This window comes from Leuciscus leuciscus (genome assembly GCF_965113295.1).
Source record: "Leuciscus leuciscus genome assembly, chromosome: 22".
NCBI classification, from domain to species: Eukaryota; Metazoa; Chordata; class Actinopteri; order Cypriniformes; family Leuciscidae; genus Leuciscus; species Leuciscus leuciscus.
The window spans coordinates 21,027,739-21,236,917 of record NC_138746.1 but is presented as its reverse complement, the minus strand read 5'-3'; the positions used below and the strand labels follow the sequence as shown (position 1 = coordinate 21,236,917).

The window sequence follows — 209,179 nt, the reverse complement described above, 5'->3', positions numbered from 1 at the left end:
GAAATCTGGCTTAGGCATTGTCAAGCTTCACACAAAGACACATGTATAGTGTAAATCCCTGCTGGACAGATTCTCCTCCCTCAATTCGGAGAGATTTTATCACCTCATTTCACCTATGTCGTTAGGCTAAAATGAAATATGTATTGAATATCCTTATTTTCAGAATAAAATGAGTGTTTTTGCCCATGCAAAACTCTTCTCCTTCCAGTGTCCTTCAAAATGGGACCAATCCTAATGTCAAAGGTGAGTAGGAGCTTTGTGACCTGGATGATGATGGCACAAATGAATCAATTCCCACAGGAAGTCAATACAGTAGCTATGCACAATGACTGGTGGAAGATGATCAGACACGAGTTGTAAGCTGTAAATGTGACTGTTTGCCACAAAACCATCAGATCTCACCTGCAGAGCCTCATCAAAGAGGAAACGTAAGTGCTCTCTTCTCTTTTAATATAGGGCTTAAAGGGGTGGTATAATGCCCTTTTCACAAGATGTAAAATATGTCTTTGATGTCCCCAGAGTGTGTGAAGTTTTAGCTCAAAATACCACACAGATATTTTTATATAGCATGTTAACGTTGTCACTTTTTGAGGGTGAGCAAAAACGCACTGTTTTGTGTCTGTTCCTTTAAATGCAAATGAGCTGCTGCTCCCGGCACAGAGGGCGGAGCTTCAAGAGCTTGTGTCCTTTTACCTCACACAGACATGAACTGGAAATTTCAAAAACTTTGAGCCTTTTATGTTCAAACCAGAGTCAGATGATGTCAACGGAGTCAATGATGGAGAGACTCAAGAAGAAGTGATAACATGTAGAGGCAACAGGATATTTCTCAATGGTTAGTTGATGAATTTATGTAGCTGATGTGTAGTTATCTTCTAGTCATTGATTAGCATATTCTGTCTTGATAATCTATAATTTGTGTTCCGGGGGCGGGGTTTATGTAAATTTTAGGGTTGGTGATGTCACTAACCCGGGAGGAAGCTCGTGTAGTCCCTACCAGCCGTTTGTTGTAGTCCTTAAAAAGCAATTTCTTTAAAAGCAAATATCTCCCTTTGCTTTGAACTTTGAGCGTCGTAACTTTGCAGATGTTGTTTATGCTCAAACAGCAACATTACACACTAACTAAAGTTAGAAAAGTCAAATGTTTTTTCCTGTTCTAATATATTATATATAGCTATACTAAATTAAAGCCGTAAGGAACTTAATGTATCCTTGCTGAATGAATTGATCAACTTGATCAAAAGTGACAGTTAAGATTTCTATCTCTAAAAAATTCTATCTATCTATGATTCAGACATGAAACTCTACAGGGTGCAGGCTGATAGGTTCTTTACATGCAATCTGCAAGCGATCACATCATTATCGCATGGCACAAGCTTATTGACCTCTGCTGATCCTGCAGTCAATCAGATTACTTGTTCAACATTTAAATAGTCTTGTTCAGTGTTTGCTGTAGCGCTTTATCAGAATTCCTCTGAAATCCTCCACCTCCCCCAGCTCCACCTGCCTAGATATGTGATATGCAGCAGCATATCGAACATGCTCACACCAGCGTGTCTGTTAGCATTTGCAAGTCCATTAACATCGCCTTATTCAATAACATGCTAAAACTATTTACAGAGTTGTTATGATGGTGGGTAAATAGGTTGTTTAGGGTCAGTATGATATTTTTATCGTACTGACCTATCTTTTTTTGAAGCTTACACTTTTAGGCCCGGTTTTACAGACAGGTTTGCTTTCAGTTAAAACAGCTCAAACATGCATAGTCTGAGACTACCTTGTCTGTGAAACCGGGGGCTAATCTTGAATTTAAGATTGAGGTTTAAAAAAATCCCCCATTGATTTACATTGGTAGAATGTTAAGCATTCAAATTGTAACCAATATCAACATCATTCTATGCATGTTATATATTAAATATATTTGCTTCTACATCTGTTTACATACTAATTGAGGTCTTTTGCTAAAACATAAGTAGATAGCACACCTAAGACTGAAATTATTACTGGAATTGAAACCAAGTTTGAATAAAGTCTGTATATTAGACAGTTGAGCCAGAAGTTTAAAGGCCTGTTCACACCAAGGACTATAACGATAAAGATATTATTTCTAAAAATCAAATAAAAGAATAACAAGAGTCCACTCCATAACGATTATGACTCAGAGAAATAATATCGTTGGGATCACTTTCAGAATGCTTTTATTTTACACCTTTGAACATTGAACGATCAAAATCCAAACTGCTTTAAAGAGCTTGAGCTTGAACATATAAGCAGCAGACGACAAAACTGCAATATGTATTTAACGATATCATGCATTGGTGTGGACACTAATACATATTTATTGTTACAGTTATCTTTATATTTATCGTTTTTGGTGTGAACTGGCCTTAATACTTAGGGATTGGGGTTCAGAATGTTTGAGGAACATAGTGCTGCCTTGCAAACACATGAACTAATAAACTGCCTTTCGCAAGTAAACAGGCATATGTACTTGTATATAGTCTTATATGTCACATGTGTAGTGTGTAGTGTGCTAGTTTGTAAGTGTGCAGTCGTGTTCTCAGACTGGTGGTTTGAGACTCCCTCACACGTGTGCTTCAATTTTTCATCACAAACTGCAAGAAAACGGCATCAATTATTAATCGGCGCACTAAGAAAAGAAGAAATCAAATTCAATATTTACTGCATACTTCCTGAGCTAGCAAATCACATGGAAGAGAGGACGGTAAGGTGTGTGTGTGTGTGTGTGTGTAGGTTACACAAGGGGCCCTGCTGTGAAATTGGCAACGTTTAGAGGAAAACCCCTTTCCTTCCCCCCTCGAAGAACAAACACCCACATGAACTCTTAGTATTGTAATTATCTTTTAGACCTCGTACTGTGTAATTAGTGTGACACACACACACACACCTCCACGCTCAAACAGATAACAGCAGCAACTCACACACATAAACCATTATATCCCAAAAAATGATACTCGTACTACACCATTACTGACTGATAACCGTTTTTGTGTGGTGATGCTGTCTGTATATGCATAGCTTATTGTTTTTCTTTGTCATAATTCTGTGTTCTATAAATATCCTGATGCTCTGCAGCAGAAGGACTGTTCAGGCAGAAAATACACACACACACCCTCTGGCAGAACTACGGCACAGCACACACACGAATGCGTTATCTCGTGGACACACAATCTCAGATTCATTCATACTTCAGCACGCACGCACACACACACACACACACACACACACGTTTCAGCTGCCAATCATGTTTGCACACACAAACATACTGGCACTAACAAGCCAGCTGGGCAACAACGCGCAGAGCACAGACGCTACACCATGGCATCACTACACACGTACACGTCACAAATACACAGGAAAGTAGTGATGTCATTCTGCTGTTTAGAGAGTAATAATCACTTTAAGCCAACATGAAATCTAGAGCAAATCTGTTTTCTCTTAATATGCCTTTCTGGTCTTATTTTGAATCATTGGTTAACATTATTCCACAGAAAACATGTTATCAAATTTAAATTCCACCTCTGAACAGCTTTCCATCCCTATGCCCTCATATTTCAAACTTTCCCTCCTGTCATATATTTAATATATAACATACTCTTCCGTTCAAAAGTTTAGGGTTTCTGAAGCGTGCATCAAGGCTACTCAATACAGCAATTTTTTTCTATTTTAATGTAATTTATTTCTGTGATGGCAAAAGCTGAATTTTCTGCATAAATACTCCAGTCTTCAGAGTCACATGATCCTTCAGAAATCATTGTAATATGCTGATTTGTTTCTCAAGAAACATTTCTTATTATTATCGATGTTGAAATGAGTTGTGCTGCTTAATATTTTTGTGGAAACTGTGATACCTTTTTGTTCATATAATGTTGATCATTTCTCACATTCTGTTATTGTATAGTGGCATTGCGTAATGCAAGTGGGTTGTAAAACTTTTAATTGTATTTTTGTTTAATTTCAGTTGTCCTAGTTATGATAGTTTTAGTTTTATTTCAGTTAGGATTTGGTTAGGATTAGTGATGAACGTGTTTTTATTTAGTTTTCGCTTTATAATTTTCTTAAACGATAATAACACTGCATTATAGAAGCACAAGGGATGTGAAAAATGTCTCATGCTAACTATTTTATTCTTCAGTGCAAATGTAATTACACTCCTTAAACGCTGCCCATCTTATTGTGTGTGTGTGTGTGTGTGTGTGTGTGTGTGTGTGTGTGTAGACCTGGTAAACCCTACGTTAAGGGGACAAAATGTCCCCACAAAGAGGGAAATATCCGACATCCTTGTCCTTGTGGGGACATTTTTGGTCCCCATGAGAAAAACAGCTTGTAAATCTGAAAAAATTAAAAATAATGTTTTTATGAGGGTTGTGTTTAGGGTAGGTTTAGGGTTAGGGGATAGAATATACAGCTTGTACAGTATAAAAATCACTATGTCTATGGAAAGTCACCATAAAACATGGAAACCCATCGTGTGTGTGTGTATGTGTGTGTATTCGATAGCTTCTGGATGTCCTATGTAGCCTTGGCTTCGGAGCAGCTGTGGTTTTGAGGAGTCAGAGGAGAGGGTGAGGATACACACACAGTTTGACCTGTGTTTGAGTTTGACAGAAGAGATGAATGTCCCTTCGTTATGTGTGTGTATCTGTGTGTTAATTTCCCATCAGTGTGCATTAGAGCTGGCCACTAAGGTGTTGTCCCCGGTAGGTAGAGGGTGGACAGACGTGCTGATTCAGCTGATGGACTTTTTGCCTGCCACAAGCCTGTCTCACTGCAAGAAGAGACCGACAGCTGAGGTGTATATCTGCTGTTCTCCGGCTCTCGCTGCATCAGCCTCTCAGTGTCCGTCAGAGTCTGCTGCTGAAGAAAACATGAGTGCTAAACTCGCATGGCAAAAAAAAAAAAAAAGAAGAAGAAAAAACAAACACCAAAGAGATGGCTGGCTATCGGCTCGGGAACCATCCATTCATTGATTCGCTCCTCAGCTGATTCGTCCTTCACTCTAAATACCCACAATCCTCCCCAACAGAACAGCTGGTGTGTGTGTTAACAGGTCATTACTTGTGTGTACGTCTTTCCTGGTTTGTTTTAGCTTTTGTTATATGTGTGATAAATGATTTGGTCATGTGAAGGGCAGCCATAATTAGAAGAGGCTGCTACAGTGGGCTGATTACCCTCGGCACAGTCTCTTTCTCTCTCTCCCTTTCTCTCTCACACACATACACTTTCCTTGGCTGGAAGTAAGACCGATAATATCAGCATTAATGATATCTCCAGGAACACAGATTAAGTGACTGATATGTTTTGGATCTGATTGTCAGTAAAAGGCCTCATAGATTTTCACTTGTAAACAGCTGATCTGAGATCATTTGTTATGCACTATGTCAACAAAATTGAGCTTAAATTCAAAACCGCCTTTTAAATCCCATAAATATATGCCCTCAGAATATGTTAAGTTTTATAGTTAACATGAAAAAGTGTTTGCGGCCCATTTTGTTACATTTATGCATTCAGCTGATGCTTTGAATAAAAGTAAATACAATGCATCTTTCAGTTGAGGGTTATCATTTTATTTATTTAAGTTAACCTTGGCATTGCACCAGACACAGAAACAAATAGTTACATAATGTGAGGCATTGCAAAGTGAAACAGGATAGTCAATGAGAAAAAAAAAAAGGGTCAGACAGGACTTTTCTCTCTAGGGCAGGTGGTTGGAAAGAGAGGGTTTGGTATATTGGTGATGCTGACTGAAAAGGAATGTTGTTTCAGTGGAGCATGTTTTTACTTTTTACATTTTTGATTAATAGTTCACAATAAGACAATGGTTATGTAATGGTCAACACTGAAGAGCAGGGTCCAATAAAAATATTATTAATAAAAAACTATTTTAAAGTTCACTCCAAAATGTAAATTCTGTCATCATTAATACACCATCATGTTGTTCCAAACCTGTATCCTTCCCGTCATTCTGTGGAACACAAAAGAAGATATAATGGGGTCCAGTGATGTTTGGACTCAGTGATTATAAATATATAATTTTGTGTTCAACAGAAGAAAGAAAAAGTCATACAGGTTTGGAACGACATGAGGGTGACAAAATGATTTTATTTATGGGTGAACTATGCCTTTGATAGCAAATGAGATGGCATTTAGTAATTTGTGTATACTTTTTTGTTTTTGTTTTACTCTTTCTATTATTTGAAATGCCTACCAGTATTTTGTAACAAATTCTATTCAGGATGGCCATTTCTGTTATTTGCTGTTTCAAAATGGCCCAATATTATTTGATTATTCGGCCTGGCTGATGTATCAGTAGTGCGGAATGTGATATTAAATTAGATTACACTATCTAAAGTAATAATAAAAAAAGCAAATTGTATGGAGTATCATTTTAGGTGCACATGAAAGCTTAAGGACAACATGGACAGCATGCAGCATTCAAAGGCTCTCTAGAGCAAATATTATATTTTTGACCTCCTGCTCTATGCAATTATTCCACATATGATCATACGTGGCGTTTTAACAATGATTCAAGGCACGCGCGCAGATGTGATATTACATGCACATGAATTATGGTGCATCTTCACAGTCCCAGCTGATGCGATGACGTAGACGCGTGTGTCCGCGTGCGTTCGGCGGAGGGTGTGTTTCCAAGGCGAAATCTGGAGAAGGGAGGCGGAGATTGTGGGGTGGAGGGGGGGAAGAGGTGACTTTAATTTTCAATATTTGCCATCTTAAATTTGTCCCCCTCTCGTGATCCAGGGAAAAACGAGCAGTCTCTCAGCTGAGTGATCAAATGAAGCGGCAACTAAGCAAGAGGTCTGTGATGCCTGTAGATGAAACACACAGATGCTGATAGAGGGAAGGTTTCACACACAGCAGCGGTTGCACTGGTGCTGAATCGGGATGCTTGGTCATGAAATGAAACGAGGCCCGCTCGGTTGTGAGAACACCAACTTGTTTCCTGCGCTATAACGTGAGACGGTCAGAGAGAGAGAGAGAGAGAGAAGGAGGAGGGGGCGCGAGCGAGCGTTCGTTCGCCGCTGTTGCTCGGGGCTCGCGGAAAAACCGATCACATGGATTCCAAGGTTCCATTTTTCAACGGCGCTTCGATCTGAGCGCGCGCTGACAGCCCCGGTGACCGGCGCATCCATCAGAGACGCGCGAGGGAAAGAGGCATCACTTCGCCGGTTCCATCGATCTGCCGGAACTGGGCAGAGGCACCGGCAGTCGGTCCGTGTGTGTGTGCGTGTGCGCAGGAGTGAGGAGGGCGAAAGCGGCCCAGGGGTATTTCTGACACCGAGGAGCAGCCAGCTGCACGCTTAACGGAGAGGAACCTGATCTGGCTGAAATATTTGGCGTTACCGAAAATCATTTAGGAGGAAAGAATTCCTCATTTGCTCAAATCCCAGGTACGTACCTTCCATTCAATGCGTTTGTGCGTCGCTATTGGTTAGTCAGCGATAATTAGTGCAGTTCGAGGCACCGCCGGCTTAATTTAAGAGTAGTTGCGCCGCCGGCTTTATTTAGGAGTAGTTGGAATGTTGCGAATTTGACTCGGTAAACGGCAGGAGCAGTTCGGAGTGGATGTGATCAGCGCGACGTGCAACTGTGGTGGAGAGAGAATGTCTCCAAATTTGCGTCACAGAATCATTTCCATCAATTCTTCTTTGAAATGCTTACAGAAAGGACCACAATGATCGGGATGCCTTTATTTTAACGATAAAATATGTGGATTTAGTTTATGGTGAAGTATGAGACTCATATATGGATCGTTTGGGCTGAGAACCTGTTCCAATAAAAATAAAAAATAAACGAAGGATTTTTCTGGCATTCGGTTTTACATGCATTCTTCCGCTGATGCGGACAGATCACCGTGCTAAAATACACTTGACAGTGTTTCTTAACCACTATTCAGTGGCACTGAACCTAGTGACCAATGTAGCCCGATTCTCAAACAAATGACTCTTGTGAGCCGGTGGTTCTTAGTGAATCCAAAACATACAGCACGGCCAATGTAGTTCGATTCCCGAACGAATGACTCTTATGAGCCGGTTCTTTTTAGTGAGTCAAAAACACATGAATCACTCGAAGCCATTAGTGAATTTATTGACTCGCTTATTGAGCCCCAAGTTATTAATTTCATAATGTACTGATTTATGCATTAGACTGCTGAGGGTAGTAATGTAATTATTTCTTATAAATATATTTTTCCTTAAAAGCACTAGAAATGCTTTAAACGTTAGATGAATCGGAATTACTACCAGCATCATTAAGTTCTTTACAATTCCCATCCCTATGGATCACTTACGAGGTTAAGGGTCGTTCGTGGCGGGTGAAACCATTTATGATCTGTTTGTTGACGGTTCCTCCTCCATTTTCCGTTTAACGGAGGATATGTGCGTTTCTAATGCGTTTCTTGTGTTTAAACGTATATGTATCTGCACGTCCCTCTGGATCCGAGCTCAAGCACGTGATGCGTTCACAGAATCCCAGCATCCTGCACATCCGATTTGGTCCCTCGAGCTGTATTTATGTGACTAACATGACTGTAAAGCTCATACATGAGGCAGAGGGGTTTTGTAAGATGTATATGGGACTGTAGAGTTAGTCATCTGAGTTCCTCATGTTCTTTTTGGGGGTCCGAACAGGTAAAGAGAATTTGCTGAGATATGTGATTAATTCAGGACAGCTGCCACCTGCCACACTGTCCTACACTCTGTTTATATCCCTATCAGGTGTCAGCCCAACTGGGCATTTCTTAAAATAGGGTGGGGGGAGGCTGGTGTTAGTGGGTGTCTTTAGTTCGCCCTGTCTCCTGTTACCCTGAGAGACGTGTACTTCTTCCCCAGATCGGTGAAAGTCAGAACTCTGGGAAACAGATATGCTGCCAGTGGCAAACTTGCTGTTGTGCATTTGTGTTGTATTTAGATTTTACAGTGTTGTTTGTGCGTGTGAGTGTGTATGATGATGAAAATAAATACATTTGTATACACACTCAGAGACATGGCTGACTGCCTCCGATTTTTTCTCTAATGAGCACACAAAATTCGTTAGCTTAAAGGCCTCATTAGTATGTTAATTAGCCTGAGTTGTTCATAGGCCTTTTGTGTGAATATTTGTAGTCTATTTATTGTCTGAAGTGAGAACACTAGGATGCCTCTCAGCGGCAGTTGTCAACAGTTGCGTATGAACGGATTTGCTGAGGGTTCTGAGGTGTGATATACAAGAGGGAGAGAGCGGAGGAGTGAGGACAGAAGTTTCCAAACATACTTTTTTCCCACGATTTACGCCTAGCGTGTGGCCCGTTTACTAGTAAGTCCTTGTCGTGGAGAATTTGTGTGCTCCGAAACACATCAAGGCATCTATTTGCTATTTACCCATTGCTTACAGGTGCCAACGAGGTACTTTAACGCATGCTGAGATCTACATGATCGTATTAGCCTGTAACCCACAGGCATCTCATTGCCATGGGAACAGCTGAGGTGGTGGAAAGGAGGTTACCCACGATTGGCTCACCATCCTGAAATGCTGCCAGTCATGTTTCTTCAGAGATCTGACCTGATCATGGTATGAATGAGATTCAGACCCACCATCTGTGTGATCGGATCCAGATATTGCCAACGGCTCATAAGTTTAACCTGTTGAGATTCATTGTAGGACTCTCGTAACTGCTATTGGCTGGCTTTCCAAGCTGTAAGCTATTCATAATTAAAAGTAGTTAAAGGGATCGTTTACAATTTTAAAGAATTCTGGCTTCATTAGCCACCCTCATGTCATTTCAAACCTGCATATCTGTGGAACTCAACAGTAGATATTTTGAAAATGTCTCTTGTGTGTTTTTTATGACCATACAAAAAGTCAAGGAGTTATTTGGGGATGCACGATATTTCAGCCGATATATGTTCATTTTTAATGTTAACGTTATCGGCCCAATAAGAACATTTGGAAATTACAGTTAAGTGCAACGTGTGCTGTCATATAGGCTGTCATATAGGCTACATAAAATTATAATGAGAACATTATAATTGTGTGCTTGGGACATGGCTTTTAATGGTGAGACTTTTATTTTGTAATCAGGCTCTCAAAAATGCTAGAAAAATTTGGATTTAGATTTATCGGCCAATATATCGGTTATCGGCTTTCAAATTTAAAGAATTATTGGTATCGGCCAAAATGTTCATATCGGTGTATCCCTATTGTTATTGTTAACTAAAACTGATATAAAATAAAATAGATAAAATAAAATATAATATTAGATGAAAAACTTAAGAACTTAATAAGAAATGTTGGCAACTAACTGAAATAAATAAGTCTACATTTAAGTATTCAAATTGCTAAAACTAAATTAAAGCTTAATAGGGAAGCTTTAAGTAATAAATTCCACTCAAAGTACTCAAGTGTGTAAATAAATTCCATTATTTAAAGCACACTTTATGTGCTTCGATACCACAGCAAAAACTACTAGCCTAACTAATAAAGTTCAAACATTATTTAAAAAATAACAAAGTTATATACATTTAATATAGATCAATCTTTGTTAAAGCTGTGTTTTGTTGTTTGATTAGCATGATCAAATAGACAGCAGCAGCTATTTATACTGTAGGCTGCTGTCCCTTTAAGATCCAATGCACAGATCCAATATAATGATACACATCCAATTTCTTTCTCAACAGTTTACGTTCACTTAAAGGTATAGCGGAGGATTTTGCCGAATTTTAGAAAAGAACCGCCCTCTCCACTTTTTGAAAAAATGCACATGCGCAACACTCTACCTGCTCCCGAGAGGGAACGCCTATTAAACGTGTGCACGAGAGAGCATGCACGAGCTAATCATAGCTTACATTAACTTTTACTAGCAGTGATTTTAAATGGATTTCTCCAAATAGCATGCCAAACTTTACCTGTCAAGTAGAAACTTCGCGACTGAGGCATCAGTGGGAAGCCCAACCTGTGTTTTGAGCGCACGCCATCGTGTGAATCGTGTGCACGAGCACGTACGATGGCCTTACGTAAACATATCACCAGAATGATTGACACTTAGGAGGACCAATAGTCTTGATGATCCACCCGGAAAAAGAAAATCCTCCGCTCTATACCTTTAAGATATATTTGATTATGAGAATAGTTGCCGAGTACTACTATACTACTAAAATAACACTGGTCTTGTGATGTTTGGACCACAATATACTTCAGAATATATTTTTTTCCTTCACAGAAGAAAGTATACAGTTATAAAAATTCTCATCAACTCACCCAAAAGACATGATATGATGACATTGAGAATCACGCATGTACTTCTGACAGAGGAAGTGTGAGAAAAACAGACCAAGGATAAGGAGCAGGATAAAAGAAGAAATGTGTAATTGTAAGAGTGGAAGAGCTACTTGTTCTCTGTGTGGGCTTTCCAAGCAATGCTGTGTGAAAGTGTGTGTGTGTCGTCTCAGTCTTTACTGTATTTTTAGTGTGTTACTTTTTCATGCTGGCATTGACTCTGATGCTGAGAGAGTGAAAGAGATGGTATGCGTGTGTGTTGTCGTCTCTGTCAGCACTCTGCCATCTCATGGGTGTATTTGGAATAATGTATAAGATCTTTTTCATGTTCTGAAGTGTGTTTGCTTACCACCAAGAGTGCATCAACACACACACACACACACACACACACACACACACACACACACACACACACACACACACACACACACACACACACACACACACACACACACACACACACACACACACACACACACACACACACATACACAGGAGACCTGCAGCTTGAGATTTGGAGAATCAAATTGTGGTTTTATTACACAGTGCTTTTGGAGGGTCAAATTGGGATTATACTCTTACACACATATGAGTGCTTTTGACCAGAGCAGAAGATCTCCTGAGGTTTTCTGTGTGGGTGTTTGGCAAGGAGATGTTTCCTTTCAGTCCTCTGAGCAGCTTCTTGCAATATAATGCCTTGATCTGAAGGTTTTTAGTTCATTTCCCATATTATTAAAAATGTAAGCATGCGGTGGACGAAGTACATCAATCAAGAACTTAAGTAAAAGTACCTAATATATAATATTACTCCAGTAAAAGTATTAAGTATTGAGGGAAAGTACAAAAGTACTTGATTTTTTTATGTACTACTTGACACACAGATAGAGCTTTTAGGTTACAGCTCAGTCTGGCATCATTATAAATTATGTTTCCCTTTCAAGGGAACTCCCGTTGCGTCGAAAGCTGACGCTATGGGAACGCTTTGCGTGATGACGTCTTGAAGCACATGTAAAATCAGTCCAATGGTGTGGCGGAACGTCAGAGGCGGGTGACGTCACGTACCAGGAAGCTATAAAAGCCGGCCCGAAACAGAAAACGAAAGCTTTCTGAGTCTTCAGTTGCGCTCTGTGTTGAATCTGTCCTTGTTATTTGGTGTTGTCTGTCTATATTATATATATATATTCAGTATGGCGAGCAAGCAGCAGTTTAGAGTGTGTGTCCATCCCTGCCCGCGTTATTTAACGGGAGGTGATACTCACACTCTTTGTGTTGTTTGTTTGGGTGAGGAGCATGCCCAGTCAGCACTCGAGGGTGGTGACTGTGTGCATTGCGACGCGCTTCCATTGCGCACGCTCCGATCCCGCTTGGCTCGGTTCAATCCCGATCGCGTTCCCCAGGGCTCGGGTCCCGCCGCGGCTGAGGCTCGGCGGCGATCTCAGACCTGGGGTTCGCAAATGGATCTGTCAGTGGATGTTGAGACGGGCTCTGCCTTATCTCAGCATCAATCTGACAGATCCAGTGCCTCTCATCAGGGTGTGGAAGCACGCATTGCGGTTTCTTCCCCCCCGATAGAGGCACCAATACTGCAACTGTCCAGCTCTGAGGAGTTGGATGTTGTGAGTATTGAAGCTGAGTCTGAGGATTCGCCACCTCAGTCTCATGCGTTTGAGGAACTGCTCGATGTTATTACTAGAGCAGTTGACAGACTATCTATTGAGTGGCCAGAGGATAAGCAGGACGTTCGTTCGAAAAGTAAGCTCGACGAACGCTTCCTGCCATCTCGTACACAGCCTCAGCGAAGAAGCCTTCCGTTTTTCCCCGATCTCCACACCGAGGTGTCGAAATCGTGGGGAAAACCGGTTTCATACAGAGTGTATGCACCACAAACATCCCACTATTCTTCCATTCACAAATATAAAGAATATGGTTATGGGGAGATGCCGAAGGTGGAGGAGACGCTTGCGAGCTATCTCTCTCCAGCAACGGCATCTTCCCTGAAAGCTCCTTCACTTCCCTCTAAGCCAGTAAAATTCACATCATCTCTGGTTCATAAATCGTATGCAGCCGCTGGTCAAGCTGCAGCGTGTCTGCATACGATGTCTATTATGCAAGCCTATCAGGCAGAATTATTGGGGGATTTAGAGGAGGGCGGGGGAATTGGTCCTGACACAGTGGCTGAACTACGCAGAGCCACAGATCTGTCTCTCAGGGCCACCAAGGAGACCGCTAAATCAATCGGGCGGTCTATGGCAGCCCTGGTGGCCACTGAGAGGCATCTGTGGCTCAATTTGAGCGATATAAAAGAGAAAGAAAAGCACGTTCTCTTAGATGCTCCGGTTTCCACTGTTGGTTTATTTGGTGATGCAGTAAACAGTGCGGTAGCTAAATCTCAGGAAGCTGCTAAACAGGCAGCTGCATTACAAAAACTTCTCCCCCGCCGTTCTTTCATTGAGGCTGCTGAGCGGGAGCAGCCTCACTCCTCTAAAAAGAGCGCTGAACATCGTGCCACTCAAAAACAGAGTGTGTCCTCTCGTGCTCCCCCACAAAAATCTCGGGGACACGGAGGGCGCTCTCAAACCCAGCAGTCTTCGAGGGGTAAAACGGATCTGCGGACCGTTATTACCGCCAAGAAGGCTGCTGGGAAAAAGTCCTGATGTCTGAGGGCTCAGGACAAATGAGGGTAGTCCCCCCGAAGCAGAGCGGTTAACACCTCTTTTCACGGTGCCCGTCTCTCTTCGGTGCCCTCAGGGGACCGTTCTGCCAACCCTGCCACCTCTGGTGTTACAGGGCGCAGCGGTCTCCGGCGAGCACATATCTCAAGGTCCACCCGGAAACGTAGTGGCCTCGGGATGCCCGCCCCCTCTGAGGAGGGTGCTAGAGCAGTCTGTTTGGTCGTTCCCTGCCGGTGCGCCGTTACAGGGCGACGAACCGACTACTCAACAGCAGGAGAAAAATACGGTGCCGTCTCTCTTCGGTGCCCTCAGGGGACCGTTCTGCCAACCCTGCCGCCTCCGGTGTTACAGGGCGCAGCGGTCTCCGGCGAGCACATATCTCAAGGTCCACCCGGAAACGTAGTGGCCTCGGGATGCCCGCCCCCTCTGAGGAGGGTGCTGGAGCAGTCTGTTTGGTCGTTCCCTGCCGGTGCGCCGTTACAGGGCGACGAACCGACTACTCAACAGCAACAAAATCCAGAAACCAGTCTCGAGAGACTGGTACCTCTAGTAGAATCTTTGACAGCGTGGAAGCTACTGTCAAATGTTTCTCATTGGGTCCTGCAGACCGTGGAAAAAGGGTATTAGATACAATTCTATTAACGCCCACCGCGGTTTATGGGGGTCCTGCCCACAGTGGTGGGCCCCGAGCAGGTTCTGGTTATGGAACAGGAAGTAAACACTCTGTTAGAGAAAGGGGCCATAGAATATGTACCCCCCTCCAACAGGGAAACCGGGTTTTACAACCGGTACTTCATAGTTCCAAAAAAGGACGGGGGATTGCGTCCCATTTTAGATCTTCGAGTTCTGTACGAGTACATGCAGCTCAAGTTCAAAATGTTAACCTTGAGACAAATCGTGCCACAGATCAGGTCCGAGGACTGGTTTGTCACGATAGACCTCAAGGACGCATATTTCCATCCGTCCGTGTCATTGGAAGTTCCTGAGGTTTGCTTTCGGGGGCAAAGCATACCAATATCGAGTTCTTCCATTCGGCCTGGCTTTATCACCCCGCACTTTCACCAAATGCGTGGATGCAGCTCTGGCGCCTCTGCGCCTCCGGGGTATTCGCATCACGAACTACATCGACGATTGGTTGATTTTAGCTCAGTCGCATTAGATGGCGGTTCAACATCGAGATGTTGTTCTCGCCCATATGAAAGAGTTGGGGTTACGGCTGAACGCCAAGAAGAGTGTGCTTTCTCCATTTTAGAGGACCACTTTTTTAGGCGTGGTTTGGGATTCAGTGTCGATGCAGGCGCGCCTGTCATCGCCACGCTTCGATTCCATCCTGGCAGCTGTGAGAAGTGTAAAGCTAGGCCAGCTACTCACTGTCAAACAGTTCCAGAGACTGTTGGGTCTCATGGCAGCAGCTTCCAACGGGATACCTTTTGGACTCCTGCACATGAGGCCCCTGCAGTGGTGGCTCAGGACCAGAGGGTTTTTCCCCGAGGGGCAACCCATTTCGCACAATCAAGGTCACGCGGTGATGCCTACGTGCCTTGGTTATGTGGAAGAAACCTTGGTTCCTGTCCCAGGGCCCAGTGCTGGGAGCTCCTTGTCGTCGCAAACTGCTAACGACGGATGCTTCCCTCACGGGTTGGGGAGCGATCCTGAGGGTCGCTCATCTCAAGGTCTGTGGGAAGACCATCATCGTTCCTGGCATTCTATAGCCTAGAGATGTTAGCTGTCTTCCGGGCTCTGAGGAGCTTTATCACAGGTCTCAGGGGACACCATGTGTACTACATACGGACAACACGTCGGTAGTCGCCTATATCAAGGGGGTTTGCGCTGGCATGCCATATCCTCTTGTGGTCCCAGGGGAAGTTGCTGTCACTCAAGGCAGCCTACATCCCCGGGGTCCAGAATATAGGAGCAGACACTCTGTCGAGACAGGGGCCGAGGCCCGGGGAATGGTGGCTCCACCCCCGAGGTGGTGGAGCTGATATGGAAATTATAAGTGGATCTGTTTGCGTCTCGAGAGACGTCTCACTGTCCACTTTGGTTCTCCTTCACGCATCCAGCTCCTCTGGGACTGGATGCTATGGTACAGACGTGGCCGAGGCTACGTCTGTACGCCTTTCCCCCAGTTGCTCTGCTCCCGGGAGTTCTGGAAAGAGTTCGCAGGGACCGGGTTTGCCTGCTTTTTATAGCCCCGCGCTGGCCGGGCAGAGTATGGTTTCCCGATATTGTGTCCCTCCTCGACGGGCATCCTCTGGAGTTACCCGTCAGGAGGGACCTTCTGTCCCAGGCAGAGGGCTCGATATTTCACCCTCGGCCAGAACTGTGGAACCTGTGGGCTTGGCCTCTGAGGGGGCCCAGCTCATAGAGTCAGGTCTCTCAACCGAGGTTGTTGAGACCATTCTACAGTCCAGAGCTCCCTCCACGAGGAAACTTTATGCCCTGAAGTGGAGAGTATTCACTTCTTGGTGTAGTGACCGTCGGTTGGACCCAGTCCACTGCCCAATTGGTACAGTGCTGGAGTTCCTGCAGGAACGGTTCACTGCAGGTCTGACCCCGTCCACTTTAAAGGTCTATGTGGCGGCCATAGGTGCTTACCACAGTCCTTTGGGTGGAATGTCTGTGGGGAAAGACCCCTTGGTATCTCATTTCCTTCGTGGCACTTGGAGGTCCTCCTCCCTTTCGAAATCGGACCAGGAGGCGAATAATTTGCTTTGCCCTGTTCGGGCGTTAGACGCGTATGTCCACAGAGCTGCCCTGTGGCGTAAAAGTGACTTTTGCTCCCCTAACAAGGGAGGTCCAGTGTCTAAACAAAGGATGAGCAAGTGGGTGGTTGAGACTATCTCACTGGCTTATGAGGCGGCTGGACAGCCTTCTCCTTTGGCTGTCCGGTCGCTCTCTACTAGGAGTATGGCGGCCTCTAAGGCCCTTATATCAGGAGTATCGTTACAGGACGTCTGTGATGCGGCAGGCTGGTCCTCACCGCACACCTTCGTCAGGTTCTACTCTCTGGATTTAGACTCTACTCTAGGGTCTCATGTTTTGTCTTCTTAGTGCTGCTCACATGATTACACACAGGACAGACATTTGTAGCTATGGAGGCGTTGGTATAGACGTTCCCATAGCGTCAGCTTTCGACGCAACGGGAGTTCCCTTGAAAGGGAACGCCTCGGTTACGACTGTAACCTCGGTTCCCTGAAGAGGGAACGAGCGTTGCGTCGCCTTGCCATATCTCCTTCATGCCTGTCAGCGCGACTTCAGACTTTACGAAGCTTTCGTTTTCTGTTTCGGGCCGGCTTTTATAGCTTCCTGGTACGTGACGTCACCCGCCTCTGACGTTCCGCCACACCATTGGACTGATTTTACATGTGCTTCAAGACGTCATCACGCAAAGCGTTCCCATAGCGTCAGCTTTCGACGCAACGCTCGTTCCCTCTTCAGGGAACTGAGGTTACAGTCGTAACCGAGGCGATTTTCAAGCAGTAAGCACTAGTCAATAAGGAATATTATTCAGACGCAAAAAAAAAAGGTTTTATTTTATTACCAAAACTTGTCATACATTGATAGCTACTGATAATTATTGATAATTCAAGTGGTCAAACAGGTGAAAATAACAAATGATATCATATAGTACATAGAAATGAGGAAAAACTAAATGTGTGTAAATGTGTGTTGACAAATATAAACACACATAAATGGAACAATTCCAAGAGGGTCCTCACACTTTGGTGTTTGACGGGCCCTAAATATAAAAACAGACGTCAAATGTGTTAAAGTTTTAAGCAGAACGGAACGCTATGCAAACATACTAGTTTTATATCATTTGATAAGATGCATGGGCATTAATTTGCATTGTTTTAATGTTGTTTAGTTTTTACATAAAACCTACCCTGTTCAGACAGTAATACACAAATATGGACATGTCCACATTCAAGCATTTTATGCATTTATGTATTATGCTTTTACAGCAGATTTAGTTCACAAACAACTGACAGTTGTGACCTGAATATGATTTTCATTTACAATAATAAATCCTAAAATTCAGCATTAGTAACTTACTTTTCGCACGTGCACTCAAGCTCTGAGGAACTCACGTTCTTGGCGCATTTTTAGTCAGACTTGCTCTGACCGGATAATTTGAATCAGTTATTGACTCGAGAACAGATGCAGTCGGATCAGTCCAATTCACCAATGAATCGTTCGATGCGATTTCCTAAAATAAAAAGAACAGATACATGAAAAATTTACGTAAGTACAGTAACAAAGTAAAAATATTTTGTCACATTTTAAAGGTTCCTAATTTTATACAATAGGTTTACAGGCATCCAAGGTCAAAAAACACTTACATTTTCTCATAATATACATTACACATCACCTCATTTCTTAAAAGAGTCTGAAAACGATTCGTTCGAAGATTCAGTCTCTCTAAACCCCACCTCTCTGAGAGCATACTCTGCTCTGATTGGTCAGACGGCCCAGTCTGTTGTGATTTAAAAAAGCCTATTACCATATCTGAAAAGTGGATTTGCAGCACTGAAAACAGCATCTTCTCGACATGTCGACAACACGAACCAAACTCTTCCAGGCCTCAGCTACAATTACAGTGTCGTTCGCGGGCAGCCAAGGAAGACTGAAGGCGGGCATAATGCAAATTTGTTACTTTATCACGCAGTTATGTAACAGGAAGTAAGAGTGGAATTGCTGACGACTCATTTCAACAGTTCAGAATCTTATTGGAGACAAAAACTTTTTGCCATTTGTCATGCACTTTGATCTGCAAAACTATGCAGACCTTTTACATTTACAAACAACTATTACACACTGCATGAAAGGTAATATTTGAAAAAGCATAATGGGGCACGTTAATTCTTTTCCCACCACTGACGGAATTTTCCGTAATTTATGACACAACGCTTCCCCAGAATTTTCCGACAATCCATGTTTTCACTTTTAAACAGAGGTGCTATTACGCATCTTCTGAACAAGTACAGAATCTCTGGATCCAAACACAGCCGAAGAAGCAGAAACAAGCGATAGAAGCATTGCTTGTGCACATGTTAAATAACGCGATCATCATACATTAAACAGCATTTAAATGTAAACTTACTTAAGTTACCGAATGAAATGTCGACCCAGTTAGAGGTAAAGACTGTTCAAGTTTTGGGGGTGTTGATGGATTCGATCTACTCCATCTATGTTTTGATCATTATTCTGAATCCGATCCGGATGTAGTCTTTGACAAAAATGTGATTTTCTCAGCTTTTTGTTCAAAATGTTGCTTTTTTTTAATTTTATTTACACTTAAGTGTTGACAAAATAAAATAAAAGATCGCATTGAATAAAAGCAGAGGCTCTATTATTTATTTTAATATATGGCATGTTCATATATTCATACAAAATATTCTGGTGCCATTACATTTTTGTGAAAATGATCAAAAGTGCTTGAGTTGGCTGGCAAATTAAAAAAAAAACGCTGGTGGTGAAAGAGTTCATAATACTGGATTTTGTTACATAATGCTGTCAATTTAACGTGTAGTTATATAAAAAAAATTTAAACATGACAAAACATCACCATAATTTAGGCTTCAAGTATCACTTGTGCGTTTTTTTTCAGCTGACTACTGTAGATTTAAAGCATTTTTTTGTGGGAACTGTCAAAAAATCTATTTAATGCGTCCTTGCTAAATAAAAGTATTAATTTCTTTAAAAAATCTTACTGTCTTCATAATATATGTAGTTATTACTGTATATCTTGTAAATTTGTATTGATATGAAACCACCAAAATAAGTTTCCAGGTTGGAGATTTTTCAGTCAAGAGGTCAATCTGTGAGGCTTAGATCCTGTTTTTGTCAAATGTATTTTGGTTATATATAAGTTCCTATACATTTTTAACTTTGCTAAGCAGTGAAAAATAAAAATTCTATGTAAATGCTTGTGCATTTGCATGTATATAAATTCAGCAGTAGTAGTGAAACAACAGTTACGTCATGTCAACTGCATGTGATACTCGCTATGCATTGATGTTAATGTTGTGTGATAGTTTGGTTGTTTTGCAGTAAATAAACTGTCTGGTCGCTGTGGTCCAGTGGATGAGATTCAGTGTCTCTGATGAGCAGATACAAACCCTCGCCTGGGCTCAAAACGCATACACATCCGAGATTTGTTTGATTTTTATGAGCATGATTTCAGAGACTCATAAAAATATTCCTGTCCCACGCGTTCCAGGGTGTTGCTATGGTAACAGGTGCTGACTTCATGTGCAGGGAAAAGACGGATCTTTAGCTTCAGACACTCAGCGGCTATTCGGATATAATGCTACACAGCGCCACCTCAGACACACATACTTTTGGTTACGCTCTCAGAGGAGCAGCTTGTTTCAAAGATTTTAAATGCTGTTGTTTGGGATTGTTTGCTGATGCCTGCCCTGTAAGTGTGAGGGACATGTTCTAGTGCAGGGGTTTCCTGTAGAGTTTTACTCCAACCCTGATCAAACACACCTGAACAAGCTAATGGAGGTCTTCAGGATTACTAGAAATTTAGAGGCAGGTGAGTTTGATCAAGGATGGAGTTAAACTTTGCAGGAAAGTGAATCTCAAGGCCCAGAGTTGAGAACCATTGTTTTAGTGTCTTAGAAGTAACGGCTAAGGATGAAGAGAGGTTACAACTCATCGACACAGACAAGATTGTGTGTGTGTGTGTGTGGTAGTGTGTCTGTAGTAAATTGGAGTTATGCCAGACTATCACCCACAACCTGCTGTGACTAATTTTCCCCACATCTTCTAACTTATCAATAGTGGGTTTCACAAAACACACACACACACACACAGTATAAATCACATCAGTCTAAATGTAATCATCCAAAATCAATTGGCTTGCTATTTCCAGAACTTCTTCTCAATTACAGGCACACATCGTGCTGAGATGTATGGTAGACCACTGCGGCCTGGTTTTGAAGCATCTCATACAGTATTTAGATGTCAGATTCATAACAGTTCTTTCAACAGCAGTCGATTACCACGATAAATAATTGTGACTCATCGAGACTAAGGGATAGTTTGCTCAAAAATAAAAATTCTTTAGAAAAAAACAACATAAAAGATGTTTGAGAAATGTCTCAATGTGTTTTTCTGTCCATACAATAGAAGTCAATTGTAACCAAAACTGCTTGATTCCCAACATTCTTCAAAATATCATATTTTGTTTTCGGATTTGGTTTGAAACAACATGAGGGTGAGTGAATGATGGGCGTATTTAATTTTTGGCTGAACTGTCCCTTTAAATATCACACAGTGCTCTTCAAAAGATTGGAAACGCCTTAGGCAAAGTGGAGTTTAAATGCTTATCATTTTGTGATAACTCTGCATTGATGAGGAACAACACAAACTATGAAAACATTGTATTAAATAAAATGTATAAAACATCTCTGAACTGTTTTTTAATTGGTCTGTTGTGTACTAACCTTAATTGATACTAAAAAAATAAATCTAGACTACAGGTGCCAAAGGGCTATTTATTGACATTATTATGTAATCAAAATGAAAGTGTATTAGTGTTATCAAAAGCCCTATATTCGGGATGGGACTAGTTTTCCTGGGGGACGTTAGAGAAATTCATGTTTCATCAACATGATTTTAATCCAGTCCAAATACGGCAAGTCTGTGTTTTTTCCTCACAAATTCAAGCGCAAATTACCTACTGTTTTTTGCCAATCTCAACGGTTCTCTGAGAAATCTAATCTCGTCCGATTGCGAATGTCTGTGATTGCTGATGTTGTACTATCCTAACTATTTTCCTTGTGTGTTTGTGCACCAATCTTCTGCATGCTTTCATTTAGTTTCAATTTGGGTGGTATCTGACGAAAAAATTTAGCCTGGTAATACCAAACTCTGCTACTTCGCTTTGCTTCGTAGACAGAGTCTGGAAGGGCATAATTGAAAAGCGTTTTCTTTCTCGCCCCCCGCGGGGCGCTTGTCTGAAGTTTAAAATCATTGGTTACCTGTAAGCCAATCACATAACGTTTGGTTTTGACGTGTGTTATGCGCCGGCTCAGCCGCATCGAACTTCCACTGTAAACACATGTATGATGCGAAAACAAAACCATCGAGCGAAATACCGGAGTGAACATGGCTGTGAATTACTTTTGCAGATTATGTGAAGTAAATTTACGCATCCACGGTACAATCAGCATCTACGTCACGGCTCTCAGCCCGCCCTCTGTTCGTTGATTGGCCGGCTGTTTTGAGGCCGGAGGAAAACTGGGAGATAGGTCGCTATCTCAGACTGAGTACAGAAGCGAACTGAAATTGAGCGGAAGTACGAAGTCTGACGTAGTCAGGCTAGAAAAAATTATATAAAATTTATAAATTACAGAGCCCCTAAAGGGACATTTTGTTTCAACTTAAAAAGTAAGCATTTATGCTGCCTTCATTTTAAGCTTAGTCAACTCAAATATCCAAGTTATCACTTACTACAATTTCACATTTTAAGTTGACTAAACTTCAAATTAAGGCAGAACAAACACTTACTTAAAGTTGTTTACAGTGTAGCTGTTACACAGGAACCAATGACGGAGATGAGAATGAATTAACATAGGATTTATTTGCAGAATGAGAATAACATGCCAACAGGCGCGACAGTGTGTAACACAAAAACAACAACCGACAATTGAACAGGACAAAGGGAGGAACTTAGGGTACGTTTACACAACAACGATATGCTTAAAACGAAGACGTTTTTCCTTTGAGTTTCCCACGTACAGACGACACCATTCTAAAAACAATTACCATTCACACGTATTCATGAAAAATGTCCAAAAATGCTGTATTCTGCTGCCATTAGATGGCGATGAAACACTATAGACTAAACACATAATACGCATGTGCATGACGTCATCGTCTTCAGAGATTCGCATTTTTTAAACCCGTTTTTAAAAGTTTGTCTTTTCAACCACCTAAAACGCCATTGTCGTGTAAATGAATGGCCAAAACGCATTTAAAATTTTTTTTTTTTTTTTTTTTTAACGGTGTTGTGTAAACAGCCCCTTAAATACACAGTGATGATTAACTAAAACGACAAACAGCTGTGAAGAATGGTGTAAGAGTCCATGGTGACAGATTGTAGCGGGAAACTAGAACAAAGGGAACACATAACATGAATGAAAACAAAACAAACTGAACGTGACTGTGACATTATGAGATGGGAAGAAAACTTATTTGGCATTGCTTTTGCGTTCTCTCGCAAATGTTTTGCTTTCTCCTGAGAACTTTGCGTTCACTCGCAGAGAACAGTTTTGAAAAGGTTTTGCGAGCGAATGCAAAGTTTCTGGGGGAAAGCAAAACATTTGTGAGAGAAAGCAAAAGCAATGCCAAATAAGTTTTTTTCCCATCTCATACTGTCACAGTCACGTTCAGTTTGTTTTGTTTTCATTCATGTCATGTGTTCCCTTTGTTCTAGTTTCCCGCTACAATGTCACCATGGACTCTTACACCATTCATAATAATAAATTAAAAAACATACGTCATATGTGACGCACGCACGCACAGCATATGACCTTCCACATCTAGAAAAAAAAACACACCCACCTCTGTAAAAAACACGGAGATGTTTGTCCCGTCTGAGTCTGTACATTAAATAACAGACGTCAAGTGATAAGAATTGAAAATCAAATGTTGTTTAGATTAGAAAACTAGGAGAGATTACAGGCACCAACATGTGACTACAGGCACCCTCCTCTTCCTCTTTTCCTCACTTCCTCCATCTTTTTTGTATACGTATATGGTAGTGTAGACAGAGAGGAGGGTATAGTTTGTAAGCGAGAGAGTTGTGGGGGGCAGCTCAAGGCTTCAGGCTGGGCTCTTTTGCTTTACAAAACAGTTTTTCCTCATTAGGCCTTCTGTTTCTACACTGTGCTGTTTACTTACAGCCCACTGCATATGTGTGAGTGTGAGAGTGTTTGATTTACTTACTATAATCAGGTCTGGCCTGATGGCTCTTGCATAGTCCACTTATGTTCAAGCATCTCTTGCAACATATTTTTGGTGTATGAGTTTTGGGGGTTTGATCATGCAACATAGTTAAACTGCTTCCTGAATGTTAGTTGCAGGAATATATTTAATGATTCTGGTTACTTAATGGTTCTTTTTAGTCTAGTGGTTCTTTAATTTGGAGGAAGGAAGAATTAAGATTAAATACAGACTTTGACAAATTAAGATCCAAAGTCTGCATTTAAAAAGTCAGAGAGTCAGTACATACTCAAACATTTCTCATTAGATTCTCTCTTTTATGGTTGGTAAGATTTTTTGTATGTATTTGAAAGAGTCTTTTATGCTCACCAAGGCCGCATTTATTTGATCAATAGTAATATTGTGAAATGTTATTACAATTTAAAATGTAATTTAATATTTATAAAATGTAATTTATTCCTCTGATTGCAATGCTGAATTTTCAGCATCATTGATCCAGTCTTCAGTGTCACATGATCCTTCAGAAATCATTCTAATATGCTGATTTATTTGGTGCTCATTCAAGAAACATTTCTATTTATCAATGTTTAAAACAGTTGTTCCGCCTAATACATTTTAAAACAGTGGGAGAAAAAAACGTTTAGGATGAAACACAAAGTTCAAAAGAACAGCTTTTATTTGAAATAGAAATATTTTTGTAACATTATAAATGCCACTTTTGATCAAAGTATTAATAATAAAATATTCTTTTAAAAAATCTTACTGACCCCAAACTTTTCAAAGGTAGTATATTTGAGTAAACTTTTTATTTCTCCTAAGGAATTCAATAAGAAACATAAGACCTGGTTGATACTTAAATGAGAAATCCATTATCAGTTATCAAAGAGCAACCCCTGAGTAATACAGAGTTCCTCTGAGTGTGTTCCTGTGTTAGAGAGAGCAAATGAACTGCACACACACCACCTCCATCTCCATGTGGATTCACCAGAGCTGCTCCCACACACTCCCACATGCACACTGTCATCTCCACTGGTGCAGTGGGATAAAAATGTAATGAAATAATAAGTGTCCATATTAGTTAATTATTCCCATCTCTCTGGGTGAAACCTGCACACATTTCATTTCCAGAACAGACACTGAAGCTCTGTTACACAACCTAGTGAGCCGCCTCACTGCCTACATTGGCGGCATTTTAACCATCATGTTAAAGGGATAGTTGGAAATCCTGTCATCATTTACTTACCTTTATGTCATTCTAAACCTGTATGATATGCTTTCTTCTGTACATCAGAGGTTCTATTTGTGTTCCACAGAAAAAAGAAAGTCATAAAGGTTTGGAATGAAATGAGAGTGAGTAAAAGATGACAGAATTTCCATTTTTGGGTGAACTATCCCTTTATCTGGTTTGTAATATTCTACATGGGCAGCAATTCTGGGTGCCACACACATACTGTAGCACTCTCACTCTAAATTATTTAACTATTTTAATAGAGACTGGTGTTAACATGTTGCTAATCTAACAGCAGTCTACTCTATAAATAAATGCACAACATTTTTTTTATAGGAAAATCCTTTTATTATTACCCTAAACCATTTATCTCAATTCTTTTCAGTATTTATTTAACTTCCACCATCTTGGCCTTTTTTTCACTGAGGGTGAACCAGTTGCTTTGCCAGTATTTGCCAAAAAAAAAAGTGAGATTGCATTATTAATTTAGCTTTTGAAATAGGAGCCTGAAAATGCTGCCTCAATAGGAAGCATGTTGGAACGGAGCAGCACGCTGCCCTTGCGCTGTTGTTGATGTTTCCCAGTGCGTCATTTTGGACATTGCTTATTCTGGCAACATTCACACCTGCTGAGTGAGGCCTTTTAGCTTTCTGCTGTGTGGACCTTTAGTATTTCACCATATTATATCACACACGCATTGCTCACAAATCTAGCAAAGAATAATGGCTTTATGTGCAGAATTCTCAGATGAGTTTGCTTCCATTACGTCTGCACTGTTCATACTCCCGACCACTGATGTCAGGTGTCTTTCTTCTGCCATTAGGAAGGTGTGAAGTACCGATTTCTTGTTCTCTGATTCACTATCTGCTTTTCTTCTGTCATAGGTGGCGTGTGGAACCAAAGACAGCCCAGTGCTGGATTCCCGAAGGACAGCTAGAGATCACAGACCCTTGAGGTGAAGGAGGGTGCATGGATCGCTTAAGGACAAAGACTTCTGCCTACCTCTGGTTGGGAGTGGTCTCCGTGGCAGCAACCTTCCTCTGCGCAGAGGCGCGAGTCACGCCAAGCCCGCCCCCCCTGAACACCACCGCATGCTTCGAGGAGACGGGTCGATGCCTACCTGGCATCATCTTACCCATCTGGTACCCCGAGGACCCTTCCATGGGTGACAAGATCGCGAGGGTCATTGTGTACTTCGTGGCTATGATTTACATGTTCCTGGGGGTGTCGATTATTGCAGATCGCTTCATGGCTGCCATTGAGGTAATCACCTCCCAGGAAAAGGAAATCATCATCAAGCGTCCGAATGGTGAGACGACAACCACGACAATCCGTGTGTGGAACGAGACCGTGTCCAACCTCACGCTCATGGCGTTGGGCTCCTCCGCCCCTGAGATCATGCTTTCCGTCATTGAAGTTTGCGGACACGATTTCCATGCCGGTGAACTCGGCCCATCCACCATTGTAGGCAGTGCCGCTTTCAACATGTTTGTGATCATCGGCCTGTGCGTGTCGGTGATCCCGGAGGGGGAGGTCCGGAAGGTGAAACACCTGCGTGTGTTTTTCGTGACGGCGGCATGGAGCGTGTTTGCTTACATCTGGCTCTACATGATCCTGGCCGTCATCTCGCCCAACGTAGTCCAAGTATGGGAAGGGCTTCTCACCTTGGCGTTTTTCCCCATCTGTGTCATTCTGGCTTGGGTTGCTGACCGTCGCCTGCTCTTCTACAAGTTCATGCACAAGAAATATCGCACGGACAAGCACAGAGGCGTTATTATCGAGACGGAGGGTGACCGCTCCAAAGGCATCGAAATGGACGGAAAGATGATGAATTCTCATTTTGTCGATGGCGGAGCTGCTAGTAACTTGATGGGCCTGATTGATGGCAAGGAGGTGGACGAGTCTCGCAGAGATATGATCCGTATCCTGAAGGACCTGAAGCAGAAACACCCGGAGAAGGAGCTGGACCAGCTAGTGGAGATGGCCAACTATTATGCACTGTCACACCAACAGAAAAGCAGAGCGTTTTATCGTATCCAGGCCACGAGGATGATGACTGGTGCCGGGAACATCCTCAAGAAGCATGTGGCCGAGCAGGCCAAACGCAGCACTAGTGTTCAAGAAGTTCACGTAGAAGAACCCGAGGAGTTTGTGTCCCGTATTGTGTTTGAGCCTGCCATTTACCAGTGTCTAGAGAACTGCGGGGCTGTTCTACTCACGATAATGCGTAAAGGTGGCGACATCGCTAATACAATCTATGTGGATTATAAAACGGAGGACGGCTCGGCGAATGCCGGTGCGGACTATGAGTTCACGGAGGGAACGGTGGTGTTCAAACCTGGTGAAGTTGTCAAGGAAATCGCCGTTGGCATCATCGATGACGACATCTTTGAGGAGGATGAGCATTTCTTCCTGCGGCTCAGTAATGTGCGTGTTCTGGAGACCGAGGATGAGGTGCTGTCACCCAGTAGCCTGCCGTACCCAAAGGCCTTGTTAGGATTCCCTGCTGTTGCCACAGTTACCATCCTCGATGATGACCACGCAGGCATCTTCACTTTTGAAAGCGAGTCCATGCACGCGAGTGAGAGTGTGGGCATCATGGAAGTGAAAGTGCTGCGGACATCAGGAGCGAGAGGGACAGTCATCATTCCTTTCCGCACAATGGAGGGACTCGCTAAGGGCGGCGGAGAGGACTTTGAGGACGCCTACGGTGAACTAGAGTTCAAAAACGACGAGACCTGGTAAATATGCTTTATTTTAAATCAAGCTCAAAGATATACAGTGGCCCCAAATAGTATTTGTAGACTTTTGGATACATTTTTAAATGCCATTGTTGCACTAAATGTCAAACTGTTATTGCAAAATGTCAAACCAAGTGTCATTTGCAAACAGATGATGCTAAAGCTAAATAACTTCACCTTTCTGAGTCAATTTTCAATTACTTTTGCACCAGCTTGTGTAAAAAACTGATGTATGAAGTCACACAGGTGTTCTAGAAGAGAAACCACAGGCATAGCTGATCACATTGACATGTCTTATTAACATTTGACAACCAGAATTAATTCAAATACTTTTTAGTCTTACTTTTAAACAATACATATATTGTTGTATTATTTAAAACCCATGAATACTACTTTTTTGTGAAATGCTTTTTCTTGAAAAGTGTATTTGCATTATATTTAATTCACATAAATGCCTCCATGGTTTGCTATTTCGTTATGTATTGCAAGGAACATTTTTAAGTGTGGTGTACAGTAAGTGTTCAGATAGTATTTGGGGCCACTGTAAGAATGTAGTGAGATGTAGGATGCATGTAGATAAGGAGTTGTGAGTTGATTTTTTATGTTTGAGACCAATGAATGTGGAGTTGGTCATGCTGTGTTGTAATGGCTGTAGTAGAAGGACACATTTGCCGAAATACTTTTTTTTCCTTACTGTTTTTTTGTCAACTTTGTAAATGTTTTGTGACTTCCAATATAAGTGATATAAAATGTAATCACTTTTACATACGTGCATACATTTTCTCATTTAGCATACACACTCACTCCATTGAGGTTTAGGGAGTGTTTCTGAGATTTCTCTCAGGAATGTTGCTGTTTAATTAATCCAGTTCATTCATGTGAGATTTGAAAGAGATCCAGTAATAACGGTAACACACAGACCAGATAGAAACACACAGAGAGAGAGAGACGTGCTGGTCCAGATATGCTGCTGGGTATTAATAGTTCAGTAAGAATATTCACAGCATATTCCACATGACACTCCAACCCACCCACGGTCTATATGTAAGAGTATGTGAGTAGCTGACACATGCCCAAGGACTTTTTTTTCTTCTTTTGAATTAACATCAAGATTTTTGTTTCAAATCTATATTTAAATGTAAGGGAATGTGTACTGTTACTATGTCTATGTTTCACCATTTTAATCACTTTTTTTTCCATTTAAAGTGGTCTTGTGGTGAGACCAATGAATTTTTAAACTCCAAATATTGCATGTCTTCCCTGAATTAATATGAGATCATAAAACATGCATCATAATGAATAAAATAATTTAAATGGAGTATAGCATGTCACATTGTAGGACATGTCAACTTTCCCAAAGTATTTCATGTCAACTACCCATGTGCTGTTAATGGAAGTACTCCATTCATCCGCATGAAGTAAACGTTTAAAAGTATTACAGTGTTTTAAAACTCATGTGTGTGTGTGTGTTTGTGTGTGTGTGTGTGTGTGTATGTGTCCAATAAGAATTTTTTTTAAAGAAATTAATACTTCTATAATGATCAGATGTTACAGTATAGACATGAACCTTCTATTTATCAAAAAATACTGTAAAAAATCTATCAAGGTTTTCACAAAATTATTAAGAACTGTTATCAACATTGCTAATAATGATAAAATGTTTCTTGAGCACTAAATCAGCATAATGAAATGATAATGAAAGAGTTTTCAGTTTTAAGCAAATGATCTGCAACTCGATTCGACTGACCAAATTTAGGCACGAATGTGTCATTTCTGCCACAGTGTTTTACATACTCCTTAATTATTAAAGATACAAAAAAAGTAATTGAAAGTCTACTGGGAATAAAAATCTAGGGGCGCACAGACAGATTGCTTGTCATTGCAAACTTGTGCAAGTAACAATGCATCCAAACATTGTAAGTGGTATCATGTCTAGAGGGTGACACTTCAGCTGGTGTCGTACCATAAAATGGGATGAAGGTATCGTGACAACCCTAGTACACGAATAGCAGGCACCATTCCTCAGTGACGGTTGAGTCAATGGACTGCTTGCGGAGAGAAAGTTGAGTAAAGACATCTGCATCTATCATAACCAAGCACCTGCCATTGCCACCAACAGGGTTTTAATCACAGGCACCCAAACCAGTGCACTAACTAACTAGATTATATGGAGCTATCCTTCCCTCTGTTCTGCTATAATAAAGGTCAACAGTCAGCACACGGTAGATATACACAATCTGTCTCTCTCTCTCTCCTTTGTAGTAGGTTTCTAGAGTTTTATGTCACAGTGACCCCTTTTCACTGACCTTTAACCCTTTGGAGTTAGAGACAGAAGAAGAGAGACAAGGATATTTAGAGAAAAAAAATGTAACCTACTAAACCTCTCCGTCTATTTATATCATCTCTTTTTTTACTGTGTATACGTCATTGTATGAGTTTGAGAGCGCGTACATATTGAGAGTGTGTACATAGTATTTATGTGAAAATATGTAGTATGCATGAGTGTGTTTATGAGTGTGTATGTGGTCTTGGAAAACTACATTGTGGGCAGGGCCGGAAATACTTAATATTGTGACATGGGCAAAACAAATTTTTACGTTTCTTGAGTAAATAATTTTTTTTACGTTTCTTGAGTAAATAAAACACTACTTGTTCAATCTTGACTTACGTTTGCATTGCAAACAAGCAGAGATGGTCTAAAATGTGCAGCACTTCATTCAAGATTGAGGCGGGTGGAGTTAAGAGGTTTTACTTACAGCTTCATTTATTATAATTTTTTTAGCACAGTATACAAATAATTATGTCTATGGGAAGTCCCCATAAAACGTGGAAACCCAATGTCTGTGTGAGTTTGTGAGTGAGTGAGTGTGTGATCGAGTGTCTCTGTGTGTGTGTGTGTGTGTGTATGTGTGTGTGTGTGTGTCGGGGATCTCCTTCTCGGCTAGTTATATTCCCATGATGCTGCAGCACGATGCACCAGAATGCACCAGGAACCAATTCTCTCTTCTCTCTCTCTCTCTCTCTTTCTTTCTCTTTCAAGTATTTTTATTTCAGATCAACAGGACTCTCTTTCTGGCCCAGTTTTATAGGCTTTAATTTATTATACCACTTACGTTGGTTGGTAGTAATGCAGTTTTTGTGAGTGGAAAGCTTTATTTGAGTTAATTAATAATTGACTAAGATTTGAGTTGTTGTAGTTTCTGACTTTATGTAATTTGAGTTAACAATTTAAGAAACTAGTTTATGAGTTAGTAGCTTGCAGTTTGGTTAAATTACTAGTTGTAATTTTAGACACTGTAGTTTATGAATTTGCTGTAAATATAGTCACTTGGAGTTAAGTATTTTATTATTGTGTATAATTCACATGCAGTTTTTTTGATTATTTATTACTATTTAGATTTTTTTTTAAATAAAGCATATATAAAATTATAGTCAGTGGAGTTAGTTGCTGTGACTATAGTCACTGGAGTTTGTGTGTTAGTAGCTTTAATTATTGTGCATGTACCGGTAGTTCAGTCAGCATTTGGTTGAAGGATGAAAGGAAAGCAACAGTAGAAAGAGGATCTGTATCATTAGCCTTCTCCTCTGATTTTTCTCTGCCCTGGTTTTCTGTCTCTCGCCTCCCTTTGGGCTTTCAAAGTTTTTTTTTTTTTGTTTTTTTTTAAATCTGCAGTTATAGCAGAGCTCCACAGTGTAATGAATCATTTAGATAAAGTAAACATTATTAATTCTTTATGATGAAATAATAGGTGCTTCTTCTAGAGAATATGTTTTGGTTTCTTCATAGAACACAAACATGTTTTGGCAAATATATCAGGAGTAGTTCTGTCATTATGAAGCATAATAAGCAGAGAGTCTCCTGTCGTGAGGTCTTTGCAGGCGTTTGGCTAATTGGTAATTGTGTGAAGTTAAAAAGATGTTCATCATGTTTAATGTACCGATTTTGTTTCCTGCCTATACTTTGCCTTGTTACTTAACAATAATAAGTCAACAACACAGTTCATAAAAGCTGTACAGCCCAGTCATGAAGCATTCGAGAAATGTTTTTAACTGACCAGCATAATTCTGTGGTGTGGTTGAAGCCGTCTGACATAGTTGAGGGAAATAAATGCAAAACATTGTACTGCCAAGTATCTAAGATCATATCGAGGGACTGTGCTTGTGTCTGTGTAAATCTGAGTTCACTTCACTCTTGTTTTACTACATTCACTCCAGACATCAGCTCGAGCATCTTAGTGACTCCTGTGAATGGAAAAATTCCTTGTGACAGAAAGTGAGAGAGCAGATGAGGAGAGCTGCTTGAATAATGGATTGAACAGCAAAGAGGATGAATATATGATGTAAATCATAAATAAATTTGGATTTCAAGGAATTCTTCATCCAAAAGTGAAAGTTCTGTCTTCCTTTACACCCAGATGTCGATCCAGACCCCTATGACTTTCCTTTTTCAGTTTTGTGTAAGTAACAGACTGAAATTTAAGTATCAGTATTTTTTATCAGCATTGGCAATATTGACCTTTGATTGTACTTGACAAGTGTCCATGCCTAATATTCTGCCCAGGAGGAACTGCATGGTGGCGATGTTGTATGTGTATGTTTGTGTGTTTTTCTTCAGGGCTCTAATTTAATATGCAGTAGTGTTAATTCAGTTTGATCCTAGCACACTTTGCTCATCTCTCTCTCTCTTGAGCCTTGTCCGACAGCACCAGTTTTCCCTGAGGAGGTTAGGTATATTTGTGTTTTGCAGACATCAAAATGAATCTGTGTTTTTCTCACAACCTTGGTAAAGAGGAAATGACCTACTATTTTTGGGCTAACGTGGTGGTCGTCTGAGAAATCCAATTCCGTTTGGACAGGAATGTCACTGATGGAGGTTGATATTGAGATTCTTTCTTTCACTACCCATCTAATTTATTTGGACTTTAGTTGAATACTGTAACTAAAGCTAAACGTCGCAGATCATTATGGATCTACAAGTACTTTTCTGGGGTGAAATATCAGGCGGTGGTTTAGTACTTCTCCAACTAAAATAGGAAATTAAATCAACACAAAAAAAGTAAATTAATCAAGGAGAGTCTGAGCATGGGCTGCTCAGAACAGAAACTCATTTATGATCCTCAACTTAATTAGTTCTTCCTCTTTATTATGCACATACTGAAGTGTTACGCAAACTGTTTTCTATTTGAATATATTTTAATCCTGTGATGGTATTGATGAATTTTCATTCATTTAGATCATCCTATACTGATGATTTGGTGCTCAAGAAACATTTCTAGAAAAGTTGCGTGTGGCAGTATTTGAGGATTTTTTTTCTTCTTCAAGATTTCATTGATGAATAGAAAGTTCAAAAGAACAGAATTTATTTGAAATAGAAATATTTGATGTCAATGTAAAGGTCTTTACTGTCAATTTTGATCAATCGAATGCATCCTTGCTGAATAAAACGATTAATTTCTTTAAAACCAAATCATACTGACCCCAAACTATACATAGTATATATATAGTGCGATTTACAGTTGTTGTTAGCTTTAACCTGGGTCACAGTCGAGGCTGAAGTATGCGGCACATATTCATCAGTGAGCTTCATTGACATTGTGACCACTGAGCTGTTATAATTAACATACACAGAAAGAGACGGTGGAGCCCTTTGGAATCCCCTTTGGAATCTCAAGACAGTTCGACTGAACACTGGCAGTAACATTACAGACAGGGATCGATCAATGAAATGATTACAGCACTCTCCACTGTGAATCAAAATCCTATCCGTAAGAACCCTCTACAGCCATTTTCCGCAGAGGAATTGCTGATTAAAGACATTGCGAACAAACACACTGCGACTACAGTATGAGCATTGCATTGATCAAACCAGTGGTGCACTGGGTCTAAAGATCCAGTCTCAGCAGCACAAAGCTCAATTCTGCTGTAATTCTGGTTCTGATGTTATTAGACACGAGTCATCTCCCTCTCCATCCCATAAGTAGTTCCCATGGTGATGGCCACCTGTAGGCAGGGTCCAAAATTATCTTTCTGTCACACCAGACAGTGTTAGACCATAAATATTTTTAAAACTACAAACAAAGAAAATTATAACATTCAGAAAAATTATATATATATATATATATATATATATATATATATATATATATATATATATATATATATCATGTATTTGATAGTCTCTTATGCTCACCAAGGCTGCATTTATTTGATCAAAAATACAGTAAAATTGTGAAATATTAGTAGACTTTAAAATTGAACTCTTCTCTATTTTTTAAAAGTATTCTATTCCTGTGATGGCAAAGCTGGATTTTCAGCATCATTACTCCAGTCTTCAGTGTCACATGATCCTTCAGAAATCATTCTAATATGCTAATGATTTGCTGCTCAGAAAACATTTCTTATTATTATCAATGTTGAAAACAAATGTGCTGCTGAATATTTTTGTGGAAACTGTGATGCACATTTATTTTCAGGATTCTTTAATTAGAGTTCAAAAGAACAGCATTTATTTGAAATGTAATAAATTGAATGAAAATGAATGAATATATCATTTATATATTTAAACTTTAGGCAAAAATGAAAAAAAAAATGTGGTTGGTGTCAGCTTTTTTATTTGAATCTTATACTATATATTATCACTACAATCCATTTAAACAATGTATCATGCAGTTCCAGCCGCTGGAGAGCAACCATTATATTTGCTTGCCAAAACCAATTTTTACTTGAATTTGGCACTTAGCGAGTGTTAATTCGGACCCTGGCGGTAGGTTGCAGGTTAATCAGAGGGTAATAGCGCAGCCCCTCACAGTTGAGTACAGAAGTGGCCCCATCTGAATCTCAGCGTCACGCTAGTAGCTAGCTAAGCATGTTATTAGCGCCACTAGCGCTGACCACCCTGGGCTTTAGGTTCCGGTCTATTGTTAATAGCCGCCAGTGGAGTCTTGCCTGAGATTAGCTCCAGGAAACAACACTAACAAGAGTAAGTTATCTTGTATAGACATTTTCACACACAATCATATTGAGTGTGTTAGCATACTGAATCCAGAAAGTATCCTGGAAGGCTGGAGTGTGTATGTGTGTGGAGCCAGAGCTTTGCTCCTTTTCAGCTGAAGAAAGCTGTGTCTCCTTGGCAACCACAGAGAGCACGAGCTCGCAGGCATGTGCGTGAACACAGTGTGTGTTTGTGTTTGCGTTGAGTCAAATTAGTCTGTGAACGTGTATCCCTGGTTGTGTGTGTATTTGCCCATCAGTGCAGACATGCATGCTCTCGCACACACACACACACACACCCTTTTCACTGCAGGGTTTATTTTTAGCACGTGTCTCTTATATAATCAGGGTGACACTGGGGAGAACATAGACTCTCTCCCTCTCCTTCCTCCTCACTCTTGGTTTGGATGAGACAGAGGTTTTCTTAGTTGCATATTTCTGGTGCAGTAATGATGCTCGAGAGTGTCTCTGTGCCTGCAGGTCTGAATTACTGAATATAGACGAAAAGATACTGCATAAATACAACCAATATGCCTGGAACACCTCACAGACACACAACACTACGCCATTCACACACAGAGCGCGTGGGAGAGGGAGTCTGTATGCAAGTTTATATTAGTTTTTAATTAAATTGGAGTCTGTCAATCAGTTCAGGGCCTAATTATAATCCACTTTATACCAGTGTTGTTATTGTTAACTAAAACTATTAAAATTGTGTTTTTTAATTGAAATAAAGCTGAAATAAAATTAAATATTAGATGAAAAACTTGCCTTGGCACTATCGGAAATAGTTTAAATTGAATTACTAGTTTTAAAGCTGAAAAAATATATATATTAAAGCTAAATAGAAATATAAAAAATCACCTAAGAAAATTTCTAAAATGAAAATGAAAACTGAAAATGTAAAAAATAAAAGCTAATTCAATTAATAAATACTTTAATGGTATATAAATAAAATAATCACACTGCTTCATGACACTGTGCATTCAAACACACTTTCTTAGGGTATGTTTACTCATCAATGATATACTAACAACGGAAATGTTTTTTCACATACAGACGACAACCTTGTCAAAACAATTCCTGTTCACACGGATCCGCGAAAATGGATAAAAGCACTGTATTATTCATGCCAAGCCAGTAGTTGGCGGTGTCACTTAGTAAAGAAGCGCCTACAGACTGAACACGTAATATGCATGATCATCATGTCACCATTTTCACGAATTCGCGTCTAAGTAGTTTACACAGAGACGCTAAACGTGCACTTTGAAACCCATTTTCAGAAGTGTGCGTTTTCAGGCCCAAAAAAAGCTGTTGTGTAAATGAATGGCCAAAACGCATTACAAGTTTTCCATTTTTAGTTGAAAACGGTGTCGTCTAAATGGCCCTATGTTTTCATTGTGTTTTTGGTTTAGTCCTGTGACCTAGTTTTCCCCAGTCTGTTTAATTAGTTAAAGGAGGGAGAAGAACGGACCCAACAGGAAACAGCATGGCTTCACCTGCTGTACTGATGTTATGCCTCGAGCAGAAGCAGTAAAGCCTCGAGGCCCACATCAGCGGATTTCTCTACCAGATGAGCCTAACGGACTTCCCTGTTCACTCCCTGTGCACTTTCTGTCTTGCCATGCTTAACGAGTGCACAAAGGCTCGGTGTGGGTCCTCGGGGCACATTCGCAGAGTTCGTTGAGTGGGTGCTGGTGTGCAACGAGTCCCAGTTCACCGTCTGCCCCGCTGAGGAAGAACTCACCAGCCCCGCTCCGACTCCAGAGCTGCCAGAGACCAGCCATCCACCCCCGACACGATGGAGTTGCCTGTGCCCACTGCAGATCGTAGAGACCAGCCCGCCACGATGGACGAGCCCAAACCACAGAGGAGGTCGGAAGGAGTCATCGCCGCGGAGCCCAACATCCGCTTAGAGTCTGACCAGGTCCGTGAGCCGGCGACATTGATCATCGTAGAGGGAGTTTTAGTTGGGTTCGATGGGATGGAGGGGAGCCATTATGGACTCTGGAAGGTATCTGGAAGGACATTTTTGAGGTACTTAATGGACTTTTTGGAGAGATTATTCCCAGTCTTCCTGTATCTCCAGATCCCCCTGTCTATCCAAAATGCCCGCCCGGCCTCCCTCTCCCACCTCCTCAATCAGCCAGTTCCTCAGCCCGGCCTCCACTGATGTCCTTCAGTCCCTCTGCAGCTCCCACATGCTGTGAAGACCTGCCCAGTGTCTTCAGGCCACCAGCTCCATACAGCACATCGGCTCCACCCTGGCTCCTCCCTCTCTCTGCTCCACCGGAAACCATTGGCCATACGGCTTCTCCGGGCTCTCTCGTCCCTCCGGCTCCGCCTTCGTCCTCGATCCCACCGGCTCAGCCTCTGTCCTCTGGTTCACCGGTTCCACCTCGGACTCTCGCTGCCTCGGCTCCACCTAGGTCTCCAGGGCCACCGGTTTCGCGTGGGCTCATCAGCCTGTCCTCTCCACCTGTGTCTCCGTCTTCAACAGCTGCATCTCTGTCGGTCGTCCCCAGGGCACCTTCCGTCAAGTCGGCACCATGGCTACTCCTGCCTTCGAATCCGTCCTGGGGCCTGTGATTTTCTCCTGCGTTTCTCCTGGTTCCTGAGTGTTTGTGTTTAAAGTCTGTTTCCTAGAATTATTCCCCGTCGTGCAAGTGTGTAATATACCACGTTACGTAACAAAAGTACTGGCATACTTATTTTTGTGTATTGATCTTTGGTTGTATACGGCACATTTTGTAAAAGGTAATCTGGGTATTTCATGCAAACAATCACATACCAAACACAGTTCATTGCATGGAATACTGTATACCACAATGACAAGCACTCAGCTTGACCTTTCATTTTCAATGTGACAAATGTCAAAGGTTTACATTTTTACATAAAATTGGGTTAAAAAAAAGAAAATAACGCTATCCATAGTGTCATCTTTTTAAAACTTTTTTCCCACTCTTTCTTCCTTCATCCATAATGTTCTTTCTCATTTTTTTTTTCTCCATTTGTTCCCACTTTTTCTTTCTCCCTCTCTGCAGATATGCTTACCTGAGAAATTTAACCTCACCTGTTTTTGAACACAATATTTTCAGTTGAACCTTTGATTAGTCGGTTCAGGTGTGTTTGATTAGAGACGGCATTAAGCTCTGCTGAGATTGAAGGATCTCTGTGTGTGCTGAAATGCCTGAGGTTTTGATTTCTTCGAATGAATTAATTAGGAAATTCGAACACAAAGCTTCCCTAGCTTTCTAGGTTGAGAATCAGTATATGGTGGACATGAATTCGGGCACTGGTAAGGACAATAAGGACACTGGCTCACTACACATCGGGACACTGATGACTCTATTTCCGGCGACTTGACAATGTCAACATCACTACTGGTATTTATGAACAGCAGTCGAACTGATATCTTTCTTACATTATTTTCTAATGTTATTTAAAGTACACTATGATAAATACATTGCTTGTTACATAGTGCAACGTTTCAGCTGTAAATAAATAAAAAATGTTAGCAAGATTATGTTCATTACCTGCCTAGCGATATATGTTTATGTTGAAATATAATTAAATATTTATCTCGTGTATAGTGATTTGGCTCACACGATTTATGTTGCGCGCTTCAGAACTTCCGTTAAGGGAACATAGTGAGCATTGATGCTCCCTGGTTTTCACCATGCATTGTGGGACTTTTTTAGGGAGCGAATATTTAAGTGCAGTGGTAGGATTTTGCAATTGAGACAGGCTTTAAAATAGCCGACTTCCTGATCAGTGAGGGCACTTTGACTTTTGCATGTTTTTTTTTTTTCATTTATGTTGAAATTTCTATTTTATTTCAGTTTACGAAAATGTTTTTTGACCAATAGTTTTAGTCTTAGTTTCAGTTTTCGTTTACGAAAATAACCTGCGAGATTGAGATGCACCCAAAATGTCCTACCGCTTATTGTGGGCACAGCTGTTTTGGGCACAAGTTCTCATTAACATGAACACGATTTTATCATTTGTCGCTGTACCAGGCTTAGTTAAGCATCAGGTAAAGCTTTGTTCAGAAAGGAGTACGTTTTTTTGAAGTACGCAACTAAAATCCATTCATTCAATGTTTTGTAGTCTGAAAAGCAAAAAAAATTATGAATTCAAAATTTTGCAGATCCACCCCGCATCTATATCTGGTTTGTAGTATGAAAAATGAAAATATATTTTAAAAAAATATATATGTATTGTTTTGGCATTAGTTTTATTCTGAATAGTCATTACAGATTTCAAATAGTTTTTTATGTTGTTCAGGACACATCATGCACAATGTTTACAGATGTGCCGGAATTCATTGATTTCTACTCACATGAGGCATTCGCTATATATAAATGATGACTGAGTGAACAAGTAAGCGGTCTTGAACACAGGATATGCATGAACCTAAATGCATGTTCTTTAACCGATCCGCACATGATGAGATGAATAGACTTGAATGGAGGTTTTTTGTCTTTTCTTTCCAATCTGACAACTACTACATTGTCTCTTGCCTTTGTGCTGAAGTGTAAGCCATCTAGTGTAAACATACCAGATATTGGCTACACTTTTTGATCCAGATTTATTCCTTTGCGAAATGAATATATGAAATGAGTGCAGAAAGATTGGGGTAGTGTGAACAAAGCATTTGAGATTAGAGCACCATTCACTATTAACTTCTCTCATGTGTGGATAATATTAGCAGTCAGGTCTACTAAGAAATCTATTGTTTCAGAAATGTCTGTGTTTTGTCAGTGCAACACAATTGTAGTAACCTTGGCTGAAGTGGGCAGCATTAGTCCAGATAAAAATAACAAACCTTTAAATATATTGATTTAATGTTTGGATTTTATGTTGTTTTCTCTGGGTTTTGAGGATGCATTTGATTGTACTGTCCTAAAATAAATACACAGATTTTATTGCCCACATATTCACACTGTCCAACAGGTTTTTTTTCCCTCAGAAACACTCCTGCCGAGAAACCTGTTAGACAGTGTGAATAGGTGGGCAGTGGGAATTAGGTTTTTTTAGTTTTGATTATGACATGAGGAGCAAAAGGAGATGGAAAATAGAGTGGAGATTGATGGATATAATATCTAAAAGCTTGCAAAAACCATCTCACTTTTTTTACTTAAAGCGAAAGTACATACACTAGTTTAGGCTTATTACCTTAAATTCATGAAATGATTTTTAAACAACATTTGGAACCTTTTACATTTAAGTTCCACATGTAAAATTCTAGTGCTTGTACTTTGTAGGATGGCAGGGAGCAGCAGAGGCAGCAGCAAGTGCCTGGAGTTGTTATGGCAACCCGATACATTTCAAGCAGACTTGCTGATAGGTGTTCTAGAATGAAGGTATCGGCAAATCAGCTTGCAATGGCGATGAAACAGTTCTGCGGTGATTCTATTGACATTCGCAAACAAAACCAGAAACTGTTGACAGCTGAAACTTGGCAGTTATGCTTTTTAGTGAATCGTCAGAACACCAGGACACACCTTGTGAAACTGGGTTTATCTCGGGTTAACAGGACGTCTGGTCATCCTAGATCACATTTCAGAACGCAGTGGTGCGTGAAAGTGTGTTTCAGCTTAAGATTGCGTTTAATTCCCAGAGTGGAAAAAGAACAGAGGAGGAATGTTGTCTTTTCTGAGTTTGAGCACATGTGCAATGTTAAGATTCATTTGCAATCTGCCGAGTCACTGGAGCTCGAACGGGCGGAGAAGCCACTGTAAGGGCTTTTTTCACTAGACAGGAATAAATCTTGTTTACTGTATATCCTTTACTTCTAGCACACTCAAACACACACACAAACACACGTTGTGTTTCCATGCATGTTTTATGGGGACTTTCCGTAGACATAATGATTTTTAAACTGTACAAACTCTATATTCTTATCCCCTAACCCTAAACCTACCCTTAATCACAACCCTCATAGAAAACGTTCTGCATTTTTACATTTTCAACAAGACATAATTTAGTATGATTTATAAGCTGTTTTCCTTATAGGGATAAATACATTTCCTCACAACTGAGATTTGGTCCCCACAATGTAGGGTTTACCAGGACCAGACACACGTCACACACACACACATACACACGTTTACTTAGCTATCTAAATGGGGACATTCCATAGACGTAATGGTTTTTATACTGTACAAACTGTATATTCTCTCCCCTTACACTAACCCTAGCCCTAAACCTACCCATCACACATTTTTACATTTTTAAAAACCTTTAATTACTTTATTTTTATGCCAGATTTACAAATGAGGACGTCCCTAAAGGGAGGTTTTTGGAGATTTTGTCAGGTTTTGGTCACTTCTGGGTACAAATTTGTCCCCAAAATATAGTTAGGTAGGCACACACACACACACACACACACACGCGCGCGCCCACGCGCGCACGCACGCACGCACACACAAAATGAGGAGGAAATAGAATAGAAATAAAGAGCTACAGTAATGAAGGTTTGAGACCCATTAGAGTGTCAATTTGAACTAAATTTGAATATATTTAATTATTTTATATAATGCTGAATTCTGTAATTTTATATAAAAGATGCAATGTTCTAGAATCTAGAGTACAACCAGCCAACAAATGGCATAACAACAAAATCCACTTTCTCATGGTTGTTTTAAGGCTTTAGAGATGACTTGGAATGAAAGTCATACCGACCTCTTTTATTATACTTTTATTGCACTTCTGTCAGGACCGACAGGACAAATACGATTGACAATTAGCATACAGTTAGGATTGGCGGTATGGTTCTGTTCTGGGCAAGAACTCCCCGCGCATCCTTGCAGCCTAGCATGGATAAGAGCAGGGAGAGCAGCAATAACCCCTCTTAGGGTAAACAGAACAGAACCAACATGGATGTATTGCAGATATCATTAATTCAAGATTTTAAAGTACATAATTCGAGAATTTATTCTGATTCAAGGAGAATCAGAATGCCATACCGACTGGACAAAAGGAGGAGCTGGGGATGAAGGAGGGTAATTAGCTCTTGAGAAACGTGATAGCTGCTGATAATACTGAAGGAGCTTATATATGTATACAGTGATAGGTGTCGTATTCCTATAGGAAGACGTGGATCAGCTGAGTGTCAGCTGATGCGCGCTTGACTAACGTGATCTGCCAGAACTGACGCTACGCTTGATTTTTGGGGTCAGTAAAATAAAAAATACAAAAATAAATATTTTTATTCAGCAAAGATGAATTACATTTTTGAAAAGTTTTCAGCATTGATATTAATAATAATAAATGTATCACTTTATTTTACAGTCCTGTTTCCCATGTACATACTATGCATGTACTTATTATAGTGATTATAATAACTGGGTAATATCTAGGTACTAACATTGAACTTATCCCTAAACCTAACCTTAACCCATGTATTTACCTTATAACCAGTACTTTCTTAGGTAAGTACATAAGTACATGTACTGTAAAATAAAGGGCAACTGTTTCTTGAGCACCCAATCAGCATTTAGAATGATTTCTGAAGGATCAATGTGACTGGCTACGTTTACATGGACACCTTTTGTTTCATTCGGAATGAATTGTTTAAGTGATCGGGTTTATGCTCGTTTATAGCCTATGTCATAAGCTTCAAATCGGAATAGATTTTTTGACGTGCACTAAAATATAGAGTTTCCCGCTGTTTTCGCATACAAACCATTCTCCTACATTGCTTCTTTTCTTTGTTTTAAAGAGCAGATTTAACAAAAGGACTGGTGCGACATTGTCGATGAGTGGAAGGAGAATATTTGGAATGACATGACAGTCATTGATGACTCTTCATTCAATTACAACAACAGCTCGTTCCATACGTCATACATCATTACGCCATTTCCATGTCACATGCCCAGTACTTTCCGGTTTCGGTTTTCAATCCAGTCAAGTGTTTACATGACCTCTCGATCGGATCAGAAAAGATTTCAACCACCCCTTACAATCTGAATGAAGTTTTAATCGGATTTGGCCAATTCATTCCAACTGACGTGGTTACATGTGACTTTTTTTTATTTTGACTGTGCTAGTCCGATAACAAATGGATTATTAGGGTCCATGTAAACGCAGCTACTGAATACTGGAGTAATGGCTGCTGAAATTTCAGCAAATTTTACTGTTCCTTTATGACCTACATCAGATCACAGACCAAACGTGCAGCCCTGTCACAGTGTGCGCGTGTGTGTGTGTGTGTGTGTGTTGTTTCTCTCTTCGCTGTGTGAGAGTGAGTAAGGCTGAGAGGACGTTTGAGTATAATGTGTCCGCTAATGGAGGGGAAACAGGGCAGAGCAAAAGGGAATGAGAACATGAGTATGTTAGACTGAAAGACATATTAGAGAGAGAGATGAAGAGGTGTGGGTCTGTAGACAGCTGTACTGTGAGTAACTGATCCGAATGGAGGAAGGGGTATGTTCACAGGTTTAACACACACACACACACACACACACACATAGAGAAACTCTCATTGAAACTCAGCTGAAACAGGTGTTACTCACAGTCACAGAGAAACCAGGTCAACATCAATCACATGCTGAGTTATAAATACACACACACATGCAGAGAATTTAGCAATGAAAGAGTGACGGGGGAAATGAAAGACTGATTCCTTAAAGAGGACATGTCATGAAAATCTGACTTTTTACATGTTTAAGTGCTATAATCGGGTCCCCGGTGTGTCTACCAACCCAGAAAATTTGAAAAGTGACAACCCTGTAATTTTGTTTTGGTAAGCCTTTCTCTGCAAGCCTGTCAAAAAATAAGCAGATCAGATTTCGCTCCCCTTCTGACGTATGAAGGGGATCTTGTTATAATATTGCCGCCCCTTAATCTGCACGTTTCCACCCAGTTGTAACCAGTTATAACGCAATGGCAAAATTTCGAGAAAAGCATGTAAACCGTTCTGTCGTTGCTGCACAGACGAGCACAGAACACTATTTGACCAAATGTCATAGCTGTCTTATAAAGACCCCAGGGAACTGTCAACTTGTGTAAAAGTTAAACACGACGGTACATGCAAGTCGATGAGATAAATCAATGTAACTCCACAACAATTACATAAATGAATCCACCAACCATTCAGAAATGTCCAAGTTCTGTCTTAAAGTTGCAGCCTCTTCATGAGTCTCTCTGTAAGGCTGCACTCCGCTGGTTATTACTGAAATTTGACTGAAATTTGTGTTTTGTTATTGCCACTCAAAAACGGCACGTTTTTGCTCACACCCAAAAAAGGGCAAATTTGACAAGCTATAATAAATTATCTGGGGGGTATTTTGAGCTGAAACTTCAGACACATTCTGAGTACACCATAGATTTATATTACATCTTGTGAAAAGGGGCATAAAAGTTCACCTTGAAGTAAACAGTCATGTAGGCAGATCAACAATTTGCCAGTGTTGAGCAACAGCAATCAGACTAGCTAAGATACAAACTACTGTATATATGAATGTTTTTAAACAGTAAAAAAAAAAAAAAAAAAAAAAAAAAATTAATTCACATTCTTCACATGCAGTTGTTGAACTTTCTTCATAGCTGTAAAATGATTGAATGCATTTACAGGTTTTGTTTCAGTTATCAATCAAGTAAGCTGAAAAATGTGATTCATTTGCAGATTGAACATCGACACATGATTTCTACTAGCAATGTTACAACCTTGTTAATGAGAAACGTAATTAAAATACTAACTTAATTATTTGTACTGTAGTGTTACTACAAACAACCGGGTCAAGAGTTTGAACTAAAACCTATCACTGTTTTATTTTGCAGATAACCTTTTTGTTAGCAAACATGATTGATGGTACATGACAGCTTGGAGAATGAATCATAGAAAGATGATACTGTGTGTTTGACCTCTGACCTCAGGACAGTCCACTGACCTCTCACTGACCTCTGATGTTGTGTTTCTCTCTCTCTCTTTCTCTTTCAGTAAAACCATACAGGTTAAGATTATCGATGATGAGGAGTATGAAAAAAACAAAAACTTTTACCTGGAGCTAGCTGAACCACGCATGGTGGACATGAGCCTCCAGAAAGGTAAAACACACACAGTGGACTCATAGAAAAAACACATCCCGCTTTTCATCGATTCATTCATTTCTAAATTCCTTTTGATTCATCCAGTAGCTCTTTATCAGCATATGACCATCACCATGAGTGTATATGTGTTTTTCTGCTGTCTTCATGTTTCATGATGTTTTCATCAGTAGCAGCAAGCGTCTTGTTGTTTTATGAGATTTACGATGTAGTACGTTCACGTCTGGGGGCAGTAAGATTTGTTTTTTAAAGAATAATTTTATTTAGCAAGTACGCATTAATTTGATCAAAAGTGACAGTAAATGCAGTTCTTATGAACTTTGCTATTCATCAAAGAATCCTGAATAAATGTATCACAGTTTCCACAACATGTTTCTTGAGCAGCAAATCAGGATATTAGAATGATTTCTGAAGGATCATGTGACACTGAAGAAAATATATTAAAATAGAAAACTTAAAATTACTTAAAGGTCCCATGACATGAAATTTCCACTTTCTGAGGTTTTTTAACATTAATATGAGTTCCCCTAGCCTGTACTGTATATGGTCCCCAAGTTTCTAAAAATTTTAATCGGTGTAAATCGAGCTTTTGCTATCTTTCTCTGCCTTTGAGAAAATGGAAGCTCAACCGAGCTGATCTTGAATCTCCTCCTTATGACGTCATAAGGAGAAATGTTACCTCCCCTTTCTCTGCTTTACCCGCCCAGAGAATATTTCTCACCCATGAGAAAATGAGCTAGGAAGTAGAACGCGCGCGCGCGATTTTAGTTTGTCCACGAGCGATATCATGGCTTTTGAGCGAGCGAAGCATAATTGCTCAATAATTGGATGTACAAATGAACATCGAATGGTCAACACAGAGCTGGGCTTGCTGAACGTCGGACAAGTAAGTCAACAAATTATATATAAGTGTGTTGCTTTACTGTTTATGGTTACCTAGCTTCTTACTCGTAGAATGTGGCTGTCACATTAGCTATGCAGCTACTTGCGCTAATGTAAAGGTAGACAGCATCAAGTTACACACACACTGTAACGCGAGTGTTGTACATTTCTTTGTTATTTGGATAACCGTTTTCCTGTTGGTTATATGGCGCGCGCGATATCCGCATTTCAAGATCGCAGAGCTTGATGTAATTGTAATAAGATAAATTACAGACGTTACAGATCTCTCATGAAAAGGCAACAGTAGGTTCGCGTTAGCTACATGATGATAACTGTAAACCATCCGAATAAAGTACCGTATCCAGACATAATATTTTAAACTAACCATTCGGAAACGTCCTGCTGGAGCCGCTGAGTTGCAACTTCTTCATCCGTTGCTTCTCCATCTGGATCAGATTCTGGGTCAAACTGAAATGCTTGAACGACTGCGTGTCTTCGTGCCATTGCAATATATCCAACATAAACAAACATGCATGGTACCGTAACCGTTGCGCAAGATGGTCAAGGCCACACCCACCCTCCACCTTGCGCTGCCTTTCTCCTCCTCATTAGTATTTAAAGCTACAGACACCGAAACGGCCTGTCTGAAAGAAACTCATTCTGGGACTGGCTTGTAGTGGCTATAATTCTGCACCGAGGCTGAATTTTTGGAAAGAGATTTCAGATACAGTACTAAGGACCATTAAGGACTATATTAAAGCCTACAAAAAGTAGCATGTCATGGGACCTTTAAAGTTACTTAAAATTGTAATAATATTTCACAATATTACTGTTTTTACTGTTTTTCTGATTAAATAAATGCTGCCTTGTTGAACATAAGAGACTTCTTTCAAAAACATCAAAAAATCTTACCAACCCCAAACTTTTGAATGGTAGTCGGTATAATCAGCTTTCACTGGATTTTGACTACAATTGTGCAAATTTTCTGACTGTATGAATGATTGCTACCAGTAGAGGGCACCCAGGATGAACCCGCAGATTCAAGTAGAGTCAGTATGAGAAGGAGATGGACCACTCATATAAAAATGAATGGGAAAAATCACAACCCTCAATTTGGCGGCTGTGTTTGAGCCATGGTGTTGAAAGTAGCTCACTTGCTAATATATAAAAGCTAATATAAATAAAAAAGATTCTAACTGCCTTAAAGGGATACTTCAGGTTTTAGCATTAAGCTTTGTATTAGTAGAAAACCTGTGGTATTTTCGAATTACCGTGCTTTCCACCCTCATATCCCCCTGAGACGAGAGATTTATGTATTTTTTGTCTGGAAAAAATCCTCCGATGACGTAAAAATCGTCATTTTGCGTCATCGGAGGATTTTTTGGCCAGAGGCTAAAGACTACAGCCAGTAGGAGGAGCTGTCCTGCATGTTTTCAACCCACCCATAGAGGGTGGGATCTCACTCACAGAATGTACACAGTGTCAGCCGTCTTTCTTTGGAAGCTAAGCTAGCAGGCTCTTGTTCTGTGGAGAAAGCTGAGTAGTAGGAGAAAGCTGAGTATTAGGAGAAAGCTGAGTAGTAGGGGTTACCATCCTCTTTTTCCCGGACATGTCCGGCCGTCGAGATCGTCCAAAATGTCCGGGATTCGGCTTTTGCTTTCTGCAGTTGCCATTCATTGTTTTCATGCACACCTTTTGTTTCAATCTAACTGAATTCATTCCAATTGGTGAATCTGAATGTAGTGTTTACATGAACGCTAAACAAGTGATCGGTTGATGTGCGTTTTAACATTGCTAAGAAAATTCCCACTCCGGTGATACGAGACCGGTGCGTCTCAGTAATCACGCCACCGGCCTCTCATCGTTCTCCCACGGCCCTCAGTCTCGTCCTGCCCGCCACAGTAAACTTCAGTAAATTTCACATTTCTTCTACATAAATGACCCATTTTAAATACACATTCATTTTTCCAGAGGTGAAGTATTCCTTTAAAGATAAAAGAACCTTCTTTGTATTTTGCTCTAGAACGCATTTGTCTTTTAGCGGCATGATGTATTTTGTTTACTTTGAGCTGAAGAAGCCGTCTTTGTCAGATATTATTTCTTATATACATTATTGAAACAAAAGGTTAGCCAAAACTTTCGGAGATATCCCAATTCAAGTTGATAAGATGCCTATTGCCTAGATCTAAAATAGCTACCTGGGGGAAAGCCAAGATGGCCGCCAAGTGGACTGGGAATTTTAGTCAAAGCGCATGAATCCAATGAAGACCCACAGGGCGCAGCTCTCAAACTGACTCATCTCCGACTCACACGAGAAAAGCTGTGATGACATTTTTGTGATGTTTTAAAAATGGAAACGTTCCTGTCTTTGTCTTTCTGTTTTTATATAGTTTCAAAAATGCCTTAAGACTGTTGTTTAGGAAACTATGTGAAGGATTAGCAAGCAGTGCTGCTTTTTCAGACTCCTTTGGAGTTTCAGTAAACATTGACCTTAAATGCCAGTGCAGGATCTCAAAGAGTGTGAGAAATGAATACAAACCCACACACACACACACACACACACACACACACACACACACACACACACACACACACACACACACACACACACACACACACACACACACACACACACACACACACACACCCACACACACCCACACACACACACACCAAGTAGTCAAGTCTCTCAATACCTCTCCATAAATCAGGCAGACGTGGTCAATGCTACCAGCACCCAGACCGCAGCACTGCGGTAAAGTGTGTGTGTGTGTGTGTGTGTTTGCATGTATGCATGTGTCCTTGTCCCAGTATTATACCCTTCAGAAAGAATGAGAGATGAAGAACAGCTGGTCCTCTCTGTTTGAGCTCTCATCTCGCCTGGACAATATTAAACAACCTACTTCTTAACTTACCTAAGCCCACAAATACAACATGTTGGCTTGTCTCCTCACTTGTGTGCTTGTAAACAAGCAGTTTATTAATTATTCATTAGATATTTCTTTATTTTTGTGCCAACATGAACTTGGATAAGATTTAATTTTGATGTACAGAGAAACCCAGAAAAAAAGTTCCTCAGTCAGATCAGATATATGCGCATTCATGACTATAATTTTTTTACATTCTTGTTTCTATGGGAAACTGCATTCTGTTAATTGTAGTAGATATATTGTGCTGTTTGTAATTTAGTGATCGTGGTTCTGATTCTGCTTCCTCCAAATGAAATTCTGGTTCCTTGATGATCCAGTGAACAATTCTAATAATTCAGTGAGCAAGTAAGATTGAAGGAATTGTTCAACTGAAAACGAAAATTCTGTTTTTAATTATTCACCTTCATGCCTTTCCAAACTCATATAATTTTGTTTCGCTGTGTCGATTCAGTAACGCAATTTTTATTTTTTTTGTAGTCTTCTATGCAGATAGATAAAAGATTGTATCAATGGATTGTATTTGATTTTGAAACTGAACCTGTAATAGGAGACACATCACTTGTCCTACATCAAAACACGACTTTAGAACTGCTGATCCTGTGCTGTCGCTGCAAAATATGTTAAGGGATCTAAAGAAACATTCTCCGCTTTATACATCGAAATACTGGATGCTTTCTTTGGCATTGAACCCTCTTATACACCAGCTGGATATATATATATATATAATATGGAGGTAGAGTCAGTTATGAAAAAAGGGTGAAAACTGTGAGACTGGAGAAAGATAGAGAGAGCTAGGTGAGGGATGATGAATTTTATTTGTTGTTTTTGTCAAAGAAAACAAACAAATATCCTATAAATTTAGTCAACATTTTGTCATGTCATATGTATTAATTTTGGTATATTTTTCAAAATTAGTGCAAAAAATTTAGTACATTTAAGTTAACAAAAACTTGAAAACTATTCATTTATAAGCAGTTCATATTTTATATATATATATATGGGGTGATACAGCAGAGGAGAGAGATGTGACAGGAGATCCATCAGACTATCTATTATGCTGTATCTTTGTGTGATTAATATCCTGTGGAGCCCAAACCTCAACACCCCAACCACGTGTCCCATATGAGGACGTTTAAAGAGAAGATTATCAGAAGGGAATCATTTTATCACAGAATTGCCAATATCACCTCAGTCTGTGTGTGTGTGTGTGTGTGTGTGTGTTGCTATCTCTGCATTCACGTGTGTGATGGGGGAATAGCTGTGAATGAGCCAACGACAGGGGAGTTTTCGCCTGAATATCGACACCTACATCCCACGATCCCATTACCTCACAGAACGTAGGGCGGAGAGAGCCTGGAGTCTGGTATCTGTTGCTAAGGTACCATCAGCTGTTGCTAGCGCTGATGTGCAATAGATTTGCACTGAACTGTTGAATCGAAGCTTCCAAGAAAGAACAGTGAGAGAGGGAAAGTGATGGATAGATTAAATGAATTCCTTTGTGTGTTTGACACATCTGTGTGTGCTGTCATGAAACAGACATGCTGAAAAGCCTAGAGCTGACAATGCTACATAAATTACTGGTTAATAATAATGTACATCAAGACACCCTACCCCCCACCCCTTCTCACAGACACATTCGAGGATAAATGATGGGCTTATTTACACATCCAGCTTCTCATTATGGGTCGATATTTTCATCTCAGCACACACACACACACACACACACACACACATACACACACACACTTAATCAAAGCTTGTTTGTTCGCCATCTCATTCATCCTCAGCAACAGAAAATTACAGCACTGATTACAGAACTATTAAAGTCATTATACACACAGAAAAAAAAAAAAAAGTAATGGAGAGACAAAGAAATTGATTCCTGTAGTTGGTGCTCATATTCGTGTAAATGTGTGTGGGTCAGGGTACTAGATTAATAAGTGTTGTAAAAAAATCTTTGTTGTTAATTCAGGATACCTAATGCATTAACAAATGGAACCTTATTGTTTTAAAGTTGAAAGTTCATCCAAAAATGAAAATTGAATTTAGTCCAGTGATCCCTTAGCAAACTTCCAAAGAAGCCTTAATGACTTAAAGGGTTAGTTCTGAAATTAATTACTCTCCCTCATGTCGTTCCAAACCCATAAGACTTTCGTTCATCTTCGGAACACAAATTAAGATATTTTTGATGAAATCTGAGAGCTTTCTGTCTCTCCATTGACAGCTACGCAACTACCACATTCATGCCCCAGAAAAGTAATAAAGACATCATTAATGTTTGTGACTCCAGTGGTTTAACCTCAGTTTTATGAAGTGATGCGAGTGCTTTGTTTGCACAAAAAAACAACAACAACATAATTTACCACTTTGTTTGTTTACAAAATATGAATATCCGACGCACGGTCATGCAACAAGCTCTCAAATTTACTCCCGAATCAGCACAACATGCATGCGCCGTTGTGCTCTCATGAACGCGTGTTGAAATTAATATTTTGTAAATAAATTGGTCGCTTCATAAAACTGAGGTACTACCTTTCTGGGGCTTGAAAGTAGTAGTTGCGTAGGCTGTCAGTGGAGGGATAGAAAGCTCTCGGATTTCATAAAAAATATCTTCGTTTGTGTTCCGAAGATGAACGAAAGTCTTTCGGGTTTGGAACGACATGAGGGTGAGTAATTAATGACAGAATTTTCATTTTTGGTTGAACTAACCCTTTAATATTATTAAAAAAAAAAAAAAAAAATTTAACAGTCTATATATTTCTTACTTTGATATTTAAGGTACATGCTGTCTTGAAAAAAACTCAATATATAAGGTATCCTAATTTTAAAAATGTGACTTCTAGACCTGAAATATCATGTAAATTAATCAAATTGGCATTTTTAGAATGAATATACATTCTAGTTATGCCAAGCTGTAAATATTTTGGGTAGAAACTGAGTAAAATATATATTTTTAAAACCTCATCCTTAATTCTTATCACAAACATTACAATCAATCACAAAAATCACAAACATCTGGAAAAATCACGGAGCCTCTGCTTATTGTTGGACCCCATTGACTTTCATGGTATACTATCTTTTAAAACTTTTAAATTCCACACAAAAAAAGAAAGAAAGTCATACAAGTTTGGAACAACATGAGGGTAAATAAAGGATGACATAATTTTCATTTTTGGGTCAACTATCACTTTAAGTGTTACCAAAAAATATTTACATTTAAATATACAAATGCTAAAAGGTTTTTCTGAGAGTTAGTGGACAGACAATATCATTAACTCAGTATTAAAGCAATTGTAGCCAATGGAAAATCCGCATCACGATAGGAAAGCAAACGTGTGTGAATAATAAGGATAGCTTTAGCACCTCTTTGTTCTGTCGCTACATCTCAAATGCTACTAGACACTCCTGTTGCCAGGAGCAACCACCCGCTCCGGCTCTCTGGATCAGCCCACACTATCACATCTGATCACATCTGGCCGGTCACACCTGTCGCACCTGTCCGGCTCGGACATTCTGTATTGGGTGATGAAACGCCAGCGGCTGCGAATATTTTTATTCATGTTTATCGGAGTAAATAAATCCTATCCAACATCTCATTGCATTTCCCTCCACCATTATCTGTCTAATTTGTTCTTCATGTCATTCCACCCCTCCCTTTCTCTTTTCTCCACACACAGCTCTGTTATTAGCTGATGGTAAGTTTGAGTTGTGTATGTACAGTGTGTGTGTGTGTGTGTGTGTGAGGCAAGATGAGGCCATCTGCAGTAATTGTGGTCTCGTCTGCCTCACTCTGTGGATGAACACACACGTGTGTCTCCAGGTTTGTGTGTGTTACAACACGTGCACGAGAAGATAAGCTTTGGGTTGCAGGGGGTTTTGAAAGTTCATCTTAACTTTGAGGCTTTTTTGTGTATTTGTGGTGTGTGTGTGTGTGTGTGGATGTTGTGCTGTTGTCCTTCTGAATCACTGTTCAACAGAACAGCTCGCACTTGTTTCAGTCAAAAGTTTGGCTGTTAATCTGTTGTGTGTGTGTGTTTGCATGTGTAGTCTTTCTAATAAGAGAAACTAAAGTGACAGTCGGCCTCATTCATAAAACAAAAGCAGAACCAATTTCTGCATAAATTGATGGTAAAAGCAGTGTTTCATAAGTAGTCACATTCGATTCAGTGCGACAAGTTACGTAAGAATAACTTCATGAACGTTTTACACAAATTCCCCGTGCTTGTGTTTCCTGAATGAGCCCCGTTGACTCTAAACACGCACATGAATTTAGTGCAGTTTAAATGCACAATGAATATTCAGGAATATTAATGAAAAGTCTATGAATTATGGAGTGCATGTGATTTTTATTCCCCCCTGCGCACTCTTACTGAAATGTTCTGAAAGTCTTTACTACTGTGTGTGTGTATTTGATGTACTAATATGACTCAATCCAACACGAAAGTTTCTCTCTGTCTCTAAATCTCTTGTAGATATTGCAGAGAGGAAGATGTCATCGGAGGAAGAGGAAGCGAGAAGGATAGCAGAGATGGGGAAGCCTGTACTGGGCGAGCATGCAAAAATAGAGATCATCATTGAGGAGTCGTACGAGTTTAAGGTACACACACATGGAGAATTCAGGAGACTAGCAGTCTTTTGCACTATGGAAGAATTTTGATTATGTTTTGTGGTTGTTGTGTGTTTTTGCTGTAGAGTACAGTAGATAAGCTGATTAAGAAGACTAACCTGGCTCTGGTCGTGGGAACAAACTCCTGGAGAGAACAATTCATGGAGGCCATAACTGTCAGTGCAGGTGATTATCAACACTGAAACCAAACTATCTGAGGGTCGAATGCGTTTTCGACTACCACTAGAAGTGGTCAAAAGTGAACAAGCTCAAAACGTTTTAGTCCCCGTTGTTCACTTGTGCGATTGACCAAAATGCATCTTAACACCAGGTGCAAACAGGGCCTAAAAGATCATGTGACACTGAAGACTGGAGTAATAATGCTGAAAATTCAGCTTTGCATCACAGGAATAAATTACATTTTAAAACATATTAAAATAGAAAACATAGTAATAATAATATTTCACATTAATACTGTTTTTACTGTATTTTATGATTAAATAAATGCAGCCCTTGTGAGCATAAGATAATGCTCAAAACATTAAAAAATCTAACTTTTGAAGACCAAAAGCAACAAAACTTAAATTTTGTGTGGGTCTCCAAAATTTTTACATCTCAGTTATTATATAAACATACACTCATGCTCATATTGCACACACACACACACACACACACACACACTATTTTTTTTATATCTCTTATGTGCCCAGGCTCACATGAAAACTGTGCCCACAACACTCCTACACGGTTCTACTGATCCCTCTGCCCTTGTTCATTTACTAAACATTTGGCTAATTTAATAAGGATTTCAGCTACAAATAGAAGTGTAGCCTTATCAGCTCGGTTTGATATGTTTTACCATGTTTAAATTCATCCCCACAGATTTACTCCCAAATGAATTCTACATATTAGTCTTTTATGACCCTGTGTTGAAATAGAAACACTGCTGTCACAGTATCTAGCCTTCAGTTACCGTGACTATCAAATCACCATGATGTCAAAGAGAGGGCTTTGGTCAGGTATGGAAGATGTGTAATGCGGGTGACATAACAATACTAACATTTTTCATTTTCTTTTTTTCCCCTACCCCAATTCTGCTTTCCTTTCTTTCTTTTTCCTTTTTGTCTTTCTGTCTTTATCTCAGGAGATGAGGATGAGGATGAGGGGGGAGAAGAACGTCTGCCGTCTTGTTTTGACTATGTCATGCACTTCCTGACTGTGTTCTGGAAGGTCCTGTTTGCCTGCGTCCCGCCCACGGAATACTGGAACGGGTGGGCGTGTTTCATTGTTTCTATAGTGATCATCGGTCTTTTGACGGCTGTGATTGGTGACCTGGCCAGTCACTTCGGCTGCACCATTGGCCTGAAGGACTCAGTCACCGCTGTGGTGTTTGTAGCCCTGGGAACATCCGTCCCTGGTGAGTTTGTGAGTTTTTTTTAAATTGCACACATGATACATTGTTGTTATAAATACAGTGTTAAAGAGGTGATTTCATATGCACTACCTTGGAAAAGTTTTTTTTTTTTTTAAACTTTAATTCAGCAAGGACATAAAAAAGTGACAGCAAAGATTTCATCAAAAAAATCCTGAAATAAACAAAAGTATTAAGCAGCACAAGTGTTTTCAACATTAATAATAATAAGAGATGTTTCTTGAGCAGCAAATTAGCATATTAGAATGATTTCTGAAGGATCATGTTGGTTATTATAGTCAACTAAAACATTAACTGAAACTAAAATCATGAAAAAACATTTTTGTTTAATTTGATGTACTATAATAACTAAACTTGAGATAAAAGTTACTAAAAACTATATACCGGTTGACATATTTTTAAAAATAAACTATTAAAAATTACAAAAAACACAACAAAATAACAAAATGAAAATGAAAAATTTACATTTAAACTAGAAATATTAATATCAAAATATTAACTGATTCAAAATATTAATAAAAACTATAATAGTATCTCAGTGATATTAAAATAACATCATGTGACACTGAAGACTGGAGTAATGATGTTGAAAATTCAGCTTTTCCATCACATTTATTAAAATAGAAAACAGTAGTTCTAAATTGTAATAATATTTCACAATATTACTGTTTTTACTGTATTTCTGATCAAATAAATGCAGCCTGGGTGAGCATAAGAGACTTCTTTCAAAAACATTAAAACATCTTACCAACCCCAAACTTTGAATTACTGTATATTGTTATTATTTTATATATCACTTATTCACTTATAGGTTCACTTATAGTTAGTAAAGTGTTTTTGTGCCAAAATCAGACATGGATTTTAATGACCATTTTCTCTCTCGGACCCAGGGGCGTCATGCAAGCCAAAATTCTGGGGGGGCACAATCTGAGACGTTGCAATTGTTTTCTGACGGGTGATATGGATCATGTTAGGAGGGGTCAGGGGGTTTCTCCCCCTGAATTTTTTTTTATTCTGGCTGCTAAACATACCATTTCAATGCAGTTTGGGAGGGACAGAAATACCTTAACGGAGCTAGCAGCAGCCCTCCTCTATCTGAGGACTAAGTTAAAGTATCTATTTTGTAAGTTTATGTAAAAGACAGGTTGATGAAAGAACTGTAAGCTCAAATTCAAAAGCTTTTGAAGTCTACTTCATTAAAGCATGTTTACACACACACTTACTGTACACTTAGGCCTACTACACATGATTTTAAAAACAGTACCATTGCAGTTTTTATGTTATGATTTTAAATTGGTATGTGACCTAAGAACGATCTTACATTAAAGGTACATAAACGTGCTGAGGTCTGACTTTGTGGTGCTCTGAAATTAAGTTATTTTAATATTAATATGTGATGAAGGACTTTGAAAGAAGTTTGACAGATTTCAGTGCTGAATAAGGTTAACACTACCCCGTTTATTTGAAAATGGTTCATATTTGACAGAAATGTATGGCAGTAACGTTAGCCAACTAGTTTACGGTTAGACTAGGCTAGCTATCGATAATGTTACACTGACACAACTTAAGTTAATGCTCTGAATTCGCAGCTAATATCAAATCCATAACTTTTTGATCAAGTTAAAATTTCCAGGTCAACCACAAATAATCCCACTACCTTTTAATATCATCCGATAACTAATTCAATGCCGATTTGTTGCTTTGCCCACTTACCACTTCAAGACCATCTGTAAAACATTGCCAGCTCAATGTGCGAGACGAGTGAGTTGCTTGAACATACACAGCAAAGATTAGCGCTCTAGATTTGATATACACAGACACCATATTAGGAAAAAGGGGCGGGCTGATGCTGACCGATTTATTACACATCCAGAAGAATACATTTGAGTCGTTATAGGCTCTGGTATATTATGGAGCATAATAGGAATAAAGTTGTGACAAAAAAATTATCAGGGAGGAAAAATCTGAGGGGGCACATCACCCCTCACTTTGAATGGGCATGACGCCACTGCTCGGACCCTTGCATTTATTGAGGTGAACTGCTTTGTTTTAATAAATGCTCTTTAGATCGGGGAGGAAGTTTTGATAAAGTATGTTTTTAAAGTTCAATTAACTATTTTATCTCATCAAATCAGTACAAAATCTGATTCCTCCTAATTTGACTCATTTTAATGCATATTAATCATAGATCATTATACTTTTTTATGAAAGCATCTACATCAGCATCTCTCTTTTCTCCTCAGACACCTTTGCCAGTAAAGTTTCAGCGGTGCAGGACAGTTACGCGGACGCGTCTATCGGAAACGTGACCGGTAGCAACGCCGTGAACGTTTTCCTGGGAATCGGTGTGGCGTGGTCAGTGGCCGCCATCTACTGGCACATGCAGGGTCGTGAGTTCAAGGTGCCAGCAGGTTCCCTGGCATTTTCTGTCACCCTCTTCACCATCTTTGCCTTCCTGGCGGTGGGCGTCCTGCTGTACCGGCGCAGGCCTCACATCGGTGGAGAGCTGGGCGGCCCGCGCGCACAGCGCATCCTCACGACACTCTTTTTCTTCAGTCTCTGGTTTCTCTACATCCTTTTCTCCAGTCTCGAGGCTTACTGTCATATACAGGGCTTCTGAAGAGAAGTGATGGGGGTGGGGTGGGGTGGGGGTCGGAGTTGAGGAGAGATAGATGCGAGTAAGAGCGAAGGATTGATTCGGAAAGGTCGCTAAGGTTTGAAGCAGGTGTGGATTTGAAGAGGACGTTCATTCTTCAGATGCCTTTGTGCTGAAGATGAAGAGTGTGAAGCATCTCTCTGAGGGGTGGGACAGTCTTAACCTGGAGTCTGAGCTTTTCACAGTCTATATTTTTCTCAACACCTGCTGAGAACGACTTTTTTCTAATGAAGTATTTTGGGAAAAAAAAGACACAAAAAATAACAAAAAGAATTAAAGGATTCAAAGGACTATTTTCAAATCTGCTTCCAGGATTAGAAGTAATATTTCAACAGAAAAATGAAAATATATAACTACATGAAATCTGTTATTGAGTGACATTTGAAGGACCCATAAAGCTTTTATTTATTTTTTCCTTGTTTAGTTTGGTACGAACTCACAGAGCTTACAGCTTTTACCGTCTGGCCAAAGTCCTGGCTCGGGAAAAAAACACGGAGAAGAGAGACGAATATGAACAATGGCTGAACACTGCATTTTCTCCCTGTATGGATATAATCTGCTTCCATATATTTTCTGTACTTTTGTGTATTTCCTTGCCAAGTGTTGTTTTTCCGAGCATCACAGGGGCCTCAGAGAGTTGCAGGAAAACAGAATGCAAAATCAAAAAAAAAAAAGTGTTAAAGAAGGAAAATGAGGCCTTTTTGCATTTGAACCCACTACACGTTCATTCGAAACGAATCACTAGTGTATTTTCTGACAACACCGTGGAGGAAAGCGCACTGCATCCGCTATAACAGTTGTTGTTGTTTTTTTTATCTGTTTGTATTTTAGTCTTTCAGTGTCGTCGAACAAATATAAAGCACCCCAAAGAGATCTCCCACCCCCACTTCACCCCAGAGAGTCCCTCTATATAGAATCACATGACCATTTTACCTCCTTTAGTGTGCATCTAAACAGTGTTTGAAGTGAAATCGGTGGATTCTGAGTGTGTTTCATTGGGGCCTTTAATGTGGTTCGTAATGTTTACAGGCCTTCGGTAGAAAAGAGCGAGAATGAAGCGGTACAAACAGCTCGAGACGGTTGTGTGATTTTCTTTAACCTGGTGAGAAGTGTTTTGTGAGTTCCAGCAAGCCGTAGAGAGATTTTAGGCAGAGCTGCATCAGTTTAAAGAGCAGCCTTCAATTCATCTGATGGACTCAAGTGTTTTTCGTGCCTATTTTTGCTGTTATGAGCTGAAAAAGAAGGATGTGGGTGAGGGTTCTGTATTATCTGGGGGAAGTGATGTCATAAATAATTGTTTAGGATGGCCAATAAGAGCCCAGAACCAAAGAACAGAACCTTGGACTGCCACCCACAAGCTGCAGTGGTTCTCTGGGCCACAGGGGGGCCACATCCCTGTTCCTCCTCTGTTCATCACACAACCCGAGCATTTTGTGTGCGTGAGAGTGTGTATGTTGATGTGCGTTTTGTATTTTTTCTAGCCTCATTTGCAAAAACAGGCCAAATCCGTTGAATGCAGTGTTTGGATCACAGCATCTGCAGCGCCCGTTTTCCATTTTTATTGTTTACATTCATAGACAGCTGTTTATGTGTGCGCGTGTGAGAGAGCGCAGTTGAAAATGGGTTTCTTCTCTGAAACTCTTCATCCAAATTGCAAATGTACTTGCTGGCATTGCTTCAGCCTGCTCTGTGCTTCCTAATTTTGTTCATAATCAATGTGCTTTAAAGAAAAAACAGAAAAGAACCACTTGAAGAAATCACAACAAATGGCACTGAACATTAACCCATGCTCTTTATGACTCATGCAGTTGCGTTTTTAGCATTTAAACTTTTGATTTTGTACAGACAGGTAGGAGTGTGTGAGCTTAGCTACACAACAGACACTTTCTTTATGCACACACACTGATTTTATGAGCATGTACTGCCTACATAGACAGCATCATATACATCTAATATATGCAACTGATTATGCAGCCTTCTGAGATGCCTCATTTTGGCCAAATTTTAGGCAGAATTGCTTGTATTCTTCTAGGAGAACCTCTTAATGCGTTGCAGTGAGCTCAGAGGTAATATTAATCCAAAGTGGGAAAAAAGTATTATCCAAAAAGTATTGTTAAAGCTCATTTTCATTAAAAAAAGGAAGTTTTTTTCACTCGTTATGTACACTTATATTCCGCAAGGATGCATTAAATTGATCAAAAGTGACAGTAAAGACATTTATATGTTACAAAAGATTTCTATTTCAAATAAATGCTGTTCTTTTACATTTTCTACACTGTAAAAAAAAATTACATCCCCCAAGTCAAAAATTTCAAGTGACCGATAACATCTAAATTTTTCAATTAGTCTGACTTATTATTTCTCATTGAGCCAATGTTAACAGACTATTGCAACAAGAATTTCACTTGGGCCAATTTAAAAATTTAGATGTTATCGGTCACTTGAAATTTTTGATTTGGGAGGGTTAGAAATTTTTTACAGTGCATTCACCAAATAATGTATTATGGTTTTCACAAAAAATATTAACATTGATAATAGAACTGTTTCTTGAGCATCAATTCAGCATATTATTATTGATTAAATTATATGTATTAAATTATAAATGATATATGTTTATTATATGTGACACGGAGAGATGAAGCTGAAAATTAGTTTTGCCATTACAGGAATAGATTACATTTTGAAATATATTAAAATAGAAATATTTAAAGATTTAGATTTTTATAGAAAGATTTAACTCATAAAATATATTTCAAATGATACTGTTTTTGCTCAAATAAATGCAGCCTTGCCATTTCAACATGATTTGAATTCATTGTAAGTTGAGTCTTTTGATGTTCCCTGTGTAGGCAGTAGACAGCAAGGCAGCTCGTTTGGTTTAGGAACACAGCCACTCACACACCTCATAAGCTACTCTGTGTACCAGTATAAGGCATGATAAAGAATATGCTTATGAAGAGAAATATCAGTATTTACACAGTATTCAACTTTCAGTGAGCTCTTGTTTTCTGCCAGCATGTGTTGTTGAATGTGTCCTGAGTCAGAGGGCAGCTAAACTACAGTAGATCTTCACCATATCTGTGCACATGTGAGCATGTGTTTCTTTGAGATGGGTTTTGATAGAGGTAGCAGTCTTGTAAACCTTATTATCCAGTTCGGCTGAATCAGCCAACGGCCACTCGGTGTTGGGCTCAAGTGCTTCAGACTTTGCATTGCTCTTCCTGCCTCTGCCTGGATCAAATCACACACACTTAGACATATAGAATGCACTCACACATTGAATTAACTGTACACTGCTGATGCCTGTTATGATAAGGTGCGGGTGGGCCTCCATGTAGGATGATGGTTGAGCATGAAAGTCAGCTGAAACCACCAGCTTTGAACTTTTCTACTGCCAACTAACACTTCCAGCTGTTTAGATGCAGGTGAACTGGTTTAATAGAGATTTCAGATGATGTCACTTATAACCTTAAAGTCACACAAGTCTTACAAATGTATCAGGGGTCTGACTCTCTCTCACACACACAAACACACTCCTCTTCAGCCTGGTGATGAAGCAGATGGTGGTTATATTCATTTATTGCTGTTTTTTTCTCATCTTTTTTTTTTTACTCTTCTCTCACACAAAAAAAAAAAACGTGTTTTATTTTCAGGGAATTATGCATGAAATTGACCTTAATTTAATTAATTTATGTCCGCCGAGTTATTTATTTTGAATTCTTTTGGTCAACAGAAAAATAAAAAGACGTTTGAAAAATCTCTGACATCAGTCTGGTCTTTATCTGTATTTCTGTCAGATTATCATAACAGTCACAAATTCGAATATCATATTTTTGCTATATCTGTAAGGTATCACAATAAAACAAGACTAATATATATTCAGGTGAGAGTTGATTCAATAATAAAGGTAGACTTTAACCAAATGCTTTAGCTGTTTTCATAACTGTATTTTTCTTAACAAGTTGTCTCACGGTTTAGTACATTTTTATTGATATTGAAACACATTTCTTAATAACATTTGTTTGCCAAAACAGTGATGTGACATTTTGCTGTTTCATTAAATATTTTGTTTCATTATTATTTTACTGCTTATTCTTAGATTAAAAGCGTGTAATAGGTAGTTTAATGGCATAACTTACCCCATAAAGTGTGACAAGATGTGGAGCATGTTGTCATAAAAGGTCAATGTGCCCTACCAATGAGCTATATCGTTTTTTCCAAGGCTGTTTAAAGGCTTAGAAACGTCTATGTCAGTAGAGAAAGTAAACCTATTCACTGGTGTGAATGTGTGACAATAATCCCAGTCTCCTTGCCCCCCATTTTGACTATATTTGCTGTGCTGAATAGAAATGTATTGATTTTTCAGCTCAGCTCAACCTTTCTCTAGTGTAGTGCGCCCGCGCTGTCCAGCCCCGTGGTGCTGAAATGATTCTCCCGCATTTGCTGTGATAGAGATTTAGTGGGCGGATTCTATAAAGAGGCGAGATGTGACTGATGCGTCATTTCGCCAATCAAAACGCACGAATCGGGATTCGTTAACACGTTAAACCACTGGAATCATGTGCTGGGAGGGGGGCGAGTGCTGGATCAGGAGCGGCTGAGGGGTGCGGGACAATGTTGTAGCCAATTAAAGCAAAAAAAGTGCCTTATGTTCGGGACCGAAAGATCATTTAACGAGCCCGAGCGGCCCCGTTTGAGGCGGGCGGCAGGTCTGGAGCTCGTTGAGGCGAGAAGCTGCTCGGATTAGTAGCTACTTATGCTGCGGCTTTGCGCCTGGGCTTGAGCTCTGCGGCAGGTGATGAGCTGAACCGGGCCGGGTCGCCCTTATGGATCGGCAGTATGGATGCTTTCAGTTTCCCCTTGAACAGCAGCGGCCCGGACAGCAAAGACGGCGATGAAGCCGCAGAGCGCCGGCCGGGGTCTCGACACCCCGGATTCGGTCCTGCGGCGGCGGCGTCCCCGTCCGGAGCCGGATTCTGGACCGCCGTGTTCGATTACGAAGCTACCGCCGAGGATGAGCTCAGTCTGCGGAAGGGGGATCGGGTAGAGGTGTTGTCCAAGGACTCGCTGGTATCCGGGGATGAGGGGTGGTGGACGGGTATGATCGAGGACCGGGTTGGTATTTTCCCAAGTAACTACGTGAGCAGTAACGGTATCTCGGAGAAGATCCGGGACACGCCGGAAGACTACGGCGATTATTCGGTGCCTCAGTTACACTGTGAGTAATCATATATTAATTTATCATGTTTTGTGTATAGTTGTTTTCGCCCACACTGATCAATACACATCAAGTGCTGCACATATTCTCTATCTACTGAGAAAAAAAAAGCAAAGGAAAAAAAACTTTAACCTGCCTAAGATGGTTTACTGGTCTTCCATAACAGCCAAATCGGAACTCAGCTGGTTTACTGGTCAGCCTGCTCGTCCTCCAATCTGACCAGCTGAGAAGTCCCCAAAACCCCTCTAAATCCAGCCAACTGACCAGGCTAACTAAGACCAGCAAACAAGCTTAGACATGATAACAGTTTAAGAAAAACATCTGATTGCTGGTCAATGATGGTCTACAAGCTAGAACCCAGTTTGGACCAGCTAATAACAGTTGTCATGTTCCAAAAGACAACTATCTTAAAGGAATAGTTAGTCTAAAAATGAACATTCTGTCATCATTTACTCACGTAAACTCCAAACCTAAATGACTTACTTTCTTCTGTGGAACACAAAAGAAGATAATTTGAAAGACAGTGGGGTCCAAACAACATTGGACCCTATGGACTTTCATTGTATGGACAAAAAATATTTTTTTCAAATTTTTTGTCATTTTAGGTGAACTTTCCCTTAATGATGTTTCATTAACAAAGTTCTGGAGGAGCACGTTCAAATAATCTATCCAATCAACTCATCATCAGCAATTACCACGTCTATCCTATCAGTATGAGAGGAAGCCTATACACACAGTCGACTCACCAACATTCCTCAACAGTTTTCAGCATCCTTCCACCACCCCAACTCCTTACCCGTTGGTTTGTTCCTATACAGCCAGGAATATGGGGAGAGTACTCTGGGTTCGGGCCAAATACCGAGCTCGGAGCCCTCTCCTCGAACAGCATGCCAAATACGCATACCATTTATTCAGTCTGACTTATTTGTAAGTGTGATCTCGTGAAATATAGATTTCCCAGCAGGCTCCTGACAGATCTTAAGATATGCACCCATTCAGACACAAGTGCATCAGATCAAGCACTGATTCTGGGTTTTGGGCAGACTCAACATTTTATTAGCGGCAAGGCACTGTCCTCAAACTTTAAGCCATATAGTGTATTTGAGGTATGGGGTTTTCCATGATTTTTATTTGAATTCAGTGTTGTGTTTGTGCTTATTATGAGGAATACATATACATATCTTCTCTGTTTTGTATCTCTCATGCTGGCTGTTATTAGACATTCTGTCTACACACTGTGTGTGCCCCTGTGTTGTCAGTCGCATGTTATGTGTTGCTGGTGGTCGTTTGCTTTTCCTGAATGGCTGCTGGCCTACTTTTTATCATGTGGTTCCTGCCAACTGCAATATTAATAAGAGACAAGGTGGCCCAGACACACCGTCATCATGACGGCCGGGGAGAGGAGGAAACGGTCTCGCACACATCTTTGTGTTGCTGCTTTCCATTTTCTCCCACATTAGCCATAATTTTTAAAGCATGCATCCAGCATCTGAAACTGCTTTCTGCAAATGAATGCTGATCTTTCCTGGCCCTATCACACATTTGAGCTTTTGCTCATATGAATGGCACATAAATCAAGTTCCTGTTTGTTTTCATGTACTGCCCCTTTCTAATTCAGTCTCTCAAATAACCTCGTTAATCTAATATACTTTCTTGAAGTAGCCCCTGAGATTTTAAGTTATTAAATGAGGTCAATAATAAAATGAAGTCAACAATAATAATAATCATAAAATCAAGTTCACAGTTCTCTGATGTTGGTTAACGGTCACATAACATGTGGGTTAACAAAATATTTTTGTATCTTTTTTAGTAAGTGTTTTATTTTGATCTTTTGATTTTAAAGTTATTAAAAATGTTATGACTTGACTACTTAATAGCTTTTCATTAAACTCACGAGTCCCTGCAGTTTCATCACAAACCCCAGTCTGGGAAAACCTGACGTAATATAATATTTAATGCACTTCATGTTGTTGATAACAAAGAATGGAATATATTTTCTTTCTTTTTCTATTTTTATATAATTATGGTATTTTATAATGAGTTAGGTCAAAAGTAATCTAAAAGTAATCAAAAAGTAGTCAGATTATATAACCTTAAATGTAGGGGTCATATAATGCCATTTTTGTACAAGCTACTATGATTCTTTAGGGTCTAAATTAAAAGTTTGTAATATACTTTAATAAAAAATTCTCATTAGTATTGTAAGAAAACACTCATTTTACCTGGTCAAAAACAGCTCTGTTTTCAGCACGCCGTTTAAGTGCATGTGTCTTTAAATGATAATGAGCTTTGCTCACCCCGCCCCTCTGTTCTGTGCGGACACCGTTTCTAACACAATAACCATAACGCATTGTTCATTATAAACGTGGGATTATGAATTATATTGAGAACGTCGTACATAGAAAACATGCCGTAATGTACTTTGAGTGTAAATATAGCCGCATTCATCGTGAAGCGTGCAAGCAATTTGCAAAGATTAATATAAGTATTAATATAAAGGTTAATAAAACATTACACTCACTTCAGTTCTTCTGGAGGTACAGCAGGAATACGAATAGTTGGTACAGATCCTTTTCTCAGGAGCAGCTTCTTAGCAAAACCAGCTTTATACTGACCCTCGAGCAGTCTGGTGTGTGAAATGATTCACGCAAAAATGAAAGCATTGACGTTGATCGTGGGGAATATTCCCTTAGAAAACAAAACTCAGCCACTGCATCTTCAGCGGTTCGGATTTAGGAACATCAAAAATGACTGCTGTGTTCCTTATTACACCCAAGAACAGAACACCACAATCGCTTAGACGCCATTCTGCTCATAGACAATGCTCCAGCTCCAGTATCAACAATGACGCGCGGACTATGATGATTGACAGCTCGCTCACAAGCGGGGGCGGGTCTGTGTTGAAACACTGCTGTCAATCAACAATTGTGGGAGGTGCGTCCGACCGTGTGACGTCACTAGGTCGAACGGCTTGATTTGAGAGGGGGGGAAACATAAGGAGATAAAAAAAAAAAAACACTGAATGGATTTTTATCATTTTATGATGGTTGTGTACAGGCACTGCCAACAAACATTTCAGTACAATCAACTTGTAAAAGTGCATGTACCATTATATGACCCCTTTAAATGTGTAATGTAATGGATTACGGTACTAATTTGTAATCTTGTAATTTGTAATCAGTAAACGACTACAATTTGTGAGTGATCTACCCAGCACCGCCTATATTCTCACTCTCTCTTCAGTGCTCCAGATAGATTTCAATGAACTGACCCTGGAGGAAATGATCGGCGTCGGAGGTTTTGGAAAAGTGTACCGTGCCATTTGGAAAGGGAGGGAGGTGGCGGTGAAAGCCGCTCGACGGGACCCCGATGAGGACGTGTCACAGACGTTGGAGAGCGTCCGTCAGGAGGCCAAGCTCTTCGCCATGTTGAAACACCCCAACATCATGGGCCTTCTGGGAGTGTGCCTGCAGGAGCCCAACCTCTGCCTGGTCATGGAGTACGCCCGTGGCGGGCCACTCAACCGGGCCCTGGCTGGGAAACGCATTCCTCCGCACACGCTGGTGGACTGGGCGGTACAGATCGCACGTGCCATGCTCTATCTGCACTGCGAGGCCATCGTACCCGTCATCCACAGAGACCTGAAGTCCAGCAACAGTAAGAAATCTTTCACCATTATTAGACCTAACATATCAAATATTTTGATGCCAAGGACCCCAAAATACACAAGCCCTACCCTCAAGCATCCATCCATCCTAAAAGTGATCCATATGGCTCTAAAATGAAGGTGAAGCGATGAAAGAAAAATTCATAAACTATAATCACTGGCTTCCGGTAATGGCTGTACGCTACTCAAGTTCCAGCAGAAGAGTGACCTTTGACCTGACGCATGATGTAAGAGTGGCATAAGCTTAGGTAAGAGTAGACGCCTCTTGCTGTTCAAACAAATAGGGCTGTGCAACTAACACAAGCTACTCTTGTCTTATCTCGAAATCCTCCAACTTTTCTCTTTAAAAATTCAAATTTTAGACTTCTAATTTGTGACCGGTGTTTTGTTTTGCTCTATCCTCTGCGCTTCCGCGTTCATCAATACGCCATGCATCGGGTCAGAGGTCATTATTTTGCTGGAACTTACCGGAAGCCAGTGATTATAGTTTATAAAGTTATAAATATGGAAGTTTTTATTGCAAAAATGCATCGCTTAGTTTCAAAAGGCCATTACTAACCCATAATTATAAAGCTGGGAAGAGCCAGGATATTTTTTAATATAACTCTGATTGTGTTTGGCTGAAAGAAGAAAGTCATATACACCTAGGATGGCTTGAGGCTGAGTGAATTATGGGATCATTTTCAGTTTTGGGTGAACTAACCCTTTAAGAATTCACTCATCAGTGAGGCTAGCCTATAAAAAGAGGCTTCAATTTGCTAAGGAGCATAAGGTTTGGACTCTGGAGCAATGGAATAAGGTCATGTAGTCTGATGAGTCCAGATTCACCCTGTTCCAGAGTGATGGACGCATCAGGGTAAGACGAGAGGTGAATCAGTTGAGGCACCCATCATGCCTGCCTATAATGCCTACCGTACAAGCCTGTGGGGGGCAGTGTTACGATCTGGGGTTGCTTCAGTTGGTCAGGTCTTGGTTCAGTAACATTATGTGCCCAAAAAATGTAGGTCAGCTGACTACTTGAATATACTGAATGACCAGGTTTTTCCATCAATGGATTTTTTCTTCCCTGATGGCATGGGCAAATTCCAAGATGACAATGCCAGGATTCATCAGGTTCAAATGTGTGAGCATGAGACATAATTTTCACACATGAAATGAGTCCAGACCTTAACCCCATGGAAAATCTTTGGGATGTACTTGAGAAGACTTTACGCAGTGGTCAGACTCTCCCATCATTAGTAGAAGATCTTGGCAAATTAATGCAACTCTGAATGGAAAGAAATGTTGTGACATTGCATAAGATTATCGAAAAAATGTCATAGCGAATATGTGCCATAATCAAAGAAAATGGCGGCCCAACAAAATATTATAATGTGTGACTTTTCTTTTTTGGCCAGGCAGTGCATTATGATCCCCTAGCTAGGGACTCATCCTAAAACATAATGGCAGCCATATAATTACATGTAGAAAGATCCATTTATACTATGTAAGGAAAATATTAAGCATTCAATTATAAAAACAACATTGTGTTGTGTTTCCAAAATTAAATAATTGACTGTTATATTTTAATTTCTTAAAATGATTAATACATTATTAGGATAATTTTGAATCAAGTGTCTTTTTCTACTCACTATTAGAGTAATGTTAGATGTATAATGCTTTGAATAAAGGAACATTCACATATACAGATAAAGATAACGATAACTATATTAGCGTTCGCACAAAAGCATGGCAATGTTCTGTTTATCATAAGCACGCACTGGAGTTACTTAAAATGTTCTTTTAAGTGATTCCAACGATATTGTTCCTCTGTTTCATTATCGTTATAGTTGTGGCGTGAGACTCTCCTATTCTCACAGAATTACAACAATTATTCAAACTTTATAGTTATAGTTATCATTATAGTCATCCTCCTTGGTGTGAAAGGCCCTTTACTCTTGGTTTTTATTTCATACTGTTTACTACAGCTGCCAGTAAAATAAAACAGATGATTTCCTACCAGTAGTTAGAAAGCAGAAAGAAACTGTAATTATATCATATTTGGTAAATATTGTGCGGAACATATTTAATTTATATTTGATATTCAAATTCTAACTTAAACAATCCTTAAAATTGTATTTTGTAAAAATCCTTTTTTCCCCTCTCAAATTCTCGATGGACCCCTCAGCACCCCCTTTTGACCCCTAGTTTTAAAAACCCTGCCTGATGCAACAATCATAGGTGCCTTTTTCTACATGTAGTTTTGCTTGTATTCAAGTGTTTTGTGGTAATGGTTTGTATGGGATTCTTCATGTTGCTGTGTGTTTTTATAATTGGAGGGCTTGGCTCGAGTATTGGCTCTCTGAGTGTGTAAGTTGGTTATAATCCTGTGTTTGGCAGTTGAATTGTCTGATTGGATCCTTTAAACCCAAAGCTTATTACAGAGGATTTGCACTCACCTTCACTCCCTGCCACTTGATTGGCTACTCAAAACATATCATGGGCTCTCATAGGCCACTAGGATAAAATTAGCATAGGACCTTGCAGACAATTGGATGCTGTAGTTCAAAGATAAGTCTTTTCATTGGTTGTGTTGTGGAAAAACAAAGACAGCTAATTTTAACAACACCAACTTACAGATAAACACACACAGAATGTTACAGCCGAGCTGTTGTTGTACGTCAAGAAGCATTTGAAACTCTAAATCTAATATTGAACTGCTACAGCTCGCACAACCAACCATCACTGGATATTCATCTTTTCCATTCATGCAATACTGTGTGCTCCGATGTTGTTAAAGGGATAGTTCACTTTGAAAACATTTTTGGTATGTTTTAGCTTACCTCAAGGGCATCCAAGATGTAGGTGTCTTTTTTTCCGCAGTAGTTTCAATTTTGATATTTTTAGGTCAAACCGTTCTTGTCTGTCAGTCATATAATGCAGGTCTATGGTCATTATCTCAAAGAGCATGCACAGAGTCCAAATTAAAACAATTCCCCATCGTAAGAACACATTGATGGCCTAAGACACGAAACGAGCGGTTTGTGTGAGAAAACGAACAGTATTTATATCGTTTTTACCTCTTATACACAGCCATGCCGAAGTGATCTGATCTGACGTGTACGCAGACTGGTGCATAGAATATACACACTAGATGTCGCCTTGTCTACGGCAGTTCATTGGAACGAATGTCTTTAAGGCGACATCTAGTGTGCATATATCTATGCACCAGTCTGCGTACACGTCAGATCAGATCACTTGGACATGGCTGTGTATAAGTGGTAAAAACGATATAAATACTGTTCGTTTTCTCACACAAACCGCTCGTTTCGTGTCTTAGGCCATCAATGTGTACTTACAATGGGGAATTGTTTAATTTGGACGACGGGGAATTGTTTTAATTTGGACTCTGTGCATGCTCTTTGAGGCGGTGACCATAGACCTGCATTATATGACTGACAGACAAGAACGGTTTGACCTAAAAATATCAAAATTGAAACTACTGCGGAAAAAAAGACACCTACATCTTGGATGCCCTTGAGGTAAGCTAAAACATACCAAACATTTTTTCAAAGTGAACTATCCCTTTAAGAGCTTGTGAAGTTATGTCAGTAAAGACTTTGTCCAATTCAGAACTTCCTGTCTATAAGACATCTGTTTTTGCTGTAGTCATACTAGTAACCACAGTATCTGCCTCTCTGTTTCATCTACTCAACCCTCACATTTGACATTAACTCCACCCCACAGTTCTGATTCTGGAACGTGTGGAGAACGATGAGCTGAGCAACAAGACTCTGAAAGTGACAGATTTCGGTTTGGCACGAGAATGGCATCGGACCACAAAGATGAGTGCGGCTGGGACGTACGCCTGGATGGCCCCTGAGGTCATCCGCTCTTCAACCTTCTCCAAGGGCAGTGATGTTTGGAGGTGGGCACCAGGAAATGTGTGTGAGTGTTTCTGACCTATAGCTACACCAAAGGCAAGTCAGTCTATGTAGCTGTCATGTAGGTCATGTAAGTCTTCACCTTCTCATACTGTCCCTGTGTTTCCTTTAAATTTTTTTTAAAAACAATTCTCCAGAAATATGGCAAAATAAGTTAAAATAAAAATTTTGATCATTCGGGACTACTAATATAATAATACATAAAAAATTAATTTTAGGTTTAGATTAGTTGTAATCTTCTTAATTAGATTTGTTGTAATCTGCTTAATTTAAGAACAATAGAAGTATAAAAACGCAATTGTAATTATATATATATAAAACTTAAACTTAAACGAAAGTTAGAAATTAACAAACTGAAATTAATTTTAAATGCTAAAATTGCTAAAATAGCAAATAAAAAAAGCTAAAATTAAAGCTAAATAGAAATATTATAAAACAAGAACTAAAAAGACAAAAGCAATGAACAAAAAAATTATTAAAGCTTAAACTAAAATTGTATATATATATATAAAATATATATAAAAATGTATACAATAATAATTCTAAAATAATACGGAATAATTCTGGATATTAAATTGAACAAACATATTTGTTTTATTTTATATAACAAAAAAAAATGCTGTCATTAGCCCAGTTTCTACGGCTGGTCTGTGTGTTGTTTGGTGCTGTGCAGTGCCTAGCTATTAATGTCTAAATTTCACTTCTCACCACAGTTCCTAATTACAGAGTACAAGAAGGGGTAGGGATGAATAGTAAAGCGATAAAAATAGAAAACCTCTCAATAAGTGTCAGAGCTGTGGATCTTTGGATACTTTGTTCTCTGCCTACTTTAACAAAGCGTGATGTGTTTGTTTGTGTGGGTTCCTTTGAGGCAAAGAAATCTACATTAATATTTATCATTTATAGCAGTTTTTAAGGTTTTTAAACATATCAAGCTGTCTTTTCTGTCAGTGTTGTGTCAACCTTTTTCTATCCAGTTGGCCACTGAAGCACATATTTTACATTTGAAAGAACATGACACTGCGAAGGCACACTTTGAAATGTTAATAGAGGGTTTTTTTTTTTGTTTACTTTGGAACATAATACCTGTCATTCATTTTATAGTGTTACTTTATAGGATTCTGCTAGTCTTTGCACACAAAAAAATGTTGGTGACAGCTTGTTCTTGTCAGTAGTCCTGTTTAAACTCCAAACTCTCTGTCTGTCTCTTTCTCGCAGTTATGGAGTTTTGTTGTGGGAGCTGCTGACAGGAGAGGTGCCGTTTCGTGGCATTGATGGTCTGGCTGTAGCTTACGGTGTGGCCATGAATAAACTGTCCCTGCCGATCCCCTCCACCTGTCCTGAGCCATTTTCCCGGCTGATGGAAGGCAAGAAAATCTCATATGCTGCCATGACTGTGACTTATTAACTTAAGAACTGTTCCCCTGCATAACTAAATGAAACTTCTGTCATCATTTACTTTCCTTCCAAAAACCTGTGGTTGCCAGAAATCCACAGAAAACATACTGTGACAATGTTTCTGGTATTATGGGATGTCTGTATATTTTCCAGCTTATGTTATGTGATATGGTGTTAACAACCAAACTCTGGTTTTTACCTTAAAATCTACTGATAACCACCATAATAAAATATGTGGTCAAATCAAACATCTCCAAGAAAGTCATACATTTTTTAATTGAATGAGTTTGAATAGGATATATAGATTCACTTACCAAAAGGCTCCTTGTCCCAGCCTGAGTGGTGTGCTGACAGCTGACAGTCTGTCTGTGGTGTTTGTTTCTTTCACCTGCTCTAGACTGTTGGAATGTGGACCCTCATGCTCGACCCTCCTTCACCAGTATTCTAGACCAGCTGACAGCGATCGAGGAGTCGGGCTTCTTTGAAATGCCAGCAGAATCCTTCCAATCCCTGCAGGATGACTGGAAGCTGGAGATTCAGGAGATGTTCGACCAGCTCAGAGCCAAAGAGAAGGTTCGTATGCTCTCAAAATAGCCAAAAACACATTTACTGAACTGTATAAGTAGCTGGACATTTTTTTATAAAGTTATAAAAATACATTAATACTACTGACTAACCTAAAACCAAACTCTATGCTTTTATGCATTTTTAGAAATATACAAGACTGTGCAAAAATCATCTTAGTATTTTCACCCCAAAAAATGGTTTTAGACCAGTTATTTATATATTTTGCTGTAGTGTGTCAGTAGGAAATATCAGTTTACATTTCCAAGCATTCCATTTGCCATTAATTGTAATAATCCAGTGAGATTGTTGTATGCACAAGGAGTCTGACAACAGCCGGTGTGATCTGATATCACCATCATCGAGTTAGTCTGGGATTACATGAAGAAACAGAAAAAACTGAGACAGACTAAATCCAGAAGAACTGTGGCAATGTCTTGAAGACTCTTGAAGAAACCTTCCTGCAAACCTACAGTACTGTGAGAAGTTTTAGGCACTTGTGTAAAAATGCTGTAAAGTGAGGATGCTTTCAAAAATAATGTCATAAATAGATTTTATTTCTCAATTAACTTCTATTAACTAAATCAAATCATTATTTGGTGTGACCACCCTTTGCGTTTAAAATAGCTTTTGTCCAGGTACACTTGCACATAGTTTTTCAGGTAGCTTTGCAGCTCGGTTTCTTCAAGCGTCTTCAAGACGATGCCACAGGTCTTCTGGATTTAGTCTATCTCAGTTTTTTCTGTTTCTTCTTGTAATCAGAGACGGATTTGATGATGGTGAGATCAGATCATAGCGGCTGCAGACTCCTTGTGCATACAAAAATCTCACTGGATTATTACAATTAATGGCAAAAGGAGTGTTTTGAAATGTAAACTGGTATTTCATACTGACACACTACAGAAAAAGATATAAAGCACTGGCTTAAAACCATTTTTTGGTGAAAATACTAACGTGCCTAAGACTTCACAGTAGGGCTGGTCCGAATACCATTTTTTGAGCTTCGAAGCTTCGGTAGTAATGAACATCGAATATTCGAAGCTTCGGAGAGAGGGGGCTGAACATATTCTTCTCTAATAAAGGCAGTATTCCCTATGTGTCGGTATGTCCGTTTGCATTTTGATTATTTCGAGAACCGTTTATCCAATCGACTTCACAGGGAGTGCAGTGTTGCATTTGGTGCAATATAGATGGACATGCGAGACGCGACACATTCAGAATTAATAAACTTTTTATAAACTACAGAACAGCGCGAGCGGGAAGCGGCGCGCCTCACGCGGGCAGGGCTTATTATGCTCCGATAACGGACACTGCACTAGTGATATAAAACGCACGCACACAGGTCTGTTAAATTAAGCAAGTTAAGAAAATCGGAAGCCATTACAGTCTTCAGTGTCATGATCCTTAAGAAATCATTCTAATATGATGATTTAGTGCTTAAGTATATTATAAAGTTCAAAAGAAAAGCCTTTCTATTTGGCATAGAAATTTGTTCTAATACTTATATATATATGTTTGTCCCCAAAGTAAAACACACACACTAGCTAAATAAAGCTAAATAAACTTCTTTCAATTCAACTTTCAACTAGAAAGATCAGAATAAGTACCATAACATTGAAGATTTAGTAAACAATTTATTTGCACTCAAGTCTCAGTCACAGTTGAAGTCACAGCTGTGGAAGTGTCAAACTCCAGATGAATTGACGTCAAGTATGGTGGTGTCAAGTGCGGCAGATGAATTTACCAGATTATACACACTTGCATAGATCAGAATGATGAGTAAGTTGGATCTTTCTCATTCTTGCTGTAGGAGTTGAGATCTTGGGAGGAGGAACTGAGTCGTGCAGCTCTACAGCAGAAGTACCAGGAAGAGGCTTTACGGCGGCGGGAGCAGGAACTGGCGGAAAGAGAAATTCACATCCTGGAGCGAGAGCTCAATGTCATCATACACCAGCTGTACCAGGAGAAACCACGAGTGCAACATCGTCATGGAAAGTTCCGGCGCAGTCGACTTAAACTGCGTGACGGGAATCGCATCAGCCTGCCTTCTGGTTAGTATTTCAAAGTATTAAATGCATCATGCAAATAGCACTCCTCATGTGAAGCACACAATTAATTAGATTGAACTCTTTATACTTTTTGCTATTAAATAAACCACAGGCATTTCCATAAAGCATTTCTCACACACTTTGCCCATCATCTTGGAGTTTTTACGCAATGCATTGTGGGATTGCCTGTGTGTAAGTATATAATAACTTGTGAATGTTTGTATATATAATGACGTGTTTGTGTTTCAGATTTCCAGCATAAGATCACAGTCCAAGCGTCTCCTTCTTTGGACAGGAGGCGGAGTCTCCTGAGCAGTAACTCCACCCCTCCAAACAGCCCCCCCATTTTGCAACGCCTCCGAGCGATCCAGTGTAAGTGTGTTTATGTATCTGATTGATTCTGTTTATATTATTATGAATATTTGTTTGTATATATATATGGCCAGGTACCTTATTTAGAACATCCTTCATGCCGACAGTGACCCCTGGGGTCGGAGGTCAAGCCTGGGGTCGTAATGCTGCATTCCAGTATGATGAAGAGGAGGAGAGGAAGTCTTCACGCAAGAAAGGGAGAACGCAAAGAGAACACAGTGCTGATGAGAGGTGTGCTTGTATGTGTGTTTCTGTACAAAGCATAAACTTTCACCAAATGTTTATACAATCACAATCTTCTATGTGCATGTGTTTGTCACTCAGTTTGAGGACTCCTAAAGAGTGCAGTCGACAGCGTTCCTGCAGCGCTCCAAACCTGCGACGCTCCCCCAGACACAGTCCTGCTGTACCTGGAGTGTGCAGCCTGGCAGAGACTGGTAACACTCACATTACTCTTTGTTTGGCATCTTCATTGACCATTTCTGAATGTTTTTAATTTGAAGTCTTGAATATTTCAATACATCTTTGTTGCATTCACATTAAAGTGGTCCTATTATGCTTTTCCACTTTTTCAACTTAAGTTAGTGTGTAATGTTGCTGTTTCAAAGATCTGCAAGGTGACAAAGCTCAAATTCCACAAATTCCGTTATTTAACGTTGAGCTGCATTAGAGAAGACAGAGTTGTTGCTATGTCAAAGAGACTCCTAAATATTTTAACCCCAAACGTTTATCTGGACATTTTATGGAGAACAGCTTGTTTTCTGTTGCTTTTTTAAGCTGTCGATTTTTTTTAAGGCTGTTCACTGCTCCTTTGGAAAATGAACCATTGTTTTGCGATCGATTACTGTTTGTATTACCTGGTAACACAATAACATCTTATCTATAATGTATAAGAAATTACAATAAACATACCACTCTGAAACGTCCTGTGAAATCCGTGCTTGAAATTCGTTCTGGACGCTCCTCTTTTTTGTTAACATTGTCAGGGTCTGAATCTGGCTCGAATTGTTTTTAAACTGACGCCATCATTAATATTTATACTAGAGAAGAACTCGCAGTTATGGAGGGGCGGGACATTTCCCGAACACGTGCTAAGCACTGCCAATTGCAACACACTGGGCCAGCTTACCAATCACAGCACATTTTGTATTTCATAAGGAGGGGCTTCATCGAAATCAGCTTGTTCGAGCCAGACTGGGGAAAGAGGTGCTGTAATAATGTCAAATATGTGAAAAATTATTTTTTGAACAATCAAGCATGTAAACATATTCTAGTACACCCTATAAACAAAATCGAGACAAAATATGTTTCTTTTTTTAACAAAAATTTGTCATTTTTGAGCTCGTTGTTTTTAATTAAAATGTCAGAACTGGATCTTCTAGTGATACAACCAAATTCTCTCTGGTGACGAATGCTTCTCCAATCATTTAGTCAGCATAAACTCCGCGCCTTTCTTACAATAAATAGTAAATTCGCATTTAGATCTGCCTCCATCCAATTAACAACGGATGAATAGAACCAAGTCCCCGCCCTACATTTTTTCTCTTTGTTTGATAATCTGTTGCTCTTGGCTGTAGCTACCAGTTCAGTTCCTGAATTTCATCTGAAGTAGCCACCAGGATGCAGAATTAGAATTTAAGGAGTAGAATTAAATGGAATGAAAGTAAAAAATTTCAATAACTGTTGAAAGTGCCATTATTAGTAATACTTTAGTTTTTAATATATATATATATTTTTTTTTTGTATAGTTTACATATGAAAATGTTTTCATGGACAAAACATATGGGGTTATTTCCAGAAACAGATTATTTTGATAATGTTCAATAATTAATCTTTCAATATTTTTGTTTTTGTTTTTTTTATTGATTGATTGATTGATAAAAAAATCTGTTTTTATAACTGTGTGAATTGTTTTGATGGTACTGAATTATGACTTATTAATTGAGTAAATAAATTCTATCCATCAAAGAATTAACCAAAATTAATCAGTCTGAATCTTGATTTTTTTAAAGATTTTTTTTTTATTTTTTTATTTTCATTTTTATTGTAATTCTATAAATTACTCTTCCTGAAATTTCCAAACTCAGTTACCTGAGGAGCATGGAATTCCAATTTTCAAAATTGAAAGAAGTGAAAAAGTGTGACTGACATTTTGTTTGCATCATTGCATCAGGCTGATGTAATATTTGTATTATTTTGGCATTTCTGTTATTTCACTAATAATAGACTGGTTGAAGCTCATCTAAGTAGGTCGCCACATATTTGATTTACATTATAATATTAGAAACAAAGGAGAACAAACAACCAGAAATATAAAAATCTTCATCTTGTAACTGACAAGCTGTGAAGCCTGGTAATGGTGCAACATTGTGAAATCTTTCTCTCCCCCACCCTTCTCTTTCTCTCTGTAGAAAATGAGGACTGCTTTCCATCAGAGTCAGCTGACTCTCCTGGCCAATCATACCTCTGCATCCCATTCCACAGGGATGGATCTGACAGTTGCAGCCTGGAGAGTGGCACGACTGGACTGGCTTCTGATGTTTCCCCCAGTTACACGCGGCGGAGCCCCAGTGGAAGCCGTAGATCAGAGCTGGTGTTGCTGGGCTGCGGGGCAGCTCTGGCTGCTATCGGTTTAGGTCATAACCTACTGGACCTGATGCGTGTGGAAGAGAGTGTGCGTCCACGATGGGAAGGGCTGTTTCACCGTACGGGGGGTCAAAGTCGTGGCGCTAGCCCACCCACACGCAAAATCTTCAAACGGGAAAGCCCCCGTCGCCCTCCCCCTCTGCCCACTTCCCTCACACTCCTGTCTCTCTCAACTGTGTCTGATTGTAACTCAACCCGTTCTCTCCTGCACTCTGACAGTGAAGAGCTGCTCGTGCTTCGCCCACCAACGCCCCCCACCCTCTCTGGACACAACCCGCCTCCCCTGAACCCACTGGTCAACACTCACCTGGAGAGCTTCAAACGCCACCCTCGCCAGTCTCTCACACCCACACATGTGCCCTCTGCACCCAGTGCAGCCTGCAGGCTTCGTCGCACACCTTCAGATGGCGCAATAAAGACAGGGTGCTCTCCTGCCCATAACAACCACAACCACAATCCCACCCCTACCACACCCTCCAAAACAACAGGTGAGAAACTCATGCAAACCTCTGGGTCAGTGATGAGACGAATCTGAATCTATCACTGTCCTGATATCATAATGAAGAAAGAAGCCTCAATAAAAGAATGACATTCCTGAAAGAAAGCCTTTTAGGTTTGGCATAATCTCTTATTAGTATAAGTTTAATATTTATGTGGTGGTTTTCATATACTTTAAGACAAACCATGTGCAAATTCATCAGTAAAATTCAGCGCCTAATTCCTACCATCACAAACATATAACATAACATATAAAGTTATTGACGGCAGGGGGGAAAAATGTAATAAAACAACTTCACTGTTTATTAAAATTTAAATATTCTTTATACTCACACACACACACACACACACACACACAGATATATGTATATACTGTATATATCGGAAATGATAATGATAGCTAAAATGTTTACACTCATTAATAAAAAATATTGTTATTGTTTGTTTGATAGGTACATAACGTTTTGTCATATAATAATAAAAATGGTGAATTGAAATGGTATAAAGGCTTTTTTAAAACATTTAATATAAAAACAAACATGAATACAGAGAGTACATTTAGAGAGAACTTGGTACATGTTTTTGAAATTAGATAAGATTCCTGTTCTTTATACATCATTGACCATCTACTAACACAACACATAGTGATTTGAAATCCTTTGACAGAAATCGATTCAGTTCATAGCTATATTTGTTTCATTTGTGTGCCTTTTTGTGATGCTGTATGTGCAGTGACTCCATGGACCTTAAGTGAGGACCCCTCAGAGGTGCCCCGTCTTCCTGATCCAAATCTCATCTTCCCACCTACGCCACGTCGCCGCTTCCAACCTGAACGTCCCAAGACTCTGGACTTCCTGGCTAGGCCCCGCCCTTCTCCACGAGCACGCTGTGGATCCCAGTGGGGCGAATCTCCCGCCCACACGTCCAGCACTGAAACCCCTTCCACTGTGGAGTTTGGAGGAGGTGTGGTCGTCTTGCCCACTCCAATGGAACCACCAACCCCCTGTTCCCCTTGGGTGAATGACAGTCTTTTGGACCAACAGGATGAAGGATACTACAGGGATGGGACACGGCCTCTCTCATCAGATCCCAGAGACTCACCATACAGAGTGCGACAAGGGTTCTGCTCTTGATTTCACCCATCCAAACGTATTAATGTCACTCACAAAGTTAGACCCACTTGCTTTCAGATGTAGCACTTACCATCAGATTAATCAAGAGGGAGTTCTGGATACCCTGGTGAAGAAAACATGCTTAAACCAGCCTAAGATGCTTTGCTTGAGGATTAAGCTGGTCTTAGCTGGTTTAAGATAGTCTCCCATCCTGGTCAAGCTAGCTGGGAGGTCAGTTTGTTGCCCAAGTGCCCAAAACCCCTCATAAGCTAGCCAACAAACAAGTGTACTGGAAGACCAGCTAAGATCAGCAAACCAATTTAGGCTGGTTTGAAAGGTGTTTTTTTTTTTATTATTATTATTATTTTTTTTAGCAGGTTATATAAATACTTACTATATTAGGATCTGATACCTTACTAATAAGGAATAATAACCCAGCATAAACCAAAGGTGTTTGGTTTTTGCATAATCCAGATGCTGTTCTGATCTATGTTCCGTTCAATATTAAAAAAAAAATATTCAACACATTATATACAGTCCTACACTGCAAAAAATGAATTTCTTCCTCAATATTTTTGTCTAGTTTTCCCAGTACAATAAACATCAAGATACGTTTACTTGAGAAGCAGAATTACTTAAAATATTAAGTCTGAAAATGGATCAAAACTAAGTGACTAGTTGAAAGGGTTTATTTTTCTTACCCTATTGGAAGATTTTTTTTCTTGTTTTAAGTATAAAGTCACTTAATTTTGATACATTTTGTTATCTTTTGTAATTTTACTTCTCAGGTATTTGTATCTTGATTTAGAAATATTTAAATATTTGAACTGGAAAACAAGACAAGAATACAGATGCAGTGTAGGGTCTAAAAGTGTGTCTTGATAAGCTAATCTTCAGTATACACTTCTATTCATCACCAGGCGTAATAAGCTATCCAATAAAAAAACAATCCAGATGCTTCATTAATGGCCAGACTGATTTCTGAGTGCTTTAGAAAAGTACAGGGTCTGCAGCTGTGATCTTGAGAGACATTTATCAGGAGACTTTTTTTATTTGCAAAATTGTTTTTTTATTCATATTGAGTGTATTATCTCAGCTGTCTTGCTGCGCTGTATTGACTTCCTCTCTGTATGTAGACACGTCTGCATGTTTATGATAGATTTAGCTCTCTGAACATAGTGCTGGGTTATATGGAGAACATTGGACGGTTTATTTCCGCAACTCTTCGGAATTTTCAGGTTTTATTTGTCATACATGTATGAGATTGTACTGCTTTAGAAGTGCTTTTTCCGGTCTCATGAATGTATAGTTCTGTTATACTTCCACTCGAGATCACTGATTGTTCTGTGGTTTTCACTGTAGCATGAAGCACATTGTCTTTTACAAATAATACTTGTTTAGTGACATCTTCACCATCCACACTACACGAGGGAACGTCTTTAAGAGGAAAGTTCGAATTTATTGGCTCTAAATTTGCAGCTATACAATAGTCAGGTACATTACTGCAGTCTTCCGGTGTTTGTGCCGTATGTGTGGTGTGAGTGTGTGTGTGTGTGTGTGTGTGTGTGTGCTGTTAGGCATCCGATTCAGTTTAACTGGTGGATTCCAAAGTGAATGTGCATTCAATTTTGTTGGAGATTTTTGAGAAGGCATGTTGAAATTGTTTTGCAGGTTTTTAGTAGCCTTTTGTGCAATATTTTTTTACGTTTACACATATTTATTTCTTTAAATTATTTTTCTATTTTTTCATATTTGTATTACTCTGTGATGAAATTTATTAAGAGCAACATTTCTGTCTGGATTTTTGGACATGTTCAGACACGCAGAGGTGAACATTCTTTTGCACATTTTTACTGCATCGTTGTCTCTCAAACCAATCTTTCATCTCTATACCGGCAAAAACGTCTTCTAGAGACAAAACAACATTTAGAGCCAAAACACAGAAGGGCTTGTGTCTCTCTTTCCCTTTCTGTCACTTGAAACCAAGTTTTGATCATTTGTCATGCATACAACAAAATGAACTTGCAGTGTAAAATTCTGAGTCCTGAAATTTGGCTGAGAATCCAGGAACCCTCTATTCATTCATTCCACCCAATTTTTTCTGGCTTAGAGGAATGTGTAGCTATCATCAAGAAAATCTGTCGCCATTTATCCACACAATCACTGTTGTCCTGGAGAGCAGGTGTTTTGGGTTCAGAAGCTGCTGCTATGAAACTTGTACTTGCACCCGAGCACATTAGACTTGTGTAAGAGCTCGATTAAAGCCCTGAAATGCTGAGATGTGGTGTTTTGTGACTGACTGTCTTAGTATAGGAAAACAAAGCTATAGACGATGATTTGCACATTTTATTATCATCATCATCATCATCACGGCAAATAAATGAGACTATAGACTGTCATTTTCTAAATGCATTCTCTCTGTTTCGCTTAACATAAACATTAAGGCAAGATATAAATTCATTGTGTTTTTTCATGAATTGGTCAATATTGAGATGCTGGGCTGTTTTGCTTCACAATCATGTCTTTTTAAAGACTATAGTGGAAAGAAAACATCAAAAATACACATCTAAGTCTTTATTGTATTACACATTATAATTTGCAGCAATATAGTTCAATTACAATACATATTTTAAAGGTTGTTTCCTCAAAATGATTTTTGTTTCTCATGCACAGAAATCTCTTCAGTCACACTTTCTCCCAAACCTTTTCAGTTTTATTCTGATCTATATTCTGAAGGTTTTTACAGAGGGATTTATTGATATATAATTCTTCTGATATGTTACATTTTATTCTTAAAAATATTTTTTTTCAGTTGATTTATGGAGTGATAAAAAGAGCCATCCAAAATCCCCTAAAATCCTTTAATATGTCAACAGGTTACACTTTATTTTGATGGTCCACTTTTGACACTTTACTAACTATAAGGAACTTTGCAACTACATGTCAACTAAATTTCATTAGAGTATTAATAGGTTGGGGGAGAGAAATAAAGTGTTAGCAGATATACTTATAATGAGAGTTGACATAGTTGCAAAGTTACTTGGAATGTCTAAAAGTGGACCATCAAAATAAAGTGTTACCTATCAACAAAATTCAAAAGAATTTTGAACCTGGCTTTATCCAGTGTTCAGATTTACGTTATGGAATTAGAGCGTGTTTAATCATGATGCCTAATTTGCATACAAAACAATTGTCTTAGTGTATCTTGCCTTCATTTTGATTGAGATTATTGTTCTGTAGTAATGCGATCTTATTGGTCCACATTACTTCAATTTTAACATAATTACTAAATACTAAATCAGCAGTTTAGACATTTAGACAGACTGCTCAACCGTTTAATCTTTCATTCCTCTGTTTTACACAGATTTGTCTAAGCGAGCATGTCTAGGACACCATCCCCATCTGTCTCAAAGGATGATTTCCATGCAACCTCACCATAGCAACCAGAATGGAGCAGTGAATTGGACTGTTTTGTGTACCTGCTGTTAAGCTGCAAGTAAAGCCCATAATAAACAGTAGAGTACAGTGGAAATATAGATAGAAAAAGTCCCTTCACTGTCAAAATGAAAATTTCACTTTTCACTATCAGTAAGAATCAGATATAAATTACACAGCATGAAAAAAAACTAAAAACACACACTTCTACTTATAACAATGACCACAGTTTATTTAACTCCTACATGCTTTTGTATACGTGTCAGTCAGACTGTGCTTGATTCACATGCTTACACTCATGTTCACTGTGTGTGTGTGTGTGTGTGTGTGTGTGTGTGTGTACACTTAAGCCCACTCTGTGCGTGTGAGATCTTGAGAGATCACTGCGATTTGAATGTGGGTGTTAAGTGAAGAATAGGTTGTCTATGATTGGCATCATTTTCACTAGTAGTGACACTTAATTGCACTTCAAATGAAGGAGCTTTATGTGTTTACAACAAAACTGATTCGGAATCTCGAATAAAAAACATTGTCATGATCTGAAAACAATATACAAAGACAAAGCAGCAGGAATATGTAAACTACAGTATGTTTCACCAGCCACAAAATGGTGTTCTGTGGAGCACAACCACCGCGAGAGACCTACATCTGTTCGTTTTCCAGAACTTAAATACAACTGAGGATTAAAAGCAAGCATTTTGACAGTACTACTGTACTTCAGAAAGTATAATAAATGCCAGTGAGATCCCTGGTGGTCTCCTTTCCCGGGTCTCCACAGTCTACTCCAGGGCACAGCACACCTGATTCAGCTCTTCAATCTGAGCCAGAGACTGTTTCTGACAGGACTGAGACAGGTGTGTTGACCCGCACTGGAACAAAGTCTTCCATGAAATGCCGAACCTCGTCCACGGAGAGTGCGATGAGGGGATAGTGGGGTGTCCGCAGTGGAAAGCTATTCAAGCGGGAGCTGTTTTTACGGAACTTCAGATTTTTCTCTCTGGGCGTTTCGTCGAATCTTCATTTCCGTCAGCTGGATGTAGCGGATGACATTGGTATCTGTCCCACATACATAGAAAAGGAGGAAACAGCTGGTTTAACAGAAAATGTGGGTGTAGTGAAAGATTCATCTTTTTGAGTTTTTATTATTCCTTTATCAGCCCAATCAATGTCATCCTGGAGAGCAGGTGGTTTGGGTTCAGAAGCTGCTGCTTATTATTGAGAATTGTGTTATTTTAATATCACTGCTCTTAACATGATGAATAGAAACATTGAGATTGATTTCTGATTTTGTTCCAAGGCTTACATTTTTAAAGGAACCAAGGCCACTGGAAATGTTTTCTGAAATGTCACTCTATTTGGCTCTATTCAGACTATTTGTCCCCAGTTTGAGAAAAGCTGGTATAGTGTGTGAGAGAGTTTGATCTGACTAACCTGTGGGCTGTTGTTTGTGTGACTCCTTTAAGTAGTGCAGGGCTTTGTTGAAATCTCCCAGATGATAATACGCCACGCCAGAGCGATACAGGGCTTTAAAATTCTCGCCCTCCTTTCTCAAAACCTTCAGACAGTACTCTTTCACTCGTTCATAATTCACAAGCTCCATCTGCAACAGACAAGCTACATGCAAACACAGACAAAATGAATTCCACCAATGACGATTTACATTTTTTTGTTTTGTTGATAAGGATATTTTAGACGTGTTGTCATGATTTACAGTTTAGAATCAAATTTAGATATATGACCTGCAATCTAGACAAATCTTGACGTTATTCTGCAAGCAGAACTGAAAACATTCACTCAGAAAAATTACATTCTTTCAAGTCATATTTAGGATTGGAGGGACCAAATCGAATAGTAGGCTACTGATCTGAATATTATGGCGGCCCTGCTTTCATTCAGTCTTAACAGGTGGAATGCATAGAAAACATGTGCATTGAAACATGTGGTGAAACATGATGTGCGTTCCCACCAGCCAGGCTGTTGTAGCACTCCAACTCCGCGTTCTCCACCTCGCCTTTCTGCTCGTCCGTCAGGCTGGACTTGCTGATGCTGGTCAGGACGGTGGACGGGGATTTGCTGGTGTCCGGGTCCCCCAGCACGCGACACAGACCCTTCATTTCCAGTAGCGCGCGGTGGTATTTGCCGATGGCCTCGCGGTATTTTTTATCCTTGTAGCACTGCGTCCCCTGCGTCTTGAAGTCCAGGGCTCGTTTCACCAGGTCCGCGGGCTCGTTTTGGGGTTTCACCACCGAACCGCTCTGGTGGGGCGCGTGTTGCGGGTAGCGCGCGTCTCCGCGGCTCCGGCCACCGGGAGGCTGCATGATGGTGGTGTTCGCGCTGCCGCTCTTGACGCTCATCGTGCTGTTTCCCTTGCGTATACTTCCTTCAAATCTGCCGTGCTCCACGCTCATCCCCACCGATTCGGCAATTCCCTGGAACTCACGTTTTAGCGCTGCGTTCGTTGCCTCCTCGCGCGTTTACATGCCCTGCAGCTCTTCAGGGTTCGGTTTTAAAGATGGATTCCTGGATGATTCACGCACACAAGCAGTACTGTGAATTTTTCCTCTTTTTCTCCCCCTCTATCGTTTTTTCCAGCGGTCTGGCAGAACGGGATCGGCACGTCCTGCTCTCACCGAATGACTCAATAGGGAGTGAGCGCGCGCATCAAGCCACAGTGCGCGCGCTGCCCTTAAGAAATGCGGTCATCGCGGATGGAGCGATATAGCCGGCCTGTGTGTCAGTCTCCTGCTCCGGCGTCCCGTCTCCAGTGAAATCCAGCTGAGCGCAACTCAGCCGTTAACAAACGCATTTCACTTGCTCAAACGATGATTTCGTGTGACGTGATTTCTGCCCCCAGAAAACAGCTGCTGTCGGACACGGAAAAGAGCTGTTTAAATACAGTTTAACCTCCTTCCTTTTGATCCTCCCTTGATTCAGAAGAACTGTTCTTCTCTCTTTCATTATGCCCACAGCAAAGTTATTGTCAACCCACATTCATTGATCTAGTAATGGTGAATATCTCCGTAATGAGTTTCTCTTTGAAACGTCATGTTTGTGTCCCACAGGTGTGTGTGTGTGTGTGTGTGTGTGTGTGTGTGTGTGTGTGTGTGTGTGTGTGTGTGTGTGCTGCAAATGGTTGTGTCTGGGTGTGTCGTGATTGCGGTAAATCGTGCTGGATGAGGAGTGCTTTGCTCAGTCTGTCATTTTCATACTCACAAACACATGTGCAATTCAGACCATTTCTAAGCTTAGAGTTCTATCTGTCAGAAAAAAACAAGCCCATTCGTATCACTTTCTTTCTTTCTTTCTTTCTTTCTTTCTTTCTTTCTTTCTTTCTTTCTTTCTTTCTTTCTTTCTTTCTTTCTTTCTTTCTTTCTTTCTTTCTTTCTTTCTTTCTTTCTTTCTTTCTTTGATGTCCAGTATTCTGTCTTACTATAGGAAATACATAAACATTTGCTAAGTTAGTTGTTAAAGCAAAACATTTAAAAGAGGAGCATTTGGGAAAGTAAACAAACATACAAAGAAAATCCAGGAACAAGACTAATTAAATGTTTATTGCCTTTATACACTGTGACACATGAAAGCATATGAATACATACAGTAAGGCATTAAACAGGACATTTCACGAATCACGAATATCTAACCCCAACCTGCCCTACTATTTTATTTCTAACAATATCTTAACTATTTATCTCTTGTTGCTCGTTAAAAATTGTTAGATGATAGATGCTTTTTTTTTAAAAATAAATAGCAGTCTTTCTCAATGTGTTTATAAGTTATAGCGAAAATGTTTAAAAAAAAAAGAAAAGAAAAAAAAGAATGTTACAATTGCTCCTTTTCTTTTCTGATTATTTTAAAATGCCAGAAATGTTCTGAAAACACTTAATAACATATTAAAATAATACATTAATTTATCATTATAGTAACAATACCTTTTGTAACAATATAGTTTGTGAAAGAATAGCACCATCTGTCCTCAATAGATCTATCTTTTTCTGTCTCTAGGGCAAAGCTGCTTGTACAACGCTGACTTTGTACAAGTCAGGACTTTTCTTATTTTAGGGTTGGTCAGAATTATCGCATATTTGAAAGTTCTGTTTGGGAACAGATAAAACTCTGATTTTGTTTTGTTCGTTTTAAAAAAGAAACATGTTTTTCAGGTTAGCTGCCATAATGAGGAACTATAATTTATTATACTATCTTAGTTTGTAATGAGAACGTTGCACTTGACTTGAGGCAATGCTATATTGTCACCTCTTGGTAGGTTGAAGATTTGTGGCATTTGAGCTTGACTGGAATTGGGGTTGGATGTGGAATTTAATGGATCTTTTGTGGAGTTTATATTGGTTTAATCCTGTTTTTGCTCTGCAGGTATTATGTTTACGCTGCACTGCACTCATATATTCCTGCAGAATTCTGAGTGAGTATTTGTCCCATCTGATGAATTCTTCTTAAGGGATGATGTTTCAACCAATGTACTTTAAATTAGGTCCAAAGGCATCTACCTGGTGCGAAAGTCCCTTTACATAATTCTAAAAAAGCCTTTCATGGTTGTGTTGACCTCTATAGGCCTTTTAAAGAATATAATTATTTTTGTCCTAATTTCATGCTTTAAAATCTAAAATGTTGTATATTATTATTATTGTGTATGAGTGTCTCTCTCTCTCTCTCTCTCTCTGTGTGTGTGTGTGTGTGTGTGTGTGTGTGTGTGTGTGTGTGTGTGTGTGTGTGTGTGTGTGTGTGTGTGTGTGTGTGTGTGTGTGTGTGTGTGTGTGTGTGTGTGTGTGTGTGTGTGTGTGTGTGTGTGTGTGTGTGTGCATGTGTGAGTGTGTGTGACTGAACACTTGTAAACATAGCAAGAGTGATCTAAGTGAGAGCCAAGATATTTACCTGCACTTTAGTAAATGTCAACATTCATGGATTATGTTGCCAAAAAGATTATATCATTGACCAGAAAGACTCAATTAACCAGAAAAACGATGTATTTAAAATTATTTTTAAAATATTTTATAGAACCAAAAGAGAATGTATTTACTCATCTCACTTATGCAAAAAATAATCAGTATTCTTCAGAATGAATAAAAACAGTGAAATGCAAAATCAGAATACTACAAACCTGCAATAAATAAATATAAAATAAATATTTGTATGCCTTTAATCTCACTTTATTGGCCAATGTACTTGCTGCTGATCTTCGATGATCCAGCAAAAATGACTTTAGATTTTTTTTTTTATTCATGAAGTTTATTATATGCCCTCTACTGTACACATTTCCATTTCCATGAAATATGAATTTCATAAGGGGTAGCGAGATTTTTTCAACAATGAGTTTTAATAAATAAACAAATTAAAATGGCATATTTTTAATTCAGAATTTGTATTGGGTTTTATTAATATACTACATGGAGCAATCGTCATAGAGCGTCGACGATTATTGTGTCATCATCATCACCCTGCGCCTGAGTCGGAACTGCGAAGATGGCGTCGGCGGATTTAAGAGGTACTTTATCACGTATTTCACGAATTGTTTTACAACGATGTTTTATTCCTGTCAGGTCCTTTCGCCATCACATTAAAACGCTTTATAAGAAATAAAAAAATAGATTAACAGAACGTTTTCTTTGTCAAGCCAACATAATCACACTCTTTAGCATTGTCGCTGTAGTTTGTTTTTGAAGGAGGCGCGCAGTGTTATTTTCTACTGGCAATTTTATTTTTGTTTGCTTGTTTTTTCAGTGACGGAAATATTCTCATTCGAATATGATTTTTTTTTTTTTTTTTTTTTTTAATAAGCAGCAGGCTTTTTTATTATTGCTTTATTTATTTATTTATTTCATTCTTTAACATAACATAAAAAATAAAACACTGGCCACAGATCACAAGTATGTTCCAACATAAACCATAGATATGCATCGTCAAAAAACAAACAACAACAAATAGGTTCATGTTGACCAGGTTTTGCAAAATACGTGAAATCCTCTGGGACCTATATACTTAGTCCTATAATCCATTTTCCCTTTTTACCAGTAAGTAATATATTAAAAAATCAAAAATCACTTCAGAGATCCATTTAAGAAAAATGCTCTTAAGGGCAGTATAAGTAAGGAGATTAAACAATTTCCTGTTTGAAGCACTCTTTATGTTTTTATCAGCAGCACATAACAAAATATAAAGTGGATTGAGGTCACATCTTGTATAAAATATAAGACAAAGTATATAAGTCATAGAATAAATATAAGTCTCCTACAAATTTGTGCCCAATAGGCTTTAATATTTATACATTTCCAAGTGCAGTGAACGAAGTCTCCTCTTCTACTTTGCACTTCAGACAATGCAGAGAATAATTTGGGTTAAACTTACGTCTGCGTAACGGGGTAATTTGGTGACGATGTAAAAGTTTCAACTGTAGCTCAACTGTACAAAATGATATATTGCCTGCATACTGCCAAATGTGCATACTGTCCAAGTATCCGCATTAATTGAGAGCGCCCCAAATCTTGCTCCCAAATAGCTCGGGTCGCCTCACTATTGACTTTTGCTCCTTGTAAGAGAGCTTCATAACGGTGACCTCCCAGATATATTATTCAGATCTATTATTCTGTTATTATACAGTGTTTTTTGTGTTTGTCAGATAATCTGCTGGGCATCTCGTGGGTGGACAGTGGCTGGGTACCCATCCTGAACCCCAGCAATGTGGTGGAGTATTTCTCTGAGAGGAGCAATCCCTTTTATGATCGAACCTGCAACAACGAGGTGGTGAAAATGCAGAGATTAACCCTGGATCACCTCAAGTAAGCACTGCACGATGCTGTTCAAATCTGGGTAATGTATATAGTAGATGTGTCAGAATGTAATCTACATGTCTACGAGTTGGAAACACAAAGACAGACAAATATGTTATCTTTATTTAACTGTCACACTGCTGATTGTTTTGTATTCTAATAATTAAAAAAAATAGGTTGAGCTGCAGTAGAGTGTGTTGTTTGTGTGCTTATTTCATGTTTTGTGTGTGTAGTCAGATGGTGGGTGTGGAATATATTTTGCTTCACGCTCAGGAGCCGATTCTGTACATCATCAGAAAGCAGCAGAGACAATCACCAACACAAGGTGAGTTTCTTCATTGCTGTTCAGTTTCTGCTGTCTGTGAGGCTGTTTTTTTTTTTCTTTTAGTATCATCATTATGTATCATAATTTATTAATATTTTTGATTTGGTGTCTACGTTGTATTTTTAGATTATACATTTTTGTATCAACTGTAATAGGGACGCACGATACATCAGCCACCATATCGTTATCTGCCAATATTTGTTCATTTTTTATGTTAGAAAATTTGGCCCATGTATTAACGCCAATAAATAATGGTTTATTTCCTTCAGCTGAGAAACTTCAGATGTGCACTGTTCGCCATGATGGTTTTGAATTGTTTGAAATATGATTGGAATCACTTCAAAAGAGGAAAATACAGTTAGGGACATTATGTGCAGCGCAAGTCTGTCATATAGGCTACATAAAACTAAATAAATAAAAATAATGAGAACATTATAATTGTGTGCTTGTGACATGGCTTTAAATGGTAAGAATTTAGTTTTTATAATGAGGCTATAATGGATCGGTATCGGCTAATATTTTCATATCTCTAAACTATAATGTTGACAGACTTGCGATCCAGGTTAAGTTGCGTTTGACATCATAGTTAACAAAAAGGACAACGTTAAAGCAGTTTTAACATAGAATGTTTTTGCCAGTGTTTGAGATAATGACAATAATAATAATAATTATTATTATATTAAAATTGTTTAGGCTTTCTAAAAACATTGTGAATGTAATGTGGATTGAGACACTTTCACAACTAAGGTTTGAGTACAGATACAAGTCAGTGTACTTCTTTTATATTTATTATTCTATAGTTTGAGATCTTAAATTCATTTTGATGAATTGATGAATCAACAGATTGATTCATTTAAATACATTTTTTTACACAATTATCTAATCATGTCCCTGGAGCTCCCTAGAGGGGCCGAGGTCCGCCCGTCATAAAATTGAAACAGAATGTTGTTACAGTATATTTTGGAAAGCAGCATAATTTAGTACTTTTACTTTATAAATGTGGTTTGATTGAAGACTGACCATTAAATTAACATTGACAGATTAAATGCTTTCATCACTAATACATAAAGTTTCTGCTGTCTTATTTGTTACAACTTTGTCTCCCTTATTCTGCAATCACTCTTCTGTTTGTGTTAATTCTTATTGAGAGATTAAATTGCAAGAACATTTTTAGATGACAAAAAGTTGTTTCAGAGGTTATTACTTTTTGATATATTATTACAATTCTGTTTTGAATTTTGAAATAGTCAAGTCACCTTTATTTATAAAGCGCTTTATACAATACAAATTGTTTAAAGCAGCTTTACAGTGATTAACAGGAAAATAAGGATCAGTGATACAAACTTCATCAAATATGAAACTAATTAAAATGTTGCTATAAAGCAGCTCTACATTAGACATCAGTATCAATATTTTGTTCAAATCAGTTAAGTGTTGATTCAGTTCAATAACTGTAAAGTTATGAAATGAGCTCATTTCAGCTATAAGCATCTCTACAGGAGACAATAGTGTCATTAATAAGCTCGAGTCAATGTTGCGAAATTAGTCAATTATGGAATGAAGTTGTAATAATGTGCACTGATAAATTGTACACAGTAATACCAGGAATTTTTCCCATTGTTCACTTTATATTCAATATGCTGACATTAAATTTCTCTGCAGAAAAACAAAACATTAAAATCTTTTTGCATGTTCTGTTTCCCTTCCCTGCAGTGATCCCTCTTGCTGACTACTATATCATAGCCGGAGTGGTGTATCAGGCGCCTGACCTGGGATCAGTCATCAATTCCAGAGTGGTGCGTTTATAAACCTTAGAACAATTTAATAACTCCTTTCTCTTATCAGTATGAACATCAATCTTTTGTTCTGATGTGTCCCAGCTCTCAGCGGTTCATGGGATTCAGTCTGCGTTTGATGAAGCAATGTCGTTCTGCAGGTACCACCCGTCCAAAGGGTACTGGTGGCACTTTAAAGACCAGGAGGAGAAAGGTGAGAACACACACAGCAGCAGGAAGCGTCTTTCAGCAAGTACAACTGTACCTGTCAAAAAGTGTTACATTTGTGTGTTGTATGTGTTGTTATAGAAAGGGTTAAACCTAAATCTAAGCGGAAAGAGGAGCCGAGTTCTTTGTTCCAGAGGCAGAGAGTTGACACGCTGCTACTAGATCTACGCAATAAATTTCCCCCAACTTTCTATCAGGTACTAATATACACATGAAACATTTCTAACTGGTTTCTAAATAGAAAAAGGAAAATTTCATTTAAATTCTCACTGATTTTTGTGTCTCTGTTTCAGCCCAAACCAGGAGAGAAGCCTGTCCCAGGTGCGCAAATACATACTCATACAATGCTCATAAATACATACTCAACTAGGTCTCACCATATCACACACTACAGATGAAAATCACAATTCAGTTTTGTAAATACTTCAACTAATCTGTATATAAGCCATATTTTAAAAACATGTAAAAATTCAGATGCAATCACAGTCAAGTAGAGTTTGACATGATGCTGAACAAAAATGACAATGTCCATTGCAGTTTCAAAGCAATTTAAAAAAAGAACGTGCTGCAGTATATTTGAAAAAGCAGCACATTTTTGTGTTTTGGTTGGAAAAATATAATCACTCGCCATCACTCCTACTAGCCACTTTGGTTTATATAAATATTTGAATATATAAATGTTTCTATTGTATTGTATTCTATGTAGTATTGTCAAAAATATAGATTTTTCGATAGGCTACTGAAATATCTGAAACACTTCCAATATTCTGCAGAAAAGATAGGCTACACGTTACTAGCTGCGCTCTCTCTCTCTCTCATCTCTCCGACGGGGTTACACACAAACCCGACTCCCTCACTCACTCGTTTAGTTTGCTCTGGATGAATATTGTTGGTGTTACAGGGCTTGAAATTTGGCGTGGGATTGCGTGTATTGTGCATAATTTTACTCATTTCCACATATTTTGTGCTCTCACCCAAAGTGTGCGCACATAAAGCTGCCTCTTGAGTAATTTTTCGCTGCTTATTGCACTTAAATAGTCAAACACACAAAATAATGTAAAAATGCCGGTCTTGGCGAGTATTCACGTAAACACAGTCAGTTGTGTTTTAGTTGAACAGTTAAGAAAGAAAATGCATGTGTAATCTTGAATCCGTGCATCAGGTCTTAAAGTGACAGAGGTAATATTAAAAATATCTATATGGCAGTTTTCCCCCATGCTATCGACAATTCAAATTGTGGCCAGTGAAAATGCTGAGTGGCTTGTAACTTTGGAAAACCACTGGCCACAAAAAAGTGAATGTCAAGCCCTATGGACAAAAGTATTGGGACACACCTCATGTATTTAGAATGCGATGTCATTACAGTCACTGTTGGTGTAAACATATAGTATGTGTATAAACTTTTGTCCATATAATTTTCTTTGCTAATATACAATATATATAAATATCTCTCTCACTGTCTGTCCTTAGTGGAGGTAAAGAAAGAGCCAGAAGTGCCAGTTGAGACTGTGAAGCCTCAAGAAGAACGAGAGGCGAAACCTCCCGCCCCTCCTGGCCCTGCCCGGCCGGCCCCACAAACTACACCCAACAAACCACCGCCTGAGAAACGTGCACGTCTGCAGTAACACTTGCTGGCCAGTGGCCAGCCACAAACAATTTTGATTTCATGTTGCAGGACTGATTGCTGTACAAACCTTTGGACAGTTCTCTGCACCAGTTCTCTGGACTGTTACGGTTATTATATATATAAATGAATTTTCTTTGTAATTTAATAATTTTTGAAATAAGGGAACTGAAATGTGTATGTCATCATCTCTGTATGTCATTTTCTATATTTCAGTGTTTCTGAGTTGTATCATTCACAGTGAAAATAAGTTGTTTTTCAGAACCTTTTTGCAATGTCATTCATAATTCAAATAGTGTACAGACTTTTTTTTCTGCCTATTAAAACTCTGTTTTTGTATGTTCTTTGTAAGTGATTCAATTACTACGTAATAATGAAGACATACTATAATGTCTTCCTATAGAGATTATATATTGCGCAGCGCCCCCGTGTGTTCGGATTGGCACTCGCATCTTTTGCGCTTCTGCATAAACGTGAACTGCGCTCTCTATTAGTGCTCTAGAAACAGACTCATAGCCAGCAGCAGATCTGTTCTGATCTGATGAGAATTCAGTTTTATTCATATTACAGTGACAATTAGCTCGACCTAAATACTGCCAGCCATGACCTAATTTATTGCACCTGGATGCGCACAGTAACCGCGTCCGCGCTTACAGTAAAAATGCATAATGGTACGAAAGAATCATGTTAAATATTTGTTTCTATTTTTTTCGAATACCCACTCGCGCTTAGTATAAATACATAACGATACGATATAATCTTTTTTTTATCCAACAAACTCACTAAGAGGATGTGATTGTTTATTTATCAAACGTAAGTAAACAGGTTGCAAAAAAACAAAACAAATCAAAGCTTTCAACTGTATCGCCCCAGATGTTTTTGTTGGTCGATACTCGCGTTCGCCGCGAGGTGGCGCTGCAGAATAACCCGTATCTCTGGCACGCGCAGCGCCACTTTCCACACGAGCTGAGCGCGAGCTGCCGGGTGCGCGCAGAGCACGATGGGACGGGAAGCGCAGCTCTGGAGGACCACAGAGAAGAAGATGGCTGCGACGGGGCTCGACGGGCCAGCGCCGTACCTCCTGCTCCGAGACGGCTAGAGAGGGGATAGGGGGTAAATATGGGGTCGCAGACCCTGCAGATCCTGCGGCAGGGCGTGTGGGCGTCGGTGACAGGCGGATGGTATTACGACCCCCACCAGAACACCTTCGTGAACGCGCTTCACCTTTACCTGTGGCTGCTGCTGCTCTGCCTCCCGTTCACGCTCTACATGGTGAGAGATGCAGCCGTCGGGTTTCTTCTTCTCTCCATCCCTCAGTCCTTATCAGCCCATCTCTGTCATCTCTATCATCTCTATCTTTTCCTCATTCTCTCTCTCTCTCTCTCTCTCTCTCTCTCTCTCTCTCTCTCTCTCTCTCTCTCTCTCTCTCTCTCTCTCTTTCTCTCTCTCTTTATGATCCATGTACATCCATTTCCAGTACTCACAGGCTACGTTTCTGTTATCCATGGTTATGGAAAACCTAGAAATATAATTTGTTCCAACTGAATCGGTTCAGTTCTGGCTTGATGAGGCTTTGTTTTGGTCTTGACGACATGTTTTGACAGTTGAGTATTTTAGACCTGATGTCATGAGATTTGGTGCGTGTTTAGTCTTTCTCTGCTTTAAAGGGATAGTTCTTCGTGTCATTTCAAACCTGTTTGACTTTGTTTCTGTGGAATACAGAAGATGATATTTTGAAGGGCATTGGAAATAGGTAACAAAACTGTTTAACTTTCATTGAGAGAAAAAAGATAGTCAAAATAACTTATCTTATATAAACAACATACACAGCGATTCCATAGAAAAACCTTTCAGTGAATAGTCCTTAAAAGAACCCTTGTTTCTTAATGTGAAGACATTTTTAGTAATTGTAAGAACCTTTCACCAGTAAATAACCTTCAGTACAATGTTAAGGTTCCAAAATGTATTCCTGTGATGCTAAACTGAGTTTTCAGTGTCACATGATCCTTCAGAAATCATAATATGATGATGGGATGCTCAAGAAACATTTATTATTATCAGTTGAAAACAGTTGTGCTGCGTAATATTTTTTTTTGTGGAAACCCATTTACACTTTTTTTTCACATGATTCTTTGATGAACAGAAGTTTGAAGAGCAGCATTTATTCTCTCTGAAAAATATTACAGACCCCAAATGTTTGAATGATATTAAAGATTCTTCTTCACAGAACCATAGATGCCAATATTTCGTAGTATTGGGCTTTTGATCTAATCAGGATTTATTAGTGAATTGTAGTGACACTCAAAACAGCCACAGTGAGTTCTGATCTGTTTTAATTATAATCACCAGAATGAGCTGAACAGTGAACACAGAAATGTTAAACTTCTTTCACTCTTTGCAAAGTTCAACCCGTTCCCACCTACCCATTGTGTGTTTGTTTATTAAATAGGCTATATCAGCTCATTTTGATTATGCTTTCAGCCACAAAAGTGCAGTACTCTCAGCCGTTTGCCACATTTGACCATATTTAAACCAATTCCGCAGAATTCCACAGATTTGATTTCAGAGTCTTCACAGAAAATGCATTGAAAAAAACATCATCAAATTCCATCTTTATCATAACGACTCATGTCACAACAAAATCCCTCTTCACTGTGAAACATTACACTCCTGTCTGCAGTCTATTTATAAAAAGAAACTTTTAATAGGCATCATGTGTGTAACTTTTAAAGCCATGCCCGTTCTGTGGGTGAGGTCTCAGGTCTGTGTATTAGATCTGTGATGGAGCGGCTGGTGCCACTCAGTCCATATTTGACTTCCTGCACACATCCATCCATCCGTCAATCCATGTAGGTTCTGCTTGGGTACTTTATTGCCTTTCAACCACAGCTAAACAACATCACGTAAAGTCCTACAATAGTGCTGAAATAATCACTGAATGAGCAACTGATGAATGTGCTCCTCTGTTTTTTGAGGATGAATATGAGTGTGTGTCAGATATGGAGAGGGGTTTAGTCCACAGATGTCCGTTCAGTGCCAGGCTGTTTTTAGCCTCTGCCCTCCGGTTGCGACTGAAATATTGTTGCCCCTTTTCATAACCCCGTAACTCTGTATAACCGAGTCCTATATTTGTATATGATATTTATACAACAGAAGGATGTTAATAGGCTGAAATATGTGAGCCTATCACACCGTCTAATGCCATGGTTTGCTTTAATGTCAGTATTTGAAACGATGTGGCTTTTTTATTAATTAATTGATGGGGAAATACAATAGATCAATAATAGATCTAAGGATTGTACTCAACCTTTCAGAAGTTGTGATCGGTAAGGTTTTTACTTTTTAAATAAAAAATGTTAGGGGGATGATACACAGGGTAACTTTTTGAGCAATGTTGCTGGGCAATCCTGCCGAGCAATTGTTGCTTGGGCACTTTCCCATTAAAAATGGGCAATACATTTCTATCTGGATCATTTAGATCGGTCATGGGCCCTGTGTCTCATCCGGTTTGCCGTTGACGGCAACATTGCTCAAAAAGTTGCCCTGTGTATCATCACTTTTAGTCTTTAATGCTCACCAAGGTTGCATTTTGCACAGTAAAAACTGGAATGTTCTGAAATATTGTTACAAATTTAAGTAACTGTTTTATTTTAATATAATTTAAAATGTATTTCTGTGATGGCAAAGCTAAATGTTCATCAGCCATTATTCATAATCCTTCAGAAATAATTTGAATGTGCTGATTTGGTGCTCAAGAAACATTTCTTATTATCATCAATGTTGAAGACAGTTTTTCAAGATGAATAGAATTTTCAAATGAACTGCATTTATTAGAAATAGAAATCTTTTGTAAAAATATAAACATCTTTACTGTCACTTTTAATCAAATTAATCCATCCCTGCCGAATAAAAGTAGTTATTTCTCTATAAAAATCATACTGACCCCAGCATTTAGAAAGATATTGCAAATGAGCTCAAAACCACAAAAATGACTTATTTTGTACTCATGTAAAATCTCTTGCTGTGTCTCTCTCTCTGTAGGCCTTGCCCCCCACCATGGTGATTGTGGGGATCTACTGTGGGGTGATAGCAGGTATGTTTGTGCTGCTGAAGGCTGTGAATTATCGCCTGCACACCGCGCTGGATGAAGGGGAGGTGGTGGAGCTGCGGGCCAAAGGGAGTGAGGGGCGGGTACAGGGGGCAGAGCACCAACGTGAGGGCACCGGCACCCGGCAAGAACACTCAAATGGGCCTGGGTAAGAATCATTTATTGGTTTACTCAAAAGCCATTACAAAAAGTAGAGAGTTTTGAGCTTGTATAAACGAGTCTGATTTAGTTTAAGAAGTTTCTGATTTGGCTTGGAAGTTTCTGATATTTCTGAAGAACAGTTTTGAATCATTTCAGGTTCTGAATTCTCTCAATAAAGGTTGTGATATAAATCATCCTAGGGGTTAAATCTTCTCAGGAAAGGTTCTGATTCTGTTTAGGAAAGTGACTTATCTCAAGAAAAGCTTTTGAATGTCACGTTTTCCGAGAAGGATTTCGAATCTCGACAAGGAGGCTCTGATTCCACTCAGAACGGTTCTAATTCATCTCAACAAAGTTTTGATTAAGGGACAGCGCTGTTACTCAGCGGTAGGGATGTTTCCGAGAGCTAATCTGCTGTCATGCTGGATCCATTCATCACCCACTGAGAGAGAGAGAAAGGGAGGAGGGGAAGGAGTGAGTGAATCAGGAGAACTGATATAGAGCCTTATAAACCAACACACAAACCTGATGCTCTTGTTTGTTTGCTCAGAGGAGTCAGAAACAGTCTGCAAACTGTCAGAGTCAGAACACATTAAACACAGTTACTCGAATCATGAATCAAGCATTTTTAAAGCAACACCAAAGATTATTTTGTACCTTAAAATAATGTTTTCAAAATCGTTTCAGTGGTTCATCAACTCGTATCAGGGTGAACGGCACTTCTGCATTCGCTTTGCGACCCTCTATCGGCTATAACCGCACTATGCAAGTGCCAGATTGGGTAGCGGATCTGTAGTTCGAATGAGACATAAGAAACTACAAATTTGACTTGCTTTACGGCAAGCGTTACAATAGCAAAAAAATAGCAAGCAATGTCATTATTTTGTTTTTCTTCGTTTCTGATGTTGCAATACATCATACTTTCATAAAATCATGCAACATACTCTACCTTGTCTGTGGACATCGATATTTCCAAAGCCGGTGTTGGATAAACAAATAGCGTGCGTGCGACGGTAGGCTGCGGTAGGCTAAGGTAATGGACAATTCCGCTTCCAACCTGTAGGGGGACCGAAGAGGAAAAGTGCTTTGGTGTTGCTTTAACTACATTTTTTTACAGGCATCAATCAAGACATATTTATATGAAAAAGAGAAATCGATACTGGATGTACTATAAACGCACATCTGGAGGGACATTCCTGGTTTGTTCAGGTCTGTACTTACACTAATTAACAAAATAAATGATATTTGTGCTTGAGGCCCCCCTGAGCTGAAGAGCTCATCTGTTTTGAATTCTTCCAAAGACCCTCATGTATCTCCTGAAAACTGCCTCTAGCTGCAACAAAAAAAGAGCAAAAAATAAAGGCAGACGTTGGTAGGTGAGCTCTGGCCGTGGGGATTACCATTCACCACCACATTTTATTCTCTGTGGGGCCAATCAAAATAAACCTCCTAAAAATATTATTATAATCTCCCAAAAAATGAAGAGAGGGAGGGTGATCTCTGCCTAATGGGTGGCAGACATTAGATAGATGCTTGCAATGATCTCCTCTCTGCTGGCGCCTGTGCTGCTGTGCAAGTTTGATCATAAATGACATCGTTAACTCTCAAACCCTCAGGCTGTTCCTGTTAGTGTGTTGCTAGGTAACTAACCTTTTGTGTGTGTTTGTGTGTGCGTGTGCGTGTGTGTGTGTGTGTGTGTGTGTGTGCAGGGATCCAGGGGGTGGAATAGAGATGTCCGATTTTGCACGGGAGGAGACGCCACCGGTCGACTGCAGTTCACGGAACTCTTACGTAGGAATGGACTCCAGCCATCAGGTGCGTCTGTCTGTCTTTTTTATTCCGTGGCGGACACAAAGTTCCATAGGAATGGGATCCAGAAGGGGGCTTTGCTTTTTTTGCCTGGATTTCTTTTGTTTGTATTTTTAAGATTCAAAGATTTATTACCACTGCACATTGTTAGTACCACCACAGCCAAGCAAGTTTTTGGAGGGCACTAACAGCTGAGGACTACAGATGTTACCATGAATTGTAATGTAAACAGAACACTCTTTGCTTCAAAATAAGTTAAAGATGAGTCTGAAATAATTGCTTTGTGGTTATGAATAAGAATGAACACCCCTGCCATAGTTACCTTACATTTTTTTATATTATATTCCAGAAAATTTTTTTTTCTTTGTTTAGGGTCATTTATAATATACTTTTAATATGTATATTGAAACATAATACATTTAATATCATTTTAACAATGAGTATAAATAATATATATTATTAAGTAAAACTATAATTAATATATATTTTCATTTTTAAATAAAATATAAAAAATGTTATATATATTTATTTTTATTCATATACATTATATTTATAATATATATTAATATAAATAACATTTTTACAATATTCAATATTAAATATTACAAATTCCTAGTATTATTTACTTTTCTGCATATACTGCACAAATTTTGTAGTAAAATATGCGATTATTAGTTTTTGCTAAATGACGTTGTCCTGGTTTAGAGTCTGTGTCTGTTTCTGCTGTATAATTGGTGAAAGCTCAGGGGTGTTATGTTCTGGCTTATAGCACTGCTTGTCCCAGACTGTCTGTCTGTGTGTGTGTTTGGTCAGAATCTGTTGGTTGAATCGTGAAGTCATAGAGTAGAAACAAAGTCTAATTGGTTATGTTGTGATTAAATGACTGTGATGTGCATGTCTGCTAAATTAGTAACAGTGATGGGAAGTTAGAGACATCATGATCTCATGTAAATGACTCACCAGAGCTTGTTTCATCTCTCTCTCACTCCCAACAGATAACCCATGGAGGCTCAGTCACAACCAAACGTGAGACCTTTTTTTAAATCTCTTATAGTATTAGTATGTAGTTAAAAAAAAAAGTGAACCCAAAATTAAAAAACAATGTAATTTATTTATTTTTTTACTCGCCTTCATTTAAACCTGTATGACTTTCTTTGTTTTGTGGAACATATATATAGAAATGAAATTCACCTTATCATAAAAACCTGGTGCAACCTGCTTGCCCGTCCTTCGGATGAGACGTTAAACCGAGGTCCTGACTCTCTGTGGTCATTAAAAATCCCAGGATGTCCTTCGAAAAAGGGTAGGGGTGCAACCCCGGCATCCTGGCCAAATTTGCCCCTTGGCCTCTGTCCATCATGGCCTCCTAATCATCCCCATATACTGATTGGGTTCATCACTGTCTCCTCTCCACCAGTAAGCTGGTGTGTGGTGGGCGTTCTGGCGCAATATGGCTGCCGTCGCATCATCCAGGTAGATGCTGCACATTGGTGGTGGTCGAGGAGATTTCCCCCTTCCATGTAAAGCGCTTTGAGTACCCAGAAAAGCACTATATAAATGTAACGATATTTATTATATATTTATATATTATCAATCACACACCTCCAGAATGAACAAGGAAGACCAACTGACAGCAGCAGGAACATTACAGGGTGTTCTCAAGTGTTCAGTAGAAGTTGACTTTTTGAGTTGCTAAAAACTCAGAGGACAGTAGTGTCAACCAGGTTTACTATAGCTATAAATAGAAGTGTTCAGGATCAGAGAGAAGAGTTTTTCTGCAGACAGCAGCGATATGTCAGAAGACCTGCAGTACTGCGGGCCACGTCAGTGATGTGTTTGAATAAAGCTGCAAAGGTGAGAGAGGAGGAGGAAGAGAGGAGAGAGAGACAGAGAGAGAGGGCGGATACGTTAAGTTAATGAATAAGTTATAAAACTTGACCTTCTCTGTCTCTCTCTGTCTGTTTGCAGGGGCAGGTGTTGGAAAGGCTCCCGATGGCATTAGTTTGAGTTTGGCTCAGAGTTGCAGTCATGACCAAGGTGTGAATCTTAATTAACATCAGCTATAGTATAATGCAATGCAAATTAGTCTTTAGAAACTCTAAAAGTTCACTATTGATCTCACTTTAAGAATTCTGTCATTATTTACTCATCATGTCATTCTGAATCTGTATGAAGTTGTTTTTTTCCGTGGAACATCCACCAAAACTGTGCTTTTAAACGGATAGACTTCAACAAAATCTTATTGACTGCAGTTTTATTCAACTGTAAAGTGTTTCGTAAAAGTTGAAAACCTGTATTATATAGCTGAAATGATTACTGACATGAAAAAGGTTGTCTGTGTCTTTGGAAAACCAAAAGTTTGTGATCCGTACAAAAGCTTTTTGTGAATAATGAGATGACACAGAAAGGTTACATCAGCACTGCACTCTGAGCTCAGACTTTCTAAAGCATATAAGCTAAAGACCTTATGGACAGTGTGGTTTTTGGATAGTGTGCAGAATGGAGTGATAAATGAGCAGATGACTGTATCAGTTATTAACACTGCATCAGCACTCAGGAAAAAGTGTGTTTATTAGGGATGTCGATATGTCTCAGGGCTTGTTTTTAAATTTTGGACTACAATTCTGGTTCATCATTGATTTAATGATTGAAAATTATCTATTTGGGTATTTATTAACTTTGTCATATGGCCCACACTGCCTAACGGTGCATAAACATCGCAGCTGCAAAAATCAGCTCAGTGCTGCTCAAAACACTACAACACCTTCACATTGGGTTGTGTATGTAGCGAGTGCACAGATACCTTGTCAATTTAATAAACTTTTGTTATCCCAGACATCTATTCACAATAAAAGCGTCCAAACTGCAATATTTAATATAAATGTAACAACTGCAAAGCAAGCAAGTCATTGCGTTTTGATAACATAACATGCACTCATAAATCGTTCGCAGTAAGACCAGGATTGTCCATTAAAAATAGGGTAAATTTTAACTCCCACGTCTGTATAATTTACACACACTGTTAAATTTCTCTTTCCCTCTAGATTTGATGTCGGACCCAAAGATGTTCTGCCTTGTCTCCAATGACTCTTTTGCCTCCATGCAGCCTTCAACCTCATTGGCTCAAGACCTTTATGGCTCCACCCCCCACCCTTTCAGTCAGTCTCTGTCCTCTTGTGACACAGAAATTACTGCCCATCTTTCCACCCACTCACAGTCATTCCGCAAAGAGTCATCTCGACCTCGCGGATTGCCTCGCACCTCAAGTTCTGCAGGATCTGCTTTTCCAGATCCTTCTCTGCCCGAGTTCAGCCTGTACCCTCCACCCCGCCGGGGAGGACTGGACCCTGTCTGTGAAATGGAGGCCTCCAGGTCACAGAGGGCGACAGAGAGCTCTGAGCAGCCAGACTCTGGAACTCCCAGCACTTCAGTAACCGAATTCCACAGATATCATCCGAAGGAGTGCCGCAGGATATCACAGTCTGTCTCCCGAGAGGCAGGGGAAGGAGAGTGTGCTGGGGAAGGGGGATCTGGGCTGTACCAGTCAGAAGGTGTTCAGGGGGGTCGAGAAAGAACAGGTGGACGCAGTGCCGAAAGTTTGCGGAGTTTAAGCACACGCAGCAGCGGCTCCACTGAGAGCTACTGCAGTGGGACAGACCGGGATACCAACAGCACCCTGAGCAGCCTGCACAGTGAGCAGACCAGCTCCACACACGTAGAAAGCCTGCTGTCGCTGTCTGGGGATGAGAAGGTAAATGCGGGACACGCCGACCCGCGTAACTCTAATGTGGCCTCGGGGGAGGCTAATAAAAACCCCCATGCCAACGAACTTGCCACCAAATTGCCCACTGGTGATGCTCCCAAACCTGCAAACTCAGAGGGTCAACAGGGGGAGGGGACTTTGGAGATGGCGTCAAGGACTAGTGTAGATGTCTCTGCTGGTCTTTCCCACCAGCACCAGGAGGCGGAACCAGACAAAGTGCGATCCAAAACAGCCAATCTTGTTCACCGGGCTGCCTCCTCGTCTGCCGCCACCCGGAGTGGTCGGCGACGGAGCGGTAAGCAGCGTGCAAGTAGTTTTGACGCCAGCAGGCACCGGGAATACATTTGTGGACGTGGCATGGCAAAGCCTCGGTCGGCAGTGTTCATGAAAGGGGAGGAAGACTCCAGTGATCAGAGCGAACTTAGTTGTGCCTCCAGCCTACACTCCACCCACCAGCTCAGCACAGACTCCTCATCCAGCACACCCCACTCCTGCCCCTCTCCCGAGGATCGCCGCGGACCCTCGCTACTGGCCAAAATGCACGGAGTGCAAACTCACAGTCAGAGAGATAAGGAAAAGGAGCGAATAAAGGACAAGGAGAAGGGCAAACGCAGAGCTACGCGACGTACTCCGAGCACAGGCAGCGCCAAAACTCACGCCCGGGTCTTGAGCCTGGACAGCAGCACTACTGCTTGCCTTAATGACCCCCATCATTTGGGGGCACCAGCAAGTTCTAGACCCCTTACCACTTCCAAGTCGGACCTGGAGGCAAAAGAGGGGGAGGTTTTGGATGCGGCGTCCCTGCTGGGAAGGGCCTCTCAGCTTGAGTCAGTGACCCGTTCCAGAAACAGCCTGCCCTGCCCCATCTCCCTCAGTCACACACAAGACGCAACGACAGGATCACGGGGTGAGCACATAGTAATGCGATATTGCACATGCACTTACTAAAAATTTAAGTTCTGTCTTCATTTACTCACCGTCATGTTGTTCCAAATCCTCATGACTTTCTTCCATGACCTGCAAAATGAGAAGTTTAACACGATGTCCACACTGCTCTTTTCCACGTAATGAAAGTGAATGCTGAATATAAAAAGCAATATAATAAACTCAAACAATTTGACCCAGAAGCTTTGTGTCTGGAACGCAATGTAACAGAAGTAGTGACAGATCTTTTCTTTCATATTATGACATACATCCAAGTGAAACGGATTATAAAAAAAAAAAATAGGGTGGGGACTTTGTTTGTTCTATTAGTGGTTGTTGATTGGATGGAGGACGATTTGAATGCAAGCTTGCAGTTGATTGTAAGAAAGGGGCGGAGTTTAAGGGGCCTGAACGATTGGAGAAGTCCGGCATACATCATCAGAGAAAGTCGGGTTTTAAGTTTTTTTGAATAAAAATTTCAAGGTAAAAAAATTAAACATTCATGGATGAATCGTTCGCAGTAAGATCAAAAAGTTGCATTTAGTAAATAGGGTGAATTTCCATTTCATGCCAACTTTAAGTCGTTATTTACTTTCAAATCGAATTTATGTTTGCATATGTAAGGGATAATCCTCGGCTAGCTGTGCATTCACATTTTTAATGCATTTAATCCTCTGTGGAGTGCATTAAAATCGTTTAATGCACAGCTAGCCGTGGATTATCCCACTTCTACCACTGTAATTTGCCAGCATTGACAACTTGTTGTTTGCTGCTCAATATTTGAACGGAAGGGTAAAATTGACAGTTATTTTCGTCAGTTAAGGCTTGTTAGATCTATCTCTGAGAGAGAGAGAGATGAGAGAGAGAGAGAGAGAGAGAGATGAGATGAGATATGCGTACCTGTGTCTGTTCAGCGTCTCTCTATTAACAACAAAACTGAGAGTTTAATTACTTCAAAATAGTGATGTAACCCCCTTGGTGAGAAATATAATATAGAGATTCAGTAGCAAAGCTATTTTATTTCTAAAAGTCGCGTGACAGTATTGATAAGTTTATGTGCTCCTGTTTCTGTGTGTGCGCAGCACAGACTCAACTCTCTGTGTATGAGTGACGTGTGTGTATGTGTATGTGTGCTTCAATGAAAACAGTGCATTAATATAGAACGGTGATTGAACTGACTTGGATTTACCTGTGCATTAAACGCTTTTATTGCACTTCCAGCCAGAGTATTCAGACAGACCATGGTATAAAAAAATATTCCATGACAAGGATGTGGCATTGCAGATTTGACATAAATAATGTAGAGGGTCAGTAGTTTTTTAACTGATTGTGAAAAAACTGAAATTTGAAAATGCACGTTTTCAACTCAAATAAATGAAATTTTTAGTAAACAACGACATACATTTTTTTTTTGTTCCTCACACAAAGCTATTTGTCTTGAAATCTCCTGGTCACCATTCACTTTCATTGTCTGGCAAAGAACAGCGTGAACATTCCGCCTAACATTTCCTTTCGTGTTGTTTGATGCAAAGAAATCATACAAGTTTGAAACGAAATGAGGGTGAGTAAATGATGAATTTCCATTTTTTGGGAACTGTTTCTTTAAGTAGTGATTCTGAGGTCACTCTGAAGTGCTAGACATCTGAGGTCTGCAGCAGGTTAGAGCTCAGATGGATGTTTTTCAGCAGAATGTAGCCAATCAGATAACAAGCTTTGCCCTGAAGCTAGTATAGATGCTAATGCAGTGTGTTTTGCCAGTGCAGCTGTGACCCACAAACCCCTGCAGAATTACTGATGTGTTACTCTGACAGCCTGTTGAATCTATATCTGGGAGATCTGCAGGGTTTAGTCTCTCCTCTGGTCTACAGTGACCATTCAGTCGTTGTGCACCTTTTGCTTGTGTGAGAATGAATTGCGATATCAATGCTGTTTCAGTGATTATAAAACGTAATGGCCCCTGTTTACACCTTTATCTACTGCTGACCACTTGTGATCAGATGCTGTGTTTTTGTGTTTGGATAGTACAAGTGTAATATATTGAGGTGTGTGCGATGTTTAGATGTCTGTGTTATGATATCTTTTCTCCTGTGTTTGCACTAGTGCTTTGTGAGGGTTTGAAATTTTAGCTGTTTCTGATTCGCTTTGTTTATTTGTAACAGTAACTGGATCATGTTTGATGGAACATTGTCTAATGTTCTTCTTGGTCGTGCTTCTGTTGTCTTCTCTGTAGGCTTATTACTCACAAATTAGCTGGTCTGAACATAGAAAAAGCATTGTTCTAGAGAAAACCATTGTGCCTCTGTTTATAGCCTTTCTGATCCTGCGTGAGATTGTTTAGACTGTTTTATTGTAGTAATAAAGTTTTTCTTTCAGTGATGAATCATCAGATCAGGTCAAAGTTCATCAGCAGTGGGAGTGCTGCAGTTAAAGTCCATGTTTAGAAGAACTGCTCGCAAAGACGGTTTATAATGTTACAAAAGCAATGTGATTAACCATCTGGATGCAGAAAGATGACGAAGCAGTTTTAGTTATGTTTTTCACTGGCTGTTTGGTTGCAAACACATCATTACATTGAATTTTTATTCTTCTTCTTATAATCACATTTGTATTCCGGTTCCTAAAGATGTTTCTTCCAATATTGCCTTTTTTGACTGCATGTTCGTCAAAACTTTGAAAACATCACAATGATCACAGCATTTATTTCCATCAAGAGGTGCATACATTTTTGGTCAAGACCTTGTATTGACACTGCAAGAGTCAAGCACTCTGTAAAGTCTCCTCCAGCACATGAATTTAAGGTGCCAATTCATGTGTGAAAATGATTCTTCATGCTCCCAGTCCCACCCAACCATTTTTTCACAATTTGAGCCTGATGAATCTTGACATTGTAATTTTTTTTGGCCGGGCAGTGTAGATTGTGTATGTATGTGTATATGTATAGTGTGTGGTAATCGAGAATGAATGGGGGAAAGTCACATGAGAGGAGGCAATGCCTCCATCATGCTATGATTGGATATGATTGGTTCGTGTGATAAATCCTACCTCTTGTTTTTGTGCGTGTTCTCCTCTGCCTGAATGAAGATAGTGAAGCCGCTAATGGGAAGACTAATTAAAAAAGTAAACAAACAACTCCGGCCATTTCACCGCTTTGTTGCGTCAAAATCAAACTTGAAATGGGCTGAAAACATGACTGGGGGGGATTTTAGTGAGCAATCAGCTGGGTGAAATTAAAGGTACATCTTTGTGTCTGTGACCAGTGTGTACAAGCTTGATGAATCCTGAAAATAAAAATAAAAAGAACAGCTGAACATTAGTTCACAAATAATATACATTGTTTGAATTGTTACTGCCTTTAGTTATTATTGGAATAAATGTAAAAATGCGTAAAAACACTAACTTCATGAAATGAATACTTGGTTTTAATAAATAGTACATAGTTATTGCCAAAAATACAGGCTAAAATAGAATTGTGTTTGGTCTCTCTTTTTTATGTAATGTTTATTTAAACGGGAAAATGAAGTGTAACGGACTTATAATTATATTATATATATATATATATATATATATATATCACATACTACTTTATAAATAAACTCCTTAGGGCTAACTCAATTTGTTTTGCATTAAATATGACATGGGTAAGCATCAGGCTCTTTATATTTTGCATTGGTGTGTTTGATGATTCTTATGTCTACACTTGTCTTCCAAGAGTGCAGCTTGTGCTTGTATGCAGCATTGCATGCTGCTAGTTCAGTGAAAGCTTATTTTTGGTGGCTCCCCTATTGATGGACTCCCTCCTGCCTTTCTCTTTTACGGCAGCCCCAGGGAACGACGACACAGTCACATTTCGCCGAGAGCGTAGTACGTTTCGTCGGCAAGCAGTGCGTAGACGGCACAACGCAGGAAGTAACTCCACACCCCCCGCCTCTCTCATCGGATCCCCGCTCAGGTACGACTCGCCGGGGACTGATCGGCCAATTGCAGAACAACAGCTTTGACTCACCTGTTCTGATGTTCACGTCATCATTCTCCTTCCTCGTTTACTTACACAACTTTAACTGTCATTTCCACGCTTCTCTGGGGCACTGCATGACATTTAATGCTGAGTTTGCTTGCTTCCCTCTTCTTACCACTTTACAGACTTTTAACCCTTCCTCAGAGTACCAATGTGCTGGTACCGGAAGCCAACGTTCTTGCATGTTGCCTTTCCATACACTTCATGTCTTAATTTTGTTCTTGCATGAGTTCTTTTTATTTTTTTCCCCAGTGTCTATTTTTTGCGGCCTTTTGGGGGTTTGCTATCCTGTTCTGATAAACCACGTCACCACGTGAAGTCGTCTAACTTCACCCCCACTGTCACACACATACACATGCTGCTTCTGGAGTCTCTAATACTGTATCCTGGAGAGTAACGGTCACTGTGCCCTTCTCTCACATGCTAAATCTGTCCATAACCCCCAGACACAGCCATCCTTGCCATTATAGATGCCATCATGGCTTCAGACGGAGAGAGAGTGTTTGAGTGCTTTGTCTCATCGTCAGGCCTGAGGCATGTCTGTCTCTCTTGAAGGATCATGATGAGAGCAAAAACCGTGTGGGGTTTTACTTTTATAAACTTAAACCAAACCACATCCATTCACAAACATTAAAAAGGTTTGGGTCAGTAAGATTTTTAAAGGGTTAGTTCTCCCAAAAAATGTAAGAAGATATTTTAAAGAATGTCGGTAACCAGACAGTTGATGGGCCCCATTGTCTTGCGTAGTATTTTTTTACCAATATTCTTCCAAATATCTTCTTTTGTGTTCAGCAGAAGAAATAAATTTGGAACGACTTTAGTAAATGATCATTTTTGGGTGAACTATCGCTTTAAATTGATCAAAAGTGACAGTAAAGACTTTTACATTGTGACAATATATTTCAAATGCTGTTATTTTTATCTTTTTAACTCGATCAAAGAATCCTGAAAAATTGTATCACGGTTTCCACAAAAATATGAAGTAGCACAACTGATTTCAGATATAATGTGTCTTGACCATCAAATCAGCATATTAGAATGATCATGTGACTCTGAAGACTGGAGTAATGATGCTGAACCATCACAGGAATAAATTACATTTTAAAATAGTATATTAAAATATAAAACAGTTATTTTAAATTGTAATAAAACTTAACAATATAACCTTTTACTGTATTTTTGATCTTTGAAAGAGACTTCTTTCAAGAACATCTTACCGACCCCAATCTTTTGAACGATGGTGTTTGTGATTTGAATTCTGGTTGAAATGGATTTTCAGAAATGTTTCAGTCTGAATGTTCAATTCAGAATATTTGTTTGAGAAGTGTTATATATGGTCAGATCCGATTTCAAATATATATATTTTTCAGGATGTATGACTGTAATGTCATACACAATGCACAGTAGAGTGTCTTTGTCTGAAATCCCTCATTTACAGTCACGTGGCGTTTACTATTGACCAGTGAATGATCAAGCAAGTGTACGTTACAGACACATCATCCTCATGAATGTGTGTTATTAAACACAGTGATGCCTCTAATGCTTATGACGCACTGATGAGTTCAGCAGTTTTCCAATTTTCCGTCATCTCTTTCCAAAATGACAGTCAGCAACTCTCTTATGCCACTTGTTTTGCTGGGGCTTTTGTGGCAGCCAATGTAGAAATTAGGAATGTGCAAAACAACATTTTTAAATGGTTGCATCAGTTGAATGGTCAACTAATCAACAACAAATAAACGTATATGATTTTGTCACTTTCAAAATATAGACTTCTCTGTAGTCATCTCTAATAATTAGATTAAAAAAAACATATTGGATTTTTGTGCAGTGTGAACAAAGGCATCTATTTCCCCTTTCTCTCTGTTTTTACCTAGTAATGTTCTGTTTGCACACACACACACACACACACACACACACACACACACACACACACACACACACACACACAAACCTCAAAATCTCTCTTGCTTTTTCTGGTGGTGAAATCGGAATACTCATCCTCTTCTCTTCCCGTTCAGCACTCCTCTCATTTTACACTTCCTGTCAGCTCCCATAACACCTCCAGAGCCCTCATTCTACCGTCTCTCACTACCATCTGCCTGTTTTTCTCTATAAATGTGACCTTGCACTTTCTTCCAGCATCTTGTTCTGTTTTTGTCTCCCTTATCTTTTAAATACACTAACACGCACACACTAAAACTCTCACTCTAGGGACTTGAAAATTCAAATGACTTAACACTTTTTTCACCTTCCAAAACATTCAGTGTCTCATTTTGGGAAGTTGACACAATTGAGTCTAAGTTTTTTTTTATTGAATATTTTGATTTTGATTTATTTCAGCTTTTTCAATCACCAAAAAACACTTTAATAGTTTTAGTTAACTATTAGTAGTTAACAATAACAACACTGGACACAATGCACTGAAAGAACAGTGTGCAACATAGTCAACCGCAATGAACTCAGGTTCTCCCTGAGTACTCGGTTGACTTTGTCGAGTGCACAAAGTGACCAAAATGTCCATCCCTGTGTCACACATGCGCAGTCTCTTACTCATCACGAATCATGCATATTTCTACTCCTCCAGTCTGCAGGAGGCTCTGAGTCAGGTATCTCAAGCTTCAGGGTCACAGGTCAGAGGTCAGCCATCCCGCACGCCGTCTCAGGTGACGGTATTGAGCACTAGCGCCTCCCTGCTGGTCAGGAATGGAAGTGCGCAGCTGGAGGGCTGTCCGGATAAGGCGTCCACTGTGGGCGTGACCAGTCTGCAGGATGACTTTGGTATGCACCGTAAAACTGCCTGCTGTCTGTCACATCATCTTGTCATCCGTCACACCTGCCTGTTAAATTTGCATCCCGTGTGTCTCACACATGCATGCTGTCTGTCACACCAAGTACTATTTGTCAGATCTGCATGCTGTTTCTTATCATGTCTGTTAATTCCATTTGCATGTCATTCCCTGGAATCAATATTCAGTCAGTGTGCATCTGTAGCAGGTTTTCGTCAGATTGACAGGTTGTATTGGCTGTGGGAGTTAATCTTTATTTATCTCTATCATTTTACTCATTTTTCTGCATGTGTATGTGGGATTTTATTTTTGTAAACATTAGGATGTTTGGGATCTCACTGATTATACGGCTAACATCATGACTTTACTTCACATTTTGTATGCATGTTTGTGTGGCATGGACTTTCTTTGGTCAGTCAAACTCTTCCCTGGGGGTCTAGAGGTATTGATGCAGCACTCTCACTGCTGTGGTTAAGGTTTGCTTCCGGTCAGGGAACATGCTGGCTTATTTCCCTCAGGATCAATAGTGCATCTATATATCTATAAATATCTCTTGTTTTTGAATGGAGAAACATAATAAAATGTTATCAGCTTAAAAATCTCATACAGTCAGGAAGGATAGAGAAAGGATTCTTTGTCTTGTTTACACCTGGTATTAGCATTGGTATTACCAATGAACTGGATACCACATTCCATGAACTCGTGCGCATGTATTTATGGGCTTACATTTTCTGATTTGTCTGAATGGGGTTTTATTGGTCCCAACACTGGACCCCGTTTACACCTGTATTTAGTGCTGTCCACTGGTGATTGGATCACTTGAAATGAAACAATTATAACCAAATGACTGTTGTTACAGGCTGTCAAGAGTTTTTTTATGTGTGTGTGCGTTAATTTTCTCTAGAATTTTATTTTTGCAATCATATTATATTAAGAGTTTCTTATGCTATTGTGTTGCATGTTCAGTGGTTCTCGTCTACCCCTTTTCAACTGAAATGTCATACTCCTAGTTTTAAGAACATTTTAACACTCAAAGAACTGAACAAAACAACTTTGGAGCCAATAGCCTTGTGGGCAGCGCTCCGACATATAGTGCAACTGCACCTCTGGTGCCCGAGTTCGACTCAGCAAGGGTGCATTCAGTTGATCAAAAGTGACAATAAAGACATTTATTATGTTACAGAAGATTTTCTATTAAAAAATCCCGTTCTTTTGAATTTTCTATTCATCAAAAAATTCTTACCGTTTTGTGAGAACTTGTGAACGGTAATGTAAGTTATTTATTGGTATAACAAATAAACTTCATAGCAATCAATTATCATATAATATTATTTTTTTTTATTGTAGATAGCAGGCAAAATAAAGCTTTTTAGAACCACTGTGTAACTAAAATCTTTACACAGGAAAGGAATCAAAAAGAGTTGGGCATTTCCAGTATAGACGGCCTTCCTGATTATAATGGGAGTGATTAAATTTTGTTGGCGTCTGTCTTGCCAGATTGAGGTGTTATTGTTCTGAAAACTTAGTGCAGACCAGCAGGTATTATGGGGGCAGTGTCCTATCTGTGGTAAAAGGCTCCACGCTCATGTGACCCTGCGATGTCTGTTATGTGACCCCTAACCTCCTGTGTGTTTGTGTGACTCAGGGAAGCTGACCCCACCTCTCTATGAGGTCGGAGGATGTGACATGTCCCTGGTGAACTTTGAACCTGCAACCAGACGAGCCTCCAACAACCTCTGGTGAGTTACAGCACACGTACGACCAGAACCCAGAATCCCTTGTTGAATATCCAACAACTAACATCTTTCTCTATCTGCAGGGAAACAGACTCTCACCTCTCCAGTTCTACCTCAGTTCGTTTTTACCCTCATGACCTGGTGAGTGCTACTGAACACACACACACAGAGAATATAAAGACTGTGAGACAATATAGTGACATACAGTATGAGATTATGCATTGTGCACAAAAAGTGCTTGTGTAAGAAAGCAGCACAGTTGAGACTAGGGCTGCGCAATACGACAATATACATCATTTCAACAATATACTGTAAGGTGTCTTTAGTTAGAAATTCTGCTATATAATTTAATCACGGTATGTAAATATATCTGCATTGCACAATTCTACTTTAAGTTGTTGGCATTTTAGTGTGATAAAGAAACATGCATGAATTAGAAAATAAAGAGCAGGATGTGCATGAGGTTAAAAAGAGTTAAGTGCAAAACGCTGAAAAAAACACACAAAAAAATCCCAATGCGGTTCTTGCACTGATTAACTTGCACCCGAAGCACAATTGTCCCTTATGTGGAGTATTCACGTAAACACAGCCGGTTACATCTTAAGTGAACGTAAACAGTTGGGTGAAAACTGAATGTGTATCAGTGTATTAGATCTGTTCATTAGGTATGGTAGCTTATTTCCACCACGGCTTAAAAGAATATAAAAGGAAATTGTGATTTTTTTTTTTTTTATCTCACAATTTTGACTTTTTTTTTTTTTTTTTGCAATTGCGAGTTTCGGAAATAGAAATTGCGACTTTATATTTCAGAATTGCGAGATAAACTTTGTGGACTATAACTCGCAATTGCAAGTTTACATCTCATAGTTTTTAGTTTTTATTCAGTGGCAGAAACAAGCTTCCATAATTAACTTTTGTTTTTATATTTAATGAATACAGGGAAGACTATGCAGTGTTTTAATTTTTTATTTGATTATTACATTTCTGTAGTATTTTTTTACTACATTAAATACTGTACCTACTAAACCAAAAAAAAAAATTTATTCAGTTTGTAACTTTGTTCTATTGTATATGTCCTTTTGTTTGTGATTTGCTTTGTTCTTATTTTATAATTACAAAAATAACTATATAATGTTATCGTGAAATAACATTTCTCATATTGTGATTTTGGTCACATCGCCCACCCCTAGTTGAGATGATGAGCTCAGTCTGTGTGTGTGTGTGTGTGTGTGTGTGTGTGTGTGTGTGTGTGTGTAAACTCACCCTGGCTTAGTTCTCGTTTCCTCAGATGCGTTTGAATCGGTTGCTGTCCATGGACCCAGAGCTGTTGGAACAGCACGATGTGGACGGCAGTCCTGACCTGCAGGAGGCGCCGCACTCCACACAGGGCTCCACACACAATCACACACACTCACACGCGCACGCGCTCAAAACCAAGCAGTACTACCGCTTCTGGCTGCTGCCATACCTGTGGGTCGGGCTGCACTTTGACAGACTCACACTACTGGCCCTCTTCGACAGGTACACACACACACACACACACACACACACACACACACACACACACACACACACACACACACACACACACACACACACACACACACACACACACACACACACACACACACACACACACACACACACACACACACACACACACACACACACACACACACACACACACACACACACATGAATGTGTAGTACTGATATGTTTCATCTCATATCCTGATGGAGCTGTGTGTGTGTGTTTATCAGGAACCGGGAAGTTCTGGAGAACATGCTCTCGGTGGCTCTTGCGGTTCTCGTGGCCTTCCTAGGTTCTGTGCTGCTAGTTCATGGGTTCTTCACTGACATTTGGGTTTTTCAGTTCTGCCTCGTTATCGCCAGTTGCCAGTACTCATTGCTGAAGGTGAGAGAATCACACTTTTTAAATACACACTGATCTAATGAATCATTTTTAATGAAAATGTGTCTTTTGATCCCTTAATCAGAGCGTACAACCCGACTCTTCATCACCCAGACATGTGAGTAACACACACACACACACACACACACACACACACACACACACACACACACACACACACACACACACACACACACACACACACACACTAATACAGTAACACACACACTCCATTACTGTGAGCCAAAAGCATATAAATTAGTGCAGGGAAAATAAATGCGTTCATTTCTGTGATTAATGGGACTTATGCATTTATAAGAATAATCTCAAGATTATGTTTAGAGAGATGGCATTAAACAAAAAAGTATTACAAATATTGTAGATTCTACATTAATTTGGAAATCCAAATTGTGAATACACAACAGTTCAAAAGTTTGGTGTCATTATGATTTTTTTTTTTTAAAGAAATTAATACTTTTATTTAGCAAGGACAACTTAAATTGATCAAATCTGACAATAAAGACATTTATAATGTTACAAACAAAGTTTATTTGTGGAATGCAGTTCTATTCATCAAAGAATCCTGAAAAAACATTGTTTCCACAAAAATATTAAGTAGCACAACATTGCTTCAACATTGATGATAATAAAATGTTTCACCAAATCAACACGTTAGATTATGATTTCTGAAGGATCATGTGACACTGAAGAAATATTTTAAATTATAAATAATATTTCACAATATTACTGTTTTTACTGTATTTTTAATCAAATAAATGCAGTCTTGATGAGCATAGAGATTATTTATTTATTTTTTATTTATTTATCAAACTGACTCCAAACCTTTGAATGGTTGTATATATTCATTATTATATATATATATTAATTAATTAATATCATCAAACCTTTTTAACATTTGCACAAATAAATTTATTTAGATTTGTGGAATGATTTTCTTTCCCTCCTGTGTGTGTTTAGGGTCATAATCGTATCATCGCCTACAGCAGGCCTGTGTATTTCTGTCTGTGCTGTGGGCTGATCTGGCTGTTGCACTATGGGAGTGTAAACAGCAGCTCCAGTGCAGTGTCTCTATATGGAGTCGCTCTCACCAGCTCCATCCTGTTGTCTCAAGCGCGGGATCTCCTCATTGGTGAGCACTGAGCGAAAATTCCCAGCAGATGAATATGTAGTGGTTTTTGTTTTGCTCTTTTATTTAAATCTGCAAGCCATAAGCTTTTTCCTCAGCATTCCTGTGAAAGTAGAAAAATATTCCAGAGCTGAGTGCAGAGAAAATCCTGCTGATGGGACGGGACTCAAGTACTCCGGCTTCACATTATCTCTCTCTTTCGTCTCTCTCACTCTAGTTTTTACCCTGTGCTTTCCCATCATCTTCTTCATTGGGCTGCTCCCTCAGATTAACACTTTTGTCATGTACCTGCTTGAGCAACTTGACATTCACGCCTTCGGAGGAAACGGTAACATATGTGCCCGTTGTAAAAACTGTTGTGTTTGTGATGAGATTGGTGTTTTAGAGACTCATTGGAATGTCTGTCTTCACTCCCAGCATGCACCAGTCTGCTCTCAGCTCTCTATAGTGTTCTGCGCAGCGTCGTCACCATAGCGATGCTCTATGGGTTCTGCTATGGCGCCCTAAAGGTGATGAATCACTTTCTGGATTTCAGTTGTATTTGTGTGGATGTTGGATTGTTCTGTGTTGAAGCACACTGAATATTCCTCTGTATATTATGTTTGTTTTCAGGACTCCTGGGATCCTCAGCACATTCCTGTGCTTTTCTCCGTGTTTTGTGGGCTGTTGGTTGCTGTCTCATATCATCTCAGCCGCCAAAGCAGTGACCCCTCAGTTCTCATGTAAGTCTTTCTGTGAGTGTGTGGGTTTGTGCTTTTGATAAATAATTCTTGGATTTTTCCTGCTGTAAGTACTTTGAATTGAGCTCTTTGAGTATTTACTATTTGTTATAGGAACTTTTAGTCCAGTGGTTAGTTAGTTTTTTGTCGATTTTAATTCTGTCTTCTGTATGTGTAGTTCATTAGTGCAGTCAAAGGTCTTCCCTAACGTAAAAGAGAAAAATCCGGAGGATCCTCTTTCTGAAGTGCAGGATCCGTTACCAGAGAAACTCCGCAGCTCTGTGGTGAGAAATACATGCATAAATCTCACAAACATAGACACAAACACACATGGACTCTTCTGTCTTGAATGATGCGTCTGTGTCTCTCTCTCTCTTTCTCTCTGGCTACAGAATGAGAGACTACAGTCAGATGTGATTGTGTGTGTCGTCATTGCTGTCCTGTATTTCGCCATTCATGTCAGCACCGTTTTCATCGCCTTACAGGTAAAACACTATGAATATAAATATAGTACTTATAAAATTCTGGCCGATACTGATATGGCAATAATTATTTGCATGTTATGGACAAAAACTGATACATGGAAATATAAAAAAATATTTTACATATTAAAAATAAACCACTAAAAAGTAAAATATAATATTTATTTTGAGATTGGCTAAATATTTCATTTAACAGAGTTTTTAAATGATTAATGTTTTTAGAGATTTACTTTAACTCATGTTAAATGACAGCAAAGGCTAAATTAAAAGGGAAATAAGAATCCACAATAAAATACCCAAAATTGGCTCATACACTACCATTCAAAAGTTTGGGGTCAGTCTTTTTTTTTTAAAGAAATCAATATTTTTATTCAGCAAGGATGCATTAAATTCATCAAAAGTGACAGTAAAGAAATTAATAATGTTACAAAAGATTTCTATTTTAAATAAATGCTGTTTTTTTTACTTTCTATTCAAAAATCATTTCATGGTTTCCTATTAAGCAACACAAATGCTTAATCAACACTGTTTGTAATAATAATAAATGTATTTTGTGCAAATCAGCATATTAGAATGATTTCTGAAGGATCATGTGACACTGAAGACTGGAGTAAAGATGCTGAAAATTCAGCTTTACCATCACAGGAATAAATTTAATCTTATAATATATTCAAATAGAAAACAGTTTTTTAAGTTGTAATAATATTTCACCATATTACTGTTTTACTGTATTTTTTATCAAATAAATGAAGCCTTGTTGAACATAAGAGGCTTCTCTTAAAAGCATGGAAAAACCAACCCCAAACAATTGAACGGTGGTGTCTTTCCAAAATCTAACAATCAATTTAAAAAAATCAAAAAAACACTTATATCGGCCAGTAATCTTTAGCAGTATGTTGTGTATCCCTAAATATGATCATACTGCACTTCATAGTTAAGCTGCAGGTAAATCAAACTCCAAGAATACATATTGTATCATAATCAAACTACAGATAAATATTAAAAGTAGAATAAATAGACAGTTCTTGACTGTTCTTGTCCCTCTGTCTTCTCTTCTAGCCATTTTTGAGCTATGTTCTGTATGGTCTGGTTGGGGCAGTTGGGCTGTTAACTCACTACCTGTTGCCCCAGATGAGGAAGCAGTTACCCTGGTACTGCTTCTCGCACCCTCTGCTCAAAACCAGGGAGTACTATCAGTTTGAAATCAGGGGTGAGTCACACTGCAGAGTCAGACATTGAAAATTCTGTTTACTGCTATTTAAATGGGACTCCGTTAGCATTAACTGTACTGAAGTACGTGTTTTCTGTGTGCAGGTGCTGCCCATGTCATGTGGTTTGAGCGTGCACATGTGTGGCTGCTGTTCGTGGAGAAAAACATCCTCTATCCACTCATTGTGCTTAATGAGCTGAGTGGCAGCGCACAGGAGCTCGCCAGCCCCAAGAAACTCAACACAGAGTCAGTATTCCCTCTTCTGTCTAACCTCCTGCCTTGTGTCCTTTTGTATTCAGTGTTAAGGTTGTTGTTGTTTTTTTATTGACTGTCTGCATCTGATCGTCATGTATTAGCCAAACATTGCTCTGCACTATCATTTACAAGAAATCAATTAATTCTCTCTCTCTCCCTCTCTCTCTCTCTCAGGGTCGGAGCTCTAGTGATAACTGTCGCTGGGCTGAAGCTGCTGCGTTCTTCCTTCAGTAGTCCAACATATCAGTATGTCACTGTCCTCTTCACGGTCCTGTTCTTCACGTTTGATTACCAGCAGTTCTCCGAGACATTGCTGCTGGACCTTTTCATTATGTCCATCATTTTCAGCAAGGTCAGTCCTCGTTCCTATAGAATCGATTTTTGTCTTGACTTTTTATTCTTTCGGGAGTTTGATATAGGATATGCCCTCTGATGACGTACAGAGTTGAAGAGTTGTCCAACATGTCCAAGTCATTCTAGACACAATTTAAAGACACTTGTAAGATTCTGTTAGTTATTGAATCCTAACATTTTAGACTAATTGGTAGATTGATAACTAACCAACAGATATCAGACAAGAAAGATCTCTTTTGATTGATCAAATATTTGTGAATGATGACTGTTTAACCAGGCAGCTTGTCCCAGGCAGCCAAATTGTTAATTTCATGTGTCTTATATCGCTCTATGTTCTCTTTATCATTTTATTTTTAAAAGCCATATTAAGCAGCATAATGTAAAGTTCTCTTTATTCTCTATAACTCAAATCAATATTTTATTATTTTATTTTATTTGAAAAAGCCATATTAAGCAGCATAATGTAAAGTCAGTCAATACCACAGACCCCTTCAGATGCTACAACACCCACGGCTTCTCTTACATTATCTCTCACGAATTGCCAGTTTGTTGTTGTTTTTTTTAGATACTTTGCAAAGTCCGTATTGTATAATTGTGTGATTTGTTTTGTTTTGTTTTGTAGTTATGGGAGCTCTTTTATAAGCTGAAGTTTGTTTATACCTACATCGCGCCGTGGCAGATTACCTGGGGCTCTGCCTTCCATGCCTTCGCCCAGCCGTTTGCAGTGCCACGTATCCTTATCACACATTGTGTTTCAGATTTAACATATTTTACAGGCTTTGACAAACCCTGGCGTCTTTGTGATTCTTTCTGTTCTTCCTTGACTCCGCCCCCCTCCAGACTCTGCCATGTTGTTAGTGCAGGCCATTGTGTCTGCTGTGTTCTCCACTCCATTAAACCCTTTTCTTGGCAGTGCCATCTTCATCAGCTCCTACGTAAGACCTGTGCGCTTCTGGGAGAGAGAATACAAGTAAGACACTCAGTGTACATCAGTGTCTCCGTTTTCTTTTGCCATTTTAGCCCAGCTCACAAAGCTTTGTTGATTTTTAATTTGTGTTTCAGTACCAAGCGAGTCGATCACTCCAACACTAGACTTGCCTCGCAGCTTGACAGAAACCCAGGTACTGGTTTACATAGAGTATCTGTTATAAATGTATAATCATTCTTAATTTAGGTTCTTGTCCTTTGAGGTCTAGATTTGTGTGACATCTCTAAACCTGTGTCGTCTCATCCCATCTCTCATGTTGTCAGGTTCAGATGATAATAACCTGAACTCCATCTTCTATGAGCATTTGACGCGTTCCCTGCAGCATTCTCTGTGTGGAGATCTGCAACTGGGCCGCTGGGGAAACTACAGCACTGGAGACTGCTTCATCCTGGCATCTGATTACCTCAATGCTCTCGTTCACCTCGTCGAGATCGGCAACGGCCTCATCACCTTCCAGCTCAGAGGACTTGAGTTCAGGGGTGAGGAGAGGAAAAGACAAAAAGAGAGATTATGAGATTATAAGAGATGTTTCTTGATCAGCAAATCAGCAAATTAGAATGATTTCTGAAGGATCATGTGACACTGAAGACTGGAATAATGGTGCTGAAAGGGAATTAATTACATTTTAAGATATATTAAAATAGAAATTACAATTTAAATTGTAATGATATTTCACAATATAGCTGTTTTTACTGTATTTTTGTTCAAATAAATCAGCTTGGTGAGCATATGAGACTTCTTTCAAAAACATTTAAAAAAATCGCATCGACCCCAAACCTTTGAATGGTAGAGTACATTTTTAAAAGTTATAGTTCTTGGAAATGTAATGTAAAAACAGGATTTTTCTAGCTATTAATTGCTCAATGTACTCTAAATTTAGAAATGAAAGCTCTCTCCCCAATCCACCCTGACCATTTGTAGAAATTAAGCCACAAAAACAGGTCATTCAGGAATCATTGTATTTAGTAATGTCACAACCATGAGCACATTAACATAACTGACCATGGCTTTGGTGCATGGTTCGAATGGATTTTAAGTTGACTTCAAGTGGAAAAAATATAACATTTTATAGGAGTTATTAATGTTGAAATGATTATATGATTCTAGTTAAAAGATTCTGTCACATTTCTTTTCCTATTTCTATCCTAGGGACGTATTGCCAGCAGAGGGAGGTGGAGGCGATAACAGAGGGTGTTGAAGAAGATGAAAGCTGTTGTTGCTGTGAGCCTGGTCACCTTCCCCATCTGCTGTCCTTTAATGCTGCGTTTGGACAGCGCTGGTTGGCCTGGGAGGTTCTGGTCACTAAATACGCCCTGGAGGGCTACAGCATCACCGATAACAGTGCCGCGTCTATGCTGCAGGTGTTTGATCTGCGGCGAATCCTCACCACCTACTACGTTAAGGTCAGCACACAAGTATTGCTATCCTGTACCTAACTGCTCTGTTGAAAACTGGCTAGGTGAGGTTTAACGTTCTGAAATTGTGTTTAAAAATAATTTATTTATTGTATACGTGTTTGTATGTGTGTAGGGCATCATTTACTATGTCATCGCGTCTCCTAAACTGGAGGAGTGGCTGGCGAACGAAGCCTTATTGGAGGGCTTGAAGAGCTGCGGAGAGAGAAACTATGTTGACCTGGATCCAACCTTTAACCCCAATATTGATGAAGACTATGATCACAGACTGGCTGGAATCTCCAGAGACAGTTTCTGCTCCGTCTACCTCAGCTGGATCCAGTACTGCAACTCACGGAGAGAGAAGGTAAACACATGCTTGTGATCAATTTAATGCATCCTTGCTGAATAAATGTATTAAATTGTTTAATAAAATCAAAATATCAATCTTACTGATCCCAAACTTTTTAATAGAAGTTTGTAAACACAATTTTAAATTGCTACTGTCTCTCTCACTCTCTTTCTTTCAGCCACTAGACAGTGAGAAAGACTCTCCATTGGTTTTGTTGTGTTATGGTCTGTGTGTTTTGGGAAGGAGAGCTCTGGGAACTGCATCTCACCATATGTCCAGGTGAGGGTGCAAAAATCCTTTACTGTGCTGGAGATTTTCCAAAAAGCTTGTTATGAAGACACTGTTTGCGGTTAGTGTGTGCACGTTTATTCTGATGGTGTGTGTTTGGGTTCTTACAGTAATCTAGAGTCGTTCCTCTATGGGCTGCATTCCTTGTTTAAGGGAGATTTCCGGATCTCATCTGTGAGAGATGAATGGATATTTACTGACATGGAACTGCTGAGGAAGGTGGTTGTGCCTGGAATTCGCATGTCACTCAAACTACACCAGGTGAGATGCGTGTGAGATGAATTTGTTCTCTGTGTCATATCAAATGTGACTTGTATTATTTTATGCGTTTGGGATACATTTTAACCAGAGTTAATCTCTCTCTGCAGGATCACTTCACCTCCCCTGATGAGTATGAGGAATCATCTGTGTTGTTTGAGGCGATTTCTTCACACGAGCAGACGCTAGTGATCGCTCATGAGGGCGACCCGGCCTGGCGCAGTGCCGTCCTGTCCAACTCTCCCTCTCTGCTCGCCCTCAGACACGTGTTGGACGAAGGGACCAACGAATACAAGATCATCATGCTTAATAGACGCTACCTCAGCTTCAGGGTCATAAAGGTGAGGGCAAAAAGGATAAAATACAGGAAAATAGACTGACGCGGAAAAGACAACTTTATTAGGACATAAGTCATTTTCTGTGTTTGCATGTGTATTCTTAGGTGAATAAGGAGTGTGTGCGCGGTCTGTGGGCGGGGCAGCAGCAGGAATTGGTGTTTTTGCGGAACCGAAACCCGGAGCGTGGAAGCATCCAGAATGCCAAGCAAGCACTACGCAACATGATCAACTCTTCGTGCGACCAGCCAATCGGATACCCAATATATGTGTCGCCCCTGACAACATCTTACTGTAATACACACCCCCAGCTGGGACACATACTGGGAGGTCCAATCAGCATCGCCAACATACGAAACTTTATTGTCAACACGTGGCACAGGTGTGTGTGTGTGGTTGAATGAGAAGGAATGGATGTGTTTTGAGTGATGTCACAATAACGGCGGCTATCTCTCTCACTGCAGACTACGTAAGGGTTGCGGTGCTGGCTGTAATAGTGGCGGGAATGTTGAAGATTGTGATGCAGGTGGCTTGTCGTGTGGCAGTGGGAATTCTGGGAATTCTGGGACAGGAGCAAGTGATTCCCAGCACAGCTCAGGACCTACAGCACTGCACGCTTACACACCTCATTCTCTGGGTAAACACACAGTCGATGCGTACACATCATTTACTGGTGAAACACATATAATTATGATGAATTTGTATTCTAATGAGGCCTCACCCTGTTAATATTTGCAAATCCTCTATCTGAGTTTTTAGGTTTACCGTGATGCATCTGACACCTTTATAGGTATAATATACCATAGATATCATATAATAAAGGCTAGATGTCTCGTGCGCGCTGCTGGCCAATGGAGGTTGACGTCCGCACACGGCGGCCATCTTACCACAGGGTGCTCGCTCACTCATAACATGGTGCATGTACTTTTAAATAACCATAACTTGCTCAATTTTCTACCGATTTTCAAACGGTTTGGTTTGTTATAAACGTCAGAGATGTAGTTATGACACTGCATACATATGAATAATTATAACATACATGTTCAAGCATTCTGAATTACAGCCACGTTAATAACGTTTGTAAGAAACCAAACCGTTTGTAAATCCGTCAAGATTTCAGCGAGATAAGAGGATTTGTGTGCGTGCTGATCACTCACCTTAATTCACAGCTTCCCTGTGGTAAGATGGCCGCCGGTGATGCCGGAAGTGACTCCACCTTAAGACATCTAGCCTTTATATGATATCTATGTAATATACACTCACCGGCCACTTTATTAAGTACACCTGTTCAACTGCTCGTTAATACAAATATCTAATTAGCCAATCACTTTGCAGCAACTCAATGTATTTAGGCATGTAGACATGGTCAAGACAATCTGCTGAAGTTCAAACTGAGCATCAGAATGTGGAAGAAATGTGATTTTAAGCCTCGTTCAGACTGTCAGTCCAAATCTGATTTTTGTGCATGTCCGATTGGAATCTGATCATATTTAGCAAGTGTGAACGACAATAAATCACTTGAAATGCGCTTTTTACAAATCCGTTTCGAGCTACTTTCATAGAAATGTGGTTTAAAAATCTATTCAAATAACATTTCTGGAAATCTGTTTTAGTCTGACCCCTCTAATCGGATTTTGCGTGGTTTGTCACTTTCTCACGGCACGACATGTCAGACGTTGTTATAGGAAACTTCCTGAAAGTCACTGCAGAAACAAGGTTGTGTTGTTGCAAAGTGCTGGTCGAGCAGAAAATTACAATATAATGGAAACAATAGAGTATAAATATTTAATTTTAAGACTGGCGGAGATGACAGCACTGAATAAAGCGGCGCATACCAGTCTGCTACATTTCTGCCTCTGTCTCATAAAACACAGTAGTCCAGCGTGGCGGCTACACATTGTCATGTTGTAAATAAGACAACATCTGTATTACAAACCCCTCAACTGCTGTTGTTTTTGGCGTATACATAACGCAAAGTCATTTCCATAGAAACCAATGCAGATATTCCGGAAAACGAAAGGGGGCCACGGGACATACAAATCGGATCTGAACAGTTGCAAAACACAGTGTGTACATTCAATAATTTAGGTCAGATTACAATCAGATATACAAATAATCAGATTTGGACCGACAGCATGAATGTGACATGGTTATTGGTGCCAGATGGGCTGGTCTGAGTATTTCAGAAACTGCTGATCTACTGGGATGGCATCTCTAGGGTTTACAGAGAATGGTCCAAAAAAGATACAAATATCCAGTGAGTGACAGTTCTGTGGGCGAAATAGAATGGACAGACTGGTTCCAGCTGATAGAAAGGCAACAGTAACTCAAATAACCACTCGTTACAACCAAGGTCTGCAGAAGAGCATCTCTGAACGCACAACATGTCGAACCATGAAGCAGATGGGCTACAGCAGCAGCAGAACACACCGGGTGCCACTCCTGTCAGCTGAGAACAGGAAACTGAGGCTACAATTCACACAGGCTCACCAAAATTGGACAATAGAAGATTGGAAAAATGTTGCCTGGTCTGATGAGACTCGATTTCTGCGGCGACATTCAGATGGTACAGTCAGAATTTGGCGTAAATTACATGAAAGCATGGATCCATTCTGCCTTGTATCAATAGTTCAGGTTGCTGCTGGTAGTGTAATGGTGTGAGGGATATTTTCTTGGCACACTTTGGGCCCCTTAGTACCAATTGAGCATTGCAACGCCACAGCCTACCTGACTATTGTTGCTGACCATGTCCATCCCTTCATGATCACAACACACCCATCTTCTGATGGCTACTTCCAGCAAGATAATGCGTCATGTCACAATGCTCAAACCATCTGAAACTGGTTTCTTAAACATGACAATGAGTTCACTGTACTCAAATGGCCTTCACAGTTACTAGACCTCAATCCAATAGAACTCCTTTGGGATGTGGTGGAACAGGAGCCATGGATGTGCAGTAGACAAATCTGCAGCAACTGTGTGATGCTATCATGTCAATATGGACCAAAACCTCTGAGGAATGTTTCCAGCACCTTGTTGAATCTATGGCAGTACTGAAGTCAAAAGGGGGTCCAACCCAGTACTAACAAGGTGTAGCTAATAAAGTGGATAGTGAGTGTATGTTTATTGCCGAAGCATTTGCAACAGTCGAACAAAACTAGAAAAGGAAAGGTCAGATCAGATGGATGGTTGGATAAATATTGTCAAATAATAAAGAAAGTAACAGTCTCTCTCTCTTCAGGTACAAGTCAGAGTTCTCAGTCTGTTCAGTCTGGTTTGGTGCGTCAGTCTCCTGCTCGTGCATCTGTCGTGAGTCAGTCGTCCTCGTATCGCCACAGCAGCAGCCGCCAGTCTTCACTCCGCACATCTGTCACGGGTCTGGAGCCCTGCAGACGTTCCTCCAGCAGCCAGCTATCTCTCCGTACGCTGCCCACCTCCCTGCAACTCCGCCTGGGTAACGCTTCAGCCGCCAACCCCGACCCGCCCGGTCCATCCAGCTCTCTCTCCGCCCACTCCATCCCGCCCTGCAAACGACACGCCCACACGCTCGCAGGCCTGCTGGGAAACGAAGCCTTAGGGCTGGGGACGGACATCCATCCTCACCCCCATCATCATCTTCACTACATCCACCATCATCATCACAATCCCTCCCTGTCCTGTCTGAGGAGGGACGACATCTCCTACAGGGTGCAGGTGAGCGTCTGGCTTTCTTGCATTTTGGCCCTTTGTGAAATTTGTTGTTATCATGAAATGTATGCATTTTTTGTGTGTAGATTGTTGATGTGAGTCAGGTGTTGGACGTGATGAATCATCCCAAGAGGAAGGAGCTGGTGTGGCCAGATGAGAGCATGAGACTGAGATCTGGACGTAACTTCTGGAGAGAGTGGAGTCCCCTAGAAGGCATGGAGGGTCATGTGCGTACATTACATGTGTTTTTATTTTAAAATAAAACTATTCAAAAATAGTTTGAAGTTCACTTCAAAATGAAAATTCTGTCATCATATACTCACCCTCTTCTGCTGAACACAAAGGAAGATATTTTGAAGAATGTCTGTCGGTAACCAGATAGTTTGATGTACTTCATTGACTTCAATAGTAGGAAAAAAAATACTATGGAAGTCAATGAGGTCCATCAACTGTTTGGTTACCGACATTGTTCAAAACATCATCTTTTGTGTTCAGCAGAAGAAGAAAAAATTCATACAGGTTTTAAACAACTTGAAGGTAATACACTAAAGGTGGCTGTACTGTACCAACTATTTAGGGGGAACTAAATTCCGCTAGGTGGAACAAACTGTAATTTGCACTACTGTCTGTTCAAAATAAATGAAAAGAAACCTAGCTCTGGGGATTTGTTGCTTCTTCCTGTTGTACCGAACCGTGACCCCAAAACCGAGATACAGTATGTACTGTGGCAATTCCCCTACGCACCTGACTAAAGTTAAACTAGGTGTCTCCGACTCCCACAATTGGTTGTCGCCTAAGAGTAGCTACTCTGTAAGATGCCTAAGAATTGAGTCGGGCGACGTCTCGTCCCTTATGAACACTTTCACTTGGGATTAAGATCTCTAGTGTTCCACTAACCTGGTGCACAGCATTAACTACTAGACAGACTACTGACAATGCCTTCCAATGCCTTCGAATATGCTTTAATTACGGCCTGGAAGATCTCAGACCAATTTCAGAGAGAATCCCAGCAGCAAAAAGAACACTACAGTTTTTATAGAATAGGAGCATGGCAAAGGTGAATTAATACATTACATCAGTCTTCTACAATTCCATCACAGCACCGAACCGTGACTTCTCTGTACCGTTACACCCCTTGTATAATTATATATAGATTATTTGGATGACAATTAAGCACATTTCCCCTAGAATTCTTAGTTATCTTGTGCAAAAAAAAGAAAGAAATTTTGTAATTTTGGGAAAAAAGGTTACTATTATAATTATCCTAATTTCCCACTACTCTCTCTCTCTCCATAGGTGGTTCATCGTTGGGTGCCTTGCAGTCGTGATCCGGTTAGTCGGTCTCACATTGATAAGACCATCCTGCTGCTCCAGGTGGATGATAAACTGGTTCCCATTATAGAGACGGGAGTGATTGAACTGGGGGCAGAGGTGTGAGGACACACTCATCTAATGTCAGTCCAGAGGAAGAATGAGGCCACGCTCACTTCCAGCTGCTGATCGGGCGCAGGAATCCAGGGAATCGTGCAAATGGAGAACGTACACACTCACACGCTGTAAGAAGCACACTTGCTCGGATCTGGACAGAAAGCTGCCTTGCTCTGTGTTCCTCGGATATGCTGCATGAGAGATCAGCTCCTGTAAACTCTTCTCTCTCTTTTTCTCTCCTTTATGAGCAGCTGCGGTCTCATTCTGTTTCTTGGTTTCTATGCATCTCATCAGTTGTCTGTAAACACATGCAAACTCACAGGGAACACTAAAGCCAAGCTTGATGTACACGCAGAGAAAGCAGCTTTTTTTTTATTACAGTTATAATCAAGTTTTATTTTGTATTTTCTGCCAAAATAAGTCAGGTGCACATTGCTGACCTGGACATGCAGTGAATCATGTGACAGACTGTTTTACTAGCTGCCAAGAAAGACAGAAGATTGCAGTGAGGATGATGATGATGATGATGATGATGATGATAAAACGGAAGCAGGTGCTTCCAGTACAGAGCTCTCTTATGTCATCCTTATTTTTTTTTTATCCTCATTTATTTTGTTGAGGATCCATTTGAAAACAAAGAGACAGGTGTTATGAGAAACTTTAACTTGCACTATTTGTTTTATTTTTGTTTTTGATTTGCAGCTGTGCACTACTTTCTAAGATCACACATTATTTATTCCTCCACGGTTTAAATCGCCATGGTTACCGTTGCCTTTGGAATGCAAAATGCGAAATCGACACATTCTTTTCTGCCATTTTGACTTTTTTCTTTAGCTTGAGGACAGAAGTGGTTTTTAACCACGTGTAGTTATGTATGAATATATAAATGTGTCTGTATAAAGATTTGGCTTTGAATATTTATTATTGTATTTACATTTTGTTATATTGTTTTTCATTTACGGGACAAATAAAGACAATGCATAAATATGTCCTGTACCTGAGTGACTGATGATATTCTTTTATGAGAAGGATGAAATGAAGTGCATGGTGTATCTGGGGCATGAACTCATATTCATGTGATCTGGGGACAAATTTCTGGGCCAATAAAATAGCCATCATGAGACGATACCAGTGACTGGACCACATCTGGCTCCGTTTGCCAATCAGTCATGTTTTTTTTTATATATAAATGAAGTGCAGTCATTCAATGCTTTGGCTGTGATCACTGGCATAATCTGTATATCGGTACAATGGCTTTAGGTTAAAGAAAAGCAGTAAATAAATAAAACCGATATCTTTAAAAAAAAATTATTAAAGAGCTTTTTTTCAGTCACAGTGTTTCAATCCTGTGTAATCTCCTGTTATATTTTAAGGTAATTTCACGTTGATTTTGTGTTATAAGACCGTAATAATTGGAAGGAAACATCTGAATTTCTTTATATGTCAAAATATAACAAACTATAAACATGTCCTGATATAGTTTTCTTGATATTTATGTTTACTTTTTGAGATATTGTAACAATTCATATGCAAGCAGTATAAACGGTATTTAAAAGGTTCATTAGTGAATAGACATTCAAATTGGTTTTTTTATATTATTTTTATTATGAAAGTCATGAAACTAATTCATTATTATCGCTGTTGGGCGAAACCTCGTATCTCCATATTGCATCATTTTATTTTACTTTTTCATACATCATTACTATTGGTCACCCTTTATGCCTGTCTATGGGTTTTGCAAATTTCTAGCCAAAAAAAAAAAAAAGTATTAAAAAGAGCTTGTGACTAAATCTCGTAACTCCATTGGCTTCTTAAACTGTAAGTAAAACCTCATGACTCCACCCCGCCTCATGAAGTCCCGCACACAGTTTGAACCATCTCTGCTTGTTTGCAATGCACAGGTAAATAAAGAACTGCTCTTTGATAAGTACAGGAGAAGAGTGTCTTCTGAGAAGAGAGCATTGTCGTACAGTCATAGTCATACGACAACTAGCATTGTCTTATAGCTTCTGCGTAGCACTTCGTCTTTAATAACATGAGATTTTGGCCAAATGACAGAAAAAACGTAGTGCCCACATACACTATATTGGCAAAAGTTTTGGGACGTCTGCCTTTACATACACATGAACTTTAATGACATCCCATTCTTAATCCGTAGGGTTTGTGGAGTTGGCAGACCCTTTGCAGCTTTAACAGCTTCAACTCTTCTGGGAAGGCTTTCCACAAGGTTTAGAGTGTGTTTATAGGGGTTTTTGACCATTCTTCTAAAAAGCGCATTTGTGAGGTTGGGCATTGATGTTGGACGAGAAGGCCCGGCTGGACCGGCTCGCAGTCTCCGCTCTAATTCATCCCAAAGGTGTTCTATCAGGTTGAGGTCAGGACTCTGCAGGCTAGTCAAGTTCCTCCACACCAAACTCGCTCATCCATGTCTTTATGGACCTTGCTTTGTGGACTGGTGCGCAGTCATGTTGGAACAGGAAGGGGCCATCCCCAAACTGTTCCCACAAAGTTGGGAGTATGAAATTGTCCAAAATTCTCTGGTCAAAAACTTTGTCCATTTGAGCTTGATTTTGGTCAAATGTTATAATGACAAATCTGACCATACATGAAGCCACAATATCAACTTTGTCAACACAAAGTTGTAAAAAAAAAAAAAAATCTTGCTTTGGTCATCATTGCCTGGTTTCATTGTCTGATTATAAGAATCAGAGATCATGTGAACAGCAGAGAAAACGGTTAAAATGCTGAAGGGACTTTTTGAGGAACAAGCCCATGTGGCTGTCAACATGTGTACACCTGCAGAAGAATTTACAATGAATTCTAATATTAACAGAGCCAGTGAAGGGACTTTAATACTGGTGTAATAAATGATTGCTAAGATAAAAAGCACATTTGATGTCAGAGGTTTTAGTTTCACAGTAATCTGAGTACTTTTGAATGTTTTTTGTCATCCAAGTCAGTCTATTATAATGAGCAATAATAAGACTTTCTTTGTTGTATTATGATTACAAAAACAGATATAATTTGGAATTCACCTATTCTCTCTCAATACATTGATTTAAAGACTGAGGTGTCACACAAGTAGTAAACTACAAAGTAAATTAGAAACTGTAGAAGGTGTTTCCCAAGATAACAGAAAATAGTACTAGCAACAGATTATTATAGATTGATATAAAACAGTGAGTATTAGATCTGTTTTGAAACATGGCTGCTTACAGAGACACTTTACATAATGGCATACTCTGTTATCTCTCACACAAGACACCTGTAAAAACTGGTGAGATCAGCCCAACGATAAAAGAAATGCGTGGGTGCAGTGAAATATCAGTCATATGACAAAAGGATGATCTGATCATGTGCTCGCATATATTCTGCCTAGATAATGAAAAAGAAAGACGGGTGACTATGCTGAAGCTTCCAGTAAAATTATTAATAAAAAAAATTCTAACCAATTATTAAATCCCCTAATAAATGTGAGGCATTTCCCCTTAACTTTCACAATGGTTAGACTTTCATTGTCAGAGCGGGAGACCACTTCAATGCATCAATCTATTTCTATAATATGTAAAAGTTTCCTCTCGTTTTGTTTTGCTTTCAGTCAAACTAACTCATGGCACATGACCGATTAGTCAGCTGGTGAATTGAGGCTCCGCCCATGGGTCGAAGTTGATTGGATGCTGCGCTGAGCCGTATTGAGCGGATTGGTTAGAGCATCGAGTCCGTTAGCGCTGATTGGCTGCTCCATATGCGTCCCCGTCTCACAGGTTGTAATAAAGCGTCGCGTCGCTCCAGCTCGGCAGCTCGGGCAGCGCTACAGTAGCAGGTAAGCTCATATAAACTACTAATATCTTTATTTTGTATGAACTGTACTCCTTTTGTTTGATTGTGTTTTGTATAATTAATCACCTCAAGGTTAAATACTCAATTCAGCTAAAAGGAGAATAGTTTAAACCGTCCTATGGCCTGCTGTTATTATTTTAGCCCTGATTTCCTTGTTTGTTTATAGGATGGTCACGAGACCACTTGCAAAAATATATCATGGTAAACACCGTTTACCGCCCAAAGTGCTAACTTTACAGTCTTTATTACCCCAATTAAATTCGGTATTTGCTACCATTATCATCTAAATAGAGACATACAACAAAATGACAGATTATTATTCTGTTTAAGGAGATGTAATAGGGTTTTACAGTAGTAACAATAACTGTTGGAACTATGTTTTTTTCAGATATGGGGTATAAAGAAACATTTGTAAGAGGAATTTTGGAATAAGCTAAAAAAAAACGTTTTTATAATTTCACCCTATATATTTTATATAAGCCTTACTGTAGTCCTACAGTAACATCAAGAAAGCACAGTGTGTCCGAGTTAAGCTGTACATAGTATTTATATACAGAAATATTTACATTCTGTAATGGTGACTAGCATTTAAGATGTTTATGTCATGTTAGTAAATGGACTATATTTTGTGTATGTTTCCTTTTAGGGAGAATCACAAATTTACATGTTAAAATGTACATAACTATAAAGGCTTGGTATAATTTCAGAGCAAATACATAGTGTAAATGGTAAAAATGTTTATGTAAAACAAATAATAAATTTAACATTTTAATTATAAGTATTATATTATTAAAATGAAGGTCATCATCACATTAAGTATTTTATGTGGTTTTGCAAATACCTTTGCCTTTTTAGGGAAGTTTACAACCTTTAACATTTTAAAAGCATGCATGGTATTTAATTTTTTTCGGTTTATTTTCCATCTCTGTTGTCAGTAGATTGCAGAAATGATCGCACAGAGAGTGGCAGTTTCAGTTCTCGCCCTGAGCCTGGGGCTGGTAGTGAGTGGTTTCCCTGCCGAGCAGCCAGACAATGGGAAGCACTGGGTCGTCATTGTGGCTGGATCTAACGGCTGGTACAATTATAGACACCAGGTGAGAAAGGAAGTGATCTTTGAGGTGGAGAAAGTACATGTTTTTCCAAATTATTTGTCAGTTGTCTTATCTGAAGTCTGTTTAGATATTAATTTATTCTTTTGTGTGTTTATAGGCTGATGTGTGCCATGCATATCAGATTGTCCATAAGAACGGAATTCCCGATGAGCAGATTGTGGTGATGATGTATGATGATCTTGCTCAGAGTCAAGAGTGAGTATGAGCCTCCATATGTCCAAAACAATATTCAAATATTCAAAAAAGTCAATTTAATCTTGCACAATTATTGTAGTGTATAGTGTACAGTATCTGTAGCATGTTCATTAAACTAAATGTAAAGTATTTAAATAAAACGTATTGGGACCCCTTAGACATTTGCAGTGGGCCTGGCACCCTGTTGAGTACCACTGGTATAGTGGTTAAAGATCTGAGCTGGAAACACAAGAGTTATTGGATCGAGGCTAGTAAGAGTTGATTTATGACTTGGAGTTGATTTGCTCAAAGGTCCAATAGTGATAAAGGAACAAGCGCTTCAGATTGTTGCAAATGTGATATATGCTATTTCAGATACAACAAAAAAACCCTCCTAATAGTCTGCTGGGTAATTTGTCATCGACACCAATGTGATTACTTCCCCTAAATCACTTTGGTAAAGTTGTGTCTTCCAAAAGCAGACCCGTATAAATGATTTAGCTCAACCACGTTCGCACATGTACAAACACACAAACAGAGCTTTGAGTCTGTCCCTTTTCAGAAGTCACGAGTATCTAATTTAACCACCAGAAGCTTAAGTCTGCAAAAATGCATGAATTGTAGCATGTCAGGTTTTTCTGTCATGGCTGTGATCGTGACTGGCATTAAAGATGTTTGTGTCATATTTGTATGCGGTGTGCTCGTTTATTTGTAAGGTGAATCTCACAAACCGCTTTGCATTTAACTCTTAAATCAAAATATATATTTATTTATTTTGCATACAAAAAGTAGGCTATATCTAAATAACATATTATAATCTGTAAATTAGATTTTTTTTGCATTTACATTTAATGTTGTCGATTGAGGTGAAACATGATGTGTGTTTTGGACTGGTTTCATGAGATTCACCCTGTAAATGCTTTTATTTATTTATTTTAAATAGAGGTGACATTTTAACCTTTATTTTATCGTTTTATTGAAAGTTGTGCAACTGTGACATTTATTGCTTTAGTGGCTGTTGATTATGAATTCAAATGTAGGTCAGGTGTTCCGGCTGAATTAAACGATGAAAGAAAGAAACGTTGGCTTAGTCACATGTTTTGGGGTTAATTTTTAAACCTATTTTGATAAGTGGTGGAGAAAGAGGTCTTTTTATTATTGTTTGCCTCTTAATAATTATCGATTTAGCACCAATTTGTCAGTTTTTGCTCCTTAAAACCAAAAGCCTTTTCCGTACAGAGGTTCATATGCCTGTTTTTGTGTGTCCAGTAACCCAACTCCAGGAGTGATCATAAACCGACCCAATGGAACGGATGTTTACAAAGGAGTGCTGAAGGACTACATTGGTGATGTGAGTCAATACGTGTAATTCTGTCTCTGAGATTTGAAGCGGTAAGCAGTGTGTTTGGCATCCGTTCACTAATATTGTGTGTGTGTGTTTGTGACAGGACGTGACCCCTCAGAACTTCCTGGCGGTGTTGAAGGGTGACGCTGACGGTGTGAAGGGAGGATCTGGAAAAGTGCTGAAGAGGCAAGTTTCCATAAAAACTGTGGTATTTTATTTTTCTGTGTGTCTCTGATACATTTGTATTAAAATGCAAATTAGCCTGTGGCACCTGTTACTGTCTTACTTAATTTATTGCCCTCAGTTCCTGTAAAATCTAGTCTGTTTGTGCATGTTGAGACCGATATGTGTAAAACAGGTCTTGTGATGTTTTTTTCCTCTTGGCAGTGGTCCAAATGATCATGTGTTTGTGTATTTCACCGATCATGGAGCACCAGGTCTGCTGGCCTTCCCTAATGATGATGTAAGTACTTTCTACTTCCAGTGGTCATTTTTAGCTGAATCAGATCCTTTCAGGCTCTTCTCACACACACTACACAGTTCTCTCCAAAGGTCTGAGACCACTTGTGTAAATGCTTCTTTTGTGTACATTTTTCTGATGTCATTACAAATAATATAATCAACATAATTGAAAAGTTTATAGGAAAAAAATAGCTAATTTAAACCAAAACATCCCAAATGATCTGACTTTTTTCAGCCCCCACTGAAGATACTGAAGCTATAGGTCAGCTGACATAGAAAATTGTCGTATAATGAGTAACGCATTTAACTGGCAGGAAGTTTAGCCATGAGTTATATCGACAACCTGCTGAAACGACAACTTTTTCAGTAATTGTGCGTGAGCAGCTTGGGAGAGGAGTTATTGCTTAACTTCCTTATGCATGACATGTTTATAAATGAAGGGGAATGGTGTAAATGAATTGCTTTTATATCTAGAAACTTGCAGTAAATCTACTCTACTTTTAGCTTCATGTAGAAGACCTGATGAGTACCATCAACTACATGCACCAAAACAACAAATACAAGAAGGTGAGTGTTACACGTGTTCATTAAAAAGATACAATCCATAAGTTCTGTAAAAAAAACATTATTTGTAATTGTCTCTTTTTTTTTTTTAAAATCTGCAAACCCTTTCTCGCACACATAGATGGTGTTTTATGTTGAGGCCTGTGAATCTGGCTCTATGATGAAGCCTCTGCCTGTTGACATTAATGGTGAGTTTTTTTTCTAACTTTATCAGACATGCTGCTTTGTGTTAATAACATAGTATGTATAATCCGTGTGTGTGTCCCAGTCTATGCTACAACCGCTGCCAACCCTGATGAATCCTCATACGCCTGTTACTATGACGAGGCCAGAGACACCTACCTGGGAGACTGGTACAGTGTCAACTGGATGGAAGACTCTGACGTGGTTAGTACACGCATCTGGGACAGAGGTCCAAATTGAAGAAAAATAGAAGAGAAAAGCATTTATTCAGCATCAACAGTCTGATCATAATCTGGAATCACGCAGATCGTGGGAAGGTGTTTTAAATGGTGTTGTGTGTTTGTTTCTTTAGGAGGATCTGAGCAAAGAGACTTTGGCCAAGCAGTTTAAGATCGTAAAGGCCAAAACCAACACTAGCCATGTGATGCAGTATGGAAACAAGGTGATGCACTCACAAACACTGTCTATGAAAGACATTCAGTAAAGATTAGGAATGCAAGATAAGGCACACTGTCTATACACTAGAAATGCAAGATTGATTCGCATCAGTGATCCAGTGAAAGGCACAATTATCTGTGCTGCAAAGTGATTCATTATTTATTGTCACAGGAACAAATTTAAATGTAATGCCAAAAAAATATGTTACATGAAATTGCATTCTATTTAATGATATGGCTGGTAAATTCACAGTTTACTAGTTCCAGCTGTTGCAAAAATGTATTTTAGGACCTTGACTGGAAGGAAGTTAGTGGAAATAAAAAAATAAAAAAAATGAATAAATAATCATTACCATTTCTGTGCTCATGGCTCATCTGTACGGTCCCTAAACTCTAGCAACTGTGAGAAGCATCCTGAATATGGATTAGTTTATTAACTATATGATGGATATTGATATGCGCTGTATGTTCATTCTTGGTCTAGCGTCTGTCATATATTCTCAGCTAGCTCCAGAAGTTTCCCTTTTAAAGTCATGTGTACTTTATTGACAAGGAAGTGTCTGATGAAAGCATAAATGGTGTTCTGTGTAGCGTCTGCATGTCAGTACTTGCCAAATGTAACTGTTTTGGTTTGTTTATGTTTTAGACGCTGTCCCACATGAAGGTTTTGGCGTTCCAGGGTAACTCTAAAGGTCTTGATAAGGCAGCCGAGCCAGTTTCGTTGCCTGTGATCACTGAACATGACCTCATGAGCAGCCCTGATGTGCCCCTCGCAATCATGAAGAGAAAACTCGCCAAGTCTAATGATGTTGAGACTGTTGTTGGTCTCATGAATGACATCCATGCACATCTACAGGTTTGTAGCACTGCTTTTTACCAATTTGGGGTCAGGAAGATTATTATTATTATTATTATTAATAAATATATTCTTTAATTTAACACTGATACATTAATTTGATCAAAAGTGACAGTAAATGCATTTATATTGTGATTTTTATTTGTGATGTATAACTTTCTTTTCAAAGAATTTTGATAAGTATTAGTTTTTACAAAAATATTAAGCAGCACAACTGTTTTCAATAAGAAGTATAATAGTAATAAATATTTCTTGAGCAGCAAATCAGCATATTAGAATGATATCTTAAGGATGATGTGACTGAAGACTGGATTAATGATGCTGAAAATTCTGAATAAATTGCACTTAAAACATATTAAAATAGATATTATTATTATTATTATTATTTATATTTCCCAATATGATTTTTTCTTTTTTTTTTTTCTTTTTTTTTTATCAAATAAATGCGTCCTTGGTGAACATAAAACTTATTTTAAAAAAATCTTACAGACCCCAAACATTTGAATGATAGTCTATGTGACACTACTTGCTATACCGAAAGTGATGTCAGAGTCATAGATTTGATTTGATTTGATTTGATTTGAATATTTTATTTCGAGCTAAAGAAAAGAAAAACAGAAATGTGTATATATACATGATAAAAGAGAAAAAAAAGACAAAATAATTTACATTACAGCTCGAAAAGGAGTGGGAAGAAGACAAGCTTATTGACTCCCACCCCTGTTCATAAACCCAAATAACAATAGACAACAACACTGCATATTTCTTACCATTTTACAAAACAACTATCAACCGAGTTGGTTACATATTAACAAATGCGACACTGCATTATACCAGGTCAATATTTACAGTAGGCTATCTCACACACTACAACCAGTGTATTATTTCTGTCTCCCATACAGAATTCATTACCATGTTGGCATTACCGTTATTCATATCACCATTACAACCCATATAGCATTACTCTGTATCAAAGTGTTTAAATGATACATAAAATACTCTACTTTTATTCATAAAAGGTACAGTAATCTCAGACCGATTGATGCTCATGATAACAAGAATAGTCTTAATGATATGTGTTAAAAGGGATTCGTGGCTTTTCCTTATTTTCTGTGACTGGACCTGCTGCCAGAGGGGAGCAGCCCCCGAGCAACCAGACCATCATTTGTTAAATGTCCTATACTATGCATTAAAAGAGACAAATTTTAGGAGTCTGCTGCCAGAAGAGGGTTTCCTCGAGCTGCCGGCCCCCACATGTCTGCCCTATACTACTAGTTATGTTGAATGCGGAGTACATAGATATGTGCATGTTTTACTTCTAAGAATTAAATTCCTTTATATTACCATCAGCATCAATAGCAATACCTCTGTCTGAATCGATTGAGTTTGATTCTAAGAATAATCCACAGATTGTTAGGTATTAATCCTAGACTTTTACATTTGAAGTTTAAAGTTAAAATAGTGATGATAACACAACAGCAATAGCAATAACAGTGGCAGTAACAACTGCAATAGTAACAACCACAATATACTTAATTATTAATTAGATCTGACCTTTAAAGTACACAGCACTTTGTAACACCCATTAGCAATCAAGTACCCATTTCCTCCTTCTGGTACTTTGACCATACCATTTTTTTATATCTTGATTTGAAATGATGAATATTTGGACATTGTTTATATTCTGCCCCCAATTTGTTCCAGAGTTTAACTCCACATACAGGCACACACATACTTTTCCTAGTGGAAGACACTGCTTGAGCCTTGAGATTGCAGTCAAGAGTATCATATTATAATAGCTTTTGTGCTTGTTTGTTTTTGTAGACGCGGGAGCTGCTGGGTAACACTATGCGTAAGATCGTGGAGCATGTGGTCCAGGACAAAGAAGAAATGAGGGATTATCTGAATGGACGTGAAGATCTCACACAGCATGAATGTTACAAGACCGCTGTCAATCACTACAAGAAACACTGCTTCAACTGGCACCAGCAGGAGGTACAAACATTCAGGATTTCTGCATCATTAGTTGTGGTGTACTGTGTGTGTGTGTGTGTGTATGAGACATCTTTTCTCTCTTTTTGCAGTATGAATACGCTCTGAGACACCTGTATGCTTTAGTGAACCTGTGTGAGGGAGGATACCAGGCCCAGAGGTAAAAACACCTGTTTTATCACTTTTACTTATCGCTAGATTATGATGTCTAAAATTCATAAACAATAAAGCATTTAAGTGCTTGTGAAATGTTTTCATAATAAACAGCACCCTCTGCCTGCGCCAGCGAGTTATATAAAGATTTCTTGTGGGATGTGAAAGAAAGAGCCCATTGGGTTTATTTTATTTGTGATCTAAATCTCTCCGTTCTCACAGAATCACGGCAGCCATGGATGACGTGTGTTACTTCAGACAGTAGATATGTGAGCATGAGCCGAAGAGGATTTTTATTGGACGAACTACACTTTGCACATAAGAATGTGACTGTGGGAGAAATCTGTATCATCACACACAGCTTTGATTTTGATCTTTTTGAAAATGTTTTTTAATGAGGGTTTGCACTTTTTAAAAAAAATGTTATGTGAAGTTTTACTGATCTTTATTTTGTTTTAAAGAAAGAAATATGCTTTAAGATAATGCCCAGCGATTCCTGACAAACACTTTGGGCTGTTAACATTTTATATATATCGTGTGTGTATTTTTATTTTAGTTTTCTTTGTCAGATGCCTCATCAATGAGAATGACACAATGATTTTTGAAATTAAAGCAGGTTTTTGGCATCTCGGTTATGTTCACCATAATTAATAAGTATAGCTTGGAAACCAAACATTTAAATGTCCAGTTAGAGAATGTTGAGTAGATGCATTCAAACAATTTATAAAAAAAACACTAGCTAGACACATTTAGCTACATATTGCACTAAGATTTTGAATTTTTTGTTTAAATTTTTTTTAAGCTGGTGTTCATCACCTTGTTGACTGAGCCATGAATATACCCAATTTCTCTCCGGTAGTGAATCATAGAAGCTCTTGTTTGGATATTGACTAAATGTATACCTATCAAACTAAAGTGAAAACAATCTTAGCTACCTGAAGTCTGTGGTCATACTTAAGAAGTGTCTTAAATAACTGAGAACCGCTGCACTTTGAGCAGTTAATGAGCTGCTGCGTTTAGTGTAATGGTCGAAGTGTCAGGCTGTGCTATTATGTCAAGTGCCCTTTGTTTAGAGCAAATTGAGGCCTCAAACCACTGAACTAAAGGGAGGTGTAATGTTTGCTGGAGATTGAGCTCTGCAGGAGAAGTGAGTTTACACTGACCACATGGGCTAAACGATACACTGAACTACTTCAGTCCTCTTTTCAATGTATAATCTGTTAAGCAGTGAGTTATTGATTATAAAATAATAAACCTGAATTGAGTGAAATTTGTTGAATGCAATCTTTTTTTCTTTTTTTTTCAAGTTTCTCTTGACAAATGAATAGATGTTACTAGATGGATTTTTTTTATTTCATTGGTTCTTGTATCATACTGTAGCAACAAAAATAAAGTTGTGAGGAACATTTGCAAATAAATATATAACAAATACTATAAAATCTTTTATTTATTTTAAATTTATTTTTGTTTAATTATTTTATATATATATGTAACAAAGATAAGCTCAGTAGTGGGGAACTTTTTCTAATAAAATGTATTTAATCTAGTTTATTTTACAAAAAGGAAAGAACTTCACTGCAGGTCTGATTTTTTTTTTCATTTTTTTTTTTTAGATAGGCCTAAGGCAAAATTTGTGCTGCCATTTTGTCCAATTATGCTTTTCTCTCCTGTTCCTCGTCTTTTTGCTGTAAAGCTGTGCTCAATAACATTTACTGCTAAGTAAAGAAAATGTTTGCAGTTCTTCTGCATATCCTTTGTTATCTCAAAAAACAAACCTTCAAATTCGACTGAAGACTGCACTCTTTTTACATAATACACATAATTTCACAGACAACGCTTAAGCCTTGCACTGACATATCCTAAAATATATCAGCGCCATTGTTTTGTCTAAAGATGCACATATTTTTTTTTTCTAAGACACTTTTATAAAAAAAAACTCAAATGCCCTAATTGAACTAAGGACTGAATCTAAGCCCTGTCTTTGCAACCAGGCTTTAATGTTTGATTTTTCATTGTATCTGTCGTCTGGTAATCAAGAACATAAGAATGATATATATGAAATTGTAATGTAACATTTTAATGAAATGTTTAACTTGTACACCTTATCTGACAAGAGAGAAAAATGTGAAACGTGTTCAGAAGAAGGTGTTCCAAAGGTGTGAACGGCACTTACTGGTCTTGAGGTCCATTTTAGCCAATCTTGTAAAAACATCTGATCTAGATATTCCCATCCAAAACCAGAAAGTGATGACTCAAGCTCCTACAAAGTCTCACAAAAAAGCAACATGTTTCATAAGCCAGGAAACATGACTCACAGCGGTTTCTACAAGATCACAATGTTCATCATGCTGGGATTGTGTTTGTACATGCAACTCCATTATCATGAACGTGATTGTGGTGGGAATGACGACATGTTCTTTGATGATGTTGTGGTAATGCCAATAGCAGATTTACTTACTAAATCTGTTTTGTCTACATACTCACACACCTAAAAACAACAGAATGTAAGTGAAAATTAGACCTATAATTGCTGATGAAAGACACTAATATACAATATAATATCTTTTGATATTGTATTGAAAACAGTTGACACCTAATGGTTTGAGAGTCAGGTTTGCGGGTTTAATTCTCAATACCCTTAGGAAATGACTGCGGTGTCCTTGAGGAAGGCACCTAACCCCCAATCACTCCCCAGGCGCCACAGCAAAATGGCTGCACACTGCTCCGGGTGTGTGTGACAGCGGTTTGCAGTGTGTGTGTGTGTGTGTGTGTGTGTGTGTGTGTGTGTGTGTGTGTGTGTGTGTGTGTGTGTTCACTACTCACTACTCCTAATATGTGTGCACTAACTCGGATGGGTTAAATGCAAAGGACAAATTCCAAGTATAGGTTACCACTCAGCCTTCACTTCACATCACTTTTTAAATGCACCGTAGGCCTGCTAGTAAAGTTATTTTTATTTATTTAATTATTCATTTTAATTTAATTTAAATTTGATTTAATTCATAAAATTGTGTCCTATGACTAAGCATCTCCATAACAAAACATCCTGCATGTCATTAATGACATATAAATCAGTCACACAGCCTTTAATCAGTGTGTTACCTAATCATGTCTCCAGGATGTGTGAGTATGGCAAGCTGTTTAGCATTAAATACCCATGGCTGGCGACACAAAATGGGTGAAAATGCTTTCGATTTGAATCCCATTTCCTGCATTTATATGTACATTTAGGGACTATGGTGATACAAAATCCAGGAATAATTTGATTATAATGATAAATTCTGCCAAAAAGAATAGTAGGCTACAATAAGAAAAAGATGTCTTACTTTTTTTACTTACTTTACTCAAATTTAAATAAAGTGAGACTCAATTTCCATTGTAATGTAGAAACAACATAAAGACAGTATATTTTAAATCATTGTTTATTTAACAATTTATTCGTACTTATAGTACAATAGTACTTATTAAAAAGACACTAGTGCTTATTCATTAGATTCTAGTGCCTATTAAATTGGTACTAGTTATTAGTACTTATTCATTAGTTACTAGTATTTATTATTAGATACTAGTACTTATTCATTAGATACTAGTACTTATTTCTAATAGTGACTAGTAACTATTATTTTGTTACTAGTAACAAATAAAAAATGTTTGCCATTGACTTCTATGGGGATCTGTCATTCAGATATCAACTATTCAGTTCTGACTAGTATGTATTCCAGTTGTGACTAGTACGTATTTATTAGATACTAGTAGTTATTTATTAGGTACTAGTACTTATTTTTTAGATACTAGTACCTATTACTAGATACTAGTATTTGTTCATTAGATACTAGTACTACGTCATTAGATACTAGTACCTATTAATTAGATTCTAGTACTTATTAATTAGCTACTAGTACTTATTCAAGAGATACTAGTAGGCCTACCTAGACACTATGTTTTGTAATTGTTACTAGTAACTATTCTTATTTTACTAGTCACAGCTGCTTTTTTACCCCGTCTTATGTTATGACTAGTCAGAACGGCCACTGGAAAGTTCAATAAAAAATCTTACTAGTAAAATAAAAAATCTTACTAGTAACATTTGGAATAAATACTAGTATCTAATAAATAGGTACTAGTATGTATTGCTATTGAATAAGTACTAGTCGCTAATTAATAAGTACTAGTATCTTATTAATAGGTACTATCTAATGAATAAGTAGCCTATTAGTATCTAATGAATAAGTATACTAGTATCTATTTAATAAGCACTAGTAGCTAATGAATAAGTACTAGTACTTAATGGAATACATACTATGGCACGCCTCAACTGAAGATATATATGACGTCATTACAGAACTCTTCAATGGAGTTTTGACTAGTCATAAAGTATTTAGAGATATCTTGAATCCGATTTCTTACTAGTGCAATTATAATTGCAGATATCTCTAATTATCATTCTGACTAGTCAAAGTAGAATTATGACTCGTCGAAATACAATTGTAACTATCCAAAATATATTTATGGACCGTCAAAACATAGTTTTATATGCCTATCCGGCTTGCCATAGTGTGAGTGTCTGTTCATCCTGTGGCCGCGGGGTGGCGTCCCTGAGCGCTCAAGGACCTGACAGAGTTTGGAAACTCCCTTAAAATTCTCACCTGGAGCCTCTTGAGGATTCAGCAGAGAGTATCTGAAAGCAGAGGAGAGCACAGTCTGCATGGACTATTCAAGACTGGTTGCTCTCTAAAGAACAAGAGTTTCTTAAGAAAACTGGAATAATGTGGAAATGCCTCACCTGAACCTTCCAGACCAGATTCATATGGACTGTCCGATGTAAAGGATTTTACAGCGCCGAACAAGGAAACTGAGGGATCCAGAAGTTACAGGTAACAGCCCTACCCAGTCTGCCAAATAGACTTCAAATCTTGTGTAATGCGTAGTCTATAACGCAAACTCACAACTGAAGTTAGAACTTTATTTACTCGTAGTTAGCGCCAGTGTGTTTAATCATTAAAAGTTTGTGCTCCCTGGTATGTTGTAGTATATGTGGGTTTTACTTTCAGCTGTATGTGTGGCTTGCTCTTTCTTTCACTTTTCTGTGCAAGTTCTCCTTTTTCTGATCCCATATATTCCTAAATCTATATTTAAGTCAGTGACGTTTTGAGAGGATCTATTTAAAAGTTACATAAAAGCAATTACACAGACAATGAATTGCAGATCATTACTGAATTTAATTCCATTTTGATATTTTTGTGGGACTTAAAGTAAAAAATGTCTAGGTGTAACTTTTAGGAGATTGTAAAAACAAAGACAAAAGCAAAAGGGGGAGGTGGTAATAAAAATGCCGAAATTCTTGAAAAATGTAATGTTGGCATAAGTAGTTTGCCATGATCATTCATTTTTTATTTCCTTAAGAAAAAAACTTAAAAAAACTAAAATATGATTCATATTTTAAAACTTTTGTATATTAAATCAATGTCAGTGTGGTGCAACCAGTGTGCAGATTGCCAGTTGTTGTCATGTGACAACCATAAACAGGAAATCATATCATGGAGAGGACCCCTGTGGACCCTCATGACTGTCAATATGTCAGTAAGGTATATATATATATATATTTATGTATATGTATGTATATATATATGTATATGTATGTATGTATGTATGTATGTATATATATATATATATATATATATATATATATATATATACATTTTTATATATATATAAACCTTACTGACATATTGACAGTCATGAGGGTATACATATACATATACATTTATATATATATATATATATTAGTGCTGGGCAACAATTAATCGCATCCAAAATAAAAGTTTGTGTTTACATAATATATGTTTTTGTACTGTGTATAATTATTTTGTACATATGAATACACACATATGCATAGATATTTAAGAAATATTTGCATATATATATATATATATATATTGTATATATGTTTATACATAATTTATATTATATAGAAATATAAATATTTTATATCTTAAATATATACATGCATATGTGTGTATTTATATATTCAAAATAATTATACACCGTACACACACATATATTATGCAAACATAAACTTTTATTTTGGATGCGATTAATCGCAATTAATCGTTGCCAGCACTAAATGTGTGTATATAGCCTTTTTGCATATGTTATATATATATATATATATATATATATATATAACATATGCAAAAAGGCTAAGGTTAGACAAGGTCAAATAAAGTAAACATATGAAACCTTAATGATAGTTATGGTTACATTTTTATTTTTGTGTTTTTTATTATCATAATGAAATAAAAACTCCTTTTGGAAAATAATGTTTAACACTCAAGTGTATTCAAGGTACATGGAAAATGTTTTATTACTTTTTACTTGTGGATTACACCACGTCATTAGACATGTAAAATGCAATTTACAATTTTTTTTTTTTAATAAATGCTTGAAACCAACATGAATACAAATTCATGTATATATATATACATGATACCTAACCCCCCCCCCCCCCCACATCTGTCATAGAATTCCTATAAATCATTAAATTCTAGGGTAACTCTGGAAAATCTGTAGCAGTTCTGGGGATGTGTTTTTCTGCGGCATGACAGTTTCTTTTATACACATGTGTAGCTCAAAGACCTTGAGAAGGTTTGCACATTAACCTGAAACAGATAGGAGACCTGCAGGGTTTGGAGGAGGTGGAGTGAGACAGACGGACTCCTGCTCTAATGTTCTCAGTTAGTACGTTGTCGATCATGGGTGACCTGTGGGAGAGTGAGAGAGAAAGAAAGGTGATTGTAGGTATTGTTGATTTTGGGTGTGTCCCTGTACCCGTCAGGCTGCCATGCTGGGGCTTGTTTCTGTAGAGATTCCAGATCAGTTGCGTAAGTGTGTCCAGAAGCAGGAGGTGTGTGTGTGTGTGTGTGTTCTCTGCCCAACTGTAGGAAATGAAGTTACTGACTGATTTAATAGAGAGCCTCTTTAGTTTTGCTTTTGCATGATCTGAATCCATCACACTTGCACACATCTGAACAGCCACGTGGTCAAAGCCAGCTGTCATGGTGATGAGTTTTGTATGAAATGTAGGGAGGGACAAGAATATTTACATATATGTCTTTGACAGGCCTGTTGAAGACCCATCATATCACAGTTTTAGTCCATGTCTGTTGTGTTAGGACCATCAGTATACTAGTGTGTTTTTGAAAATTGACAAAATTCCCTTTTAGCTGATAAATGCATTAAAATGTGCTAAATGCATATTATAGATCTTATTGTGAACCATTCATCCATGCACTCGCTTAATTAAAAAAAAATTTTTTGACCTTGTAATGTTTAATAAAAATGTCATAACTGGATCTTCCAGTGAAAATGACAGACTTCTCTCTGATGACATATGTAGGACTTATCCAATCTTATAGTCTGCTTAAACCCCATCACATCTCAAAATCCAATCAAAACCGACGCATAACAAGTCTCCGCCCTACTTTTTTTTTTTCTATTTCAATAATCTGTTACTCTCTGGTGTACGTCACAATTCAGAAGACAAGATTTGTCGCTTCTTCCATTTCATTGTGATTAAAAAAAAAAAAAATCTGCCTGTCAATTATTTTGCAGGTATGGGGTTTTGAGGGTGTGTGGTTGAATTTAGCAAAACTGTTGAAATCTCTTACAGCACCTTTAATGCAAAGTCGAGAGAGAGAGGTCTATTTGAGGTAATGTTGTTGATGATAGTTTTCCCACGCTAGTTTTCAAATGTTGCTTTATTCAGGGGAAATTAAAACTGGTTTTCTTTGGCAGCTGATGCGAGGTTAAAGTGGCTGACAATTGGTTGGTTTTGCTCCGGGGCATCATTCAGTGGTTGTAAATTAACCCTCAGTAAACCTTCAAAAACCTTTTAGGTTTGATCACTGATTGATCACTGATAGCTTCATCAGCAGCTGAGAGATTTGATCACATTGATGCGAGTGTTTGAAGAAGATTGCATTAGTACAGAGGATAAGTAGTTTTAATCTAAAACTTTTGATGAAACAGGCTGATCAGGCTCTTATTCATTATATAATCGGCCCTGAGACCTGTCTAAGTGTGAGACACTCCCAATTAGTGAATGAGGATAGTTTAATGAGACTTAAGGAAAGTGAAATTGTTTGGGTTATATCAAGCATGAGACAGGTCTGGAATTTATGAAGATGATACAGTGAGACAGTTCTGGATTTTATGAAAATTAGGGATCTACCCAAAATTTTCGGCTAATTTCAGTTTCAGGTCGAAATTGTTTTGGTGGGTCAAAATCAGTGTCCCGAAGCAGACGTTTAATTATTGCTTCTCTGATGGTATGTTTGACTGCGCTCAGCGTCTATTTCGAGCACACAACGTGGATAAGCTACAAAAGTTAAACATGTTAGCTGTGTGAACACTAGCTCTGAGTCTGGATTGGCATTTAAAGTGGGATGATACAGTAAGACAGTTCTGGATTTTTATGAAGATGATACAGTGAGATGATACAGTGAGACAGTTCTGCATTTCATGAAGATGATACAGTGAGACAGTTCTGGATTTCATGAAGATGATACAGTGAGACAGTTCTGGATTTCATGAAGATGATACAGTGAGACAGTTCTGGATTTTATGAAGATACAATGAGACCGTTCTGGATTTTATGAAGATGATACTGTGAGACAGTTCTGGATTTCAAGAAGATGATACAGTGAGACAGTTCTGAGACAGTTCTGGATTTCATGAAGATGATACAGTGAGACAGTTCTGGATTTCATGAAGATGATGCAGTGAGACAGTTCTGGATTTTATGAAGATACAATGAGACCGTTCTGGATTTTATGAAGATGATACTGTGAGACAGTTTTGGATTTCATGAATCCAAAACTGTGAGACAGCAGTGAGACAGTTCTGGATTTTATGAAGATGATACTGTGAGACAGTTTTGGATTTCATGAATATTATGCAGTGAGACAGTTCTGGATTTCATGAAGATGATACAGTGAGACAGTTCTGGATTTCATGAATATTATGCAGTGAGACAGTTCTGGATTTTATGAAGATGATACAGTGATACAGTTCTGGATTTCATGAAGATGATACAGTGATACAGTTCTGGATTTCATGAAGATGATACAGTGAGACAGTTCTGGATGTCATGAAAATGAGACAGTGAGACAGTTCTGGATTTGATGAAGATGATACAGTGAGACAGTGAATGATTTGATGAAGATGATACAGTGAGATGATACAATGAGACAGTTCTGGATTTCATGAAGATGATACAATGAGACAGTTCTGGATTTCATGAAGATGATACAGGGAGACAGTTTTGGATTTCATCAAGATGATACAGTGAGACAGTTCTGAATTTCATGAAGATGATACAGTGAGAGTTATGGATGTCATGAAAATGAGACAGTGAGACAGTTATGGATTTCATGAAGATGATACAGTGAGACAGTTAATGATTTGATGAAGATGATACAGTGAGACAGTTAATGATTTGATGAAGATGATACAGTGAGATGATACAATGAGACAGTTCTGGATTTCATGAAGATGGTACAGTGAGACAGTTCTGGATTTTATGAAGATGATACCGTGAGACAGTTCTGGAATTCATGAAGATGATACAGTGAGACAATTATGTATTTTGTGAAGATGATACATTGAAACAGTTCTGGATTTTTGGAAGATTATACAGTGAGACAGTTCTGGATTTTATGAGGATGATACAGTGAGACAGTTTTGGATTTCATGAATATTATGCAGTGAGACAGTTCTGGATTTCATGAAGATGATACAGTGAGACAGTTCTGGATTTCATGAATATTATGCAGTGAGACAGTTCTGGATTTTATGAAGATGATACAGTGAGACAGTTCTGGATTTCATGAAGATGATACAGTGATACAGTTCTGGATTTCATGAAGATGATACAGTGAGACAGTTCTGGATGTCATGAAAATGAGACAGTGAGACAGTTCTGGATTTGATGAAGATGATACAGTGAGACAGTGAATGATTTGATGAAGATGATACAGTGAGATGATACAATGAGACAGTTCTGGATTTCATGAAGATGATACAATGAGACAGTTCTGGATTTCATGAAGATGATACAGTGAGACAGTTTTGGATTTCATCAAGATGATACAGTGAGACAGTTCTGAATTTCATGAAGATGATACAGTGAGAGTTATGGATGTCATGAAAATGAGACAGTGAGACAGTTATGGATTTCATGAAGATGATACAGTGAGACAGTTAATGATTTGATGAAGATGATACAGTGAGACAGTTAATGATTTGATGAAGATGATACAGTGAGATGATACAATGAGACAGTTCTGTATTTCATGAAGATGGTACAGTGAGACAGTTCTGGATTTTATGAAGATGATACCATGAGACAGTTCTGGAATTCATGAAGATGATACAGTGAGACAATTATGTATTTTGTGAAGATGATACATTGAAACAGTTCTGGATTTTTGGAAGATTATACAGTGAGACAGTTCTGGATTTTATGAGGATGATACAGTGAGACAGTTTCAGATTATTTAACGATGATACAGTTAAACAGTACTGGACAGTTTGTGTTGAGACTCAAGCAGCTCCATTAAAACCTAAACATTAGCAATCTAATGGAAGAACGGCTGAGGAAAAACAGGATGAGAGAAAGAAGACAATGATGGAAGAAGAGGAGGAACCCACAGGAATTATACAATTATCAGTCGTTTAGGAATGTTACTCCTGCTCTCAACAAGCTGCTGCAAAGCCCCAGAACCACACACACACACACACACACACACACACACACACACACACTCAACACTAAACAATAGCACAGATCGCATCAAAATGTCAGAGTGTGTATTTTTGTGAGGATGAAATCAGACTGAAATCTGATACGAATGTCAGCACACACCTCTAATGTTTGGAAGTTAAATAGTGATTGTATTTCATCATCATAAAAAATACACTTCTCTCCATTGGATTTATTTCACGTCACACGGATATCTGATATAAAAACAGACCTCGGGTGGTCTTCTCAGATTCATGTGTTTTGTGTCATTCTGTGTTGTTGGGTGTTATTGTGTTAATGTACTGTTACTGTAATGGTAGCTGTGAGGAAAGACAGACACTCCCATAAGGACATAATGTGCAGTTAGCAGCTATCAGCGCTTTCCTTCACTGTTCCCTAGCAGCACTGCAATGACCCCAGCACTTCCCCTCTGCACTTAAGGAGGAATTCAGTTCCTTAACCCTACATTTCTTCGGTTTGGGGCTTAGAAAAAAAAGACATTTCCAAAGTGCTCTCACAGTCTGTGCTTGAGAGACAGAAGTGCTCCTGTCTCACACAGTTGTGACTCTGCACATAGTTGTGCACGTAATGTCTTATGTGTAACCAATTCAAGATGTATTGTTCATGAATCATGAGTGAATGTCTCATTTCTTTGAGTGGAAAGCCCCTGTGCACGATGTGTACGTGTGTAAGAATATCAGTGTGTTCCATCCACCTGGTGAGCACCGTGCCATGAAAAACTTGTAGAATCAAACTGCAAATAAGGCAAGCATGGTTCAATCCTGCATGCGTGTGTGTGTGTTTATGTGACCACAGTTTCCTGGCTAACACACCTCAGGCATTTTATCTTCTAGATTTACCTCCATTTCCTGTAACCCACAGGAACACACACACCCTCTCCTTCTTATCATCTCTGCTGTAGTGTGTGCAGGTGTGCTAAGCCAGGTTTCTATCTCTTGAACACACCTCACACACTTAGAGAGTGTAGCAATGTTTGGAATAGCATGCTATCCCACTATTCCTGCTGATTATAGTATGTCTGTCTGTCTGTCTGTCTGTCTGTCTGTCTGTCTGTCTGTCTGTCTGTCACGTCTGTCACATTGATAATAATAATAATAGATGTTTCTTGAGCAACAAATCAGCATATTAAAATGATTCCTGAAGGATCATGTGACACTGAAGACCGGACTAATGATGCTTTGCCATCACAGGAATGTTACATTTTAAAATGTATTAGAATGGAAAACATTTTAAATTGTAAAATTATTTAATATTATTGCGGTTTTACTGTATTTTTGATCAAATAAATGCAGCCTTGGTGAGCAGAAGAGACTTTTCATTTAAAAAAATCCAACTCACCCCAAACTTTTGAACGGTAGTGTATGTATAGTTAGCAAATTTAACATATGCAAACATTTGCATTTACAATGTGCAAAATTTTTTAATGAACGGTAGCCATTTTTCCACAAATGTTTCAACATTAGAATGCTAGCCTATATTGTTGTCACATGACTTCAGTAAGTGTACAGTTTATTTTGTAAATAACTTTTTTTAGCCCAATTTTATGTCAAAATGTAAGCCTACTAATGAGTCAAGAAAGAGATGTTAAAAGTCACATCTGATATTATTTTTGATTCACCCTTCACACTGGAAATGAAAGTCGAATCGTTCCATTGCATTGTGAGATTCATCTTGCAATTATCTCCGTTGTATACTGCACATTTTGGCAAATGTAGTAGGCCATCTGTGTACAGTATACATACTATAAGGGTAGTATGGCAGCGTAGCACACCTAAAATACTAGCGCAGATCTATTTAATTATGCAGTGCACTCATCTTTCCATTTCCAGTGTGACACAAACAGTAAACAGTTATCTTTTAATTAATTTGCCTTGACTTATTTGTTTTGACTGAGTTGAATTGGATTAAAACTGCAAAACAACAGTCTGAAATTATGATAATAACTTGTACCTAATGATGTCATGTGAGAAAGATAATAACATACAAGCCTACTACTGCTTGAAATGTTTTTCTCTGCATAATGTGCACTGTTTCTCATACTTTTTATGCCGCATACAGAAAGCAGTTGTCAGTTTTTTGGGGAATACCATAAAAAATTGTTGTTTTGAGTGCACCATTTGAATCCACCCTAAAACTGTTGAATCACATGACACATAGACACGCCTGTCGGAATAGCAGTGCATTTTTCTCAGGGCTGTGAGAGTTTCTGTATGGGAGTGTGTGCAGTAATTGTCTGCAAGCGCGCTTTGTAAATGTGTGTATTAAACCATGGGTAGATCATCCAAACAAAACAGACCTGTGATGTCATGCAAATGAGTTCCTAACATGTATATTTTAATAACTAATATTATGTAACCAAATGCAAATGAATCATGTGCTTGCAGAGAACATGTGAGTCAGTGTTTCTAACTCTGATCCTGGATCAAACTGATGTGATTACGGTGATGAGTGGATACACTTGGTGGCACCGCTGCATGCAGGTTCTGCTGTTTGTTTTTGTGCATTTCCATGGTGATGGACTGAGTCAGAAAGCTGCACTCTGATTGGTCCATTGATCTGCTAAACAGAGCTCTGCTGCCACGTGAGGATGTCTTGCTCTGTTTCGCTCACACACGTGAAATCGGCTCCAGTTTCCTCATTTTTTACACTGTGTTAGTGTGTCTATGTACATTTTTTTTTTTTGCTTTGCTTTTTTCCAACATCCATCTCGCTCTAGATCGCTCTCTTTGAATGAGCTGTTTATGTTAAACAGCATAATTTTCATGTTGCTGTTTACTTTATGCCTTGTGCATTCATGTGAAGTTCTTTTCTTTGTGTGACTATTTGTGCATCTATTAATTGAGTAAAATGACCTCCTTGAGTAAATACATCTGCTGGGTGTGTTTATTCAAGATATAATGCCTTGTTTAAAAGTTGTACACATCATGAATGTGTGCTTGTGTGTGCTGTGTAAGGGTGTGTGTCAGTATCTGTATGTGTAAGGGTGGAGCTGGTGACTAGGTGTTCAGGAATGAGGCTCAATCTCATTTTGGTGTGCGATGCACATCATTAAGACCAGACCCTGATACAATGACCACCTAATTCCACAACAATTTCATTCCAAACTGAGGACAGAATTCTACTTCTTTTCTTTTGCGTTCTAGACACTGATCTATATAGAATGACATAGATCAGTGGTTTCAGTGGGTTTTTTTTTTTGGTTTTTTTTTTAGGGGAAGTGTCAATCCCGGTTCAATTGGTTCCCTAAGCAAGATATGTTCAAAAGGAGTTGCTCTTGCTCTCTAAAGACTGGTGGATTTCTGATTGACTGTTAATGCTTTTATCCTTCCTCAGCTGGAAAAAAAATCATTCTGAAAAAGTGATTCCAATGATTTCATTCTGTGGCGTTGTTAATGATAAAACGCTAGGAAAATTTCAAATCATGAATCACAATTATAGTGACCAAAATGATCATGGTTAATCATTATTATTACAGTATTGTGGAAATGTTCAAAAAGTACTCATAGCCTACTTTTATGTCAAAAACTAAAATTATTCAAATTAATTTTAAATTTAAATAAATTGAATTTAAAATAAACATAAACAAACCTATTAAAATAAAAACATTACAAAAGATGGCCTGATTTTAAACTAACAAAAAATATTGGTTCACTGAAAAAAATTATTCGTTGAATTTAATAAAAAAATGTATGGTAAGTGATTGCACACAATTGAGTTTAGCTACATTTAAACAAATGCATTAAGTTGAACTAAAATTGATTAATTTCAACTTAATGCAATTGTTTAAATGTAGCTAAAATCAATTGTGTGCAACCACTTACCATAATTTTTTTAATTAAATTCAACGAATCATTTTTTTCAGTGTTGGGTGATTTATACAACAAAACATGGTTACATGTTCAAATAAAATTTTATAAAATGATAAACCTCACATAAATTAAAATGATAGCTATTTTATCTGCTCAATGTAGGGCTGTTTGATTATGGCAAAAATCCTAATCATTATTATTTTGGTCAATATTGAAATCACGATTATTTAACACTATTATTTATGGGTAATATGATTAAAGTCTTATTTCATGATAAGATATGATAAATTTTAAATGTCAGTGAAATTTCACTAGGCCTACTTCAGCAAAAACTAATGCTAGGTTAATTAATGTAAGTAAAAGGTCATTAAAACAGCTACAGAGTAAACAAGAACAAAGAAACTAATTACAAACAAAACCTACTTTAGTGAGCTTAAACCCGTCCCTTTCTTACAATCGACTGCAAGATTGCATTCATTTATGAACGCAATGACCACATCACAAATCCAATCAACAGATGATTAATACAGTTTTTCTTTTTTGATAATCAGTTTCACTCTGTCACAGTATGGAAGAAAAGGTTTGTCGCTAATTCCGTTTCTTCACAAATTTAAGTTTAAAAGATTTTTAGAATTTGGCTCAAAAATTCGGGGAGGGCATGCCACTGCATCATATAAATGAAATATCACTTCTGTAATATATGTCACAAACCGAAACACGGCGGCGATAAGGTGATTCCTCAGATCTGCATTCTACATCACTGCCTCACTAAGGCTGAATTTCCAGCAATGCCAGACTGGGAGAATGTTTGATTGTTTATATGAGTCAATTCTATTTTTCCTTTCTGTTTCTTCTGCTTTTCCTTTAGAGATTCAGCACTTGAGTGTTTTATAATTCTGAAGAAATACTTATGTGTCTTCTATATGCCATTTATAAAAAAATTGTGGAAAAACAGATGACCATTGATGTGTTTTGGAGGACATAAATGCTAGTCTTTGTTTCTCTTTAGCTTTTGCTCACTATACATATATATTGTGTGAAATAATGTTTCACTCCTTCTCTATGTAGTGCTCTATGTGAAATTCACTCTGTGGTTAAACATGAATGAGTAAGCAGTTCATTTTAGGGTTTGGTCTAGTGTCCAGGTCATTTAAAAACCTGAGAAAACAAGTTTTGCAAAACAATGTGAATCATTATTATTTGTGTGTTTGTGGCAGGCTGCACGATGTCTTCTGGCAGTGACTCGGTGGGGGATCTGATTCCCTCAGATTTGCTGCAGGTGTTCATTGAGGAAAGGCAGGGGGGCAGAGGTAAACGGGGCAGGAGACGGATAGGATCCTTCAGCCGTGCGTTCAGGTGGTTGAAGAGCCAGCGCAGGAAATCCCGCCGACACAATACAGAGATACGTGGAGACCTGCTCGCCGCTGGATCACCTGTAGAACTACCACAATCTACACTTAAATCAGGTAACACTTTACCAACATGTACTCCTAACAACTGTGTTTCCTTCCTTAAGTTCTTCAGAATCAGATAATGTATGGGTTTTTGTTTACTGTTGGGCTTGTTTCGTTTTTCCTTCTTGGAAATCATTGGAAGATTTTTGTGTTCGTATTAACCATATATGAAACTAGTTTCACATCAATCATAACATAAACTGGTTCTGTAAGCAGATGTGTCTCAGGGAAGTTAAAGAAAAAGGAGAAGTGCAGCTTGGGTAATGAAAGTTGGGAAATCAATTTAGAAAATCCAGCAACAACATCAGCATGAGTAGCAGTTCATTCCTGGAAATCGAACACATGACCTTGCCGTTGCTAGTGCCATGCTCTATTGTGAGCTACAGGAAGTGTTTCCAAGATTAGTCCAAAATCAGTACATTATCAAATGTACCAGACCAACACTTTAACCAACAAGTTTCTCCAATTTTGTTCACTCTGAGTCTGAACATTAAACTGAGCTAGAAGGTATTTTAATCTTGAAAAATAACACACTTTAGCTTTAATGTGCAAAAACAAGCATTATTTTACTCCACTGGATTTATTCAGACTTCAATTCACTTGGTCAACACATGCTTGTTTTCTCTGTGAAGTAATTGCTGTTTAATGGCATAGCTTTAATCGCTCTCTAGGCTGTTAGGACAAGCTGTTTTGCCATGTAAAAATACTTTGAATTTGTGACATTCGCAAATAAGAATATTGCTGTAAAATGTAAGTTATGTCCTGGTTTTTAAGCATTTGATATTGCAACATGCAACTAATCTAACCACACTACTGCACTAACTAAAAGTTAGGGATTCAGTTAGGTTTGTATTTAATGTGTTTAAATGTATTTGATCTTAAAACACTTTCCTCCGGTTTCACAGACAAGGCTTAAGCCTAAAATGCATGTTTGAGCTGTAAGCAACTTGCACTGATATATCTTAAAATATGTCAGTTCCATTGTTTTGTCTCAAGATGCACATCAGTAATAGTTTTTTCTAAGGCATGTTTATAAAAGGTACTTAAATATCCTAATTGAACTAAGGCCTAATCCTGGCTTAATCTAAGCCCTGTCTGTGAAACCAGGCCTTTAGCTGTCCTTGTATTGCCCAACTAGTAAATGGTGGGTATGTGTTTTCATTTGTGGGTAATGTGTTCAGACATTCAGTAATTTCTGTTCAGACAGTGTAATTAGTAGAGTAATCCTGTTACGATCTAGAAGAAGTCATTAGTTTGGGTAACTGGTTTTCAGCGTTCTCCGGCAGTTTTGGTTTTAATACTGGTACAAATTATAACACAGCAATGAGCAGTGGTTTATTCCTTGTTTGTTGGACCAGGGAAGGTTGACGCATTAAATTACCCTAAACCATCTTGAGATATATCTCTCTAATACCTATGTATTATTGTGTGTATGTGTGCCGAGACTGAGACTGGTAAATGTTTGCCTTATGATTATCGCAAAGTCATGAATTTTCCGAGCAGAAATTTCAACATGCCAGGAAGATAAAATTTGACCTCTACTTTAGGTCACTTTAAGTGCTTGCTTTGTGTGTACAAGTCTCAAATGTTTATTTAAAAGTGTGTACTACATTTTGTGGTTTAGCTTGGGATCAGAACAAGAATTGGATGCATGTGAATTGTCTTATGTGGTTTTTTTTTTTGTGTAGTGCTTTTCTTTGTGAGCTGAGCAGTGGATGAATGTGAAGGTTCCACATGGGCTGTAATGGCAGGGAGAACTTAGTGAGAACACACCTCAACCCCACCCATTTATTGAAACATGAATCCACTCAGACACACACATGCACGCCGGGCTGACAGAACAGACTGCAGCAAATGATCGATATGGTGCATAACCACCACAAATAAACAGCTGTTATGTGATTCTCCAGAGGGTGTGGTCACTGCCTTCTGCTGAAGACGGTACAAAAAAGCAAATCGATTATTTAAACCCTTCACACTCACCCTTATTAGGCTGAAATTAAATATGCAGCATGCAGACCATCATTAAGCAAATAGCATTACGCATTGGAGAACATGACTCACAGTTGATTTCAGTAAGGTTTAATGTGGCATTTTTCTAATCTAATGGCACTGTACTCTAAAACTGATTACTTCAGCCAATATTTGTGTATTTTAATAATGCAAAGATTTATTAATACTTTTCAGTATTAAATGAAATATCAATATTTCGTTTGTTTTAACCATATTGGGAACTGTTTCGCTGAGCTTGTCGCAGTGGATTATGGGATTGCCTTCTCCATGAAGGACAGATGCAGATGGCTGCCTTTTGGAACTTGCTTTGTATTGGTAGTGCAAAGTTGATGCTTTAAAATGCTATCTATGTGTTTTATCATCTGTGATTTGATTATTCTGGGTTGTTGTGAATGACCCTGTGTTGATTTTAAGAATGTGTTACTTTAAAAACACAAAATCTTTACAGTGTGTTTACTTGATAAGGTTATCTATGCTGCTCCCTTCCGATATGGCGATGACGTTCAGTCTCAGTAAGTGAACTGATTAGATTAGTTTGTCTGGGTAAATTGATTAGCTCAATTTTGTGTCTTGCATCATTTTTTTCGTAATTGTTTATTTCTGCTTGACACAGTAACTAAATAATCATTAGAATACAAAAGGGAAAATATGCATTAAAATATTTGTATGATTACTATTATAAAAAAACGGTTCAAATGTTTGCGGTTGGTAAGATTTTTAAAATTGTTTTTTTTAAAGAAGTCTCTTATGCTCACCAAGGTTGCATTTATTTGATCTAAAGTACAGTACATTATACATTGTGAAATATTATTGTAATTTAAAATATATTTTAAAATGTAATTTGTTCCTGTGATGGCTAAGCTGATAATTTTTATAAAATCATTGTGTCTTATTCACTAATAATTGCGTACGCACAGGAGAACTTCTTACGAAAAATCTCTGCCTAATTCACAACACGTGCGTACACATGTGTTGATCCAGTCTGGTTGATCCAGTCAAATTTACAAGAATTTTATTTGCGTAGCGCACATACATTTTTTGTAAATTTGACTGGATTAACCAGACTCCATTGGCTTAAACTCGCAGAAGTCATTTTTATTGGCCAGATCAGGTAGAAATAACTGCTTTTAGTTAACAACTGCATATTCAAATTTTGTACATTTTAGTGCCCGAAGAAAGAAACCACATCATATTTTAGTGGTTCTTTAAATGTTTTATGCTATGAAAAGGATTGTACTTATGAGGCCAGTTTTCATTATCTAGCCGAGGGCCCCAAAAACCAGCACAAGTTATATAGCAATATTTAATATTTCGGGCTAAGGGTTTGTTCATACCCCAAGTATGAGCAATAGTAATAGTAATGCTTACTTTAGCAAGCACTGCTAATAAGAGGGTCACAGCTACTGAGAACACACTTATAATATTGTGTTTTGCATCCTGTATCCTAGACCTTGCAACGTCAAAACTTCCTGTGGGATGTTGCCGGTTCAGTCTGAACAAAGAGCTGTTACTTTAAACTTGTTTCCCATGAAACGTTCCGCTGACACACACCTACACACACTCGTGCACACACACATACAGCTCTTTCCAAAGTTTTTTGACTTCTCCTGATGGAAGTGACATGCTTGCCAGGGGTTACCCGCAATCCTGATCTTTCTTCTGATGTTCCTTTTCAACTCATCATAAGAAATGCCAGTCATTCCTCAACCCGATTTCTAACATAAGGGAAGGTTTGAGAGATGAATACAGACGAAGTTTATGTGCGTGTTGTTTATTGTAAAGCGTGGGCGTGTTTGTGCAGAATTCCTTGCCTTCCTGAGCTTTGCCCTGGAGATTCTGACACAATGAACAGGTGTAAAGTTGGGTAACTGGTTCTCTGCTCTGCTCTTTCTCTGTTTCATAGTCCTGTGAACAGAACTCAGCTCTGTGCTAGAACTAGACTGATTCAGGCTGACTTTTAATATTATTCATTGCCTCAAAATTTTCCTAAAACCATAATCTTTTTAGATAACATCCAACATCCATATTTAGCTTGGTATGTGTGTGTAGTCCCTTCAAGCCATAGGTTGTAAAGTGTTGATTTCAAATCTGTTTCAGCTTGCCTGTTGTATAGTAAAGATTTTTCTGTATCGGGGGTTTCAAGTATGCTACTCCCCAGAGGAATTTTGACTGAGCGTCTGATATAACTCTAAATTGGACTGAAATTCAGTCAGGACCACTTCGCCAAGTATATACATTTATTACAGTTATAGCATACAGTTAGTGTTGGCGGTATGGTTATGTTCTGGGCAAAACTCCTGCTATGCCTGGACAGAGCGGGGAGAGCAGCAAGTCAAACCCCCCTTGGGTACAGAACAGAATATGCATACATAATTACAATTCTCAATTACATGAGTTGTGAAAATACAAATACATGATCAAAAAGATTGCAATGTATGGGAAAAACAAAATAGTCAGAATGACTAAAGCTTCGGTTGGGTGGAGTTGGGGTTGGAGGAGGAAGTTTAAATGCGAGCAGCGATGCTATGGAGGAAATGCTGAAGGAATGGGAATTTATATGTGCCGCAGTGATAGATGTCGACACTGGATTGGAACACGTCAAGAACAGCTGACTATTAGCTGATGCGAGCTTGGCTGACATGGCCTGCCTGAACTAACGCGATGCTTTATTTTTTATTTTTTTTATTGTATAGATTGGTTATCTGTTCTCAATTTTCTGCGCTTACACTGCAGTGGTAGGCTACCTGTTAGAACTTGATTTAGGGCAAAAGTGAAAGAAGAAATTTCAAAATTAGAATGATAATTTGCATGCGGCAAGTGACCCAAAGCATTATGGCCACTGGGAATTAAACTCTAGTTTGCACCAAGCATTCAAAACTAGTGTGAAAACATTCTAAAATTAATGTTACTTTAAAGATGCACACATCCAATTTAAGGGATTGACTACATGGATAGCTTTAAATGCATGTCTGTAGCTTTGTGTTTTCCATGATACCAGCTGTAGGAGCTGTAAGATTTTAAAGGGATAGTTCGGCCAAAAATTATATTAAACCCATGATTTACTCACCCTCAAGCCGTTCGAGATGCATATGTCAATCATTTTTCAGACGAAAACATTTTCAGTTATTTTTAAAAATGTGCATGCATCCTTCACAAAAGTAATCCATCCGGCTCCAGGGGGATAAACGAAGGCCTTCTGAGGGTAATCCGTGCGGTTTTGTCGTAAAAATATACATATTTAAAACTTTAGAACTTCCGGCAACGGTCGACGCGCATTCACGGGAGATAGATGCCGGCGTATGACGTAGGATGTAGCGTAGAAAGCGTCGTGACGTAGAACGAACGGATGGATTACTTTTGTGAAGGATGCATGCACATTTTTGGGACTTGAAGGAGGTGGACCCCATAACTTGACATTATAACCACTGAAAGATCTAAGACATTTTCTAAAATAACTGAAAATGTGTTCGTCTGAAAAATTATTGACATATATGCATCTCGAACGGCTTGAAGGTGAGTAAATCATGGGTTTAATATCATTTTTGGCCGATCTAACTATCCCTTTAAGAAATGTTATATTATTGATCGATTTATGTAGCAATTGTACCTCTGCTGGGTTTAACTGCCGAATTAGCAAATATTATGTTACGGTTATGTGATATAGGTGTGGCAGGCAGAGGCCTTTCTTACCTCTTTCTTAAAATCATCCAAAATCGAAACACAGATTGTGTGCATGTATGATAAACCTGTAATCAATCAACTTACTTTTCAGAGACTTTTGTATTAGTCTTTAGATGAGTGATGTTTGCCTCAGTTAACCTTTACCTGCATTATGAATGGATAATGCCTCTGGGACAAATGGACAGTTTTCCAAGGCAGATTAAGTTTAAGGCCTGTTGCATACATCTCCTGTCTGCTGCAGCATGTTTTCATTGCATTTCTTGTGTTAACAGGTTACAGCATTCAATCTGCATGTTTAAGCAGTGGCACTGCAACAAGCAGAAGCAGCTCTGCATGTAAGGTTTCAACACTCAGCCTACTTGTGCTGGGCTTCGCACACTAAACGCAGTAGAAACTGCACTAAGCATATTTAGTGAAACGATGAAGCAACACAAAATATGGAGTGAGTGTGTCACCCATTGTTTGATAAAAGATGTCTGTCAGGCTTGATGCGAGTTAGTACAGGTCAGAGACAACACAAACAACGCTTTCCGTTCAGTAAGTGATTGAATACAGACTATATTGAAGCAGTTTATAGTCTACACTTTGGAGTTTGAGTTCTGAGTAAAGTAAAGTTTGGAGTAAAGTTATTTAACAGTTGGATGCAAATGTGAGCCCCCTCCCTTTGTAAATGAGATTTCATGTCATTCAAGTTGGTTTTCAAGGTCCAATTTCTGCTAACCATTTATAATTTACAGTAATTATCAAAGAAATAACTCAATGTGTTAAATCAGAAATTACTTTATGTTCTGTCACACTCACAATCAGCATTTAATCAGTAAGTGATGGGCAATACCTCTTGTTTCTTTTCTTTTGCCACTGTTAAAGCCAATAGCCCAGATATTGATGCCAATACAGATAGCTCTATTAAATCGTTTTTTTTTTTTTAAGATTACATTGCTTAAGATAAGATTTCTGAAGTTTATAAAACATTTATAATAATTTATATTTAAGCAATTTTATTTAATTAATTTATAATAATGCATAAATTGCTGAAGAAAAGATTTCTAAAGTTTATTTCCAGCTAAATAAATCATAAAATCATTCATATATATATAAAAAAAAACATACATGCATACATACATGTAACAAGGTTTGTGTTCAGGGAAGAAGGAGGGGAGGACCGGCAAACGTTCAACAAAACTTTAATATCAAAATAAACAAACACAAAATGAAAGTAATGTGGCAGCCCCTCAGGGACAACTGCTATATTATATGCTCATTGGGTCAGCAGGGTCACACAAAAAATAACCAGGCTGAGTAGAAAAGACTTTAAACTTTTTTTTTTCTGGAAGATTTACACTTAATTCTTCACCTTCACCTCTCAATTTTCCAGAACTGCACACTACCTGGAGTCTCCTGAAGTACAGGTTCTTAGACTTTGATAAGGCAAGGAATCTTCCTGAAACATGACCCCCACTTAATAAGAATCACAAGCTGAAGTGTTGTGAAATACAGGAAGACTGATTTAAAAAAACAAAACAAAACAAATAAAGATTTGACCGATTGAGAGTGACGGATAGGTTGAGAAAGACTCTGAATGGTCCTTTTGGGGTGAATTCGAAATTGCCCCTATACTCTCAAATAGGGCGTTATTTGAGAGGACCACCATTTGTAGTGGTGTCGGAAACCATAGTGGACCTTATTGAGTGCACTCATTCAATCCCACATTGCACTGCAATAACGAGTGTACAGCCCTTGTACGCTCAACGGCTGTCCGAATTCGCTCGCTCGTTTTCATTCACTCTTTAAAGTGAACGGTATTAATGTATAGGAATGGTGTTTGAGAGTTTAGGGGCCGATTTCGGATTCAGCCTTAGTTTCTCCCATTTCTACTGCTAACTAATTACATCTACACCTGTGAGTCATTCCTCTGAGGAATGCTGAAAGGCCCGAAATGCATCAGTGTGCAGTGTTTTAGTCATTTTTAATGTTTCTAGAATGAACCATGGTTTGAATAAAGGCTTTTTTACTTTTTTGAACCGGAAGAAGTGCCTATTTTTTTCCATAAATACAAGGTTGAGAATGACTCTTGAGGTACCAGCAGCACCAGTTCAAGTCAGACAACAGCAACGGTGGTGAGGGAGTCATGCTGTGAGCTGCTATAACAATGAGCAAGACGGTCCTTTCAGGGTAGGAAATTGACTTAAAATGAACTCTCAAAACTTACTGCCAGATTCTGGATAAATTCTTCAATCAGTGGTACAAAAGGAAGTGGTGCTGGTCATGAATTATGCACATCTGAATATAAGGCGTTTTTCACTTCCAGCCCTTGTTAACAATTATATCACTTATAAAATGATTATATGAAACCTCATTGTGCACCAGCTGTTGCTATTACCTTGTTGTGAGAAACAGGCTTAAATAAAACTGGTGACTTTATACATTGAAAACCGTAGTCTTTATAGAGTGGTGCAGTATGACATCACTTTGTAAGCCAAAACGCCAAAGCGAGTTAGCATTTTAGCACTTCTGGTTCCATCGCCCTGAAGTCAATGGGTTTTTTTAATGGTTTTTTGGTTAAATGGCTGGAATAAGGTCTGCGGTGAACACAAGCTCAAGACACTTCACGATTTATTCTATGACATAAAACACATCAATATTACCCGACTCGTGATTTTCTTTAAGCTGTTACGTGTCTTGAAAAAGGCGGTTGCTAACAAGTGGCTAAATGGGACTACAGAGGCAGTCGAGGTCATTAAACACCATCACAACAAACAGGTAAACTCAGTCTACTTTTACAGCATCGTTATGGTTATAATTGTGCTCTTACAAACTTTTCTAACTCAAACTTTATGATAGAATGATTTTAGATAAAAACTAAAAGAGAGTTGTCGGAAGTGGTGTGGGACCGTGGTGTAGTTAGTTTATAACCTACCTTTAGCTTTTTACATCTGGCCACTGCATTTAGGCTTCAAAATTCATAGAAGTTGTGTTCTTCTGTGATAATTATCTTGATGGATAAAACATGCAAGTATCATAAACTTTTGTTGATCACAGAGCTTGTTTTTAGCAATAATCCAAAAGCCTATGGGAAAATCCTTTTGGGGTTTTGTTGGGTGTGATGAGAACTGCCAGTTGGCCTACAAAGTGACATCATACCTGCACCACTCTGTAGGAATGGCATGAAAACAGTCCCGAAATGCTGCCGAACGGCAGCATCAGGCACCCGAATAAAGTCTCTCGAGTGACATAGTCAAGGTTTCATTCGCAGAACTGAGATAAACTGATGTTTTTCCTGTTTCTTTGTTTTTGAGTCGTTGACGGGTTTTGATAGAAAGGCGCAACCACCATGAAACATGAGGTTTAGTTCAATTAAAACCGAAGTTAAAACTGTGTCTCTGTGTGAGTTTTATCCCAATCAAGACTCCTTGCAGCTGTTCTGAAATCTGCCCTCAACAGGTCCAGGCATGTACGAGTCTTTCTTACTCTGTGCTGCTTTTATTTTGCTTTCTCAGAAGGTTATCAAGTTTTCAGAACATCTTTGAACTTCTGAGAATGCATTCAACAACAATTTAGGTCACGGTACAGATTATATAACTTTTGGCCATCAACGCAATACTCTACGCACACACAAACACCCAGAAAGAGTATTTACCATTAGATTAGAGCATTTCATATTGGATTCATGTCACTAATGTAGTTTTATAAAACAAATAACTTTAAATTCTGAATGGATAAGCCACGTTCAAAGATGTAAAATGTTGATAAATGCACACCTGACATGCGGGTGGTCATGCAACGTTAATGTTTTGGTCTAAAATGGTCTTTCTGGACTGGAGAAGGACTTATTTTGATTCCTGTTATCAAAATTGAACATTGATGTCTTTATCATATTGCTGATGTGGTCATTTTTATAAAAGCAATAAGCTACAAGAGGACATTAGGTATTAGCATCATGCCTAAGAATGCAGTCTCTCTTGACTTTAATACACAGCATGTTATCTTTCTCAGGGCTGAAAGATGAGCTCTGTGGTTGTCCAACTATTTTAAATGTTCCAAAACCATTGCGGGAACATTTTATCTGTGGTTTGGCTGTCGGCATCTAAAGACGCAGCAGAGTGAGACATACAGAAATACTCTACTAATGCTCAGAAATCTCAACGACAAGAAAAGTTTCACTTTCTTTCCTTTTTCTAGCAGTTTTTAATTTAAATGTATTCCCAGTTGAAAAAAGCGGTGAATGTTTAATAAATTTAAAGAACAAAATGTCTTTGTTTTGATGCTGCTTCATTTAAAATATGATTGCAGATCTTACTGGTCGTCTTCTCTTACGATGATTAATGACGTTGGATGAGGAAGGCCAGTCATGTGATGAATGAGTGGGCGGGTCTCTCTGGGCTGTAGGATGATGACATGTCTGACCTGGTTTGAGTTGGACTGAGGTTGGGGTTTTCTCATTCTCACTGCAGTCCTCACTGACCAACTAGAAATTAAATAATTCAAGTGCAATATTAAAGGGTAATGTGTGAAGGGCCAGACTATGTATCAAATGTAGATCTGTTACTTAACCATCTACAAGGATTATTTTTTTCAATTGATATTTGTTGATGACCTACTTTGATATTTGTTGGGAAATCTGTATTTGTTCTCCAGGTTGAGCAACAGGTTTTGTTCTCCTTAAGCATACCTGTGTGACCTCACAGTTTTTTTCTTCTTCTGATTCTCCATCTAGTGTTGAGAAAATGAACAAGTTGAACAGCTGTCTTAAAGGAACAGTTCATCCAGAAATGGAAATTTTGTCAATTACTCACCTCTTGTATTTTTTTCTTTTCTTCCATGAAACACAAAATGTTATACACAATGTGGACAAAAAAAGAACTATAAAAGCATCATAAATGTAATACATATGAATGAGGCACTTTATTCAAAGCTTGTCACATTGCTCATATCTACTCAAAGTGTATCATTATTTTTATTTTCTTAATTATAACCTGAAATCGTAAGCCAAATACTATAGGTAATTAGTATTGGTGGTATGGCACAGGCTTCATCTTCATATTCAGTGAAAGCTTTGTTTATAACCTAAAACCTCAAGAAACCGTAAATAATCCATAACCTACCTAAAGGTTCTTCAAATCTTTTTTTTTATGCAGTTACACTCTTGGTCTACCTTTTGCCCTGCGCTACCTTGGTTTAATCTTGAAATTCAGGCATAATTTTTATACCATATTTTAGCCTATACATGTGTTTTGGGGTATTTATCTGTAATACTGTGTGTTAGTTGAAGTTAAGTGAAGCTCTTCACTCTAAAATTTGTGTGTGCTGGCGCCCTCTTTAGCAGAGACTAAGGATGTACCGGTAATCACTTTAAACTCCGGTGGTAATTCAGACACGGTGCTTTTGCTGAATCAAAATGATAGTTATTTTCTCTCCTTCTTTAAATCAAAAGGTTTTTTTTTTTTTTTTTTTTTTTTTAAGATTTTGTCAAATTTGACTGTAAAGTCTTTAAGCTGTCTATATTATGCCCATGTACATAATCCATGTCTACTTTTCAGTATGCAGTACAATTAATGTAAACATGCAATGTCATGTTTACATGTAAAGGGTGAATGATGTGTTGTGTACAGTATTCTGTTTTTAACAGTTTTAAAAGTTTGTTCTTCAGAAGGTTTTTTTTAATCAACTTTTTGCATTGTGAATAATTGTTTGGTCATCACAGTGCAGTGAATTACAAACAACTTTCTGATTGAGATGCAATGAATAGAAATAGTTTGAAAACTGTGGAAAAAATGCTCCCGAAGACCCAATAAATAATGAGTGAATTAGCAGGGCGAAATCAGGCCACATGGATAATTTAAGCATGGTCTTTGCACAATGTAATTGCCATGTTACAGGACAGTCAGTCTCTATAGAGATAAAGTGTCACAATTGGATGCCGCACTAAAACACAGGAGAAACCCTGGTTAGGTGAATGAGATAATTGCCTTTGCATTAGCTTTAGTTGTTTCTGAAACTGAGCTACCCAAGGTCAGAAACAAATGATAAGTCACTATATTATTTTCTAGCATGCAATTGTTTGTGTGGGTATATCTACTTTTAAAACATCAAAGCCAAGTAGATTTGAAACATTCTAATCTGTCTTTATAACAGTGTATTTGTCTGTCACCTGCATATCTTTAAGATATTAAATGTATTACTTTCTGTTTCTCTCTCTGCAGGCTCTAAAGAGGTTGTTGTGGGTGCTGTTTCTCTTCAGAAGTTCCAAGAAAATGTGTTTGTGGAGGGTGATCGGCCTAAATATGTGTTAGATCTGCACACAGAGGCCCAGCAGGGCTTAAAACAGCAGCAGGAGGGTAAGAAAAATCTAACTCCTAAATGTCTTAATAGACTTCCTTTTACTCTGCACTAAATACATGCAGCATACAGCAGTTCATTTAATTGGGTTAAGAGATAAAGTTTTATGTTCCAGATGATAGGAATGGGACGGACTACCCTGATGACCAAAGTATGATTGTAAGTGTTCCTCCATGCATCAGTCAACCCTCAGTTCCTATTACGATTGCTTGTAATTATGTTCCCATTAGAGTGACAACCTGCTTGATGCTTGTGTACCTAAACTGTTCTATACTTTTAAATTGCTGATTGACGATTTTAAATTTGGAGGGTTAACCATGCTGCTTACTTTAGTCAACAGTAACAGCTCAGACTGAAGGCAGCATGGCCTTCAGTGAACTGAGAGGCTTTGAATCTGAGAGCACAGCTGCTGATTCTGTTTCGATGTGCTCTTCCATGTCCTCACGATCAACACGTTCAGGACTCAAACGCCAAGGTGACACATTCACACATAAACACGTTATCAGTCATATCCATTTTTGCCATAAGAAGACCATGGCTTGGTATCCTCATAAAGTGCTTTACGAATTCATATAAAATATTCAATGTCACAGCAACATTGTTTTCCATTTCCTTTTTCCAGCCTCAACGTTTAGACCTTTGAAGCCCGATAAGACTACAGAGAAGACCAAGTCTCGTAGGAAACACTTGAGAACTGTTGTAGGAATTCCTCGACACATCCAGAGAGAACTGGGTATGTTTCACTGCAGTCTTCTGTATTAAACAGCATGTCTTCAAGTTATTTAGTGGAAAACATGTTATGTTTACTTGTTTTATTTTTTAAACTTATTTCAAAAACCTATTTTATTGTCGTATCTGAAGGGTTGGACAGGGCAGAATGGATCACCACCAATCCTCTTGATGGCCAGCTGTCCAATGGAGACATGATAAATCCCGGCATATTTTCCACTGTGGATGGTGCTTCTGCTAGTGTACAAGACCATCTACAGGGCAAAGAGAATCTGCACAAAGTTAAGAAACACAACACAGAGGTTCCCACACTGGCTATACCCAAAGATGACATAATCCAAAGGTCCGTAAATCATTCTGTAGATCCAGAAAAGTCCGGAGCAGGCACTCTAGCTGTTCCTTGGACAGAGAACCCAACCGGTGCTGTCATGTCTGTCTCACCTCAGGCCACATACATGTCTAAAATCATTCCAAATGCTGTACTTCCACCTTCTGTGGATGTTGTGGAACTCAGTCGCAGCCAAAGTCGCAGCAGTGTCCGAACCGTCAGCAAGAGCAGCTTAGTGTCAGCCAGCCCAGCGTCCACCCGTCCATCCTCCAGAGCCTCTTCAAATTATTCCTCCACCCGTCCATCCTCCAGAACCTCTTCAAATTATTACTCAACCCGCTCAAACTTTTCTGGGTGGAGCAGCTCAGGATCATCAGAGACACTAGTATCTGATTCCTCCACCATCTCCAGCAGTAGCACTCCCCGTGTGGCCAGCAGGGGAAGTCAGGTTGAGAACACGGCTAGACCAGTCAACCACAACCATGGTTCCCATGCTCTGTTTAGAACTACTCATGGGAATGGGGACTCTACAGAAGAGGAGGACAGCAGAAAAACAGGATCTGCTGATGCTTTCACGCATAGCTTATCAGTGATGAAACGGAGCAAGATACCTCCAGCTCCTCCCAGCAGGTCATACTCCTTACACGGGAAACAGAACAGGAAGATATCTGAAAATCCATACTACTTGGCTGATGTCAGCACTCCAGATGGATCACCATGCCCCACTGTTATTTCTGGATCTGGAATGAATGTGACCACTCATGAGTTAAACCCTAAGAGAGGCTTATTTCCCTCCAATGGACTCACAACTGTCCCATCAAAGGAGATCCAGCCAGTCAGCATAGACAAGAAAACCACGCCAGCTGAGCTAAAGAAATACAGAAATAATCTTCAAATGTCTTCCAATGGCGCACCCCATTCATACACTAATGGCACCAGTAAGCTTGCTGAACTGAAGAACATCTTTCAGTCTGCAAGTTTAATTAATGGTAACAATTCTTCCCCAGCTGTAATGGCTCTTTGGTCTCTGTTTGACATTCCTAACCATCCCAAAGTACTGGCTCCCCCAGCTCCTCCTCCAGAGACCTGGGCTCACAACCAGCATACTTTCGAACTGCTTTGTGGGCCTGGCCCTGTTAACTATGCAAGCTGGGCTAAAAAGAGAGGTCTTAAAATTGTGGATGAACCAGACATGACCTCATCAAATGGTGACCCAGCATCAGTGTTGCAGGCAGTGGAGCTAAAAGCCAAACTTGAATCCTTAGCAACTGCCGCCAATGTCACCCCGTCTCCATCACCTCCCCCAGAACATTTCCCACCAATGCCAAACATCAGACAAGCCAAAACTGCTCCTTCCCCTCCAGACTTTGTTCCTTCAGCTCCTACACTAGCTGCCAAAGCTATAAAGGACTTGACTTCTTGGATCCCTCCACGTCCTCTGTTTCCTCCTCCGGCGCCTCCAGCAGGCACCGTTTCTGCAACTCCTGTCGCTGTGCCAAATGATACCGACTTCCCTCCGCCACCCCCACCATTTTCGCCACGGTCTATACTTACAATGCCTCAATTACCACCAGATGTTCCACCACCACCACCACAAGAAGTTCCACCTCCACCACAACAAGTTCCACCTCCTCCACCACCACCAGATGTTCCACCACCACCACCACCACAAGTTCCACCTCCACCACCACAAGTTCCACCTCCACCACCACAAGTTCCACCTCCACCACCACAAGAAGTTCCACCTCCACCACCACAAGTAGTTCCACCTCCACCACCACCAGATGTTCCACCACCACCACCACAAGTTCCACCTCCACCACCACAAGAAGTTCCACCTCCACCAACACCACCTTCTGAACCACAGAAAATCCCACCCCCTCTTCAAGAATCCCAATCTTCAATACCCAATGTGTTAGTAACATTATCTGCAACTTTTCAACAAATCAACGTTACTCCACCTCCTCCTCCACTACCCACTGATGTAAGATCTCAACAAGTCACTGTTCCTCTTCCTCCTCCACTACCTACTGATGTAAAAATGGAGGACAGACTAGAGACAACAGAAACAGAGAAACAGACAAGGAGTCCCTCTCCGGCCAAAGAGGAGACCTCCAGTCCAGTGGTCACCCAGTCTCTCTTACAGATGGTTCGTCTCAGGTCGATAAAGTCCAATCAGAGTCAGGCTGTAGATCTCGATAAACCACCACAACCCAAACCAAAATCATGTGTCAATCAAGAGGTGCCACCAAAACCAATTAGACGGTCTTTGATTATGACATCACTGCCCCCTGATTTGGAAGCTCTGTCCGGCACAGAGCCAAAATCCGAATCTCCATCTGTCAACGTGCACACAAACACAACCACTGTATCAAATACTCAGAAAGAGTCAACTGAACTAAAGACTAAATCCAATAACATTGTTCAAAAAACCCAAAACACAAGACTTGAGCCAGCATTCTCATCAGCTACAAGTCCAATCACCGAAACAAGTAACACTTCAGCTCCTACTGAACCAGCAACTAAACAACCCTGTTCTGAACCAGAACTCAAACCTCAAACACTCAAGGAACAAATCCAAGTTACAGCACCTGTCCCTGCTACCCTGCCGAACACAATGGGACAAGAGGACCAATCAATAAGTGAGCCAAAGACTCAACTTCAGGCACAAGAACTCAACAAACCTCCGCAAAATCCAAAGAAGCAATCAAGCACCATTGAAATACCCTCAAAGCTGGAGGGTGAGCAGCCTAAACCCCAAACACCAATGCCCACTGTCTCTTCCATGCCTCCCGTAGTGTCTTTGCCCGCTAACCCCTCCATGCGTCTCCAGGATGCTATTCGTTTGAAGGCTGCCAATATGTCTTCAAAAGACAAGCAAGCCAAGCTCTTTGGTCAGCGCTCCCCACTCCCAGTCATGTCTGATGGCACCACTGTACCCAACTCCCCTGCATCTACGGCCAGCTTCATCTTCTCTAAGAGCCCAAAGAAGGTCGTAATAGAGACACCGTCATCCTTAGAGGTTCAGGCTGACCTGAGGAAGACTCTGGTGGCAGAGTTAGCATCTGTTTCCAATTCAGCCAAGTGTAATGACTCACACAAAACTGCTAACAAAGTTCCTCCACCTATTTCTAAGAAACCTAACACTAAGGTTGAGAGCGTTGTTCAGAACTCTGCAGAGGCAGAGTCTGTTGCCAAGACTGAGCATGAGCAAACAGAAACTGTACAAACTGCCGGACAGGAAGTACAGACAGAGAACTATGAGAGCAAAACAAATTAACAAACACATACACAAATGATTTAACTCTAGAGTTTTTGCTTTTTCACAGATAAACAAGGCTTTAGATCTTAGGCTCAAACTGCTTAAGCAATTTTGAAATATAAAATACTTAAAAAGTCTTTATGTACAGATAGGCATATTGCACTTTTTGTACACTGGTTTAGTGTAACTGATTCTCATTCATGAGAATGCATGTCACTGGTATTTGGAAATGATAAATATTCTTATTTTTATTTATGTGTCCTCAGTTCTAGACAGAAGCAATGCTAACTTCTAGCACTGTAGAAATCTGCAGGAGAGCACCATGAGAATGATGTTTGTAAAACAGAGTTTACCACCCAAACTCTATAGTGGAATTTTAGAGGTATTGGTGTATACTGAATATAAGAGCATTGCAAAAGAAATGAAGGTTAAGAATGTAGGATAAAGAATGAAAAGAAGCTAAGAAAAGAGAAGTAGTAAGTTGGGAGCATGGACCACTGATTTGGGGTGGGGATGTGTGATTATTCTTTTTTCCATCTATGATGTTTGCTGTGTACTTTTTATAAGTCTATATTTTACTTGTAAAACACCAAATCAATATATGTGATTGTAATAATAAAATTAGCACTCCCCACCCCAAGTATCCATAAATAGGAATGTAGACAAGGAAAATGATCAAGTGTGCGAGAAACAGAATGATGGAAGCAAATGAATGGAGTAAAAGCTGTTTTCTCATCATTGTGACTGTGCAAGTAGGGCCAAGCAGGTGGTCAGAAAGTCATGACACCACATAAACAAGAGGTCTAAGGTGTAAATCTCTGTTTAGGGATTTTTATTGATTAATTTGTTTTTATTTTTCAAAGAGAAGTTCATTAGTTTACTCTAAGTTGATGTATATTACAGTCTACACAGACCGTGCAAATAAAAGGAAAATAATGTTTTTAATATATGATTTGTTTTCATGCACTATGCTAACTTTTTGATTTGCTGTTCCTTTGATTTCAGCAAGCTTTGTCTACTTATTATGTTCTCTATAAAGGAGAAAATAAATGTCTTATTTACACATTGTTCCAAAACAGACTATCAAAGATGATGTTTATTCATGTTTAACAATGTTTCATCATATGACAAGATTAAAGACTGTAAAGTTACTAAAGTAGATACATGGTGACTTCAAATCTGGCCATATTTTTAACAGATTATACTGCAATATTACATTACAAATCATTCAAATAAAAGAATACATTATGAATGTTTTACAATCACTTGCATTTTGAGAATTGTATCAGAATTGTAGTAGTCTTTAAAACCCAGGTCAATATCACAAATGTGGTGTCACAGACAAAATATATTCAGCTAACAGTAAAGATGTCTCACAAGATTCAAGTGTTGACAAGTCAAGGTTTAGATATAATTTTCCTGCTATTGTTTAATATTTATAGAGCGGTTAAAGGGGGGATAATATGTTGATTTATGAACATGATCACTCAGAATAACACTGAATAGAAAGTGTTTTAAAAAATGTTTTACATTCAAAAATTGACATTTCCAAGTTCATCTGGTGTGATCGTAAGTTTGGACAAAATCTGTAGCGTTGATATTCTCAGTTTCTCTCCAGCACTCGACGGAGATTTTAATTAATTGTTTATCAGCTACCATGGACGAGATATGAACCTGGTTAAACTTCGTGCAACAGTGTTTTGCCTATCTCTCCTTTTTTTTCTGTTACAGTGAGAAATTATAATAAAATTCTAAAGTGTTCTTTATGAAGCCTCTCATAAAATGCAAACATCCAAAATGGTTGTACTTAAAAAAACAAAGTTCAGTTCATTAACAGTAGTTTAATGCATCTGGTATCGTAAACTAACAACAAATAACAATTTCTACAGCATTTAATAATCTAGGTAAATGTTGTTATAAATAAATGTCCTATGCATATTGCTAATTGTTAATTAATGCACGTTCATAATACGTTATACATCTCGAAATGTTTAAAATGTATTAGCATATACAAATACAGTTGGTTTTATCAGCACTTGGGTTTCTAAACAAATCAAAATGTAGTTTCTTTAAAAATGAAGCCAAGAATTACAATTACACCTCTAGATCATTCTTTTCTTTCTCAGAACCCACATGCTCTGAATGTTGGTTTGTCTTTTACAGTGCAATTTAATAGCACAATTTAATAAAAAAAATATTAAAAAAAATATATATATATACATATATTTTGCTGTATACACTGATAACACAAAACATTATGACCAGTCACAGGTAAAGTGAATATCAATGATCATCTCCTAACAAGGCCACATATGATCTGGGTAGATTAAAAGCAAACAATTAGTTCTCGTAATCAATGTTGTTGGATGCAGGAATAAAGATTTGAGACAAGGGCCAAATTGTTATGACAAAGTGACTGGGACACTTCTACAGGACTAAGGATCTGCTGCTAATGTCTCGGTGCCAGATACCACAGCACACCTTCAGGGCTCTTGAAGAGTCCATGCCTCTGCGGATCGGTGCTGTTTTGGCGGCACACGGAGGACCAACAGCATATTAGGCAGGTGGTCATAATTTTTTAATTCATCGGTTGTATGGCAGAGGATTCATTTTGCAGGCAAGTTGAGCCATTTTTTCAGCGTTCTACTCTAAACATCATCTGCAGTTCTCTATGCTTATTGATGGGCTCAATCCTGCTAGTGACCTAAGATGGGGGTTACCCTTTATACACTGCAGTAGCTGATGGACAATTCAGACATCACTAAACAAACACACCCATGCAGGACATACAAGCAGGACTTTACAAGGTGTCTACTTGGAATGTAAGCAGAGATCGCTGTTGGATATCATCCAAACTTTAATGTTTAATGTTCTTATTTTTGTCAAACACACCAGCTTACCATAATACAGGACATACAGTAGGCTACTTACTGCAGGTTCCTCAGGGGTTCTGGGCTGAGTGGCCTATACATATTATACTTCTTCACTGTGTTTCAATCTTCAAACTAACCTGGGAACCTGCGTTTCCCAAAAGCATCGTAGCACCCTAAGAAGTTCTTAAAAACGATCGTACGAATGATCTTAATATTACGGTCTGTTTCCCAAAAGTATCGTACCTTAAGTTGCACTTGAAAATCATCGCAGATCTACGAGTGCTCTGGAGTACCTAATCGGAAATCCCTAAGTGCATCGTAAGAAGACAGAGTTATGAGGTCACCTCCAGGGCCGGGTTTCCCGATAACGATGTATCTTACCTCTTAAGAGCGCTCTCTACGTGCAAGGTTAAGAACGCGAGGACGCGTTTTACGTGCTACTTAAGAGTCGCTGTCCATTCGCGAAGTGCTGAAATATAACCTTATATGTAAACGTATTCTGAACGTTTAGCCTTAATTATTAGGTTTAACCTAATAATCGTCATCTGTGGATTAGCAATCAAGACAAGTCTAAAGTCTACATTCAGGCGGAGATAGCCTACTGACAAAATGTATGAACAAAAAAACAAACAAGAAAAGATACCTTTCAAAAAAGATTAAATTAATGTAGGCCTAATTTTAGAGGAGATAGAGCGAAACAAAGATGTTATTTTTAACAGATTTAAAGGGACACCATACAAATAAGGAAAAACAAAACATCTGGGTAGACATTGCAAACTAACTGCAACCCGGGGTGTTCAAAGATCAGGGAAGGTGGTCTGCAAGAAATGCCCAATGATGGCTGGTTTTCGTGCACGTCAGCAAGTCATTTACAGATTTTTAGATTTTTTATTCATCCATATTTTGCCCAGTCTTTGAAGCATATTTCCCACATTACTTCGTTATTTTATGATTTTTTTTTTGTTGTTCATCTATCTATCTATATATTATAGAAACTTCTGTCTGTCTTTGTGTGTCTGTTAACCACATATCTCTCGAACCGTTAGTCCGATGGATTTCAAACTTGACAGGTGTCTCGCTACGGTCACGAGTAAGTGCAGTGCCAAGTTTGACGTTGTTTGGATGAGAAATGCTAAAGATATCGTTAAATATATCATTTTTAAAAGGTTGTGGTTTAAAAATAAACATTCTGACATTAGAGGGTTGTATCGGTCAAAGAAGCCCCAAGAAGGTTGTGGTTTAAAAATAAACATTCTGATAAACACTGTCAGCTACACTGTTTACTTCTGAATATTATAGTTTGGTTCCAGAACGTGATAAATCCATTTTGATTAATTTGAGTAAAAATGTGTTTTCTTTACCAAGAAAGTGGCAAGATGAAAACCACTATTTTCTGTTTCAAACTTTCACATAGCATCTTTAGGTAATAATAGGCCTATCATAAAAATTTCAAATCCAGATTTGGATTTTCAAAGATCTATTATAAAAACGGATTATTTTCCCCCAAAAATGCAATAAATTCATGACACTTAATATGACATTGAAACTGTTGAAATCAGCCATCACTAAGAAATATCTCCTGAACTTTTTTGACGGCGATCATCAGCTCACAAAAACTGATTTTGCACGGGCACTTTGCACTGCTCCCTGAATCAATGCGCTTATTCATTTGTGGATGTTAACTGAATCCGTGCAAAATCCGTGCACGTATTTGAGTTAAATAATTAACTCAAATACGTGCGTCTCTAAACAAGGGTCAGATTACTGGAGTTATATATATCGATTTTCAGAAAGATTTCGATACAGTCAATTATCAAATTCTGTTAAACAAACTTCTTTCTTTTCATTTGTCATCTTCCGCAATAGATATGTTTACATCATATTTAAGTGACAGATCTCAGACTGTAAGAATCGGCACAGTAACATCACAGCCTCGAGTGTGTTCTATGGGAGTTCCACAGGGCAGTATTTTAGGTCCTTTACTTTTCCTTATGTATATTAATGATCTTCCTTGTGTTTTGAATTTTTCTAGTTCTTTGCTATATGCTGATGACACTGTTATTTTTCTTGGTTCTAATATCGACACAATCAATTACAAACTTAACACAGATCTGCAGCATTTACATAACTGGCTGCAAGATAATCATTTAACACTTAATGTCAAGAAAACACAATGCATGTATTTTTATTCATCTAGGAGACAGCTATCCATATCCAATCCTACCACTTTTTTTAATCAAACGCTTTCAATTGTATCAGCATATAAGTATTTGGGAGTCTATCTTGACTCACATCTTACTTATCAAGAACATGTTCAAACCCTAACCAGAAAGTTAAACCAAAAGTTATATGTTTATAGCAAAATTAGACCATACTTGCTGCTTTCTGTTTCAAAAACCTTTCTTCATGCCATCATTCTGTCCACTTTGTCGTATTGTTTACCTGTTTGGTCACTAACAACAAATGAGATTATTGAACCAGTAATAAGACTTTATAATAGAGCTCATAAGATCCATGTCAGGCTTCCAGGCTGGACTCACCACTGTACTGCACTATCTTTGTGTAATGCCTTGACATTCCAGAACTATAAAATAAGCCATGGGATAAACTTGTTTTATCAAATCTCAAATGGACACACTGTAACTTCTCTAACCGAATTGGTTCCGAAACTTAGCTCAAGGTCTGAGCGTACTACGAGATCTTTTACAAATGGACTTTTGCCTTTACCGGCTTATAGAAACTGTTATGGACAGAGATATTTTTTTTACAGTATGTGCTCACTAAAACCTGGAATGAGATCCCACAGCACATCAGATCTATCACATCAAGAGGACTATTTAAAATAACCGGTTGCTCACCGGAGTAAAGATAGTTTTGCGGTTTGATTTTCTTTATTCTTTTGGCTACGGTCCCGCCGTGCGGTGTCGTAGACATGCAAATAATATCTCATTTCGTTATTCATGATTTGTGAATTTGTGTGACGCGGTCCTCCGGTCCGAAATACGTGTATTTTTTTATACCGACTTTTATTTTTAAATTGCGTATAACTCCAAAAGTCGGTCACTTAGAAGACTGAACCCAGCTTCATCTTGTCCTGCTTGATTTGTGAATTTTTTCACAGCAAAGCTCATGTCCATGAACCGTTTGGTAAGTCCGCTAGACAGGGATTTGGTAAATAGCCGTTCTTCACGTTTAACATCAATTTATAATAAACAAACAGACAGCTGGATTACAAAAACACTTGTTTTACATTGAGCTTGATTTGTGAAAACTTTCACAGTGCGGTTTGGCCCAGTTAACCCTTCCCTGAGTTTTTAAAATAACCATTCTGATTTGTGAAAGGTTCCACAGTTAAGTTTGGGTAAGTTAACCCTTCCCTGAGTGTTTAAATGGCCCACTCTGATTTGTGAAAGGTTCCAGAGTGCAGTTTGGCCCAGTTAACCCTTCCCTGAGTGTTTAAATGGTCCATTCTGATTTGTGAAAGGTTCCACAGTTAAGTTTGGGTCAGTTAACCCTTCCATGAGTGTTTAAATGTCCCATTCTGATTTGTGAAAGGTTCCACAGGTCAGTTTGGGCCAGTTAAACCTTCCCTGAGTGTTTAAATTAACCATTCTGATCTGTGAACCCTTCCCTGAGTGTTTAAAATAACCATTCTGATTTGTGAAAGGTTTCACAGTTAAGTTTGGGCCAGTTAAACCTTCCCTGAGTGTTTAAATTAACCATTCAGATTTGTGAAAGGTTCCACAGTGCAGTTTGGCCCAGTTAACCCTTCCCTGAGTGTTTAGATGACCCTTTTTGATTTGTGAAAGGTTCCACTGTGCAGTTTGGGTCAGTTAACCCTTCCCTGAGTGTTAAAGTTAACCATTCTGATTTGTGAAAGGTTCCACAGTGCAGTTTGGGTCAGGTAACCCTTCCCTGAGTGTTTACATTAACCATTTTGATTTGTGAAAGGTTCCACAGTGCAGTTTGGGTCAGTTAACCCTTCCCTGAGTGTTTAAATTAACTATTCTGATTTGTGAAAGGTTCCACAGTGCAGTTTGGCCCAGTTAACCCTTCCCTGAGTGTTAAAATTAACCATTCTGATTTGTGAAAGGTTCCACAGTGCAGTTTGGGTCAGTTAACCCTTCCCTGAGTGTTTAAATTAACCATTCTGATTTGTGAAAGGTTCCACAGTGCAGTTTGGGCCAGTTAACCCTTCCCTGAGTGTTTAAATTAACCATTCTGATTTGTGAAAGGTTCCACAGTGCAGTTTGGGTCAGGTAACCCTTCCCTGAGTGTTAAAATTAACCATTCTGATTTGTGAAAGGTTCCACAGTGCAGTTTGGGTCAGGTAACCCTTCCCTGAGTGTTTAAATGTTCCATTCTTATTTGTGAAAGGTTCCACAGTGCAGTTTGGGTCAGTTAACCCTTCCATGAGTGTTTAAATTAACAATTTTATTTGTGAAAGGTTCTACGGTGCAGTTTGGGTCAGTTAACCCTTCCCCGAGTGTTAAAGTTAACCATTCTGATTTGCGAAAGGTTCCACAGTGCAGTTTGGGTCAGTTAACCCTCCCCTGAGTGTTTAAATGGCCCATTCTGATTTGTGAAAGGTTCCAAAGGTCAGTTTGGGCCAGTTAACCCTTCCCTGAGTGTTTAAAATAACCATTTTGATCTGTGAAAGGTTTCACAGTTCAGTTTGGGTCACTTAAACCTTCCCTGACGGTTTAAATGTCCCATTCTGATTTGTGAAAGGTTTCACAGTTCAGTTTGGGTCAGTTAAACCTTCCCTGAGTGTTTAAATGACCCTTTCTGATTTGTGAAAACTTTCACAGTTCAGTTTGGGTCAGTTAAACCTTCCCTGAGTGTTTAAATTAACCATTCTGATCTGTGAAAGGTTCCACAGTTCAGTTTGGCCCAGTTAACCCTTCCCTGAGTGTTTAGATGACCCTTTTTGATTTGTGAAAGGTTCCACAGTTCAGCTTGGTTCACTTAAACCTTCCCTGACGGTCTAAAGGTCCCATTCTGATTTGCGAAATGTTCCACAGGTAAGTTTGGGCATTAACCCTTCCCTAAGTGTTTAAAATAACCATTCTGATTTGTGAAAGGTTCCACGGTGCAGTTTGGGTCAGTTAACCCTTCCATGAGTGTTTAAATTAACCATTCTGATTTGTGAAAGGTTTCACAGTTCAGTTTGGAATACTTAAACCTTCCCTGAGTGTTTAAATGTACCATTCTGATTTGTGAAAGGTTCCACAGTTAAATTTGGGTCAGTTAAACCTTCCATGAGTGTTTAGATGTCCCTTTCTGATTTGTGAAAAGTTTCACAGTTTAGTTTGGGTCAGTTGGTCACTCAGGGAAGGTTTAACTGACCCAAACTGAACTGTGCACACCTTTCACAGATCAAAATGGTTATTTTAAACACTCAGGGAAGGGTTAACTGGCCCAAACTGACCTGTGGAACCTTTCACAAATCAGAGTGGGCCATTTAAACACTCAGGGGAGGGTTAACTTACCCAAACTTAACTGTGGAACCTTTCACAAATCAGAATGGTTAATTTAAACACTCAGGGAAGGGTTAACTGGCCCAAACTGCACCGTGGAACCTTTCACAAATCAAAATGGTTAATTTAAACACTCATGGAAGGGTTAACTGACCCAAACTTAACTGTGGAACCTTTCACAAATCAAAATGGTTAATTTAAACACTCAGGGAAGGGTTACCTGACCCAAACTTAACTGTGGAACCTTTCACAAATCAGAATGGTTAATTGAAACACTCAGGGAAGGGTTAACTGGCCCAAACTGCACCGTGGAACCTTTCACAAATCAAAATGGTTAATTTAAACACTCATGGAAGGGTTAACTGACCCAAACTTAACTGTGGAACCTTTCACAAATCAAAATGGTTAATGTAAACACTCAGGGAAGGGTTACCTGACCCAAACTGCACTGTGGAACCTTTCACAAATCAGAGTGGGCCATTTAAACACTCAGGGAAGGGTTAACTTACCCAAACTTAACCGTGGAACCTTTCACAAATCAGAATGGTTATTTTAAACACTCAGGGAAGGGTTAACTGGGCCAAACCGCAATGTGAAAGTTTTCACAAATCAAGCTCAATATAAAACAAGTGTTTTTGTAATCCAGCTGTCTGTGTTTATTATAAATTGATGTTAAACGTGAAGAACGGCTATTTACCAAATCCCTGTCTAGCGGACTTACCAAACGGTTTATGGACATGAGCTTTGCTGTGAAAAAATTCACAAATCAAGCAGGACAAGATGAAGCTGGGTTCAGTCTTCTAAGTGACCGACTTTTGGAGTTATACGCAATTTAAAAATAAAAGTCGGTATAAAAAAATACACGTATTTCGGACCGGAGGACCGCGTCACACAAATTCACAAATCATGAATAAAGAAATGAGATATTATTTGCATGTCTACGACACCGCACGGCGGGACCGTAGCCAAAAGAATAAAGAAAATCAAACCGCAAAACTATCTTTACTCCGGTCATTTACCGGCCATTTAATGGACAGGTATGTCTGTGACCATTGAGACGGCTTTATAGCCCCTCCTGTTGCCCAATATCTTGGTTTGTGTGTTTGTTGTTGTCTCTAGCTGTCTAGTGTGTGAGCGTTGTTGTGTATGTGGTTTTTATGTTCTGCAGAGCAGGAACCTGCTGAAAATCAGTTTTATACTGAGCCAGGCCCGATTGTCCTTAATCTTTTCCTGTTTTAAAAATATAAATAAATAAATAAATAAAATAAAATCTGTAAGTCAGCTATGCTGTTTACTTCTGAATATTTTATTTCATTCTGGTGCGCTTAAAGTTATCGATACTGTGTAATAGTAGCCTATGCTATTCACCAACTAAACATATCCTATTCAATGTGTTCACAGTCTCTTTCACGGGCATCATTTGTAGTAGCCTATTCACAAACTGTTTCCTCAAGCATAGCGTTTTCTCGGAGTTCACTGTGTGCTTTCTACCATGCACAAATAAAAATGTCACTGAACTTTTGCTGTGTAATTGTAACAATGAGCACTCAAACAAACCAAACCAACAATTACTAAAAACACACTCAAAAACTGATTTTGCACGGGCATTTTGCACTAGCACTTAGAAGGTTGTGGTATACATAAACACTCAGTCAGCTACACTGTTTACTTCTGAATATTATAGTTTATTCACAGCCATCATTTGTAGTAACCTAGCCTGCTCCCTGAATTCAATGCGTTCAGTCTCTTTCACGAGCACCAAACCAACAATTACTAAAAACACACACAAAAACTGATTTTGCACGGGCATTTTGCCATATCGAAGTGGCAAAATGTTGATATACTGTATATCATTTATATATAGTGTAATTATAAATTATCATTAATATATGAATGAGTATAAATCATAAAAAAGTCAATTAATTTACAATAATTTATATAATTAGAATTTATTATGTAAATGATACAAATTTCATATGAGCACACTGTATAGACTACACTTTAATATTACAGTAAGTAATAAGATTACATATAAAGGGAAACATTTACGATAAATACATACATGCAAGTGGATCAACCCCTATGGTGGCACACATCTCTTGGAACTGAACCCTGAATTGAGAGTTTTTACGGATTTCTTGTTTATGCTTGCTGGCAAACTCCTCCAAATGGGTCTTAAAGGTTTCCAATTGTTTTGACATCTACAGGGACATTTAGATTCTGATATCGTTGTTTCACATCTGTAAAGCTTGCTTTCATTCATCCATGTCGTGCTCATCGGGGTACACGCACCTGTGCAATCTGATCCTCAGCCAGGACATTACCTCTCTCTTTATACTTTGCCTGTGACAGTAAACAAATGAGCTGGATTAAAATGCTAAATCATTTTCCTAGTTATTAATTAATCTCGCAGAAGTGCTGTGATCATACCTCTGCAAGTTTCTTCTTGGCGATCGCTCCAGCTCCGACTCCTCTTCTGTGCATGATGTCTAAATAAGAATCTCTAAAATACTACAAAATGAAACGGTATTATTTTCCTGTTCTAACAACTATAGTAATTGACTTCCTATTCAGCTGAACAGCTTACGAGCTACATAGTAACAAATCGAGACAGAAGGAAGAATCAGGCGAACTAAAATAGATATATTACAATAAAACAAACTAATAGTGTTGTTCTCTGCCAATTATACTCTTTATCTACAAAGTTTCCAACAGTCCGGAAAGAAGACATCAACAGAAGTGTATTATTTCTTCTGTACACGAGTTAGGGCTCGTCGTCACTAATGTTTTGGTGAATGTGCCGATAACGACACCCATAGGACTGGAAAGCAACTGACGAAACAATGTTACTTGGTCAAGTTAAGATTCTGTGGGATCATTATTCACATGAAAACATTTTCTGCGCACTTAAAATGTAACGTTACTTTCTGCAGTTTAGAACATAAAGCGGAATTATTACAAACAATCCTCGCTGTCATTAATCAAAATGTAGCGCTTCATTGGAAAAATAATCCTCAACAGGGCATATCATAGACTGATATTTCCATAAATGTATGTGATTTTTAAAACAAAACCCCATTATACGCACATGTCTACACAAAACTTGCACGTATGTAATATTTCATCAAATTTAGTAGCCTACATTCAATATTCAACATAGGCCTAGGCTTCATCAAACGTGTGCAAAAGAGCAGATTCAAATGAAGGATTTTGGCCGTAATAGGTGGTTTGCAGTCACGTGATTGTGATGACGCGCGAAATTAGAACTCCGTTATGACGCAAACACTCTATGACGTCATAGAGGCCGCGCGTCATAGAGGCCGCCCCATGTGCAAAGTTGAGCATCAGTCTGTTGAGTTAAGGAGGAAAACACAGCGATTAGCACTATTATCAGACTGTTTATTTGCTAGTTCAAATCGGATTTTTGGATATTTTATCAATCTATTGCAGAAGTATCATTGCAGACATATCAGAGAATTGATTTTTGCTAGTGATATTGGATTTTTGGATAAGTGCCTAATTGTAAATCCATTGTGATTGATTGCGATCCATTGTGAAAATGACATTTCTAAGCAAACTTTTTGGGTGCTTTAGATTCTTCTTGCCAAGGCACCACTTGTCAAGACAGTGCAGTGATGGCAACCTAGGATGTAGCAGCATTCAGGAGGAGCCCATCCAGAGATCTCCAGAAGATACAGACATGGAGGAAGAGATGGACTATGAGGACTCTCTTGTTGAGCTGAACATATTGCTAGATTTCTCCAGTGCAGCAGAACCACTGATGATTCCATTGGAGGAGCCTGAATCCCAAACTCCACATGTTAGAGTGGACAAATTTCCACGTTCCTGCACAGTGGCAAAGCCATTGCTGATCCAGGTGGCACAGCAACACCCTCTACCAGATGAGGTGGAAACATGGACATCTTTCTCCACTGCGGCAGAACCATTGATGGCTGAAAAGGAAACTCCCCCTGATGAGGTGAATACATCGCCATGTTCCTCCACTAAAGGGGTAGAAATTCTGATGGTTCAAGAGGCACATGCTGAGGAGAAAATACTGCCATCTTTCTCCACTGTGGCAGAACCATTGATGGCTCAGTTCGAAGAACTTGAAAAAGAATTGCCAAGTTACTTCACTGAAGTGGCAGAAACACTGATGGTTCAGGAAGCACCTTGGCATCTCACTCCACCTGCTGAGGAGGAAATAGCTTTCTCCACTTTGGCAGAACCACTGATGGTTCAGATAGCAGCTGAGGTGGAGCAAGAGTGTCCACCTCAAAGGAGAGTGAGGAGGAGGACAAAGAAGGAGAGACAGAAATGCTCTTTAACTAACATTGCAACTCTACCAGCAAAGCCAAAACATGCTTGGATGGATGTCAGTCCTGCACAAGATACCAAGGCTGAGAAAGAGACAATAAAAAAAGAGAGAGAGGTTGAAGAAAAAACTCCTGTAATGGATGACGAAATGAGGTGTATAGAAATAGAGGAGGTGGATCTGAGACAAGAAAGGAGAATGAAAAAGGAGAGAAAGACTGAATATGCTACTCCACCACCAGCAAAAGCAAAGCTTGCTTGGATGGAGACAGTGCAAAAGTCAAAATCAGCCAGAAGTCCAGCAGAAAGAAGAAGGGACTTTTTCTCATTTATAACCTGGCAGAGAAAAAGGTCACTGCAGAGATAGAGAAGAAGACGATCAGAAAAGAGGAGAAAATACAAAGGCAGTTACTGCACGAAAGATACCTCAATGATCCATCCATGAAACACCTGCTCATCAACAAACACAACAGGCTGAGCAAGTCATATGCTGTGGTCTGACCATAGACAGTATATAAACTGGACACAGTGACCCCATTGGATTCAACGGAGACAATTAGAGTCAATTAGTGAAGTCAATTAGAAGCACTAACTTCCTGATGGTCGAGCGTACTTATCGTGCATATGCATGTACTTTTCCTCTCACGTATGAAACCAAATTCATTCACATACTATAATGAAATGCTCACACACATACAAGTGAAATGCTTTTACAAACACAACTGAAACGCTCTCATACATACAACTGAAAATATTACGCTCACACTCACAACTGAAACGCTCACACACACAACTGAAATGCTCTCATACATACAACTGAAAATATTACGCTCACACACACACACACAACTGAAACACTCACACACACACAACTGAAATGCTCTCATACATACAACTGAAAATATTACGCTCACACACACACACACAACTGAAACACTCACACACACACAACTGAAATGCTCTCATACATACAACTGAAAATATTACGCTCACACACACACACACAACTGAAACACTCACACACACACAACTGAAATGCTCTCATACATACAACTGAAAATATTACGCTCACACACACAACTGAAACGCTCACACACACACAACTGAAATGCTCTCATACATACAACTGAAAATATTACGCTCACACACACAACTGAAATGCTTGCATACAACATACTGAAATGCTCTCATACATACACCTGAAAATATTACGCTCACACACACAACTGAAACGCTCACACACACACAGCATTTCAGTTGTGTGTGTGTGAGCGTTTCAGTTGTGTGTGTGAGCGTAATATTTTCAGTTGTATGTATGAGAGCGTTTCAGTTGTGTTTGTAAAAGCATTTCACTTGTATGTGTGTGAGCATTTAATTATAGTATGTGAATGAATTTGGTTTCATATGTGTATGTGAGAGGAAAAGTACATGTATATGCATGGTAGTAATTCTGAATAATGTCCCTAGGGGCACCTCATAATATGAACAATGAAAAACATTTAAAGCAAATAAAACATATTTATATAGAAGCTGTGTCTGTCTGCCTGTCTCGGTTTATCTGTTTGTCTGTGAGTGTGTTCAAAGTGAATTTAGTTTTGAGAATGTGATTTTCACCTGTAGCCTCATATGTTCACCACTAGATGTCCTAGCTTTCTACCTTTTTATGTGGCATATGAGGGTAAATTGATATCATTCTGTTGGACCATGCTCACATATTTACGCTATTATTTTTTTTAATATCTTTGAGATACTATTATATATAGTTTTTTAATTCATATTTTAAATTAGCTTAAGTAATTTAGTTGTGTTTTTGTTATTCGTATTAGTTTTTTAATGTTTATGTAGTCTATTGATTTTTATTTCCGTTTTAGTTATCAAGTTAAACTACACGAAAATGAGAAATGTTGCTACTAAAAATAGGTTGATTTTTTATATTTTATTTCCGTTAAAGTGTATTTTATAGGTAACAACATTTTTATGGTTTTATTTTTTAGTTAACTATTATAAACCTGATTTTTTAAATATATTATTTCAGTTAAAGTGTATTTTATAGGTAACAACATTTTTATGGTTTTAGTTTTTAGTTAACTATTATAAACCAGATTTATATTTATATATAAACCTAATGAATGCGTAGTTAGCACACATCTCAGTTGCTTTCAAAGAGAGGTGAGGACAGAATTAATTTTGACAAAAATTTGACAAAAAAAAAAAAGATTCCCAAATATGTCTCTGTGGACATGCATACATATTAAAGGGATAGTTCACACAAAAATGAAAATTCTTATACATATTTTTTTTCTCTAATGCTAAAAAAATCACAAATGACAATTGATGATTTTGAAAACAATTTAATTATAATTAGGCTAACCGATTTTTATTTAGAGATACATGACAAGATATTCAGATAGGGGTGAATTCAGGGTGATTTGGACATTCTCCAAGTGCATGGATGCAGCTCTGGCCCCCTTGAGGCTCCAGGGCATCCGTGTGCTAAATTATCTAGACGACTGGCTCATTCCAGAGAGTTGGTGTGTCGTCACAGGGACGTCCTTCTCCACCACCTCCGGTCTCTTGGTCTCAGGTTGAATGCTCAGAAGAGTGTCTTAACTCCTTCTCAGCAGACCACTTTCCTGGGTGTCCAACTCGATTCTATCTCGATGCAGGCCCGTCAGGCCCCTGCTCGAGTTTCCAGTCTCCGTGCGTGCTTGGCCCGTTTCAGGATCGGCCATCATGTAGCGGTGGGCATATGTCGCAGGTTTCTGGGGCTCATGGCAGCAGCCTCTCCTGCGCTGCCCTTGGGTCTCCTTCATATGAGACCATTCCTGTGGTGGATGAAACTCAGGGGCATCCGCCATTCTTGGTCTGCCTTCCGCCTGCTGAGCGTGTCGAGCAGTTGCCTTTGCACTCTTTGCAGGTGGAAAGACTCCCCCTTTTTACTTCAGGGGGTCAAGATGGGTGTAGTTTGCTGTCGCCAGGTGTCACAATGGACGCCTCTTTGACTGGTTGGGGTGCGGTCTTCGAGGGCAGACTGGCGTGCGCCTAGGTCCTAGTTGAGTCTGGTCTGGCAAAAAAAAAAGAAATGATAGGAAAGTTCCTTGTAGGGCCAGATCCAGCAGCGCTTAGCTTGGCGTGTGTGGTATATCGTTCCCATTGCGTCATCGCTATGCAGCATCGAGTGAACCTATGAAAGAGAATGTTCTCTGAATAGGGAACGAGACGCTGTGTTCACTGCCAAGCTCCTTTTGCTGCTGAAGGAGCTGCTTCTTTATAGGTGGAAAATCTGAGGAGCAGATGGCGCGTTCACTGTATAAGAGGGAGTGACAGCCCCGCTGAGGAGGCGCCCGCGCCATCAGCCAATGAATTGCCGTGATTCTATACGGGTTCAGACAATGAGCATGTCTTCATGTGGCAGCCCTGTTTTGACTAAATTCACAGTACCACACAGTTCTACTGAATTTCTACTAAAAGAGTTCTAAAAAGAGTTCTAAAAGAGTTCTACTCTTTAAAGGGATAGTTCACTTTGAAATTAAATTTTGGTATGTTTTAGCTTACCTCAAGGGCATCCAAGATGTAGGTGTCTTTTTTTCCGCAGTAGTTTCAATTTTGATATTTTTAGGTCAAACCGTTCTTGTCTGTCAGTCATATAATGCAGGTCGATGGTCACCACCTCAAAGAGCATGCACAGAGTCCAAATTAAGACAATTCCCCGTCGTCCAAATTAAACAATTCCCCATCGTAAGTACACATTGATGGCCTAAGACACGAAACGAGCGGTTTGTGTGAGAAAACGAACAGTATTTATATCGTTTTTACCTCTTGTACACAGCCACGTCCAAGTGATCTGAGAGCGCGGGCGGGTATAGATATATACAATAGAAGTCGCCTTGGCTACGGCAGTTCATTTAATTTAGATGTGTATTTTTTTCTTCCCTTTTTTATTATTTAATTTATACATTCATTTAAACAAAAAAAAACAAGTACAATAATGTGTACAATAAAAAAGTACAATCAAAACCTTATATTTGTACTCACTTTGCATTGTAATCTGTTAAATCTAGATAAAAGTGTAATCTGCCGGTTGTCCTGCAGGTGACCTCATAAATCTGTCTTCTTACAATGCACTTGGGGATTTACGATTACTTCAGAGCACTCGTAGATCTACGATGATTTTTAAGTGCTACTTAAGTTACGACGCTTTTGGGAAACAGACCGTAATATTAAGATCAGTCGTATGATCGTTTTTACGAACTACTTAGGCTTACGATGCTTTTGGGAAACGCACCCCAGGACAACCGGCAGATTACACCTTTAACTTTAATTAAAGGTGTTAACTTTAACTTTTGCAATGTGGTTATAATATAAGGTTTTGGTACTTTATTGTACACTTTATTAATTTCTTTTTGTTTTAAAATGATGTATAAATGAAATAATTTAAAAGGGCAGAATTTTTTTTAAATAATTTTATCTAATAATTTTAATCTAAATTAAATGAATGAACAATTTTTTATATTCTTTTTATTAAACATTTTAGTTATTTCAAACAAAACATATTAAAACAAAAACACAACACAGAAAACAATATTACCATATCTATGGGCATGTGGACAATTTACATACAGCATCTCGTCATATGGTTGTACCTACATTTTATCCAGTTTGTGTTTATGACCTTTTAATCTTCAGACACTTTAAAATATTCTCCCATTTTTTAAACAGGTGCGATTTACCATTGAGACAATACCTCAATCTTTCTAGAGTTACAACTTCAGATATCAGAGATTTCCACATCTGAGTAGAGGGGGCATCGCTACCAACCCATCTGGCCATTATAGCCAGCATTAGGAGAAACTGAACAGTCTCTTTGTGAGTGGGCTGAGTGGGTCTGTCCTATCACCAAACTGATTTCACTGCATACTGGCTGCCAGAATACCTTGATGTTCTTGCACTCCCAAAGACAGTGATATCTAGTGCCCTTAGCTGAGTTACATTTAGGACAGTTTGGAGAAACACTTGGAGTGTACTTACTGTATGGTGATATGTAAACATTATGTAGAATACTGAACTGCATTTCTTTTTATCTATTACATGAACAAATTTTTTTTATAAAATGTGTAATATGCTTCAAAGACTGGGAAAAATAGGGATGAACTAAAAAAAAATCTGTCAATGACTTGCTGACGTGCACGAAAACCAGCCATGTATTGGGCATTTCTTGGTTGGCCATCATGTGGTCCCATGCCATCTTCGTCGTCGTCGTCCTCCTCCACCACCACCTCTTCATCTTCCTCCCTGTTAATACAGCTTTCCTGTAGCTCAGTGGTAAGAGCATTGCGTTAACAACGCAAGGTTGTGGATTCGATCCCAGGGGATTTCACATACCTATGTATAAATGTATAGGATAACGCAATGTAAGTCGCTTTGGATAAAAGTGTCTGCCAAATGCATAAATGTAAATGTAAAATGTAATAAGGACACTCTCATATGTCCTGAGTTCACATTCTCAAACTGCTGAGGTGTTGTGGCTGCAGTCTGGACAACATAAGATGGAGGCTGAGGCCTGGGAGGGTTGTTTGGAGGACTAGGAGATGGTAGGTACTGAGAGATGGCAGATGAAACTGATAGTTCCTCTGAGCATGAAGGATTCTGACTCAGGCTCAGGTTGAGTTACTCCTAGTCGTACTCCTCCATGAATGCCAATATCACCACAAATGCCATCTGAAGCACTTGTGCCAAGTATTGACAAGGTTTACAATTTAATAAGTAAATTACTGTTTTTTTTTTTTTACACCTGTGACACCACAACCTGATGTGCAAGCAGAGAATCCAGAGGACAACAACCCGAACCCGCTGGAAGAAACGGTTGGAGCCGATTTGACTTCAGGAGCAGGGCAGCCCATCAATGAATCATCATATCTTCAGTCAGAAGCCGTTAGCTGGTTGGAAGTGGCAACAGAAACAGCAACTGAACCATGATTCCTACAACTGATTCTTTATCCACTGATCCTGCTCGCTGGGGTAAACTTACTACTAGTTAATAGTAAATACACGAATGAAAAATAGGTAATTTGAAAGATACAGTTCAACTTACCGAAATGACATAAAATCGATCATCAGTGTTTTTCAACCGCAGAAAGAGGTCCATAAAACAGCTGGAGAACAAAATGTCACGTAAAGTTACATTTACCTCAGGGAAGCAATTTAATGACCATAGCATGTTGGACTTAAAAAAATGCTATAGAGAGGAGTATTTTGCTAATTATAATAACTATATTACATATTCATTCTATTTTTACCAATATCATTAAACAATTATATTGTTGTTATTTTACAAAACGCATATTAATATTTAATATTTAATTTGAGATGTTATTTTTAACCTTTAATAATAATACCAGCTGACAGGGCTCTGTATGTTTACAGCATTAGGTGAGATTTTGTTTTGTTTTGTTTTTTAGAAAAATTAACATGTATCTACTGTACCTAATATTTATCCAAAGGAATCGATATTGAATCAAGATCAGACCCACTTTATATTCTGTTAGGCTACCTTATGTTATTTTACATTTGAACTTTTTACTAAGGCAGCCAGGGCTTGCCATCTTGTCTTTTTGGCTTGTTGTTTCTGATTTCACTTTAACCCCAGGGAAATCCAGATCAAATCCCAGATCAAATCCCAAATCGATTTAAATCGTATATCGGATTTTTTTTTTAGGCCATATTGCCCAGCGCTTGCATGTATAATAGCCTTTTTGCCTGTGTTTAGTAAGTTATGTTAGTAAGTTTTATAAAAGACACAGAGGAAAAGCTATACATTTTTCAGAAAAGGAAAATGCTTTTAGAAAAACTAAGACTTGGTTGCATTATTTTCCAGGCAGCAAAGTTGCATTTGTATTTTGTTTTTTTTACATTTTCACATGTGAGTTCCAAATGAAGTATAGCAAAAGATGAAATTGAATGTTAATAAAGCTTTTTGTAATGTTTAAAAACAAAAACAAAACTAAAAACTTTTCACTAATTTTCGGATAGTGAAAACGCATTTGAGTGTGTGTGAAGTTTCAGAGAATTTCCCTAAAATAATTTACCCTTATAGGATAAAGTCAGTTATATAAATGACAGCACCCTAAAAAAGGTAAAATGTCAGATGTAGAAAACTAGTTTTGGAAACTAGTTTTTAGTCTTAAATATAGAGTGATTTATTTTTTTCTAACTGTGATTTCATAAATAGTCCCATAAAGAGTTAAATATGGGCTGCACACTTTGTCAGGCATCTCTGATTTTGATCTCATTCTGAAATGTTTTTTAATTAGCCTAATAATAAACAAAGGTGAGCTGCCTTCATTAGTTCGCACACATTGGTTTAACGTAAATAAGCAGCTCACCTTTATGGGCGAGTTTTTAAAATGTTTCTATAACAATCTGTATAATGTATATATTGTTATTGATTTAATCATTGCAACGTGGCAACAAGTTGACACTTGCCACAGATTAGTATCCATGAGAAGTAAACAATCGTGTGACGTAACAACGTTATGTTTCCGTGACGTCCTTACGCAAAAACCAGTCGCCGTCAAGAAAAAAAAAACGGCTCCGGTATCTAGAATATTCCAGCCATTCAGGTTGCTGTGGAGACATTCACTTTGTCCTTAGGCGATTTCAATGATTTTATTAAACAATATAAGGATAACACAAAATCAAAGTTTTGTTGCTTTTGTAGGGTTGTTATGCACATTTTGTAGGCTAGTCTTTGACTTCGTAACACATGACTTGTCAAAGTTTCAGCGCACACGTTGAAATAATGGTAATTAAAGTAGGCTACCTTTTGTTTGAGCCTCGGTGGTTGTTTGTGCTAGATCTCAAAATTTGATACATGGTCACATTTGTCTGCTACAAATATAACAACACAATCACAGATTATGTGAGTTAATGGCGTGTTTGACATTAAGTTAATGTCAAACACATGAGTTCTGCACTAATGTGGTGAGTTGCAATAGCTGGGGATAGATGTAACAAGAGGTAATTTGCTCAATAAGATCCACACAATCTTACATTTTTGGTAACATTTTTGATAAACTGGGAGTCTGGGACAACTACCCCCACCACTAACAGCCATGGCCCATTTGCATGTGGGTGCACATCCATCAATTCTAATGATGCACTTTTACTTTCCTTCCTGAAAATCAGTTTTGTCATAAAATGTAGCTACAATGTTGTTCACATGCCATGTGAGCTCAAAAAGGGTGATGTTAAACCTTTTACCCTAAAAACTCTCATAGCCTTAATTGCTATTATAAACATTATAATAGAGGCGGCACCAGCAAATAAATACAGTGGCGATGAGGACTGACATCTCAAAGTACATCAGGTCAGGTGTGATCGGGATCGGATCTCTGCTGTTGATCTGACAAACCACAGAGGACAGTCGAAGTTCATCTGGTGTGATTCGGGGATTCACCTGTTACCAACGGCCGTGGATCGGGATATGAACCTAAAATTGTTATTCCTGTCTCTCCTTCTTTTTGAAGCCTCCTGTTTCAGTGAGTATTTCTAAATTATTAAAACTATTATGAAAGGGATCTTTACGAGGCCAATCAAAAATCCATATTATCCAGAATTTCTATTCAAATAGGCCCTTGCTGCAATCACAATTTATTGCCTATAGGCTACGCGAAAATGAGTTTTTACGTGCATATGATAGGCTACGCAGTTTTCGCGTGCATTTGATACGTATAGTCCTACTTTATTGCGTGTAATACGCAATTTGCCCACACCACTAATCCTAACCAAATGTATACACGTACCCCACACACCACTAAACATACCTATGCGTATCATATGCACGTAAAAACTCATTTTCGCGTAGCCTATAAATTGCACGATAAACACAATGCGTGCTATAGAGATGCATTTAGTGTGACCGGGTTGGTTAAATTATTAAAAATGGTTAAACAGTTTCAGTAAGATTCCAGTTACTGGAAATTTAAGTTTTAAGGAACAGAGTATGATAATAAACGGGATTTAAATAAAGAAAATATAAACACATGCTGTCTTTACTGATTTTTAATAGCACTTTAAATTCTTTAAAATGTATTTGAGTCCTTAGAGAACTAATATATTATAGAGTGAATATTGCAGGTAATAAAAACATGGACTGATGTCCATAAAAAAATCATGTGAATCAATTTAAGGTCTCATGTGATTGCAACAGTCTTGTGATTTAATGTCTGTATAGAAAACTGTTGAATTTCAATCAGTTTGGGGTTGCCAATGAGGGACTATAGTTCGCAAGATTTTTTTATTATTATCCCCAAACCAGTTCAGCAGAAATCCCGCAGCTAATTCTAAAGATTTCATTGGTCATGTCAATCATTGAGGTATTCGTCTCTCCTTATAGTGATCCTTCTGGATCGCAACAAATGGGTATTTTTAGGGAGGGCCCATTTGGCCAAACAGGATTTATGTAATCAACTCTATATGAATCTGCTAAAACCGCTGCTTCAGCCGGCGTAGACACCTTGCATATATAAATAGCCGTTTGATTTGGCAGCGTGTTCTTAAACTGCTCCAAAACGAGTAAATTGACAAGATCCTCATACGATTCGACAGCCGATGCATTACACCAACGTGTAAAACACAATTCCAACTCACGAGCCAATTCTGCATGTGTTTGAATGGAACGTTTTCTCAACCCACGACATTTTGGGCGATATGCCTCTGGAACCATTTCATAGGCCTTAATGCGTATTAGTGTGGTTAATTAGTGCGGTTCGCACCTTTAACCTTCTCATAATTCTGACTATCAGTCCAGCTCAAAGCAGAATAAGCTCTCTGCGCCTTACCAGTGCAACAAAACACAGTGCAACATCAAGGTGCGTTCCGTTTCGGGCCATTTTTGTTTGTCCACAATGCGTTCAATAACACAAAAAGAGTGTCTCCTTCCTCATCAAACAAAGGCATCAACCGCAGAGTTGCCGCCACGTTAAAATTAGAAGATATCGGGCACGCTCTACAACTTCATGTAAAACAAAATCACCGTCACTTAACATTCTTCTTTCATAAGGTCAAGACGCTGTTGTTGCAGGTCTAATTTTCTCCTTTTTTTAAACCTGCTGTGCAAACACGGTCTCCTGTTCTAATTTTCGTTTCTCCGTTTCCATCTTAAACTCCATTTTACGCTGTTCCATTTGGAGAAGAACTAATTAAGTTGGCTTGGAAAAGTGTGTAATATTATTATTATTATGCTAAATTTCTCCACGCTACACCTCCTAAATCTGACTATTTTTATCTATCTTTTTAACTAATCATTCTTTCTAACTAATCTTCCCTTCTTTCTTTCTTTCTTTCTTTCTTTCTTTCTTTCTTTCTTTCTTTCTTTCTAATTCTAAATTCAAATTTTGACAGTTGGACCATTAGACTCCAATAGCTGCCCTTCTACTATTTCTAATTCATTGAGACTAATTTAAGATTCCATTCTAATATTTCTAAACTGAAAACCTTCAAACTTTAAACTTTTAAAACTACTAAACTAAAACTTAAACTAATTAAAACTGAAAACATTCAAACTTTTAAAACAAACTAAACTAAACCTTAAACTAATTCAAACTGAAAACATTCAAATTTTTAAAACTACTAAACTAAAACTTAAACTAAAACTAAACACATTCAAACTTAAAGCTTTTAAAAATTCTTCAAACTTTCTGGCAAGGCTTTTTCATGCCAACTTAAAGTTTGTCTACAAACTTTTTTATCTAGGCCTAGTTATTTTTGTTGTTCAAAAGACAGAGTTGCAGAAGAACGCACAGTTGGTAAATCTAGTCTCCGCTACAGACAACATCCCAGTAAACACATTTCGTGGCAACGTCCGTGGCGTTGCATTTATAGCAACGTCGCTGTCTACGTGCTCGCAACATTGTAACAACGTAGAATTGTAAGACGCAACAGGGCTGTTACAGCAACGTTGCTGCGCGACATTCAGCAACTGAGAGATGACGTTCAAACAATTAATTGTTTGATGCTAGAAATAGATATCCCCCATTTAGCAGGTTATGTTTTGTGGTTAATTTTTAATTAGTCATATGTTAGATAATTATCTACTTTTCAAATATTGTTTATCCTTATTATTAGTATTTATTTATTGGCCTAACAGTAAATTGATTATAATCAACACCTGCAAGTGTACACTTTGAAGAGTAAAAATGACATATATGGTTAGCTAATTAAACTTTATTAAAACTGCATATGTAATCAAATTGCACTTCCAAAGGTCATACATTTCTGAGAAAAATATATATTATACAGGGAGTGGACTAACATTAACTAGCATGAGCAGACATGAGAACATCTAGCAAAGAAACGAATGAGACGACAAATCAAAGGAAAAAAATAAACAGGTGAGCGAACAGTTACAAACATTTTTTTTCTGTGCGTTTCCAAAAAAAAAAAAAAAAAAAAAAAGAAAAGGGCAAAAAACATTAACGTGTAACACAGGCTAACTAGCTACAGGCTAGTAAGTTAGGCTAACAGTTACGCGCTTAAGTCGCTGCCTGTTCAAGCTTAAGGAGTGCTGAAATCATTTACACATCATTCATTTTGGCTTCATACTTTTGGCATAAAGTTAAATATTTGTCATACCAAAGATGTTCAAATAAATGTCACATTAGACAAGGAAGTTGTAGGCTGTGTTTGAATAATTACGTATCTTATTTAGCTGAGGTGAATTAAACGCAATTCTCATGTATCCTTGCTTGATGAAGAATAAGACGGTCCAACGGTTGGTATTTAAAAGGCTGATTTTCGCGGTCCTCCCCTGCACCTTCCCTGTGGACTCGTGGGATCTGAGTAGCACTGTTATTATCTGGCAGCGCGGGCTGGACGTTGTTCACAGCTTCTACTACAGTCGGGACCAGCTCGACCGTCAGAATCCTCATTATGTAAAACGCACCAGCCTGTTCATCCAGGAGATGGCAACAGGAAATGCATCACTCAAACTGGACAGAGTCACTCTGCAGGACGCCGGTGTTTACACCTGCTCCATCAGCACAAACACTGGCAGCCAGAAGAAGAGCTTTAAAGTGAATATTGCAGGTAACAACAACATGGACTAATGTTCGTAGAAAATCATGTTTTGTTTTCATGTCTGTGTTGTTTTTCAGCGTTCTACTCTGAACCTCGTCTGCAGTTCTCCATGTTAACTGATGGACTCAACCTGCTAGTGACATCAGATGGGGGTTACCCTTCTCCTAAACTGCAGTGGCCGTGTAATGGTCATCAGCTGGAGTTCCCTTGAGAGCCACCAGAGGGAACTCTAGCTGGTGACCGTTACATAACTACAAAGTACTACAAAACTCGGCACAGACCAGGAAATAACTAAAGTGCACACAAGACAAGGGGAACACAAGACCGGAATCATGACAGGCTGATGGAAAGCTCAGTCTTCAATCTTGAATAAAATTCAATCAACGATTCCATACGAAATAGCCCTTTAAAAGCAAACACTTCCACAGCTGCAAAACCACCAAAAAATAAATAAAAATGCCCTGGAGATTCAACTTCACACCCTCCCTAAAAATAAATCTAACTAGTAGACCCTAATCTTCAAGCATACATGGCGGGTTTTATGCATCTGATACCACAAGTCGAGAAGAACAACCAATTAAATTGGCGATTCCCTCAAACCTCGGCGTGCTCCCGAGACTCAGCTCTAACCACTGATCTGCCCAAAAATAACAACTAAAAAACAAAACAATCAACGAATTACACAGCAAAAGTTCAGTGACATTTGTATTTGTGCATGGTAGAAAGCAAATATTGATACTGACATAATGACATGTGGAAAATTGAACTACACGATTGAGGGAGCAGGCTACACAGTGAACTCAGAGAAAACGCTACTTAAGGTCCACTGAGGCCTTTTCTGCTCTAGTGGCTCTTTTCAGAAGATGGCTCATTACTAGGTGTGGGCTTTAAAGCTTATTTGTGAAATGTCACTACACCTGTAATAACTGATTAACTAATAACTGATTACATATACAGGTTATTTTTTCTAAACAGACATGCTACTTGTTTATAGTGGATGTTTTCGTGAAGCTGTAATTGAATTAAACTTATAATTTCTTCTGTGTTATGGAAGACCAGGATGCTTCAATAGCGGCCTTCAGCTCTTCTGCATTGTTCTGTCTCATGTCTCTCATCTTTCTCTAGGCAATGCCCCATAGATTCTCTATGGGGTTAAGATCAGGCGAGTTTGCTGGCCAATCAAGCACAGTAATCCCATGGTCATTGAACCAGGTTTTGGTTCTTTTGGCAGTGTGGGCAGGTGCCAAGTCCTGCTGGAAAATGAAGTCAGCATCTCCATAAAGCTTGTCTGCTGAAGGAAGCATGAAGTGCTCTAAAATGTCCTGGTAGACGGCTGCGTTGACTCTGGACTTAATCTCCATAAATTATAACAAATAAAGGCTTGAAATATCTCACTTTGCATGAAATGAGTCTATATAATATATTAGTTTCACCTTTTAAGTTGAATTACTGAAATAAATGAACTCGAGTTTCACCTGTACAGATAAGAGGGAGAGGCAAGGAGAGTCAGTGTCCAGATGCTTCTTGTTGATCCCTGTTATTCTGTTGCTGCTTCTGCTGATGATAATAGTCTGTACTTTGTGTTTATATTACAAGAAAAAGAAGAGAACAAACCAAACTAAATGGCTTAACTTAAATGGGACTCAATCTGAAACCCAGATTATAAATGGAGACTCCTCATGGCCGTTTGAGAGAGAAGTGGAGAATGTGTTGGAAGTGGTAGGTTGTCATCATTTTGGGCCGAGTACTGGAAAAACCAAAACAACACCGTAATTTGATATGTGTGTTTATACTGTAAAATGTGTATAATTTCTTATTATTTTGGTAATTTTTGTCTTCTACCCACTGTAATATATTTTTGCAAATTTCCACTTGGATATTTTATTTATTGTCCTGTGCACCACGGTTGAAAATTAACAGGGCTTGGGGTCAAAATGCCTCCCATATTCAGGATAAGGATTATTCAAAATATGTTTTTGCACTATTATAACTGTAGAGATTAAAGTGAAATTGAATGAAAAGTTTCAACTGCAGCATTACATTCAGATCTGCTCACATTGCATCAAAGATTTCTTTTTACAAACTGTTTGCAGTGTTGAGCATAGCGGTCTGTGTGAATAAACATGCCATGTCAGAGGCAGCTTCTGTGCCACCTTTCCAGTGGAAAGACGGCTTTTGTTGATGTTGATAAAATGTTATTGGTAACTGCTTTTAGTGTTCTGATTGAATTTAATTAGTTGAATTATCAAGCATTTTACATAAAAGACACAATACATTTAATAAGGTAATAATAAATAAAAAAAGCCCTTACAAACGTAAAAATGCCCCTGGAAATCAATCCCATAGTGCAAATGGCCCCTGAATGGAAAAGGGCGTTTAACATGTTCCTCAGAATTCCTCTGGGCCGAGTGGCCAAAAGGTATATTATAAAAAATAAAATAAAAAAAACTTTCAGTACAACAACTTTTTCAAGTTAATCTGAATTATTGTTCAGGTGTAAAGTATATTCTGAACTGCTGCTGAAGTAGCACATGGATGGCTCTGTCACATTTACTCCTGGTCACTTTACTCAAGAATCAGATTTCTGGATAAGGATTTTTAATCATTTAATAGAGATTTCTGGACAGATTTTTATTAGAATGTCAGATAAGCTTTGGAATTAATACGTTTACTCAATCATACTTTCCAGTTTACAAAAAAAGAAAAAAGTACAACCCCATTTCCAGAAAAGTTGGGACATTTTGTAAAAAGCAATAAAATCAAGAATCTGTCATTTGTTAATCCTCTTGAACCTTTATTTAACTGAAACATTTACAAAGAAAATATTTCCAATGTTTTCACAGACCAACTTAATTGTATTTTATAAATATAAACAAATTTAGATTTTGATGGCTGCAACACACTACAAAAAAAGTTAGGACAAAGTTTACCACTGTCACATCACCTTTCCTTTTAATCACACTTTTTAATCATTTGGGAATTGAGGATACTACATGTTGTAGTTTTGAAAAGTGACATTTTTACCCAATCTCGCTTGATACAAGACAGCTGCTCAACAGTCCGTGGACGTCGTCTGATTCTCCTTTTCATGATGGGTCATACATTTTCAATCAGAGGCAGATCTGGACTGCAGGCACTCAGTCAGACACATCCACTCTATGGTGTAGTAGAGTTTCTCGAAACCACTCTGTTTTAGCAAGTGCAGAATGAGGCCTGGCATTGTCTTGCTTCCCAGGAAAGATGTCATCTTGATGGCAGACAGTATATGTCTCTGTAAAATCCCAATATATGCCTCCACATCAATGGTACCTCCACACATATGAAAGTCACAGATGCCGTTTGCACTGATGCACCCCGGACCACGACAGATGTTTGCTTTTGGACCTGTTGCTGATGAAAGTCTGGATGGTCCCTTTCATCTTTGGGACTGAGAATTCAATGTCCGTTGTTTTTCCAAAAACAAGCTGAAACATGGACTCATCAGACCCCAGCAAACATTTCCTCTGTCTTCTAGAGACCATCTGAGATGATCTCGGACCCTCAGCAGCATCTCTGCGTTGAATAGATGTATAGCTTTCTCCTTGCATAACAGAGATTTGAGTTGCATTTCTTAATGCAGCGTCAGACTATGTTAAGTGAAAACGGTTTTCCAAAGTGCTCCTGAGCACATGTGGCTATACTTAACACTAGCATGATGGTTTCTCATACAGTGCCATAAGAGGGCTCAAAGGTCACACACATTCAACAGAGGTTTCCTGCCTTGCCCTTCTGAGATTTCTCTGGATTCCCTGAATCTTTTCACAAATATGGTAGATGATGAAATACATAAATTCTTTGCAATCTTACATTGAAAAATGTAATTTTTTAATTGTTTGACAAATCTCTCATGACATTTGGCACAAATTGGTGAGCCATGACCAATCTTTGCTTGCAAATACAGAAAAGCTCCTTTTACACCCAATCACATTACCCTCACATTTTACCAATTCACCTGCTAATTGTGACTGTTTCAAAAGAGTTTAACTTGGATATTCTATAATCTTTTCATTTATTTTGCCTCTGTCCCAACTTTTTTGTAGTGTGTTGCAGCCATCAAAATAAAAAATGTTTATATTTACAAAATACATTTATGTTGGTCAGTGAAAACATTGGAAAACTCTTTTTTTTTGTCATGATTCTGCCTTCTAGTCTTTGATTTTCCCTGGTCTTGAGGCAGGATCATGACAGACCCATGTTTTATGTGTAAGCACATGGCCATTTGTTTGGGCTGTGTGCTTGTTGTCTTGTCACCTCACCCCGCCCCCTTGTTATCTCATCTTGTAATCATTAGATCGTTGCTTTCACCTGTGTTCCTGATTAGTTTGCTCCCTATTTAATCCCCTCATGTTTTCTGTCCTGTGTCGGTACATTGTCTAACATTGTGAAATGTTGCATGTTAAACGCTGTGAGTACTTCGTCAGAAATCTGTTTAATGAGAATTGTTAGTTTGTTTCCTGTCATCGTCAAGTCAGAGTCTAGTCTTTTGTTCATTATCTTGTCTTAGTCAAAGTGACCTCTCCTCAGTCCTGTTTTGCCCCCTCGTGGGTTTTGTTTTCTGTTTTGTGTCGAAATAAACCTGAGTGTCTGCATATCCTCTGCGTTTGGGTTCTCTCCCTTCAACCACATAACATTTTTTTGCTTTTGTCAGGTAAAAAATGTTCCAGAGAATTAATTAGTCATAGATTGTGGATTTTATTGCATTTTACAAAAATGTCTCAACTTTTCTGGAAATGGGGTTGTAATATTTTAGTTTTAAAGCACAAAATACAGTCTTTGAAAATAGAAAATAATTATATTTGCTATTTCACATAATTTATCCTACATATTGTTTACTTATTTCGATCCTTTAATATCTGAGCAATATGTTTAGTTGTGAGTTCCCTTTAGACTAGAAAATACATATAAATTCATTTCTTTTTCTTTTTTATATATTATTGTACATCCAAATGTGTTTTCTAAAGTTTTTGGTAATTAATGCACATTTTGTAAAATCAATAACTCAAAGACCAAAAAATTTAATAAAATCTGTGCATTATGCATAAATGACAAAGTCCTTTTAAGGGATACATATTTTCTGTGTAGCTGCCACTATTGTTCAGTACTGGCATGTATAATAGCCTTTTTGCTTGTGTTTAGTATGTTAGTACGTTTTATAAAAGACAGAGAGGAAAAGCTATACCTTTTCCAGAAAAGGAAAATGCTTTTTGAAACACTAAGACATGGTTGCACTATTTCCAGCAAATTTGCATTTGAATTTGTCAAATGTTTTACATTTTCACATGTGAGTTCCAAATGAAGTATAGCAAAAGATGAAATGGAATGTTAATAAAGCTTTTTGTAATTTTTTTTTATTTATTTTTTTACTAAGAACTTTTCACTAATTTTCAGATAGTGAAAGCGCATTTGAGTGTGTGTGAAGTTTCAGAGAATTTCCCTAAAATAATTTACCCTTATAGGATAAAGTCAGTTTTATAAATGACAGCACCCTAAAAAAGGTCAAATGTCAGATGTAGAAAACTAGTTTTGGAAAATGATTTTAGTCTTAAATATAATGTGATTTATTTTTTTCCAACTGTGATTTCATAAATAGTCCCATAAAGGGTTAAATATGGGCTGCACACTTTGTTAGGCATCTCAGCAATTCTGAAATGTTTTTTAATTAGCCTAATAACAAACAAAGATACTGTACTGTACAGTTTGAAAAGACCGCCAGAGAGGACCTGGAAAAGGAACTTTTTCACAAAGAGTCACTGTTAAAAGCAGCAAATTCTGAAATCTTGGAAAAAGATGCCAGAATCATGGCCTGTGAAGGTCAACTGAAGGTGTCCAAAGCTGAAATTGAGGCACTGACCCAGCAGCTGGACAACACCAAAGATGAACTTGACATGGTCCATGCAACGAGAACTGAGACACTCTTACCTGCTGCAAAAAGAACCACAGCAGGAGAGACATCTCACTCCCCCACTTGCAATCAGCAGAGAAACCTCCCCTAGCCAAGCACAGAGTTACAAAGGGGGAGACAAACCCCTCTGCTTAACACGTCATCGGACAATTTTCTTAAAGCTCCTGCAGCCGCAGAAGGAAAAGGATTGATTCAGACGAATCCTGAAACAACACGTGTAGTGACACTCAAAGACCTCAACCGAATGGCCAGACAGATCCCTGCGTTTACACCAGAGCTTGCAGGAGACCACAACGTCCACGCTTACCTGCGAGACATTGACTTTCACCTGCAGTCTTTGATGAGTGTGAACCATCAAGATAGACTCTGGATCACATCCAGCCCAGAGGTGCGACGCTTTCTGGCTCGGCAGCCAGAAAACATCCAGTCTAACTACCAGCAGCTGAAACAAGCCATCATAAAGGAGTTTTCATAGTTTGAAAACGGACTGATCACTGCCCTAGACACCAAACAGGGTTGGCAGGAAACTCCCTATGTTTACTACCACAGACTCAGACAAGCTTACTTCGGAGCTCGCAATGAACCTGGGATGGAGGTGGACACCAGCTTCAAGAGCCTTTTCCTCCAAAACCTCCATCCTATCATAAGTCACCATTTAGGCATTATGGCCTGCCCCCACACAATGCCTATCCAACAACTGCGTGACTTGACACAGAAGGCCTTTAACAAACACAAGGCCTCCTCAACAAGGGTTTGTAAGATCCCAGCGATTCTGAACGGCAAAATCCAGAATCCAAAGCTGGCACCAGAAGGCACCCAGCATTTCCACAATGCAAGAGCCTTTAACAAAAAGCTAGCCAGCAGAGGGCAGAACCGTCACCATGGCCATAGACCTAGACACAAGACCACCCGCTGGGAGGAGCCATGGAAAAGAACATCCTCCCCCAGCAAACACCACAGGACGTCCCACAGCAGTCTACAGCAACAACATCCTCCTCCACACCTTTCACACAGGTGCCAAACAGAGGCTGCACATAGACAGCTGGACATGCCTGCTTCCGAGTTACAAGAGCTGCTAGCACTAGCAAAGGAGCTCCTTGAACAGAACTCCCCTGAGGAGTACTGGGAAGAACGAACCTCTGACTCTTGCCCAACACAGCTCGGGCAAGCTCAAGTCAGCACTGCCGCCAGAGCAGTGTAACACTGCAGACTTCAGACTCCTGGTCCCTGGGTACTGAACCAAGGGCGAATGACCACCTGCTGCCCTTTTGCTACCAGTACCAGGTCAGTCTGAAACTCTCCCCACGCTACACAACACCCATAACCACTCCCTGCAGTCACAAGCAACCACCTGCCTCAAAGGACAGGTGACACACTGTCAAGACACCTGCTGCCTCGGCACCTGCTGCAGAGACCTGGACTTGGCTTCTGTCTGCATCACCTGATGGAACGACCACCGCTCCAGGAAACACAAACAACCAGAGGCCACCATGGCCTTCCAGCCTTGTATGACAGAGGTGTGTCTGATCTTTCTGCACTCCCAACGTCGTTCGTGCCTGTGAAACTTCCCCCAAAAACGAACATCCCAAATGAAGCTAACACACTGGCAGAACGCGGTGTCTTGTTACAGGGCACACAGAGACTGATAAGAGGATTTTACGATCCAAAAGAATGTCCAGAAAGCTGCGACTCTTACTTAATTCTCACTGAGAAGGAGAAATAAACCCTGTTAATTCTATATATTCTATATATAACCATTTGAGAAATGTGTAAACATGTACAGTATCTAATTTTCCGATCTCATGATTTTCCTTTAATGTGGTTGTCTTTTGTATTCTTGTAAACTCTATTGGGTTAATATTTCAGACTTTGGATAATATGGTTAACCAAATCAAATGTGTGGCATTTTTGGTATCTATAAACTCCAATCTTCATCCCCATTATGTTCATTTACATTACATTCTGCTAACTTTTTGACGCATTAGTATTATAAGCATCTTAAAGATTCTTGTGTTAAACATCCAATCAAATTGCATGTTCAAAGGGACAATGGGTCGTAAAATTTCCCTCCAAAGGGAAATCTTCTCATTGGCTCACACAGCTCCAGAGGTTGTGCCATCTTCACGCTTTAAAGTCACTGATCAGCTCTTAGCTCTTGCTTAGTCCCTTTCTGAAATGCTGACGTGAAGATGATGCTGAACTAGAAGCCACTAAGGACCCACCAAGCTTGTGCCAGGCTGCGGCCTTGTCTTTCCATTCACCAAAGATACTCTGAAAGCCACTGGTTCTCTTTCATCAAGACCACATCAGCAAAGATCAGCTGGAGCCTCAACAGATTGCATCAGGACAGTTTAATTCAAATGGGCGAGACATGCAAGTATCAAACTTAGTCTCATTATTTGATACATTGAGTATCCTTACCCCTTTAAAGAAGGGTGTGTTAGAACTAAACTGATGGTTTGCTCAAGGCTGTTGATCTGCTGAATTTCAAACAATGCTATAATTTCTTGCTTTCCTGTATTCTGCTTCAGCTCTCTTTCCCTTGGTAAACTGTATGCATGTATGTGTTTAAGTTTTAAGACTAGTTAATAAAATCTTGTTCATGTCACACGTAAAGTTGTCCGTGTCTCAAGCTCATAACTGGAGTCACTAATCATTTCGATTTTTGCTACTGCTCTTAGTAGTACTGTAAATTAAGAAAGACATTTCCCATGCCCCGGAAATGTAAATTTCTTAGAGTTAATAAACAATTAATCCTGAGTGTTCACGGGACAAACAGGTTAATTGATTGTAATATTAATTTAAGACAGTAAGTTAGTTATATTAACTGATCCAAATATTCATAATCAATTATAACCAGTTATTATTGTTTATTAATATTTCATAGAGCTAATTTGCTACACCGTCCCAGTCTCCTGAACTGAACCCTATAGAAAATGAGTGGGGTGATTGAACTGAAGAGAAGAGCAACATGGAGCTGGAAATCTGAAGGATCTGGAGAGATTCTGTCTGGAGGATTCTGTCCCCCCCACCGCCTCATATTTACCAAGGGTGCCAATATTAGTGGAGGGCACTGTACTGTTATATTATACTTTTATATTATTTATTATTATACAAAATAATTTATTATTGTATCTAGCTATTATAATAGTAAGAAATACTTTTTTCTGTTCTCATCTTGATATCTCTGTCGAAAAAAACTTTGTTGAAAAGCTACAGTTAGGCCAAAATATTAATAAATACTATAATAGTATATAAATAATACTAAAGTACAGTTTTGTTACATTTTGTAATTTTTTTTTTTTTTTTTTTTTTTTTTGCCTTGTAATAATTATTCTTGAAACATTCTTCCATGGATATCATGTACAGGCTTTTTCATCTTTCCAGTAACTGACTTTTTTAACCTACACACCAAAGTAATGTGAATATACAAGTTTTTAATGTTTTTTTTAGCGTATGAATACTCAGATTGATTATTTATGTTCATGGTTATGCTTTTTATATACTTACCTTCATGAATTTTTCTTTTGGTTTTAGTCTGATTGCAGACAGAGTCACAGCAGTCACAGACAGAATCTTGCCCAAACACAGAGATCCATCTAGTAAATAAGTGGTGAGAAGGTCATGGAAGCCATGGATTTACTGCATATTTAGAGAATTTAGTGGTGTGGAATGGAATGGTAGTGTTAAAAGAGTGATTCATGATCTTGATAACACTGAGACTGTCATGATTCCTGTCTTGTGTTCCCCTTGTCTTGTGTGGACTTGTTATTTCCTGTTCTGTGCCATGTTTTGTAGTCCTTTGTAGTTTTTCTTGTTTATTAGTCTTCCCAGGTGTTTCTTATTTACCACGCCCCCTTGTTAGCTTGTTTAGCTTGTTTGCATTTGTATTTAAACCTGCGACTCTGGAGGACTTGGAGTTAAGTTTTTCTTTGAGAAAAGAGCAAAGAACGGCACTTAAGTCATTCTTAAAAAAAAGGAAGATGTGTTCGTCGTTTTGCCGGCCAGATATGGCAAAAGTTGAATCTATCAAGTAGCTCCGCTGTTGGGAAAACGCTCTGGTTGGTTGAAGCGCTGTCCTATTGCGTGCAGAGGGAATTTGAAAGACAGCCGTTTATCCCGCCTTTCGGAGTGAGCGTGTCTATGGGGAGTTTCCAGACCTAACATCTTGATGTAGGTCTGGCTTGCCAGGCTAGCTGTTTCCATGTTCCTGTCCTGAGTTCCGTGTTCTGTTTGCCTGGATTTCCTGTTTGTTTTATTAAAATAACGCTTGCATATGGATTCTCTCTCTGCTTCATTCCTGCCACATCATAACAGAGACAGATGTTAAGTCTTGTTAACCTTTTGTCTGGGTGGCTGTAAAAACATGACTTCTGCCGATACAAAAAAAAAAAAAAAAAAAATTGAAATATTTGCATTGTTCACTTAGGCTATATTTATCATTTTGAAATATATTCTGAAATATAACAAAAATATATGATGTTATGTGTGAAATATATTTACATTTATAACATGTAATGTAAAATATATGACAAAATATATGGTCATAAAATGTTTAACTTGCTAAAGAAGGGTCGAAAATGTATTTTGATCATAGTAATTCCTCTACCTTTCCCCTATACACAACAGTAGGCTACCATATTTCACTACTGTATTATGACACACAGCTATAATAAATACTGTACTTGCATTTAATGACTGCAATGTAAAATGACAGATAGTTGCTTTCCTAGGACTATTAGGTGGCACGTACCTAACACTAAGTGCAATTATTAGATTTATTGTTTTATTGACATCTTTCCTGAAGTCACTTAAATATTGAAAATATGCACAATATTTATGATGCAAGTATGACAGTGACACTCCAACAGTGAAGTGCACTTAAACAATAGATAGAACTCAGTGTCTAACACTGCATACACACACTATTATAACTGTATTCAATTCTGTAAAAATAGGGGAAAAAAACTCCTACATAAAATAGTCATTTTAGACCAATAAAGTCAGTAAAAGGGTGGCCGTGGCCTACTGGTTAGGGCTTTGGGCTTGTAACTGAAGGGTTGCCGGTTCGATCCCTGACCAGTAGGAAAAATGTGGGTGGGGGAAGTGGTAGAGCACTGCTCTCCCATGCCCACATCCATGGCTGAAGTGGTCTATCTAAAAAATAAATTGAAAATGTGTTTGTTGTGAAAATGTTAACTTTTTAAATTTCAAAATATATTTCAAATGAAACAATTTGCAAAAGTTAAAACATATATGAACATATATGTAAACATATATGAAAATATATTTACATATATTTAACTAAAATATATTTATTGGGCCAATTTCAAATATTTGTATATATTCCAAAAATATATTTTTAAAATATATTTAAAATATATTTCTTTTGTGTATGGGTGCATTGGACTAGGACCTCCCCCAGACACAGAGAGCTCACAATGGAGCGAGACCTAGAGCAAATCGACACAACAAAAGCACACAATGAACACATCATAATGCATATGATGTGCAATAAAGCATTGTTTTGCCTTCAAAATGTTTCACCAGCGGTGACACACCTGGGCATTTGGAGCCGCAGTGAATTGGAAAGCACCAAATGAGAACTGAACAACATTGTCCGCCCTGGAAAACCAGAATCTTGAAGCACCTGGATTTATCCGGCTCTCCCGTAAACACGTGAGAAAGTTTTGCGTCGGATAAATCTTCCACAAATTTAGCGTTTTGCTCCACTCACCCGTAATTGTCTATGATGCTGTATTTGGTGTTTTGTCTCAAGGTGTTAACGGTAGCCACATAACAGCTGCTGATAAAAAGCTTGACCCCAGGGTAATGATGTCGAGTGGAGATCTGCACGTTCACATTCTGACCCAGCAGGTACACAGCAGACCTGACTGGAGAAGACCAGGAGTCTACAGCACAGGCAAACACATATCAGGCATACATTCGATAAGACCATCAGCATCCTTTTAAAATCACCATGGAAGAGAAGTTTACAGATTAAATCAGGGTTAGATTAAAAACATCTGGGGTTATGTCTGTGCAAGTAATGGAATGTAAAAAAAAATACTTCTAAATAAGCTTTGCTGGTAACAGTTTGAAGACAATCTTTTTGAGCAAGTTAGTTAAGCATGTTTATAGCTCAATTATACAAAATATTTGACTTTTCTATACAGATTTGATTCATATTGTACAAAAAAAAAAAAAAAAGGTTTTAATCTTAGGCACGTTAGTATTTTCACCAGAAAAAAATGGTTTTAGACCAGTAATTTATATATATTTTGCTGTCGTGTGCCAGTAGGAAATATCAGTTTACATTTCCAAACATTCCTTTTGCCATTAATTGTAAAAAATACGTTTTTTGTATGCACAAGGAGTCGTACAACACCTGATCTTACCATCAACAAATCCGTCTCTGATTACATAAGAAACAGACTAAATCCAGAAGAACTGCGGAAATATTTCCAAGAAGAAACCCGGCTGCAAAGCTATCGGCTGTTGTCAGACTCCTTATGAAGAGATCAGATGCAAAAGCCTCTAAGTGCCAGCTGAAATTTTCTTCTAGAATGATCATTTTTATCAAGCTCGTATATTTTAGTTCAGTAATTTCACTTAAATGGCAATGAAAATTACCTATGAATTGTCATTTAAGTGAAATTACTGAACTTAAATATACAAGATTGATAAAAATGATCATTCTAGAAGAACATTTCAGATGACACTTAGAGGGTTTTGCATCTGAACTCTTCACATATACACACACACATACACATACATATATATATATATATATATACACACACAGTACAGGCCAAAAGTTTGGAAATGTTATTTATTTATGTTATAAATAAAAACTATTTTTAATGTTTTTGAAAGAAGTTTCTTCTGCTCATCAAGCCTGCATTTATTTGATCAAAAATACAGAAAAAAAATGTAATATTGTGATATATTATTACAATTTAAAATAATTGGTTTTCAATTTATTATACTTTAAATTATCATTTATTTCTGTGATGCAAAGCTGAATTTTCAGGATCATTACTCCAGATGACGGCAGACAACATTTGGGCCGATTGTGGAAGGGAGGTGTGTGGCCCAGATCAGTGTAGCGATTATCGGCCATACTTTGTGTAGCCTACTGGACAATTATAAGTATTTAGGCCGCCTCTATTCAAGGATTTTTCACAGGAGAAATAAAACAGTTTAAAGTGTTGTCCGTGGATGGTGCAGTTATCAAAACTACAAAAGAGATGTAATGATTTTAATCATTAATAATAATAATAATAATAATATGAATTGACTTATGAGTCAGTGAAAAAAGCTATATGTCCAGAAAAAATGATAAATAATGAATAAATAGGCTAGTATTTAGTTTTCAGCAATGTTCACAAAATTCAATAATCATTTAAAAATTCCAAAATCCATTTGACCTGAACAAAATATACATTTTCCTAACATGAAAATTGAGTTAGATTTTTTTATTTTTTATGAATTTCTAATAAAAAATAGAAAAACTAATTCACATACAAAATAGAGGTTAGCACTTTTACTTTCCTTCCTGACAATCAGTTTTGTCACAAAATGTAGCCACAATGTTGCTCACATGCCATGTGAGCTCAAAAAGGGTGATGCGAGTGTATGATATTGATGACATCACATTCACCACAGCTCTTTTCTGACTTGTCAAACTGACAGTGTTATAACTGAACTGACCTCGTGTTACAACACTCCACGGTCACGGTGACATAACGCTTTAGCTGTACCAACACAAAAATACAGTTCCCTACATTTTATGG

General features: G+C 38.7%; 8 protein-coding genes and 2 long non-coding RNA genes across 17 annotated transcripts; 7 read left to right on the top strand and 3 right to left on the bottom strand.

Annotated features, from left to right (window-relative positions):
- The first annotated feature begins 6,722 nt into the window (after positions 1–6,722).
- Positions 6,723–61,202, top strand: slc8a3 (solute carrier family 8 member 3). Of its 4 annotated transcripts, none has more exons than XM_082154420.1 (8): positions 6,723–7,430; positions 26,040–27,896; positions 44,833–44,939; positions 52,429–52,446; positions 53,224–53,348; positions 53,444–53,543; positions 54,505–54,774; positions 57,033–61,202. In XM_082154420.1, exons 2-8 carry the CDS (start codon positions 26,125–26,127, stop codon positions 57,407–57,409), a joined length of 2,769 nt encoding a protein of 922 aa, XP_082010546.1. In that variant the 5' UTR covers positions 6,723–7,430; positions 26,040–26,124; the 3' UTR covers positions 57,410–61,202. The 4 variants fall into 4 exon arrangements, with proteins under 4 accessions (XP_082010546.1, XP_082010545.1, XP_082010548.1 ...); XM_082154419.1 differs by having other exon boundaries at positions 54,502–54,774; XM_082154422.1 differs by lacking the exon at positions 52,429–52,446.
- Positions 61,203–62,022: 820 nt separating this feature from the next.
- Positions 62,023–81,861, top strand: map3k9 (mitogen-activated protein kinase kinase kinase 9). Its single transcript, XM_082154742.1, has 11 exons — positions 62,023–62,663; positions 65,907–66,320; positions 70,057–70,237; positions 71,472–71,620; positions 72,049–72,224; positions 74,026–74,266; positions 74,513–74,635; positions 74,743–74,866; positions 74,960–75,072; positions 77,047–77,769; positions 78,512–81,861. Exons 1-11 carry the CDS (start codon positions 62,285–62,287, stop codon positions 78,910–78,912), a joined length of 3,024 nt encoding a protein of 1,007 aa, XP_082010868.1. The 5' UTR covers positions 62,023–62,284; the 3' UTR covers positions 78,913–81,861.
- Positions 81,862–82,531: 670 nt separating this feature from the next.
- ttc9 (tetratricopeptide repeat domain 9) lies at positions 82,532–85,400 on the bottom strand. The gene is made up of 3 exons (XM_082154741.1): positions 84,293–85,400; positions 83,758–83,940; positions 82,532–83,382 (listed from the first exon to the last, which is right to left on the bottom strand). Exons 1-3 carry the CDS (start codon positions 84,732–84,734, stop codon positions 83,300–83,302), a joined length of 708 nt encoding a protein of 235 aa, XP_082010867.1. The 5' UTR covers positions 84,735–85,400; the 3' UTR covers positions 82,532–83,299.
- A 2,326-nt stretch (positions 85,401–87,726) lies between these two features.
- On the top strand, positions 87,727–93,396 carry med6 (mediator complex subunit 6). Its single transcript, XM_082154077.1, has 8 exons — positions 87,727–87,823; positions 88,955–89,114; positions 89,339–89,430; positions 91,144–91,226; positions 91,311–91,419; positions 91,515–91,630; positions 91,727–91,754; positions 92,904–93,396. The coding sequence occupies exons 1-8, from the start codon at positions 87,802–87,804 to the stop codon at positions 93,056–93,058; spliced, it is 765 nt and encodes a 254-aa protein (XP_082010203.1). The 5' UTR covers positions 87,727–87,801; the 3' UTR covers positions 93,059–93,396.
- A 660-nt stretch (positions 93,397–94,056) lies between these two features.
- On the top strand, positions 94,057–128,144 carry pcnx1 (pecanex 1). 4 transcript variants are annotated; one of them, XM_082154044.1, is made up of 36 exons: positions 94,057–94,329; positions 97,099–97,313; positions 99,016–99,121; positions 100,111–100,141; positions 101,084–101,152; positions 102,160–103,785; positions 107,622–107,751; positions 110,402–110,595; positions 112,249–112,342; positions 112,423–112,480; positions 113,628–113,860; positions 114,101–114,254; positions 114,337–114,369; positions 115,230–115,401; positions 115,616–115,726; positions 115,816–115,907; positions 116,011–116,120; positions 116,296–116,401; positions 116,510–116,602; positions 117,659–117,809; positions 117,914–118,055; positions 118,239–118,416; positions 119,041–119,149; positions 119,259–119,388; positions 119,481–119,539; positions 119,670–119,885; positions 120,556–120,809; positions 120,937–121,167; positions 121,331–121,431; positions 121,551–121,701; positions 121,809–122,039; positions 122,141–122,415; positions 122,498–122,670; positions 125,275–125,726; positions 125,807–125,947; positions 127,017–128,144. In XM_082154044.1, exons 1-36 carry the CDS (start codon positions 94,177–94,179, stop codon positions 127,155–127,157), a joined length of 6,915 nt encoding a protein of 2,304 aa, XP_082010170.1. In that variant the 5' UTR covers positions 94,057–94,176; the 3' UTR covers positions 127,158–128,144. The 4 variants fall into 4 exon arrangements, with proteins under 4 accessions (XP_082010170.1, XP_082010169.1, XP_082010172.1 ...); XM_082154043.1 differs by having other exon boundaries at positions 113,613–113,860; XM_082154046.1 differs by lacking the exons at positions 107,622–107,751; positions 110,402–110,595.
- Positions 128,145–130,831: 2,687 nt separating this feature from the next.
- Positions 130,832–139,536, top strand: lgmn (legumain). 2 transcript variants are annotated; one of them, XM_082153936.1, is made up of 14 exons: positions 130,832–130,971; positions 131,927–132,082; positions 132,198–132,295; positions 133,544–133,625; positions 133,723–133,805; positions 134,007–134,082; positions 134,586–134,648; positions 134,767–134,833; positions 134,914–135,032; positions 135,181–135,270; positions 135,912–136,121; positions 137,946–138,116; positions 138,206–138,273; positions 138,489–139,536. In XM_082153936.1, the coding sequence occupies exons 2-14, from the start codon at positions 131,936–131,938 to the stop codon at positions 138,529–138,531; spliced, it is 1,317 nt and encodes a 438-aa protein (XP_082010062.1). In that variant the 5' UTR covers positions 130,832–130,971; positions 131,927–131,935; the 3' UTR covers positions 138,532–139,536. The 2 variants fall into 2 exon arrangements, with proteins under 2 accessions (XP_082010062.1, XP_082010063.1); XM_082153937.1 differs by having other exon boundaries at positions 130,856–130,971; positions 131,924–132,082.
- Positions 139,537–142,922: 3,386 nt separating this feature from the next.
- LOC309486431 (uncharacterized protein) lies at positions 142,923–171,952 on the top strand. The gene is made up of 7 exons (XM_082153731.1): positions 142,923–143,140; positions 154,115–154,363; positions 166,246–166,380; positions 166,497–166,540; positions 166,715–166,856; positions 167,004–167,114; positions 167,243–171,952. Exons 2-7 carry the CDS (start codon positions 154,123–154,125, stop codon positions 170,716–170,718), a joined length of 4,149 nt encoding a protein of 1,382 aa, XP_082009857.1. The 5' UTR covers positions 142,923–143,140; positions 154,115–154,122; the 3' UTR covers positions 170,719–171,952.
- Positions 148,971–152,227, bottom strand: LOC309486433. The gene is made up of 2 exons (XR_014201541.1): positions 150,158–152,227; positions 148,971–150,122 (listed from the first exon to the last, which is right to left on the bottom strand). It is a non-coding gene; the product is annotated as an uncharacterized lncRNA (long non-coding RNA).
- A 9,144-nt stretch (positions 171,953–181,096) lies between the features above and the next one.
- On the bottom strand, positions 181,097–181,829 carry LOC309487358. The gene is made up of 3 exons (XR_014201831.1): positions 181,484–181,829; positions 181,346–181,396; positions 181,097–181,254 (listed from the first exon to the last, which is right to left on the bottom strand). It is a non-coding gene; the product is annotated as an uncharacterized lncRNA (long non-coding RNA).
- Positions 181,830–194,966: 13,137 nt separating this feature from the next.
- LOC309487356 (V-set domain-containing T-cell activation inhibitor 1-like) lies at positions 194,967–196,112 on the top strand. The gene is made up of 2 exons (XM_082154982.1): positions 194,967–195,451; positions 195,520–196,112. Exons 1-2 carry the CDS (start codon positions 195,100–195,102, stop codon positions 195,651–195,653), a joined length of 486 nt encoding a protein of 161 aa, XP_082011108.1. The 5' UTR covers positions 194,967–195,099; the 3' UTR covers positions 195,654–196,112.
- The last annotated feature ends 13,067 nt before the right edge of the window (positions 196,113–209,179 follow it).

Coding starts and splice junctions, on each gene's coding strand:
- slc8a3 (XM_082154419.1), top strand. CDS start 26,125: ATGGATCGCTTAAGGACAAAGACTTCTGCCTACCTCTGGTTGGGAGTG. Junction 27,897..44,832: donor TTCAAAAACGACGAGACCTG/GTAAATATGCTT, acceptor TTTCTCTTTCAG/TAAAACCATACAGGTTAAGA. Junction 54,775..57,032: donor CCTGGGAACATCCGTCCCTG/GTGAGTTTGTGA, acceptor TTTTCTCCTCAG/ACACCTTTGCCAGTAAAGTT.
- map3k9 (XM_082154742.1), top strand. CDS start 62,285: ATGGATGCTTTCAGTTTCCCCTTGAACAGCAGCGGCCCGGACAGCAAA. Junction 62,664..65,906: donor TTCGGTGCCTCAGTTACACT/GTGAGTAATCAT, acceptor CTCTCTCTTCAG/TGCTCCAGATAGATTTCAAT. Junction 71,621..72,048: donor ATTTTCCCGGCTGATGGAAG/GCAAGAAAATCT, acceptor CACCTGCTCTAG/ACTGTTGGAATGTGGACCCT.
- ttc9 (XM_082154741.1), bottom strand. CDS start 84,734: ATGAGCGTGGAGCACGGCAGATTTGAAGGAAGTATACGCAAGGGAAAC. Junction 83,941..84,292: donor GTGCTACAACAGCCTGGCTG/GTGGGAACGCAC, acceptor GTTTGCATGTAG/CTTGTCTGTTGCAGATGGAG. Junction 83,383..83,757: donor ACACAAACAACAGCCCACAG/GTTAGTCAGATC, acceptor TATGTGGGACAG/ATACCAATGTCATCCGCTAC.
- med6 (XM_082154077.1), top strand. CDS start 87,802: ATGGCGTCGGCGGATTTAAGAG. Junction 89,431..91,143: donor GAGACAATCACCAACACAAG/GTGAGTTTCTTC, acceptor CCTTCCCTGCAG/TGATCCCTCTTGCTGACTAC. Junction 91,420..91,514: donor TAAAGACCAGGAGGAGAAAG/GTGAGAACACAC, acceptor GTGTTGTTATAG/AAAGGGTTAAACCTAAATCT.
- pcnx1 (XM_082154043.1), top strand. CDS start 94,177: ATGGGGTCGCAGACCCTGCAGATCCTGCGGCAGGGCGTGTGGGCGTCG. Junction 114,370..115,229: donor ACTCTTCATCACCCAGACAT/GTGAGTAACACA, acceptor GTGTGTGTTTAG/GGTCATAATCGTATCATCGC. Junction 121,432..121,550: donor GCATCTCACCATATGTCCAG/GTGAGGGTGCAA, acceptor GGGTTCTTACAG/TAATCTAGAGTCGTTCCTCT.
- lgmn (XM_082153936.1), top strand. CDS start 131,936: ATGATCGCACAGAGAGTGGCAGTTTCAGTTCTCGCCCTGAGCCTGGGG. Junction 132,083..132,197: donor GGTACAATTATAGACACCAG/GTGAGAAAGGAA, acceptor GTGTGTTTATAG/GCTGATGTGTGCCATGCATA. Junction 132,296..133,543: donor GATCTTGCTCAGAGTCAAGA/GTGAGTATGAGC, acceptor TTGTGTGTCCAG/TAACCCAACTCCAGGAGTGA.
- LOC309486431 (XM_082153731.1), top strand. CDS start 154,123: ATGTCTTCTGGCAGTGACTCGGTGGGGGATCTGATTCCCTCAGATTTG. Junction 166,541..166,714: donor CTGATGACCAAAGTATGATT/GTAAGTGTTCCT, acceptor TGCTTACTTTAG/TCAACAGTAACAGCTCAGAC. Junction 166,857..167,003: donor TTCAGGACTCAAACGCCAAG/GTGACACATTCA, acceptor TCCTTTTTCCAG/CCTCAACGTTTAGACCTTTG.
- LOC309487356 (XM_082154982.1), top strand. CDS start 195,100: ATGTATCCTTGCTTGATGAAGAATAAGACGGTCCAACGGTTGGTATTT. Junction 195,452..195,519: donor CTTTAAAGTGAATATTGCAG/GTAACAACAACA, acceptor GTTGTTTTTCAG/CGTTCTACTCTGAACCTCGT.